Genomic DNA, 288,358 nt, shown 5'->3' with positions numbered 1-288,358 from the left:
AAGTCCAAAGTAGGGGTCGGACACCAAATCCCATCCTTAGAGAAAAGTAATTAAAAACGTTGCACTATGTGTGAATGAAAGCAGGGTAGCTGTGGTCTACTTGAGAAAAAACACAGTGTGTTCTACGTCTTAGTTATTTGTTTGTAAGTTTGTCCAAAAAATGAGTCAGACAGTCATTTCACTAAACTAACAGAAAAGTTAATAAAAAAAGTACTACAGGTATAGACAGACGTAAAGTACGAGTTGGTAGCCACAAGGTTTCATAGTTCGGTTAATGAGTTTGTCTATATGTATACATAAAGGCACAAGCCCTGTGTGTCTGTTGTACCGATGTACGTCATATATTCATCTATGTATATATAAAATAGACATCTAAATTATAAACGATTATTTGCCCAGAGGTTTCGTCGAGATGTTGATTTCAGTAACACGTAACAGTATTCATGGACGGGTTTGATTCCCGACGAAGGCATATAGAAATTTCAAAAAATAAAAAGGAAGTTTTATAATTAACAATTCCATTGGTGAGCAGAAATCAGTAAATTAGTCAATTCAAACTTAGTGAAATTAGGCACACAAAGGAAACAAAAGAATATAACATGGTGAGCCCATTTCAGCGACTGATTTAAAAAGCGTTGATTTTTTTTTTTAAAAGAATCCACGGCAAAGAAATAGGCTGACGTCAACAAAATGGTTTAATTGAGAAAAAAAACAGTGTGTTCTACGGCTTAGTTTATTATTTTTAAGAAGGTTCAAAGATTGAGTCGAAGACTTTACTTCACTACCTTACAGAAAAATGATTAAAAAATGTTCTACGGCAATACTTTTGTCCGCAATAGGGGGCAAAGGGAAGCTTGAAAAACCACAGAGTGTTCTTCGGTTTATTTTTTTTAAAAGTAGGTCCAAAGTTGGGGTCGGACACCGTACAATATTATCATACATTAAAGTGAATAAAATATTCTACGTCAATATCTTTATCAGCACTTGGTGGAAAGGGAAGCTGGACAGGTTATGTCTACTTGAGAAAAAACACAGGGTGTTCTTCGGCTTAGTTTATTTTTCTTAAAGTAGGTCCAAAGTTGGGATCGGACACCCAACCCCATCCTTACAGCAAAGTTAATAAAACTGTTCGACGTCAAATCGTTTGTTCACACTAAGCTGGGTAGCTGTGGTTTACTTGAGAGAAAAAATATAGTGCATTCTTCGGCTTAGTTTTTTATTAAGTAGGTCCAAAGTTGGGATCAGACACCCTACTAAACCCTTACAGAAAAGTAAATAGAAAATGTTGTATGGCAATATGTTTGTCCACATAAGTTACAAAGGGAAGCGAGGTAGTTTATGTCTACTGGAGAATTAATCCAGGGTGTTCTTCGGATAAGTTGTTTTTTTTTTCCTTTTTAAAGGTTAGTCCAAAGTTCGGGTCAGACACCCAACCCCACCGGTACAAAAAAAGTAATAAAAAAATTGTTCTACGGCAATCCTTTTGTCCGCATTAGGTGCAAAGGGAAGCTTGGTAGTTTATGTTTAAGAAAACACGCAGGGTGTTCTTCGGCTTATTTTTTTTTTTAAGTAGATATTAAGTTGGGGTCGGACACCAAACCCTACTCTTACAGAAAAGTTAATAAAGAATGTTCTGCATAATACATTTATTAGTACTTGGCGCAAAAACAAATTAGTAACTGTGGTCTACTTGAGAAAAAAACACAGTGTGTTCTACGGCTTCGGTTTTTATTATAAGTTACAAAGATTGAGTCATACAGTCTACTTCACTACCTCACAGAAATTTTTTTTTTAAATTAAAAAATTTCAACGGCAATATTTTTGTCTGAATTATGTCCAAAGGGAATCTGGGTAGCTGTGGTCTACTTGAGAAAAAAAGGGTGTTCTTCGGCTTAGTTTGTACGAAGTCCGAAGTTGGGTTCAGACACCATACCCCACTCCCTTTCAGAAAAATTAAAAATGTACGCCAAAACCTTTGCCAGTACTAGTTGCAAAGCGAAGCTGGGTAACTTATGTCTACTTGAGAAAAAGTCCAGGCTTAGGTTTTTTTTTTATTCTTTGGGTAGGTCAAAAGTTATGGTCGGACACCCTACCCTTCTACCTTATAGAAAAGTAAATAGAAATGTTCTACTGCAATACTGTTGTCCGCACTAGGGGAAAAGAGAAGCTTTTTTAAAAGTCCAAAGTTGGGGTCGGACACCCTACCAAACTCTCACAGAAAAGTAAATATAAAATGTTATACAGCAAAACTTTTGTCCGCAACGATGTAAAGGGGAGCTGGGTAACTGAGGTCAACTTGAGTTAAGATTCTTGGTGTTTTTCGTCTGATTTTTTTTAAGGAAGACACTCTACCCCACCCTTACAGAAAAGTTAATAGAAAAACATTATTCGGCAATACTTTTGTCTTCACTAGTGGTAAAGGGAAGCTGGGTAACTGATGTCTACTTGAGAAAACAAATCCAGGGTGTTTTTCGACTTACATTTTGATTAAGTAGTCCAAAGTTGGGATCGCACATCGTTCCCAACTCTTATAGAAAAAACAAAATAAAATAATCTTTGTCAATATTTTTGTCTGCATGAGACCCAAAGGGAAGCTGAGTAGATGAGATGTACTTGAGAAAAAATCTAGGCTGTTGTTCGGCTTAGTTAGGGTTGAACACCCTACCTCACCTTTACACAAAAGTTAATAAAATAATGTTCTTCGGCAATGTCTGCACTAGGTGCAAAGGGAAACAAGGTTACTGAGGTCTAAATGGAAAACATCCAGAGTGGTTTTCGGATTCTTTTTTTTAAGTAGGTCCAAAGTTGGTCGGACATCTTTTACAGAAAAATTAATAACAAAATGTTCTACGGCAACCATTTTGTCCGATTAAATGCAAAGAGAGGCTGAGTAGCTGCGGTCTACCTGAGAATAAAAATCCGGGGTGTTGTTCTGTGTTCTGTTTAAAGAAGATCCAAAGTTGGGGTTGGACACCCTTTCCAATTCTTACAGAAAAGTGTTAAACACAATGTTAAACTGCCATACTTGTCACAGCACAAGGTGCAAATTACAGAAAAGTTAATAAATAAATATTCTTCGGCAATGTTTTTGTCCGCAAGAGATGTAAAGAGAAGCTGGTTAACTGAGGTATACTTGAAAAAATGCAAGGGTGTTTAACGGTTTAGTTTTTTTTTTTTTTTTTTTTTTTTGTAAAGTAGGTCCAAAGTTGGGACAGGACATCGCTCCCAACTCTTACAGAAAAGTTACTAAAAATATTCTTTGGCAATTTTTTGTCCGTACTAGGTTGAAAATAAATTTAGGTAGCTAAAGTCTACTTGAATAAAATCAAGGGTGTTTTACGGCTTATTTTGTTTTTAAAGTAGGTCCAAAGTTGGGACCGGATATCGTTCCCACATGTTACAAAAAAATGTTCTACGGCAACTATTTTGTCTCACTAGGTGCAGAGAGAAGCTAGGTTGCTGAGGTCTGTCTGTGAAAAAGTTCAGGATGTTCTTCGGCTTAGTTTTTTTCCAAGTATGTCTAACGTAGGGGTCTGACACCCTCTCCAACCCTTACAGAAAAGTTAATAAACAAATGTTCTTCGGCAATGCATCTGTCTGCACGATGAGCAAAAGGGAAGCAGGGTAGCTGAGGTCTACCTGAGAAAACAAATCCAGGGTATTGTTCGATTTATTTTTTTATTATTAAACTAGATCCAGAGTTAGGGTCGAACAACCTACCCCATCTTACAGAAAAGTTAATAAAAAAAAGTTCTACGGCAAGACTGTTGTTCGTACTAGATGAAAAGGGAAGCTTAGTAGCTGATATCTACTTGACAAAAAATCCAGGGTTTTGTTCGGTTTGAAGTTTTTTTTTAAGTAGGTCCAAACCTTGTAAAAGTCGCCGAAAGTTTTTGTTCTTCTGTTTAAAGATTATTCCACAAGTTGAGAAATTCTCCTGAAATTAATAATAAAACATAGTAAATAATTGAATACTAAATAAATGAAGTACTAGGTAATCAATGTACAACAGAAGACCGTGTATATTTACGCCAAACAAATGACATTTTTAACAGAAAAAAATAAATTTAGCAAATTGCTCTTCACACTTTAAACATAAGGCAAAACTCTTTTGAAGTGACTTTTGAAAAATCATTTTCTTAATGATAATTGAAATTTGTTATCAATATGGAATTATTTTTTTTGATTTCACGAGGATATTAAAAAAAGATAAAATTTCAACAGTTTGAAAACATCAAATGATTTGCAGCTGCTTGTTTTAGATAAAATAATATAAGTTCATTTCAGAAGAAAAAATGGAATTGCTGACATTAAGTATTTTGTAATTTGACTTTAAATGTTGAAAAATGAAAAATGCATTTTTCATTTTGAATTAAAATTACTTCGCAATATAAAAATTTAAAAGGATGATCAAAACTGCATAATTTTGTTTTATTTTTAATGAGTAGATTTAGAATGAAATGAAATTTGTTTCAATATATGTGTTTTGAATATTCAAATTGTCGATAGTATTTTAAAACATATTGAAGAACTTGTTAATTATGTATACGTGCGCACTATGTGTGTATCACCTAATTTTGAACATGAGAAATATACTAAAAGGTACAATCATGACCAAAAGGATGTGAATTTTTATTAATAAGTTTACCCGCAGAACACACGACGGAATACCTACAAGTGTCTGGAACATTACAATTATCCTTAAATGTGTATGATAACATTAAAAATGGAAATGTGGAACGTGTAACAAAGGCAACAACCCGATCAAAGGGCAAAAAAGAGCTCAAGATCACCCATTGCTCTTCACCACAGCGGAAAATTTCAGCGACCGAAGGCGGGCTTCATGCAGCTGGCCCCTTAACATGTGTACGCATGCATTGAAAATAGAAGTTACACAAGTCCAATATTTAGAAAACAATTAATTCAATTGACAACACATAAACAAGACTAACAAAAGACGGAGGCTCCTGACTTGGACATACATATGTATTGTTAGACCATCTAACACCTCTAAACAATGTAGAATAAACATAGACACGAAATCACGCACAGTAAAACTCAGAGTCAGATATCTTATTGGCCCAAAACCACAATTAATGATCCCGCTTTTCGTTGTCTACGAATATAGTTCCCTTTAATAATAGTGTTTTTTGTCTTTATTTTTTTCTTTCCCTTCCTCAGATTTCTTAGTTTTTCTGGGGTGGAAATGATAGAAGAGAGCTTAAATAAAACGTTTGGATTTTTCTTTTTAGCTGATGTTTATATGGAAATGGTGATTAGGCCAGGTACAAAAAGGGTATAATTACACTTTTCGGAACATCTCTTGAATTGCCTAAGGGGTATGGATGTGTATTTACCAAATGTGTATGATGTATGCTTGATATTTTTGTTTTGACGTACTGTGCATTACACACACTTTGTCACTTGTTTCGACTTTTTAATGACTCTCCTTGCAATAGAAAAAAAAACATCATTTTATTTGTAATTGCTTTTGGATAAGACCGTTTTGCGTGCACACCTTTTTTATTTGTTTATTTGTTTAGCAATATTAAACCACATTTAATAGTGCCGTTATATTAGATAGAATGCATGTACAGTTGATAATCTTGATTTTGATCTTGATATATTGCTTTTTTCTAACAGTCCATCGAATTTACCTGTTTATAAAAGTCGCCAAACTTTTCCTTCTGATGTTGTGAGATTATTCCACAAGTTGGGAAATTCTCCTGAAATTAATAATAGAAAGAGTCAATAATTAAACATTTATGAAGTTAATAATTTATGTACAATAGAAAATAGTGACTATACCAAACGAATGAACACCAACTGTCATATTTCTGACTTGGTACAGGCATTTTCATTCTATAAAAAATGGTGGATTTAATTGGTTTTAAGGCTAGTTAAACCTCTCCCTGGTATGACTGTCGTATTAAAATCCATTATCTTGACAACGATTTGTGAACAAAACAAACAGACATAACAGGTAAAAATGTCGGAAATAGAGGCACAGCAGTCAACATTGTGTTATTATCTTAATTCCTATAAAACAAACAAAAATATTAACAAACATTAACCATGGCACAATAATACAATGATGGGATGTATAAGTATAAAGCCATGTCATATATAAGAAATAAACACAAAAAAGCATATAGACAAACAGACATATAGACAAAAAGTTATATAGACATATATGTGTTCGAATGCGTTTAAGACTAACTGTCTGATAAATTACCCTACCATTGGTTTTTTTTTTCATTCAAACAATCTTGTTATAACCGTGCTTATTTGTTTTTGTGCATACTTTTCCTCTAGTTTCAACTTTTTAAAGACTCTCCTTGCAAAAGAAAACGTCATTTTATTCACAATTGTTTATGGGAAAGACTGTTTTACGTGCCTTCTTGTGTTATAATGTTTTTAGCAATAGTAAACTACATTCAATAGTACCGTTATATTAGGTAGAATAAATGTACAGTTAATTATCTTGATATTGATGTATAGTTTTTTCTAACAGTCATTCGAATAAACCTGTTTGTAAAAGTCGCCAAAAGTTTTGACCCTGGTGTTGTTAGATCATTCCATAACTTTGCAAATGCTCATGAAATTAGAAATAGGAAATAGTCAATGATTGCATATTAATGAAGATAGTAATCAAAGTACAATAGAAAATAGTGACCATATCAATCCAATAAACATCAACTGTCATAATCATGACTTAGTACATGCATTTTCTTTTATAAAAACTGTTGGATTGAACCTGGTTTTAAAGCTAGTTAAACCTCTCACTTGTATGATTGTCGTATAAAAATCTTAAGAAAACAAACAGACATAATAAGTAAAAATGTCAAAAATAGAGGTACAGCAGTGGACATTGTGTTATTATGTTAATCTCTATAAAACAAACAATAAAAGTCGCCAAAAGTTTTGATTCTGATGTTGTAAGGGTATTTCATAAGTTTGGAAATTCTACTGAAATCAATAATAGAAAAACAAGGCAATAATTGAATATCAATGCAGATAGTAATCATTATACAATGGAAAACAGTGTACACTAACTTTGTTTAAGTGCATTTAAATTTTTTTACAAAAAAAATAATCAGTTACCTCGAATGCAGATATATACGTTCGCATGCGTTTACGACCAATTGTCTGAAATATGAAGTTTCCATTGTTATGTTTATTGAAAGCATCTTTTTTTTATAAAAGTGCTTATTTATTTTGGTGTATATCTTGTTACTAGTTTCGACTGTTTAAAAGCTCTCCTTGAAAAGGAAAAAAAAACATAACTTTAATTAGCACTTGCTTTTGGATAAGACTGTTTTACGAGCCTTATATTTTAGTTAATTTTTTCAGTAAAAGTAGACGACATTCAATCGTGTCGTTATGTTAGGAAAAATAAATCTACAATTGATTATCTTGATTTCGATGTTTTGCTTTTTTCTGACAGTCATTCGAATATACCTGTTTAAAAACTCGCCATAAGTTTTGCTTCTGATGTTGTGAGATTATTCCACAAGTTTGAAAATTTTCCTGAATTTAATAATAAAAAGAGTCAATATTGAATATTAATGAAGTAAGTTAGTAATGAACAATTGAAATATCAAATTTGTTTACAAAAATAGTCAGCAACCTCGAATGCAGATATATGTGTTCGAATGCGTTTACGACTTCTTGTCTGAAAAATCAAATAACAATTGTTATGTTCATTGCAATAATCTTTTTATAAAAGTGCTTATCTAGTGTTTGGAAAACCTTATTACTAGCTTCGACTTATCAAAAACTCTCCTTGCAAAAGAAAAACGTCATTTTATTAGCATTTGCTATAGGATAAGATTGTTTTACGTGCCTATTTTTTAAGTAATTTTTTTAAGCTAAAGTAAAGCACATTCTGTAGTGCCGTTATATTACGTAGAATATATGTACAGTTGATTCTTATTCATATTTCGCCTTTAGGTCTCAAGAAATGAATTAGCTTAACTTCTCTATGAGGCGTAATGTAATATCTATGTTTAAACAAACACCTCTGAGGAGCCAACAATTGGAATTAAATTTTTTTTTGAGAACCCGCTCTTTGAGTTTATAAGACTGTAATAAAATCATTGGTGAAGAAAAAATCATAGCGTGGTGCACTTCTTTTTCTGCTACAGCCCTTTGAAAATGCCCAATTGTGATGATTTTCCCATTTTTCATCGATTTTTACCTATTTTTTGGCTATAATCATGAAAAAAATCACAGTTCCACAATTAAACTTTTCTTCATACTTTCTACAAAGAGGAAGTGGACCAATCTGACTAAATTTTACTTAATAAACCTATAGGTAGGTGTACCATGGTCAATTTTACATTTTTGTTATTTTCTTAGTTTTATGAACAAAAGGCATAATATTTCAACTTTTTTGTTATAAATGATTGAAAAAAATACATATCTAAGAAATTTGAACAGACCAAAATGACATGAGATGAACATGATTCTTGTAAAATCATTGTTTGTATCCATCACCCATTTGTTCAAAATATTGGCCAAAAACATTTGTAAAAATACAGACTTGATTTGTCGTAAACTGGATTACTCAAAAACCATTCATTGTAAATATACAATTTTTTGACAGCGTTATGTTTAATTATAATCTTTTTAAAATTCATTGATATTTTACACTTGTATCACATGTTTTGGAAATTATTCAAGAACGAGATTTCAACGAGACTGAACGAGACTGAAGAGTCAGAAGAATACATCCTTAAACAAACAAACAAACCATAACCACCAGACCAGAGATCGCCGGTGACCTTGACCCTAGTATATACTCACTTGTTCTAAACAGTGAACACAACACTTTACTTAAATTCTTTTTAGTTATTTTATTGTGTATTTAAATTTAGAAAGTTTGAAAGTTACTTAAAATATAATTAAATGTCTCTTGTCTTTGATGCAAGTCAAGTGCTAATGTTAATAAGAAAAAAAAGATGTCTTGTCTACGATGTTTGACAAGTGTTGCTGGAAATGAATTAAACTTTTTTTGTCTACGATGTATGACAAGTTTATTCATTTAAGTTATTCCCTGTACTGGATGGCACATTTGCTACTATATTCTTTTACTCCTGTTTGTGGAACAGGTAGATATTTAAAAGTATTTTTTTTACCTAAATGTCGTGTGTACTCTTTACATTTATTCACATTATGTTTTTTTTACAATGGCTGAATTTGATTATGCTTTGCGAGATGTTGTCCTCATCCTCATCCTCATTGTCATTTTTATCCTCCTCCTCCTCCTCCTCCTCCTCATCATCATCATCATCATTATCATCATCATCATCATTCATCATCATCACCACCACCACCTTTGCTATGTATGAAGATGGGCATTTTCTTGGAAAGCCCTTGACGTCCCTGCGCAAACGCAAAACTGCAAAACTGAGAAGAAGTGTACTATTTATATCAACTTCTTATTAGTATCGCATTGATATTAGAATTAATGGTCGAATTAAGTGAGTTAAATCACTAACCGAATTTGAAAATATGCTAGACTTTTATTTACAAGTAATTTCAAACTGGGTAAAAACAGGAGAAAGTTTTACAAAATTCAAATATTAGAAAACAGATTATTTTTGGAACCCGATACGTTAAACATTGCAACAATAGTTTGTTCTTTCAAAACTGGGTAGCAAGTGAATTGATTTATATTAACGACTTACTTGATCGTGCGGGAAAGTGATCAGATGTTTTTGGTTTTTTTTTATTTTAGAAAAATTAAACAATAAGTCTAATTGGATTGTAAAGTTTACAATCGTAAAATCTTCCATCCCAACGGAATTGAAGGAAACTCTCTAAAGAGTAAAATCAGTATCAATAAGGACAATTTGATATGTGGAAATAAACAAATACAATCAAAATATATCTATAATAAAATGTTATATAATAGTCTAGTAGATCAAAAATATTCACAGGCAATTGGTATAAATATTTGGACAAGCAATTTATAGTTAGATAGCAAGCTAAATTTCATTCGTAAACGATTTTATATCTAAATCTTTAAGAGAGAATAAGATGAAAATGTTTAGATGGAAACTACTACATTATATTATTCCAACAAAGTAATTACTATTTAAATGGAAAATTTCTGATAAAAATGAATGTATTTTTTTTTGTTAAGCAGAAGAGGAAGATTACTTTTATTTCTTTATAACATGTTATTTTTTAAAAGACTTTAAGGATAAAGTACAAGATCTTGCACAAATAAATTTTTAAAATAAAATATCAGTTAAACATATAGTATTTGGATTCAACATATCAGATAAGGGTTTCTCATGGTTTTAACTATTTTGTGACAGTTTTAGATTTTTGCATTTTCAAATTATACTATGTTTCAGAGCAGAAATTGAAATATACAGATGTGTATGAATTGTTTATAAAGAAATTTAGAAGGGTTATGAATGAAAGCAAAATAATTTCTCGAAGTGTATATTTCACAAATTTGAAGAAATTGATTTAATAGAATAATTTGCATATAATGTAAAAGTTTATGTAATATTGTTGATTATATTGTGAGTATGTTCCTGGCTACTCAGAGTTTTTTTTTCCACAGGAATACTCCACTGGCGCTTGGACAGTTAAGTATAATTGTAACAAACTATCTTTAGAATAAGGAATGTATTTGTTGTGAAAAAAACATAATATTTATTACGACGAAACTGCTGAATACAAAGTAAAGGAGGTAGCTTAAATTTCGTTCAGTATTACAAAAACCTACATAATATTAATCATATTTGACAATATAACATTCAGATATTTGAAAGAAAACATAAATACAACTAAAGTAGAAAAATTCTATCTGTTGCCTAAAATGCATAACCTATCTGAAAATATACTAACAGAAATGGATAGAAATGAAACAGCTAGGCGAGAAAATTTAATTCCGAGCAGACCAATTGTATCCTTGTGTGAAACACCTCTACACAATATTGGACACTATATCGATTATTTTCCTGTTCCGTTTGTTAAACAAGAGGCTCTCAAGAGTCTAAATCGCTCATCTGTTATTGTTTTGCTGGAATCTTTCATCAATGATTATTTTTGTTTTTTAATGTATTCTAATATGTGGCTTAAAAATGCAATTCAAATGTGCATAGTATCAGTCATATTTTCTTCAAAAGCAAATAAATGCATTTTAGCCATAGTGTCTCTGTTTCTAGACTTACAACAAGTAAATACAATACAAAATTTATCCTAGATTAATTTGCGAAGATTTGTTTAAAAACATAGACAACATGTGTAAAATTGTCCTTAAGGTGGTACCCAACACCTTCACTAACATTAAGATGGCTCGTTTAACTTTCATAAAATTTAAACAAAGTATTTACTTTGGCCCTTTGACAAAAATATAAAAATTTCAAAAAATTTGAACCAACTAATTTATCAGAAAAAATACATAGCAGTTTGACAAACTCTAATTTTGGTCACTGAGAAGCTTAATATTCCCTTAACAACACAACGTAATTAAAACGTTTACCCGATTTTACAGAGTTGTCTCCCTGTAGTGTTAGGTACCACCTTAAAGAGCAAATACATCCATAACGGGTCAATTGAAAATTTTGGTAACATAAAACCTTGACCTTACTTTGTTGAAAATGTTTGCTGTTTACAATTTAACTTAATCTTCAGTAATATTCAAGATAATAACAAAAAACTGAACATTTTTCTTAAAAAACAATTAAGTAGCAACAACCCAACAATGAGTTCTACGGTGTATTTGAAAATTTCAGGGCTGATAAATTTAGACCTTTTAAACCAGTTTACCCTTTGTCAGATTTGCTCTGAATGCTTTAGTTTCTGAGATATAAGCCAAAAACTGGCGGCGACGGACGACGACGGAGGCCAAGTATTAGTCAAAGCTCACACGGTGACCTTCGGACCTCGCTGAACTTAAAATAATATTCATATATATAAAAGATAAGTCAAGTTTTATAAATTCGATTGAAAATATAAAACCCAAACGTGACTGTTACCTATAAGTAGCATTCAATGCCAATTATATGTACACTTGTTTTACATTTAATGACATACTGAAGCCACAAACGGGGAACTGACCAATATTGATCCAAGCAAGAATGAAATCAAAGTGCCACCAAAGGACAGTATACAACGCCTTTTAAGGCTTTTTTTAGAGAAAAAAATGAAAATGAATTTATTTTTAACAATTAACATTACCGTGAAACCTTGGGCGGACCTTACAATGTTTGTGTTTCTTCAAACATGTTACAACGCTTTCAACACAGAAACCCTATGATAATCACTTCCAGATTTAGGGATGACGGCTGGATTATATATAACGGGCCTATGGAGGAAATACACGAGCTAATAATAATAGATAATTCTCCGCTCACTGATCTACTGAATGACAAATGCGCGTTTCAACCCCAGGCGCTGCATGAAAACTGCAAAATCACAAACGGTGTTGTACACTTTCTATTAGTCTGCTCAAAATATGATGCGCTTCGAAAATAGATGTTTGACACGTTAAAAATAATGACATAATAGATCTCTCATTGAAACACATTCTATCCGGATACACACACACTTTTAGTCACATACGGGACACTAATATACTTATAAGAAAATAAGGAAGACTCTCCAATATTAGTTTCATTTAGTCTTAGTTTAGATATTATAAAATAAACAATAATGTATTTTGAACCAGTGTATATGAAGTAAATCTCAGATGGTCCCTCAAGTTAAACTATTTTATCAAGTTATACAATAAACAATTTTAAAGAAAAATACAAACTCACCCAAATCTGAAATCATTTCCTTTTTTAATACACATAGAATATTTATAAGCAAGTCAGAAGTGCAATGGTCACTTCATCTTTGTGTCAGTCCATTTAGCGAAATAAAATAGACCTTTTCTACCTGTGTCATACATCAGTAAATCAATCACCTTTCAAACACGAGTACTAATTGACTATGAAATGCACGCATTTAATTTTAACAAGTATCAACATTCAATTTGAACACTGTGATCTATTGAAGATTAGAACACTAGATAATTTAACAGTATATAATAAGGGTAAAATACAACAACACTTTAATATTCTCTACAATGGATAATTACTGTCATACTTTTTAGAAATTAAAAAATAAAAACAACACAACACAACACGCTTTGTTTGTATATGTAACAATAGAAACATTTGCTACAGCCATTTTTCATGAAATGTGCGACTAACATTTGTCTTGCTTATTTAACGTTATATGTTAAAAGCTAAAGGAAAAGTGAGAACAAAGAAAAATGCAATATATGTCTTTTCAGATCAATCCAAACTGACAATTATAGTCATATTATTAGAAAATAAGAAAAACCAACAAACACAATCAATACGCTCATATATTTTTTGGAAGTGCTAAATCCTGTATATGACAATAGAATGATAAAATCTTAATTTGTACTAGAGGATGTTAGTTACATAAACACACACAGATTTTTGAATATATAGTCAAATGCGTTTTGTTAGAAGATACTTTTTCACTTTTTTGGTCTTTTTGAAAATGTTGTTTGTGCTGTATTTAGACCCTTCATCAACGAAAATTGTTTGACATGCTTACATTGGTAGCATTTTTCAAACTAGCATATGTCTTGTTCTATGTTTCTAAATATACTTTGATAAGTATATCACAGACGACAAAAAAGGTGAACAACCAGATAAAATTTCTAAACAATTATATGATACCTATCAGTTAATAATTTACATTTCATTAGTAACTATCATTTGCTTTTTTTCATTTTCCTATTATATGTACCTCTTGTTATGTGTTTTTTCCTCCATAGATAAACACTCTATGGTAACAAAGTCAACCATGTTCGTCACATATTCATATAATTAATCGCCAACATGTAATACATAAAATAAATTAAGGACTAAACATATATATATACATAATATTTATGCTGTATGAATGTAAGATGCAATTACTACATAAGTAAGCCGCCAACCAAAAGCAATAACAACAACGTCACACATGTACAAATAAAATAATTGTTTCGTTCAATGTATGATTGGATGCAATAGTACAGAGTCACGTCAAATGAATAACAGACCTGACAATAAAAGTTATATTAAAAAAGACAAATGAAAGAACACTATAACACGTTATTATTTTAAAAATACTGCACTCCAATAAAAAATCAAAACGGCAGTCCTTCACCAAATGGTAAAATCAAAAAGTCATAATGCAAATTGTTGCAAACTGGTAACTAGTATATGATAAACAACAAAATAAGAAGATGTCAAAGAACCACCTTTACGTCGTGAAAAGGAAGCAAATGATACCCAAGGGACATTCAAACTCATAAGTCGAAAATAAACTGACAACGCCATGTAGATGTACTTGTTTAGTACGAAATTACATGAAGTGAGTACGATTTTGCTTTATTACAAGACTCTCGCTGTTTGACATATTCGACTTAAAATACAATATTTCAAATTACTATCTTCAATGTTGACGACAATATGGCTTAACTTTAATTGAAAATAAAAGACAGAAATTATATAGTTCAGGTTCAAATGAATAATAGTTCAAATAAGTCAAACAACTGTGTAAATGTCTCGAAAACAACCCTTTCACCCCATTGCAAGTGAAATGAAAACATTTGATCAAAATTGTTTGGAAAATTGATCGTCTTGGCGAGTCATGCTAGTCATGCTATAAGCTCACGAAGGCATGTGTCCATTTCGATTCATAAAAAGAGTGTAACGGAACGCAAATGTACTTTAGAAATGTCTTAAATTACTTGTTGCGGACATCTGTATGATTTATTGATAGTTGACTTTTCGACAGAATTCTATTATTATCGTAAACTATGAATTATCTTCAGGTGTGTAATAAAAAAATCTACAAATTAAAGATTTTCTTTATTAGAACGTCTATTTAGCCAAACAGAAGAAATGAAACAAACTTACCATAATTCGTTAACTACAAATTATCGTCAAAAGTGTAATGAAAGGTAATTTAAATTTCGCTACACAATAAAGATTTTCTTTACTTAAACGTTTAGTAAGCCAAACATAATGATTAAAGCAAAACTATCATTCACATTAGCTTTATAAATTTTATCACCGATCACAAACTGTCAAATTTATATAGATTAATCCCACTTCGAACATCTGTCTCTTTTTGTATAAAACCTTATATAAATGATGGTATAAAATTTCTAAACTTGTAATAACTAAGTCATGAATGGACATTGGTATAATGAAAATCAACATTGATATCAATAAAAGTGAGACGAAGTGTATCAGTTTAAATTCAATATTTAGGCTATACTAAAATATAGAAAATAAAAGAATGAAATGTATTTGGGTTGATAGTTAAAATAATGTTGACGTCTGTAATATCTGAAAACGAAATGTCTTTTGCATTAATCGAAGGTGGTCTAATATCTAGAACTGCTGTATTGATGGAATATATAAAATGATTTTAGTTATATTTGGTTAGAAAAGCTTGTGTTCATAAAAAACGTAAATTAAAGAACAATATAATGTATTTCTCTTTTCTATGATGCACTTAAACGATGTTTCGTTCGTTCAAATATCGAAACTATTTTACAGTTATGGCATACCGTAAAAGTGTCCAAAAATGAAAAATAGATCAGACAAACTGTTTTTTAATTTGAAGGTTTTATGATACGTGTATTAATGGCATGCGTCGGAAGCGCTTTTACGGACTTCTGAGTTGAAACCTTATTTTTCATTATAGCCTAAGGTGACCAGAACATCATACAACAAAATTACGCAAATTACATCATACTTTTGTATATTAAGGTGGTACCTAACACTAAAGGGAGATAACTCTGTAAAGTCAGCTAAACGTTTTAGTTACGTTGTGTTGTAAAAGGAATATTAAGCTTCTCAATGATCAAAATTTGTGTTTGTCAAACTGCTATATAACCAGTGTAATTTTTCTGACAAAACGGTTGGTTCAAAATTTTTGAATTTTTTATATTTTCGTTAAAGGGTCAAAGTAAATACTTTGACAAAATTTTATGAAAATTAAACGAGCCAAAATATTTTAGTGAAAGTGTTGGGTACCACATTAATGCAGAATAATACGAATAATATGGGTTGGATTGTCGATTTAAGAATTTGAATTGATGGTTTATTTATTTGACGTAGAAGAGATTAAATCTATAATTTAACATTAAGAATTACGGTAAGAATTTCAATTTTAAAGCAATCGATCATAGTTGTCAAAACACTTGAGTGATTTATTTATCATATGCATGTTCCATGTGTGTGAATGAATTGAACAATCTAATCTCTGGTATCTGGTCTCAACAAAACATAAGACTCAAGGTAATAATTGCATTAAAAAGGCATTAAAATATTAATAGATTTAAATATCTGTTTTAATTCTCATTTTAATGATGTCTCTCTTGAGAAAGATTGATTTCAATCAGAGAAATGTGTTCTCCTTGACAGTTGAGAAAAATTTCTTTTGTATTGAATTTTACAGATGTTAAAATTATACAATCATATGAAATTACAGACATCTACAAGGTTCATGCTTTCTTTGTGGCAACCATGAAAATTGATTGGCAAATTTACAAAATATATATATACTCATTACTGGCTGTATGCAAACGTATGTAAGAATTTACTAAGCAAAACAGAAGCTACTTTAAATCGTTAACTTAGTAAATAGCAAGGAACTGTCGTATATATACACTTAAAACAAAATACAATTATATTAATTATGATTAGGAAACACAACGGCCGATAATCTTCATTCAATTTCCGAGTTGCAAAATGGAATTAAAAAAAGATAAAAGTAAACCATCAACACTACAATCCCAGAAAGTACACAAATTAAATAATGCCACTGACGGGTCATAACAGTATGTATTAAGATATTTTAATAGTATTTATGTTCCAGACCATATGAGTATTTGTTTGGATCTATGCGTATTCTTTTTCAAAATGCGTATACGGTCAGACTGTACGCATAGGGTCTACCTAATTTTAAATGTAAATGAAATAAAACCTAATATTTTAACTGTTTAAAAAGGTCACGTAAATTTGATATGTTACGATTGTGTATCCAGCATGTCAGTAATACATGAGATTTAATTTTATCTTACCTCCTATACATTTCTAAGAATAGGATTGGTTAAGAGCAACCACGTGGAGACAGTGTATAATCCATATTATGTTAGTAGTGGAGTTGTGTCCCTTTATACAAACAACACGGCGGTGAGAAAAAAAAATCTTAAATCGATAATGAACGATTGGAACTAATCCCATACAACATATTAAAGCTAACAAGTTTTTATTGTTGGCTCTTGTTTTTAAATAGACCTATGGCAGTTGGTTCATAATACTAACAGTATTGAAGACTTGATCACTTTTATAGACCACAAGTCTTAATATCACATGTTAAGATAGTCGGGAAGATAAATTCGTCACATACTGTGCTAGTGAACTAATACGATATAAATGGAGTCAGTAAATTCCATATTCGGATTCGAGCTTCGCTTTCACCCGATGTGTAATATACCAATCCTTTAAATATATATATAATTGCCTAACAATGTAATGTTAACACACTATTTAGTATGTAAATATATGAATGTTTAAAATATTTACAAAATGATGAAAATAAACGCAATATTTCGCTAGACCAACTAGCTTTATCAAGCCAGCATCTATCCAGGTGAAATCGGATGTAGATGATAAGAAACTTTTGCAGCTGAATGTATGTGTTTCACTTAGCTGCCTTGAAAGTAAGAAAATTTTGCAGCTCAATGTCTATGAGCAATTGAATTTAGCTGCTTTGAAAATAAGAAAATTTTGCAGCTCAATGTATATATTGCACTTGGATTTAGCTACCTTGAAAATACATAATTGGTAGTTGAAGTTAGCAACGTCCATTGTCCAATATTACGGGATAAAAAGGACGATGCTTTGTATTAAATTATTCTGTATCTTTCCTGTATCTTTTTTTGTCTTTTTCGTAAAGACCATCAGGTTCTAAAGTGTGGAGTTGGTGGATCCAAAAGTTTTCTCTTCTCCTCGCCGTGGTGTCCTGCGGTGTTGACTTCTATAATTTGGAAAGTAACATTAGCAAAAGGATGTTTCGTTGAACTAAGATGTCTTGTGAGAGGACAGTTTTTGTTGGTTTTGTACGATGAACGATGGTTATTGAGCCGAATATTAAATTTGTCAATTGTTTCTCCCACATACTGAATGCCACAAGTGTCACATGTTAATATATAAATTGAGTTTTCCGTTTTACAGTTGGAATGAGAGTAGATGGTATAATTTTGTTTAGTAACGGAGCTGATGAAAGAACTGCTTGTATTGGCAGATTTACAACACAAACAATTTTTCGACCACATTGTTTGTAGCAACCGGCCGATGGATTAGGATTAGGCTGCTTTGCTAATACAGATGTCACTAATTTGTCACTGATGTTTTTAGGTCTTCTGAAGGCCATGACTGGTGGTGATGAGAAAACTTTTTTAGATTTAAATTTTTTTTCTATAATTTTCCAATGCTTCTGAACAATGGATGACACATTTTTAAAATCAGGATGGTAAGTGAGTACAAGGGGTGTTCTGTTAGCTGGTTTATTCTTATCTTTGTACTCAAGAAGTTCTTGGCGACTAGTTCTGTTTGCTCTTTCGAAAGCGCTATCAATGATTTTGTTATTGTATCCTCGAACAACTAGATGTTTACGAAGTTGTCCAAGTCTAGAATTTTTCGTATTTTCAGTAGAGCATATTCTCTTGATTCGCAATGCCTGGCTCAATGGGATACCACGAGAGCAGTGAAAAAAATATTTTTAATGTTGTACCGCAAAACTTGTGTCTGTACTAGGTGCAAAGGGAAGCTTAGTAGCTGATGTCTACTTGATAAAACATCAAGGGTATTTTTCGGCTTAGTTTTGTTTTTAAGTAGGTCCACAGTTGGGGTCGGACACCCAACCCAACCCTTACAGAAAAGTTAATAAAAAATGTTCTACGGCAATACTTTCGTCCGCATTAGGTGAAAAGGGAAGCTTAGTAGCTGATGTCTACTTGATAAAAAATCTAGGGTGTTGTTCGGCTTCATTTTTCTTACTAGGCCCAAAGTTGGGGTCGGACACCCTACCAAACCCTTACTGAAAAGTTTAATAAAGATGTTCTACGGCAAAACTTGTGTCTGCAATTGGTGCAAAGGGAAGCTAGGTAGCTGAGGCCTACTTGATAAAAATCCAGAGTGTTTTTCGGCTTAGTTTTGTTCTTAAGTAGGTCCACAGTTGGAGTCCGAAACCGAAAAGTTAATAAAAAATGTTCAATAATTTTTTCCGCACTAGGTGCCAAGGGAAGCTGGGTAGCTCATGTCTACTTGATAAAAAATCCAAGGTGTTTTTCGGCTTGGTTTTGTTTTTAAGTAGGTCCACAGTTGGGGTCGGACACCTTATCCCACCCTTACAGAAAAGTTAATAAAACATGTTCTACGGCAATACTTTTGTCCGCAATAGGTGCAAAGGGAAGCTTGGTAGCTGAGGTCTACTTGATAAAAAATCCAGGGTGTTTTTCGCCTTAATTTTGTTTTTTAACTAGGTCCAAAGTTTGGGTCGGACACCCTACCCAACCATTACTAAAAAGTTTATTAATAATGTTCTACGGCAAAAGTTTTGTCATCACTAGGTGCAAATGGAATCTGGGTAGCTGATGTCTACTTGATAAAAAATCGTGGGTGTTGTTCGGCTTAATTTTGTTTTTTAACTAGGTCCAAAGTAAGGATCGGACATCCTATCCCACCCTTACAGAAAACTTTAAAAAAATGTTCTTCGGCAATGCTTTTGTCCGCATTAGGTTCAAAGGGAAGCTGGGTTGCTAATGTCTACTTGATAAAAAATCCAGGGAGTTGTTTGGCTTTATTCTTTTTTTTTAACTAGGTCCAAATTTGGGGTCGGACACATTTTTACCACCCTTACAGAAAAGTCAATACAAAATGTTCTACGGCAATACATTTGTCCGCGCTAGTTGCAAAGGGTAGATGGGTAGCTTATGTCTACTTGAGAAAAAATCCAGGGTGTTTTTCGACTCAGTTTTTTTATAAAGTAGGTCCAAAGTTGGGGTCGGACATCCTACCCAACCCTTAGTGAACATTTAATAAAATTATTTCTACTGCAATACGGTTGTCCGCACTAGGTGCAAAGGGAAGCTGGGTAGCTGAGGTCTACTTCATAAAAAATCCAGGGTGTTTTTCGGCTTAGTTTTGCTTTTAAGTATGTCCACAGTTGGTGTCGGACACCTTATCCCACCCTTACAGAAAAGTTAATAAAAAATGTTCTACTGCAATACTTTTATCCGCACAAGGTGCAAAGGGAAGCTGAGGAGCTGATGTCTACTTGATAAAAAATCCAGGGTGTTGTTCGGCTTAATTTTGTTTTTTAACTAGGGCCAAAGTTTGGGTCGGACACCCTACCCAACCATTACTAAAAAGTTTATTGATAATGTTCTACGGCAAACCTTTTGTCCGCACTATGTGCAAAGGGAAGCTGGGTAGCTGATATCTACTTTATAAAAAATCCAGGGTGTTGTTCGGCTTAATTTTGTTTTTTAACTAGGGCCAAAGTTGGGGTCGGACACCCTTTTACCAACCTTACAGAAAAGTCGCCACAAAAATGTTTTACGGCAATACCTTTGTCCACACTAGTTGCAAAGGGAAGATGGGTAACTTATGTCTACTTGAGAAAAAATCCAGGGTGTTTTTCGACTCAGTTTTCTTATAAAGTAGGTCCAAAGTTGGGGTCGGACATCCTACCCCACCCTTAGTGAACAGTTAATAAAAATATTTCTACGGCAATACGGTTGTCCGCTCTAGGTCAAAAGGGAAGCTGAGGTCTACTTCATAAGATATCCAGGGTGTTGTTTGGCTTAGTTTTATTCAAAGTAGGTCCAAAGTTGGGGTCGGACACCCTACCCCACCCTTTCAGAAAAGTTAATGAAAAATGTTTTGCGGCTTAACTTGTGTCTGCACTAGGTGCAAAGGGAAGCTGGGTAGCTGAGGTCTATATCAGAAAAAAATCCAGTTACTTGGATTTCATTTGCACGTAGTGCGGATAAAAGGATTGCCGTAGAACATTTTGTTTTTAACTTTTCTGTAAGCATGGAAAGGGTGGAGTAGAAAGTCCGACCCAAATTTGGACCTTCTTAAAAAAAAAAACTAAGCTGATGAACACACTGGATTTTTTTCTGATATAGACCTCAGCTACCCAGCTTCCCTTTGCCTACTTGAGAAAAAATCCAGGGTGTTGCTCGGCTTCGTTTTTTTTTAAGTAGGTCCGAAGTTGGGATCAGACATCTTACCCTACTCTTACTGAAAACATAATAAAAAATGTTCTACGGCAAGACTTTTGTCCGCACTAGGTACAAAAGGAAGCTGGGTAGATGATGTCTACTTGATAAAAAATCCAGGGTGTTGTTCGGCTTTATTTTGTTTTTTAACTAGGTCCAAATTTAGGGTCGGACATCTTATTCAACCCTTACAGAAAAACTTTAAAAAAATGTTCTACGGCAATGCTTTTGTCCGCACTAGGTGCAAAGGGAAGCTGGGTTGCTGATGTCTACTTGATAACAGAATCCAGGGTGTTGTTCGGCTTTGCTGTTTTCAAGTAAGTCCAAAGTTGAGGTCGGACGCCCATTTACCAAACTTACAGACAAGTCAATACAAAAATTTGCTTTTGTCCGCACTATTTGCAAAGAGAAGATGGTAGCTGAGGTCTACTTGATAAAAAATCCAGGGTGTTGTTTGGCTTAGTTTTATTCAAAGTAGGTCCAAAGTAGGGGTCGGACAACCTACCCGAACCTTACAGAAAAGTTAAAAAAAAATGTTCTACGGCAATATTTTTGTCTGCACTAGGTGCAAAGGGAAGCTGGGTTGCTGAGATATACTTCAGACAAAATCCAGGGTGTTCTTTGTCTTAGTTTTTTTTTAAAGAGGTCCAAATTTTAAGTTTGGGTCGTACACCGTACCCCACCCTTTAAGAAAAGTTAATAAAAATATGTTGTACAGAAAAACTTTTGTCCGCACTAGGTGGAAATGGAGCTGGATAGCTGAGATCAACATGAGAACAAATCCAGGGTGTTGTTCGTCTTAGATTTATTTTTAAGAAGGTCCACAGTTGGGGTCGGACACCCTACCCCACCCTTACAGAAAAGTTAATAAAAAAAGTTCATCGGCATAAATTGTGTCTGGACTAGGTGCAAAGGGAAGCTGGGTAGCTGAGGACTACTTGAGAACAAATCCAGGGTGTTGTTCGGCTTAGTTTTGTTTTTAAGTAGGTCCACAGTTGAGGTCAGATACCCTACCCCACCCTTACAGAAAAGATAATAAAAAATGGTCAACAGCAATACTTTTGTCCGCATTAGATGCAAATGGGAAGCTTAGTAGCCATGGTAGCTGATGTCTACTTGATAAAAAATCCAGGGTGTTGTTCTGCTTAATTTTTTTTTTTACTAGATCCAAAGTTGGGGTCGGACACCCTACCCAACCCTACTAAAAAGTTGATCTATAATGTTGTACGGAAAAACTTGTGTCTGCACTAGGTGCAAACGGAAACTGGGTAGCTGAGGTCTCTTTGATAAAAAATTCCGGGTATTTTTCGGCTTAGTTTTTTAAGTAGGTCCAAAGTTGCGGTCGGACACACAACCCCAACCTTACAGAAAAGCTAATAAAACAAAATGTTCTACGTCGATACCTTTGTCTGCACTAGGTGCAAAGGGAAACTGGGTAGTTGATGTCTACATGAGAAAAAATCCAGGGTATTTTTCGGCTTAGTTTTTTATTTAAACTAGGTCCAATGTTGGGGTCGGACACCCTACCCCACCCTTTAAGAAAAATTACTAAAAATAGGTTGTACGGCAACACTTTTGTCCCTTCTAGGTGGAAATGCAACCTGCTAGCTGAGGTCAACATGAGAAAAAATCTAGGGTGTTGTTCGGCTTACTTTTTTTCTTTTAAAGTAGGTCCAAATTTAGGGTCGGACATCTTATTCAACCCTTACAGAAAAAATTTAAAAAAATGTTCTACGGCAATGCTTTTGTCCGCACTAGGTGCAAAGGGAAGCTGGGTTGCTGATGTCTACTTGATAACAAAATCCAGGGTGTTGTTCGGCTTTGCTGTTTTCAAGTAAGTCCAAAGTTGAGGTCGGACGCCCATTTACCAAACTTACAGAGAAGTCAATTCAAAATTTGCTTTTGTCCGCACTATTTGCAAAGAGAAGATGGTAGCTGAGGTATACTTGATAAAAAAATCCAGGGTGATGTCTGGCTTAGTTTTATTCAAAGTAGGTCCAAAGTAGGGGTCGGACAACCTACCCGAACCTTACAGAAAAGTAAAAAAAAAAAATGTTCTACGGCAATATTTTTGTCTGCACTAGGTGCAAAGGGAAGCTGGGTTGCTGAGATATACTTCAGACAAAATCCAGGGTGTTCTTTGTCTTAGTTTTTTTTTAAAGAGGTCCAAATTTTAAGTTTTGGTCGTACACCGTACCCCACCCTTTAAGAAAAGTTAATAAAAATATGTTGTACAGAAAAACTTTTGTCCGCACTAGGTGGAAATGGAGCTGGATAGCTGAGATCAACATGAGAAAAAATCCAGGGTGTTGTTCGTCTTAGATTTATTTTTAAGAAGGTCCACAGTTGGGGTCGGACACCCTACCCCACCCTTACAGAAAAGTTAATAAAAAAAGTTCATCGGCATAAATTGTGTCTGCACTAGGTGCAAAGGGAAGCTGGGTAGCTGACGACTACTTGAGAAAAAATCCAGGGTGTTGTTCGGCTTAGTTTTGTTTTTAAGTAGGTCCACAGTTGGGGTCAGATACCCTACCCCACCCTTACAGAAAAGATAATAAAAAATGGTCAACAGCAATACTTTTGTCCGCATTAGATGCAAAGGGAAGATTAGTAGCCATGGTAGCTGATGTCTACTTGATAAAAAATCCAGGGTGTTGTTCTGCTTAATTTTTTTTTTTACTAGATCCAAAGTTGGGGTCGGACACCCTACCCAACCCTACTAAAAAGTTGATCTATAATGTTGTAAGGAAAAACTCGTGTGTGCACTAGGTGCAAACGGAAACTGGGTATCTGAGGTCTCTTTGATAAAAAATCCCGGGTATTTTTCGGCTTAGTTTTTTAAGTAGGTCCAAAGTTGCGGTCGGACACACAACCCCAACCTTACAGAAAAGCTAATAAAACAAAATGTTCTACGTCGATACATTTGTCTGCACTAGGTGCAAAGGGAAACTGGGTAGTTGATGTCTACTTGATAAGAAATCCAGGGTGTTGTTCGGCTTTATTTTGTTTTTTAACTAGGTCCAAAGTTAGGGTCGGACATCTTATTCAACCCTTACAGAAAAACTTTCAAAAAATGTTCTACGGCAATGCTTTTGTCCGCACTAGGTGCAAAGGGAAGCTGGTAGCTGAGGTCTACTTGATAAAAAAATCCAGGGTGCTGTTTGGCTTAGTTTTATTCAAAGTAGGTCCAAAGTAGGGGTCGGACAACCTACCCGAACCTTACAGAAAAGTAATAAAAAAAAATGTTCTACGGCAATATTTTTGTCTGCACTAGGTGCAAAGGGAAGCTGGGTTGCTGAGATATACTTCAGACAAAATCCAGGGTGTTCTTTGTCTTAGTTTTTTTTTAAGTAGGTCCACAGTTGGGGTCAGATACCCTACCCCACCCTTACAGAAAAGATAATAAAAAATGGTCAACAGCAATACTTTTGTCCGCATTAGATGCAAAGGGAAGCTTAGTAGCTGATGTCTACTTGATAAAAAGATCCAGGGTGTTGTTCTGCTAAATTTTTTTTTTAACTAGATCCAAAGTTGGGGTCGGACACCCTACCCAACCCTACTAAAAAGTTGATATATAATGTTGTACGGAAAAACTTGTGTCTGCACTAGGTGCAAACGGAAGCTGGGTAGCTGAGGTCTCCTTGATAAAAAATCCCGGGTATTTTTCGGCTTAGTTTTTTAATCAGGTCCAAAGTTGCGGTCGGACACACAACCCCAACCTTACAGAAAAGCTAATAAAATAAAATGTTCTACGTCGATACATTTGTCTGTACTAGGTGCAAAGGGAAGCTGGGTAGCTGAGATTTACATGAAAAAAAATCCAGGGTATTTTTCGGCTTAGTTTTTTATTTAAACTAGGTCCAATGTTGGGGTCGGACACCCTACCCCACCCTTTAAGAAAAATTAATAAAAATAGGTTGTACGGCAAAACTTTTGTCCCCCCTAGGTGGAAATGCAACCTGCTAGCTGAGGTCAACATGAGAAAAAATCTAGGGTGTTGTTCGGCCTACTTTTTTTCTTTTAAAGTAGGTCCAAAGTTGGGGTCGGACACCCTACCCCGCCCTTACAGAAAAGTTAATAAAGATGTTATACCGCAATACTATTGTCCGCACTAGGTGCAAAGGGAAGCTGGGTAGCTGATGTCTACTTGATAAAAAATACATGGTGTTGTTCGACTTAGTTTTATTCAAAGTAGGTCCAAAGTTGTGGTCGGACACCCTACCCCACCCTTACAGAAAAGATAATTAAAAATGTTATACAGCAATACATTTGTCCGCATTAGATGCAAAGGTAAGATTATTAGCTGATGTCACCTTGAGAAAAAATCCAGGGTGTCGTTCGGCTTATCTTTTTTTTACTAGGTCCACAGTTTGGGGCGCACACCCTGCCCAACCCTTACTAAAAAGTTTATTAATAATGTTGTACGGAAAAAAAACTTGTGTCTGCTCTAGGTGCAAAGGAAAGCTGGGTAGCTGAGGTCAGCTTGATAAAAAATCCAGGGCGTTTTTCGGCTTAGTTTTGTTTTTTGTAGGTCCACAGTTGGGGTCTGACACCCCACCTCAACCTTACAAAAAAGTTAATAAAAAAATGTTCTACAGCAATACTTTTGTCCGCACTATGTTCAAAGGGAAGCTGAGTTGCTGATGTCTACTTGATCAAAAATCCAGGGTGTTGTTCTGCTTAATTTTTTTTTTTTAACTAGATCCAAAGTTGGGATCGGACACCTTACCCATCCCTTACTAAAAAGTTTATTAATAAAGTGTACGGAAAAACTTGTGTCTGCACTAGGTGCAAAGGGAAGTAGCTGAGGTCTACTTGATAAAAAAAGTAGGTCCACAGTTGCGGTCGGACACCCCACCCCAACCTTACAGAAAAGTTAATAACACAAAATGTTCTACGGCAATACATTTGTCTGCACTAGGTGCAAAAAGAAGCTGGGTATCTGAGGTCTACATGAGAAAAAAAACAGGGTGTTCTTCGGCTTAATATTTTTTTTTTGGGTCCAAAGTTGGAGTTGGACACCCTATCCCACCCTTTAAGAAAAGTAAATAAAAATGTGTTGTACGGCAAAACTTTGTCCGCACTAGGTGGAAATGCAGCTGGATAGCTGAGGTCAACATGAGAAAAAATATAGGGTGTTGTTCGGCTTAGTTTTTTTCTTTTAAAGTAGGTCCAAAATTGGGGTCGGACACCTTACCCCGCCCTTACAGAAAAGTTAATAAAAAATGTTATACGGCAATACTTTTGGTCTGCACTAGGTTAAAAAGGGAAGCTGGGTAGCTGAGGTCTACTTGAGAAAATATCCAGGGTGTTGTTCGGCTTATTTTTTTTTTTAAAATAGGTTTAAAGTTGGAGTCGGACACCTTACCCAACCCTTACAGAAAAGTTAATAAAAAAATGTTCTACAGCAATACTTTCGTCCGCACTAGGTGCAGAGGAAGGCTTGGTAGATGATGTCTACTTGATAAAAAATCCAGGGTGTTGTTCGGATTAGCTTTTTTTGATAAGTAGGTCCAAACTTGGGGTCGGACACCCTTTTACCACCCTTACAGAAAAGTTAATAAAAAATGTTCTACAACAATACTTTTGTCCGCACTAGGTGCAAAGGAAAAGATGGGTAGCTGAGGTCTACTTGAGAATAAATCCAGGGTGTTCTTCGGCTTTGTGTTTTTTTTAAAGTAGGTCCAAAGTTGGGGTCGGACATCCTACCCCACCCTTAGTGAACAGTTAATAACAAATGTTCTACGGCAATACTTTTGTCCGCACTAGGTGCAAAGAGAAGCTTGGTAGCTGAGGTCTACTTGATAAAAAAGTACATTGCGTTGTTCGGCTTAGTTTTCTTCAAAGTAGGTTCAAAGTTGGAGTCGGACACCTAATTCCACCCTTATAGAAAAATTAATAGAAAATGTTTTACAGCAATACTGTTGTCCGCACTAGGAAAAATGGAAGCTGGGTAGCTGAAGTCTACTTGAGAAAAAAACCATGGTGAATTTCAACTTACTTTTATTTCTAAGTAGGTCCACAGTTGGGGTCGGAAACCTGACCCCAACCATACAGAAAAGTTACTAAAAAATGTTCTACGGCAAAACTGTTGTCTGCACTAGGTGCAAAGGGAAGCTATGTAGATGAGGTCTAGTTGAGAATAAATCCATGGTGTTATTCGGTTTACATTTTTTTAGGTCAAAAGTTGGGGTCGGACACCCTACCCCACCGTTACAGAAAAGTTAATAAAAAATGTTTTACCGTAATGCTTTTGCCGTACTAGGAGCAAATGGAAGCTGGGTAGCTGAAGTCTACTTGAGAAAAAATCCAGGGTTTTGTTTGGCTTATTTTTTTTTTTAAAGTATATCCAAAGTTCAGGTCGGACACCCTACCCCATCTTTTCAGAAAAGATAATAAAAAAATGTTCTACGGCAATATTTTTGTCCGCACTGGGTGCAAATGGAGCTGGGTAGCTGAGGTCTTCATGAGCAAAAAATATAGGGTGTTGTTCGGCTTGGTGTTTTCTTTTAAAGTAGGTCAAAAGTTGGGTTCGGAAACCCTACCGCACACTAACCGAAAAGTTAATAAAAATGTTCTACAGCAATAATTTTTTCCGCACTAGGAGCAAATAAAAGCTGGGTAGCTGAGGTTTACTTAATCAAAAATTCAGGGTTTTCGTCGGCTTAGTTTTATTCAAAATAGGTTCAAAGTTTTCAGAAAAGATAATAAAAAAATGTTCTACGGCAATATTTTTGTCCGCACTGGGTTCAAACGGAGCTGGGTAGCTGAGGTCTTCATGAGCAAAAAATATAGGGTGTTGTTCGGCTTGGTGTTTTCTTTTAAAGTAGGTCAAAAGTTGGGTTCGGAAACCCTACCGCACACTTACCGAAATGTTAATAAAAAATGTTCTACGGAATACTTTTGTCCGCACTAGGTGCAAAGGGAAGCTGGGTAGCTGAGGTCTACTTGAGAAAAAATCCAGGGTGTTGTTCGGCTTATTTTTTTTTTTTTTTTAAAGTAGGTCTAAAGTTGGGGTCGGACACCTTACCCAACCCTTACAGAAAAGGTAATAAAAAAATGTTCTACAGCAATACTTTCGTCCGCACTAGTTTCAAAGGGAAGCTGGGTAGCTGATGTCTACTTGATAAAAAATCCAGGGTGTTGTTCGGATTAGTTTTTTTTTATAAGTAGGTCCAAAGTTGGGGTCGGACACCCCTTTACCACCCTTACAGAAAAGTTAATAAAAAATGTTCTAAGGCAATACTTTTGTCTGCATTAGTTGCAAAGGGAAGATGGGTAGCTTATGTCTACTTTAGAAAAAATCCAGGGTGTTCTTCGGCTTATTTTTTTTTTAAAGTAGGTCCAAAGTTGGGGTCGGACATCCTATCCCACCCTTAGTGAACAGTTAATGACAAGTGTTCTACGGCAATACTTTTGTCCGCACTAGGTGCAAAGGGAAGCTTGATAGCTGAGACTACTTGAGAAAAAATCCAGGATGTTGTTTAGCTTAGTTTTATTCAAAGTAGGTCCAATGTTGGTGTCGGAAACCCTATCCCACCCTTTCAGAAAAGTAAATAAAAAAATGTTCTACAGCAATACTTTTGTCCGTACTAGGTGCAAAGGGAAGCTTGATAGCTGAGGTCTACTTGAGAAAAATCCAGGGTCTTGTTCGGCTTAATTTTATTCAAAGTAGGTTCAAAGTTGGGGTCGGACACCCTTCTCCACCCTTACAGAAAAGTTAATAAAAAATGTTCAACGGCAATACTTTTGTCTGCACTAGGTGCAAAGGGAAGCCGGGTAACCTTTGTCTACTGGATACAAAATCCAGGTTTATTTTGGAACATCAGTGATAAAAGCTTTTTAAAAAAGGGAGAAATAACGTTCAATATAACACAGTTCATGTTTTAATCAAATGTAACCTTTGGCAAGCATTTGCAAGGACCGAACTGTTCTTCAAATTTCAAAACAAATAAATCAAGAATTTCTACAATTAACCATTTAAGAAATCATAATACAAATCAATAAACTTACTGCAAAGGTTTAAATCCAACATGCTAGGACTTCATTTAATAGATTTTGTTTTACTTCAATAACGACCAGTATTACCTGTGTAACATGATATATTTGAATGACATAATGACAGTATGAAGACACACACCCTTTGCACTTTTTAGTTTTGCACTGTATGACACGATGTCGTTGTCGAGAAAAGAAAACACTTTTCTACTTTGTCTTCCTGTTAATCAGCATTCAACATTAGTAACATTCAGTACTCAACGCATCACCCCGACAAAATAGTGAATCGATTGTTATATCGACATAAAAAACACTTGTAATTTTATTTTACAATATATTTCTAGGTGATGAAAAATTAATACAATAAATTAAATAGTGGTCGATATTTTCATTGATTAAACCACAGGAACAATTAATACTTTGTATCAAATTTGATTTGATAAAGTCAGAATGCAGAACGCTTCATCTGTTGTAAAAAACGCAAATGGTCTTCCTCGAAAAAAATCGAGATTTTTTTGTTTCTATAATATAGTTTATGCAACTTTCGTTTAAACAAAACAATTAAGCAATAGGTCTAACACTTCTGTCCAAAGGATTCCACAATGTAATGGATGATGAAAAAGACTGGAGTAGTTGATGAATGGTTTACGGGAATTGTGGTATTCTGATTGTTACTCAAATTATTATAATTAATATCTGATACAAAATTCGGAACCAAATAATCTGGAGCTTGGTTATTTAATCTTATAAAAAAGCTAGTGTTTTAACCTCTCATTTTCCGTTAATTTTTTTTCAAATTACGCCTCATTAAGGATACTGTTCCCACTATCGTTATTTGTTGATTCCGTAACTATTCGAGCATCCTCGATATGGTTACTCTCCAATCGATCAGAATTTACTTTCTCATTGTTATCCCTAACTTGTGATAAATACACCAGAATTGGACAAATACAAGTGATGTAATTATTCTCCAAATATTCCCTTCTTACAATGTCTAAGTGTAAATTTCCTTTTTTGTAAACTATTAAGCTACTTGGAAGTTTTTTTTTTCCTCAGTTATCATCATAATTACCCCATTCAAAATCATTACTAAATATGACAACGAGATACTTATGCGTATGAACTGTTTCTTATGTAACATCCTCAAAATAAAAAGAAAAATTACTTTGTATAGTATCTCATATTGAATATCATAACTATTTATAATTCTGTTATATTTGGATAAACTTTACCAGCCTTTTTTTTGACCACTTCCTTAAACAATAACAAAATATTAAATTTATTATGTACAGTAAGATCTATAGGCGTATTATCTGTAAAAAGCCTTTCGTCTCCAGAGTCACCATCAACTCATTGTCAAATCAAACCATAACATTAATATATTTTACACATCATAACGGCCCTAACACCGAATATATACTGAGGCACAAATGTGTTTAACTTTTGAAAAGCATAGTTGTTAATATATTAAAGCAAGCCTGTAGTGAGAGGGTAATGATTTGTCATCACTTTTGAAAAAGGGAATAACATATGCAAAGTTCTATTGATCGGGAAATAGTTATTTTATAGTAATATTTTATTTCTAACAACAAGTGACATTTTGTTGCTAACGATCTCTTCTCTCACACTCTCATTTGCATCTAGCGTGAACACAAACACATTTAAATCGTGGTCACCTGCAATAAGTAGTGAAAGAAAACAACATAGCGATCTTTAAATTTAGGTAAATCTTTGCTAGCATGATATAATTGAACACTTCTTTTAGGCACAATCAAAACTCCCTAGAGACGCCGAAAGGCACTTGTTATTGACTTGAAAAGCACGAACGTTTTATGGAAACATTTAATAGTATTACACTGTAAGTAAACATGACACACTAAATACATTGTTATGTACTTATCATTCCAGTCTACAGGAATAACTGAAAATCAAGGGAAATAACACACTTCATACGTATAAAATTTGATACATCATTACGTGTGCTTTACACCAATAATTTGACAGTTAATTATAAGCTGGTCATTAGAATATGCAAATAACAGACAAACATGTCTTAAGAAAATCATGAATAATTATATTTGTGTAAGCCACAAGGGAGAAGCATCTCTCTTTTTTGTGTTAAATTTTCAAAGATCTTTTTTCTCTCTCAATTATCATAATACTACTTATGCATTTAAATCAAATGATAACAAAACCTGAGTAATTTTTAACTTTTAATTCTGTTTCAGACATATCATTGCTATTTAAACTGAGACGGCAAATTTTGAGGGGTTTATAAAAAGTTCTGAATAACTGGTAAGCATTTTGTTTTATTAAGCAAACTCTATATTGTTTATTAGGGGTATTTATGCAAGTGAAATAACAGTCAAAATGTTGAAAATATGCTGATATAAAAACTGTTGCTATGGTCTTGATATTATATAAGAAATGCTTAGTTAATGATCTTTTCGGCTCGATATTTCGAGTTAAACCTTGAGGCAACTGTTTCTCCATGCAACACTGCCATCTGTTCTTAGCATTATTTTGATCGGTAGTTATTTAATGACATCGTATTACGTGTGATGTTACAATGTTTCCTTAAAATCCTCATGTGCATTTCTCACTGATAAGTGGTTTTCAATGACATACATTAATGTTATGTGAAAGGACAAGTTTGAAAATTTGCACTTCATTGCAATTTATTTATATGATAACAATGACATACACAGTAGTTTAGAGTGGTTTGACAGGGCCTGTGTTTGGTAGTTTGAGGTTATCATCAGATGTTTTGTCCATATTATGACTAGTGAAGGTATACTGAAAGACATTAATTATACGTACAGATTGTGTTCAGAATAGATAAGTTAAGCAATAAAAGGGGCATTGTCTTATAGTTCTGAAACAACTTTATTTTTTTCAGAAATGGACAAAAATACACAGATTCGTACACAGATTTGAGACGAAATTCGTCAAGATTTGGTTGTTGAAAATTGTAATACATTTCCAGAAGTGAAAATATATATTAAAATTGACGGGGTACAACAATCATTAACTAGAAACATTTTTTTTTTGTTATACACATTAAGGTTGTTTTGTTGCTCATGCTAAAGCCAATATAATTGATAGGGTCATAATAAAAAATTAACTGTTAACAAAACTATGAATTTCTGAAATACTTAGGTTTTACGACCTCAGGAATATATTACCTTAGCTGTATTTGGCAAAACGTTTAGGAATTCTTGGTCCTAAATGCTGTTCAACTTCGTACCTTATTTGGTCTTTCTATTTTTTTTTTATTCAAGCGTCACTGATCAGTCTCTTGTAGACGCGAAACGCGCGTCTGGCGCAAATACAAAATTTCAATCATGGTATCTATGATCATGATGATGAGTTTATTGGTGAGTATAAATTTTCAACTACTAAAACAGAAATTGGATGTATAAATATCATTAATTATCTAGTTTGAATAGCGGCAAAAACAATTATTTTTAATTTTTGTAAACGAATGACCTCACTTTTATAATTTATGTATATTGATATTACTTATATACAATATGTATCAATTTAAATAATACTACTTATATACAATATGTATGAATTTAAAATAATAATACCAATATAGACTATGAGTTGTATACCTAAAACGACAAAGTTATTTTTCATTTACCTGTAGATATTATGAAAAACATTTTTTTTTCAAAAGTGATTATTTTCGAAGGGTTATATATTTCGCGGTGGTGTTTTGCCATGGCTTTGTTTGGACTTTTTTGTTTACTTTTTGGCTTTGTATGTGTTTCCCTAATATTTTATTAACTGTGCATTTGCATTCAGGTATCGCAAATCAAATTTACTCGTTCATAATGTGTAAATTTACATTTTTTGATTGAGTTAAGCCTTCCAATTGATATTTTATCGTGTGGTTTTCTATGTTGTGATGTTATGCTATTGTTTCAGAAAAAGGGAGAAGGTTTGGTACCATTAAAACGTTTAATCCCGCTGCAAATGTTTGCACCTGTACTAAGTCAGGAATCTGATGTGCAGTAGTTGTCGTTTGTTTATGTAATTTATACGAGTTTCTCGTTTCTCGTTTTTTCATATAGATTAGACCGTTGGTTTTCCCGTTTGAATGGTTTTACACAAGTAATTGTGTGGCTCCTTTATAGCTTTTTGTTCGGTGTGAGCCAAGGCTCCGTGTTGAAGGCCGTACATTGACCTATTATAATGGTTTACTTTCATAAATTGTTATTTGGATGGAGAGTTGTCTCATTGGCACTCACACCACATCTTCCTATATCTATATATTGTGGCCAAATACTGCCAATTTGATGTTGGGTAGTAACAAGCATCGGGGAATATATCTTGTGTAAATATCCGTAGAAAATAAAAAAATAATCTTGACTATCTAAAAAAAAAACTATCATCAAATAACGAACGGTAAACCTGTTTTACCAAAATACAAATCTAGTTCTTGATAAAAAGTCAGAGAACCAGATAAAAACGAGATAAAACGAGTTGTAAAACAGCCAAAGTGAAATAAAATTTGATGGGTCCTTTGTTAGATAAGCAATATATTGCATGGACTTTTACATATTCAAATTAGGCCTTAAGTTGAAATGTGGAAGCGTCATGAGTATTTACTCTCTATTGATCGCACGGCCTTGAATACAAAATGAATTGCTAATTTCATTCTTAAAATGTCAGTGTTATATTAGATTTGTTATTCGCTGTTCAATGACCTTGCTCTGTTTACTTTTTCTCTAAAATTCTTCATTTAACAAAAAACGTCATACATATGTTTGCATAAAGTAAAGAAGCAAAAATACTGCACTCTAAGGAAAGTTCAAAACGAAAGTCTTTTACCAAATGGTAAAATCATAAGCTCAAATTCATCAAACGAATGAAAAACAACTGTCAAATTGTTGCAAACTGGTAACAAGTATATGACGAACAACTGAATACGAAGCCGTCAAAGAATTTCCCTTTTTACATAGGTATCACCTTTACATCGTATAAAAGAGGCAAACGATACCAAAGGGACATTCAAACTCATGAGTCGAAAATAAACTGACAACGCCATAGATTAAAACGAAAAAGACAAACAGACAAACAACTGTACGCAAATCACAACATAGAAAACTTCAGACCGAGCAACATGAATTCACGACATCCTTTCCTATTTGTTTTCCACGGGGGATTTCATATGGCAAATATATATTTCAGTATAGTTTAATTTTTCGAAGTTGATATAAATTTTCCTCCATTTAGTAATCCATAGATCGAAGAAGACGAAATAGTCAGTCCAAAAAATGTATAGATATTTAATATTAGTTCAATATATTATAAAAGTAATCCTGCTGGGGTTTAGTTTATGTTTACCTGTTTAGTACGACATTACATGAAGTGAGTTCGTTTTGGCTTTCATACGAATCTCTCGCTATTTGACATATTTGACTAACAATAACATATTTCAATTTCAAATTATTATCTTATGTTGACGAAAATGTGGCTAAACTTTATGTCGAAATAAAAGAAAGAAAATATATGCTATGCTCAAAAGAATGATAGTTCAAATAAGTCTAACAACTGTGTAATAGTCTCGAAAATAACCCTTTCACCCCGGTACAAGTGAGATGCAAACATTTAATTAAAGTTGTTTAGTAAATTTATCACCTTGGCGAATCAGGTTGTTAGATCATGAAGGCAGGTATCCATTTCGATTGATACAAAGGGTGTAAATGTACTGTAGAGATATCTCAAATTACAAGTTGCGGACATGTTATATGAGTTGTTAAATGCTAGTTCTTTTTTCGACAGGTTAATCTTATCATTATTCTTTAGAAGTGTAATAAAAAGTTATTTACGCTTCAAAATAAATAGTATCTTTATTAGTACGTCTATTAAGTCAAACAAAATGAATGAACACAATTATCATTCCTGTTAGCTTTATAAAATATATCAGCGTGCAAAAGATCACTAAATGTCAAATTTATACAGATGAATCCCACTTCCAAAATCAGTCTCTTTTTGTGTGAAAACCTTTATAAATTATGGTATTAATTTTACAAAGTTGTATAAATAACGAAATCTTAAATGGACATTGGTATCAAAACCAACATTGATATCAATAATAGGTGAGGCGATGTGGATCAGTTTAACATGTTTAAATTGTATATTTAGGCCAATCTGAAAAAAGAAAATAAAAGACAATGTATTTTGGGCTCATATGGCTGATATGTATAATAATGTTGGCAACTGTAATGTCTCCTAATGAAATGTATTTTGAATTATTCGAAGGTTTTCTATAATGTAGAATTGTTGTATTGGTAAGTCAATGGGATATATGTAGTGATTTTTGTGTATTTCTTGTTAGAAATAGCTCGTTTTCATTAACAACGTAAATCTAAAGACGAGTTAACGACTTTCTCTTTTATATGATACACTAAAACAAAGTTAATACCTATATAACCTACTTCAATTACGTTAACACGGTCAACATGGAAATTTCTAATGTCTACCCGAGTAAATGCGCGTTTACTCTGTGTCCGTTTAGTTAGTAGTAAACGGGCGTTTACTTCAGATTTCACAAGTTTATGTTTACGTGCACTTAAAAGTAAAGGGTCGTTAACTACAGATTTCACAAGTGTATGTATTCATGCACTTGAAAGTAAACGCGCGTTTACATGTTTACTTTTCGCGTTAACTGATTGTGTACATTAAGAAATAAACTTTGTGTTTATTTGTACATTTTATTTTATTAAAACGACTTTTATCTTAATATTATACGTATATGTGTTTCAAACCAGACACTTTTAATTCGAAATATAAACTTTTATTAATTACAAAAAATCAGTCCCAATAACTTGAATAACTTTACTGAATAGCAGATTTTCTATATTTTCTTTTTTTTGTACAAATATCGAGGCGGATAGACAGGTTATCCAACACATCGGAGAACTATTTTTATATGACGGGATATAAACAGCATGGTTTACGTTGCTTCGTTCACCATTTTTAGCAATCTCTTCCTAAATAAAACTCTATACATTCAATGCAAGGATTTTAATTGTAATTAACCTTGTTTGCCTTCGATTTAAATGATTTAAGATTTTGTTTTGAAAAATGTTCAAACAAAAATTGTACAGTGTGTGTATAGGGATATTATTAAGGTGTTGTATAAGTATGTACATGTGTACCATCTCGTCAATGTATACACACTTATCCAGAACGATAATAAATGATAACTGGGAGGTCCGAAAATATACTCGTTCTGAACATGAATGAAACATGTGCCCCTGGACCTGACACTACAAACAAAATCAGTCAACCGACATAATATATTTACAGTACACTAATCCAAAAAGAGAACTTCTCTTACTTTTCACTCGACTTTTCATAATAAAATACATGAATCAGTCATATCAGTGTTTGGTGATGCCATTAAAGAACTTTGTTTTAAACTGGTGGTGGGTACGACAGGCAGTGTTAATATCCTTTATACCAGTATCTTGAAAAATTGATTTATAGGCGTAATTATACTGGTTTGTGCATCGATTATATTCACTGTAATTTATTCCTGCACATGTAAACAGTTGCTGATAGTAAAAGTTGTTTATCCGTGCTATATTACAAAAGTAGTGGTACTCCAGATAGTAGAGGAAATAATAAAGAAGAAGAAGAATACAAACCATCCCAAAATACTGACTCAGTGACTGTTCATTATTTTGGATACAGAGAGGAAATGATGGCACTCTAAATTGCTGTGGACAGCATTTTGTAGTCATTGTGTTCAAATATTGCTGTCATCTTTATTATACAATCCGTCCTGACATAGGAATATTACTTATATTACTGATTTACGACGAAGCCATATATTTCGGGACTGTTTCTAGCCGACAATACGGTATGTTTTTTTTCACTTTTGAAGGCCGTACGGTTGCCTATAATTGCTTCAATTCACTTCATTTGAACGTTGGTGTAAAGTTGTCTCATTGGCAATCACACCATATCTCCGTATTTTATAAAGAGAAAATATTTGTTTTATGACCACACATGTCTGTTATCCAATATATAGGAGTACATCTGAGCCGCTGCTTTCAAGTCTTGTGTCAGAACAAACTTTTAGTTTAACCCCAGTGTAAAGTGCTGTCTGTTATGTTTGATGATCGCGTTAATTTGTAGCAGAACTGTGTTCTTACATTAGTATACATGTACAGTCTCTTATTAAAACCGTATAAATGCATAGTGATTTTATTGTTGTTACGATGACTGATATCGGAAGAATGCGTTTTATTATATAATCAAAAACTATATTTACCTGTATTATAGCATGTATGGGGCAAATGAAATGTTTTATTTTGGCGCAAACGAAATATAGTTTCTGTCGCAAATGAAATGCCAATTGGCGCAAAATCATAGGACCGCGTGATATACGTGTCACGACAGTCAAAAAGAAATAATAATAAGCAATTAACAATCTTCTTGTATTTTTTTTATTATACATTATCTGACAAATTTCTTTTATACTTCCAACTAATCTTTTGTTTTAACGATGACAAATTCTAATCTCCCGTTTTGGGTGTTCAATTCTTTTTTTGTCAGTTTGTTTTAAGCATTTAAGCAAGATATTAAAGATCCATATTTCTTTTATTTAGATAAAGCACATTTATATATGATATATATTATAGAATTCGTCTAAACAACAGCCCAACAATGTTAGATCTGTAAATTTGCGGAAGTCTTGCACTATGCCGGGGATTCAAACTCATGCTATTGAGATATCGTGGCACCAAATCGCCTTGCACTATGCGCGACGCGCTAGACCACTCAATCACCTAGGCTCTATAAAGTTTTCGGTGGCCGTGTGTTACCTTTCCTTGACAGTTTTTATCTAGCGTCGTAACACAGTACATGATGTATTAGGCATGAAGATAGAATTGTTACAGATCAGCTGAATTATCTTTTGTAAAGGATCCTACAAATTAATGTAAGATGCAGTCACAGAAATAATTATATTATAAGTGCGTCTGAACCAGTGACGACTCGACAACAATTTTGTTTTCCATCGGATCAACAGCAATGATGTTGATACAAGGCTGAAAATACATTATGTGTATTATATAATTCGTCTAAACAACAGCCCAACAATGTTAGGTCTGTAAATTTGCCGAATTATATATATAATGCATATTCCAAGTGTATAATACATAAAAACATGACAAACAATGTAAATACAGCATAAACCATTTAAAAGTCAATACAACCATCTGCATGCATAGATCTAAATACTTTATAGAGAAAATTTATTTTCGAAAAAAAAAACCATTGGCGACGCGTCTTCACAAAGTATGGACGATGTTGTTGTATGACCGTTACATCTTGATGATGAACGATTGAAGTAAATTCATCAAACACATTCAAAGCTAGCAAGTTGTTATTGTTTGCATTTGTGGTTGTATAGACCATTGGAAGTACGTTCTTATTACTAACGGTATTGAAAACTTGATCACTTTGATAGGCCACTTGTCTTAATATCACATGTTAAGATAGTCGGTAAGATCAATTCGTTACAGAGTGTGCTATTGACCTAATCTATTGGTTCAGTAAATTTCAAATAGGGATTCGAGCTTTACTGTCACCCAATATGCAATTTACTGAGCTTCGTTTTCACCCCATATGGAAATTACTGACTCCATATATATCGTATTAGGTCAATACCACACTATGTAACTAAATAATATCAGACAACGACCAGAGATGCTCTGTAAAATTGCATACGGAAGTTCGTGTTTCATTAATGGCAGTTCAGTTAACCTAAAAAATCGGAAGATATTGGTAAAGTATAAATTGCGGGAGGCATCATAATATACATGCTGTTTGATTTCCTGGTCCGAAATAAATATTAAAAGGAGTCCACAAGGAAAAACTTTAAATTCGAAAAAATATTCGCTATTTGGCAGATTTTAAAACCATATATTCAAAGTTATGATAACTAGTTTGTATGCATTATTTCTAGCATTTTAACTGTTGCTTACCTCATGCTTTCATTATTTGTTCAGGTTCAGAAAAAAACATTATCTACCGTTTTAATGGGTTATATGACACTGTTAATTATAAATGTTATAAGCAAACGAGGGCCAAGCTAACTATTGTCTGTAATGTGCAAAAGTGAACTTTCTTTTTAACAAATCAAATAATGAGATGTTATATATACGTGTATTTCAACACCATATAATTGCTAGACACATATTATTGGGTGGTATTGGATCACGGAAACGTCGTTACAATTTTGAAATTAAACTGAAGGTGATATGATTTGTTTGCATTGCATTATTTAAGATCTTGCATCAAAGTAAGCATGACTTAAACGAAAATTTAAATGAAACTCGAATATCATTTAGTTTTGTCATCCATCACTTAACTTGGATTTCAAACCAGTGTAAACATTTCAAATTGTTGACGTTATACGTTCCTATTTAAGTAATTCTAATGAACGATGGCTAGACTGCGGGTCCTTTCAACGTGACTGGAGAAGAAACTCTAGGTGTTCTTCGGCACAGTTTGTTTTTAACGTAGGTCCAAATTTAGGGTCAGACACCCAACCCCGCTACCTTACACAAAAATTAATAAAAAATAGTGTACGGCAATACTTCTGTCCGCACTAGGTGCAAAGAAAGGCCAGGTTGCTGTGGTTTACTTGAGAAAAAACACAGGGTGTTCTTCGGCTTAGTTTATTCTTTTTAAAAGAAAGTGCAAAGTTGGGGCCGGACACCCTACCCCACTACTTTACAGAAAACAAAATAATAAAAAATGTTCTATGTCAAATAATTGTCCACAATAGGCGCAAAGGGGAGCTGAGTAACTGTGGTCTACTTCAGAAAAGCACAGTGGGCTCTACGGCTTATTTTAATGTTATTTTAAGAAGTTTCAAAGATTGAGTCGGAAAGTCTTCTTACCTAACAATATACCATACAGAAAAGTTAATTAAAAAAAATATTCTACGGCAAATCTTGTGTCTGCATTAGGTACAAAGGGAAGCAGGGTAGCTGAGGTATACTGGAGAAGAAACCCAAAGTGTTCTTCCGCACAGTTGTTTTGTAACGTAGGTCCAAATTTAGAATCAGACACCCAACCTCATTACCTTACAGAAAAGTTAATAAAAAATTGTTGTACGGCAATTCTTTTGTCCGCACTAGGTGCAAAGGGAAGGTCGGGTAGCTGTGGTTTACTTTAAAAAAAACACAAGGTGTTCTTCGGCTAAGTTTATTTTTTTGAAAGAATGTGCAATGTTGGTGTCGGACACCCTGACCCATCACCTTACAGAAATATTAATAAAAAAAAAATAAACGTCAAATAATTTTCCGCAATAGGCACAAACGGAAGCTGTATAGCTGTGGTCTACTTGAGAAAACACACAGTGTGTTCTACGGCTTAGTTTATTGTTTTTTAAGTAGATTCAAAGATTGAGTCGGACAGTCTTATTACCTTGCAGTTTACCTTACAGAAAATAATAAAAAATATTCTACGGCAAAACTTGTGTCTGCACTAGATGCAAAGGGAAGCTGGGTAGCTGAGGTGTACTGGAGAAGAAACTCAAGGTGTTCTTCGGCACAGTTTGTTTTTAACGTAGGTCCAAATTTAGGGTCAGACACCTTACCCCGCTATCTTACGGAAAAGTTAATAAAAATTGTTGTACGGCAATACTTTTGTCCTCACTAGGTGCAAAGGAAGGTCGGGTAGCTGTGGTTTACTTGAGAAAAAACACAAGCTTAGTTTATTTTTTTGAATATTTTGAAGATTTTTAAATTTAGAAGGAAAAAACAAAGATCAACTCATTTTCAGTACGGTGGAAAAAAAACAGAAGAAAAAAAAAATAAAAAATAAAAAAAAACAGCAATCTCTTATCGACGAAAGAGGAATCAAATATGAAGGCAAAGCATAATTTCCACCGTGTGAAGACCGTACATAGTATTAACATTCAGGACTTGGTTCAGGCGCACAAAACATGCAACGGGGTTTTACTAATCTAATTAGATAAAACAAAACTCCCTTATGCATGGCCATAGAAGAAATTTAAAAAGAATCATTAGTACGAAAAAAAGTTTTTAAAACCGGGAAAGATTTGTCAAGGAAAAAAGGAACAGCGGAACTATTTCTGACCCGTTCACAACAAAATAAAATATAGCAATGACAGTGTAACATATAAACCCAACGATACTTGATCAACACGGACCCCATTAAACTCTGTTGCTTGGCAATTCCCGCTCCATACAAGAAACTCAACTTCATTTTCGAGAACAAGGGCATGGCTCTACGTTAAAAAAGACAACGTCTGTTGTTTTTTCGTAACACGGGCAATTATATAAGTCATTGGATTCCCAATCCCTCTTAGTACTATCCAAAAAGAATTTACAATGACAAAGCTCTATAGTACTAAATGTAGTATGTTGATAATAATATATATCAAACTTATTAAAATTATATTTGCAGATTTGATCATAATCTATGTCATTGTCACCCAAGCTAATCAAATCTGACCTGGGTATAGGCACTTCATGAAATTTGAAAGCATATACACCTCGCCGCTTGGAAAATAAATATATGCTTCACAGGCAGCTATGCCGTATGTATATGAGCATGTATGTACGTCATAAGTCATGAATTTTAACTCTTGGAAGGGAGTTAATTATTTTGCATCATCTAACTCCGGTAAATAGGATGCTAATGTTATATCCTCGAAGAGCTGAAGAGTGAAATTAGTACTAGGATATTCAACAAAATGTAAGACAAGAATTCGGTGTTTGCACGAAACCCAAGTACTAGTATTACTTTTTATGTCGTAATGTAAATACTACACATTAACACGATTGCTCTGTATATCAAACACATTAATGTTTTAATAATTGGTATATAAATGTGGCAGAAGACCTTTCAAACTATTTACTAGAAACTGGCCTGTAATAGGTTATTTGAAGTAATTTTTTTTTCAGGATTTAAATAAAAGCGCCTTTTTCAATAGAAAAGACAATATTTCAGCTTAACAAAAAATTAATAAAAAGTGCGATTTTATTTTTTTGCTAAAAAAAAAACTAAAAAAACTAAAGAATATTTTATTCACTTACGCTCAAACCATTAAATGCATACATGTATTAAGATAGTTTTGAATCACATAGTATCAACAGTTTTGCAAGAAACTGTGTTCAAACCATTTCTAAATGACAAATTTAAATTCGTGGATTTAACTGTATTCATTGTGTCAATGTCAAATTTATCTTCGTCAGAGGACGATCATGAATACTGATATCAATTTCAGTTGGCAAGTAACGTAAAACGATATTTAAATACCCGTAAGGGCTCGTTTGTTAATGTTATTCAAACTATGGTGTACTTTTGCACGGGATAATTAATTTTATAGTGGTATTATAAAGAAATTGTGTTATGAGTTCCGAATGTCAACCTTCTTTTTATTAACATTTATGGAGAACCACCTCAGACACTTACTGCAGAAACATCCTCGTCATACATTTTATTTTATAGAAATTTGTGAAGTCATTATGTACTAATATTATTGTCGCTCGTATTTTACAACATATCCTAAAAAGCAAGGGGAATTGTGTGGACACTTGATTGATTGTATTTGTGTTTCAATAATTGCTGCCATTTGTACTGTTCATTGCTTCATGAGTAACAATATAAATTGATTTAATGTATACCGCCATTTTAGTTTCACACTGAACACTACTCTTTGTCAGTTTTTGATGTTGCAGCCCAATAGTATTGTTCAACAAACCATTCTGAGATATGAAATTACTGGTTTGTGATTGTTTTTTATCAAAAGGAGGACTAGTTGGCACTGTTTGCTAATGCAGACAAATATGTGTAGTCATTGTGTACCAATGTCTCTGTTATTTCTATCACACAGCCCATTTTGAGTAATCATATTAATAGATTTACTGATCTTATCGCTGCTATAATATAACATATATGGTGTGTTTGAAGTTGTAGTCAAACATTTTTGTTTTACAAACAATCCTGAGATATAAAAACTGCTGGTTTTAGTGACGGCTAAGTAATTGGAACTAAAAGAGGAAATGCTGGCACTCTCAATTGAGGGGGAGACAATTTAGAAGTCACTCTGTATCATCATTGCTGTCATTTGTATTTTACAATTAATAATGGGTAACACATTAAAATACAGTAGTGGTACTTAGACCTTCTTAAAGTTATCTTTTTATTCGGTTAGGTTCAATCGGAATTTTCGAGGTCAAAGTTATCATCGTGCATGACTGATTGTAAATTTAATTATGTAGCTGTCCCTCCCAAAGTTAATTTAAATGCAGTAAGGCTAATGATGATTTCAAAATTAACTTGATGTTTTACTAGGACCGATATGATGGTAGGAACAGTCATAAAACGTGTTGCAATCAAAGTGACTGGTTATCAAGTTATCTTGCTGTACATGTCAGGTTTGTGACCATCAGTAACGATGTATTGCTCTCATGTTCATGTTTTATCTAACAAAACTTAACGTTCGAAATAAATTGAAATATAATTTTATGGTAAGAGCTTTTGAAATAAACACTTTGCTGTACATGCAACAAGAGAGTATATGTGTCTTTCCCTAAGGTATCTTAAAATACGTATATATGGTAGGTTAACCGGACCCTCTAGCTAGTGCATCTTGTTCCTTGTATGTAAATACTTTAAATACAAATAACAATTCTCGAAGATCTAACAATATGATAACGTGTAACTGAAAAGAGTATACATTACGATTTTCATTAAAAGACAGATGCATTTTCAATATTCGATCCTTGATCAATGTCCTTTTTTTATTGTCACCTTCCATTTTGATAGGGTGCATTGAATTCTAGCACCTTAACACTTGTGTAACAAAGCTAGAGGTACACACATAATTCAGCTTCAAAAACTGTATAGATGATTACTGTTAAGTCAATGTACATGAATCGTTTGAATGGTATGGTCGGAATATGATTTTTTTTTACTGGTACAGGAATTATTTTAAACAATTGCTATAAAAGCCATGTAAAGATATGACGTGTTATCTTTATAGATTATATATGAATTCATCCCTATATTTTGTTTTTCACTCTAAATGAAACATTATTTTTCTAAACAACTATCGTTATTTTTAATGCGAATAGTCAAACGTTAGTATAAATATACCACAAATAAAATGTACTTTAGGTTCAAGTGATTGAGAGTACAAATAATTTTGACAACAATGATTCAATCTCGAAAAGACCTTGGGTCCCCAACAACAAAAGTATAAATTGCTATTTGAATATCTGATAACTATTTGTGAATTCATTTTCGTCAAGATATGCAATCTTTATTTCCTAAACGGAAGGTTATGAATGATCATATGTTATAGTACTGGCAGTTTTTTTGTGCTAGATATCGTGCACGTATTCACCAAATATTATTTTCAAGATTGATAATATCCTTTCCTATAGAAATTTAAAATTATCGTTTGAAATACAATACAAAACCTTTATACATTGATTTGCAGATGTCTCAACATTTAAACAAAACTCGATATTAACAAACTAACATCACACGGATTATTTACCATATCGTTTTCTTTCTGTATTATAAATACTATCTTTAAATACGTCTTTTCAGGTTAAATTTTTTACGTTTTTTGTTATGATTGAGTTAAAAAAAACAATATTAAAATCTTCAAATGGAACAGCATTCATATGTTCTGTCAATAAACTCTTATTTTCAACAACAAAACATTAAAATATTTACACAGAAACCTATTCGACTCGGCACATGATGTCTCTTCTATCGTCATCAATATAACAAATAAAGACAAGCATTCAACCAAAATAAAATCACATTGTCTTTCGCTCAGTCAAAATATAGAGAATGGAAATGTTAGTGTATTTTGTATATCCTTGTGAAGAATTGCACTTGAGGTGTTCCCGCTACCGCGCTCCATGTACACGACGTTACCCTTGTTGTGACGTTAGCTATTCAGAGTTTCAATACAAGTATCATTGCAAGCAGACGTTCTTATTACTAAGCCTTAATTTGTGTCCGATACAAACACTCTACAATAATCCTATAATGATTCACATCCTCTCAATTTAATGTCAGGTAAATGTGATATATTGAAACAGATTCATCAACATGGACTGTCCCTATCATAAAAGTGCGTGAACATTGAAAAAGACAATACGTTTGTTTGAAACATTTTTATATATATTATATAGTACTGACGGGAGTGTTGAGTTACCAGTATATGAGAAAATAAGGTGTGCGATATTTCTTTTATTTGAAGTAGTAGCTCTTCTAAAAAAAAAGAAGCTGACTTTAATAATAATGTACTGTTTTATATATTTTGACCATCAATTAAATCCTATCAGCGACGACCAGTTCTTTCTTGTAGGATCAAATGTAACGGATTTACAAATACCGACTGTACTTTCGTGGAGATAAGTTTCGTTCTGGACAAGAATAATAGTAATACAACTACAAATGGAGTTAGTGTGTTACTAACCGGTTTGTAATATTTTATTTTATTAAATTATCCAATTTGCATGTATAATTGATATTCCAATGTGGTATTTTTACATAGGATTAAACGCCTTTATTAATAAATTTATTGGTGTATAAACTCGACCAATTCACTCACAAACAAATAAAAGTCCAAAGGACATGTATGATATGTTTGTGAGTGACTTGGTCCAGTTTATACACCAATAAATTCCTTTAAAAAGGCGTTTAATCCTTATAAATCTTTAAAATTGGAAAAAGGGATTATATTTGTCCACACTCGTTACCTCTATCACACGTTAATTCTATATATCTATCATTGAATAGACCTGGCGCATGGATATATTTGTTGGATTACCTAAAAATTGGTACGCAATGAAATTTGCTATCTGATCAAAAATAGACTGCAAAAACTCTTATTATCATTCAAACGAATGTTTTTGTGTTTATTATTCGATTAACCGATTAACGTGCAGTGAAAATAAATGTTGTTTACGTCGTTGTTATTATTGCCGCCATCTTGATTAAATTGGTTACGATAAGAAGTTCGGTCAACGTCGTCTATCGAAAAATAATCAACATTTTTTCTGGGGAGAATTGATGACTTATGTGGGGGAATGGAACCAATAAATTGATCGGATCCGATATGATCTTCCCAGTAACGGAGAACCTATAACTTTGAGGTAATTATTATTAGTGTCGGTGGTCTCATAAATAAATCAGAGTGAATTGCATGCACATTAATTAGCAGAGAAGAGACAATTATTAACTTGTGTATTATTCATTTACCTCAGTTATTCACGATTAATAAGCTTTATGATAATAATATCCCAAAACAGGTGTTCGTAGCCAGTGCTAATCTATGACTTTTAAATGTAACAATTCCGCTATAAGAGAGAGCATAATTATCTCCCTTGCGCTTATTTAATTTTGTTATAAGTTTAATATTGTTTAAGTAAATTAAAATTGTAATATATATCTTTATAGATTATCACTTTTTATAAATAGCCATAAATTATCTTGGAAAATTTCTGAGTAAATCTAAATATTTTTGAAGAAGTAAAAAAATATATGTAACCTTTGTACCGTAAATAATTAATTAATTTATTTATATGATCTTACTTTATAGAATAGATTTACCGACCGTGCAAGGGCTGTATAGCCAGTCAAGGTCGTTAAAAACTTCCATTTGTCGTAGAATAGATTGTCATCAGACCAGTAGCGAATGTAAGGCTCACACAATTGATACTTAGTTTTTGCTGATACTAGGTTTGGCTAGGTTACAGATCAAAGATGTAGAAAAGTTATTTCTATAATTTTAAAAGTCCTTAAGCCTCGGTCACACCTTAACGGATAGCTCGAATGGAACTTGTTTTCAATCTGTTCATGTCCGTTAGACGTGCGTCTAAATCCGTTGCGTGTCCGTTTAGCGTACGTTTTATCCGTCGACGTCCGTTCCATCCGGTGGAAAATTTTTAGCATGTTCAAAACTTTGAACGGACGTCCAACGGATGAAATGTCCTTTGAACATCCAGTAGGCGTCCGTTTTGTACGGTACTCGTCCGTTTCGTATCCGTTTTCACAAAAATTCAACAACTCATCGTCTTTAAGCCTCGGTCACACCTTAACGGATAGCTCGAACAGATGCCTAACGGATAACTTTTTTTCAATCCGTTCATGTCCGTTAGACGTCCGTTCTTATCCGTTAGACGTCCGTCCATATCCATTACATGTCCGTTAGGCGTACGTTTTATCCGTCGACGTCCGTTTTGTCCGGTTGAAAATTGTGAGCATGTTCAAAACTTTGAACGGACGTCCAATGGATGGAATGTCTGTTGAACGTCCGGTAGGCGTCCGTTTTGAACGATACTCGTCCGTTTCGTTTCCGTTTTGTATCCGTTACGTGTCCGTTGTACATCCGTTGAAAATCTGGCTGATCAATTCACCAACGGACTTCTAAAGAACGTCTAACGGATAAAACGGATGTTGAACGAATGTGAAACGGACTTCTAACGGACGTATAATGGATAAAAAGAATGATGAACGGATCTGAAACGGATAAATGCCAGTTGAACATTTCTCGTCAGAAATAACCATTTATATTTCTTATGGTTCATGAATTCATATTATTCATAATCGATCTTAGAGTAAGGGCATGTCTTCACAATCATGCAGCTCTTATTCAGGCCAGACACTGCCCTTTGGCAGAATAAACCAAAACCAGTTACACAGAAACATTTGTGAGAGCCGTGGTGTAGTGGTTAGTGGATCGGACTACTTACACAAATGTTCCTGGTTCGATTCCCGTCTGGAATGAAAATTTCAGGGACTGAATTTTCGGCACTCCCTTGACACCATTTGCGAGTAAGGTCTTGAGGAAACGATGATAGTGCGTTGGAAGGGGTCGATAAATGGCTGACCTGTGTTAACAGAGAGCCATATCTCTTGCACGTTAAAGACACCTTTATAGATTTCGAAAAAGAGCAGGCTAATGCCACTACAAGGCAGCACACGCACCCGCAAAGTGGAAAGGGATTAATATAAGTTGCAAATCTTGTTATCAAATCCATTGTAAATAAATATGTTTAAACTAAACAGAAACATTTTGAATATTTATGCGATTTACATATATTATTATTGTCGCCTTTAATTTTTCCGTATATCTTGTTCATCCGTTGTATCCGGTACGCATCCGTTAGGTGTCCGTTTTATGCGGTACTCGTACGTTGGATGTACGTTCGACATCCGTACTGTCCGGTACGTTTCCGTTTCTTGTACGTTACATATCCGTTGAATGTCAGTTATGCATTCGTTAAGCGTTCGTTTTATTTGGTCAGTACATCAACGGACTCCCAATGGATAACAATTTTGTCAACACACAACTTGTATTTGCATTCGTTAGTCGTCCGTTCGTCTTTTCCGGTAAGGTGTAACCGAGGCTTTAGAAAACGAAGCTGTGTGATTACTTAAAGCAGAGACGACATTATAACACAACTAGCTGATAAAGGTAACGCTACAGTCGTCATGGACAAATATGATTACATTCAAGAGGCAGAATATCCACTCTCTTATGAGAGATTTTAAAAGAAATTAAACTCTGACCCCAGCCCTCCATTCAACAAACAGATCACCACAAACCTGAAAATCATGTGTGAACATATTGATGAAGACACATTGAAATATTTTAAACCTCAAAAATCAAAGCCGTGGCGTTTCTATCTTCTAGCAAAATACACAAAGTCAATAGTCCAGGTAGACCAATTGTTACCGCAAATCACCACCATATAGAGACAATATTAGAACGTATTGACTTTTATCTGAGACCACATGTAGAGAATTTACCATCCTATATTCAAGATACAACACACTATCTTAAGAAAATGGAATATTTGAACACTCACATAACAGACACCGAACGGAAGCGTACCGGATAAAACGGATGAGGTAGCACTCTATAGTTAGATGTGCCGTTTCGCATTTTAGCCCGTGTGGATTTTTCAAATAGGATAGTTAGTGTAGAATAAAGTTCATTTTTTGATAGCTGAAGATTAAAATAGCCTTCATAGAGTTTTTTTAGAAACATCAAGAGTATGTAGTGTATGTAATATGGACTGTTTTCTGTATGACCGTCCGTATTTTCATATCCATACCAAATATTGGTCCGACAATTATTATGCTTTTTTCCAACTTTTTTTTGCAAGAACTTTGCGATTTAATTTTACGAAAAAAATGAAGCGAAAGACACCATTTTTCATTTGATCATTTGGTAAACTACAACAGTTACTGAAAAGGTATCACTCAAAGGCATTGAAATTCTTGTTTGAAACTACTTTTGGGGGAATATGTGACATGTTCCCCCTTTTTGCAATATTTTTAGGTGACTAAATGCAGATTGTTGCCATGAATAAAAAAAAAAATATATTTCACCATTTTAACTTTTAAAATCTATGGAATATACTGATTACATACTCTGTAAAGTCAGCTAAACGTTTTAATTACGTTATGTTGTAAAAGGAATATTAAGTTTCTCAATATTCAAAACTGATGTTTGTCAAATTGCTGTATAACCAGTGTAATTTTTCTGACAAAACGGTTGGTATATTTTTTTATAAGTCTCAAAGTAAATACTTTGACAAAATTTTATGAAAATTAAACGAGCCAAATTAATTTTAGTGAAAGTGTTGGGTACCACCTTAAGTTCAGTCTGGCTTTAATGATAGCTGCCTGACAATAAAGACGTGCTCTTATTCATGACATTCAAGAAATATGGCATACCAATGCTTGGCATTTTTAACGCGACATTTCAATTTGCATTTGTTCGTTTTACATTCGGTGCGTATCCGTTTTATCCGTTATCCTTCCGTTCATCTCCGTTTCACATCCGTTTTATCCGTAATTCTTTTGTCATACGTCCGGTAGAAGTCCGTTGGTGAATTGGTCTACCGGACCTCCAACGGATGTATAACGGACCAGTAACGGAAACGAAACAGACGAGTACCGTTAAAAACGGACGATTACTGAGGTTAAACAAACACTCCTGTTGGACGTCCGTTGAAAGTTTTGAACATGCTAAAATTATACAACGGACAGAACGGACAGATAAAACGGAAGCAAAACGGATATGGACGTACGTCTAACGGATATGGACGGGCTTCTAACGAACATGAACGGAATGATAAACTAGAGGCTCTAAAGAGCCTGTGTCGCTCACCTTGGTCTATGTGAATATTAAACAAAGGAAGCAGATGGGTACATGACAAAATTATTTGTACATCTTACTTTACTGAACACTCTTGCTGCTTACAATTATCTATATTTATAATGAACTTGACCCATTGTTTTAGTGGAAAATGTTAGTAAAAATTAACAAATGTTATGAAAATTGTTAAAAATTTACTATAAAGGACAATAACTCCTTAGGGGGTCAATTGACCATTTCGGGCAAATTGACTTATTTGTAAATCTTACTTTGCTGAACATTATTGCTGTTTACAGTTTATCTCTATCTATAATAATATTCAAGATAATAACCAAAAACAGCTTAATTTTCTTAAAATTACAAATTCAGGTGCAGCAACCCAACAACAGGTTGTCTGATTCATCTGAAAATTTCAGGGCAGATAGATCTTGACCTGATAAACAATTTTACCTAAATCAGATTTGCTCTTAATGTTTTGGTTTTTGAGTAATGAGCAAAAAACGGAATTTTACCCCTATGTTCTATTTTTAGCCATGTCGTCCATCTTGGTTGGATGGCCAGGTCACTGGACAATTGTTTCAAACAAGATACTCAAAATATGACTGTGGCCAAGTTTGGATTAATTTGGCCCAGTAGTTTCAGAAGAGAAGATTTTTGTAAAAGATTACTAAGATTTACGAAAAATGGTTAAAAATTGACTATAAAGGGCAATAACTCCTAAAGGGATCAACTGACCCTTTCGGTCATTTTAACTTATTTGTAAATCTTACTTTGCTGAACATTATTGCTGTTTACAGTTTATCTCTATCTATAATAATATTCAAGATAATAACCAAAAACAGCAGAATGTCCTTAAAATTACCAATTCAGGGGCAGCAACCCAACAACGGGTTGTCCGATTCATCTGAAAATTTTCAGGCAGATAGATTTTCACCTAATGAACAATTTTACCCCCATGTCAAATTTGCTCTAAATGCTTTGGTTTTTGAGTTATAAGCCAAAAACTGCATTTTACCCCTATGTTCTATTTTTAGCCATGGCAGCCATCTTGGTTGGTTGGACGGGTCGCCGGACACATTTTTTAAACTAAATACCCCAATGATGATTGTGGCTAAGTTTGGTTTAATTTGGCTCTGTAGTTTCAGAGGAGAAGATTTTTGTAAAAGTTAACGACGACGGACAACGGACGACGACAGACGACGGACGACGACGGACAACGGACGACGGACGCAAAGTGATGGGAACAGCTCACTTGACCCTGTGGGCCAGGTGAGCTAAAAAAAAAGGTTATCCGCTTGGTGTCCGTTCTTGCTATCCATTAAGGTATGACCAGAGCTGAAATTTACAGTGTGTGCGTGTCCGTACATATCCGTTAGACTCCGTTCCTTGTCCGGTGTACGAATCACTTGTCCTTTAACGCCAGGTGTAGAATTTTGTGCATGTTCAAAACTGTGAACGTTCGCTTAACAAATATATTGTCAATTGACTGTCTAGTAGATTTCTAGTTTGTATGGTACTCGTCCGTTCCTCCTCTGTTACATGTCCGTTGATATTAGTTGACTGAATTTACTGATGAGTACCGTTTGTAAAACAAATTAAAATCACAATAAAATATAAATATACCCGTATTTTAACTGTTCATGCATCTGATATTTACAACAGACGGACATACGTTTAAATATCATAATACGTCCATTTTTTACGGAATGTGTATACTTTAAAAATAATACATACAAGTCAAAATTCAAGATACGTGATGTGAAAAATGAAAGTTGCATTCGGATGTTTTACTGTATGCTAATCAACATGGAATAAATTCCCGGGCGTACCTCCAATACACACACATTATGATTAACTGCAGTATTAAAACGTAAAGTAGAACAAAATGGTTTGGTTTTTGTTATTTGGTTTTTTAGCGCGACTTTTAAGCACCTCATTTAGGCTATTTCGTGGCGGTCAGTTTTTCATCGGTGGAGGAAGCCGGAGTGTCTGAAGAAAATCACTGACCTGAGATAGGAAAACTCACAATCCTAGTCAATCAAGATTGAAGTCGAGTGCACCCACACGAGCGGGGTTCGAACTCACAACCTCAATGTTGACCTCAACCTCAAAGTAAACGCATAACAATACGCACATTTAAATTCAGTTCAAGAGAAGTCCGAGTCTGATGTCAGAAGATGTAACAAAAGAAAATAAACAAAATGACAATAATACGTAATTAACAACAGACTACTAGCAGTAAACTGACATGCCAGTTCCAGACCTCAATTAAACTGATTGAAAGATTATGTCTTTATCAGATGAATATCAGGCACAGTCCCTCCCAAAGGAGGTTTAGTATCATATTATCATAAAATATATGAAACGAACATAACCCTTGTCATGCCAACAACTGTTTTTTTTTAATATATGTGTTTAGTTCCGATGCAGAGACCTTATAAGTGAATCAATATTAAAGCCGAAATATGCAATCTTTAATGACCTGACAACAGTATCGTCACAATATCCCTTCTTAATAAGTCTGTTTAAGTTTTTTTTAGCTTTTGAGGTAAAAACTGACATGTTTGTGCTTTGTAAAGAATATTACCATAAAAGATTGAATGGGAAATACCTGAACGTATAAGATGTCTGCATGTTGAGTTATATTTACGAATTATTTCCTTATACCGATGATAAAATTAAGTAAATGTTTTGACTAGTTTGTGATACCGAAAACCCTAGTCTGGTGTAATATTTTTTCAGTAATACATAAATTTCTCTTGCTAATATATTATACGTTGTTACATACACGAGCGAATCGTACAAGTTGAGATATATAAACACCATAAGATGGTGAGAAGGGAACATCACCATCTAAAAATGGATAATTAACGATAGGAAATGAAAAATCATCTCTTTTATCATATTTTTTTGTAATTAGCTTCCCGTTAATGATATAGATATCAAGATCGAGGAAAGGGCAGTGGTCATTGTTAGAAGCTTTATTTAAAGTAAGTTCAACGGGATAAATTTCTTTAGTATGGGATTTTCTAATTTTTGAAGGCCGAACGGTGACATATATTTGTTAATTTCTATGTCGTTTGGTCTCTTGTGGAGAATTGTCTCATTGGCAATCATACCACATCTTAATTTGTAGATTAAAATGTGTTTTTTTTAAGGTGATATGTTAAAAATCAACATTGTATATTTCAGCCTCAGTTGGTTGCTCTGCAAAACAGATGGTTGCAATGAAGATTTTATGCAAATTTTCCTTCTCAATTGAAAAGGCTTATTTAGACATTTGTTCAGCAATACAAATTAAATCATATGAATACTTTTTTTGTAATATTAACCCCTATAAGACGACAATATTTGTAGTTTTTGTACAACATTGCTTCCGAAACCACACAATTTTGGATAGCTGCCACCAATATAAATACAAATGTCTACCTAATTTTCTTTTGTCTTTGAATTATATGATATTCTGTTATTTTTGTCAGTACCATATTGCATATTACATACATCTGGATTTGTTTACTATTTTGACCTAAAAGTTGCTTATTCTTGTGTAAAATTAATAAACTTGAACCGTTTGATTTTCCTGTTACCATCATAGCAACTATAAATAAACCTTTTATTACATTGTAGATACAATTGTTTTAGCTTATCCTTTTAAGAAGTAAAATCACAAAAATACTGAACTACGAGGAAAATTCAAAACGGAAAATCCCTTATCTAATGGCAAAATCAAAAGCTCAAACACATCATACGAATGGACAAGAACTGTCATATGCCTGACTTGGAACAGGCATTTTTTAAAGTAGAAAATGATGGATTGAACCTGGATTCATAGCTAGCTTCACTTGGATGACAGTCGAATCAAGTTCCATTATATTGACAACGATGCGTGAACAAAACAAACAGACAAAATAAGAAAAATGTCAATAATACGTCAGTCAACATCGTGCTATAATTCTCATTACTAAAAATAAACCTACAAACATGTAACAAAGAAGCACAAAATGGCATACAAACCAAGCATATTTGGTAACAATACAGACAAGAATATACAAATTTACGAAAGTACAATAACGCAATGGCGGGATGTAGAAGTACAGAGCCACGATATGTATGTAACAAAGAAACATATAAACAATTATATAGACAAAGCACATAGCAAAATTGAAACACGAGCAACAAACAAATTTTAGAAGTAACACCAAAAGGCAAATTAACAAAGCACAATTTGAAAAATGAAAATTAAGAATACGAGAATGCCATGAATGATAATGACAGAATGTACAACTATCTTTATTCCAATAAAAACAAACAAATACTAAACGAAAATGTGCATATTAAATGTATCAACCTAATTCATTGCTTTCTCTCTTTTAAGGGTTTGTTATGTTTTAAATCTACCTATAAACGATTGAAATGTTTTAAGTAATGGGATAGAATGATCAGATCATTATGGCTCTAACATTATATCGCGTGTAAACATCACTCAGGTAGAATTAAAGGGACGCACTGAAGGCCAATAGAAATACCCACTTCACGTCAATACAGATATCCCCGAAACGTCCATATTTGTTGTTCAGGAGAAAATTTAAAGCATCAAATCATATATCTTTCATATTTTCAGTAAGTGTACATGTGTCTTGCATACTTTCTTTTTGGTTACAGACAAGGGTATTTAACGAGTTACAGTTAATAATTTTGCAATGAGATTTTGTGAAGACCATTTTATCAAATATGAAAACTTTTTCTTGATAAGACAGTATGTTTATATGTTATGGATGACAATTTAAAAAAATATTACGGACCAATCTCTTGACAAAATTGCGAACTGGTATTCAGACAAAACTAATCAGTTTTGAAATCTGGCTGTTCAAGATTTGGGATCAATAGACTTATAATTTTCCGCTTTTTGAAGTATAGAGGAACATTGTTTTACTTACGGTTCTTTTATATATGTATGGACACGTGATTATTAATTGTAGTATCAAGTGAGTGGTCATTTTTCGCGGGTTAATTTCCCTATAAGACCATTCTCTCGCCAACTTCGAACTAGTCATGTTCAGAATTAATATTGGTTCATAATTGTTTGAATTTTTCTTATTTTGTACTATATATTGGTATTTTGTTTAGTAGTACACATTTTTTTGATATTTTGTTTATGTAAACATAAGCTTATTTTCAGTACTGTCCGATGTACACATCTCGAGACGATCTTCCGAGCATTAGGGTTTGGACACAGGTTTCCATATCGACAAAGGTAACTTGGTTGTTGGTTTTTCCTTGCCGGCGGGTTCGTATATGAATAAGTATTTTTTCAATTCGTACTGAAAGCTTGAACCTTGTTTTTATGTATATAGATATCATTTGTAGAAAATATTATGTGTATTAATGATAGATTATAATAACATCCGGTGTCCTTCGAGTCTAGTGGGCGATCGGCTATATTAGAATTGTGTTTGATATATTTGTTTGTCATATATTGGTATAGTGTGTACCAAAACTTACTTGAATAATAGAGCTATTTTATACATAAAATTAGTATTGTTAAAATTATTAACACTTGCGAACTCTATTCTTAAGCATAACGATTATATAACACCATCTTTGTATATTACCATCATATATTAGTACCATTGTGCATATCTTAAGGGTTATTTATGTTTTTCCTTATCTGCGAAGTATCGTCTATTCTAGGCGATTCGGTAAAAAAGTTTTTTAAGGCAGAGCTGTCTCATATTATCAAATAATGTCGATATAGCAAATGTTTTCTTTTCCGTATCATCGTAAATGAAAAGTAAAGACGTACAACTAAGCTTAAAACACGTGAATCGTCAAAACGGTTGTTACCCACTTCAAATCAACCATTTCTATTTTAGTTAGAGGAAAAAAATTATAAAGTTTGAGTTTGTCCTGAATATGAATACTTTATTGTCATAATCAAAATATTTTTTCAGGGCCATCGTTAAAAAGAAAACCTGGAGACGTAAACTTTGTATGTGCTTTGCAAAGTTATAGATAAATCCATTTGGTGACATGTGACGCCGTTTAACCACAACATGTCGTAAAATAAACAATCAGTACCTTTATTAATAATTCCTTTGAAGAACGAGTTCAAGGTGAATTCCAATTTTGGTCTGGTAAGGTGCAGTCGGAGAAACCCAATAAAAGTAAACAAGATGGAAAAAAAAAATATTTGTTATTTCTTTCGACAATAATGAATTGTAATCACCAGAATTTTTTTTCATAAAATGCGCAAGCGGAAACTCTTTATATATTCATTCCTTTTACCAATTCAGCCATATACATTTCCATTGATGCATTTTATCCAGTTATTGAAATCACATGCGAGCCTTCATTTGTATATTGCAGTTGTTATCCATTCGTTTTATGTGTTTGAGCTTTCGATTTTGATATTTGAAAAACAGCTACCATATATCAAAGAAATCCGGACAGGAACGTTAACACCTACCCGGGAATATCGTATGCAATAGACTATTTTCATACTACCGACTTTTGACTACAGTTTATTTTATTTTTCGACAAGTTACCTACGACATCCTGGTACTCGGTCAATTATGAGCAATGTAAAGAAGTGACATCAAACATTTAATTGGCACAATTCTAGGGGAAATTATACTGTTTCATATTTTCTTTACACGACAAACCCATCGGAAAAGAGTAAAATTTCCCCTCAAATTACACCGTTTAAAATTTTGATGTTACTTATTTACGTTGCTCTTAATTAGCCGAGTACTAATATGTCGTAGGCAACCTGTCGAAACATAATATAAACCGGAGTCAATAGTCGGTAATATGAAAATAGTCTATGGGATATGTATATAGCTAATATGCTGCGCTGCTAGAATTTTGGACTTTTGATTTTGCCTTTTGATTTTTGATTTTTCCTTTTTGAATTTTCCTCGGAGATTAGTAGTTTTGTGTTTGTACTTTATCTTTGTACGACATATCAATTACGAGATCTGTATTCATATTGTCAAACTGATAACGTTGATTTTAATAAGAAATCCAGTTGTTATTACATTTTTTGTTAACTAAATAGTGATTTAAGAAATAGGAGAAATAAAAGAAATCAGTTTTGGATATATATAATTGTGGTATATATTTTACAAAATAGGGATTTTTTTAAAAGAGATTAGGTGTGTTCAACCAAGTCTACCACATGAATCACTCTAGTATATAACATAACAGGGTAGAACACATTTCGGAACTGAATAATTTCGTACCTCTTCATTTCATACCCACTAGACCAAATACATCTACTAGTTCGTAACTTATTAGACAATTTCAGACAAAGTTGCGGACAAAATTGATGTCGGACACCCTGACCCATCACCTAACAGAAAAAATAATAAAACAAATATTGACGTCAAATAATTGTCCGCAATAGGCACAAAGGGATGCTGTGTAGCTGTGGTCTACTTCAGAAAAAACACAGTGTGTTTTACGGCTTAGTTTATTGTTTTTTATGTAGGTTCAAATATTTTGTCCGTCAGTCTTATTACCTTACAGTCTACCTTACACTTACAGAAAAGTTAATAAAAAATGTTCTACGGCAATACTTGTGTCTGCACTAGGTGCAAAGGGAAGCTGGGTAGCTGAGGTGTACTGGAGAAGAAACCCATGGTGTTCTTCCGCACAGTTTTTTTGGAACGTAGGTCCAAATTTAGGAACAGACACCCAACCCGCTACCTTACAGAAAAGTTAATAAAAAATATTGTACGGCAATACTTGTGTCCGCACTAGGTGCAAAATAAAGGAAGGTCGGGTAGCTGTGGTTTACTTGAGAAAAAACACAGGGTGTTCTTCGACTGAGTTTATTTTTTTGAAAGAAAGTGCAAAATTGATGTCGGACACCCTACCCCATCACCTAACAGAAAAATTAATAAAAAAAAATATTGACGTCAAATAATTGTCCGCAATAGGCACAAAGGGAAGCTGTGTAGCTGTGGTCTACTTCAGAAAAATAATACAGTGTGTTCTACGGCTTAGTTTATTGTTTTTTAAGTAGGTTCAAATATTTAGTCCGTCAGTCTTATTACCTTACAGTCTACCTTACACTTACAGAAAAGTTAATAAAAAATGTTCTACGGCAATACTTGTGTCTGCACTAGGTGCAAAGGGAAGCTGGGTAGCTGCGGTATACTGGAGAAGAAACCCAAGGTGTTCTTCCGCACAGTTTTTTTTGGAATGTAGGTCCAAATTTAGGAACAGACACCCAACCCGCTACCTTACAGAAAAGTTAATAAAAAATATTGTACGGCAATACTTGTGTCCGCACTAGATGCAAAGGAAGGTCGGGTAACTGTGGTTTACTTGAGAATAAACACAGGGTGTTCTTCGGCTTAGTTTTTTTTTTGAAAGAAAGTGCAAAATTGGTGTCGGACAACCTACCCCATCACCTGACAGAAAAATTAATTAAAAAAATATTGACGTCAAATAATTGTCCGCAATAGGCACAAAGGGAAGCTGTGTAGCTGTGGTCTACTTCAGAAAAATATACAGTGTGTTTTACGGCTTAGTTTATTGTTTTTTAAGTAGGTTCAAATATTTAGTCCGTCAGTCTTATTACCTTACAGTCTACCTTACACTTACAGAAAAGTTAATAAAAAATGTTCTACGGCAATACTTGTGTCTGCACTAGGTGCAAAGGGAAGCTGGGTAGCTGCGGTATACTTGAGAAGAAACCCAAGGTGTTCTTCCGCACAGTTTTTTTTTGGAACGTAGGTCCAAATTTAGGAACAGACACCCAACCCCGCTACCTTACAGAAAACTTAATAAAAAACATTGTACGGCAATACTTTTGTCCTCACTAGGTGCAAAGGAAGGTCGGGTAGCTGTGGTTTACTTGAGAAAAAACACAGGGTGTTCTTCGGCTGAGTTTATTTTTTTGAAAGAAAGTGCAAAATTGATGTCGAACACCCTACCCCATCACCTAACAGAAAAAATAATAAAAAAAATACTGACGTCAAATAATTGTCCGCAATAAGCACAAAGGGAAGCTGTGTAGCTGTGGTCTACTTCAGAAAAAACACAGTGTGTTTTACGGCTTAGTTTATTGTTTTTTATGTAGGTTCAAAGATTTAGTCCGTCAGTCTTATTACCTTACAGTCTACCTTACACTTACAGAAAAGTTAATAAAAAATGTTCTACGGCAATACTTGTGTCTGCACTAGGTGCAAAGGGAAGCTGGGTAGCTGAGATATACTGGAGAAAAAAAAACAAGGTGTTCTTCCGCACAGTTTTTTTTTGGAACGTAGGTCCAAATTTAGGAACAGACACCCAACCCCGCTACTTTACAGAAAAGTTAATAAAAAATATTGTTTGGCAATACTTTTGTCCGCACTAGGTGCAAAGAAAGGTCGGGTAACTGTGGTTTACTTGACAATACACACAGGGTGTTCTTCGGCTTAGTTTATTTTTTTGAAAGAAAGTGCAAAATTGGTGTCGGACACCCTACCCCATCACCTTACAGAAAAATTAATTAAAAAAATATTGACGTCAAATAATTGTCCGCAATAGGCACAAAGGGAAGCTGTGTAGCTGTGGTCTACTTCAGAAAAAAACACAGTGTGTTTTACGGCTTAGTTTATTGTTTTTTATGTAGGTTCAAAGATTGAGTCCGTCAGTCTTATTACCTTACAGTCTACCTTACACTTACAGAAAAGTTTATAAAAAATGTTCTACGGCAATACTTGTGTCTGCACTAGGTGCAAAGGGAAGCTGGGTAGCTGAGGTGTACTGGAGAAGAAACCAAAGGTGTTCTTCGGCACAGTTTTTTTTGGAACGTAGGTCCAAATTTAGGAACAGACACCCAACCCCGCTACCTTACAGAAAAGTTAATAAAAAATACTGTACGGCAATACTTTTGTCCGCACTAGGTGCAAAGGAAGGTCGGGTAGCTGCGGTTCACTTGAGAAAAAACACAGGATGTTCTTCGGCTTAGTTTATTTTTTTGAAAGAAATTGCAAAATTGATGTCGGACACCCTACCCTATCACCTAACAGAAAAATTAATAAAAAAAATATTGACGTCAAATAATTGTCCGCAATAGGCACAAAGGGAAGCTGTGTAGCTGTGATCTACTTCAGAAAAAATACAGTGTGTTTTACGGCTTAGTTTATTGTTTTCTTGTAGGTTCAAAGATTTAGTCCGTCAGTCTTATTACCTTACAGTATACCTTACACTTACAGAAAAGTTAATAACAAATGTTCTACGGCAATACTTGTGTCTGCACTAGGTGCAAAGGGAAGGTGAGTAGCTGAGGTGTACTGGAGAAGAAACCCAAGGTGTTCTTCAGCACATTTTTTTTGGAACGTACGTAGGTCCAAATTTAGGAACAGACACCAAACCCCGCTACCTTACAGAAAAGTTAATAAAAAATATTGTTTGGCAATACTTTTGTCCGCACTAGGTGCAAAGGAAGGTCGGGTAACTGTGGTTTACTTGAGAATAAACACAGGGTGTTCTTCGGCTTAGTTTATTTTTTTGAAAGAAAGTGCAAAATTGGTGTCGGACAGCCTACCCCATCACCTAACAGAAAAATTTTTAAAAAAAAATATTGACGTCAAATAATTGTCCGCAATAGGCACAAAGGGAAGCTGTGTAGCTGTGGTCTACTTCAGAAAAAACACAGTGTGTTTTACGGCTTAGTTTATTGTTTTTTATGTAGGTTCAAAGATTTAGTCCGTCAGTCTTATTACCTTACAGTCTACCTTACACTTACAGAAAAGTTAATAACAAATGTTCTACGGCAATACTTGTGTCTGCACTAGGTGCAAAGGGAAGCTGGGTAGCTGAGATATACTGGAGAAAAAAAAACAATGTGTTCTTCCGCACAGTTTTTTTGGAACGTAGGTCCAAATTTAGGAACAGACACCCAACCCCGCTACTTTACAGAAAAGTTAATAAAAAATATTGTTTGGCAATACTTTTGTCCGCACTAGGTGCAAATGAAGGTCGGGTAACTGTGGTTTACTTGACAATAAACACAGGGTGTTCTTCGGCTTAATTTATTTTTTTGAAAGAAAGTGCAAAATCGGTGTCGGCCACCCTACCCCATCACCTTACAGAAAAATTAATTAAAAAAATATTGACGTCAAATAATTGTCCGCAATAGGCACAAAGGGAAGCTGTGTAGCCGTGGTCTACTTCAGAAAAAAAACACAGTGTGTTTTACGGCTTAGTTTATTGTTTTGTATGTAGGTTCAAAGATTTAGTCCGTCAGTCTTATTTCCTTACAGTCTACCTTACACTTACATAAAAGTTAATAAAAAATGTTCTACGGCAATACTTGTGTCTGCACTAGGTGCAAAGTGAAGCTGGGTAGCTGAGGTATACTGGAGAAGAACCCCAAGGTGTTCTTCTGCACAGTTTTTTTGGAACGTAGGTCCAAATTTAGGAACATACACCCAACCCCGCTACCTTACAGAAAAGTTAATAAAAAATATTGTACGGCAATACTTTTGTCCGTACTAGGTGCAAAGGAAGGTCGGGTAGCTGTGGTTTACTTGAGAAAAATACAGTGTGTTTTACGGCTTAGTTTATTGTTTTTTATGTAGGTTCAAAGATTTAGTCCGTCAGTCTTATTACCTTACAGTCTACCTTACACTTACAGAAAAGTTAATAAAAAATGTTCTACGGCAATACTTGTGTCTGCACTAGGTGCAAAGGGAAGCAGGGTAGCTGAGGTGTACTGGAGAAGAAACCCAAATTGTTCTTCTTCACAGTTTTTTTGGAACGTAGGTCCAAATTTAGGAACAGACACCCAACCTCGCTACCTTACAAAAGAGTTAATAAAAATATTGTACGACAATACTTTTGTCCGCACTAGGTGCAAAGGAAGGTCGGGTAGCTGCGGTTTACTTGAGAAAAAACACAGGATGTTCTTCGGCTTAGTTTATTTTTTTGAAAGAAAGTGCAAAATTGATGTCGGACACCCTAAACCCATCACCTAACAGAAAAATTAATAAAAAAAATATTGACGTCAAATAATTATCCGCAATAGGCACAAAGGGAAGCTGTGTAGCTGTGGTCTACTTCAGAAAAAAACACAGTGTGTTTTACGGCTTAGTTTATTGTTTTTTATGTAGGTTCAAACATTTAGTCCGTCAGTCTTATTACCTTACAGTCTACCTTACACTTACAGAAAAGTTAATAAAAAATGTTCTACGGAAATACTTGTGTTACGCACTAGGTGCAAAGGGAAGCTGGGTAGCTGAGGTGTACTGGAGAAGAAACCCAAGGTGTTCTTCGAAACAGTTTTTTTTTTTTGGAAAGTAGGTCCAAATTTAGGAACAGACACCCAACTCCGCTACCTTATAGAAAAGTTAATCAAAAATGTTCTACGGCAATACTTGTGTCTGTACTAGGTGCAAAGGGAAGCTGGGTAGCTGAGATATACTGGAGAAAAAAACCAAGGTGTTCTTCCGCACATTTGTTTTGGAACGTAGGTCCAAATTTAGGAACATACACCCAACCCCGCTACCTTACAGAAAAGTTAATAAAAAATATTGTACGGCAATACTTTTGTCCGCACTAGGTGCAAAGGAAGGTCGGGTAGCTGTGGTTTACTTGAGAAAAATACAGTGTGTTCTACGGCTTAGTTTATTGTTTTTAAGTAGGTTCAAAGATTTAGTTCGTCAGTCTTATTACCTTACAGTCTACCTTAGACTTACAGAAAAGTTAATAAAAAATGTTCTACGGCAATACTTGTGTCTGCACTAGGTGCAAAGGGAAGCTGGGTAGCTGAGGTGTACTGGAGAAGAAACCCAAGGTGTTCTTCCGCACAGTTTTTTTGGAACGTAGGTCCAAATTTAGGAACAGACACCCAACCCCGCTACCGTACAGAAAAGTTAATAAAAAATATTGTACGGCAATACTTTTGTCCGCACTAAGTGCAAAGGAATGTCGGGTAGCTGTGGTTTACTTGAGAGAAAACACAGGGTGTTCTTCGGCTTAGTTTATTTTTTTGAAAGAAAGTGCAAAATTTATGTCGGACACCCTAACCCATCACCTAACAGAAAAATTAATAAAAAAAATATTGACGTCAAATAATTAACCGCAATAGGCACAAAGGGAAGCTGTGTAGCTGTGGTCTACTTCAGAAAAAACACAGTGTGTATTACGACTTAGTTTATTGTTTTTTTTATGTAGGTTCAAAGATTTAGTCCGTCAGTCTTATTACCTTACAGTCTACCTTACACTTACAGAAAAGTTAATAAAAAAATGTTCTACGGCAATACTTGTGTCTGCACTAAGTGTAAAGGGAAGCTGGTTAGATGAGGTGTACTGCAGAAGAAACCCAAGGTGTTCTTCGGCATAGTTTTTTTTTTTGGAACGTAGGTCCAAATTTAGGAACAAACACCCAACCCCGCTACCTTACAGAAAAGTTAATAAAAAATATTGTACGGCAATACTTTTGTCCGCACTAGGTGCAAAGGAAGGTCGGGTAACTGTGGTTTACTTGAGAAAAAACACAGGGTGTTCTTCAGCTTAGTTTATTTTTTTGAAAGAAAGTGCAAAATTGATGTCGGACACCCTACCCCATCACCTAACAGAAAAATTAATAAAAAAAATATTGACGTCAAACAATTGTCCGCAATAGGCACAAAGGGAAGCTGTGTAGCTGTGGTCTACTTCAGAAAAAAACACAGTGTGTTTTATGGCTTAGTTTATTGTTTGTTATGTAGGTTCAAAGATTTAGTCCGTCAGTCTTATTACCTTACAGTCTTCCTTACACTTACAGAAAAGGTTAATAAAAAATGTTCTACGGCAATACTTGTGTCTGCACTAGGTGCAAAGTGAAGCTGGGTAGCTGAGGTATACTGGAGAAGAAACCCAAGGTGTTTTTCTGCACAATTTTTTATTTAGGAACAGACACCCAACCCCGCTACCTTACAGAAAAGTTAATAAAAATATTGTACGGCAATACTTTTGTCCGCACTAGGTGCAAAGGAAGGTCGGGTAACTGTGGTTTACTTGAGAAAAAATACAGTGTGTTCTACGGCTTAGTTTATTGTTTTTTAAGTAGGTTCAAAGATTTAGTTCGTCAGTCTTATTACCTTACAGTCTACCTTACACTTACAGAAAAGTTATTAAAAAATGTTCTACGGCAATACTTGTGTCTGCACTAGGTGCAAAGGGAAGCTGGGTAGCTGAGGTGTACTGGAGAAGAAACCCAAGGTGTTCTTCCGCACAGTTTTTCTGGAACGTAGGTCCAAATTTAGGAACAGACACCCAACCCCGCTACCTTACAGAAAAGTTAATAAAAAATGTTGTACGGCAATACTTTTGTCCGCACTAGGTGCAAAGGAAGGTCGGGTAGCTGTGGTTTACTTGAGAGAAAACACAGGGTGTTCTTCGGCTTAGTTTATTTTTTTGAAAGAAAGTGCAAAATTGATGTTGGAGACCCTAACCCATAACATAACAGAAAAATTAATAAAAAAAATATTGACGTCAAATAATTAACCGCAATAGGCACAAAGGGAAGCTGTGTAGCTGTGGTCTACTTCAGAAAAAAACACAGTGTGTATTACGACTTAGTTTATTGTTTTTTTATGTAGGTTCAAAGATTTAGTCCGTCAGTCTTATTACCTTACAGTCTACCTTACACTTACAGAAAAGTTATTAAAAAATGTTCTACGGCAATACTTGTGTCTGCATTAGGTGCAAAGGGAAGCTGGGTAGCTGAGGTGTACTGGAGAAGAAACCCAAGGTGTTCTTCCGCACAGTTTTTTTGGAACGTAGGTCCAAATTTAGGAACAGACACCCAACCCCGCTACCTTACAGAAAAGTTAATAAAAAATATTGTACGGCAATACTTTTGTCCGCACTAGGTGCAAAGGAAGGTCGGGTAACTGTGGTTTACTTGAGAATAAACACAAGGTGTTCTTCGGCTTAGTTTATTTTTTTGAAAGAAAGTGCAAAATTGATGTCGGAGACCCTACCCCATCACCTAACAGAAAAATTAATAAAAAAAATATTGACGTCAAATAATTGTCCGCAATAGGCACAAAGGGAAGCTGTGTAGCTGTGGTCTACTTCAGAAAAAAACACAGTGTGTTTTACGGCTTAGTTTATTGTTTTTTATGTTGGTTCAAAGATTTAGTCCGTCAGTCTTATTACCTTACAGTCTACCTTACACTTACAGAAAAGTTAATAAAAAGTGTTCTACGTCACTACTTGTGTCTGCACTAGGTGCAAAGTGAAGATGGGTAGCTGCGGTTTACTGGAGAAGAAACCCAAGGTGTTCTTCCGCACAGTTTTTTTGGAACGTAGGTCCAAATTTAGGAACAGACACCCAATCCCGCTACCTTACAGAAAAGTTAATAACAAATATTGTACGGCAATACTATTGTTTGCACTAGGTGCAAAGGAAGGTCGGGTAGCTGCGGTTTACTTTAGAAAAAACACAGGGTGTTCTTCGACTTAGTTTATTTATTTGAAAGAAAGTGCAAAATTGCTGTCGGACACCCTACCCCATCACCTTACAGAAAAATTAATAAAAAAAACATTTTGACGTCAAATGATTGTCCGCAATAGGCACAAAGATAAGCTGTGTAGCTGTGGTCTACTTCAGAAAAAAATACAATGTGTTTTACGGCTTAGTTTATTGTTTTTTATGTAGGTTCAAAGATGTAGTCTGTCAGTCTTATTACCTTACAGTCTACCTTACACTTGAAGAAAAGTTAATAAAAAATGTTCTACGGCAATACTTGTGTCTGCACTAGGTGCAAAGGGAAGCTGGGTAGCTCAGGTGTACTGGAGAAGAAACCCAAGGTGTTCTTCGGCACAGTTTTTTTTGGAACGTAGGTCCAAATTTAGGAACAGACACCCAACCCCGCTACCTTACAGAAAAGTTAATAAAAAATATAGTACGGCAATACTTTTGTCCGCACTAGGTGCAATGGAAGGTCGGGTAACTGTGGTTTACTTTAGAATAAACACAGGGTGTTCTTCGGCTTAGTTTATTTTTTTGAAAGAAAGTGCAAAACTAATGTCGGACACCCTACCCCATCCCCTTACAGATAAAACAATTAAAAAAATATTGACGTCAAATAATTGTCCACAATAGGCACAAAGGGAAGCTGTGTAGCTGTGTTCTACTTCAGAAAAAAATACAGTGTGTTTTACGGCTTAGTTTATTGTTTTTTATAAAGGTTCAAAGATGTAGTCTGTCAGTCTTATTACCTAACAGTCTACCTTAGACTTACAGAAAAGTTAATAAAACATGTTCTACGGCAATACTTGTGTCTGCACTAGGTGCAAAGTGAAGCTGGGTAGCTGAGGTGTACTGGAGAAAAAACCCAAGGTGTTCTTCGGCACAGTTTTTTTTTGGAACGTAAGTCAAAATTTAGGAACAGACACCCAACCCCGCTACCTTACAGAAAAGTTAATAAAAAATATTGTACGGCAATAATTTTGTCCGCACTAGGTGCAAAAGAAGGTCGGGTAACTGTGGTTTACTTGAGAATAAACACAGGGTGTTCTTAGGCTTAGTTTATTTTTTTGAAAGAAAGTGCTAAATTGATGTCGGACACCCTGCCCCATCACCTAACAGAAAAATTATTTAAAAAAATATTGACGTCAAATAATTGTCCGCAATAGGCACAAAGGGAAGCTGTGTAGCTGTGGTCTACTTCAGAAAAAACACAGTGTGTTTTACGGCTTAGTTTATTGTTTTTTTTATGTAGGTTCAAAGATGTAGTCTGTCAGTCTTATTACCTTACACTTACAGAAAAGTTAATAAAAAATGTTCTACGGCAATACTTGTGTCTGCACTAGGTGCAAAGGGAAGCTGGGTAGCTGAGGTGTACTGGAGAAGAAACCCAAGGTGTTCTTCCGCACAGTTTTTTTGGAACGTAGGTCCAAATTTAGGAACAGACACCCAACCGCGCTACCTTACAGAAAAGTTAATAAAAAATATTGTACGACAATACTTTTGTCCGCACTAGGTGCAAAGGAAGGTCGGTTAACTGTGGTTTACTTGAGAATAAACACAGGGTGTTCTTCGGCTTAGTTTATTTTTTGTAAGAAAGAGCAAAATCGGTGTCGGACATCCTACCCCATCACCTTCCAGGAAAATTAATAAAAAAAATATTGACGTCAAATAATTGTCCGCAATAGGCACAAAGGGAAGCTGTATAGCTGTGGTCTACTTCAGAAAAAAACACAGTGTGTTTTACGGCTTAGTTTAATGTTTTTTTATGTAGGTTCAAAGATTTAGTGCGTCAGTCTTATTACATTACAGTCTACCTTACACTTGAAGAAAAGTTAATAACAAATGTTCTACGGCAATACTTGTGTCTGCACTAGGTGCAAAGGGAAGCTGGGTAGCTCAGGTGTACTGGAGAAGAAACCCAAGGTGTTCTTCGGCACAGTTTTTTTTGGAACGTAGGTCCAAATTTAGGAACAGACACCCAACCCCGCTACCTTACAGAAAAGTTAATAAAAAATATTGTACGACAATACTTTTGTCCGCACTAAGTGCAAAGGAAGGTCGGGTAACTGTGGTTTACTTGAGAATAAACACAGGGTGTTCTTCGGCTTAGTTTATTTTTTTGTAAGAAAGTGCAAAATTGGTGTCGGAAATCCTACCCCATCACCTAACATAAAAATTAATAAAAAAAATAATGACGTCAAATAATTGTCCGCAATAGGCACAAAGGGAAGCTGTGTAGCTGTGGTCTACTTCAGAAAAAATACAGTGTGTTCTACGGTTTAGTTTATTGTTTTTTAAGTAGGTTTAAAGATTTAGTCCGTCAGTCTTATTACCTTACAGTCTACCTTACACTTACAGAAAAGTTATTAAAAAATGTTCTACGGCAATACTTGTGTCTGCACTAGGTGCAAAAAGAAGCTCGGTAGCTGAGGTGTACTGGAGAAGAAACCTAAGGTGTTCTTCCGCACAGTTTTTTTGGAACGTAGGTCCAAATTTAGGAACAGACACCCAATCCCGCTACCTTACAGAAAAGTTAATAAAAAATATTGTACGGCAATACTATTGTTTGCACTATGTGCAAAGGAAGGTCGGGTAGCTGCGGTTTACTTTAGAAAAAACACAGGGTGTTCTTCGGCTTAGTTTTTTTTTTTGAAAGAAAGTGCAAAATTGATGTCGGACACCCTACCCCATCACCTTACAGGAAAATTAATAAAAAAACTATTGATGTCAAATAATTGTCCGCAATAGGCACAAATGGAAGCTGTGTAGCTGTGGTCTACTTCAGAAAAAAACACAGTGTGTTTTACGGCTTAGTTTATTGTTTTTTATGTAGGTTCAAAGATTTAGTCCGTCAGTCTTATTACCTTACAGTCTACCTTACACTTACAGAAAAGTTAATAAAAAATGTTCTACGGCAATACTTGTGTCTGCACTAGGTGCAAAGGGAAGCTGGGTAGATGCGGTATACTGGAGAAGAAACCCAAGGTGTTCTTCCGCACAGTTTTTTTGAAACGTAGGTCCAAATTTAGGAACAGACACCCAACCCCGCTACCTTACAGAAAAGTTAATACAAAACATTGTACGGCAATAATTTTGTCCGCACTAGGTGCAAAGGAAGGTCGGGTAGCTGTGGTTTACTTGAGAAAAAACACAAGGTGTTCTTCAGCTTAGTTTTTTTTTTGAAAAAAAGTGCAAAATTGATGTCGGACACCCTACCCCATCACCTAACAGAAAAATTAATAAAAAAAATATCGACGTCAAATAATTGTCCGCAATAGGCACAAAGGGAAGCTGTGTAGCTGTGGTCTACTTCAGAAAAAAACACAGTGTGTTATACGGCTTAGTTTATTGTTTTTTAAGTAGGTTCAAAAATTTAGTCCGTCAGTCTTATTACCTTACAGTCTACCTTACACTTACAGAAAAGTTAATAAAAAATGTTCTACGGCAATACTTGTGTCTGCAGTAGGTGCAAAGGGAAGCTGGGAGGCTGAGGTGTACTGGAGAAGAAACCCAAGGTGTTCTTCGGCACAGTTTTTTTTTTGAACGTAGGTCTAAATTTAGGAACAGACACCCAACCCTGCTACCTTACAGAAAAGTTAATAAAAAATATTGTACGGCAATACTTTTGTCCGCACTAAGTGCAAAGGAAGGTCGGGTAACTGTGGTTTACTTGAGAATAAACACAGGGTGTTCTTCGGCTTAGTTTATTTTTTTGTAAGAAAGTGCAAAATTGGTGTCGGAAATCCTACCCCATCACCTAACATAAAAATTAATAAAAAAAATAATGACGTCAAATAATTGTCCGCAATAGGCACAAAGGGAAGCTGTGTAGCTGTGGTCTACTTCAGAAAAAATACAGTGTGTTCTACGGTTTAGTTTATTGTTTTTTAAGTAGGTTTAAAGATTTAGTCCGTCAGTCTTATTACCTTACAGTCTACCTTACACTTACAGAAAAGTTATTAAAAAATGTTCTACGGCAATACTTGTGTCTGCACTAGGTGCAAAAAGAAGCTCGGTAGCTGAGGTGTACTGGAGAAGAAACCTAAGGTGTTCTTCCGCACAGTTTTTTTGGAACGTAGGTCCAAATTTAGGAACAGACACCCAATCCCGCTACCTTACAGAAAAGTTAATAAAAAATATTGTACGGCAATACTATTGTTTGCACTATGTGCAAAGGAAGGTCGGGTAGCTGCGGTTTACTTTAGAAAAAACACAGGGTGTTCTTCGGCTTAGTTTTTTTTTTTGAAAGAAAGTGCAAAATTGATGTCGGACACCCTACCCCATCACCTAACAGGAAAATTAATAAAAAAACTATTGACGTCAAATAATTGTCCGCAATAGGCACAAATGGAAGCTGTGTAGCTGTGGTCTACTTCAGAAAAAAACACAGTGTGTTTTACGGCTTAGTTTATTGTTTTTTATGTAGGTTCAAAGATTTAGTCCGTCAGTCTTATTACCTTACAGTCTACCTTACACTTACAGAAAAGTTAATAAAAAATGTTCTACGGCAATACTTGTGTCTGCACTAGGTGCAAAGGGAAGCTGGGTAGATGCGGTATACTGGAGAAGAAACCCAAGGTGTTCTTCCGCACAGTTTTTTTGAAACGTAGGTCCAAATTTAGGAACAGACACCCAACCCCGCTACCTTACAGAAAAGTTAATAAAAAACATTGTACGGCAATAATTTTGTCCGCACTAGGTGCAAAGGAAGGTCGGGTAGCTGTGGTTTACTTGAGAAAAAACACAAGGTGTTCTTCAGCTTAGTTTTTTTTTTTTAAAAAGTGCAAAATTGATGTCGGACACCCTACCCCATCACCTAACAGAAAAATTAATAAAAAAAATATTGACGTCAAATAATTGTCCGCAATAGGCACAAAGGGAAGCTGTGTAGCTGTGGTATACTTCAGAAAAAAACACAGTGTGTTGTACGGCTTAGTTTATTGTTTTTTAAGTAGGTTCAAAAATTTAGTCCGTCAGTCTTATTACCTTACAGTCTACCTTACACTTACAGAAAAGTTAATAAAAAATGTTCTACGGCAATACTTGTGTCTGCACTAGGTGCAAAGGGAAGCTGGGAGGCTGAGGTGTACTGGAGAAGAAACCCAAGGTGTTCTTCGGCACAGTTTTTTTTTTGAACGTAGGTCTAAATTTAGGAACAGACACCCAACCCTGCTACCTTACAGAAAAGTTAATAAAAAATATTGTACGGCAATACTTTTGTCCGCACTATGTGCAAAGGAAGGTCGGGTAACTGTGGTTTACTTGAGAATAAACACAGGGTGGTCTTCGGCTTAGTTTATTTTTTTGAAAGAAAGTGCAAAATTGATGTTGGACACCCTACCCCATCACCTAACAGAAAAAATTATTAAAAAAATATTGAGGTCAAATAATTGTCCGCAATAGGCACAAAGGGAAGCTGTGTAGCTCTGGTCTACTTCAGAAAAAAACACAGTGTGTTTTACGGCTTAGTTTATTGTTTTTTTATGTAGGTTCAAAAATTTAGTCCGTCAGTCTTATTACCTTACAGTCTACCTTACACTTACAGAAAAGTTAATAAAAAATGTTATACGGCAATACTTGTGTCTGCACTAGGTGCAAAGGGAAGCTGGGTAGCTGAGGTGTACTGGAGAAGAAACCCAAGGTGTTCTTCGGCACAGTTTTTTTTTGGAATGTAGGTCCAAATTTAGGAAAAGATACCCAACCCCGCTACTTTACAGAAAAGTTAATAAAAAATATTGTACGGCAATACTTTTGTCCGCACTAGGTGCAAAGGAAGGTCGGGTAGCTGTGGTTTACTTGAGAAAAAACACAGGGTGTTCTTCGGCTTAGTTTATTTTTTTGAAAGAAAGTGCAAAATTGATGTCGGACACCCTGACCCATCACCTAACAGAAAAAATAATAAAAAAAATATTGACGTCAAATAATTGTCCTCCATAGGCACAACGGGAAACTGTGTAGCTGTGGTCTACTTCAGAAAAAAACACATTGTGTTTTACGGCTTAGTTTATTGTTTTTTTATGTAGGTTCAAAGATTGAGTCCGTCAGTATTATTACCTTGCAGTCTACCTTACACTTACAGAAAAGTTAATAAAAAATGTTCTACGGCAAAATTTGTGTCTGCACTAGGTGCAAAGGTAAGCTGGGTAGCTGAGGTGTACTGTTGAAGAAACCCAAGGTGTTCTTCCGCACATTTGTTTTGGAACGCAGGTCCAAATTTAGGAACAGACACCCAACCCCGCTACCTTACAGAAAAATTAATAAAAAATATTGTTTGGCAATACTTTTGTCCGCACTAGGTGCAAAGGAAGGTCGGGTAACTATGGTTTACTTGAGAATAAACACAGGTTGTTTTTCGGCTTAGTTTATTTTTTTGAAAGAAAGTGCAAAATTGGTGTCGGACACCCTACCCCAACACCTTACAGAAAAATTAATTAAACAAATATTGACGTCAAATAATTGTCCGCAATAGGCACAACGGGAAGCTGTGTAGCTGTGGTCTGCTTCAGAAAAAAAATACAGTGTGTTCTACGGCTTAGTTTATTGTTTTTTAAGTAGGTTCAAAGATTTGGTCCGTCAGTCTTATTACCTTACAGTCTACCTTACACTTACAGAAAAGTTAATAAAAAATGTTCTACGGCAATAATTGTGTCTGCACTAGGTGCAAAGGGAAGCTGGGTAGCTGAGGTGTACTGGACAAGAAACCCATGGTGTTCTTCCGCACAGTTTTTTTGGAACGTAGGTCCAAATTTAGGAACAGACACCCAACCCGCTACCTTACAGAAAAGTTAATAAAAAATATTGTACGGCAATACTTTTGTCCGCACTAGGTGCAAAGGAAGGTCGGGTAGCTGTGGTTTACTTGAGAAAAAACACAGGGTGTTCTTCGGCTGAGTTTATTTTTTTGAAAGAAAGTGCAAAATTGATGTCGGACACCCTACCCCATCACCTAACAGAAAAATTAATAAAAAAAATATTGACGTCAAATAATTGTCCGCAATAGGCACAAAGGGAAGCTGTGTAGCTGTGGTCTACTTCAGAAAAACACAATGTGTTTTACGGCTTAGTTTATTGTTTTTTATTTAGGTTCAAAGATGTAGCCTGTCAGTCTTATTACCTTAAAGTCTACCTTACACTTACAGAAAAGTTAATAAAAAATGTTCTACGGCAATAATTGTGTCTGCACTGGGTGCAAAGGGAAGCTGGGTAGCTGAGGTGTACTGGAGAAGAAACCCAAGGTGTTCTTCGGCACAGTTTTTTTTTTTGGAACGTAGGTCCAAATTTAGGAACAGACACCCAACCCCGCTACCTTACAGAAAAGATAATAAAAAATATTGTACGGCAATACTTTTGTCCGCACTAGGTGCAAAGGAAGGTCGGGTAACTGTGGTTTACTTGAGAATAAACACAGGGTGTTCTTCGGCTTAGTTTATTTTTTTGAAAGAAAGTGCTAAATTGATGTCGGACACCCTACCCCATCACCTAACAGGACCAATAATAAAAAAAATATTGACGTCAAATAATTGTCCGCAATAGGCACAAAGGGAAGCTGTGTAGCTGTGGTCTACTTCAGAAAAAACACAGTGTGTTTTACGGCTTAGTTTATTGTTTTTTATGTAGGTTCAAAGATGTAGTCTGTCAGTCTTATTACCTTACAGTCTACCTTACACTTACAGAAAAGTTAATAAAAAATGTTCTACGGCAATAATTGTGTCTGCACTAGGTGCAAAGAGAAGCTGGGTAGCTGAGGTGTACTGGAGAAGAAACCCAAGGTGTTCTTCGGCACAGTTTTTTTTGGAATGTAGGTCCAAATTTAGGAACAGATACCCAACCCCGCTACTTTACAGAAAAGTTAATAAAAAATATTGTACGGCAATACTTTTGTCCGCACTAGGTGCAAAGGAAGGTCGGGTAGCTGTGGTTTACTTGAGAAAAAACACAGGGTGTTCTTCGGCTTAGTTTATTTTTTTTAAAGAAAGTGCAAAATTGATGTCGGACACCCTGACCCATCACCTAACAGAAAAAATAATAAAAAAAATATTGACGTCAAATAATTGTCCGCAATAGACACAACGGGAAACTGTGTAGCTGTGGTCTACTTCAGAAAAAAACACCATGTGTTTTACGGCTTAGTTTATTGTTTTTTTATGTAGGTTCAAAGATTGAGTCCGTCAGTCTTATTACCTTACAGTCTACCTTACACTTACAGAAAAGTTAATAAAAAATGTTCTACGGCAAAATTTGTGTCTGCACTAGGTGCAAAGGGAAGCTGGGTAGCTGAGGTGTACTGGTGAAGAAACCCAAGGTGTTCTTCCGCACATTTTTTTTTGGAACGCAGGTCCAAATTTAGGAACAGACACCCAACCCCGCTACCTTACAGAAAAATTAATAAGAAAATATTGTTTGGCAATACTTTTGTCCGCACTAGGTGCAAAGGAAGGTCGGGTAGCTATGGTTTACTTGAGAATAAACACAGGTTGTTTTTCGGCATAGTTTATTTTTTTGAAAGAAAGTGCAAAATTGGTGTCGGACACCCTACCCCAACACCTTACAGAAAAATTAATTAAACAAATATTGACGTCAAATAATTGTCCGCAATAGGCACAACGGTAAGCTGTGTAGCTGTGGTCTGCTTCAGAAAAAAAATACAGTGTGTTCTACGGCTTAGTTTATTGTTTTTTAAGTAGGTTCAAAGATTTAGTCCGTCAGTCTTATTACCTTACAGTCTACCTTACACTTACAGAAAAGTTAATAAAAAATGTTCTACGGCAATACTTGTGTCTGCACTAGGTGCAAAGGGAAGCTGGGTAGCTGAGGTGTACTGGACAAGAAACCCATGGTGTTCTTCCGCACAGTTTTTTTGGAACGTAGGTCCAAATTTAGGAACAGACACCCAACCCGCTACCTTACAGAAAAGTTAATAAAAAATATTGTACGGCAATACTTTTGTCCGCACTAGGTGCAAAGGAAGGTCGGGTAGCTGTGGTTCACTTGAGTAAAAACACAGGGTGTTATTCGGCTGAGTTTATTTTTTTGAAAGAAAGTGCAAAATTGATGTCGGACACCCTAGACCCATCACCTAACAGAAAAATTAATAAAAAAAAATATTGACGTCAAATAATTGTCCGCAATAGGCACAAAGGGAAGCTGTGTAGCTGTGGTCTACTTCAGAAAAAAAACCACAGTGTTTTACGGCTTAGTTTATTGTTTTTTATGTAGTTTCAAAGATTTAGTCTGTCAGTCTTATTACCTTACAGTCTACCTTACACTTACAGAAAAGTTAATAAAAAATGTTCTACGGCAATACTTGTGTCTACACTAGGTGCAAAGGGAAGCTGGGTAGCTGAGGTGTACTGGAGAAGAAACCCAAGGTGTTCTTCCACACAGTTGTTTTGGAACGTAGGTCCAAATTTAGGAACAGACACCCAACCCCGCTACCTTACAGAAAAGATAATAAAATATATTGTACGGCAATACTTTTGTCCGCACTAGGTGCAAAGGAAGGTCGGGTAACTGTGGTTTACTTGAGAATAAACACAGGGTGTTCTTCGGCTTAGTTTATTTTTTTGAAAGAAAGTGCTTAATTGATGTCGGACACCCTACCCCATCACCTAACAGAAAAATTAATTAAAAAAATATTGACGTCAAATAATTGTCCTCAATAGACACAAAGGGAAGCTGTGTAGCTGTGGTCTGCTTAGTTTATTGTTTTTTTATGTAGGTTCAAAAATTTAGTCCGTCAGTCTTATTACCTTACAGTCTACCTTACACTTACAGAAAAGTTAATAAAAAATATTCTACGGCAATACTTGTGTCTGCATTAGGTGCAAAGGGAAGCTGGGTAGCTGAGGTGTACTGGAGAAGAAACACAAGGTGTTCTTCGGCACAGTTTTTTTGTTTGGAACGTAGGTCCAAATTTAGGAACAGACACCCAACTCCGCTACCTTACAGAAAAGTTAATAAAAAATATTGTACGGCAATACTTTTGTCCGCACTAGGTGCAAAGGAAGGTCGGGTAACTGTGGTTTACTTGAGAATAAACACAGGGTGGTCTTCGGCTTAGTTTATTTTTTTTTGAAAGAAAGTGCTAAATTGATGTCGGACACCCTACCCCATCTTATTAAAAAAATATTGACGTCAAATAATTGTCCGCAATAGGCACAAAGGGAAGCTGTGTAGCTGTGGTCTACTTCAGAAAAAAACACAGTGTGTTTTACGGCTTAGTTTATTGTTTTTTATGTAGGTTCAAAAATTTAGTCCGTCAGTCTTATTACCTTACAGTCTACCTTACACTTACAGAAAAGTTAATAAAAAATGTTCTACGGCAATACTTGTGTCTGCACTAGGTGCAAAGGGAAGCTGGGTAGCTGCGGTATACTGGAGAAGAAACCCAAGGTGTTCTTCCGCACAGTTTTTTTCAAACGTAGGTCCAAATTTAGGAACAGACACCCAACCCCGCTACCTTACAGAAAAGTTAACAAAAAACATTGTACGGCAATATATTTGTCCGCACTAGGTGCAAAGGAAGGTCGGGTAGCTGTGGTTTACTTGAGAAAAAACACAAGGTGTTCTTCGGCTTAGTTTATTTTTTTGAAAGAAAGTGCTAAATTGATGTCGGACACCCTACCCCATCACCTAACAGAAAAATTAATAAAAAAAATATTGACGTCAAATAATTGTCCTCAATAGACACAAAGGGAAGCTGTGTAGCTGTGGTCTACTTCAGAAAAAAACACAGTGTGTTTTACGGCTTAGTTTATTGTTTTTTATGTAGGTTCAAAAATTTAGTCCGTCAGTCTTATTACCTTACAGTCTACCTTACACTTACAGAAAAGTTAATAAAAAATATTCTACGGCAATACTTGTGTCTGCATTAGGTGCAAAGGGAAGCTGGGTAGCTGAGGTGTACTGGAGAAGAAACACAAGGTGTTCTTCGGCACAGTTTTTTTGTTTGGAACGTAGGTCCAAATTTAGGAACAGACACCCAACCCCGCTACCTTACAGAAAAGTTAATAAAAAATATTGTACGTCAATACTTTTGTCCGCACTAGGTGCAAAGGAAGGTCGGGTAACTATGGTTTACTTGAGAATAAACACAGGGTGGTCTTCGGCTTAGTTTATTTTTTTTGAAAGAAAGTGCAAAATTGATGTCGGACACCCTACCCCATCTTATTAAAAAAATATTGACGTCAAATAATTGTCCGCAATAGGCACAAAGGGAAGCTGTGTAGCTGTGGTCTACTTCAGAAAAAAACACAGTGTGTTTTACGGCTTAGTTTATTGTTTTTTATGTAGGTTCAAAAATTTAGTCCGTCAGTCTTATTACCTTACAGTCTACCTTACACTTACAGAAAAGTTAATAAAAAATATTCTACGGCATTACTTGTGTCTGCATTAGGTGCAAAGGAGAGCTGGGTAGCTGAGGTGTACTGGAGAAGAAACACAAGGTGTTCTTCCACACAGTTTTTTTGGAACGTAGGTCCAAATTTAGGAACAGACACCCAACCCCGCTACCTTACAGAAAAGATAATAAAATATATTGTACGGCAATACTTTTGTCCGCACTAGGTGCAAAGGAAGGTCGGGTAACTGTGGTTTACTTGAGAATAAACACAGGGTGTTCTTCGGCTTAGTTTATTTTTTTGAAAGAAAGTGCTTAATTGATGTCGGACACCCTACCCCATCACCTAACAGAAAAATTAATTAAAAAAATATTGACGTCAAATAATTGTCCTCAATAGACACAAAGGGAAGCTGTGTAGCTGTGGTCTGCTTAGTTTATTGTTTTTTATGTAGGTTCAAAAATTGAGTCCGTCAGTCTTATTACCTTAAAGTCTACCTTACACTTACAGAAAAGTTAATAAAAAATATTCTACGGCATTACTTGTGTCTGCATTAGGTGCAAAGGAGAGCTGGGTAGCTGAGGTGTACTGGAGAAGAAACACAAGGTGTTCTTCGGCACAGTTTTTTTGTTTGGAATGTAGGTCCAAATTTAGGAACAGACACCCAACCCCGCTACCTTACAGAAAAGTTAATAAAAAATATTGTACGGCAATACTTTTGTCCGCACTAGGTGCAAAGGAAGGTCGGGTAACTATGGTTTACTTGAGAAAAAACACAAGGTGTTCTTCGGCTTAGTTTATTTTTTTGAAAGAAAGTGCTAAATTGATGTCGGACACCCTACCCCATCACCAAACAGAAAAATTAATTAAAAAAATATTGACGTCAAATAATTGTCCTCAATAGACACAAAGGGAAGCTGTGTAGCTGTGGTCTACTCTAGAAAAAAACACAGTGTGTTTTACGGCTTAGTTTATTGTTTTTTATGTAGGTTCAAAAATTTAGTCCGTCAGTCTTATTACCTTACAGTCTACCTTACACTTACAGAAAAGTTAATAAAAAATATTCTACGGCAATACTTGTGTCTGCATTAGGTGCAAAGGGAAGCTGGGTAGCTGAGGTGTACTGGAGAAGAAACACAAGGTGTTCTTCGGCACAGTTTTTTTTTTTTGGAACGTAGGTCCAAATTTAGGAACAGACACCCAACCCCGCTACCTTACAGAAAAGTTAATAAAAAATATTGTACGGCAATACTTTTGTCCGCACTAGGTGCAAAGGAAGGTCGGGTAACTGTGGTTTACTTGAGAATAAACACAGGGTGGTCTTCGGCTTAGTTTATTTTTTTTGAAAGAAAGTGCAAAATTGATGTCGGACACCCTACCCCATCTTATTAAAAAAATATTGACGTCAAATAATTGTCCGCAATAGGCACAAAGGGAAGCTGTGTAGCTGTGGTCTACTTCAGAAAAAAACACAGTGTGTTTTACGGCTTAGTTTATTGTTTTTTATGTAGGTTCAAAAATTTAGTCCGTCAGTCTTATTACCTTATAGTCTACCTTACACTTACAGAAAAGTTAATAAAAATGTTCTACGGCAATACTTGTGTCTGCACTAGGTGCAAAGGGAAGCTGGGTAGCTGCGGTATACTGGAGAAGAAACCCAAGGTGTTCTTCCGCACAGTTTTTTTCAAACGTAGGTCCAAATTTAGGAACAGACACCCAACCCCGCTACCTTACAGAAAAGTTAACAAAAAACATTGTACGGCAATATATTTGTCCGCACTAGGTGCAAAAGAAGGTCGGGTAGCTGTGGTTTACTTGAGAAAAAACACAAGGTGTTCTACGGCATTACTTGTGTCTGCATTAGGTGCAAAGGAGAGCTGGGTAGCTGAGGTGTACTGGAGAAGAAACACAAGGTGTTCTTCGGCACAGTTTTTTTGTTTGGAACGTAGGTCCAAATTTAGGAACAGACACCCAACCCCGCTACCTTACAGAAAAGTTAATAAAAAATATTGTACGTCAATACTTTTGTCCGCACTAGGTGCAAAGGAAGGTCGGGTAACTATGGTTTACTTGAGAATAAACACAGGGTGGTCTTCGGCTTAGTTTATTTTTTTTGAAAGAAAGTGCAAAATTGATGTCGGACACCCTACCCCATCTTATTAAAAAAATATTGACGTCAAATAATTGTCCGCAATAGGCACAAAGGGAAGCTGTGTAGCTGTGGTCTACTTCAGAAAAAAACACAGTGTGTTTTACGGCTTAGTTTATTGTTTTTTATGTAGGTTCAAAAATTTAGTCCGTCAGTCTTATTACCTTACAGTCTACCTTACACTTACAGAAAAGTTAATAAAAATGTTCTACGGCAATACTTGTGTCTGCACTAGGTGCAAAGGGAAGCTGGGTAGCTGCGGTATACTGGAGAAGAAACCCAAGGTGTTCTTCCGCACAGTTTTTTTCAAACGTAGGTCCAAATTTAGGAACAGACACCCTACCCCGCTACCTTACAGAAAAGTTAACAAAAAACATTGTACGGCAATATATTTGTCCGCACTAGGTGCAAAGGAAGGTCGGGTAGCTGTGGTTTACTTGAGAAAAAACACAAGGTGTTCTTCGGCTTAGTTTATTTTTTTGAAAGAAAGTGCTAAATTGATGTCGGACACCCTACCCCATCACCTAACAGAAAAATTAATTAAAAAAATATTGACGTCAAATAATTGTCCTCAATAGACACAAAGGGAAGCTGTGTAGCTGTGGTCTACTTCAGAAAAAAACACAGTGTGTTTTACGGCTTAGTTTATTGATTTTTATGTAGGTTCAAAAATTTAGTCCGTCAGTCTTATTACCTTACAGTCTACCTTACACTTACAGAATAGTTAATAAAAAATATTCTACGGCAATTCTTGTGTCCGCACTAGGTGCAAATGATGGTCGGGTAACTGTGGTTTACTTGAGAATAAACACAGGGTGGTCTTCGGCTTAGTTTATTATTTTTGAAAGAAAGTGCAAAATTGATGTCGGACACCCTACCCCATCTTATTAAAAAAATATTGACGTCAAATAATTGTCCGCAATAGGCACAAAGGGAAGCTGTGTAGCTGTGGTCTACTTCAGAAAAAAACACAGTGTGTTTTACGGCTTAGTTTATTGTTTTTTATGTAGGTTCAAAAATTTAGTCCGTCAGTCTTATTACCTTACAGTCTACCTTACACTTACAGAAAAGTTAATAAAAAATGTTCTACGGCAATACTTGTGTCTGCACTAGGTGCAAAGGGAAGCTGGGTAGCTGCGGTATACTGGAGAAGAATCCCAAGGTGTTCTTCCGCACACTTTTTTTCAAACGTAGGTCCAAATTTAGGAACAGACACCCAACCCCGCTACCTTACAGAAAAGTTAATAAAAAACATTGTACGGCAATAATTTTGTCCGCACTAGGTGCAAAGGAAGGTCGGGTAGCTGTGGTTTACTTGAGAAAAAACACAAGGTGTTCTTCGGCTTAGTTTATTTTTTTGAAAGAAAGTGCAAAATTGATGTCGGACACCCTACCCCATCACCTAACAGAAAAATTAATAAAAAAAATATTGACGTCAAATAATTGTCCGCAATAGACACAAAGGGAAGCTGTGTAGCTGTGGTCTACTTCAGAAAAAAACACAGTGTGTTTTACGGCTTAGTTTATTGTTTTTTATGTAGGTTCAAAGATTTAGTCCGTCAGTCTTATTACCTTACAGTCTACCTTACACTTACAGAAAAGTTAATAAAAAATATTCTACGGCAATACTTGTGTCTGCATTAGGTGCAAAGGGAAGCTGGGTAGCTGCGGTGTACTGGAGAAGGTAGCTGCGGTGTACTGGAGAAGAAACACAAGGTGTTCTTCGGCACAGTTTTTTTGTTTGGAACGTAGGTCCAAATTTAGGAACAGACACCCAACCCCGCTACCTTACAGAAAAGTTAATAAAAAATATTGTACGGCAATACTTTTGTCCGCACTAGGTGCAAAGGAAGGTATGGTAACTGTGGTTTACTTGAGAATAAACACAGGATGTTCTTCGGCTTAGTTTTTTTTTTTGAAAGAAAGTGCAAAATTGATGTCGGACACCCTACCCCATCACCTAACAGAAAAATTAATAAAAAAAATATTGACGTCAAATATTTAACCGCAATAGGCACAAAGGCAAGCTGTGGTCTAATTCAGAAAAAACACAGTTTGTTTTACGGCTTAGTTTATTGTTTTTTTTATGTAGGTTCAAAGATTTAGTCCGTCAGTCTTATTACCTTACAGTCTACCTTACACTTACAGAAAAGTTAATAAAAAATGTTCTACGGCAATCCTTTTGTCCGCACTTGGTGCAAAGGAAGGTCGGGTAACTGTGGTTTACTTGAGAATAAACACAGGGTGTTCTTCGGCTTAGTTTATTTTTTTGAAAGAAAGTGCAAAATTGATGTCGGACACCCTACCCCATCACCTAACAGAAAAATTAATAAAAAAAATATTGACGTCAAATAATTGTCCGCAATAGGCACAAAGGGAAGCTGTGTAGTTGTGGTCTAATTCAGAAAAAAACACAGTGTGTTTTACGGCTTAGTTTATTGTTTTTTTATGTAGGTTCAAAGATTTAGTCCGTCAGTCTTATTACCTTACAGTCTACCTTACACTTACAGAAAAGTTAATAAAAAAATGTTCTACGGCAATACTTGTGTTTGCACTAGGTGCAAAGGGAAGCTGGGTAGCTGAGGTGTACTGGAGAAGAAACCCAAGGTGTTCTTCGGCACAGTTTCTTTTGGAACGTAGGTCCAAATTTAGGAACAGACACCCAACCCCGCTACCTTACAGAAAAGTTAATAAAAAATATTGTTTGGCAATACTTTTGTCCACACTAGGTGCAAAGGAAGGTCAGGTAACTGTGGTTAACTTGAGAATAAACACAGGGTGTTCTTCGGCTTAGTTTATTTTTTTGAAAGAAAGTGCAAAATTGGTGTCGGACACCCCACCCCATCACCTTACAGAAAAATTAATTAAAAAAATATTGACGTCAAATAATTGTCCGCAATAGGCACAAAGGGAAGCTGTGTAGCTGTGGTCTACTTCAGAAAAAAAAACACAGTGTGTTTTACGGCTTAATAAAAAAATTTCTACGGCAATACTTGTGTCTGCACTAGGTGCAAAGGGAATCTGGGTAGCTGAGATATACTGGAGAAAAAAACCAAGGTGTTCTTCCGCACAGTTTTTTTGGAACGTAGGTCCAAATTTAGGAACAGACACCCAACCCCGCTACCTTACAGAAAAGTTAATAAAAAATATTGTACGGCAATACTTTTGTCCGCACTAGGTGCAAAGGAAGGTATGGTAACTGTGGTTTACTTGAGAATAAACACAGGATGTTCTTCGGCTTAGTTTTTTTTTTTGAAAGAAAGTGCAAAATTGATGTCGGACACCCTGCCCCATCACCTAACAGAAAAATTAATAAAAAAAATATTGACGTCAAATATTTAACCGCAATAGGCAAAAAGGCAAGCTGTGGTCTAATTCAGAAAAAACACAGTTTGTTTTACGGCTTAGTTTATTGTTTTTTTATGTAGGTTCAAAGATTTAGTCCGTCAGTCTTATTACCTTACAGTCTACCTTACACTTACAGAAAAGTTAATAAAAAATGTTCTACGGCAATCCTTTTGTCCGCACTTGGTGCAAAGGAAGGTCGGGTAACTGTGGTTTACTTGAGAATAAACACAGGGTGTTCTTCGGCTTAGTTTATTTTTTTGAAAGAAAGTGCAAAATTGATGTCGGACACCCTACCCCATCACCTAACAGAAAAATTAATAAAAAAAATATTGACGTCAAATAATTGTCCGCAATAGGCACAAAGGGAAGCTGTGTAGCTGTGGTCTAATTCAGAAAAAAACACAGTGTGTTTTACGGCTTAGTTTATTGTTTTTTTATGTAGGTTCAAAGATTTAGTCCGTCAGTCTTATTACCTTACAGTCTACCTTACACTTACAGAAAAGTTAATAAAAAAATGTTCTACGGCAATACTTGTGTTTGCACTAGGTGCAAAGGGAAGCTGGGTAGCTGAGGTGTACTGGAGAAGAAACCCAAGGTGTTCTTCGGCACAGTTTCTTTTGGAACGTAGGTCCAAATTTAGGAACAGACACCCAACCCCGCTACCTTACAGAAAAGTTAATAAAAAATATTGTTTGGCAATACTTTTGTCCACACTAGGTGCAAAGGAAGGTCAGGTAACTGTGGTTAACTTGAGAATAAACACAGGGTGTTCTTCGACTTAGTTTATTTTTTTGAAAGAAAGTGCAAAATTGGTGTCGGACACCCCACCCCATCACCTTACAGAAAAATTAATTAAAAAAATATTGACGTCAAATAATTGTCCGCAATAGGCACAAAGGGAAGCTGTGTAGCTGTGGTCTACTTCAGAAAAAAAACACAGTGTGTTTTACGGCTTAATAAAAAAATTTCTACGGCAATACTTGTGTCTGCACTAGGTGCAAAGGGAATCTGGGTAGCTGAGATATACTGGAGAAAAAAACCAAGGTGTTCTTCCGCACAGTTTTTTTGGAACGTAGGTCCAAATTTAGGAACAGACACCCAACCCCGCTACCTTACAGAAAAATTAATAAAAAATATTGTTTGGCAATACTTTTGTCCGCACTAGGTGCAAAGGAAGGTCGGGTAACTGTGGTTTACTTGAGAATAAACACAGGGTGTTCTTCAGCTTAGTTTATTTTTTTGAAAGAAAGTGCAAAATTGGTGTCGGACACCCTGACCTATCACCTTACAGAAAAAATAATAAAACAAATATTGACGTCAAATAATTGTCCGCAATAGGCACAAAGGGAAGCTGTGTAGCTGTGGTCTACTTCAGAAAAAAACACAGTGTGTTTTACGGCTTAATTTATTGTTTTTTATGTAGGTTCAAATATTGAGTCCGTCAGTCTTATTACCTTACAGTCTACCTTACACTTACAGAAAAGTCAATAAAAAACCTTCTACGGCAAAACTTGTGTCTGCACTAGGTGCAAAGAGAAGCTGGGTAGCTGAGGTGTACTGGAGAAGAAACCCAAGGTGTTCTTCCGCACATTTCTTTTGGAACGTAGGTCCAAATTTAGGAACAGACACCCAACCCCGCTACCTTACAGAAAAAATAATAAAAAATATTGTTTGGCAATACTTTTGTCCGCAATAGGTGCAAAGGAAGGTCGGGTAACTGTGGTTTACTTGAGAATACATACAGGGTGTTCTTAGGCTTAGTTTATTTTTCTGAAAGAAAGTGCAAAATTTGTGTCGGACACCCTACCCCATCACCTTACAGAAAAATTAATTAAACAAATATTGACGTCAAATAATTGTCCGCAATAAGCACAAAGGGAAGCTGTGTAGCTGTGGTCTACTTCAGCAAAAACACAGTATGTCTTACGGCTTAGTTTATTGTTTTTTATGTAGGTTCAAAGATTTAGTCCGTCAGTCTTATTACCTTACAGTCTACCTTACACTTACAGAAAAGTTAATAAAAAATGTTCTACGGCAATAATTGTGTCTGCACTATGTGCAAAGGGAAGCTGGGTAGCTGAGGTGTACTGGAGAAGAAACCCAAGGTGTTCTTCCGCACAGGTTTTTTTGGAACTTAGGTCCAAATTTAGGAACAGACACCCAACCCGCTACCTTACAGAAAAGATAATAAAAAATATTGTACGGCAATACTTTTGTCCGGACTAGGTGCAAAGGAAGGTCGGGTAGCTGTGGTTTCCTTGAGAAAAAAACACAGGGTGTTCTTCGGCTGAGTTTATTTTTTTGAAAGAAAGTGCAAAATTGATATCGGACACCCTACCCCATCACCTAACAGAAAAATTAATAAAACAAATATTGACGTCAAATAATTGTCCGCAATAGGCACAAAGGGAAGCTGTGTAGCTGTGGTCTACTTCAAAAAAACACAGTGCTTATGGACGACATGTTTGCTGTTAACAGTGTATCTTTATTTATAATAATATTCAGGATGAAAATTGAAAACTGCAACATTTCCTTTAAACCATCAATTCATGAGCAAAAAAGCCACCTTCGCGATGTGGCTTGTTATTTCAGAGCAGGTAGACCTTGACCTAATGAATACTTTATTTTCTTGTTTGATTTGCTCTAAATGATTTAGTTTTTGTGATTTAAGTATACACCTGTATTCTACTATATGTTCTATTTTAGCCATGGCGGCCATGTTTTCAGAGAAAATAGAAAATAAAACAAACGCTTTATCTTAGATAACCTAAGAACCATTCAGCTTCAACTTGGTTTAGATTGGTTAAGCAGTTTTAGAGCAGACGATTTTTTGAATGAGAAAAACCTGATAAACAAAATGTTTATAACTGTCATTAATTCCTTAAGGATGTTCGCTTATCATGGATGTTCGCTTGTCGTGTTTTGGAATTTTTGTCAGATTTTCGCAATCCTCTGCTTTTATCCATTTGAATGCCTTATCAAATTTTGCCCATTGAACCCCATTTTTTTTTGGCATGTATAACTATAAGCCATTTGTTAAAGTCTTATAAAATCTTATTTATTTTTTAATACTTTTTCAGAACTTTAACATGTCACTGATATCCTGAATGGTCAGTTGACAATATTAGTCCTTAGACCCGATCATTTACAGATCTTACTTTGCTTAACATTTTTACTGTTTATAGGTTATCTTTATTAATAATAATATTTAAGATATAAAACAAAAGCTTCTGAGATTTCACAATTGTGGGGCAGCAACCCAACCATGGATTGTTATATTCATCTGAACATATCAGGGCTGATAGAACATGACATGATGAACATGTATACTACATGTCAGATTTTTTTTTAACTGCTTTAGTTTTTAAGATAAAGGCCAACAGTTGCATTTTACCCCTATGTTCTATTTTTAGCTTGATACCCATGTTGTTTTTACGAAATACAAAATAAAACACAAATTGCATTTTAAATAACATAAGGATCATTCAGCAAAGGTTTAGTTGGAATATGTTGAGTAGATGTTTGAAATAGTTTACACCGGACGGACGGCAAAAGCTCATATTTCATTTTAAAAAGTGAGCTTATAAGAAAACATGAACTGACTGGTGTCTTTTTTGAATTAATACAACAAAACAATATTGTTAACGATAATTTCCTGTCGTAATTGAATGGCCCTTTTCTATGAAAGTGATCTGACCAACAGTTTTATAATAAGAAAAAAATCATGGGATAACAGATCTATAGACATTTAAATTAAAAAGAAATACATGTAAGCAACCCTTTCAACTTTATAATAAAAACATTCATTTGTTATTATCCCTCCGTGCGGCTAGCTTAGTAAATTTCTCTGAAACCTTGTGTTTGATATTTTTTTTCGGTTAGTGTTGAAAAAGACATAGCATAATATTCATGATGCGTTTCTAAGCATTAACTGATTAAATCATTTCAGTTATTATTTAAGTAGTTTCAATAAACAATAGACATTAACGATGTATTTGATTCAATTTCATTACATCTGACAAACATTATACCTGATTGTCCCGGATTATATACCACGTCTGCAACTGCGAGCTAAAACAAAATGGTGAATAAATAGTTATAATTATAGCTAGCACAATATTGATCATTGATATGATTTTTAACAAAACAAACTTAATATATTCCACATTTTCCACAATTTCGTTAGTATCGGTTTTTGTCAGGGTCTCACTGTGAAATAGTGGTTAGATATTTAGTCAATTGTAATTGATTTGTAAGCGTTATTGCATTTGTCTTAATATTTTTTCCATAAAATGCATGATATTTACAACACTTTTTCTCTTCAAATACAATACAAAACCGTGATAAATAGGCGGATAGAGGAACAGACATAAAAAAGACGAAAACATGGAAATAAAGACTAATTGATTGAATGCTGTGTCAATATGACTTTGCCAATATGTTTGCCAAATATTGGGAGTACTTAAACCTATGCAAAGCAAGTAAAGACTACCAACGAGGTAAAGAAATATTTCCTATGACTTGTTATTTATTTATTTACAATGTGGAGAAAATGTTGAATGTGTTCACAAGTTAATCTCGTTAAATATACGAATGAATATATATATTTGAGAATAAAGTTGGAAAATCGTATAAAAAAATAGTTGCAAAGTAAGCTAAAATATACTACAATCAAGAATTAGAAAACAAATACGCTAAATTAGTTAAACAAATATCCTCAAAGATGCCAGGCATATAGTGTGTACGCCAGACTCGCTAAATCTGCCATACTGAAGTACTTTTGACATCTTAAATCAAGTTGCTTTTTTACAAAAATAATAGCAATACGTGAACCTCAAATCGCTGACTGGTCAACAAAAGATTGCTACTGAATTTTTGTTTCCATTTGAATTGAGTGATTGGCGGAGAAAATGATGAAGTTAAACCACCTGGCTGTATTAAAATTTGTAATAATGTAAACATTCTTGCACAAGTCAGTTGAGAGTAATGGTGGATAGTTGTGAAAAGAAAAAAGTGTATATGTACAGCTACTATTTGAATATACATTTTCAAGATCGACTATTTCATTAGTCTCTTGGGATTAAACATACATTTTTTGCATACACCTATTGCAAATCCTAGTTTTTACAAATCAATAAAAATATAAATTTCGGGCATTCAGTTTGTTTTATAATCTAGATGCATATATTTTATACATCATATCTTTATATTGAGTGTCCTTCATAATACCACTCGATATATATTCTATAGATACATTTTCCATGTGAAGTGAAACCCTGTGGCATACAATGTTTAAGATTTTTTCGTATATATTTCTCAAGAGTAACACACTATGTTCATTTGGACCTCTTATATAGAGACTTACTTTGTTCACATAAAATATCTCGAATTTTAAGGATTTCCTGAATTTCTTAAATAAATCCAAATATTCTACAGGGAAACTTTGTTTTGAAGAATATCTTGTTTTCAGAAGTTTTATGAATACATACACATACTATCGAAAGAATCTATTTAAATAAGCCATGTAGATATGAAAAACATCAAAATTATTGCGCACCCAAATGAACCTTTCCATAGATTCACCTGATAGTTACCTGTCCATTTAAACTGTTGGCAGTTCTATTGTCCCATCTATCAAATACAACAGGTATTTTTCTCTGTATAGTTTATTCACTCAGACCTTTAAATTTCTACTAACTGAAATCTATCACTCATTGATTAATCTACCAGAGTAAAAAGTTTACCTGCTAAACTGATAGAAATTACTTGTTTCACATAAAAAAAAATGCCTGTGATTTCATGTTTATTAAACATTTATTATATTTTTTCAATCTGTTCAAAATAGATAACAAGTTTGTTTTGAAAAAAAAAGTATTGTCCGTATGAAAATTTGCATCTTTTAGTTTTATGTTTAGTTATAGAATACTTTTAAGAAGGCCTTCATATATAAAAATCGCCATTTCATTGCATTGTTGTTTTTTTTTATCAATGTTTTTTTGGAAATAGGAATAATGTTGATTTTTTTCAGAAATCAACTTTTATTAAATGTTTGAATCAGTGTTTACATTCAACAGTTTGAAAATATACTACATTCAAACTCATATACAGTTTTAATACTTATAGTCAACATGTGATTTCTACCAGTTTAGCAGATAAACTTTTTACTCTGGTAGATTAATCAATGAGTGATAGATTTCAGTTAGAAGAAATTTAAAGGTCTGAGTGAATAAACTATACAGAGAACAATACCTGTTGTATTTGTTAGATGGGACAATAGTTTAAATGGACAGGTAACTATCAGGTGAATCTATGGAAAGGTTCAATAGGGTGCGCAATAATATATTGTACGCCAGCCGCGAGTCAAGTCTACAAAGAATCATCAGTGACGCTCCAATGCAAATAGTTTAAAAAAAAAGGCAAATGCAGTACGAATTTAAGTTACCTTTTCATTAGATAGAAAAGAAAGCGAAAAATCACATTCGTGGGTGAAACTAATACTTAAGCCTGAAAATAGTATTTTAGCGCAAAAATGGTAAAAAGAAAGCATGTGCACTTATATGAATTTACGTCATTAAATATACTATAATGGTTTACTTTTTAAATTGTTATAACAATCAAAAATCACGGTGAATACGAATGATATGAGGGAAAATTAGGCACAATTTAACGTTAGCCGTCATATACTTTTTGAGAGCTTATGTAACATCATGTTCATTTCTAACCTCACATATGCGACAACTGTAAATATAATGAACCTGTTTATTTACTTAACTTCAATTTTAATGAAGTTTTTACGACTTAAAGATGTCGAACGGCACTAACATCTTTCTAAAAGTCTTATACAAATTATGTGAGAGAAATGAGAAATGTTAATCTTCGCAGACCCGAAATCTAGGAAATGTCTTTTTAACATTTGTAAATAGTTCACTTATTTTAGTATGGATAAAAAACTATCATATCTTTCTACCAAAAATATATCCTTTAAGCTATACATTGTTGAAAATTCAGCATTCAGTATTAGATATATTAAATCAATAAAGTCCATTGTTCAAGGATCAAAACCAGCTAACAATATTATATTAGATAAATAAATATTTATCTTTTATTGCTTTAGAAAACAAAAATGAATAAAAGATGTGTTTATTTAATAAAAAGGCTAAGTATGCTAAACAAAGCCTTTACTTCGTAAGTTCATTGTGAGTATCAATTGATTATTAAATACTGTACATATACTTTTTCAGTGGTGAACCTATTTTCACGAATTTCGCGGTAGGTATATTTTCGCGAAAATACATACACGCGAATACAAATGCAGCTTAGATAAATGTAAATAATCTTCTCGTAAATTTACAACGTTTACCTAGTTTTCCTTAACATGACCTCATTTGAACTGTGAAACTGTTAAAACAACACCAGTGACCCATACAAAAAATCCATAAAGGACAAAAGGTAACAAACAATAACCAAATGAAATTGGGAATTGAAATGAGGAATGTGTCAAAGAGACAACAACCCGACCGTAGAAAAAAAATACAGCAGAAGGTCACCAACAGGTCTTTAATGTAGCGAGAAATTCCCGCACCCGGAGGCGTCCTTTCCAATAAAAGAAAGAAAAAAAAAAGAATTGAAATTGTATAATAAACATACATTCCTGCTTGTGAACTGTTTTTCCGAAAAAAAACTTGAATATGATATCAATAAAGACAAATATCAAGTATTTAAAGATGGACATTTTATTTATCAAATGAATCTCAGATTCTTTTTAAAGATTATTGCTATGAATAGAATAATTGGCATTACGATAGTAATTAATATTGTTATGATATATGTTGTAAAACATTAATTGCTTTTTTTGTGAGGTGCAAATACTTAAAATTCCCTTTTGAATTGGAATTACGCAGTATTCTTTTCATTCACGACTTTTAAAATTTAGATATTTAGCTAAATTTGGGTACGCATTCCTGCTTATTGGTGCTCAAACGTTACAAACAATTTTCATAAACGTAAAGACTGATCAAACATGTGGAACGTAATGCACGTATTCAATTACAATGTTGATTATTATTCTATAATTATTAGGAATAAATTATCTTTCTGCCCTCCGACCACCTTTGCATCATACAACATACAAAACCAAAGAAAGCGTGCGACTACAAAATCATTTCTATATTTTAAAAATCGAATTTTTATCACAATTTAATGTATAAAATCAAAAATCAGTTCGTATCAATATATTGAATAGTTTTAAAGGTCGCACACTGTACATTCACACCATTTCCGATCGCACATCACACTGTTACAGTATTCCCCTTTACAATATACACCATGGTACAATACACCTTCGACAATTAATAATTATGTTAGTTTAATATCGGTATTTATGAGCTTTTCAAGAATATATATCCAAAATTTTAAGGAGATCAATATAAAGAAATATTACACAGTGATCACTAAATTTGTTAAAGTTCATAAAGTCTTTGTTTACAAAAATAATCAGTCAGCTCAAATGTAGGCATCTGTGTTCGAAGGCGTGTACGAGTAATTGTCTGAAATACGACGATACAAATGTTATGTTTATTATAGATATCTTTTGATAAAAATGTTTATTTGTGTTTTATTGCACAATTGTCACTTGCTTTTTTCTTTTTTAAAACTCTCCAAACAATAGAAAAACGTCATTTTATTCGTAATTTCTTATAAATAATACTGTTTTAGTTGGCTACTTTTTTTAGGTTAATATGTTTATAAAAATTAAACCATATAACACATTGCCGTCATATAAGATAACATAAATGTACAGTTAAATATCTAGATTTTGATGTAATGCTGTTTTTCTAACAGTCAGTCGAATATTCATGTCTGAAAAAGCGTCAAATTTTTTGCATCTTATCTTTTGAGAGTATTCTTCAATTTTTCAAATTCTTGTAAAAATAAATAATTACAAATCGTAAATAATTGTTTATTGATGAAGAAGGTTATTAATGTACAATAAAAAGCAGTGTATACTAAATTTGTTTGAGATCAATCATATGTTTACAAAAAAAATCAATATCCATGAATGCAGATACATGTGTTCGAATGCGTTTACGACTAATTGTCTAAAATATTACGTTATCAAGTGTATGTTCATTAAAAGCATCTATTGATAGCAGTGCTTAATTATTTTTGGCATAATTTCTCACCAAACAGTACGAGTAATTGTCTGAAATACGACGTTACCAATGTTATGTTTATTATAAACATCTTTTTATAGAAATGCTTATTTGTGTTTTATTGCACAATAGTCTTTAGATTTTTCTTTTTAAAACTCTCCAAACAATCGAAAAACGTCATTTTATTTGTTATTTCTTATAAATAATACTATTTTACCTGACTACTTTTAAAGATTTATGTATTCATCAAAATTAAACCATATAACAGTGTGACATTATATAAGATAACATAAATGTACAGTTAAATATCTTGATCTATATGTAATACTGCTTATCTAACAGTCATTTGAATGTTACCGTCCGAAAAAGTCGCCGACATTTTTGTGTTTTATCTTGTGAGAGTATTTCGCAAGTTTTGAAATTATAGTGACAGTAATGGTTACAAATCGTCAGAAATTGTATATTAATGAAGTTATTTATCACTGTACAATATAATTTCGTGTATGCTAAATTTGTGTACGTTCAAATAATCTAATTTTAGATGTAACGCGTCTTCTGATTGGCTGACGTTATTTTGTTATGATCCCATAGACATAATTTAGTCATGTGTCCGTAACGTCTTCAACGTTTTTTCATGTGTTTCTAAGGTTTAAAATGGAATTTTGAATGAAATTATAAAAAATGACTGTAATATTTTTTCTGTCTATTCGAAATAACATAAAAATGTGGAACACACTGTTAAATAACCCGCTACGCGCGTTATTCATTATACACCAATTTTTTTTTATGTTATTTCTTCATAGAGAGAAAAAATTATTCCTTAAATATATTTTTTCCAAAATAATCAATATCCACGAATGCAAATACATGTATTCGAATACGTTTACGACTAATTGCCTAAAATATTACGTTACCAACTGTATGTATTTAAAGCATCTATTGATAGCAGTGCCTATCTATTTTTTGGCATAATTTGTCACCAGCTTTGATTAGTTAAAAACTTTCCATGCAATTGAAAAACGACATTTTATTTGCAATTAATTATTTTTAGGAAATATTATTTACAAAACTAAACTACATACAAGTGCGCCGTTATCAAAGGAAGAATAATTGTCCAGTTAAGTGTTTTATCGTGGTGTTTTGCATGTTTAATAACAGTTATTTGAATATACCTGTTTACAAAAGTTCATCCAAAAGATATGCTTCTGATTTGAAGAAGCTATTCTACACAATCGGATAATCTCCTGAAAATATAAATACAAAATAGTCATTACTTGAATATTTATGCAGTAACTAATAATTGTACAAATTAAACAGTGTACATAGCAAAAATTAAGTTCATTTTTTTACGAAAATAATGAGTTACCCTGGGTGCAGATGTATATGTTCAAATGTTTTCACGACTGATTGTCTGAATTGTTAATTTACCCTTGTTATTTGTTTTGAACGCATCTTCTTATATAAAAGAGCTTATTTGTGTTAGATTGCACACTATGTCACTAGCTTTGTCTTTTAAAAAACTTGTCTATAACTAGAAAACGCCATTTTATTTGCAATTTATTATAAATAAGACTGTCTTACGTAGCTACTTCTTGAGGTCAAAATGTCTATAAAATAAACCACATAACAAGGTGCCGTGATATAAAAAAACATTAATGTACAGTTTAATATCTTAATCTTCATGTTTTGCTTTTTTATAGCAGTTAGCAGAATACTCCTGTCTAAAAAAAAGTCGCCAACATGTTTGCTGTAAATGTAATGAAATTTTTTGACAAATTTGTAAAAGTTGATAAAGTCTTTTTTTTACAAAAAATAATCAGTAAGCTCAAATGTAGATATATGAGTTCGAATGCGTGTTTGACTTAATGTCTGAAATATTATGTTACCAATGTAATGTTCATTTAAAGCATCTTTTATAAACGTGCTTATTTGTGTATTTTTGCACACTATGTTACTAGCTTTGTCTTTTTTTTAAACTCTCCTAAAGTCCTTTTTTTTGCAATTTCCTCTTAAATAATACTGTCCTACGTGGCTTTTTGTCGTGGTCAATATGTTTATAAAATTAAACCACATAACACTCTGCCGTTAAATAAGTTAACAAAACTGTACAGTAAAATATCTTGATCTTATTTTTTTGTTTTTTCAGAATTTTATATTTTATCAAAATACCTAAGCCCCCATTGTATATATAATTAACTGATAGTTGTCATCAAATAGGGTAAAAGTTAATCCTTAATATCGACTGTAGTGTTATAACCTAACTGGGACTCCGTTAATAGTACAACATCATAATTTCTTATTTATTGAAGAAAAAAGTGGATCTGTTATTTTATCATATTACTTTGAAATAAACTCACCTATGTTCTAGACACAAAATTTCATGTTGTGGAAAAAACACTTTCTCTTTTGACCGATCAGAATGGTTATTTCAGTAAATCTTTTAAAAATCATTCTGACCACCTAATTTGTTAGTTGTACAATAATCCAATATCATGATTGATAGGGTATTAGGCCTGATTATCCACAATGTCACTAATATATCACTATTCAACATGCCTCAGACACTTTATTTCACAAAGTCACCAATGGATTTCTATGCAATATGCATCATGAAATATCACACAAAATGTATAAACACGTTAACACATATATACAACATGTATTAACAATATCCACCAATTTATAATATCACCTTGAGATGTTCAATTATCCACAATTACACAATGACACAATGATGCGTGTACAATGCTTCCATGCACAATGAATTTATATGAACACAGCTAAACGCACACACTATCCCTTCGTTTGATATGTTTGAGCTATTGATTTTGCCACTGTATTAGGATTAACGTCAAAAGAGTAGGTTTCAGCTTCCCAATAGTGACGCATTGGGAAGCTGAAATCATCACTTCGTAATTTTAACGGACGCCATCACGAGTATGTTTACCGTCATGAAATATTTGTTATATTAATGATATCGGATATGTTCCTAACATGTATGTCGTAACTACAATCCCGTTCTCTTTTCGAGAATGTGACCTTTCGAATTAGAGTTTTGATGTAATGTCTGTTTGTTAAGTTGTTGTTGTCCATTCGTTTGATGTGGGGTTTTTTTGTCATTTAATTAGGGACTTTCCGTTTTGAATTTTCCTCGGAGCTCAGTAGTTTTGTGATTTTACTTTACACTGTTTATCACTTTGAATCTGAACCAAATGAATATATTCCAAACTGGTAAAATTAAACACAGTTGACTTTCACTTATACACTTCCACAATATAACGACTTGCAACACCAGCAAGTATACATCGTGTATTCTGACTAATACACATCGATGAAGTATTCATATTTCCCAATAGTACAACTTGCAACACCAGGAAGTATACACCTTGTTATATCACTAATATACTGCCGCAATAGCAAAACTTGCAATGGCAGCAAGTACTGCTTGATTTATTTTACTTGACTGGGCAGAGTTTAATCGGTTTGTTCATAATAGACTAGTTCATCTATATAAAGGTATTTTATACACTCATCAGTGAACTGTCCACATCATACACTCATTTTGTTTGTAAATTCGTTTGGTGACATGATAGGTGATTAGAAATCAATAATAATTGAAGTGGCAATCCTCTTTATCACACACATCTTCAAATAGACTGTCCTGTGTTAATCAAAACGTAAGCTCCACCCATTCAGGTGAATTAACATTTGTGACAAACACCTTGTATTCTCACTAATACAACAACGTAATATATAAGTTTCACTTTGTATCAATTACTTTTGATTAAGTTTGTAATTTGTTTTTTCTTCACAAAAATAATCAGTAAGCTCAAATGCAGATATATGTGTGTGAATGCGTTTACGACTGTTTATCTGAAATATTACATCACAAATGTAATGTTTATCAAAAGCAACTTTTTAAAGATAATCTTATTTGTGTTTTATTGCACATTTGTCATAAATGTACAGTTAAATATCGTGATCTTCATGTTTTGCTATTTTTCTTACAGTCATTCCAATATACCTGTCTAAAAAGTCGCCGAAATGTTGGCTATTAATGCTGTGAGATTATTTATTGTCATTTCTTATATATAATACACGTTTTGAAATTCTGGTGACATGAAAAGAAACAAATAGTAATTTTTTGTATATTAATGAAATATTAAACAGTGATCACTTAATTTGATTAAGTTCGTAATTTGTTTTTCTTCACAAAAATAATCAGTAAGCTCAAATGCAGATATTGTGCGGAATATGTTTATGACTGTTTATCTGAAATATTACATCACAACTGTAATGTTTATCAAAAGCATCTTTTTATAGATATTCTTATTTGTGTTTTATTGCACATCTGTCATTAGTTTTGTCTTTTCAAAACCCTCCTAACAGTAGAAAATGTCATTTTTCGCAATTTTTTATAAATAAGACTGTCTTACGTGGCTACTTTTTTTGGTCAATATGTTTCCCAAAATTTAACAACATTATACTCTGCCGTTATATAAGGTAACATAAACATGATAAATGTACAGTGAAATACCTTGATCTTGGTGTTAAGCTTTCTTTCTTACAGTCATTCGACTATCCCTGTCTGGAAAAGTTGCCGCAACGTTTGCGTCATTTCTAATGAGAGTATTCCTTAAGCATTAAAATTCTTGTAAAATTAATTATTACAAATCGTCAACAATTGTATATTAATGAAGCAAGTTATCAAAATACAATAGAAACCCGTATATACTAAATTTGTTTCAGATCAATAATTGTTTTACAAAAATAATCAATATCCACGAATGCAGATACATGAGTTCGAATGCGTTAACGACTTATTGTCTGAAATTGTACGTTACCAATTGTATGTTCATTTAAAGAATCTATTGATAGCAGTGTCTATCTATTTGTTTGACATAATTTGTCACCAGCTTTGATGTGTTGAAAACTTCCCATGCAATTAAAAAACGTCATATTGTTTGCAATTACTTATAAAATAATTGTCACCAAAGTCAGAGGGTTACCGCTATAAAATCAGGTTTAATTCACCATTTTCTACATTTGAAAATGCCTGTACCAAGTCAGGAATATGTGTTCTTGTCTATGCGTTTTGTTATTAGGTTTTGCCATGTGATTATGGACTTTCCAAATTGATTTTCCTCTAAGTTCAGTATTTTTTTTATTTTACTTTTTACGTTTAGAAAATATTATTCACAAACCTAAACTACATACAAGATCGCCGTTATAATAGGAAGACTAAATGTGCAGTTGGTTGTCTTGATCGCGGTGTTTTGCATGTTTACTAAAAGTTATTTGAATGTCTGTTTACAAAAATTTGTCCAAGATGTATGGTTCTGATTTTAAGAAACTATTCCAAGAAATCAAAAAGTATCCTAAAAATAGAAATACAAAATTGTTAATACTTGTATATTTTTGTAGTAATTTATAATTGTACAAAAGAAACAGTGAACACTAAAACAATGAAGTTCATTTTTTTTTTGGGGAGGGGAATAATCAGTTACCTTGGTTGCAGAATAAAGACAACAGTAGTATACTGCTGTTCAAAACTCATAAATCCATGGACAAAAAACAAAATTGGGGTAACAAACTTAAACCGAGGGAAACGCATTAAATATAAGAGGAGAACAACGACACAACACCGAAACGAACCACACACAGAAACGTACCAAGCAACACACAAAACACCACGAGAATAACAAATATAACATCAAAACCAAATACTGTGAATATATTTTTTTTCGTGGGTATCAATTTTCGTGGATAGCTGAAAACTTGCATTTTCATGAATATTTGATTTCGTGGTTTTGCCAATCTCTGTATATAAAGCTATTATATTATATATTATTCGTTGAACATTTGAATTCGTGGTTCACCTCTACCCACGAAACCCCCGAAAATTGGTATCCAACGAATAATAATGAATCCACAGTACATGAATTTGGGATAGACAAGTACTGTGCCACGTCTTATCTCAATATCTCAAAAGTAAGAGAAAACACAAACGACTCAACGTTAAAATGCAACACACACAGAAACGAACAATATTATAACAATGGCCATCTTCCTGACTTGGTACAGGACACTTTTAAAGGGGAATAAAAGTGGTGGGTTGAACCTGGTTTTATGGCATGCCATACCTCGCACTTTAATGGCAAAGTTAAATATAACATTGAAATGACAACATAATCAGTCAGGGGCGTAACTTAAACAAGTTAATAAAAAATAATTACTTATGTAAGTATTTTTTTTATTTTAAAAATAAAAGAAATACTTAATAGAGTTATTTTTATTTTCAATAGAAACATAGACTAAATGTAGTTTTCATGATTTTAAACAACATTTTATATCATAAAATAAAGAATTTATCAGATTTGAGAGGAGTATAGGGATAAAGGGTTACTTTGAAAATAATGACAAAAATATTACTTCAATAAGTTATTTTAAACATTTTTGAAAAAAACAACAATTACACTTATCTAAGGCACATATGTAATTGATTTAGGTTACAAATTATAAATAACTTCAGTTCTTTATTAATTCACAATTATCTATCTATTTATATCAGTCTACCTTCAAGATTTTAGAGGAAAATGACAATTTAATAGTCCCAAGAGACCAATCTTTGACCCAGAAGCGTCGGTATGAAAGATTAGTGCGTCGGAAAGTTCAATAGTGTTTCTGAAGAATTAGTTTTTATATATCAAGGGAAAAATAACCAGATAACTGTGAACATTATTTAAAGCTAGTAAAATCTGTATTCTTGGACACCTATAAAAATAATATTCAGAAACATAACTTATATAAGTTATATTTAAATTAGCCTTGTTTTCAACATTACGTGTATAGGTAATTTTAATTGTTACTTGTTTAAGTAATGCCCCTGACTGGTAATATTACAGGACTACAATACAAATAAAAAGGAGAACATATTAGACAAAGAAAAGCATGATTAATAGATAACAAAAAGCATCAGATTAAAATTAGATAAGATATATGTGTTCGAATGTTTTTACGACTTTTTGCCTGAACTCTTAAATTACTAATGTTATTCCTATTAAAAGCATTTTTTTATATAACAGTTCATATTTGTGGTTCATTGCACACTATGTCACTAGATTAGTCTTTTAAAAAAACTCTTCTTACAATAGCAAACCGTGATTCTGTTTTCAATATATTATAAATAATTCTGTCTTACGTAGCTACGTCTTCATGGTCTTAGGGTCAAACTGTTTATCAAAATTAAACCACATGACACTGTGCCGATATATATAAAATAACATAAAGTACAGTTAGATATCTTGATTTTCATGTTTTGCTTTTTTCTAACAGTCAGTCGAGTTTTCTAGCCCCAGACCATCTCAGAAGTGTTTGCTGTTTATGTTGTTTGATTATTTCACAAGTTACGAAATTGTAGTTAAATTAAGTTCATAAAGGTTTTTTTTGTACAAAAATAATCAGATGCAGATATATGCTATTGAATGCGTTTACGACTTTTTGTCTGTAAAATAACGTTTCCAAAACAATGTTCATTGAACGCAACTTTTCATAAGAGTGCCTATTTGTGTTTTATTGCACATTTGTCATAAGCTTTGTCTTTTTAAAAACTCTCCTTACAATAGAAAACGACATTTTATTCGTAAATTCTAATAAATACAACTGTCTTACGTGGCTCCTTTTCTTAGTTAATTTGTGTATCAAAATTAAACAACAATACACTGGGCCATTATACATGATAACATAAATGTACAGTTATAAATATATTATCTTCATGTGTTTTTTTTTCTAACAGTCATTCCAATATACCTGTCTAAAAAGTCGCCGAAATGTTGGCTGTGAATGCTGTGAGATTATTTATTGTCATTTCTAATATATAATACACGTTTTGTTATTCTGGTGACATAAAAAGTAACAAATAGTCAATTGCTGTATATTAATGAAATATTCAACAGTTATCACTAAATTTGATTAAGTTCGTAATTTTTTTTTCTCCCAAAAATAATTAATTTAATTTAAACATATTTATTTATAGTGGATTGGGAAACAAGTTTTGCAACTTATATTAATCCCTTTCCACTTTGCGGGTGCGAGTGCTGCCTTGTAGCGGCATTAGCCTACTCTTTTTCGAAATCTACAAGGGTGTCTTTAACGTGCAAGAGATGTGGCTCTCTCTTAACACGGGCCAGCCATTTATCGTCCCCGTCCGACGGACTATCATCGTTTCCTCAAGACCATACTTGCGAATGGTGTCAAGGGAGAGCCGAAAATTGGGTTCCTGAAATTTTCATCCCAAACGGGAATCGAACCAGGTACCTTTGTGTTAGTAGTCCGATGCACTAACCACTACACCACGGCTCTCAAAAATAATTAGTAAGCTCAAATGCAGATATATGTGTTCGAATACGTTTACGAATGTTTTTCTTAAATATTGCATCACCAATGTAATAATCAAAAACCACTTTTTAAAGGTATGCTTATTTGTGTTTTATTGGACATTTGTTATTAGTTTTGTCTTTTCAAAGTTCTCATTTTATTCGAAATTTTTGATAAATAAGACTGTCTTACGTGTCTACTTTTTTTGGTCAATATGTTTTTCAAAATTAAACCATATTATACTCTTTAGTTATATATGAGAACATACATGTACAGTTAAATATCTTGATCTTGATGTTAGGCTTTTTTCTAACAGTCTGCCGACTGTTCCTGCCTGACAAAGTCGCCGATATTTATTCGTCTTATCTTGTGAGAGCGAAACTTGACACTAAACCCACCTATGTTCCAGAAACAAAATGTTATGTTGTGGAAAAACACATTCTCTTTTTATTGGTCATAATGGCTCTTTCAGTAAATCTTTTAAAGTTTCTTCTAACTACTTAATTTGTTTGTTGTACAATAATCCATTATCATGATTGATAGGGTATTAGGCCGGAATATTCACAATGTCACCAATATATCACTATTCAACATGACACAGACACTTTATTACACACTGTCACCAATGGATTGCTATGCAATACGCCCTATTAAATATCCCACAAAATGTATGAACACGTTAGCACATGTATACAACATATATTAACATTATCCACCAATTTATAATATCACCTTGAGATGTTCAATTATCTACAATAACACAATGACACAATGATTCATGTACAATGCTCAAATGCATTTATATGAACACATCTAAACGCACATGTTGATGTTGCAACTGTATTGGGATTGATATATAGAAATTGACTACGAGGGTCGGTTGGAAACAAAATCTTACGACACAGGAGGTGGTTTCAACTTCCCAATAGTGAAGCATTGGGAAGCTGAAATCATCACTCCGTTATGTTAACGGAAGCCATCATGAGTTGGTTGACTGTGATGAAATATTTGTTATTTTAATGATATCCGATATGTTCCTTACATGTATGTCGTAACATCAATCCCGTTCTCTTTTCAGGAATGTGACCTTTCGAATTAGAGTTTTTACCTATATGTCTGTTGGTTAAGTTCACACATCATTATCAATATCATTAAATTTTCATACAATTTGGGGGTTTATCGCTTTAAAGACAGGTTCAATCCACCATTTTCCTACATTTGTAAATGCCTATACCAAGACAGCAATATGATAGTTGTTGTCCATTCGTTAGATGTGTTTTAATTTTTGATTTTGTCATTTGATTGACTTTCCGTTTTGAATTTTCCTCGGAGTGCAGTAGTTTTGTGATTTTACTTAATTGATTATCACCTTGAATCCGAAAGAAATTAACATATTTCATACTGGTAAAATTAAACACAGCTCACTTTTACTTATACACTTCCACAATATAACGACTTGCAACACCAGTTCATCTATATATAAGTGTTTTTGGATAAACTCATCAATGAACTGTCCACATCATACACTTATTTTTTTTTTGGTAAATTCGTTTGGTGACACTATAGGTGATTAGCAATCAATAATATTTGTAACAGCAATCAATCTTATCACAAACATCTTCATAAAGACTGTCCTTATGCAAATATATTCGTAAGCTCTACCCAATCAGTTGAATTCACATTGGTAATAAGTAAAATCACAAAAATACTCAACTTAGGGGAATATCCATCCAAAGTTTATTATCACATGGCAAAATCAAATAACAAAACGCATAAAAAACAAATGGACAAGAACTGTCATATTCCTGACTTGTAACAGGCATTTTAAAATGTAGAAAATGGTGGATTAAACCTGGTTCCCTAGCGCTAACCCTCTCACTTTAATGACAGTGTCATCAAATGCTGTTATATTTACATTTATGCGTGAAATAAACAGATACTATAAATAAAATAGTCAAAATATGGGTACATCAGTCATCATCGTATAACATTTTTTAAAAAGAACAATTTAACAGAACACAAAAACATCTACTATCTACGAACACATTCATTGATTTGAGTGTCTGACGTCAGAAAGTTGTTAACGTCACAAAAAATTTTCGTTCAATGTGCATACAAACAATTTTAAAATTTACATAGGCAATGTTATCATACAGGGTTAACAAATCAAAAGTGCGTAAGAATAGATTTCAGAAATAGATCGAGATTGAAACTAATATAATGTTATAAATAGAAATTATAAGAATCCACAAATAGTTAATTCCGCTACGCGATTGAATGATTTTGACGTTTGTGGCATGGTTCAACGTATATTGTAATTCATAATAGAAATATATCATAATCACATATAATAGAACAATATCATACTGACGGGATCTTTTATATGTACAGAGTGAACAAACGGAATGAAAAAATATCGCATATACAAAACAAACCACCAAACAATGAAAGCCAATACAAACACTTTGACAAGAGGTATAAGTACCGTGCCACGTCAAACGGATATCACATAAAACCATTCAACAGTGAAACTAATATTAATAATAGAACAAAGACAAATGAAAGAACTATAAAACACGTTGTTAAGATGAACACCTTGTATTCTCACTAAGACCATAACTTAATATATACATTGATTCACTGATAGGGTCTTTGCATCGGAACTAAACACATTTATTTCTAAAAAAAAACAGTTGTTGGCATGACACGGGTTATGTTCTTCTCATATATTTTATGATAGTATGATACTAAACCCCTAACGGGAGGGATTGTACCTGATATTCATATGATGAAGACATAATCTTTCAATCAGTTTAATTGAGGTCTGGAGCTGGCATGTCAGTTAACTGCTAGTAGTCTGTTGTTATTTATGTATTATTGTCATTTTATTTAGTTTCTTTTGTTACATCTTTTGACATCAGACTCGGACTTCTCTTGAACTGAATTTTAATGTGCGTATTGTTATTACTTTTACTTTTCTACATTGGCTAGAGGTATAGGGGGAGGGTTGAGATCTCATAAACATGTTTAACCCCGCCGCAATTTTGCGCCTGTCCCAAGTCAGGAGCCTCTGGCCTTTGTTAGTCTTGTATGATTTTTAAATTTTAGTTTCTTGTGTATAATTCGGAGTTTAGTATGACGTCCATTATCACTGTACTATTATGCATATTTTAGGGGCCAGCTGAAGGACTCCTACGAGTGCGGGAAATTCTCGCTACATTGAAGACCCATTGGTTGCCTTCGGCTGTTGTTTGCTCTTTGGTCAGGTGGTTGTCGCTTTGACATATTCACCATTTCCTTTCTCAATTTTATGTAAGTTTCACTTTGTATCACAATCACTTTTGCAATATTTACATATAAATCCACACACTATAAACATCATTTCGAATCACTCTATTTACCAGTTGGAAAACAATTCCTGATGTTATCACTTCAACGGTCCTAAGCTGGTTTGTATAAAACCATCTGGAGCAGTCTATTATACTTAAAGGGATGAAAATCACAACTATATATTAATTTTAGACACTACAATTAATTAACAGTCTAAAATGGCCTATATTCGTACTCGACTGTACTGATTTTTACTCGACTAGCCTGACTTGGTCTAAATTTCACTTAAGAATACTCGACCACAGTCTTAACCGTACTCGACTATGCTGATTTGTACTTAACCCTTATCTTTGACATTGAAAATATTGTGAAGTATTACTCAACCAGCCTGAACTGTACTCACCTATCTCAACCATACTCTACCAAGGGTCTGATCAACACTCTACCTGTCTGAACCATACTTGACCAAAAACAAATTCCTTTTTTTATTTTAATTGTTAAACTAACTTTTTTTACTGACGTGACAACCGCCCCAATAAAATAAAGATATAATATAAAATCAGATTTGTACATCCTTACATGATTTTCAAATTTTTCAAATAGAGAAGGTTAAATCAGATTATCGTATAAAATCATGTCATTTTACTAATTTTAAAATTTGAGAGTTTAGAAAAATAAAATATTATCTTTTACCTAAAATTACACTTATACAACCTTATTGAGGTGCTTCTTATTTGGCATGAATGTTTTTTATCTTAATTTCCAAAAATATATTATAAAAACTACATACTAGGTTTCATAGTTCCATACTATAGTAAAATAACTATCTTTTTAATGAGACACATGACGCAACAGCCAAGAAAATCACTTGAAATGTTCAACCTTATATTAGAAATATCCTTAATTATAATTCGAGATATTTTATATGTGATACGACATGTATAAATCGAATTGAAAAAAAGAATGAAAAGTTAAGATACATTAATAAATTTGTTCTTCTGATTAATGTATCAGTTAATACCTCCATCTTGGCGCAACTCATTAAACAGATTACATCTGGTCAGAGAGTATTAAATTATTATCGAATAGGCCATTTCAGACTTTTACTGGTTTTTAGTGAGACGTGTTTTAAGTGACATATGGTGCTCGGACTATGAAGAAACTTTTAGAAACCTAATTAAAATGAAAAGACAACTGGTATTTTACATAAAAAATAACTATGACCGATTTCTGTTACAATATGTTTATATAAACAAATCCCTATTTTAAATGCCTACACGAATTTGTGAATGATTTTAATAATGAGTAAAGGATATCCCTGCTTCTACATAGTTCGGCATTCCATGACGTCACTAGGTCGTATATATTGACAATTTTTCGATATACTGATTTTTCCGGATTTTAAAAGAAACTTAAGTAGAGTGCAGGAGAGCTCAAGCTACGATAATTTCACAAGAAACAGAAGAGAAATGTATAAACAAAAGTGCACGAAATCAAAATGTTCATCTTTTTATATACTCATCTATTCAGTATGAAATTTTAAGGTGTTTTCTCCATTTATAAAGATAAAAAGATAGACCACTTTCGAGTTCCTCCGTCACCGGAAGAAAAAAAATCGTCAATAATATGCCTGCATGACGTCATTTACCAGAGAGAGAGGCTCGCCTGTATCACTGCACTATTCACGTTCAAAAGTCTTAGTAATAGTTATTGTGTAGGAATAAGCAGCAAACAAAATCGTGCACTATAGCATCATAGATTTCCAACCACTCGCTAAACGTGGGAACGGAAGTGACACAAGTGATATTCTCTAAAACCAAAGTATTTGACGGAAATGCATCGAACTCGAAAGTTGTCTTTTGAAGTGAGAGGCTTGGAAATCTGGCCAACTGTATATAAGGAATTGACGCCTTGAAACCGTCGTATCCCAAAAAAGAACTATATGATTAAAAGTCACTTTTAAGTTTAAACATTTCTTTCATTCCCGGGTGTCAAATGTGAAACTTGATCTGTTCACATTCTAGGGCAACTGAGATCACCCACAGTTTTTGTATGGCGCTTGGAGTTGCTCGAGCTTTGGTTTATATATGTTGTGTTTTGCGTACTATTGATTGTCTGATAACTGTTTGTCTTTTTGTCTTTTTTTTTCTTTTTAGTAAAAACGTTGGCAGTTTATTTTCTACTCGTTAGTTTAAATGTCCCTTTGATATCTTTCGCCTATCTTTTTATTTCTCCAACTATAGCAAAACAACATACTAACTTAGTGACACTATTTGCAATTGTGAAATTATGAAATTTAATTTACGGCAACTTGAGAATGATTTGATTTTGAGAGATCACTTAAAACAAGCGCAAGACATTTAAAGCAGTATGACAAATTGATATTAACAACCCTTCACCAAGACCAAGATGGTAAAGGCACTGTGCAATTCGTATATACGTTGTATTCTACAAATAATACCAACCAATGTACCTCAGTATAGTAATCGAGTTAGATTGGTTTGTATAGTAAGTGATTTTGTCAATTTTTACATTAAAAGAAAGATTATTCTGTTTTCTATTTTAGTTTTTTCTCGTATTCAAGAACATAGCCCATCATGAAACAATCATTATTTAATAAAAGAAGACCCGTTTCTTATCGACAAGGTTTACTTTTTCTTATTAGAATTACAAAAAAAATTTGTCCATTATTTTTCTTTAATATTCCGTTGCACTCTGATTAAAAGTACCAATGTGCTAAATTATTTAGAAATTGGAATATATATTATTCAGTATCGTACTAGTCCTGAATACCAAACAGCGTATTTGAGTATTGTTTCAAGTGAGAAAGGCTATGTATAGTGAGCGATTTTGTCAATTTTTATTTAAGAATAAAGTACATTTAAGTTTCTATTTCAATGCCCTGTGTTCTTCATCGGGTTGCCCATATATCATTTTCCCATAACGTAACTTTACGTCATTTTCATTATACAAAACAAAAAGATACAACGAAAATTACCATAGCAGGACACCGTAGAAAGATACACTAGGTGACAAATCTTATTTCACGGCAAGTAAAAAAGAAGCAAATAAAAAAGTATGGAAAAAATGTCCTTTAACACATTTTATTATGTTATTACGTCACAGCTTATCTATAGATTTAAAGTCAATGTCCAGACTATACTGAATCGCATGAATGACATACGCATGAGATGACCTTAACAAATTTATCAAGAATACAGTCTCATCGTGTCACGGTATTGCTAATTTTTTTTTTTATGGGGGGAACGTTAGTTTTCAGCTAATATGTTCATTCCCGGCACATTCTGTATGTACATACCTATGCAGTTCAAAAGCCTGTAATTCAGTAGTTATCGTTTGTGATGGTTACCTATTTGTTTTGCGTTCCTTTTTTGCACATAAATCAATCCGTTAAATTTCACGTTTGGATTGTTTAACATTTATCATTTTGAGGTCTTTTATAGCTGACTATGCAATATAGGCTTTGTTCATTTTTTAATCGGTACGGTGATTCATAGTTGCAATTTAATGCCTGTGTCAGTTGGTCTCTTGTGTAAGGTTGTCTAATTTGCAATAATACCAAAATCTTCTTGTTTTATATTTATGCTTTAAAATTTTTGATTTCAAATGTATTCCTCTGTTTTTCTTCCATGTAAACACGAGTTATTCATTATAAAACATCCCTTTGTAGATAGAAAGAAAAGATGTTAACTCTTTTTGTTTCCATTTTCCGTTTCCGTGCCGTTTTCCGTTTCGTTTACTGTCTCCACCGTTTGGTAACATCTCATACAAAAATTGGTACACACTAAATAAAAAACGAATAAACCAAGAAAACTCGTTTCATCTAAATTGAATTATTTCCCCATAGACTGAGAAAATATATTACAGTTTTTCCATATATATCAAAATTTCAAACACATCAATGATAATAAAATAAACCATAAAGGACCCCATCAGGTATTTAAACAGAATGTAAAATGAAAAGCTTTTGGATTCAAATGAGAATATTTCTAACTTACGGAGTCTTTATTTCGATCAGATTGTATGACCCCTTTCAATCTCAAAGACAGGTTTATTTGAGAAAAACGGAAGGATTAACAGTTCATCATTCTTTATTTTTAATATTCTGCGTTTGCTATTAACACACTGCAATCAATGATAAGTTGCCAATTCACTGATTTCATGACATGTATTTAAAGATAAAAAAACACGATGACATCTTTCTTATAGATTGCTTTTTAAAACGCGTCTTTTTCAACTGATTTTTATAGTTCGTTCTTATGTTGTACTGTTATACCACTGTCCCACGTTAGGGGAGGGATTGGATCCCGCTAACATGTTTAACCCCGTCACATTATTTATGTATGTGCCTGTCCAAAGTCAGAAGCCTGCAATTCAGTGGTTGTCGTTTGTTGATGTGTTACATATTTGTTTTTCGTTCATTTTTTAAACCAATAATAAAGGCCGTTAGTTTTCTAGTTTGAATTGATTTACATTGTCATATCGGGGCCTATTATAGCTGACTATACGGTAAGGCTTTGCTCATTGTCGAATGCCGTTCGGTGACTTATAGTTGTTAATGTCTGTGTCATTTTGGTTTCTTGTTTCTCATTGACAATCATACCACGTCTTTTTTTTTGTATGAAATAGTATGAAACCATACCTGGTAGTTTTATTCAGGTCATGAAACATTAAACTTTTATATTCTATAATGTTCAGTTGCAATTAATGGCACTATGTAACGTCTTTAAAAGCTTTAATTATACATTTTTTTTTTAATAACTTTAAAGATTTTCTGGCGGTGGCGCTTTTTCTGCGCAAGTGACCTAAAAGCGACGTCGGCGTTTTAAAGTGTCTTCCACAACCACACATGACACCTTCCACAGGAAAATTATCGGGTAACCACTTTGAGAACGTAACTGTATTTGTTGAAGCAAACATTCCCTTTTTCCTAGTCCTTTTCTTTTTTTTCATAAAAGTATCCTTTAGTATGTTAATAGCCTTCTTCCATACTGCAATTGAAGTTTTTTGTTCATAGATAGATCAATGGTGTGAACTGTTGTTTTTTTTTAATTTTGGTTATATTGTGCTATTTCTTATTATAAAAAAAATATCTTATTCTCAGGTCTTGTTCACCATAAGTATAATATGTGAGTCCATTGATAAATTGAATACTCTTTATTTCTACATAGCAAAGCACCATCGTCGACGAACCTAACCATGGTATCAACAGTCGTTATTGATTTTTCCTACTCTATGGAGGAGATTAACATGTATGTCATAATATGGCAAATCTATCCAATTTTGCATTTTTAATGTTTGTTGAAAGGAAGCATATGATGGTACGTTAAGGGTGGACATGCAATGTTTGTGTTTATTTCACGAACGCTAAATGAACACATGTGATCGTTTAAACGATTATTGTTATTTCATAGCATTGTTTTTTTGTAGCTTACTCCTGCTCTGTGACTATCGTAGAATAACAGACCCACTTCGTTTCTTAAACCCAGGTTGTAAAAAAAATAATCTGATTTTTTCAAAACACTCACCAGCCGTAAATATAATAAAGCACGTAATTTTCTATATCAAAATGAAAAGACCTTAACATAAATTACGTACTACTCTCGATATTTGCACATTTATTTGAAGATTTAGACCAATTGATATCTACTTTTTTTCAAAATCAAAGATGGAGTAGGACACCCTATCTACTATACGAGAATATGACTACTGATAAACCAAGTGAAAAATCATTTCAGCTATAAAAAGATATCAGAGAACAAACTTGCATTGGATAGACATATTTGTGATATTGATAAGTAAAATGTCCCGTATTTAAGTACACTTGTTTTTTTTATAATCATTTGTCATCAGGTAGTAATTTTTTTGTTTATCTATTCAACCTAGGAATCAAACACACATGAAGGCTACAAGAGGGAGATTTATATGAAACAACGAGTAGATCGACAAGTTCTACTAACTTGATAAGGGGGAAGAAAATAGAGTAGGCTAGTGAGATGTTGTACTGTAAATATAGAGCTACGCTAAAATTGTTGTTATACTAATAATTTATTAAAGGGAATATCCGCCATAATTATACAATTCTTAATTTGTGAAATGCAATTTCTCAAATCGAAAAATGTAATTTCTTAATTTGTAACATGTATTCTTTCCATCTGTTACATCTTTTTCTACATTTCTTGATGTGTTAAATGTAAATTCTTAAAGTGTTAACACAATTTTTTAATTTGTTTACGTATTTTATTCATTCGTAATATGAATTTCTAAATTTATTAAATTTTTTATGAGGAAGATTTCATATCTTTAATTAGTACATATAATAATTTGTTTTTTTTTTAACACTTGAGTATAAATGTATTGCTCTAAAGCTGTTAAGGGATGGATCATTTGCTATTCGGAGGGGAGAGAAGGGACAAGAGGACTTGTTTCTGAGCTCTTATTTATTTTTGTAAGAGGACAGATTATTCATTTTCTGCATTATTGAAGCAAGATTTTTTATTTTCATTAAAGCAAGGGACTGGTTATTCATTTTCACAACTATATTTATGATATTCAAAAAAATACAAATTTTCAAATAAAACATGTATAGTCAAGTCAATATGATTTTTTTTAATCAGAATTAGTCATCATTCTCTGCAGAAATGAATCATTTATATTCCCAACTGCATATACATGTATTGCATACAAAAATAGTATTAAAGTTTGGTTGTAATTAGCCTCTTTTGAAAGTAATGGCAAACATATTTCGCCGAGAGGAGCGAGGAAAAAAATTGAAGGGTTTTGGAGCCACTGATGGCCCAAAAGCTATAAAACAAATGATGCAAAATCATGTTTTCTGTGCGTTCCAAAGACCCTTTCATAATCTGAAAATGCAAATTTTGTTTTAATAATTATTTGACAATATTTTGTTCTCTAAGCAAAATGTATAAATTCAGTGTAAAACTTAAAGTTTCTAGGGACAACATCAAAAGACCAATGTGCATGATAAAGCAAAACAGGAAGGTCTGTTGCTGCTGTTGTTGTTTTTAACTCATGACCAAGTTCCTAACAAAATTACTAGATTACAAAAGGAATACAAAACTAACAGAATACAGAGGGGAAATCCATGAACAAAAGACAAATAAATAAGAAAAATTGATCCCGAAAAAAAATAGGGATTTGCCTCAATGTAGTTACGGCCCTGTTAAAATAACAGTGAGGTAAGGTTTCCTGAGACAATATACCTCAAGTTAAATGAAACCAATTTCTAGATATCTTCATTTGTGAAATGTAGTAACTTTGTTTGAGTCACGGGTGAGATCGCGTCTGTATAATTGTTACCGCTGTCAGGCAATGAGAAGTTCTGTTTCTTAATAAGGTACAAATCAACATGTTACAAATCAAGAAGTTTGACAAGACTAGAAGTTTTACAAGTCTAGAATGAAAAAGTTTAACAATAATCAACCTGAGGACGCTGTGGAGTCATGTCAACTCGTACCTTCACAAACTGGTACCCAATAGTTACACATGCGTATTTCTACCAACTCGCACACAATATTTTTTGATTTGTATCCATTAGTTTGTTAAATTCTTTTCTTGAATATAAAAATACACATAACTTTAAGTGCAACTGCATTTATTGGTAATCTGCTGCAATTGGTTTTCAAATAAGAATCGTCTAAAGTTTACAAGTTCAAGTGTCTTAAACAATCAGCTCTATATACCGGACACTGTATAAGACGAATCTAGAGTAAACAGAACGTACTAGCTCGTCGTCAACACATTTTGACACGACCCTAAAAGGTACATGCTTCACCAACTTAATTCTTGAAGATAGCAGGTGGTGCAAATGTACTGTCTAAACAAAAATCGACCAGTAATAGAACGGTAAATAACAAATAAAAATTGAATATTGATAGATTTGGCTTAATTTCTTATATAATTGTGGGCTGACAAAAAAAATGCTGTCTCCGGTTTTTATTGACATGTTTTTTGGACATCATATATAAATATTTGATGAAACAGTGTTAACTAACATATATATTTTAAACCTACTGGACGATTGTATTTATTTTAATATATTTAATTCTTTTTTTTGACTTTATCGCTTCATAAATTTATGGGTTGTCAATTTCCCTATCGAAGATCTATGGTTTTCTCCTGCCACTCCGTCTTCCTCCACTAAAAAAACTACCCGACACGAAATAGCCAAACAGCGGCGCTTAGAAGTGGCATTAAAACACTAACAACCAATCAATCGATGTTAACGATACAAAAGGCTTTTATACAAAAACTAAATAGAAAAATCGCCGTGAACACGTGTTTAACACAAAGATCAGTGGAAAAAGATTCATAGGATGTTTTCTCTTATCTTTTTGAAGTACAAGCATTAAACATACATGTAGTCCAAACGTTTTAAACAGTTATTTATATATTATAACAAATACGAGCCATGGTTTAAATTTTGAAAAAAAATATATATATATTTTGCCCTGTTTTTCACCCAATCTTAGTTTTTAGAAAGTCAATTAGGAAAACTCAATGGAATGTGGTGTTCAAAGTGCAGTACTGATTCTAGAATCTGGATTTTCATACACTCGTCTATATTTATTTTTTCTTATAACAACCCGATTCTCATCTATTTTCGTATGTTCGTGCCTTGTGTCCACTAATTAGGTGTCCCAGGAACCTCCCACTCCTTCCGCCAAATTGACTCATGATCACTAATTAGAATATAAGTTTTAATCAGAAATATCTCAGTAAATCATTCGCCTATAGAAGAAAGTGATTATACGAAATTGTTTGACCGATAATTTGTTTTGTATACATGTCCCCTAATTATAAACCAGTACAATGGGTAACTTTCTATAATTCTAATTTCAAAATCAATTGCATCAGATTACAAATCGATGCAGTTGCATTTGATTGGTTTTTGTTTTATATTATAGAAAAGAATATAACAACTTTTAAATCAATGGATATAAACTGTAATAAATTGGATGCGAGTTGGTAGAAATAAGAGTTGTTAAATATTGAGCACGAGTTTGCGAAGGTACGAGTTGACATGGCTCCACAGCGACCTCGTGTGTAATATTGTGAAACTATTTCATTCTAGTCTTGTAAACTCCTAGACTAGTCACACTTCTTAATTTGTAACATGTTGCTTTGGAACTTGTATTTTTTTTTCTTTAAAAACGGAACTTCTCTAGGCTGGCAGCGGTAACAATTATACAGAGGCGATCTCATCAAACGTGACTCATACAAAGTTCACAAATTAAAAAGTTTAAAAATTCATGTAACGAATGACGAAAATACCTGAACAAATTAAATTGTGTTTACACATTAAGAATTTACATTTCGCAAATTAAGAAATGTAGAAATTCATGTAATGGATTGAAAAAATACATGTTACAAATTAAGAAATGACATTTTACAAATTAACCTTCCATAATAATTGTTCCCATCTTATCTAATTCATTTGTATTCTTGATCAATCAATATTGAGTATAGGCACACAGTGTAATACTTATAGATAAATGATCAGTTAAGTTTTCAAGCGTTAACATGGTTAACTGGTCAATTCAGTTATTATTTTAGTATTTTCAATAAAAAAAATTAGACATACGGTGTTTATGTTTCAATATCATTTAACTTCTAAAACAATACCTGGTTGTCCTGGACTGTATACCTCATCCGCTACTGCGAGCTAAAAAAAAGAACGATGAACCGAACTTATTTTCTATCAGGAAACTGCAAACACCCAATAATGTTTGTTTGAAGTGCATTAAAAAAAATAACAAACACAGATAAAAAAAAAAACAGATTTAAAGACTATCTATTTGAGTGAACTTGGTCACCAGAAATTGATTCCGAATACGGTACATAAAATTGTAAATAGTCGTTCAGAACCGATCACAATGACTTTTTCGTAGTTTGGATAGCTATTTGTACTTATTACAAGCTCATATTGGTCATCTGTTTTAAACAAAAAAGCTAGATTTACCCCAATTTTTTCCTTATTACAAAATATATTTCAATATCTGTCAATGTGGAAATGTTGCTATTTATTAGGTCAATTGTGATTAATATTAAATACATGCATTTATTTCGATTTTTTAAAATACGTAGTTTCAAATTAAAAACAAAACAGATCAAGCGACATATAGAATAACTAGAGGCTCTAAAGAGCCTGTGTCGCTCACCTTGGTCTATGTGAATATTAAACAAAGGACGCAGATGGATTCATCACAAAATTGTGTTTTGATGATGGTGAAGTATTTGTACATCTTACTTTACTGAACATTCTAGCTGCTTACAATTATCTCTATCTATAATGAACTTGGCCTAGTAGTTTCTGTGGAAAATTGTTAAAAATTGACTGCAAAGGAAAATTACTCCTCAGGGGGTCAATTGACCATTTCATTCACGTTGACCTGTTTGTAAATCTTACTTTGCTAAACATAATTGCTGTTTACAGTTTATTATAATATTCAAAATAATATAATAATAATATTCTGATTAATCTGAAAATATCAGGGCAGATAGTTCTTGACCTTTTTGTAATTTATATTTCTTTTCATTGGGGAGAATTGCAAATTTTTTTATATTATTCATTCAGTTTTGGGTTTTTTTGATTTGATATAAAGAAAAACACTCAATTATGCATACTTCACTTAAAAATCAACCATCTTACATCGAAAAAGATAACTTTTCTGCAAAAAAGGGTCCATAATCTGTTTTGCCTAGCTCCGCTCAGCAACTTCTGCATGCACCTCATCATAAGTCATCAGGGGTCTGTTGTTCAACTTGTGATTAAACTAATCATATGATTAATTCTAATCAGTCGTTAAAAGTTAATCGGATGATTAGTAAATGCAATGATTAAATTTCGTTGTTCAACTTATTTTAATCATTGTATTTACTAATCATGCGATTAATTTTTAATCATATGATTAAGTTTGGGTAGTTAGCAAGTGTTTCCCACAATGCATTGTAAATCAGGGCCTCTTTAACTTCCCTGTTTGCATTAAATCATAACATTCTTCTTTTAAACAGTTTTTGGGTACCAATAATTATTGAATCTCTTATAACATGTTCATATTTTTTATGGAATCATATTCGTATTTTAGTTTTGTTTCCAGTTTATAATGAAATGTTCTTAAATGAAACAATAGTTTCAGTGAAAAGTCAAGTAATGCCCTGAGAATCTTCAGCATTGCCAATTTGTTTGGTCCCTGTTTACCATGAAATGGTGATGGGTACATTTTGTAATAATCAAAATTTGCATTTCACTTGAAATATATTTATCATGCAACATTTGGTTGTTCTGTAAACTCAGAAAGATCCAGAAATAATGTCAGTGATCTGAATTGTCTTCGGTCCTCATCCGGTTCAATGGCCGTGATTTTCATAATTTTACCCCCGTTTTCCACATATCCAGATCATATTAATTTCTTTAAAAATCCTGTCAGTTATGTTGTTGATTTAGTACAACCTTCTTCATATGCTAAATGACGAAATAACACCCCCATTGACGGGTTGATGAAGAGTGCTTTCTTTCACGTCCGCATTTCATCAAGTATGGCAAGCCAAGTTAACATGTGTAAGCTTTCTCAAAACTTACCCTGGCTATCTTGCAAGTTTACAGTGGTTAATCTGCGGATGTGGTAATCGGCTAGAATCAGCGTGCTTTGGCTTCTGCTTCTAGGTTTTCGACTGCCGGCAGATCCGAAACGAGGCTCTCTCGTCTTCCGGATCTGCCTCCAATGTGGAGCACCACCAATGACCCTGAGGTACTACACTCCCCCCAACTTTGTACAAAAGGAGTAACCCCCGGGTAAAAACAAAAGATCATGCTAGGGAAATCAGTAGGGAATATACCAAAAACAGGATCAGAAACACAGTAAACCCGCCCCCACCCATGCCCTATGGAGACTGAACTACAGTTGGTCACCCCCCCCCATTCCCCTCACCCTCGGGATCCCCATGACACACACCCCAGGATTACGCATATATACATCCTCCCCTTTTGGCCAACGAGCCCTCAAATTCATTACTAAGAGCCAACTGGCTATAACTATGGTTAATTTAGGAGCCAACGGGCTGTAAATTCATTTACTGGAAGCCAACTGGCTATAACTAATTTATCTAACAATTGTAACTGGCCAACGGGCCTTTCTGTTGCTATTTACATGTTGGGAGTTGCCCACCTACGGGTTAACTCCGTACAGACGGCTACCATTGAGGTGGGCCACCCGTACAATTTCCCTCGGTGATTCTGCCCTCACTGTCCCCACCACCTTTGCCACCTCATAAAGGTAATGAGGGTGGCCATGCCGTGCATTTAGTGGGGGGAAGTAAGGGGCATCACTCTCCAAGAGAATCCTGTATGGGGGCACCGACCTCAAGGCCTCCTTCTGCTCAGAGTTAAAGGACCTGACACCCATACCAAACCCAAAATAAGCGTTGCGGTATGAGTCTTGCCACTCCCGCACCTGAGCAATCCCCCCCTGGAAACAGTGGAGATGAATTAACTGCAGCGGATTAACTACCACACTCTTCAGAACCTCTAAGACCTCGCGATGGGCTCGGGCGTGAACCCTATCCAGTCTGCCACCCCGAATGTGCAAGACCACAGGTTGGTCAAAGCGGCAGGACTGGAGTGCCCATCGCAAGGTCGATATCTGCCGGGCGTGTAGTTTCTCCTCCACAGTGTAATCCACTCCCACCTCTCCAAGGGCGGACACACTTGGGTGCGACACCAGTTGGTGGAACCGGTGCTGAACGGCGTCCTCAAACTGTCCAGCACTCTTTGGGTGGATTCCCACTGCTCCAACCCACCCTGGCTCCAGCCTCAAAGGCACACTGGGCCAAGTCTTCGGGTCGCAGAAAACTGCAACCCCTCCAGCCAGCTTGACTGGATCCACAGGGACAGGGTCCAACCGCACCCTTAGGAAATCACCCAGAGATGTCCGAGGAGGCAGCCCCATCTTGGTCAGGGACCTATCCAGATGCATATGGCTGTCAAATGCCTCCGGAAGATCCCTGCACAATTGAGACTCCACTCCCCTACTCCCTGAGGGATTCCCCGGGTACTTTGATCCCTGTGCCCCCACAGATGAGGATGAGCCTCTTGACCCTAGACATGGAAGTGACCTGCTGGGACCAGGACGTGGAAGAGACATGAGGGAGGGTACAGGCCGGGTGGGGAGGGACATGAGGGAGGGAATGGACCTGGGAGAGGGCCCCGTGGAACTGAACGCCCCAACCTGCCCCATGGGCCTGGGAGTCCCCTGTGTGCAAACCGGAGCCCCCAGCCTGCTAAAAACTCCTGCCTTGGCTGGTGGACTCCCCTGCTCACTAGAGGAGCTCGCCTGGGACGGCTCACTGGAGCTTAGGTTAACCTTCCCCAGAAAGGCCTGACGCTGATGTTCCTGTAGTAAAGCCATCAACTCCACCTGCGCCCTCCAATGCATAAGGACTGCAGGTGAGTTTATTGGCGACAGTGTAAAGGTTCGCGGAACCTCCCACCGCGCCAATTGGCACACTGCTGCCATGGCTCCCCACTCAGCGGTCAAGTCCTCTGGAGTCAGCCCCACAGTCTCCAGTTGGCTTATCACCCAATGGATGGGGTCCCCAACAGCATCCCCCCCCAGGGCCCTGAAGAGTGTGCTCAGCGATGTGAGACGCACCCGGGCTAACCCTGGTTCGGAGACTACCAGGTCACGGAACACCTCGGCCACGTGCTCCGCGAGAATGTGCCCTTCCAGGCCTGGTCCCCGGGTTTCACAGCCAGAAACTGGACAAGACAGTCCAGTACCAACTGCTTCACCCTGAACTCCATAGTGAGGTGTTGCCACCTCACCGGAAGCTGGGGAGCCAGACTGGCCCCGACACAACTCCTGACCCTGAGCCACCCCCTGAGGTGAGGTTGTCAGGAGAGGTGAGGTTGCTGCCGTGGCCTTCTTCTTGGCAGCTCTGCTCTTCTTGTTGCTCCTCGACTTCCTCTTCTTCTTGGTCTTCTTTACCTCCCCCTTCCCCTCAACCCCTTCAGACCCCCCTTCGGACCCCCCACATACCTCTAAGGCAGCCCCTGGGCTCCCCTGGACCTCAGGGTCCAGCTGCCTCAGCTCCTCCTCCGACACACACACTACCAGTTCCTCCGTCACCTCTGTGACGGAGGCCTGCTCTGGAGAAGGTGGCTGGCTTCCATCCCCTGTTTTGTCAATACTGTTTGTGTTGTTATTCATCTGAAATAGATTTACCTTAGAGTGCAGGGAGATCCTGGACACGTGCACCTCTGTGGAGACCGAACATCCAGGACACTGATAGGCGTCCATTCTGTCCGCCTCCTCAGGAGTGATGTCCACGCATCGTCCATGGAACCATTCCCTGCACTCGTCACATCTAATCATGAGACCCCCATCATCTGGTCCCCGGCATGAGCAATAAATGTTTTTTCCCCTTTTTCCCTTGGGTTCCAACTCCTCTATTTCCTTCAAATTTCTACTTAAAACTTGGGCTTGTAGTTTTGTACACCAATTTGGGACCTCCCTATCTTTACACAACTTAATCTGGTCATGATGGGCCACCACCATTGCTGTTTTCATTTTGACCCTGTAAAGATATGGAGTGAGACTTTCCACCACCACCCCAGGGCCCTTCCAAGATGGTGTCAGTTTCCGACATTTTCCCTTGATGGTGGCCGTGTCCAATTGGTACACTAGATCCCCCACCTTAAACCTTTTGACTACCACCTTGAGATCGTAATCCCTTTTGAGGCGTTCTTGTGCCGTTTTTAGATTGGCCCTGGCCAGCTCGTGTGCCCCTTGGATGGCCTCCTCTAAGTCTGAAACATATTTTTCTCTATCCTGAATTTCCTCCCCCTGTGGCCCCCTGAACATCAACTCAGCAGGTTGATTGACTTCTCTGCCCAACATGAGATGATTAGGAGTAAACCCGGTGCTTCTACTGACTGAAGCACGGAACGCACCAGCTAATTGCGGAAGGAATAGATCCCAGGACTTTTGATTTTTTCCCACAAAGCACCGCACTGAAGCCATCAGCGTTCGATTGCAACGCTCTACTTGACCATTGGAGGAGGGGCGGTATGGGGTGGTTCTACTTTTGTGTATTTGAAGCAGGTCACACATGGCTTTAAACAGATGGGATTCAAAGTTCCTCCCCTGATCAGTGAATACCTGAAAGGGGCTCCCGAAACGGGAGAAGAACTCATTCACTGCTGTACGGGCTGTTAGTTCTGCGCCCTGGGCGGGGAGAGGGACACATTCCACCCATTTGGTAAACTGATCGATCATCATGAGGATATGTTCATTTCCTCGTTCTGTTTTTGGGAGGGGCCCCACAAAATCTAGATGTACCCTTTCCATTGGTGCCCCGGCATGATGTTTCACCATAGGGTGACGGTTTGGGCGAGTAGGCTTTTTGTTTTGGCTACACAAAGCACAACTTGCTACATACTGTTCAATCTCTTTCTTCATCCCTCTCCAATAATACCTTGGCTTGATCCTTTGGCAGGTTCGGTCCCCCCCCCCTTGGTGGCCCGCTGCAGGAATATCGTGACACAACTCCATGAGTTCCTTCCTTGATACTTGGGGAATGACCACCCTATCTGCCTCTCCTTTCACCCCCTTCCTGTACAATACACCATCCCCACTAAGGACAAATAATTCCCGATTTAACCAGTAGTACTTGGGGGCGGGACCGCTGAGGAAGATTTCCTCCTCAGAGGGTTCCCCTTTTGTTTTCCTCCATTGAACCACCCATTTTAAGTCTGGGTCCTTACTTTGGTTTTCTTTTAACTCTTCCTGACTGTAGCCCAAGTTAACCCCTAGGTCCCCTCCTACTTCCTGCACCCAGATGTCACCTTCCCCCTCTGACCATATGGCTAATTCGTCCCCCCTCTTTGACACAGACACCCGGGATATTTGCACCACTGGTTCTCGTGCGTCTTTGGGTTGTGTACTACCATAGGGTCTCTTTGCCAAGCGTATGGTGTCATCAACATTTTCTGTGAACAGTCCCCAATTTTGTTGAGCTCGGGCACAGTAGGTACATCCCCCACAGGGCAAATTTGCTAGAACCCTGTCTACTTGAAACTCGGGACACGGTCCATATTGAGGCAATCGAGACAAAGCGTCTGCATTAGGATGTTTAGCCCCTGGCCGGTGTTTGATTTCCATATCAAACTGACTGATTTCTTCCAGCCACCGGGCTAATTGTCCCTGGGGTTCCTTGAAATTCGTTAACCAAGTGAGGGTACTATGATCTGTTCGAACCGTAAACCTCCGCCCAAGCAAGTAATGTCTGAATAGCCTGGTGAACCTGACAATGGCTAACAGCTCCTTTCGGGTAGTACAATATTTCTGCTGTTCTGGGGTAAGGGTAAAGCTAGCATAGGATGTGGCCCGTTCCTGTCCCCCCTGGACCTGCAATAATTCTGCCCCAATAGCCTTGTCGGAAGCATCCGTGTCTAAGATAAAGGGATCAGTGGCATTGGGTAATGACAGAACAGGGGCTGACACCATGGCCTCCCTGAGTCTATCGAAAGACTGTTGTTGCTCGTTTCCCCAGAAATAGGGGCGTTTTCCGGTTAAGGCTTGAAGGGGTAAGGCTATATTAGTATAGTCTTTTATAAAGGCCCTGTGATAGTTTGCAAATCCCAAAAACCGTTCTACTTCCTTTGAGTTCCGGGGTTTTGGCCAGTTTTTTACTTCTTTTACATATCCCGGCCCAATTTCCATCCCTTCGGGACCTACCACCCTCCCTAAAAATTCTACCTTTTTCCTAAATAAATCACACTTCCTGGGTTTTAGTTTGAGCCCGTACGTCCTAAACCTTTCAAATACCACCCTCAGGTTTGCCAAGTGGTCCCCAAAATCCCTTCCCAAGACTAATATGTCATCCAAAAAAGCCAACACTACCCGCCATGTTAACCCCCGGAGTACAAGGCTTATGACCCGGGCGTATGTGGCTGGGGCATTGCATAGCCCGAAAGCCATGCGTGCAAACTCAAACAGCCCATATTTGGTGATAAAAGCCGTTTTTGGCCGGTCCTCCTCTTTTATTTTGACTTGCCAATACGCCGAATTGGCATCCAACTTGGAGTACCACACATTTCCTGCTAGGGTGTCTAGGCACTCTTCTACTAAGGGGAGTGCAAAGATTTGGCGGGAACAGGCCCCATTGACCCTCCTATAGTCCACGCACAACCTAACGCTACCATCCCTTTTCCGTATGAGGACTGGGGCAGAAGCCCACTCCGATACGGATGGCTGAATTACCCCAGATTGTAACATTTTTTCCAAATGAGCCTCCTCTTCTTGGGCAAAACCTAAGGGGGTGCGCCGCATTCGCTGTTTAATGGGGGGGGGGTGATTCCCGGTGTCAATGCCATGTTCCAAGGCCGAGAAATGGCCCAGGTCTAAGTCACTGCTGGCAAAGACATCCTGAAATTCCTGTAACAGGGAACACAAGGTCTCCTCCTCCCCCTTAGACAAATCCTCACAGGACCTAGTGAACATCTCTTGTAAGTGTTGGGGCAACAATTTTTCCTTAACATCTCCAGCAACCCCCATCTTGCACACTTTAGGGCCCGGGGGTTCCCCCATGTCGACTTCCTGAGCTTGGGCTAGTATCTCCCCTTTTGAGATCACCAGGGGACTATCGGTGAGGTTTATCAGACACAACACCGGATCTTGACCTACATCATGTAAGGTTCTGGGTATGAGCAAACAGCCCTCAGCCTTTGCCTCAATGATGTATTCTCGACCCATGGGTTTGGCCAACACTCCCATGACTCTTTGAACTGAATTGGCTGGGACTGTGTGATTCTTTCCCGCCCGTACCTCAGTTGTTTGGGGCAATGAACTGGCCTGACCCCATGACATTTGGATGACCTCCCCGTGAATGGACAATTGATTCCTATGCAAGTCAAGCGATATGCCCTGCTTCCTTAAGAAGTCTATTCCCAAAAGCATCTGATCTCCAATTGGTGCTACATATATATCCCATGTGAATTCTTGGTTCCCCAACTTAATATAAAAAGGCCCAGCAACAAACCCATTCATTTGTAGGCCCTTTCCTGTAGTGTTCATCACCACTTCCTTAAGAATAGGAGGTGGCTCCTTTAAACTTTTGTACGTTTCCTCGGATATTAGGGTAACCTGAGCTGCTGTGTCTACAACAGCGGCGACCCTGTGACCCTGGACTACCACAGGCACCCGATACATAGTACCCCCCGTTAACTGACTTATGGTTATCATTTCTTTTTCCCCCTCTGTCACCAAGTCCCCCTCCCCATCACTGTTTGAGCTATCACACAGTGTTTGTTCCCCTTCCTCCCCCGACTCTTCGTCTTGTGACCCCGATTCAGACATGTCCGGGACTATGAGATTGATGGGTTCCCTCTTAGGCCCCTCTATTAGTTTTGCTGTTTGAGCTATGTCTTTCTCCTTGGTGGACGTGGGGTCTGGTGGGACAGGAGGTAGTGATTTAATGACCCCTAGTTCCTCGGGATGGGACGGTTCCTCTAGGCATTCCTGCACAAGTGGGGAGATTATTTCCTCCGGTATCATTTCTATTTGACTGATAGTACCCTCCTTAGTTAAGTAAGGTGGGTTATGGCTTATCACGAGGTCCTTTATACTCCGTGGTTTAGGGGCCAGACTCAGACCTCTTGAGTCGATCCGTTGGAGTTTAACGGACCCTTGTTGTCCTGGAAGGTTACCTTTTTTCCCCCAGGTCGAGGAGAATTAGACCTTTGAAACTTTGGGCATTCCCTTTTAAAATGGCCTGCCTCCCCGCAATGGAAACAACCACCGGCACGAGGAGAGGGGCTTCTGGATGGGGGCCTAGCATTATTGCGGACAGCAAAAGATAGCTTCTGTATTTCAGACATGATATTGCCCAGAGTCCCACTTACCTCCCCCTTGAAGGCATGAATTGGTCCTTCAAATCCTGGACATCTTTAGGAGAATGTTCTTTGGGGATAATTTTGGAAGGAGCATTATTGGAGACTGGTCCTGATGTGGAACAGACAGTATAGTGATCCCCACCCCTGCCTCTGATCTCGGGAGTTACACTTTTTACTTCTTTTCGGGCACTACGGCCATATATGGCTTGGTGGTTATGTTGGTGCCAACGAATTTTATCCACTGCCTCCTCAATACTCTTTGGTTTGGCATTGGAGGCCAACATTCCCCCCTCCTTATCTGAGGCCCCCTGACACAATCTCATGATGGCTTGCTGGTACATGTGATCTTCAGGAAGGTGACGGAAGGCTTTTGTGGCGAGTGATTGGACCCTGTCGGCCCAGTCTTCTAAGGTTTCATCCCCACCCTGCCTGGCAATGTTAAATTGGACTTGGGCTGTTTCTGGCAACTCATTGAACCCAAATCGTTTGGCCAACTTACTCACCAAGTCTTCATAAGACAAGTCATGCCTTCTTTCCACGAGCAAGGCATAAAACTCACTGGGTTTCCCATCAAGGGACCAGCACAATTGATCCTTGCACTCCCCTGAAGACCACCCACTAACCTGGCATAATCGGGAAAATTTGGCATAGAAAGCCTGCCAATTAGTTTTCCCATCATACTTTAAGCTCTTTTGTAGTATGGGAGGTCTAACCCCCATAGACCCCCTCTGTCTTTGGTTATCTTACCCTCCCATGTTCCCCTGGTGGTCATATGCATCCCGACGAGAGCTTCTCTGGTCCCCATATCCCCGTCTGGGTTCCCCTGACCCTGTGGGGTACCCCATGCTACTGGCGTGCCTTGATGCCGGAGCCTCGCTCTCCGGCTGGGCATCTCTGAGCCTTGGACCCTCATTATCAATATACTGGTTTTGAAAACCCCCTCTTCCCCTTCCTGTATCTCCGGCATTGTTATATCTAGACCGAGGTGTTTCCCCTTCATACTTGTAATCTCTTGGACCCCCATAAGCACCCATGTGCCTGTCCCATCGGTCCTGGTGGGTCCCCATGTCTTCCCTGAAACCCCGGTTAAGTTCCCCACCATCTTGGAAATTGATGTGTTGGGATGGGGATGTGGACACGGACTCCCTGGCTCTGGGTGTTTCTACTGATTGACTGGAATACTCCGTTTGCCCCCTACCCCTGGCCTGTATGAGGCTATCAATCCTTTGCACCTTCTCCTGATGCCCTATCTCCTCTTTGCAAAATTTATTAGACCCCCTGTTGGGTGGCAGGGAGGTACTAAAATCCATAGATTCTAGAGCTGCCTCAGTTATTCTCATATAAGGAACCTCCCGTAGGTCCTCCAACTCCAGAATTCCTTTATCCTCCCTCAATTCCCAAATTTTTGCGGCAACTTTAGCCCCTACCCCTGGAATTGATAACAATTCCTCAAAAGTGGCAGAGTTTATGTGGACTCTAGCCATGGTTACACTTGAATGGGAACACAATAAATAAACAATAAACAATTTAGGTTTAGTTTAGGGATTTGGCAGGGGTATCCACTGGAAAGGGGTATTTATAATATTTGACTGTTTTGTATGGTTTTAATATAACAACTTTTTGTAACTGGGGATCAAGCTTATAAGTTGACCCCAGAGGAGTGTATATACAATGGCAGGTGTATGTGCAATGTGTTTTTGTTGCTTTAATTTGACACTTACAATTTCTTCTTTCTGTTTACAACCGGAAGATTTGCAAATTATGGTTGCAAATGGAAGTTGAGCTGCGTAGGTCAATTGAGTGCAATACGCGGCGGAACTGGATTGGGGTTTACAAAATTCCCTACAAGGGTTTTGCAGAACGAGTAAGGGGTTCACACTTGTTCCTACAAGGGCTCCGCAAACGGCCAAGTATGAAAAAATCCCTCAAAAATAACAAACGGTGACTGAAACTTAGCCACACAAGGTTCCCTTCCCGGTGCTTTAACTTTTCCCTCCCGATAAAACTAACCTAGCAAAGCTATGGTTAGCGAAAACTGAAAATAGGTGACCTGTCAGGGATCCCTAAAAACAAAATGGAGGTGCTGTTTTGGCCCCTTGAAATTTGCAATTTCGATGTAGAATTCAACTCCCCGAGTGAATTTGTTCGAAAACGAATGCTCGCAGCGCCAATGTAAGCTTTCTCAAAACTTACCCTGGCTATCTTGCAAGTTTACAGTGGTTAATCTGCGGATGTGGTTATCGGCTAGAATCAGCGTGCTTTGGCTTCTGCTTCTAGGTTTTCGACTGCCGGCAGATCCGAAACGAGACTCTCTCGTCTTCCGGATCTGCCTCCAATGTGGAGCACCACCAATGACCCTGAGGTACTACACATGTAAGATACTTTTTACGGATGGTGTAGATCGCACTTTATTTAACAGAACTGAGATCGATTGTAATTCCTACGGCACAAGGAGTTACAGAGGGAAAATTATAAAATATGCAATTGTGTAAGTGTAATGGCATAATGCACAGTCCGTCAAACTTTTTCGTGACATTATTTGACAATACGCTGTCACAAAAAAATCCCGATAGAAATAATAATAAAGATCAATGAAAGCAATCCGACAGAAGGATATATTTTGGGTATATCCGATAATCATGTGGGATAGGGTGCATACTAGTAAATATAAAGACAAGAAGATATACATATATGTAGTATGAATGTCAGCGAGACAACTCCCTTTCGGAGACAAAATGGTGCAGAAGTTAACGAATTATAGGTCACCGTACGTCATCCAACAACGAGAAAAACTCATAACGTTGAATAAGCTATAAATTTTAAAGGCCTAGATATGACAAATCGCGGTAAAACAATTACAGGCACATGCAAATAGCCGATTGTATACAAGTAGCAGATGCTTATTTGGTCCCTTTTGTGTGGTCTCTTTTACAATTGGATGATATTGTACAACTAACCAACAAAGATGGCTGCCTACTATAAATAAAATAACTATGGATTATGTTTATGTTTCTTTTTTTTTGGCAAAAATTACTGTGACAGCTTCTTGTTTGAAATACATTCTTTTAATTGATGTTTGATACATGTATGCATGAAGTGTTTGCAAGTAGACGTTCAGTTAATTCTTATCTACCCTAAAATAACAATATATTCGTTAAAACCTGTCAGAAGTTATAAACACCTCTCCAATATATTTATTAAACGCGTTTCAGCAGAAAAATACGCAAATAATTAATATCAAACACATGAGATCACACAATAATATTTCATAGTTTGCTTGTCTTAGACTGATCATCAAGTTGATAAAATTGAGAATGGAAATGGGGAATATGTCAAAGAATCATCAACCGGACCAAAGAACATAAAACAGCCGAAGGCCACCAACACCGTTTCTTCAACGCAGCGAGAAAATCCAGCACCCAGAGGCGGGGTTCAGCTGACCCCTAAATAAAATTGTGTACTAGTCCAGTGAAAATGGACGTCACACTTAACTCCAAAACATATTATAAATGATCTAAAGATTAATCTAGACAAAGTGTTGCTCCCCCCCCCCCACACACACACTCCATTCTGAGGTAACTGTATTATAACAAAGTAAATATGAGACTTTATTTGAGATATTGTTGTGCCCCCGCAGATGTACATTTAATTCTAAATCAAAACACCTTAAAAATTGTATAAGAAAAAACATAAATCGTAATTTCCTGTCGATATGCACGTCTACATAGTATGTCCTTATAAATTAAAAGGTTTAATGAAATTCTGTTGTTGGTGACAAACTGTTGCAGTAGTACATTGAGGCAAATAAGTTCAAAGGGGCGTAACTCCTAGAAAATAACCTGAATCATAGTTTCACATCTATGCATAGTATGTTCTTATTGTCTACTATTCCACATGCACATCTTCAGTATATTTGTTTAAATAGTCATAAAACTGAAGACTTCCTATCATTCAAACTGTGGGAGGAGTTATCCATCCGGAAATGATATGCATTTTTTATTTAAGCATATACTCCAATAATGACAAGTTCAACTATCTCCCAAAAGAGCAAATATTAATAAAAATCAAAGCCCTGACCACATGCACACCTAGGATATATGTACAAATAGACAGTTAAGTTAAAACTTCCTAGATTTCAAACTGTATGAGGAGTTATGTGGAATAAGTATATACCATAATGGGGACGGAAAGACGGACGGATGGAAAAATTAACGGACAGGGGAGCCCCAACCCCATATAAAACATTCAATATTAACAAAGGCCAGAGGCTCCTGACTTGAGACAGGCGCATAAATGCGTGGGTTAAATAAGTTTTGAGAAATCTCAACCCTCCACCTTTACCTCTAACCAATGTAGAATAAAGAACAACATAAATTACGCATAGTAAAACTCAGCTAACAGAAGTCTTAGTCCGAAGTCAGATAAGGTAACAAAAAAAACTAAACAAAATGACTGTCACAATGATATGCCAGGGGCACCCTCTCCGTGTTCAAAATATACATGAAGTATAAGTCACTGTACCTTGTCTGCCCTAGGAATTTTAACCACGAGTTTTTTTATCCGCTACATGTCAAGAAATCTTTGCTCAAATAGCCGATGAACCCCTATTGCACCCATTAGAAGATAAACATTTGATTCCATTAAATGAAATTAATTTATGACCTAAATGTACGTGTCGCTAAGAACACGATCATAATATAACAAATGGTGAATATATAAAATTCTCCATGTAATTTTCTCTTTTGGATTTTTGCATGCCCTTTATTGTTAATATTGACGCAATTTATACTTTATCATGTCTTACTCGTACTATTAAACCGGAGAAGCATATACATGATATAGTTGAGTGTTAAATAAATCAAACATAATATTATGTTTTGTAATGATCCATTTGAATGACCAGCACTAGAAACTGAAATTCTCCTCTTTCCGAACGGGGGTGAGTTGCTTCTTTTGAAATATCTCTGACACTCGAAAAATCAAATGAGATACTCCAGATTCTTGATAAGGCAGCAACCATTTGATTTTCTAGGGAGGGCTATGGGTTTTTTTTGAAAAAAAAAGTTTGTTTTCCAGGTTTTGGTGAAAAAATAATTTGTTTTGGACCCTCAGCTGTCACTATATGTAATGCTAAAATTGAAAGAAAAAAAATGTTTTCGGTTTGTCGCTAAAAAAGTAGATTGTTCTTCGCCAAAAGCGAAAAAAAAAGTTTGCACAGAAAATCAAATGGTTGCTGCCTAACAGGTGCGTGCATGTTTATATTACACGTCAGTTGAGAAATATGAGACATATCATTGACTCATTCTTTTTTTTACTAAATCAATAACATAAAACACTTGCAGTAGAACATTTTCATAATAAATAATTGGAGTGGAGGTTCAGGAGGAGGTACCCCTTTTTATTTTACAATCACAGCCTTTGAAAGGAGACATATATAGTTGGAACAACCCTTTTAACTTAGGCACTATTGGACCCCTCCCCCATTTCCCCCAAATGGCTGGATCCGTCCATGATTTGGGTCCTCGTCAAACATAAGTTTTAATAATAAATTGGAAATAAATAATGTTTAAAAACTCTCGTGTAAAGATAAAACCCGTAAGGTCCGAGCTATCTGAAGGACGAATTGACCCGTTAGAATTTACCTGCGTAAACTGGTAGGTCAAGGGCGCTACCAGAGAATGTGCTATTATTTGAACTTTGAAAAATGGGGAAATTAGCAAAGACTTGCTTCCAAAATCACCTATGGCCTGTACATTAATGCTATGGTAACATTTATTATTTATAAAGCTATTTTGCGTAATACTTTATTGAATGATTCCGCACAATAATGTGGCCGTCGTTGCATATCAACACCGTCACTGAGCGGTAAAATACAAACGGAAATCTGCCGAAATGTGCAGTTTTATTCTGTTATCAAATGACCAATTAATGATTGCTTCCGATGCTTCGCCCCATCTTGTCACATCTCTTTCCAATTTATGTGTCAACTCAACTGCTAGCAAATTTATTGTGTTTCTTTCAACTATTAAAGCTCTTTCATTGCTGAAATCACTTTCCAGGAGCTTAATATATCTTAAACATCTCATATTTCGAGGATAAGCTTCTTTTTGCATTGGTACTGCAGCCATCTTGGATGCTTTAATCATATGATTAAAATTTGATACACCTCAAAGAGGTGGATTAAGTTTAACGACAGATTTAGCCTTTTTAACGCAGCGTTAAAATTAACGACAAGTTGAACAACACACTTATCATATGATTAAATTTAATCGAATGATTAACAAATTTTAACGACGCGTAAGCACTAACGACAAGTTGAACAACAGAACCCTGGTTTCAAAAGGGATACATTTAATATTGGCTAACGAAGGGCTGAATTATTAAACAAATGTAGCTTAAAATAATAGTTTTTTGCTATATCACAACACATAAGGCAGATACAACCACACACGCTTACTGAAGATCACACAGGTGATATCAGAACAGATGTAGAAGTTTTAGTTTGTGCCAGTTACATGACAATGTTGATTAGCGTATTTACAATTAATTGGGGTAATATATTTTGCCGATTTTTTCTAGCCCTCGAATCATTTGAATTGGATTTTATGTGAATCATTTTGAAATTGTGTGTATTTCTGAAATGGTAACAATTATGTACATTCTGTTACATATATGTGTTAATAATGCTACTAGATGGATTTCCAAAGTATTTTAAAACTCAAGAGGACTAAGGTTAGGGTAGTCCTTAAAAGCTCTAGTTCTTATTATATCTGCGGAAATCACGGCTTATTACTTTAAATTAAAAAAGATATCAAGGGGTAGTAGTTAAATTAGATAAACAAAATCAAAATTTGAATTTTCAAATTAGCTGATTTTAGGGATTTTATTTTTCAGTCATAGAAGAAAATTTCAAAAAAAGTTGCAATGAACCAAATAACATTTTTGTTAATTTACAAAAAAAAAAAGAGGACGTATATTGGTAAGGAATCTAATCATATATGTCGCAGGTTATAAATCGCAATGACGAAACTAAGTCTTGGGGAATGAATGTATATCAATCAAAGCTGTTCAAAAGACGATGATGAAGTCTGAAAGTTCAATGAAAATTATTTCAAAAATTTATAGATATAAATTGTTTGGAAGACTAAAACAATTGAAACTTCAAATTGTTTACCATCATATAAATCAATATGAAAAGATACAATTGAACCCTGAATTGGTGATAGCAGAGGGATACTAATTTTACAAATCAATGGACACTTAAGTCACTGGTGGTAAGCGGATGGTCGTAACTAAAAGTTACGACCATCCGGAGATGGGAGACAACTCTAGGGATAAGTTTTTCTTTTCCGAATTTCGTGCACTAAAAGGTTCATTTGAACCAAACCGCTTGTCTTGTACATACTATTCGGCAGTCCGGTGATATTAAAACCAAATTTGATGCATTAAAACATTCCAATTTTCGTAAAATAGTCATTCAAAAATTCAAGCATGATGGTCGTCACTAAAAAAACTAAAATATTGAGGATGGTCGTAACGTAAATTTGTGATGGTCGTAACTCTGTTTTGAATAAGACCGAATAAGGCAAATCAAGAGTTTTAAAAGTGTCTTTTATTATATGCATATTATATTCCATTCTCAATTTTATCAGTATTTTATATGATGTATTTCTGAAGATTTGTTTTCATTAAACATGTAAAATAAAGCAATTTCAATGCGTGTAACACCTTTTAATTCATTTTTTTTTAACGTTTTCAAATATTAGTTTTGGGGGAATTTTGATTTAAGTTCGATTTAAAATTCCAAAGTTTTCAAATGTCTTGAACCGAACCAGTCAAGAGTTCTAAATGTGTCTTTTGTTATATGAATATATCATATATCATAATATCATAAGTACGTCTGAGTCAGTGACAACCCTACAACAGATGTATCCATCGGATCGCCATCAATGATGGTGATTCATGGCTGTGTACATAATGTATATACAACTCGTCTAAACATCAACCCAACAATGTTAGATCTGTAAATTTGCTTTCGCAAATTTTTGGTTCTTCCCTCGCCGGGATTCGAACCCATGCTACTGTGATATCGTGACACCAAATCGCCTGCACTGCAGTACATCTTCATGCCTTATATATCATGTACTGTAGTACGCCGCTAGATTAAAACTGACGTGGAAAGGTAATACATGCCCACCGAAAGCTCTTTATTTTGAGAGCCCAAGTGGTCGTGTGGTCTAGCGGGATGGCTGCAGTGCAGGCGATTTGGTGTCACGATATCACAGTAGCATGGGTTCGAATCCCGGCGAGGGAAGAACCTAAAATTTGCGAAAGCAAATTAACAGATCTAACATTATTGGGTTGTTGTTTAGACGAGTCATATATCATATTATATACTGTAAACCAACTTATTTTCGCGAGCGATATATTTTCGCGACTTTCGCGAGTAGAAAAAAAACGCGAATATAAATCGTCGCGAATATGTAAACCTTGGATCTTTTCTTATTAAACTGTATCAAGTAAATCAGAAAATCGCGAAATTAAATAGCCGCGAAGTGGTCAAGAAAGGGTAAAACGCGAAATAAAGTATCCGCGAAAATAAGTTGGTTTACAGTATTTGTGAAGTTGTTTTCACCAAATAATAAAAACTAAATGGAGAGAGGGATACCTGTAAAGAAGAAAATTGGAACGAATCGAACCAATACAAAATGAAATGAACAGTCATATATTCTGAAAATATAATGTATAAAATTAACAGAGGCAAATAGTTGAATTAATGTAAGCGGTTAACAATGTAAATTTCTCAAAAGTGGAGAATTCATTTTAAAAAAAAGAAACACAGCTCTGGTTTTGATAATTCTTAGTTAGAAATAAAAAGCACGAAATGTATCAAATAATTGTTTTAATTACAAAATAAATTAGTTTAAGAAAAGGCATTTTTATCAAATTGGACATCACATGAAAGAACAGTATCCTGATTTCTTTCTCTGGAATTCGCATCGATTGAATACATAAACTTTTTGAGGGTGTAACTTCTAGTTGATTTTTTTTTAAATCTTCAATTTCAGAATGATACATTAAGTCAAAAGAGCATTAATAAGGAGTCAAAATAAGCTTAAAATATTGATAGGTTATGAAGGTCGTTATCGAGACTAGATCATACCCGCGAATTCGCAGGTCCGTACCTGAGTTATTTAGAACATACGCTTTATTTTTAGCCTGGATGCTTAGACGTCATATTGTTGTTTGGTGAAATCAAGCTGATAATCAGGTACACAGTAATGTACAATGACGAAGTCCATGAGTAGCTTGTAGCCATACATACAATGTAAACATATAACTTACACATGATTTTTAACCTGCATACCGGGATTTGTATGTAATAGTTGCCATTTAGTTTGACCTCAGTCCTTGTAAAACTATCCTGGCTACAAGCTTAAGCCTGGCTACAAACTAGTATTTTATTTTACTCTTAAATTCAGTGCATGTAGCAGTGTAAAATATATATCAACAATATTCCTATCCTGTAATCGATAAAAAACGACAACACGTAATGAAATCCTGGGTTGAGTTCAAAATCGTAGCCGCTACATTACCGCTATCAATATATATGTAACAACTAGTCAATAGCTACATGCTCAATCGTCAAAATCTACTTAGCACTACGTAGCAGCTAAGATATTGAACTCAATCCTGACTCAGAAGTGCATTTGTGGATTCTCTTTCCTCATGAACGACCAAAAGACGAATATTTGGAGGCCAATAGTTTTTAAGACCATAACAATTTAAAGTAAAGGAGTAAACAAAGATTCAATGACTCAAAGACATATTAGAACTGCAATAGATGGTTAAAAGATGATTGTTCAGAATTGTACGTTTAATAATTGCATCTGCCGACATGATTGCAGATAAAAAAAAAAAAAAGGTCGTAAATAAAAAAACACTAAAAACAAATATAAGGGAATACACGTGCTTTGATAATTTCATGCCTTAACGTACAGTAAAAAATATATTAATTCTCAACCCTAACATACGTTTTGGCTTATTGCGAGTTGATTAGTTTTCACTGTTGCTCCTAAATGATGAGCGTTTGTAATCCATCAGAAATGTGGCTGTTTAATAATTCGCTAGCTTAATTTCTGCATATCATTTCAAGAGTAACAAATAATATTGTTTGTAGCAAATCATATATTACATATGAGTCTATAACCTTTACAATTAAATACATTAATAAAAGTTTGTCTAAATACTCGAGTTACGGTCATCTTTCAAAGTTACGACCATCTTGTATCGGTTACGACCATCATCCAAAATACTATAGTTGAAGTTACGAACATCACAATGTAAAGTTACGACCATCATGCTTGAATTTTTGAATGACTATTTTACGAAAATTGGAATGTTTTAATGCATCAAATTTGGTTTTAATATCACCGGACTGCCGAATAGTATGTACAAGACAAGCGGTTTGGTTCAAATGAACCTTTTAGTGCACGAAAATCGGAAAAGAAAAACGTTTCCATAGAGTTGTCTCCCATCTCCGGATGGTCGTAACTTTTAGTTACGACCATCCGCTTACCACCAGACGTTTAGACGAGTCATATATCATATTATATACCGTAAACCAACTTATTTTCGCGAGCGATTTATTTTCGCGACTTTTGCGAGTAGAAAAAAAAATGCGAATATAAATCGTCGCGAATATGTAAACCTTGGATCTTTTCTTATTAAACTGTATCAAGTAAATCAGAAAATCGCGAAATTAAATAGCCGCGAAGTGGTCAAGAAAGGGTAAAACGCGAAATAAAGTATCCGCGAAAATAAGTTGGTTTACAGTATTTGTGAAGTTGTTTTCACCAAATAATAAAAACTAAATGGAGAGAGGGATACCTGTAAAGAAGAAAATTGGAACGAATCGAACCAATACAAAATGAAATGAACAGTCATATATTCTGAAAATATAATGTATAAAATTAACAAAGAGGCAAATAGTTGAATTAATGTAAGCGGTTAAATTCATTAACAATGTAAATTTCTCAAAAGTGGAGAATTCATTTTAAAAAAAGAAACACAGCTCTGGTTTTGATAAATCTTAGTTAGAAATAAAAAGCACGAAATGTATCAAATAATTGTTTAAATTACAAAATAAATGAGTTTAAGAAAAGGCATTTTTATCAAATTGGACAACACATGAAATAACAGTATCCTGAATTTTTTCTTTGGAATTCGCATCGATTGGATACATAAACTTTTTGAGGATGTAACTTCTATTTGATTTTTTTAAAAATCTTCAATTTCAGAATGATACATTAAGTCAAAAGAGCATTAATAAGGAGTCAAAATAAGCTTAAAATATTGATAGGTTATGAAGGTCGTTATCGAGACTAGATCATACCCGCGAATTCGCAGGTCCGTCCGTACCTGAGTTATTTAGAACATACGCTTTATTTTTAGCCTGGATGCTTAGACGTCATATTGTTGTTTGGTGAAATCAAGCTGATAATCAGGTACACAGTAATGTACAATGACGAAGTCCATGAGTAGCTTGTAGCCATACATACAATGTAAACATATAACTTACACATGATTTTTAACCTGCATACCGGGATTTGTATGTAATAGTTGCCATTTAGTTTGACCTCAGTCCTTGTAAAACTATCCTGGCTACAAGCTTAAGCCTGGCTACAAACTAGTATTTTATTTTACTCTTAAATTCAGTGCATGTAGCAGTGTGAAATATATATCAACAATATTCCTATCCTGTAATCGATAAAAAACGACAACACGTAATAAAATCCTGGGTTGAGTTCAAAATCGTAGCCGCTACATTACCGCTATCAATATATATGTAACAACTAGTCAATAGCTACATGCTTAATCGTCAAAATCTACTTAGCACTACGTAGCAGCTACGATATTGAATTCAATCCTGACTCAGAAGTGCATTTGTGGATTCTTTTTCCTCATGAACGACCAAAAGACGAATATTTGGAGGCCAATAGTTTTTAAGACCATAACAATTTAAAGTAAAGGAGTAAACAAAGATTCAATGACTCAAAGACATATAAGAACTGCAATAGATGGTTAAAAGATGATTGTTCAGAATTGTACGTTTAAAAATTTCATCTGCCGACATGATTGCAGATAAAAAAAAAGGTCGTAAATAAAAAAACACTAAAAACAAATATAAGGGAATACACGTGCTTTGATAATTTCATGCCTTAACGTACAGTAAAAAATATATTAATTCTCAACCCTAACATACGTTTTGGCTTATTGCGAGTTGATTAGTTTTCACTGTTGCTCCTAAATGATGAGCGTTTGTAATCCATCAGAAATGTGGCTGTTTAATAATTCGCTAGCTTAATTTCTGCATATCATTTCAAGAGTAACAAATAATATTGTTTGTAGCAAATCATATATTACATGAGTCTATAACCTTTACAATTAAATACATTAATAAAAGTTTGTCTAAATATCGAGTTACGGTCATCTTTCAAAGTTACGACCATCTTGTATCGGTTACGACCATCATCCAAAATACTATAGTTGAAGTTACGACCATCACAATGTAAAGTTACGACCATCATGCTTGAATTTTTGAATGACTATTTTACGAAAATTGGAATGTTTTAATGCATCAAATTTGGTTTTAATATCACCGGACTGCCGAATAGTATGTACAAGACAAGCGGTTTGGTTCAAATGAACCTTTTAGTGCACGAAAATCGGAAAAGAAAAACGTTTCCATAGAGTTGTCTCCCATCTCCGGATGATTGTAACTTTTAGTTACGACCATCCGCTTACCACCAGTGTTAAGTGTAAGTTACTAAGATAACAATCCTTTTAAAAGACAACTCAAAGATACTTTCAAATACACAACTGTTTATATTGAAAATGACCTTCCATGAAAATAAAGAACGGCCAAGTTCAATAACCGAACACTTCTGCGTGCTAGGGGAAAGATTTTAAAACAATGGGAGGACAAATACAAAGTTTTTAAAGCTATAGATCAGGTGTTTTATTCAATAAAAGTGAAATCCCAGGTAAACTCAACCCATAACACATACCTGATCATTCAATGTTATGCTGTGAATAAAATTAAAACTATTTGTTTCTCAAATAGTGTAAATAAAGCTAATAAATGTAGTGTCAATAGTAAAATTCAAAATCAGACAAGATCAGTATTATATTGAGTGAAAAATATTTAAATGATTGGGTGTTAAATAAGGCCTTTGAAAATAAGGCCTTTGAAAATAGTGGAATAGATTACTTTTGGAGTGTCAAAAATGGTTCGAGGTACTTGATAAATTGCATGCTAACAATTGGTGCTTTTGATTTTTTTTTGCAAAAAGATGTGTTATTTCTATGTGACGTCAACAGGCATGATCGCCTTTTTTCATGTCGTCACAGTGGGAATTTCAGAGGAAAGCAAGACAGTTCGACGTCATAATCGGATTTTAACGAATGAAGAACTGAGATCAAATACACGTTGATTATTTTTTTGTATACAATGGGTACAGAAAGGGATACATTGACGAAGAATTAGAGAAACAGTTTTGTTAGTACTAAGCGTCATAATGAGACCTCATTTTCAAGAATCATCATAGTACATATAAAGATATGTCTTGTCCACTAAACACCAACATTTGTTCAAGCAACAATTATAATTGCAAAGAATTTATTGTAAAAGCTCAAACGCTGAATGCAGACACTTCGTTTTTATACCAATTTTATAGTCACGAAAATAAATGACTAGTGAAAACAAGGAAAACAATACTTATTTATAAAAGTGATACAAATTATGGTGTTTCTTAATACTATTTTGTAATAAAGTACAGTAAAGAAATATTAGTAATAAGTGATATAAGTGGTACTTTACACTTGTAATAAAATCGAGAACGGAAAAGGGAAATGTATCAAACAGACAATAACCCGACCACAAAAAAGAGTGCAAATATACGTTAAAACTAACTCCAAAACATAAATAAACAAAAATCAAAAACATCCTACAAGACTGAAAACGTTAAGGGCCTCCGTACTTGAGACAGACACTCACAGACGGTGGGGACAAACATGTTTTGTAAGATCTCATCCCTCCTTTATACATGTAGCCAATGCAAAATAGGGAATGCATCAAAGAGACGATGACCCGATCACAAGACAGAGTGCAAATATACGTCACACTTAACTCCAAAACATAAATAAACTAAAATCAAAAACATCCTACAAGACTGAGAAAGGACAGGGGCTCCTCAATTGAGACAGACTCGCACATACGATGGGGACAAACATGTTCCGTAAGATCTCATCCCTCCCCCTTTACATCTAGCCATTGTAAAAAAAAACACACAACGCAAACCAAAACTTAATTCAGAAAGAGTCCAAATTCAATGTCAGAAATGTTACAAAATGATACATAAATCAACAAAGGACAGATAGCAGTCACTAAGATGCCTGATTCAGACCTCAATTAAACTAATTTGGAATTATGACTTCATCATATGATAATCAAGGTACCTCTCGTTATGGATTAGAGTATCATACCATCATAAATTGGATGATAAGAATTTAACTCGTTTCATTCCGACAACTGATTTTTTTCACATGCAAAGACCATATTAATGAATCAAAACCATCTCTCTAAGCAAGTATCTAAGCATGTATTTAACCATACTGGTTTAAAACGATCTGTATGAAATAATATATGTATGTTACTAAGTAGGGAACACAAATGTGGTACCTCATGCTCTGTATTTGCTCCTACTAATTCGTCTCCATCTTGAACATCATGTTGGCTTAGTATAGCCTTGTTCTTTCCATAATCTAGTATGTCTTCGTTTTTCCTATCTGAACCAACCCGTTGGATTTGCTTCCAAAAAAAAGGAAAACATATAGTAACAATTTTAAAACATACTCGAATAAATATCATGAATATCAATTTCAATTACAATTGGCTTAGTATAGATATAAGAAATCAAAATAAATATGTATTTTCGGTTGAACTAATTTATGATGAAGGCTATTGCCAGAGTTAACAGGATCGAGACCTTTGTTGGCAAAGGCAAGTGTAAGAAACGAGCTGTTCTCTCTCTTTCCTCCAATGCGAACTGATTTGAAATGTCTGTAACTAGCAATATCCAAAATGATAGCTGTAAAATTGTATTGGTTTGAATGAGGGTTTGTATCAGTGGTTTCAAAACAGAGTTTAATTATCTAAGGGGTAATAAATATAGCTTTATGCAAAAGTTATGAATGGTTTTTGTGTAAATGAAAAATTGAATGTGCCTATAAAAGAATTATCATGGAGTACAGTTGATAATGTTCATTACATTAGTCGAGCTATATAGGAAGAAATAAGATACTGTAACCATTATTTTTGTCAGTGCAATCATATGAAGTCGCAATTCCCAATTAACGATCCCAATGGTCTTCTTTTGCCTACGGAGAGGCATTGCAAGAAGGGGATTGTTAGTCCTAAGGTATATTTTCATATACTTCACGCCTGTACATTCTACAATCTTTGTTATATTTATATAGAAATAAAATTGAGGACAGTTGACATTCTGTTTCAGTTATACTCCTTCTGAATGAATAAGTACAAGACATAAGGAGATGAGGTGTGATAACAACGATATAACTTTCTACAGAAATTCAAATGAAGTGAATATAAGCAATTAGAGTACGTACTTCAACAGTTTACAAACAAATCCCACATATCAGCTGTAAAAGACTTTGACATGAAAAATATGATAAAACTGAATTCAGAAACCTCTTACGAATAACAAAACAACTCACAATTAACAGACAGACATAAACAAACGACAACCACTGAATTCCTTGCTGCTGTGTTGAGACTGGAGCATAGATAATGTGACAGGGTTTCACATGTTTCTGAATGCTGAATCATCTCCTTAACCTGGGGCAGTTAAGAACAAACTATGATCAATGAGGACAGCACATGCTACAAAATGTATATCTGAAACTGTAACATTTTCTCCAGACTTAACGTTCCGGAAAACAAATCAACTAAATAGCGGGGGCTGTTAAAATCAATATACCTTACTTTAAATACCTCCCTTATTAACTACAAATTTATGATCCTATTATTCTAGTTAGGTCATTAGAAAACTGAAATCAGGCAATCTACTTATTCACGGAGGGAACACACATATATAGATTGCCAGTCTAACATTTTTATAAGGATTATTACAGAACAATGGTTGACCTCCATCCATGTTTATTGATTATACATCTCCAATAAAAATCACAGACGTATTGAATAGTTGATGGACAACAACCATTCTTATGTGCGGCTCCGAACTATCTTTTTCCAATTCAAACATTGACCAAATACGAAGACTCATTAAACATGAAACATTAGACCTATTCAAAAGCACATCAATGTTTCATTTCTGAAAATCAAACTACCCTTCTTCTTCGGTTTTTTATCTATTTAATAAGTATAGTCTGTGGAATAAAAATTAACAAAAATACTTTTCATCTTTTGTGACATAATGGACATGATGAGATCTGCTGATTTTAATCACTGTACACTTTTGTGAGACATTTTTACCATTATTTCGCTTTAAAGTCAAAATATGTTTAAAGTGGTCTACTTTTCTACTTGTCATAAATTTAATGACACAAAATCCTACCTGTACAATTTCTTTTGTGTGTACTTGAGTCTTCTCATGAGGATATTCTTCCCTACAATGTTAAATGTTTTACTTTGAAAACACATGTGTGTAGCATACTAAATATTTCTCAAAAACGTTTAAACACACGTGAATAAATATATAATAAAATTTATAATTTAAATTGGGAATGTGTTAAAGATAAAACGACCCGGATTTAGGATGGGAAACAACCGATGACCACGAATGAGTCTTTGAATTTGATTTATACCCGCGAGCCCCCTTAATATTGTCAACGCGATGTATGTTAAACAAAACAGAGATCAACGGATACAATCAAACAATTGTGTTGTTAACATCCAAGTTATCAAAAGTAACGATACCCAAGTTGAAAATAATAAAAAAAAGAAGCCCCTGTTAAATATTTCAATACAAACACTTTTTTACAAAGCAAACGCATATGATTAAAAAGCTTGTGACCAAATTGGAAAGTAATAAAATACTGTGTTATTGCACATAGCGGTCATATTATTTTTGGGGGAAATGATGACTAAAGCCGGTACTTCATCTCGCAGCATTCGAATTTTTTTTATTAAAACGTTGGTTTGAAAAAATATTTCTCTGCTGATATAAGTTCGATATTGGTTCAGTGTATTTAATTTCATAATATATGGAAACTACATTACCATAAATCGTTTCTTTTGTTGACTCGTATGCATAAAAACACACAAACAACAAGATATAACATTAAAATAATCTCACAAGGTTAGTTGTACAGTTTGCATTTGAGTTGTAGTAAACTCTCCATTAATAAAAACACGAAATGGCACGCATGCGTGCATGTGGTGACTTCTAGTACATTTAATTTAATACCTTTTTTGTTGTTTTAATCACAACTACCTTTGGTTTCTACATCTAATAGAATTAAAAAGCTAAATCTTACAATGTATAACAGGATTTGGATACTCACAGGATTTGAGTATTTTTAGTTCATTTGCATTGCGACAAGTTCAATGGTATATTCATTACTTTGTTAACAAAAATGTGTTTTTAAGTAGTGCTTAAATAATCATCGGAGTGGCTATTTGTCCGGCCATTGCAATGCGCATGTCACAAATTCATCATATACTTGCGCGTATGACGTAATATTATCTGCAGCAGCAGCAGGGGTCAGCGTGAAACCCGATCACCGAAATGCTGGGATAATGACTGAACACGGCGGTATTAATGTCGGGGATACATTTTCCAGTTTTTCAGCTCTTAACACGCGAATTCGACAGTATGAAGTACAAAACAATATCGAATTCTATAAAAGGGATTCAAGAACAATTGAATCCGCAAGGAAAAGGAGAATTAAAAGGGAATTGAGCGAGGACCTCCAGTTTTATCAAATCCGATATAGCTGTATAAATGGCGGAAAAGAACACAACAGCAAAACTAATGGAGAAAGACCTAAACAAAGGTATGTTTATACAATTAAAAACATGAAAAAGTGACGATTCATTTTCAAACACCAATAATATTTTATTTCTGATAAGAAAAAAAGGGGGGGCACATCCACCTCCCTCAACGACCGACCTGAATCTTTAAAGCTGGTTTTACCTTTTACTAGTAGGTTGGCGATATTTTTATGTGCTGAAAATAAGTAAATTATCATTTGTTGTACATGTAATCTGGTGTTCCTTATAAAGGAAGCTGATACGGAGATTGTAAGGAATCATACATCATAAACACTGTTGGTCGGTTACTGTTCCTTTCAAACAAGTTCCCATGCAGGAACACAACATACTCATAACATTAAACTCGTAAGAGGATAACTATAATGTTGAAGATGAAAACTAAGACATCCGTCATCGTCTGTTCAATCATCGATATCGGCCGCCAGATGACTGCTGCATACAAACATAACACAGGCACTTGTTTTCCATATACTATTACTAGCCGAGGGTCTTGAAGGGATAGTCGATCTTGCCATGGATAGAAAACATGTGCCTCACTGCCTGTGATACATACCTATCAGTAAGTTACATACCAGTGTCAACTTTTTAAAATGTCCATGGCATGGGGTTTTTAGTTGCAAGATGGCTCTTGCAGTTATAAAAAAACCTTGAAGGGGGGCTTTAAATGCATTTTTATGTTGTTTTTTTATTTTTGCTTCTCCATACTATTTAAAAATATTTCATTATTTGTCTGTCGTAATATTTTGATGTCATAAAACAAAATATATGACGTCACAGTAGAAAAATGATTGTTGCATGACGTCAAAAGTGCAAGCGGCCAGGTAAGCCTGGATTAAACATACATGCCATAATGGGGATCTCATTGGGGGGTTCCGATCCCGGATCCCACTTACTGTTTTGTCAGATTCCCGTATCCCGCTTACTCTTTTGTCAGATTCCTGTATCCCGCTTACTGTTTTGTCAGATTCCCGTATCCTGCTTTCACTATATACGTAAGCAATTCTCATTTTTTTGTCATTTCCCGGGTCCCGCAAGACCTCATTTCCCGTTTTCACGACACAATAATTTGACTTTCACGTGTCACGCTTACAAAAAATCCGCAATCCCGGGTCATGCTTAGACCCCAATGAGACCCACCATAAGGAGTATAATATTTTATGTCCCAATTTTCTTTTGTTTCCCCTGTCGCTTCTATCTTTTTTCTGAATCTAAAACACTCACTCTCATCATGCTCATATGATGTAATATGAGAACGGCATTTAAGTGGAAACAAATTATTTCATTCAGCCACCTTCTGTTGCCCTTAATTTTGTGTGACTACATTGTTAGCTACGTACTAATACTAATAGAATCATGGCAAAATTATGTATTCATTTCTTTTACCAGCTCATTCAGGAAAGGTTGTCCAGCATATTTTTCAGTGGGTGTGTCAGAAGATGGAAAGTTTTTGGTTGTGAAAAGCATTGAAGACCATCATAATCATGTGATATCAAAGGTAACTAACGGTAGATATGATACATGTACATGTTGTTAAAAAAATGCTTGACCTTTTCAACTGACATACTGTGAAGATACTTTTATGTGTGGAGTACATTTTCGTGCATTATCAAAATTTCCTTATTTTTTTTTTTTTAAATGCATGGATATTACAGAGCATTTATGTTCTAATTGAAAATTTTACCTTTCTTAGGGAATATGAATTTGTGGTTGGAGTCAATCACAAATACCACAAAAAATATTATCCCATGAATACTACTTAAAAAAATTACTTTAACAGTACATGTACATTTGTACAAAATAAACCTAAAAAAGTTCATCATAATGTACAGCAGTAGTACTGGGACTCATTAGGATCTAAGCATGACTCGTGAGAGTAAAATTATTGTGCCATGAAAACAGGAAATGAAGTCTTAACGGAAATTATACAAAAATGAAAATTGCTTACTTCATATAGTGTGAGCTTAAGCCTGATACAGGAATCTGTCACGTTTCAAGATACTGACCCAGCTTAAATACAAAATTTGACAACATGTATTTATCAATTAATGTAGAAATCTTGATTTTTAGGGTTTGTTTGAAATGCTCCCTCGTGAGAGGAGACTACCAGAAGAGGAGCTAAAGGAAGCAGAAAAACTGGTTTCCTTACAGGTGAACAACAAGCTGATGAGGGATCACTTGCAGGATAAAACTGGAAAAAAAGTTATCCTGAAAGACATCAGCAACATAATTTCAAAAGTCAATGCCAGCAAGAAGTCAGATAACATTGAAAGTCTAGTCAGTAAATTAAAGAAGACAGGTAATTGAAAATTCTGAATATACAGACATTTATTGGGACATTGTTTCACTAACCCATTTTGTTTTATACTATTTATGGTATCATTTCTAGTTTGTATTTGAGAAAATAAAAAAAAAGAAACAGTAGAAAATAAAAGACAACTTGTCATTTAATTATATCTGCTAGGAAACCATAAATACACCTAATCGCTATTTATTCCATTCCGGATAAGTTCTAAAATTACACAACTTTTTCATCCAGTTGAAGCTATCTGGGACCCTGTTTAAACAATATGCATGATACTTTTTAATGAGACCTGTTTAAACTACCGTTAATACTTCAAACAAAATATTTTAACTTCGATTTCAATTTCCATAAAAATAGGTCATTCTATGTCAAAGTTTCTTGCATGTCTTAATGGTCATTTCTAAAGTTTTTCCTCCCTCAGCTCACTACTAATGACCTCTGTTTTCAGCGGCATTACCCAAATAGGAAGCTGTGTAAATGACTGTTTTCCCCAGATTGGACTAAATAACCATAAGGTGTATTATATTAATCATGTATCAGTATATTGCTTTTGATAATGATGGAGAATTGACCATTGCACCTCAGTTTATCTATTTTTTGTCTTTGCAGGATCTGTTGTTGAAGTTTTTCATGATTTCAATAACCAAGTACAAGGAGTTTCTACCAAGATGAGGAAATGCAAAAAATATTTTCGGCTTACTGTGATATTGTCTTTGTTGATGCCACATACAAACTTAATGACCTCAGGATGCCACTGTATGTCATTATGATAGAAGACAGCTTAGGACAGAGTGAAGTTGCAGCAATTTGCTTACTTAACTCTGAAGAAAAGCCAGTTCTACAGCACCTTATAAAATGCTTTCAAAAGCATAATCCAGACTCCTCGGGGATAAAAGTAATAATGGCAGATAAAGATATAGTAGAAAGAGATGTTTTTAAAGAAGAATTTCCAGATGCTTCTCTGCTCATTTGTAAATTCCATGTATTAAGAACATTTAACCGTGAAATAACCACAGAAAAAATGGGCATTTCATCTGCCCAACGGTATGTTGCTTTAGAACTAATCCAGAAACTAGTACACAGCAGTTCAGAAGAAGATTATAATGCTAACCTTAAACTCATTGAGACAACATGTCCCAGGCAGATATTTAACTATATTGATACTAACTGGCATAATATACGCAATGAATGGGTTTTAGGGCTGACTTATTTCGAAGGATCTCTTATGAACACTACTTACAACAGAATTGAATCGTTCAACCAAAAGTTAAAACAAGTTATTAAGCTGTATTCCGGCCTTGACTTATTTTTTGAAAACTTTATTTCATTGATAGGCACACTAAGAAATGAAAGAGACTATAAAGGTAGTGTAGAGATTCAAAAAGTACCTGTTCACATAAAGGCAATGAATACCACATCTGCAGAATATAAGTATTCACAGCTCTTGACAGGCTATGCTAGTTATTTCGTTATAGATGAGTTAAAGAAGGCTAGAAAAATGGAGACCATTTTTAAAACAACCAACAGTACTAGTCACTCTGATGATGATATGGAACTTAATACAAATTCATGTACATGTAATTTTAGAAAGTCGATGGGACTACCTTGCAAGCATATTTTTTTTGCAAGGTTGATAATAAGTATTGAGTTATATGACACTGAGTTATGTGTAAGCAGATGGACTCGTTCATATTACAGGGAAAATACAAGACTTTTCAGTACAATGGTTTCTTCAAGTAAAAATTTTGTAACAGTTCAAGCAATGTATCACAGGTTGTATATACAAGAAATACCACATTACATGTATTATCAGAGAATCAGAAATATAAGAAGGCATTCTTTGTTGCTCAGAACTTAGCAGCTGCTTGTTCTGCTGTTGGAATGAAAGAATTTGTGTCAAGAATAAAACTGTTGACGGAAATAGAAGAGCTGTGGAAAAACAATCACACAGTTGAAGTTGAAGAATCATGTACCGGTAAGTGAACTTTAAGTGTGACAATATAAAAATAAGGAGATGCATGAATCAATTTATGGATCCTTGGAGATGTGGTTTAATTGCCAATGAATCATTTATGATACAACTATCCACCAAAGTTCAAATGGAGTGGAAGAAAGATAGAAAGAAAGAAAGTAAGGATAGAAAAGTTCCAGTCGTATACATTTTAAAGGAAATAGTTTATAAGTATTTGCATTGAATTAATAACTAAGGATACCTTGGGATCTCCAGAACCCTGGGACTGTTGTAACCATTATATTTGGCTCTACTTCATCAAAATTGTAATTTATAACATTTTTTTATATTCCAGAATCATCAGCAAAAGCAGAGCCTGTGTTTGCTTTGGATATTGATAAGCAAGTACCAGTGTATATTGATGAAGTCCATGCAGTCTCAAATGGTAATTCTAACATGACGTCCTTTAAACGCTTTGAGTACACACCCGTGGTAAAATATGAATATATTTCATGGGCTGTTCCCATTGTACCCCCACGTCATATGTTTTTTAATGAATGAGCGACTCGACGTCATAGAACAATGACGTCAGAATATAAGCAATTTACGGGAAAATACACGCTTGTGAAACGGAAAATCATCACAACAAGGAAACGTTAACAAATGATGCTAAAATGAGTTATATTAGCCGTTTTTGTATACATATGAGACATATAAGTACAATAATAATTAGATTAATCTAAAATTATCTAAATATGTTATTATAAATAGTTTAAGCATCATCATTTATTCAGTTTGCTCCGTTATTTTACGTCAATTTAATAGTGCGTTAATATATAGGAACGGCAAATAATGCCATCACCTAGAGCGCTTCGATCCAAAATAATTGCCGTATTTGTCCTATTAGAATCGAAATAATTCATGGGGGCTTGAATATATCTAGATTTTACCACGTGTTGTCCCTTTATGCCGATATTTTACCCCTCGCTATCGCTCAGGGTAAAATATTTGTCATAAAGGGCCAACCCGTGGTAAAATCACGATATATTCAAGCCCCCATGAATTATTTCTTAATTAAATAATAGGGTTATTATGATAATAGCAGACAAATTAAGAAAACAAAAAAAATAGAAGCTGAAAGTTCACTTTTATACAATGAACAACCAGATATTTTAATAAACATTAGTGGCACAGCAACTGATCAACAAAACAAGTCGCATGAACATTTCTATAATATATTCTTCAATAAATATAGATCAATACAATACAGTAATTAATCTATAATACAAGGACTGTTTATAGGGTTGTAAAAGCCTTCACACATTTCAGTGCTTCATACAAAATAAATGTCAGTCAATGCTTTAACACACTAATGAATTTACAAATAAACATTCTTACTGAATAATATCTTAATCTCAACTTTTATTTATTTCCAGAGTCCACTGTAGAAGTAGATAACGGTTTTATTCTTGAAGGACAGACAATAGTTCCTGAAAATGCTAGTGTTCCATGTATTGACATTGTTCTTGAGGAACATACTACTTTTCCTGAAAATACTGGTGTTGAATTTATTGACAGTAAGAACTTTTCAGTTACAAGCACAAAAGTTTAAACATTTTTATATGAATTCAGCTCCACTGAATATTGGTATTTTATAGGTTAAATATAAGAAAAAGAAGATGTGGCATGATTGCAATGAGACAACATTTACAAGAGACCAAAGTTTGGTTTTGTGATAGTTTTTTACTTTCTCATAAAAGAGGGATGAAAAATACCAGAGGGACAGTCAAACTAAAAAAAAACTGACAATGTAATGGCTAAATATTAAAAAGGCAAACAGACAAACAATAGTACACATGACACAACATGGAAAACTAAAGAATAAGCAACACGAACCCCACCAAAAACTGGGGGTGATCTTACGATCTTAAGAATGATTATATTTATTATTCATAATTTAAAAGTATATTTGGTATTCAGTTTCAGTTCCTACAACCAGTCATAGAGCAAATAGTACAGCTAGTGTATATACTGATGATCTTAGTATAGCGGTTCAAGGTAAGGCTTAAAATTAAACATACTGGTACTTGTTGTCTCCATCTTGGCAGAAAAAAAATTATATAAGAGGGTGAAATATTTAATAATTTTATTTGTTTTACATATATACTATTTAATCTCAATTTTATCTATGAACTGTTCTGGACAATGCATGATGCTCTATCAAAAAAAAGGAATACTATTTTGTATTAAACATCTCTTTGGTTAAATACATGATTAAAGTAATTGAAATATTTTTCAGAATTTCTTCACACAATAGCTGACCAATCAGCTGCTCTTTGTGCTGAAAAGGGTACATGCAGAATTGATGGAGATGAAGTGAAGAATTGTTTGGATGAATTGCTACCATCAGCTGAAATATTATTAAATCTCAATAATCAGGCAGCAGCCAAACAATATTTCACAGAGGAGGGCTGGTTGACAGTAGAAAGTATATTAAGAATACTTGAAGGTATAAAACTACTATCACTTTTTGATATTTTATGCATGTTCTATTGTCGGTAATTTTGGTACATATTGTTATGTATACAAAAAAATCAGAAGTCATTTAAGAACTGTGAATGAACTTTTAGTATATCGATGATATTAAAAAAATAATTTGGTTATAATTGCAATGATCAAGATCTTTGATTGGAACTACCCATAAATAGTCATCAATTATACTTCATTTGTTCTAATGGCTTATATACTTGAACATTTCATACTTATTATTTGTAGATCAATATTTGAAGCAAATAAAAAGGAAAGAGTTTCCATCCAATGTTTCACAAAATAAAGGAAAAGGTATTTATAACATGTTGATATCTTATCAGTTCCAGAAGCAACAGTTAATAAGACCAAATTATGAATTCATGTGAAAGAAATTTCACCTTTGTAAAATAGTCGAACCATAAAGTGCAAAAGAATTTATCAAACAATAATAGACTGTCTGACTTAAAACTATTAAGAATAATGTAGTGATGGTCATTTAACATATTTTTCATTTAATGAAGTGTTCTAAATGCATAACTTTTTTTTATAAATATAGACAAATCTGTAGAACATAACTCCTGTAGATATTTTTGGCACTATTGCTTTCAAAAATCAAGGAATTCAATCAATTTATTCTATCAAATTTCTTAATATACTTCACTACCAAGAGTTATCCATCTTTAGTTCTATAGGTAATTGATTTTTGAGTATTTTATTTTTCATAGGCAAAAAAACTTCAAGAAAAAACTGTTCTCCAACCAAAGGTATAGAAAGTGAAGGAAATAAAAGGAAAAGGAAGAGGGACGTACCAGATCTTGAAAACAACATTTGTAATGATAAGGATGACACTATTACTTTCTTTCCTAATGTAATGGAAACCATGCAAAGCTTGAGAGGAGAAATTATTGATTTCATTAAAATGTATGACCCCAAAAAAGTTCTGCCTCGAGTAGGAAATCCTATAAATACGGTGTTCAAATACCATGATGGGACTAGAAGTTTGAGCGATGATCAAAGAGACAGTATTACACAGTATTTATGTACTTTTCAAGAAGTTCGATCATTGTCTCATATAGATAATGCCAGTCTCATCCACAGCCTCATTGAGTTTATTATCAAAAGAAAAACTGAAAATGATCTTCATCAGAACAGTATGTATAACATTCGAATAGAGCAGAACACAATTCTTAGATTAACGGAGTACTGTGGATTCATTTATTTTCGTGGGTATCAATTTTCGTGGAATGCTGAAAACTTGCATATTCGTGGATATTTGATTTTGTGGTTTTGTCAATGTCTGTATACAATGCCTATTGAAAATATTTTATTTGTTGAACATTTGAATTCGTGGTTCACCTTTTCCCATGAAACCCATGAAAAATTGGTATCCAATGAATATTAAATGAATCCACAGTATTATTTGAGCACTTTATCATGAATATATAACTCATTTTGTTCTGCTGGGGGGGGGGGGGGGCAGGCTAAAAAAAACATTTCTGAAAAAAGTTTACCTGATCCATTTTAAAGTTAAATGTTGTTCATCAATTTTATTCCATAACATGAAAACCATTCTTTCAGGTAAAAATTTTAATATGGTCAATGAAATGGAGATTATATTGATTTTTGTCTATTGTGCTGTTTATGACTTATGATCCTTGCATGCTCTTTACAATGACAATAAAAAATGTAAGTATTAACTGTTTGGGTTCATTTAAACAGACTACATTGACCTATAATGGTTTACTTTTATAAGTTGTTTTCTGGATGGAGAGTTGTCTCATTGGCACTCACCTCACTTCTTTCTATATCTATTCTGATCTCCCTTGACACCATTTTCGAGTATGGTCTTGAGGAAACAATGAAAGTCCGTAGGAAGGGGACGATAAATGGCTGATGCATGTTAAGAGAGCCATATCTCTTGCAGGTTAAAGACATCCTTATAGATTTCGAAAAAGTGCAGGCAAATGCCGCTACAACACATCCCTCGAACCCGCAAAGTGGAAAGGGATTCATATAAGTTGCAAAACTTGTTTCCCAATCCAATATAAACAAATATGTTTAAACTAAGTTTTTTATTTATGTACTCATATAGTTGGTTTCAAACATATTTTTTTAACTTTTAGATGAAGTCCTTAGTGATTTAAAGATGCCAACAAAACAAAAAAGAAAGGGGAGGCCAAAAGAAAGCCAACAGACTGTTATTGGTTTACCTAAAAAAAGAGGAAAGAACAAACTTATTCCTTTCTTTAAAAGAACAGTTGATGAAAAAGAAAGAGGTTTGTTTTCTTCGCCTATCAATACTAAATTATGTTAGAAATTTGCCAATTGTATTCAAATATCCATTTTTGTTAAATCAAGATACTTTGTTCATAAATAGTTAAAACAGACGTAAAAGTCAATGAGACAACTATCCATCAATAATTTAATTTTGGATGTAACATGTCTTCTGATTGGCTGACGTTATTTTGTTATCAGCCCATATACATAATTAAGTCATGTAACCTGAGGTCATCAACCTTTTTTATGGTTTTCTACAGTTTAAAAATTTAGAATTAGATTATAAGAAATGACTGTAATTAAATATTTTTTCTGTCTATTCCAGTAGCATAAAAAATGTGGTGCACACTGTTAATTAACCAACTACGTGCGTTATTCAGTGTGCACCAATTTGTTTTGTTATTTCTTCATAGACAGAAAATATATTACAGTCATTCCTTAATTGTTCAAACAAAGTGGATAAAAGCTTTTTGGTTTAGTGCTTTGATTTTCTTTGAAATGATATTACACTATTTCTTGAAATAGTTGTTGCAATGATTATTTACTCTCATTAAGCCTTATGTTGCCTTTTGAATATATATTGTGCATTATGTATAACTTACTTATTTTTTTTCGTCAGAAATACTTAGTTGGTTAGTTAGTGTAGATAGTGTAATGAAGGCATCAGGAGGGACATTACTGGATGAAGAAGATTTGGTTGGATTATCGGAGGACTCATTACCTTACCGATGTTTAGATGATTATGTTGATTTGACAATTGTTCAAAAAAAATTCACTTCATCTGCATGGTTGTTTATATTATCTATTGTAAAAGAAAAACAACAAAAGGGTGGATATATTCTTTGTACATACTGTAATGTTTTTATTACTACAGAAAATGATGATGCTGTTGAATGTGACTTTTGTTTGTTGTGGTGGCATATAAGTTGTATTAAATTAAAGTGCAAGCCAAAAGTTAAGCATTGGTATTGCAAATCATGCAGGTAAAACTGAACTTATGTGTTAATATGTATTTGTAGTTTTGTTTAGCATTTATTTGTTATTATGTATAGTGATCTCAAATGTTTTGCAATGAGATAAACTGGTATTTTTTTGGTAGTTCAGAAGGTAGAACACCTTGTATGTAGATACATTTATGATTTTGTTTGTTATATGTTTATTGACTGTGCCCTCATTTTCATGGTTCAGTGACTGGTTGAAAAAGATATAGTTTTTTATCATGTGAAATACTGGTTATGAGTAAAAGGATAAAAATATTTGGTGTATGGGATCCTTGTTAGGTCTACATGTCTTTTAAACAGGGTTCATCTGACCTTGACCCCATTTATGAACATGCTGTAAGCTATGTATCTGATATTTTAAAATTAGTGAAAAAAATATTTAATAAGAGTTGTGCCACTTGGAAATAATAATTTATTGAATATTGCATTGTAAGCTCTCACCAGTTTGCATTTTTCTCTGAATTATTATGAAATTAAAAGAGATTATTATGAAATAAAAGAGAATTATATTTTATTTAAATGAGATTAAATTCAGTGCTAATCAACGATTTATACATGAACTTCCATCACTTCAACAGATAAATTAGAGACAGTAGACATCAGAACAAAGTTCTTTTGTATTTATTTAAAGGGATCCAATATCAACTGATGTTACAGTGATAATTTAGTATTGTTTTAAATACAGATAGTTTGTAGTTTTATGAGATCTAATTTATTATAATGTACATGCATTCCTGTAATATGAAGTTCAATTTCATTCTTTGAAATTGTATAATAAATATATATGAAAAGATATTGTTTTAAAAGTCTTTTAATTTCATGATTCAAATGTGGTGACTGTCCATCTATACTTGTTTTAATTAATAATGTCCTTGTTTCAATAAGGGGAAATATAATTTATATTAATATTATTTCTTTTTTTGATTCTGGTTTGTATTCTTTTTCTTTCAAACAGTCTTGTCCAGGACAAAACCTTTTATTATCATTTGACCTAAATTTATAATATTTGGCATTAAGGTGTATGTCAACAGAACACAATATCTGGCACAACACCATGACTTCTGAACCCTGAACTATGACATTAAGGTCAAATAATTTATTTCTGGGACATTTTTGTGTCTAAAATATTGAAATGGCTGGAACATGGGAAGACTTTCTATCAAAGATGACAGTTGAATTGACCCTTGATATATAAACTCAAATAGTTGTTTTATATAGGTCAATCCCAAAATCATATTTATATATACAAGTCTCAATTGAAAACAACGTTCAAACCTTTGATTGTGTTGAAAAAGTAGCATTTTTTATGTGTACATGCAAAACAAATTCCTCGATAGAGGCGTTTAAATACAGCACAAACAATTTTTTCTACAAGACCTTCAAAGTGAAAAGTATTTTTTAAACAAAACTTATTTGACTTGGTTTGAATAGGACAAACACAGGATGTTTTTATACCCTACTGACTGCCATTGGTTGTTACCAAATAAACATATCACGGGATGTAATAAAATGGATGCTAATTGGTTTTTTTTTTATACCAAACAGAAAACAATTACTGCAAGACTTTTTCTATGAAACCATTGATGTTCATGGTTGATGGGTCATCCCCTTTATCATAGTGATAATTCTTAAAATAATTAAATCTCTATTTATTATTTAACATACATTTTCTACCTTAGGGTCATGGTTCAACTCTATCATTCATTGTCCTATATTTTGCCTGACGATCAGTTACTTGTGGTTAGCACCAAAAGATATAGAAATGAGGATAAATTACACACCTATTAACCAAATCAAGGATTTATATAGTGTCGCTACACAAATCTTGACCAAACATAATATACAAATTAAAAAAAAACAGCTGGTGGAACAATTTTAATGCAGCTAGTGATACAAATATTACCAGCACTATTCATCAGGCTAGCCTGACAAATATTCTAAGCAATATTATTGTGACTATAGCCCAACAAATAGCCCTAGCACTATTATTCTGGCTAACCGGAAAAATAGCCCCAGCACTATTCATCCGGCTAACCGGACAAATAGCCCCAGCACTATTCATCCGGCTAACCGGACAAATAGCCCCAGCACTATTCATCCGGCTAGCCGGACAAATAGCCTCAGTACTATTTGTCCGGTTAGCCGGACAAATAGCAACTGCCAATAATCATAAATGCTAATGTATGGTACGAGAGTACTAAGCCCCGATATACCCTATTGGTGGAGTAGCAAACATAACAACTATTAATGTATTCAGATATTTAAAACAATGTTATTTGTAGTTAATTTTTATGCATATGGCAAAATTTAGGGGACCTTGCTAATTTGCATACAGTCCATTTTGATTTATCATGACGATACCCATCACAAAAGGATTATACATGGCCCTTAAATAAAAGTTCCAATATACCAATTCCAATATCAAATCCACAATTTGTCCGCATATAGGTGAATATATTGTTAATGTTTTTAGGCTTCTGTTCGTGTTCAAATGAACATTGTATACTTTGAAATCATTTGGCATTTTTAGTTTGAAAATCGGAAGCGTAACCAGGTGTTTACCGTAATATAGATTTAATATAAAATGACGACAATCGTTAAAAAGCAAGATTCAAAATACAAATTAAGATTCAAGAAGATGTTGCTCATGATTTGTCCGCATGTAAGGAAACACCTACGCCTTGTAGGTCGAACTCTAAAGTTAAATAACTTTTTAACTTACCTGCTTTCTTAAAGCCTCAGTCACACCTAACCGAATAGCTCGAACGGACGACTAACGGATGAAAATAAATTTTGTTCGTTGAAAAAACTGTGAGTAACAAATGCATAACAGATATGCAACGGATATGAAACGTACAAGAAACGGAAACGTACCGCACAGAACGGATGTCGAGCGTACATGCAATGGACGAGTAACCCATAAAACGGACACCTAACGGAAGCGTACCAAATAAAACGGATGAACAAGATATACGGCAAAACGTCTAATTGCTTAAATATTCAAAAAGTTTCTGTGTAACTGGTTTTTGTTTGTTCTTCACAATGCCGCCAAAGGGCATTACCTGGCCTGAATAAGAGCTGCTTGATTGTGAAGACGTGCTCTTACTCTAAGATCGATTATGAATAATAAGAATTCATGAACCCTTAGAAATCTGACTTACCAAGAATTGGCATTTCTGACACGATATTTTCAATGAGCATTTATTTGTTTCAGATCCGTTCATCTTCCGTTTTATCTGTTATACGCCCGGTAGAAGTCCGTTTCACATTCATTCAACATCCGATTTATCCGTTAAACGTCTGGTGGAAGTCCATTAATGAATTTATGTGCCAGACCTCCAACGGATGTATGACGGAGACGTCCGTTTTGTACGTTACTCGTCCGTTTCGTTTCGTTTCCGTTTCGTATCCGTTACTTGTCCGTTTAAAACCCGTTAGAGGTCTGGTAGACAAATTCGCTAACGGACGTCCAACAGACGTTTAACGAATTAAAGGGATGTCGAACGAATGTGAAATGGACTTCTACCGGACGTATAACGGATAAAACGGATGATGAACGGATCTGAAACGGATAAATGACAATTGAAAATTTCGCGTCAGAAATAACAGTTATTGGTTGGTCAGATTTCTTGAGTGTCATTCATTCTTATTTTTTATAATCGATCTTAAAGTAAGTGCATGTTTTCACTTTCAATCAGCTCTTATTCAGGCCAGACACTACTATGTTGTGGCATTTTGAAGAACAAACCAAATCCAGTTACACAGAAACATTTGAATATTTATGCAATTTACATATGTAGTATTATTGTCGCCTTTATATTTTCTGTATATCTTGTCCATCCGTTTTATACGGTATGCTTCCGTTGGATGTACGTCCGACACCCGTTCTGTCCGGTACGTTTCTGTTTCTCGTACGTTGCTAATCATGTGTGTGCCCGTTATGCATTCGTTAGGCGTCCGTTTTATTCGGTCAGCACATCAACGAACTCCCAACGATTAACTTTTATTTTCATCCGTTAGGCGTCCGTTCGTGCTATCCGGTCAGCTGTGACCGAGGCATTATTCACCAGTTCGAATTATTCATTAAGGTGTGACTGAGACTTTAGTTTTCGGCCAAATGCTTTTAAAACATGATGATCTTAACCTTTCCAATCCGTAAAAGTCAAATTTTATGCATTTTCTCCTAGAATATAACCACATTTTTGTAACTATCCGCCTAAGGAAGTTTTGAAAGACACGTTAGTTTTAGATTCATGACTGAAAAGGACTGGATTTTCCACAAATGTGATATAATGTATGTTTTCAATCTTAAACTAAGGTAAGTAATTCATTCCAAAGAACCATAATCCCATGGTGCAAACCATATGAATGAAGTACCTTTGATCTTGCCATATGGAATACTCTCCATTGGTATTCAGTAGTAATTTAACACGATACTTGATTAAAAAATGATTAAAAAAAACCAAGAGTGCACACACTTAAATATCTTGCCTTCTTTACTAATCATTAATTTAGTATTATGTTGATAGTCTTAAATATAAAACTTTCTTACAGTTTTCACACAAAGTTAACATAAATCAAGAACACAAAACAGTGGCTAATGAACCATGAAAATGAGGTCAAGATCAGATGAGCTATGCCAGACAGACATGTACAGCTAACAATTCTTCCATACAACAAATAAAGTTGACCTATTGTTTATTAACATACTATATAGTAATAAATCATTTCTGTAGATCACCGAAAGGGGAAGTGGTCTAGAACACAGTATTATTTTATTTAGGGGGTTCACTATGCACGCAAATTTTTATTAGTCTTCACTTCAAGGTTAATCGAGCAGAGTTTATTAAATAAGGCTTTTTACAGGGTTTTTTTACTTTACTACGGGCTCATAAGGATCTTAAATCTGATTTTATTGCTGTGTCCATAATAGACACAGCAATATTATTCTATGTATTTAACCTGTATCGGTTTGGACAATTCCATGGACTATTCCATACACACACCATTATGCTTAAGGGGTTTTCATATGTCATATTAAGATGATATAGGCTATTTACCGTTCTTTGCCACAAAAAAAAATCTGGTGAAGTCACTTTTCTGAAAAACCAATACAATTATAGTTAACATATTTATATATTTAATCTAACTGTGTTCATTGACCCGAATGTTTTAATGACAACACACACCTAAAATTCGTTTTGGTCTATGCCATGACATTTGCGCGGGAAATATTCATCAGAGACTTAATTTTAATGGACGTTCATTTGGAAAACTTTACTATCTATTTTATAATCCTTGTACCTTTGATAACTATTTACACCACTGGGTCGATGCCACTGCTGGTGGACGTTTCGTCCCCGAGGGTATCACCAGCCCAGTAGTCAGCACTTCGGTGTTGACATGAATATCAATTATATGGTCATTTTTATAAATTTTCTATTTACAAAACTTTGAATTTTTCGAAAAACTAAGGATTTTCTTACGCCCAGGAGTAGATTACCTTAGCCGTATTTGGCACAACTTTTTGGAATTTTTTGGTCCTCAATGCTCTTCAATTTGTTTGGCTTTTTAACTGTTTTGATCTGAGCGTCACTGATGAGTCTTATGTAGACGAAACGCGCGTCTGGCGTATTAAATTATAATCCTGGTACCTTTGATGACTATTATGTGAACAATTGTCATATGTGTTTGTGTTTCGTACATTTAAAGGATCAACGTTATTTAAATTCCGTATATCTTCATTTGACATCAGGTTTGTACGCATTTAGTATCTTCCCTAGTTAATAATCTAAACTGAAGGCCGCGAAGGGACACATGTCATGATGATCACAAAACATTTCAACGAACAAAATAATAATGGCTTTACATATTGAACGGATACTCTTTTAAATGATTTTTCCCAGCAATGGGAGTATTTTTCCTGTGAAGTTCAAGGTTTCATCTTTCAGATTATGTAATAAAATTCAACTGTTTGCGATAAAAAAAAATATTCACTGTTTAGGGGTGTTGAAATTAGGTCTTACATAGTTGATGCGTATCCGATCCGTGATTTGTATATATTTCAATGGTGCTCTGGGTAAGGCCAAAAAAATATATGTTTGTTTACGGGTACCTGACCGATCCTATTTTGAGCACCCACCCTTAGCCATTTTATTGCCGTCGTAAGAAATAATCCAATCATTATAAATAGGGGAACTCTCGCCCCATGGACAACTCGGACCACAAAATTCAAAATCATGGCACAAAAAATAAAATGGACAAAATAATAAAAAGAAAATACCGACATTTTCAGAAACAGTTTATTTCCAATTTTTTAGGTTTTGAAAACTACCACTTTGAGCATCTGGTCCGCAATGACAAGCAAGGCTTGAATAATTGTATAGTTATTCATGCAGTGATTTATTTTTTTCCTTTTTGTCACTTATCACAGCTTCAGACTGAACCCGATATTAATAATTTACGACGAAAAATATCTGCTCCAAAAAATGTTTAACATTGCTTATTTTTTTTACAAAATTGCACAAATCCCCAATTTTCAGCCTCAATTTTCTCGAAAATAAGCACGGTGACCTATGTTTTATTTTGTGTTTTATTTTATAACTCGCCAAGGCCTACAACATATTACAAATTTATAAAAATGACATTTAATCGAGAAACTGTATCGGATGCCCTTAAACAGACATGTTAGTTTTCTCGTTTGAATTGTTTTACATTGTCTTATCAGGGCCTTTTTATAGCTGACTGCGGTATGGGCTTTGCATGCTTAGGGGGGGGGGGGGGTCAGGCCCCTACTTTTTGAGAAAAAAATTTGGTTGCTTATATAGGGAATCACTGAATCGTGACTGGAGCGAGCCCCCTCTTAGGTCAGTCAGTGGACCCCAACTTTAGAATATTTCTGGATATACAGTATCGAACAGAAGATAAAAAAAAAGGAACAATATGGTGAATTTTAGAGATTAATATTATTTCATGTACATGCATTTGAAATATTTAAGATATATTGTTTCGATTTCTTTTAGTTCTAGGTTCCACGGTGACTTAGCTATCATTTTCGAAAACTGTGATTTAAATGCTAGTCTATAAGAGGGATATTTCCTTTTCATTGGTTGTAGATATGGAATCTTATTTTACCATGAAGTCAGATTTGAAAATGACTTTGGGAATGAAGATATCGTAAAGACTGAATGTCTGTTTTAGTTATATATATGTACTTTATAATTTTAGTCTTGCATGTACATAATCATGTGTACATTTATCACTGATTCAGTGGCAATGGTAAATAGACACTGACAAGTCTTAGATAATATTTTATAGTTTTTAATGTTTTGTCCGTTGACTAAAATTAGTTGGAGGTTTGTGTGTTCTTTTTTTCCAACAGAGGTAAACTCAACACATATCAATATGTGCATGAAGCAAATTGATAGTTGCTAGATACGGAATGATTGTACCACAAGAAAGTTTTAACCTGTGTATATATACTTAAAATATAATAAAAAAATATCATGTCTTTTTCAGGACTTCTGAATCCAACCATGTAGTATGGAATGTTTTTGAGATGTGGTTTTGGTTGATGGATGTTAATGAAGTACCTGTAGTACAAAGTATATCACTGAATTTAGCTCTTTGTCTAAGTGTATTATTGAATACTTTGCTTTGAGCTCAGTTCATTGTTATGCAAATCATTCTTTGTGAAACAAAGATTTGACAGAAAACTCTCATGTACAAGGATTTGTCAAAGTAGTATCACCTCTATTTACAATGTAAATATTAGGGAGATAAAAGCATTCTATTTTGATTTGAACCAAACATATTATAAAAAAAGAACAAATTTACCCGAGAATGCTACTACCACTACTAGCAATATGATGCTAGGTTGTTTTAATACATCTGTACTAGCTGCCTACTGAAGACTCGGTTCTGAGTGTAAATGGTCCTTCAACTATGCGGGGGGAAATTATAAGGCATATCTAGGCTTATCAATTTCTAAAACAATATTTCATTATACATGTTTGAAATTTTTAAACAACCACAGAAATTTTTGCAGTTGAAATACATGTAGGTATCCTGTCGTCGTCTTTCCAAGACGGATGGTTTCCAGATAATAACTTCAGTGTAAGTAAAAAGGAAGCCTTAAAATTATAACATACTGTGGATTCATTTATTTTCGTGGGTACCAATTTTCGTGGATTAAAGAAAATTTGCATTTTCGTGGATATTTAATTTCGTGGTTTTGCCGAAGTCTGCATACAAGCATATAGAAAATTTGTTAATCGTTGAACATTTAATTTCGGGGTTAGACTCTACCCACGAAAGCCACGAAAATTGGTATCCAAAGAATAATAATGAATCCACAGTAATATTTATAATGATAAAAGGAAGCTTTGGATTGTTTTGGGGGGGGGGGTTATATATATAGTCCCTAAGGTTTAGGAATAAGGGTTCCAAAGGTGACCAAAGCAAACATTAATCTAGTGTCCGTACAAAAATTTGTGTATAAGTATTTCAATTGTTCTGAAATTGTACCATAATATTGAATACCATAAGTAGAAAGTTGAGGTCTATTTTGTGGGTTATGGGGCAAACAGTCTAGGAATTAAGGGCCAAAAACAAACATTGTTGTAGATTCCAGACAATACATTGGAGTTATTTCTTTGTCCAGAATGGTTGTTGAATTACCTAAAACCATTGCTTTATGAAATCTTCTTTAAAAATTAGAGTTTAGATTTCTCTGTCCAGAATAGTAGTTGAATCAACTTAAAATAATGCTATACATGTATATACAATATACAATGCAAAATTCACTTTACTACCAACTGATAAATTTAAGCAGTCTTTAATAGCCATTCAGTAATTACAAGCACTTTGATTATCATTCTAGGGTTATGCCCTTTCACAAATGGAAAAATTTCTCACGTTTGTCTCAACTAAATTTAGTGAAATGTGTATATAATGCTTATTACCTCTAAACTCAGTTTAAGTTCAATTTTTGGCAGCTTCACTTTATGTACCTTTTTAACGTTATATGCTAGCGGGGGCATCATCACCATGACTGTACATGACATTTATATTTTAATACTTTATGTTTCATTAAAATGAGTAGTTGAATAATTATTGTTGCAAACTCCATTAGAAATTTGATTTGAGATCATTTTTATACAACCACAAAAATTAAAAACTTTTTGGTTGTACATTAGTATCACGTTGGCGTCATCGTCTTCATCCAAAGACATTTGGTTTTCGCACTCTAAGTAAAAGTCAATAGAAATATATGAAATTAAGACACAAGGTTTTATGACCATGAAAGGAAGGCTGTGATTGATTTTGGGTATATTTTGGTCTCAACAGTTTAGGAATAAGGGCCCAAATTAGCATTGTTCTTGGTTTTTGCTCTATAACTCAAGTATTAGTATTTAAACCAGAAATCTATGATATTTGAACATAAGGTCTAAGGCCACACAAGGAGGGTTGGAATAGATTGTGGTAGTTTAATTCCCAACAGTGTAGGATTTAGGAACCAAAAACAGGTCCCAAATAAGCATTTTTCTTGGTTTTTTTAACAATACCTTTAGCATAAGTTAATAGAAATCTATAAGGGTTTATGACCACAAAAGGAAGGTTTGGATTATTTTTGGGAGTTTTGGTCCCAAGGGGCCAAAATTAAACTTTGTTTGCTTTCATAAAAAAAATGAATTATTGTCAGTGCTTCTTTGATATGCCAAATCTAACCGTGTTAAGATTCTTAATTTTTGGTCCTGTTTTTAAATTGATCTACATTAAGGTCCAAAGGGCCCAAAATTAAAATTAGCTTGATTTTAACAAAAATTGAATTTTTGGGGTTCTTTGATATGGTGAGTCTCAATATGTACCTAAATTTTTGATTATGGGCCCAGTTTTCAAGTTGGTCCCAATCGGGGTCAAAAATTATTATACTACAATGTAAGTATTGTGCAATAGCAAGAAATTTTCAATTGCACAGTATTCTGCAATAGCAAGAAATCTTTAATTGCACAGTATTGTTCAATAGCAAGAAATGTTCAATTGCACAGTATTGCACAATAACATGAAATCTCCAATTACACAGGATTGTGCAATAGCAAGAAATTTTTAAATGCACTGTATTGCACAGTATTGCACAATAACATGAAATCTCCAATTGCACAGGATTGTGCACTAGCAAGAAATTTTTAAATGCACTGTATTGCACAATGCAAGAAATATCTAATTGCACAATATTGCGCAATAGCCAGGAATATTCAATTGCACAGTATTGTCCCGTTTTCAAATTGGTCTATATTAAGATCCAAAGGGTCAAAAATTGAACTTTGTTTCATTTCAACAAAAATTGAATATATGGGGTTCTTCAATATGCCGAATCTATCCGTGTATTTAGATTTTTAATATTTGGGCCCGGTGATATCAAATTGGTCCACATGGAGGTCTAAAGGGTCTAACATTAAACATTTGATTTCATCAAAAATTGAATTCTTCGGGTTCTATGATATTCTGAATTTAACCATGTATTTAGATTTTGGATATTGGACCAAAATAAGTAAATGTCCAATTTAAAATTTTTAAGTTGAAGTTCTTTATAGACCACATTCAATCTGTGTCAGAAACCTATGTTGTGTCAACTATTTAACCACAATCCAAATTCAGAGCTGTATCCTGCTTGAATGTTGTGTCCATACTAGCCCCAACCGTTCAGGTTTCCACCTCTGCAGTCGTATAAAGCAGCACCCTACGGAGTATCTGTTCCATTCATTTGTTATTTCTTAATTTGTGTGAATTAACATTGTTACAGTAAATGTTAATTACTACACTTGCATACCACAACAAATACTGTATTGGTACATGTATCACTTATATTTGTATCCATATAACAAAACAAAAAATGAAAAGGAATAATTTTGCAATACCTTTTGAGTACTGAATAGCTTTTTAGGTATTTAGACATATTAAGACTTATAAAGTAGATGTTGATGATATCTGCTTGACATGCTTTAAATTCGATCAGATTACTTTTGTAGCAGTTATGAGTCTTTGAAGCATGCTCACAAAGGTTCTTTTGGTGAAATCATTTTTATATTGGTCAAAAGTTGTCTTTGCTTCGACCAGCTTTGGAGGAGATATACAGATTTGATATAAATCAGCACAGAGGTTTACTTCCTATCTTATTTAGCCCCAATAATCATGTCAGACATAAGCCATTCATTACTTAAAACCAATAAATGTTTTCTAATCTGAGGAAGAAATTCGACATTTTAACCAAAAAAAAATACTAATGATACTGACGATCCACCACAGAGTAATGTAAATAGAACCATACCAATAGTAAGCAAATACATATAAACAAGATGAGGTATGATTGCCAATTAGACAATTCTCCATAAGAGACCAAATCGACACAGAAATTAGCAATTGCTCTCCCAGCTACAAAATGTATCCAAAACCAAAGATGTAGAACATGTTCTATCATAATCATTTGGTAACTAATGTAATTACTGTCTCCACATGTCTGTATTGAACATAAAAAAAAATCAAATAAATAACACTCCTAATGCTCAGATCGGTTGTCACCGTGCAACACAGTTATTAACACCATATAGGAAAAACATAGAACTTTATTGTCATAAGACACTGTCAAACATCCAAACATACTATCCACACTCATCTGTGTCCACACTTGTAGTTTAAGAAAAAAAACAAACCAACACACAAAAACCTAACACTGATCATTGAACAGTGAAAATGAGGTCAAGGTCAAATAAAACCTACACAACTGACATATAGATCATCAAATATTTCCATACACCAAGTATAGTTGATCTACTGCATAAAATATCAGAGGGAAAAAAACTCAAAAAATTAACGTTGACCACTGAACCATGAAAATGAGGTCAATGTCAAATGACACCTGCTAGCTAAACATGTACACCTTATTGATCATTCCATACACCAAGTATAGTAGACCTGTTGGATACAGTATAAGAAAAACAGACCAAAACATAAAACGTAAGTATAACCAATGAAGCATGAAAGTAAGGTCAAGATCAGTTGACACTTCCCAGCTGGACATGTTCACCTTACAATTATTCCATATACCAAATATAGTAGACCTATTGCATACAATATTTGAAAAACAGATCAAAACACAAAAACTTAAGAGCCAGTCTGTGATAAAACCATGCAAAATGGTCCAAATCCAAAATATTCCAATCAGGCTGATATTTTATATTTTAGATACCTTATATGTAATAACTATTTGTGCCAAAAATTGAAAAAATATTCAGCCATTTTTTGTGTATGCCGAACATTCGAAAATTGTCCATTTCTGTACTGAAAAATAGCCATTTTAAGCCTATTTAAGGGTATTTTGACCTGATTTGTTTTTTTGTTTTACAGAAAAAAATTAGTTTAATGATAATATATATCTTAACAAACAACTTGAAATGAAAGGAAATTATGATAATTCAAAAAGTTGTGAGATTTCTCAATACCCCTACTGACAGGTTGAAATTGCATGGTTTTGAAAAAGTGCCGATTGAGCAAAATTTGTATATTTCTAAAGGCTTAAATCTTGTAAGATCATGTTTTATTTTCAATGAAATGTAATATTTCATGAAGCTTATATATTCATCTACAAAATGCTAGAAAATGGTGTTCGGCAAATGATACCTTATTACGATAAAATAACAATTAAAGATAGGCGTGATGGCCATTTTACCAATTTTTTTATTTTTTTATCTGTTTCAATAGAAACTTTTCAAAAGTATGTGATAGTCAAAATATAAGAAAAATAATGACTGAAGTAATGTTAACTGGTTATATTAATTGAATAAACCAAGTTCAACTAAGTTTAAATTAGAAAATATACTAAAGGAGTAAACTTGAGCAGACCACTTTTGATTTTTTGCCCCTAAACTGAGCATTTTTACAATATGTTTAAAATATTAACCTATTCCAACGAAAATAACTTTAGTAATTAAAAAATGGGCTGTTTAATTTACAATACTATGCACACTCATCAGGTAATATCACCATGAGTTCTTCACAAATTTAGCGTTTAATAATAATCTAGTTTTTAGACGCTTTTTGTCTAAATTGAGTTCAGTCTTAAATTTTTAAAACATGTTGTATTTGATAATGATTCATAAATGTGAAAGCCTTGTACATTTATGTAATCTATTTCCAGAACAGAGGAAGATTTAATAGTTTTGTGAATTTCATAGAATTGTGCCTCTTACCTAGAAAAGGGCTATATTTTCTATATTATAATACAGCTTTATGCCAAATATAAAGAGACTACTCCTAGCAGTTCCTGATAAAACTGCAACTGAAATTTTGTGACGCTGACATGAACCAGTGAGTTATCCCTATGTCAATTTTGGGAGAACAGTTTCCTCCTAGAACAGTTTCCTCCTAGAATGTAATCTCTAGCAATTTGAGGCTTGGGAATAAGACATGTTAAATAAAGTTGGCCTAATACTACCAGCTGAGACAAACACAAATATTTCAAATTGCAATAAAATGTATTTCATAACCACATGTTATAACCAGATACTCCACAGGGCGCAGCTTTTTACGACCGCAGAGATTAAACCCTGAACATTTAGGGCAAGTATGGACAGAACATTTAAGCTTGATATAGCTCTGAATTTGGATTGGGATTAAATAGTTGACACAAAACAATGATTGTGGTCTAAGAACTTAAAAACTTTAAAAAATATAATTTAATATTTACCTAATATGGTCCAATATCCAAAATATAAATGCATGGTTATATTCAGGATATCATAGAACCCCAATAATTCAATTTTTTGATGTCAGAAATCAAATAATTTTCAATTTTAGACCCTCAATTTGGACCAATTTGATAACAGGTTCCAAATATTAAAAAAACTAAATACATGGTTAGATTCAGCATATTGAAGAACCCCATATATTCAATTTTGTTGAAATTTTTGACCCCGATTTGGACCAACTTGAAAACTGGGCCCATAATAAGACATCTTAGTACATTTTTAGATTCAGCATATCAAAGAACCCCAAGAATTAATGTTTTGTTAAAATAAAACTAAGTTTAATTTTGGACCCTTTGGGCCTTGATGTAGACCAATTTGAAAACAGGACCAAAAATTAAGAATTTAAATTCACTGTTAGATTTGGCATACCAAAGAAACCCAATAATTCATTTTTTTTATGAAAGTAAACAGCTTAATTTTGGACCCTTTTTGGCCCCCAATTCCTAAACTGTTGGGAACAAAACTCCCAAAATCAATCCAACCTTTCTTTTATGGTCATAAACCTTGTATTTAAATTTCATAGATTTCTATTTACTTTTACTAAAGTTATAGTGCAAAAACCAAATGTCTAAGGATGACGACAACGATGACAACGACAACGTCAAACCGATATAGAACCATTTTTTTTCAATGTTTGCGGTTGTATAAAAACAAATATACACAGATAAATGGTTAAACTGTTGAGCAGACATACAATTACCCTACCACGTCAACTTGTATTTTTGTCCATCGGATGAGTTAAGCCATTTTCAACTGATTTTTATAGTTCGTTCTTATGATTTACTGTTATACAACTGTCTCTGGTTAGAGGGAGGGTTTGGATCCCGCTTACATGTTTAACCCCGCCATATTATTTATGTATGTGCCTGTCCCAAGTCAGGAGCCTGTAATTCAGTGGAAGTCGTTTGTTTATGTGTAACATATTTGTTTTTCGTTTCTTTTTTATATACTTAAGGCCGTTAGTTTTCTCATTTGAATTGTTTTACATTGTCTTATCGGGGACTTTTATAGCTGACTATGCGGTATGGGCTTTCCTCATTGTTGAAGGCCGTACAGTAACCTATAGTTGTTAATGTCTGTGTCATTTTGGTCTCTTAATTGTAGACAGTTGTCTCATTGGCAATCGAACCACATCATGTTTTTTATATTGTCATTTAAATGGTAAGATTTTACTGTTCATATACAAGTAATATTAGTGTGGTCTACCGTAAAGAAAAACGTGCAAAATGGTATAAATACAAGTTTTTAGTCATGAATGAACATGATGAAGGTATTAGCAAAAAAGAATAAAAGTATGATAGATCTAAAAAAAAAAGTTTCACATAATAAAGTCATCAATATCTATTTTAACTAAATATTAAACAATTTTTTCAGAGTTGAACATTTTTTGATAAAAACAAGCATTCTGCGAGTAATACGTGGCAATACATAGTCCCCAACCCGTTACAAATTCATTGCAATGGAACAAAAAATTGATCTATAATTTGTCATAACGTAAACTAACTAAAAATATCGAGACAAAATCTTCCAGCAAAACGTAAAAACTTGTTGAATTCTGACTATCTAAGTGAATTTCCTATGTCCAAAGACCAAAACTCTGCACACAAATATCAAACTGGAACAAAATTGAATCACTTAATACCAAAGAAAAGAAAAAACATTCAAAATGTCATTTTGTCTTTAAAGAAATGAGTTATTTCCGTTTGAACAGAAGTCTTCTGATGAATAAGTATTTCATCAAAAATCTAATTCTAGAGAAAGGGCTTCAACTGAACAAAGAGAAAAAATTAAAGCGTGAATAATGAATTTGACCGTGTAACTTGTCATGATAAATCAAATCAAAATCTACAAGCACAAAAAGTCTGATTTGCCGAACTGACAGATATACAGACTGACAGACACGAAGTGCAAACCTAAGTCCACTTAGACGTTAGCCGTTAGGGGACTAAAAATCAAAATCTCAAAGTATCAACAAACACGAAAGAGATGCTCTTTGGAGAGGGAACATTCAAGATAATTTTGGAAAAGCTTTCGATTTTTGAAGAAGTAGGGTTACCTCAAATGTCTTGTATCTTGATTTAATCTGAGATATAAATCAAAAACTTTTATATGGCACATTATATATGCAAACATAATTGTTTTTCGTAGATAAAAAAAAATGGCCACAATCTTTTTACATACGCTCTAATAGACACAACTTTCTAATCAAGACACTCAATGAGTGATTGGCCCTATAATTGGTTGCATTCCAATCAAAAGTTTCAAAGAGGAAGATTTTTTGAAGTAAAAGTATGTTCACAACTCTGTTTCATATAACAATCTTTTTAAAAGACTGTCTTCAATTGAAAGTATGTGAAACCCAGGTGCTCCGCAGGGCGCAGCTTTATACAACCGCAGTTGTTGGACTCTGAACAGTTGGGGCAAATTAAATATGGTCACAATGTTCAAGCTTGATGCTGTCTTAATTTGGATTGTGATTGAAAATAAATGTGGCCAAAGATCAACAAATCTATTGTATAAAACTGTACAATTGAAGATTTCTTCTTGAAAATTTAGAAAATTTGAAATTTGAAAAAAAAGAAGATACCATATCAGAGCAATTGAAATACTTATACACAAGTTATTATCCTTACACTATAAAATGCTTGTTGTGGGTCCCTTTTGGTCCCTTAATTCCTTAACGGTAGGGACCATCATCCCCAAAATCGTTCCAAAGCTTTCTTTTGTGATATTGAACTTTCTGAATAAAATCATAAAGATCTATACACTTAAACTAAAGTTATTGTCCGAAACATAAGTCTACTTTGATCAGTTTTAGTTAAAATGTTAAGGTCCAAAAACTATTACAATAGTGCATTTTATAGATATTTGGGGGCATTTTTTACTAACTTCCCGTTATTTGCCAGGCTAAAACTTTTTACTTGTCTTAGAACTGATATACACCTTTAAAAAAATCTTAAAAGTTTATAAATATGATCTTGAGAGAAAACACCTACTGAGTACATGTACTACATGCAAGTTATCTAATACATCTGTTGCACGAATCTCTCTGACAACCTGCCAAAAGGTAAAAAGTATGTCAAAATGCATTTTTTCTTTTTTTTTATAATGTTCTTTGCAAAATAAAACAAGATAACGCTATATTTAAGAGATATATCAATTATTCAGACCTTTAAAAAGTACCTAAATTTTGGTGATTTTTTGGCATTATTTTTTTATAATTCACAAATATGCAAATAAGGCTGTTAAATGGAAAATCGTGTGAATTAACCAAAAAAAATATTTTTATCTTAACTCCTAAATACCCAAAGATTTTGGAAATATATATAATGTTGCAGAGTTATTACTACCAATTTGGACGAAATTTGAGATTTTGCATGGTTTTATGGCAGACTGGCTCTTAACTATAATCTATGAACCATGAAAATGAGTTCAAGGTCAGATGACACCTGCCAGTTGGACACGTACACCTTACAATGCTTCCATACACCGAATATACTAGACCTATTGCTTAAAGTATATGAGATATGGACTTGACCACTAAAAATTAACCTTGTTTATTGATCCTTGAAATGAGGTCGAGGACAAGTCAAAACAGTCTGACAGACATGAGGACATTGCAAGGTATGCACATACCAAATATAGTTATACTTTGACTTATAATAAGAGAGAATTTTACATTTTTTTTAAGTTGTCACTAAACCATGACAATGAGGTCAAGGACATTGGACATGTGACTGAGGAAAACTTCGTAACATGAGGCATCCATATACAAAGTATGAACCATCCAGGTCTTCCACCTTCAAGCTTTTATGTTGTGAGCAACCATCGCCGCCGCCGGATCACTGTTCCCATGTCGAGCATTCTGCGACAAAAGTCGGGAAGAAAAACGGCATTACTATCCCGATGACAGGAAAAAACATAGAGGATGTTTTGAGCGGAATGCCCCGACTGTGTGCTATGTAGACGCCTAGCTATGTGAGCGACAGGCCTAGAAAGTTTGTGGTAAATACTGAAAACTGTGACCAAAAGGGGCTATTAAGTAGCTTTTCAATGTCTCCGCATCGGGTCAACAGAATTTTCGACTCATTGGGAAAATAATTGTTAACGTACCAACGTTTTTTTAGAAATGTTCTCATCGTGAATGGACCCGACTACTGTGTGGTTGGCAATCAAATTTAACCCGATGACCTTGGACGGTGGCCTGGTTTAGGGTTTAAGCCCTAATAAAGCGTCGGCGTCCGAGTCACATTGTTCAATTCCAAGTTTGCGTCCCGATTTCAAGGTCTTATATGGCCCAAATATGGTGTTGGCGTCTAGCGTTTGAGATTTAAGGGTCGAAGTGTCCGACAAACACTACTAACCTTGAAACTCTTACGTCGAAAATAAACTAAACAGGCCAAAGACAAAGACCAACATACAATTAATTATGATTTAAGCACAGCATGGAAAACTAACTAGAGGCTCTCAAGAGCCTGTATCGCTCACCTGATTCTACTTGGGTTTTTGAAATCATATAAAAAAATAAAAATTTGGCTAAAAGTGACAACACAACCTCATACGGAAAGGAACATGCATGCCATGTTTGGTTTCATTCCATTCAGTGGTTCTCTAAAAGAAGTCACTTGTATGCATTTTCCATGGAGTCCTATGTTAAACTAAGTCCCCCGCTGACGGCCATCTTGGATGATAGATGGGCTACAAAGTAACAAAACTTGGTCAGCACCTCATAAGGAACATTCATGCCATGTTTGGTTTCATTCCATTCAGTGGTGCTCGAAAAGAAGTCATTTGTATGCATTTCCCATAGGGTCCTATGTTAAACTAAGTCCCCCGATGGCGGCCATCTTGGATGATGGATTGGCTACAAAGTAACAACACTTGGTCAGCACCTCATAGAGAACATTCATGCCATGTTTGGTTTCATTCCATTCAGTGGTTCTCTAAAAGAAGTCATGTGTATGCATTTCCCATAGGGTCCTATGTTAAACTAAGTCCCCCGCTGGCGGCCATCTTGGATAATGGATCAGCTACAAAGTAACAACACTTGGTCGACACCTCATAAGGAATATTCATGTCATGTAAGGGTTCATTTCATTCAGTGGTTCTCTAAAAGAAGTCATTTGTATGCATTTCCTATAGAGTCCTATGTTAATCTAAGTCCCCCGCTGACGGCCATCTTGGATAATGGATCGGCTACAAAGTAACAACACTTAGTCAGCACCACATTAGGAACATTCATGCCATGTTTGATTTCATTACATTCAGTGGTTCTCTTAAAGAAGTCATTTGTATGCATTTCCCATAGGGTCCTATGTTGAACTAAGTTCCCCGCTGGCGGCCATCTTGGATGATGGATCGGCTACAAAGTAACAACACTTGGTCGGCACCTCATAAGGAACATTCATGCCATGTTTAGTTTTATTCCATTCGATGGTTCTCTAAAAGAAGTAATTTGTATGCATTTCCCATAGGGTCCAATGTTAAACTGAGTCCCCCGCTGGCGGCCATCTTGGATGATGGATCGGCTACAAAGTAACAACACTTGGTCAGCACCACATTAGGAACATTCATGCCATGTTTGATTTCATTCCATTCAGTGGTTCTCTAAAAGAAGTCATTTGTATGCATTTCACATAGGGTCATATGTTAAACTAAGTCCCCCCCCCGCTGGCGGCCATCTTGGATGATGGATCGGCTACAAAGTAACAACACTTGGTCAGCACCACATTAGGAACATTCATGCCATGTTTGATTTCATTCCATTCAGTGGTTCTCTTAAAGAAGTCATTTGTATGCATTTCCCATAGGGTCCTATGTTGAACTATGTTCCCCGCTGGCGGCCATCTTGGATGATGGATCGGCTACAAAGTAACAACACTTGGTCGGCACCTCATAAGGAACATTCATGCCATGTTAAGTTCTATTCCATTCGATGGTTCTCTAAAAGAAGTCATTTGTATGCATTTCCCATAGGGTCAAATGTTAAACTAAGTCCGCCGCTGACGGCCATCTTGGATGATGGATCGGCTACAAAGTAACAACACTTGGTCAGCACCACAATAGAAACATTCATGCCATGTTTGATTTCATTCCATTCAGTGGTTCTCTAAAAGAAGTCATGTGTATGCATTTCCCATAGGGTCCTATGTTAAACTAAGTCCCCCCGCTGGCGGCCATCTTGGATGATGGATCGGCTACAAAGTAACAACACTTGGTCAGCACCTCATAAAGAACATTCATGCCATGTTTGGTTTCATTCCATTCAGTGGTTCTCTAGAAGAAGTTCAAAATGTAGAAAGTTAACGACGACGACGACGGACGACGACGGACGACGACGGACGACGACGACGACGGACGACGACGGACGACGACGACGACGGACGACGACGACGACGACGGACGACGACGACGACGGACGACGACGACGACGGACGACGACGGACGGCGACGACGACGGACGGCGACGACGACGGACGACGACGGACGGCGACGACGACGGACGACGACGGACGGCGACGACGACGGACGACGACGGACGGCGACGACGACGGACGACGACGGACGGCGACGACGACGGACGACGACGGACGGCGACGACGACGGACGACGACGACGACGACGGACGACGACGACGACGGACGACGGATGACGGACGACGGACGCCAAGTGGTGAGAAAAGCTCACTTAGCCCTTCGGGCCAGGTGAGCTAAAAACTATGCAACATAGACCCTTACAAAACATTGGGTTGTTCAAAGGTGTTCTGGAAGTGTAAGCAGATTTTGTAATTTGTACCAGTGACACCATTCATTATAAATTAAAATGTTATATATACGTATCGAACTTGTATGTGTCCAAAGCATTCATAGTTTAAGGCAGAGATGACATTGTTTAATCAACTTTAATGTATTTCAATGGCTTAATTTACTACAAACCTTAGGTATTCTTGGCCTTCGTCTTCATCATTAGATTTAAAACTAGGTCGTTGAGTATAAACAATGTTATCTGAAGTAAGAAACGCCGACTTCATGTGCTGTAGATTTAAAAGTCGTTTGGAAGTAGATAAAGTATCTTCTAAATTATGAATGTTTCTTGTGAAACTGGCGTCATGTCTTCTAGTTTTTTCCCATTCTAGTCTGACAGGACATGACACATCACAATTTATTACATTGAAATATTGATCGTGTGAATTATTCATTTGATTGGTATTGACTCCTTTCAAATCCAATTCACTTGCATGATTTTCGTCGTCAGAAGAACACACATTTTGTGCTGAGATGTATTTCATGTAACTCGAATTGTTTTCAACGGGCTCTTCCACACTTTCAGAATCTGTACCCACCATGTCATTAGTTTTCTCAAAAAAATCGCCTTCTTCGCTTTTTGTTATACTGTTTTCTTCCTCGGAACTGTCTGTCAATTTGGAATCAGATTCTATTTCAGTTTCCAATTCTATTATTTTTTTTCTACAAATGTTTTCGTTATTTTCAACAAACTTGTTGATGAATAAATCTGAATGCTTATATCTCACATGATATTCTAGTTGACTACAATTTACAAATGTTAACATACACAAACGACAGAAAACTAGTGGTTGTTTTGGATGGATTTTTAATAGATGATCGCTTAATCTCAATTCGTTGTTAAAAGGGATAAGACAAAATGAACACCAATGTTTTCGTTCCATGATGAAATTCGAATCGTTGATATGCTTGTTTCTTACAATACCTGAAACAAACAGAAAATTATATTATTGTAACGTACTGTAATTTTTTATATAAGTTAAATTATAAAGGTCCTATAATACTCACTGGTAATTTTTATAATCTTTAAATATAAAAATAGTTGATAGTTAAAATTATAAGTAAAAAAAATAATTCCTGATTCTTCAACACTTTAAAATACTCATTGATAATACATAATTGATTTAGACTCACGTTGGTATACTGTTGTTCATTGTTAAAATACTAACCACACTCAATTTTACAAAATGATGAATGTCAGCTATGCTTAACATTATTTTTTTGTTTATTTAAGAGGAGACCAAAATGTATGATTTTTTTTCTCCCGAAAACAGGTAAATGAGTTTAATGATGATCAATATTCTTTCTCCATCAGAACAAACAAAACATAATCAGACAAATGTTCGAGCTCACAAGACATATTAATAGAATATAGTACACGTTTCTGAGAGCATTCGATTTGCGAGTATTTGGGGGTCATTTCTTATTACGCTTGTCCCGCATCCGTTGCCTACAATTGCAGATATTTCATAGTAAATAGTATTCTGTTAGAACGGAAATTTATTGAATAATTTAATGCAGTTCGTGAAAGTGCACCAATAATGTGTCAGCCATAAAAATGGGGATTGGGTTGGGATGTGTTTATTTGTGAACGATTGATTTAATATCCGTATGGTTAAAAAAACTTAAGTTGTTGAATATTTCATAGAGATGTATCGTAAATAATTGCAAAGTTATTCCGCCGGACTCCAATTTTTTTAGTACGTTTTGTGGCATTCAGCTCAATCCAAGCGTCCTACGTGTTTTTGTAGTACGTTGAAACTTATAAAGAAAGTACTATATTATTTTTTGCATTTCTATCTGTATATATTTAGAGCTAACGAGAATGTTTTTTATATCCAAACTCTTTTTGCAGTTCACTGTCAAACATTGTCTCAAAAGGAAAATGAATTAAGGCAAAAACTCTTCAAAAGAAAGAACCTATCACAGCCGGTATGATTTTTAAACAATCAAACATGTATCATGATAACACATTATGGACTTTCCAAATTGATTTTCCTCTGAGTTCAGTATTTTTGTGATTTTACTTTTTATATAACCTGTCCGACTATAGTTTACTTTGTATGTTATTATGGATTATGCTTTATGTTTTAGATACTCTCGCCTATAGGAATGAGTGATATCAGTTTTCACAAAACCCACTTTGAGTAATATATAGTATACAATATCTAGACCGATACTTACACACAATGCAGTATAGTTACATGTATGATAGCAAATACAGATGTGTCGTCTTGTCCTGTGTTTTTTTTAAATTAACATTATTGTTACTTGACAAGACTTAGGATTAAATTAACTGAATACGCTTTTGTTCTTTACAGTCAAAAAGAATGACTATGGGATTGAGTTGATCAAAAATACCTTTTTTATTTCGGCTAGAGAACATCTTCTATGATCTATAAACGCAATAGATTTATACTGATAGCAATTTTGTTTGCATAGTTTACGATTCTGGGGCGCTACTCATGCCGCAAATTACTTTCATACAGCCTTTTCAAAATTCATGTTCCTTGGCGATCCGAAAATGCTAGCGACGGATATGTGAACGACAGAATTGCGAAAAGACTTCCAGTTTCTTAACACCCTGCCATCTGAAATGTCTCGACTGAATTCTGCAAACCTACATTCCATCGAAATTACTTTTTTTGTCATTGAGCCTTGTTTAGAAAAGATGTGATTTATGTTCGGTGGAATCTGAGACAAAAACATCAATATAGTTCGTTACAAGGCATAACAAATACCGTTATGCGTAGTTATATGTGCACAGGTGAAATCAACCGTGACGCTAAGCTAATTTGATTGCTGCTTAGGTGTGGTTGACCTTTTTTTGTTTGTAAAACAATTTTGATTTAAATGACCTGTCTTTCACACGATTGTAACTATTTTAATTGAATTATGCAATTCAATAGATGCGCACCAACTATAAGTTTACCGCATGAATTTAACTTTCTTTTTCATTCCTATAGTTGTGTATTGTTTCTAATAGTTTAAAATTGTCTGTTGTAAAGTGAGCAGGCTGTTGATCCCGCTTCTAGTGAAGATAATGTGATCAGGACTATATTGTTGTGTGTCACACTTGCCTTTTCATGTTGCTGTTATGTTTAGATTGTATTCTTAAATAAATCAATGCTTCAAACCTACAAGCCATAGAATACTTGTGTTTTGTGGCATTGAGCCTTGAATATATTACCGGCATTTTCTTAATTTATGCAGTTTCTTAAATGACTGCAAGATTCAGTTATTATAAATAATTTACAAAATGCCTGAACATATTTTAAAGAATGCAATGTTAAAAAAAAAGTGAAAGCTTTGAACACCGGAGCGATTTTATTCTTAATCAAGAATTTCAAACTCGACAATTATTTACTATTTGTCAAAATGTTTTGATGGCAGTACTGTAACGCAGTAATTGACTTTTTAGCGAAATGCATTGGTTGGCATACAAGCTGGTTGTAGCACTTCGACCACGTTTGCAGAAACCTGGATTATCATACCTTTTGCTCTTTTATTACAGTTGCTGATAACACTTAACATTCGGCAACTTTGGGTTTCGCCAAAAAAAATATTTTACATGATTTCAAAACCACAGTAGATACAAATGATCGGCTCTCGAAAGATTCTAGTTCAAGATCTTAATTACATTCAACTAATGTGTCATTTATCCAGCGAAGATAATGATACTAACATATTTTGCATCACAAAAAAGACGGCATTTTATGGCGAAACACATGCTATAGAGCATATTTTGCTGGGATGTGGATGTATGAATTCTCAGTATGGCTGAATGGAAACATCCAATATATTGCCTCATGTAAAAAAGTGTAACACTTTCTGTACGTTAAGAGGTCTATCCCTGTTCAAAACACCCTTATTTCAATTGCTAGGGGCAGTTCGAATTTCTGTCCTTTATCCAGGTCAATCCACTACAGAAATAACGGTAAACCCTGGAATTGTCATTTAACCAAATTGTTCACGTCTTAGAAATGCAAAAAATACATTCTTAATGACATGTCCTCGACTGAAATCAAATAAACAGCAATCAGTAAATTTAAAAAAAACTTCATTTTAACTGCTTCACATGTTCAACTTTCCTGTTTGAAATCTCCAAAGTAGGCGGGGTCTGATCCCGGCAATAAAAAAAAATCTATTGCAACCATTTATAATATAGTTTCAGCACAAAAATGCCGTAATAGTGTTTTAATAATCAATCAACATCATAAAAAATACTATTTTTCTATCCACATGCATGAACGCAATTTGTATTCAACAATTTTATCAATAGACGCTGCTTACTGAATCCGCCTTTGATGAATATATAATGAGGTAATTACGGAGTTACCTACCCCTGACAAAAACTCTTCTAAATTGCCTAAACATCACTGCGCAACAATTTTCGAATTTTCGAATGGACTGAACTCCAGTGTGGACTTCCCTAGGTTATTACCTTTCATTTGAGCCATGCCCGGTGGCGAACTTTGCCGTACGGGGCTAGCGAGGATTGCCGAAAGAATGTAGGGTGTATACGTATTTTTTGTTCTCTTAATAGCAACTTTGAACGCCAACAACTTCCGAATAGGCCTTCCTCCCACAAAATCATTTCAGTGTGCCCTTGTCCAAGTTATTACCTTTCATTTGAGTCATGTCCGGTGGCGAACTTTGCTGTACGGTGCTAGTGAGGCTTATTGAAAGAGTATAGGGTGTATACATTTTTTTTTGTACTAGTATTAACTTTGAACGCCAACAATTCCCGAAGCAATTGAACAGTTCTGTACGGCAAATGTCTCCACAGAACATGGCACAATTGAAAGATAATAATTTGAAGCAAGGCGCACGGAAATATACATTTGGGGATTAGAACCTTCTGGGAATTGATATGGTTCAAATTTGCTGTTAAAATTTCTTACGTGTCTACCGTTCATTCTTACGGCAATCTTAAATAAAAGGTACGAAATCAGTGCAGGGACAAATGAATTCTTTTTCGGAGGTTACAACCTTAAAGTACTGTAAAAAGGAGACCCGACAGAAGAACTGCAAAAAGATGATGTTAACCTAAAATCCATCATGGAGCTTATCAAAACAGGTAAAAGACATTATCCGATCTTAATGAGAAAACAACTTAAATTATTGAACAAGAAGATGACATCGACGACGAAATTGAAGAAGTTGATAAATAAGAGTTACAGATACAGATTGGTATCACGAAATAAATAAGTCGGTCAAAAAAATCAATCCGCATTTTTAAAACACTCAAGCACCAGATTCCATATACACTTACCCCAGCGTACATAGGCATTCGAATCAGATAAATTTTAACTCAGAACAAACGAGCGTAAGGCAATCAAACATGTCCAATAATGACAACAAATTGCCGAAACTCGATCTACCCACTTTTGGCGGAAATCTACTATGATGACAATAACCTTTTGAGATACATTAGTATTCTGCGTTACTAGTACAAATTATAACCAAGCAATACAATTCTACATTACAGATTAGGCCAACAACACAAAATTGTATACACATACACGCAAAGCGTGCAAAATTTGCCTCCACCAACGCCCAGAATCAAAGGACTAAAATCGTTCAGTGACACGATAAAAAGTTATAAATTAATAGTTATCTTACACAAGGACGCGGTGTGTCAGTGTAAGATCATCCCGATGGCCGGAGTAAGAAATTTGCATACAAGAGGCCACCTATGTCAATCCTATTGAAACCGACATTATCTCAACCGCATCAAATACAAGATAAAGGTCAACATGGTTTAAAGATCGAAACGACAATAGTTCATTTCAGACTAAAAGGATGTGTTTGTTTTCCAAATCAATATAAAGTCAATAATATCAATTTCAAGGAAAAACTTTTAAAGTTTCGGTAATTATAAGGTTTCGGAATGTAAGTCACAATATAGTTGCCGATAAGTATAAGACACGTCAAAGCAACATTTGCTGTAATAATTTACAAAATAGAAATTCCAATTCGAATGAAGATAGTAAAAGTTGATAAAGTCTAATAGTCCGGCTGATAGGTGAAATAATTGTGTGTTTGATGATAAAAGCATCAAATTCGGCATGGTAGTGAGATGGGTATTCTAAACAATATTAGCTATCGACCGACCTTAAAATTTCAAAATGGCGGGTTTTTTTTCAAGATGGCCGCCATAGAATATTAAAATCACCAAATTTGACTCATCCTATGTTCTCATATGTTTCCTTTGATTGCAAAATAGTTTAAAAGTATGAAACATAAGATTTATTTTGTCATTTGAGGTACTGTAGTCTTGAAGCTGTTTATTTTTAGATAAAAACTAGTAGTGTTAGCATTGTGTCAAAAAGCATCTGTCCGCCATTTTGAAAATTTCCGCCATTTTGAATTTTTCAAAGTGAGTCCATAGCCTTAATTGACCACCATATACATATTTATCCTTGTGCAAAGTTTCATGCTTTTATCTCAAACCCACAATTCTTTCGAAAATATGCACGAATCAACTGGACTATAACAAACCTGCTAATGGGGTTTTTCTAAATACTACAGAAACAAACAGCATTGATTTTCATTCTACAGTAACAGCCCCTACCGACATTCTATCAAAATCTGCCGTAGCGCCCGAGTGAAACCATAACGAAAGTGCTTTGACTAACATTCTACTTGCATGAAGGCATACAAAACTCATTTATTTCACAAGAAGGGTTAGAATAACTCCACCTCATTCTAAATGGTCTAGTAAGTAATCCAATGTCTGCATTTGTCAGGAAAGTAAATTTGGAATGCAACCCCGAATAAAATGACAATATTGATTGAGACCGAAAGAAAAAAAGAATTCAAATGTAAGTAATAATTTTTCCAAAAAATTGCCTCACCAATAACTACAAATTTAAAAGTCTAAAAGTCTGAAAAGACCAATTGTTAAGAGATTCCATGCAAAGTCAGTCCGAAAGCCTTTACGTTTCAAATTCACAAGCAAGTTAACAAAACCGTGACTTAGTTAACACTTTTGGACTTTTCAAAGATAATTATTTAGATAAGAAACTCGTTGATTTAAAGTCCGATATTCCCTCAGAACAAGACAATTTCGTCTATTACCAGTGATTTGGTAAGTAAACTCAAAGAAAAAAGTAAACTCATCAGGATTGCTGATAACTCTACTGGGGAGGGTTACTGTTGAATAATACGATAGTAATGATATTTCTGACAATGATGAAGACGAGAAAAAGATTCTTCAGGCTGAGACTAGGACCCCTAAAACTATCAAGGAGAAAAAGATCCGCCCTCAGCCGTATATGTATATGGTGTCCAACTCCAGCAGTTGAACCTATCGCTACTGCCTCTGCTGCTCCTCCAGCTTACGATTTCAGTCGCTATCAACAGCCCTTTCATACCAATACCGCACGGCAAGAGCCGTACTCCATGGAAATATGCTACTACTGTAAACAGTATGGTCACTAGAGAATAAACTGTCCACTCAACTTCAATACAGCCACAGCTTCTGCATCCAGTTACCAGCCATCAAAATAGCAATGATCGCGACACAGTTACTGTCAATGCTAAGTACATCTATAGGTAACTATCTATAGATTTATGTTTTATTTTTATGTTCTAAGCTATGAAAGCAGTTATGACAAGCATGTCGAATTTATGTCACAAGTTTATTTTCTTTAAAAAAAAGTAGATTTTTCTGCAAGTCGGCATAACTTTACAGGCGTAAAAGGCAGGACTGCAAAGCATTACATGTGCTTGTGATGTAGCCTGTGGGGTTTATAATGTAGAATTAGTGAATAAGATTTTTCACAAAATGTGGAACGAATTTGAAAGATGTAAAAGTCTTACTTGGAGAAAGATAAAAACATTAAACAGGCATAATTGTCGTTTAGTACTTTAACTATGGGTAAAAGTTTTTAAATGGTTTACTGATAATAAAAACTGTGTACGTATAGTTCAAGCAAAATCTTTGTTTCATCTATATTTTATATTTGTAAAGAGCACAATATATTCATTGAATTACAACTGATTCCTCGCTGATGTAGTGAATTCAAAAACAGATTATATTAGCAAAACGAGTGATCATGAGGATTGGGAATTTTTTTAAAGAATTTTTTTAATTTTTTTAGGAAGTTATATGGACCTTTTTACTATTGTAAGGTTCGCTAGCTTGATGAATAAAGAGACAAAAAAGTTTATTTGTTTGTAAAAACATTTGTCAATTAGTGTCCTATTATACCTGACTATGCGGTATGAGCTTTGTTCATTGTGGAAGGCCGTATTGTGATTTGGTGTGACGGTACGGGTATATTGCTGAAAGCCTGTCTAATTGAAGTCAGTATCTTGATTCATAAAGATATCATATCAGTTGAACATTCTAGTCTAGTCACCAATTGTGAGATAGAATGGGTAAAAATACACATTAAAGGCAAAAAAAGAACTGTTTATTGGGTTATTCTATATGCCACACAGAAACATGAAATGCCTAGATGAACTAGAAAAATCTTTACAAATGATAGCAAATTCAAACACCAACATCATGCTAACTGGAGATTTTAACTGCCCTGACATTAACTGGGAATCAATGTCAGTACCAAATAACTCAAGTGATAGGAGATACAAACCAAACTCATGGAAATAACATCATCATTCCAACTCACTCAAATCCATGAACAACCAACAAGAGAAGACAACCTCCTTGACATAGTATTAACCACAAACCCATCACTTGTCAAAACATCCAAAAACACACCTGGTATATCAGACCACGAAATGATTCAGACTGTGACACCAAACCTTATTACCAACGTAGCAAACCCAGGAAGTGCTATATATACTCAAAGGCTAACTGGAACACTATTAAAGAGGAGACTTCAATAACATCAGCAAAACTCCGACCCATGCAGGACGTACAAGAAATGAGCGACACCTTTAAGAAAGAACTCTTTCAAAGTATGGACAAACACATCCCATCAAAAGAAATCCGCTCTAAGAACAAATTGCCCTGGATAAACCACAAAATTAGAAAACTCTTTAAAAAGAAACAGCGGCTATACCAACAAGCTAAGAAAACTAAAAAGTGGTATAACTATAGACAGTTCCAAAAAGAAGTAAAGCGGCAAGTCAGGAAAGCAGAATACACATACATCAATGATACTATTATCAAAGGCCTAGAAACAAACAATACAAAGCCATTCTGGAAGTATATCAAATCTAGGAAAACAGACAATATTGGTGTATCACCTTTAAAAGAAAGGGGAAATTAGTCAGCGACAGCAAAGGAAAGGCAGAAATTTTAATCAAACAATTTAGATCCGTATTCACAATTGACAAATCAACATCAATTCCAAAAACAACAAAATACATACTGGAAACAATACCCAATCTACTCAATACCACAAAAGAACTAGAAAAAACTATTCAAAGATGTAAACCCATCGAAAGCATATGGACCAGATGGTATACCAAACAAAATACTTAAATAATGTGCTACAGAAATAGCACCAGGACTTACTGCCATCTTCCAAACATCAATAGACACTGGAATACTACCCGAAGACTGGTTAAACGCAAACTTCTCGTGTGTATTCAAAAAAGGAGATAATCGCGCTGCAGAAAACTATAGACCAGTCTCATTAACATCGGTACCTTGCAAACTATTAGAACATATCATATGCAAGGACATCCTCAAACATCTTGAAAAGCACAGAGTCTTAACATCACTCAACTATGGATTCCGATCTGGCTACTCATGTGAAACACAACTATTAGTCACCTTACATGACTTCATGAAAGCATTTGACGCCGGACTACAAACTGATATCGCAATCTGGGACTTTTCAAAAGCCTTTGATACAGTACCACACAACAAATTATTATCAAAAATGGGAGAATACGGAATTCGAGGACAACTAAACAACTGGCTTAATATGTTTCTGACACAGAGAAAGTTGAAAGTAGTAGTAGAGGGAGAACAGTCGGAAGAAGTCAAAGTGGACTCAGGTGTTCCACAGGGAACAGTTCTAGGACCATTACTTTTCCTATGTAATATAAATGACCTCCCGGACACTGTCAAATCATCAGTACGGCTGTTCTCCGATTACTGTCTATTATACAGAACCATCAAAACAGAGAAAGATCACAAACTACTACAAGAAGACCTAGCTAGCCTAGAAGATTGGGCAAATAAATGGGGTATGCGATTTAACGCAAAGAAATGCTACATACTAAGCATAAAGAACAAAAGCCAAAGATTCTATACACTCAACGGCCACATACTCCAACAAGTTCAGAGCAACCCATACCTAGGAGTGCAGATATCAGAAGACCTGAAGTGGAGCACGCATATTACAAACGTTGCCAAAAAGGCTAACTCAACCCTAGGCTTCCTCAGAAGAAATTTACGATACTGCCCACAGGAATATAGAAAACTGCTTACAGTTCCTGAGTAAGATCTACAATGGAATATGCAGCAACAGTATGGGACCCCTACAATATTGCAGACTCAAACAAGCTAGAAAGAATACAAAGACAAGCAGCACGCTTTATAACAGGCGATTACAGAACTAGAGAAGATGGCTGCATAACAAACATTCTTACCAAATTAGAACTACAGGAACTACAATTGAGACGCACGAGCCAAAAGCTTATATTTATGTACAAGGTGGTTGAGGGGCTGGTACCTGCTATTGATCCAGACGACTTCCTCAAATCAGCAAGACCAAGACGAAACATCACAGCTAAAAAGTTTGACAACTTTCAAGCCACAACCATTGTTGAAAAACAAGTGAGGAACAATACCAGGTGTTTTGACATTCCTACTAGTAGAACACCGCAACATACAAATTCATTTTTTGCGTCCACAATAGTAAATTGGAACCATCTAGAAGACACTTTTGTTCGCGCAACTAGTGTAGAGAGCTTTAAATCTGCTCTCGCGAAACGTCAATAAATCGACGGCGCCTTCACTCCCGTTGTATAAAAGCCAGAATTGGTAGCTACGACGTACCCATACAGATATTTAAGAACAAGGGGTGTAAATTAGATCCAACAAATTATAGACAGATTATATTTGTTTCTTTATATGTACTTTTTGAACTTCTCTGTGTTTAAAAGAAAAAGCCTTTTTGCGATTTTGAAAAGACGTTTGATTTTGTACACAGTAATTCATTTTTTATATAAACTCCCTTTGAATAATATTAAAGGAAAGTTTCTTAGAGTTGTTAAAAATATGTATGATGATGTTAAATCACGTATTATAGTCCAAAATAATAATTTATCTGGCATATTTGCTAGTGAAATTGGTGTTAGACAAGGGGAAATCTTTCTTTTCTGTTATTCCTTCTATATTTGAACGATTTACACCAGTATTAAGAAAATGTTAATATACATGTAAGTGGTGTACAATCTGTAACATGTTTTATTGAAAATGAACTTAATATATACCTAAAATGTTTGTATTATTATATGCCGATGATACTATTTTACTTGGCGAATCAAGTTCAGATTTACAGATACTTTTCAATAATTTTTCACAGTATTGTAAATTAATTGGAAAATAAGAATCAAATTGAATGTTAGCAAAACCAAAGTGATGGTTTTTACAAGAGGAAGAATATCCAACAATTTGAAATTGTATATTGAAAATGAAGAAATAGAGATAGTTAGATATCATAAATACCTTGGTGTTATTTTCTTTAGAAATGCATCTTTTTTCGAAACTAGGAAATATGTATGATACCAAGTAACTAAAGCTATACATAGTGTTATCAAGGAGAGCAGATTGAATCACTTATCGATTGAATGCCAGATAGATATGTTTGATAAAGCTGTAGTACCCATTCTTCTTTGTAGGGCTGAAATTTGTGGATACGAAAATTTTGATTAAAGCGAGTGCATTTGAAATTCTGTAAGCACATTTTAAAACTTTTAAAAAACTCGACTCCAAATTTATGATTTATGAAGAACTTGGGAGCAGACTTTGGGTAATTGGAATTGTAATCGTTAATCAGCTGTAATTGATTAAAAATTTTCAAAAATCTGATTACATGTTATTTAGTTAATCAATTACTTTTCAAAATACCCTGTAATCCTGATTACTTTTTGCTTACATTCTGATTACAATGAAAAAATCTGAAACTGTGGCTATGGGCAATAAATGAACCGTTTGTTATTCTTATTTAATAATTATTTAACATGCTAAGATAGTTTGGTTTACTTCATTAAGCATGGTAATAAATTTGTATACTTCAGTAAAAAAAATAAACTGTTACAGTATCGAAAAGTACGGAAGCCCTGGAGTGCCATGCAAAAAAAAATTCAACTTGTGCGCACAAGTTACCAACTTGCGCGCACAAGTTACTATCTTGTGCGCACGAGTTGTGCAACTTGTGCGCACAAGTTGCACGTATTCTTATAGACATGCGCTGTTTTGCTAAAGAGACTACTTTATGGAACGCCGTAGCTGCCGAATCCAAACATATGTTTATATACATGAATGCACATACTTTTCAATGTCTGCACATGTTTTTTTCTATGTTTACACATACTTTGCATATATATGAACACAGTTTACTTTATATTCACTTACTTTTTATATAAATATGCACATACATTTCCTACATATGCACATCGTTTACCTTATATGCACATACTTTTCTATAGATGCACATATATGTGCATTTTTTATATGTCTATTTGCACATAGTTAACCTCATTTATATATAAAAAAGAAGATGTGGTATGATTGCCAAGAGATAACTATCCACAAAATAACAAAATGACACAAACATTAACAACTTTAGCTCTTATGCATATACTTTTTTTCTATATATGCACAGACTTATTCTACATATGAATGTACAAATGTAGTTCTGCATGTGAATACTTTTCTCAGTATATATGAACATAGTTTTTCAACGTGAGAATTATAATTCATATTAATCTTATCTGTTGCTTTTTTTCAAACTGAACTAAGCCCAAGGGTTCCAATATCATAAAAGGAATGTTTATTAAGAATTTCTTAATGATGTATGTTGTTCAATTAAGCAACTGTTGGAATCATTTGTATATGAATGCAATATAATTTTGGTATGTATGATGGTATGGCGCTGTTTTCTTCATCTATAGTCACTTGGTTTTTATGTCAAAACGTTGAAGGAGTCGATTTGTTTGTATTAAATTTTATTATATGGGTTATTACCACTAACGGGTCAAAAGGAGTAGGTCCGGTAAGCACTCATTTTGGCCTCAAATTTCAGTTTCATCTGACGAAAGGTTTTGACCACTTTTTAAACACTTAAGTGTCTATTTCACTTGATTCAATTAGTTTTTGTGAAAGATTTTAACTGATTTAGTCATTAAAAACGATCCGATTCAAAGTGGCCGCATCCGTGTTCATCCACAACCTTTATATATGTTATGTATTATCATAAAATACACCTAACATTTCAATATTAAGGATGAACACGAATGCGGCCACTTTCTTTTTACACGGAAACCGTCTAAAATTTATCTAAAATGATAGAATTTTAAAGATTTCAGTAATTTAGCATGACTAAATGGTGCTACAACCCGATATATGTGCATTGTATTGTCAAAAACAGCCCATATTAATGTAGCAGAAGGATTCAACTGTCCAATAAATAACTGAAAGTTTACATTTAAACAATTTTGTAAAATTGTTATATTTTGGGGCCAAAAAGGGGTCTTACCGGACCTACTCCTTTGAAAAATGCATTCTTATAAAACTTATTTTGAATTGCCATTTTCTTTACAAAGTTTAATGTGTTTTCAAAGTATTCAGTGTAGTCTAAGATCTCAAAATGTGACTTGTTTTCTATTATTATGGTGTTATAGAAAGGACCAAAGACGGGGGATTTGTTTTATGCCCTGCCGATAGGCGTATGGGGCATTATACATGTACCCTTGATCGTCCGTTTTACCGTCTGTCCTTCCATCTTTTCATTTTATTTTGCTGCACTCTAATTCATCTTTGCCTCTACTTAAGTTGATAAAGGTCATACACAAAGGTAAGAAACTATAAAACGCAAAAAGTCACCTGCTGTACTACAGTTCTGCTCCTTTATAACTAGGAAAATTTCATTTCTTTTTTTGTTTGTTTTTGCACTCTAACCTTAATCCCCAAATGCTGAAAATGTAGGCGCAAAACAAGAAATGCAGAGTACATCAGACAAAACATAATTAAGAACTGCAGCACGTCATATCATATTTGATATTCACACTTTTTTAAAGCTTTTCAATACGTATACATTTTATTTTTACGGCGTCGGCGTTGGCTTCGCAATGTATTAGTTTGTGATTAGGTCTAGTTTATGTTGAACCCCAAGTGGTGGTTTAATGATATGTTTTATGCAATTGTATAAGTATTGGAACATCTCATTTCCATAGATAATATTTGGTCCTGTCCCCTCAGTAATTGTCTATTAACTTTGAAAATTTATTGGCATTTGCAAGTCATATTTCTATGGAGGTTATAAAGCCCACCCCCTCTTCATGGTTTATTGACATTGAAAATTTTACATAGTTTACAAGTTTATGTTTGTTTAAAGGGAAAGACTTATTGTAAGTCCATGGTATTTTGTATGTAGTTGTATATTAGGATATCCCCCTTATGTCCAAAATACTGTAAAGTTTTAAGTGTTTTTTTTTATTTATTTATTTTGTCTTTCTTTCCTCTTTTTCATAACTCTGAACAAAAACTAGAACTGTGATTTTAATTTTAACTCAATGAATAACGATACGCGTACAAATAGATATAGGGAGATGTGGTGTGAGTGCCAATGAGACAACTCTCCATCCAAGTAAAACTATTTAAAAAGTAAACCATTATAGGTTAAAGTGCGGCCTTCAACACGGAGCCTTGGCTCACACCGAACACCAAGCTATAAAGGGCCCCAAAATTACTAGTGTAAAACCATTCAAACGGGAAAACCAACGGTCTAATCTATATAAACAAAACGAGAAACGAAAAACACGCATATATTACATAAACAAACGACAACTACTGTACATCAGATTCCTGACTTAGGACAGGTGCAAACATTTGCAGCGGGATAAAATGTTTTAATGGATCCAAACCTTTTCCCTTTTTTTTTCCTGAAACAATAGCATAACATCACAACATAGAAAAACACACGATAAAATATCAATTGGCAGACTTAACTCAATCAAAAAACGTATGATTACACAATGAACGAATAAATTTGATCTGCGATATCTGAATACAAATGCACAGTTAACTAAATATTAGAGACAAACATTCATGACCAACAATTTAAGCTAACAAACAAATTCAAACAAAGCCATGGCAGGACATAACTGAGAAAGCACATTAAGCAAACGACATTTATGGAAGTCTGTTTACAAATAGAACATTTTCCCCCAAATGGTCACGTGGTGTTACCTCATCAAATAATGTCATAACTGCATCAAAGAATGAATGGACCACATCCAAGACTGAAACAAACACATTATGTAGTGTAAAATCGTCAAATTTGAAACATCATTACATAATGCTTAAGCCATATAAAGAATTGGCAAATCATCATTACGAAATAACAAAACCACATCCATGTAATGAATAAAAAAACTACATTACGCTAAGTCACATACAAATCAAGTAATGTTAAAACAAGATTGCCTCATGATTTAACCATACTAAATAAGAGTGAACCCGCATCGATTAAATGACAAAATCATATTAAGTAATGACAAAGCTATATCAATTCAATACAAAACCATATTGTGTAATATCGAAATATCATTAAGTAATTACTATTCCGTATTGCGTTATATCTAAACATCATTATGCAATGTCAAAACCATATTATGTTAAGACAAAATATCATCAAGTAATGAAAAAACAACATAGTGTAAAAAAATAAATATCAATGTTCCACATAAGGCAGCTGTTGCGTTCCATAAGGAAACATTACATTCACACTGTGGTTTATTTTTTTTAAATGTTAAAAACTTTCTTAAACGATCCTCGATTTGTATAAAACTTAGACAAATTTAAAGCTTGTTTACGATCAAAAGCTAGTATTTAGAAGGAAATGTTGTTAAACTTTTGTACCTGTTGTTTCGATTCAAATTATAAATGGATTTAGTTTTTTTCAGTTCACATTACATACAGTCTGCAGTTAATGTTTTTAAAACATTTATTAGATTCATAAACTGTCATGGATGTTTATTAAACTTGGACAGAAGCATCCTCCAATCGAAAAATAGTATTGAGATGAATATTTTTTTTCCTCATTTTTATTGAGCCTACGATTAACAGCAAAAGAAGACGAGCCATTGAGTTCCGCGGAACCCTTACAATTTTGTTTGCCTATCACATTTTTTCACCAGTTGTCTGTTTTTTTACAGGTAACAGTTATATAAATCGGCTGTATCCTGCAATCAGATAGTAGTTGTATACAAATAACAGGTACAAACATATTTTTTGCTTTATTTGTACATACATTCTCCTGTAACCCGCTACCATTTTGGGCAATCGGTAATACGGATATTTCTTTTTAGGGGGCAGTTGATTTTGGGGTCTTCTTCGCGGTCCACGTTTCAATTATTGAAAAAATCAGAGACAATGATTTAGATTTAAACAACTAATGCTCAAATACCAGATGTAAATTGCAGGATAAAAACAATATAAAACAAATTATGTACATTGTCGGAAATATAAAAAGTATTTGTACTCGCTTCGAAACAGTAGACAATTGCGCAAGCCTTATTTTTCGTCTCGTTTCTAAAGCTCTTACAATTAAATTATATGTTTTCCAACAAATTACGTATACAATATAATTATATATAATCAACACATTATTCAACAGTTTTGATATGAATGTATATGTTTGTTCAACATGTCAACGAATATCGTTGTATAATGAGAAACATCTTACTTATTTTCCGAACGGAGGATCTTAGATTCAATGAAAATTATTGCGGGATACGGTATTAACGGTTAACTTCGAGGTGTTTAGTTATGAACGCGAATGGTTTGATAAATTTAGCTAAATACACAATTAAGCCAAAATGGTCATAAAAGGGATTTGCTGCACATTTGAGAAATCTTAATTCAAAAAACAATAAATTGCATACGAAAGTTTCCGTTAATTATAATTGCTATTTTTTTTAAATATTTTTATCATTTGTTTTGAAATTTTTAGATTTTTTTCCGAAAAGTATTCGAACTTGTATACTAGTCTCATAACTTAATTTATCAGCTGCTGTTAAAGCATGAAAAAACGTATTATCCTAAAAAGGCGTAATCCCTCTTAAACTGATGTAATCTGGTTCGCCTAGAAATCGACGTAACATATTCAAGCAAAATCATTTTTTTTAAAATCACCTATATAACGAAAAGAAAACTGGGACAGACTTTACGCGAAAGATAAGGCTTAAATTCTTCTGTCATTTTCCTGCTACTAATTTTAAATTAAGAAAGTTCACTCGTCATATTTTTGTTAGAATTTCGGAACCCTCTTATTCATCCGCTTAAGCATGATCATAAAAGCATTTGCCAGTTTTAAAAAAAAGTCTTTTACATGTACAATATGACATTGATACGTTTTAAGTTCTCAACATGAATTCAAATAAAGTAAGGACTATAAGGCATTTGTAAAAAATAAATAATTATGAAACCCTTGTTATGTTTTAATACTTTACATCTTTATGTTACAAATTTGAAAAATGAATAGAGAAATTGATCCCGCAAAAATATCATTAGATAAAGTCTTGAAAACAAACACACGGACCTATATTGATTTAACGCTCTTTTTGATTTCTCAGTCAATGACCAGTTGCGGAACCAGGACTTTTTTAAACGGCGGAGCTACATTTGTTGGTTCTATATGCATTTTAATTAAAATGTAGGAGGGGAACGAAGGACTTAATTTTGCCAAAGCTTCCTTGTACTTTTTAAAAAGTAAAATATAAGAGGTGGTGGTAAAATATCTGCGTTCTCTGTCAATATAATAACAATAATCTTATACATAATAAATACATTCGTAAGCAATACAACTTATAGAATATAAATATCAAAAATATTCAATTGCATCAGTGCAATATAATATTTTCATTTAAACAATTAGTCAAATATTATATAAGTATAAGTATACCTATACAACAGAAGGGCAGAGTATGAAAATATAACACAACGCATATTAAGCATTTTATAAAAGATTTTAAACTGATTTATAATCTGAACAGGTCCATATTTAACGTATTGACCTCGTCAAAAGTCTATAATTCAAAAATGTAATTCGTCGCCTTCCAAATCCGTATGTAATAAATGTGTATGCAAGATGTGGCGACCTATGAAATCACCCGGTTGATGGTGATGAAAGAGAACATAAATTTGTTTCCGTTCACATGCTCCGTAAAGAAATGCGGTTGCATTTTGTTTTTAACATGTAGCATTCTTTTTGCTCCGAATAACGGCGATGAGCTATTACTTTCTCAGTTAATATACACGACATCTTTAAAAAAATACTTGGCACATATACATTCTGATTGGTTGCTTCATGATGTTGCTGATATACAGCAACAGCTGTTGTCTTAAATGATTACAGACTCTTTTCTTCTAAGGATAGGACAACAAAAGCCGGAAAAATAACTATGTGTAATTCATTTCAGATCAAATGTTATTAATTCATGATCGTTTTATTATGTATTATATACATGTATTACACACTGAAGATGCATATTGAAATATCAATCATGAATACGTGTGTATATGCTGTGTTAACTTAACGATGATACCTAACACAACAGGGAGACAACTTTATAAAATCAGCTAAACGTTTTAATCACATTGTATTTTTAAGGAAATATTAAGATGATTCTCAATGATCAAAATTAAGTTTTTGGTAAACAGCTATGTATCCTAGAATTTTTTCTAAGAAAGTGATTAAAATGTACTAGTAGTTCTTTTGTTTTGAAATTTTTAGATTTTTTTCCAAAAAGTATTCGAACTTGTATAGTCTCATAACTTAATTTATATGTCATTAATTGTAATATACTATAATTGTTCTCTGCTATCCATTCATGTTTTATATTATGTAATATACGTTGTTAATTTGGCCATAGCCTGTCTATGCTTTGCAATACAGATTCATTCATTCATTCATTCATTCATTCATTAAAAGGGCCAACGTTAATATTTTGTCAAAATTTTAAGCAAATTAAACGAGTCAAAGTCAAGGTGTTGGGTACCACCTTAATCTGCAATATGCACGATTTCTTTTTTCCAAAAAATGTTCCGATACACTGTTTACAGAAAATACAGTATATGCATTTATAACTGTTGCCAATTTAGGCACACACACAGAGAGACACATCTCCAGAATTGTGTCTGTATATTTGTAAATGCTGTAAAAGCTCAAATTTGTAATTTTCTTAATTTTCAAAGTGTATATCACTGATGCGTTTTTATTTTAATCTGTGTCAAAAAAGCGTTAACTGGAACGTAATAGGTAAAATTGAGAATGGAAATAGGGAATGTGTCAAAGAGACAACAACCCGACCAAATAAAAAACAACAGCAGAAGGTCACCAACAGGTCTTCAATGTAGCGAGAAATTCCCGCACCCAGAGGCGTCCTTCAGCTGGCCCCTAAACAAATATATACTAGTTCAGTGATAATGAACGTCATACTAATTTCCAAATTTTACACAAGAAACTAAAATTAAAATAATACAAGACTAACAAAGGCCAGAGGCTCCTGACTTGGGACAGGCGCAAAAATGCGGCGGGGTTAAACATGTTTGTGAGATCTCAACCCTCCCCCTATACCTCTAACCAATGTAGAAAAGTAAACCCATAACAATACGCACATTTAAATTCAGTTCAAGAGAAGTCCGAGTCTGATGTCAGAAGATGTAACCAAAGAAAATAAACAAAATGACAATAATACATAAATAACAACAGACTACGAGCAGTTAACTGACATGCCAGCTCCAGACTTCAATTAAACTGACTGAAAGATTATGATTTCATCATATGAACATCAGGCACAATGTGTTTGCAAATAACGTAATAGCTGTGTGCAAACTCCGGACAGTGATCGTTTCCGTTCCGGGACTATTTTCCTTTACTCCATCAAATGCACATAACATAATAGGCGTTTGCAGATAATGTAAAAGGTATCTGCACTGCCACATAACGTAATAGGTGTTACATATGTATAACCACAACATAAAACGGTTAGATTTTAACATTATGAGGTATTCATAGAACAAAGATGTATCAAAACAAAACGTTTAGAATATTCAGCATTGCAATCACATTTGTGACAGGACGCAAGTATTACCAGACATATTTAAAGGAAGAATAGACACAACATACATTTGTGACAGGACGCAAGTATTACCAGACATATTTAAAGGAAGAATAGACACAACATACATTTGTGACAGGACGCAAGTATTACCAGACTTATTTAAAGGAAGAATAGACACAACATACAAAAAATATGAAAGAATGTAAAGGTGCATGGTTGATCATAAAGTGTTGAGGTATTCACAGCATATACAGGAGTTACAGCATAATGTAATGCCTATTGCATACAACAAAGTTTAGCAATGACATATCATACAATTGTTTGATCACACAATTAATTCGTTTGGCCTAACACAGAGATGCATTGCTCCTGCACTATAAAAAAGGAGAAATGACAGGACGTAAAAGCAAAGACACCATACATTACATATTTACATTATAAGACAGTTCCAGCGTTTCATATATATTGTCGGTCTCATTCAAAGTAACTCAAAACACTTAAACCCGATATTTGCCCTTAACATATTTGTCCAGCATGACCTCTTTCTCAGCTCAATATATAACACTGCTTGTTTGAATATTATATATCGCATAATTAGCGGATGACTTTTCACTGTATGTTAAACCATTGAATATCTTTCTACACCTGATTTGTCTCTCAGTTACTTTATTTTTTGGTCCAGATACATTGACGACTTAGTAGGGTTCACACAAGAGCATCCTAAATTTTGGAATTAAAATACTTCCGCGCCATCTTAACACGGACATAACAAACTAGTAACCAGTCAAGACACCTAGGAAACACAATGTTACAATAATGAATACAAGTCTCCACTTATTTCTAACTAAAATATAAAAGATTATACCCTCAAACCAGCTGGCAGTTTTTCACGTTTATTATCTTTATTTCATAAAATTACAACTGTCTTGTTTTGGGTCAGCATTGCTTGCCAAAACATTTTATGATTTTTATTTCTTATAATTACAACTGTCTTCTTTTGGGCCAGCATTGCCTGCCAAAACGTTTTATGATCTTTATTTCTTATAATTACATCTGTCTTGTTTTGGGCCAGAATTGCCTGCCAAAACATTTTATGATTTTTATTTCATATCATTGCAACTGTCTTGTTTTGGGTCAGCATTGCCTGCCAAAACGGTTTTTATCTTTATTTTACATAATTTCAATGTATCTTGTTTTGGGTCAGTATAGCCTGCTAAAACGTTTGTGATCTTTATTTCATACAATGTACATGTGGGTCTTTATTGCCGCCCTCTTCATGCTTTCTTTACACATTGTTCAAATGTCAATGTACTACTAGGCTCGGTTTAACTTCCTGTATGTATACATGAATAATTCGTAATTCATGTTTTGATTTTTAATGTTGCCGTGCTTATTCATACTAACTAGAACACACCCGACACCCGTGATATCGCGGGTCCGTGACTGAATTAAGGTATATAACTATGCGCAAGCCTTATTTTAGTATTAGTATTGTCATCTGATAAAGTCATGCCGATTATAAGATACACAGTTTTTCTCTGTTTCAAATCTTTCTGTTTGAACCCGTCGAACTGGAACTTATCAATTATTGGTAATATTAATTATTTGGGAAACAAAAGGTCCTGGAATGGAGTATTTTTTAATCAACAACATTGTCCTATATTAGTTATAAATAAAGATGAATTCTTTGATTCGCTCTTTTACGTCATGTATGCCCACTAACAAATTGAAAACTGTTCCTCATTTTTAGTCTTGTTATCTTAGAAAGTCTTACTGATTAAAATACTACAAAAGGTAGCTATTTGACAATTTAGTAGTGTAAACCCTGTGATTATGACCCGTGTATATAGCATATTAACCCTGAATACACCGTTTGGTGGTGCGCCTGTCAGATGCGGAACGTACAGATTAGGTAATAGGTAACAGGTGAATATACTATTGGTATCGGTATCGGACTCGACCCGGAACTTCTTAATTATTGGCAATATTAATTACGTGCAAAACAAAAGGGCCTGGAGTGGTGTAATTTTCAATCTACACCTTTGTACTATATTAGTGATATATAAAGTTGAATTCTTTGATTCGTCGTTTTACGTGATGACGGCTGAAAAATTAGACTTCGTAATTTTAGTATTATAGATTATTCAAGTTATATATATATAACGACTTAATGGTTTATTCCAATGTTGTCTAAATGCTATGGTCTTTAGAGATAAATCCATCACAAACCAAAGTTTTTATATTTAACTAAACTGGTTATTAACTAAATTGTTTTTTCTTTTCTTTTGGTTAAATGTTTAACGTATGTGTCAAAAGCTATAAATATTTACTCTGTTAAAACTTACATCTTTTAACTTTTATCGCAATTAAGGCACAAAAAGCTATATAAAACATCACTTAAAGCTGGAATATTATATTATTCATTTTACAACTTTATTTACTACTATACAATATAAACCTTTTAAATGTATTGCATTGGAATAACAGTTTGTTAAAAAAAAGTTCTGTCGCATGCCAGGAAGAAATGAATTTATTTTATGTTAGGTTGAAGTAAGTTTAGTGTTTTCCTCCTTTTTTATAGTGGTGTTATCGATATAAATTGTTACTATTAATATTGAATGGTGATGTTCACCAGTCACTAAATTTCTAAAAAGCTGTATATTAAAAATTGTGACTCAAACTTTTCTTTTTACCGTATCATGAGTTACGAAAATTATTTCTATGGTCTCATATCATTTCGGATCACAACAAAAATAACTGAGTGTTATAAAAGGTTTACAGTAAATACTTATTTACTAATTTCAATTAGAAAATGTTTACCCTATGGAATTCACCCCGACATATTATGTATGTATGTGCCTTTCCCAAGTTAGGAGCCTGTAGTTCAGTGGTTGTCGTTTGTTTATGTGTATCATTTAAGTTTTTTGTTCATTTATTTTTGGATTTATTTATTTTTTATGTAAATACGGCCGTTAGTTTTCTTGTTTGAATTGTTTCACATGGTCATTTTGGGGTCTTTAATAGCTGACTATGCAATATAGGCTTTGCTCATTGTTAAAGGCCGTACGATGACCTATAGTCGTTAATTTCCGTGTCATTTTGGTCTCTTGTGGTGAACTGTCTCATTGGCATCATACCACATCTTCTTTTTTATATTTATACAGTAGTTTTGGAATCCTTTGCTCATGATCCCTTACAGAAATAGTCAGATATAAAACTTCGTATTTAGGAAGGATCCAGGGCTTTGTAAAAATATACTTTAGTTTTGTTTGAATTTTTAAATTAAAAATATAGTTTCGGTTAATCAAAGTACTAATTGTCTGTACTAAAATATATAAAGGATTCTATATTTAAATGTCTGGATGTAAGAAGATGAATTCTGAATCATACTTACATTGTAAAATCAAGGAGTGTAAGAAAACAAATGATCCCTTTTCTTAAACAAAATTGATTTATAATTTGGCTTTTTTTGTTGCTGAAACACACATTGGATATAAGTACAATATTCATTCAATAGCTTCTAGTAATTGTTACATTGTATGTCGACCTAAATATATTACAAAAATAGATGTGTTGGTGGGTTAGCAGTCTTGGTTAAAGAATATCAAACCTTATGTAAAAAAAAATGTAATACACATATTCTGATATTATAATCCAATAGTGAAATGTCACTATAATAAGCGCAACAAGCAGAACTCAAAACTGAGAAAATTGAAGTTTAAAGAATATAAAAAATCAAAAGTTGTTATAGATTTTCCTCCATTTACTAATGAATAGCTCGAAGTACGCGATTTATTCATCATGAAATATGCATAGATGTACAGTTTATAGTTCAATATATTAGAATAATAATCATGTTTAATAAATGTTTACTTGGTTAGTACGAAATTACACGAAATGAGCACGTTTGTGCTTTAATACGAATCTCTCGCTATTGGATATATTTGGCTACAAATAAAATATGTTCATTTCAAATTACTATCTATGATGTTTGACAATAACCAATATGGCCAAACTTGAAGTGGAAATAAAAGAAGAAAAATATATGTTATATTCAAAGGAATGATAGTTCAGGTGAGTCTAACTACCGTGTAACTGTATCGAAAACAACCCTTTCAACCGAGTACAAGTAAGATGTAAACATTTAATTAAAGATATTTATCACCGTGGCGAATCAGGCTGCTAGATCATGAAGACAGGTATCCAATTCGATTAATAGAAAGAGTGTAACAAAGCGCATATGTACTGTTAATATCTTAAATTACAAGTTGCGGACACTTTATATAATTTGTTAAATGATAGTTCAAATTTGAACAGGATAATCCTATCATTATTCGTATTATCGTTACCTTTGAAATATCTTCAGAAGTTTAATAAATAGTCATGAACATCTCGCTACAAAATTAATGTTGTCTTTATCAGTACGTCTATTAAGCCAAACACAATGAATGAAGCACAAGGATCATTCCTGGGAGCTTGATACATTATAGCACCGTACAAATTAGCACGAACTACCAAATTTATACAGATTAATCTCACTTCCAAAATCATTCACTTTTTGTGTGAAACTTTTATGAGAATACATATAAGAGAGAAAGTGATAGTGTGCTTTTTATAAATTATGGTGCGAGTTATAAAAACTTGTAATGATAAGGTCTTAAATTGACATTGGTATCAAAATTAACATTGATATAAGTAATTTTGAGACGAGGCGGATCAGTTCAAATTGTATTTAAGCCATTCTAAAACAAAGAATAAAGGAAAAAGGAAAAAATGTATTTTAGATTCAAATGGAATAAAGTTGACAACATTGGTATCTCAAAAAATAAATTATTACGTATTCGACTATGTTCTAAAATATACTTCCAAATTTGTAGGTCTATATGACATGTGTTATTATGTTGGTGTATTCCTGGTTACCAAACGCTCGTGTTCAATACAAGTTGTAAATCATAGAACGTGTTAATTTTTTTTTAGTCCATATGAACTACCGTTGCGATATATTAAGGATTACTGAAGGGATCGTTAAAACACAATCAGTCAATCACTCAATCGGGAGAAGGACACAATCTGTAAAATAACAGTCAAGACGAATATTACGAAAACCGTAGACCTCAAAATCAAATGTTGCTAGAGGGATCATATGCATACAATTCATATTTCTCGACCGTTCTATTGAAGCAAAATTAGCACCCCCTGATTATTCAGTAAGGATACAAAGTCAACATAAACATAAATTTGATATTTCTGTTTCGATAATACGTAAACGTAGGTAAAAAAAAAACACTTTTAATTAGGTGTAATTTGTGTATCCTCGTGTTATGTTCTTTTTCTCAAGAATTGTCTATCAGATATTACAGATAAATAAGTCCGTTGTACGTTTTATTTTTTTCCCACAGTATGTTTACTGGTGTAGCTCGCCTTCAGGTAAATTAACTAAAAAATATTCAGTTAAAAGGATTCATATGGAGTTATGTATATAAACTGATCGTAGATACCAAGATTGAAATTTCGTATTTGCGCCAAACGCACGTTATGTCTACTAAAGACTCATCAGTCAAGCTCGAATAAAAAAAAAGTTAAAAAGGCCAAATAAGGTACGAAGTGGAAGAGCATTGAGGACTTAAAATTCCTAAAAGTTTTTTCAAATACAGCGTAAAGTAATATTTTCCGGACTTACAAAAAGCTTTTGTATTAAAAAAAAAATCGAAGTTTTGTTAACAGTACTATACTAGTCAACAAAAGAAACGATACACGACTTTGAAATAAAATTTATCAAAAAGTATTAAATATAAAACAAAATGCGATACACTTTTTTAAAAAGCTTTCATTTGCAATGTATGCACATGTGATAATAAAAATCAAAACTCGTCGGAAAGTATTTAAATTCCGTGTAAACGATCATAGGGTGCAAATTAGTTTCGCCGAAAGTTGAATAAAAAATTGACACATAATTTTCTAAGTACAAAATAAAATTTCAAATTTGTTTTAAAATATTCAATATGCTAATCAAGTAATGTTTATGTTGTAAATAATCGGTTGAAATATTTTTTTTCTTCAAATTTTTGAGGAAAAAAGTGTTTTTTGAAATCTCAAAAATTGCAAATTATTTTTTTTTTATTTTCGTCTCAAATCGATGCTTTATTAATGAAAACAACACACAGTAAATTTGAAACCTTTCGGGTTAGTTTTAAGATTGTTACCGCTTTTTGAATATCACTTTACACATGCTGTCTATGGTAAATCAGTTGATAATGTATACATTTTAACGATTTCTCTTGGGGCCGAACTTTGCTTAACAAATAAACGAAGAAACTGTATGATTTTTAAAAATAACTTGATGGCAAACACTGTCTTTACCTTTAAATGAGAGGTTGGCATCATTAGTTGGAACTTTTGTTTTTAAAATTGTCGTTTTATGTAAATTTTGTAAAAAAAACATAAAATCGCGAAAAATGTCACGAAAGCAAAAAAAAAAATTTTTTAAGCGGATTTATATTTTCATAATGATTAAGTATTACCACATTCAATATTAGTCCAATGAATGAAAAACTTTATCTTTAATTTGAAAAAAAGTCTTGTATCGTTTCTTTTGTTGACCAGTATATAAGGAAAATGAAGGATATATCGTGTATATTCAGAATTCAAATTATGGAGTAAATTGTTTGACATCCAATACCAAATAAAAATGTATTGTTTGTTTGTGTAAAAATCATAAAATATTCCTGTAAAAAAATTGTATAATATTAATCCTCATTTAACTTGAAAAATAATACTTTTTTTAATGCTGTCGATCTAATTTCTAGATTATTGTTTTAATATACTAGATGACCAATATCAAATTTAATTTTATGGTAAATAAAATTCTCTACATTTTCCGTATTGTTTAAAATATAGTTATTTGTATCAATAAGCATAAATTAGGCTTTCGTTTACTCGCGAGTTTTAATGGTTTTATAATCAATCGTGTAATACAACGCCATATATAATAACTTTAATTATTATAATTCACGTTAAAATGCCATATTTAGATTGGCTTATACGAGGGTGTTAATTTAATTTATCACATGGCTGACCGGGTGACATTTTTAGGCAGTTAAGCTGCCTTATGCGAGCACCCTCATTTAACTTGAAAAATAATACTTTTTTTAATGCTGTCGATCTAATTTCTAGATTATTGTTTTAATATACTAGATGACCAATATCAAATTTAATTTTATGGTAAATAAAATTCTCTACATTTTCCGTATTGTTTAAAATATAGTTATTTGTATCAATAAGCATAAATTAGGCTTTCGTTTACTCGCGAGTTTTAATGGTTTTATAATCAATCGTGTAATACAATCGTTTTAATGGTTTTATAATCAATCGTGTAATACAACGCCATATATAATAACTTTAATTATTATAATTCACGTTAAAATGCCATATTTAGATTGGCTTATACGAGGGTGTTAATTTAATTTATCACATGGCTGACCGGGTGACATTTTTAGGCAGTTAAGCTGCCTTATGCGAGCACCCTCATTTAACTTGAAAAATAATACTTTTTTTAATGCTGTCGATCTAATTTCTAGATTATTGTTTTAATATACTAGATGACCAATATCAAATTTAATTTTATGGTAAATAAAATTCTCTACATTTTCCGTATTGTTTAAAATATAGTTATTTGTATCAATAAGCATAAATTAGGCTTTCGTTTACTCGCGAGTTTTAATGGTTTTATAATCAATCGTGTAATACAACGCCATATATAATAACTTTAATTATTATAATTCACGTTAAAATGCCATATTTAGATTGGCTTATACGAGGGTGTTAATTTAATTTATCACATGGCTGACCGGGTGACATTTTTAGGCAGTTAAGCTGCCTTATGCGAGCACCCTAGATTTGTGTTCTACCCAATAAATGCTGAAATATGTGCCATTGTTATTATCTACCTGGATGTTATGTTATTTATAACTAATTGGACAGTTTTTTCATACTTTAAATTCTTGATTACAAAAAATATGATCAGAAAAACCTTAAATGATCGTCGATTTATCCAAAAGTTTTGAAGTTGCACATAGGAAGTAGGGCACATTAGGAATCTTTATGTAGTTTATTATCCCCTTAGATTTTGGCTAAGCTGTGAAAGAACAAATGTATGAAATGTTTAATCGCCGAAAATCTCTAAGGACAAGTAGTTTAGATTTCCCAAATGGCAAAAGTCGTAAGAATATTGTTTGTCGTCAATACGTAGTCAACTACGTCAGTAGTCTTAAAATAAGTTCCACTGTTCATGCTGTTGGCGGCAATTTTAAATTATAAGACGAATTTTTTGTATCTTTTCAATTTGGAGGCAGGGTTCAAATAAGCGGTTGTCCGAGGTCTGGGACCTTCCAATTTTGCAGTCGTACTTTCGATTTGGTTACTAGCTACGCTCGGCATGTCCGACTTGAGAGGAAATAAAATAAATAACTTTGCAAACCTTTTTACCAAAGTCTCCTAATAAACGATCTCAAAACTTGTTTTTAGCATTATTATTCATGACAGCGATGTTAATTTTGTTCAACCGCTAGCTTTATACAGAAAATCGCCGACAAATAATGTGTAAATTCGAGTCAAACCGTATCTGACAAAAACAACATTGAAAACAAAATGGCTGACATAAGAAGAAAATTACGTTATCGGATCCGATTCCGGAAGCAGATATGGGTAATTCCGGGTTTTGGCGATCCTTGAACCTTAAAAAAAATCAGACAGATGACAAAATACATCTTTGCATAATAACTAAATATAAACACTAGAATTGAAAACCAAAAGATATATGCAAAAGGATGAAAAAACAGAAAATATTTTGTACTTAAACTCAAAATTACTTTTTGACAAATTTTAATATCAAAATCCAATACAAAATGAGTCTTTGTGACAGATGGGAACAGTATATCTAACAATATATATGGTCCTGGTGACAGTATAAATTTTCTTTATCAGTAATAAATGTTGGTAAAGCAAGTTAGATGCTTTTAAAGTGTAAACATAGTACTGCAATTTCAATGGGTATTTTTTTCTCAATTTTGATGGGTCAGTTAAAATAGCTGGAAGTTTCTTATTTTACACATATAGTGCAACTAGATTATATGATACCTGAATGTAAGCAAATCATATGATATGTATGTGGAGTCCTATGGGCACTCAAACCCCTCCTGTTTGATAACTTTGAAACGGACGAGATCCCAACCTCTCAACCATATAAATTCATGTATGGGACTATATAACTAATCAAATGAAATATAGGTGAAGTCCCTAGGGTCACCCACCACCTCCTGCTTCAGAACTTGGAAACAGTCGAGATCCTCACCCCTCAACCATATTTACTCACGTATGGGACAATATAACCAATCAAATGAAATACAGGGGGAGTCCCTGGGGTCACCCCACCCCTCCTGTTTGGAAATTTTGAAACAGTTGAGATCCCCACCCCTAAACCATATATATTCATGTATGGGACAATATACAATTATTGACTTTTGATTATGTTGATACAATGATTTATCAACCCCAGAGATGTGATATTCACCAAGGCCAACGGCCGAGATGAATATCACATCTCTTGGGTTGATAAATCATTGTATCAGCTGATATCAAAAGTCAACAATTGCTTTATTATATGACTCTTTAGTTCTCAGTGTCATTTTAATATTTTTAGATTGTGAAATATATCCTTGGTTAGATGGTATTTTGCCTAGACTGTTTTTATTTTATGCTTGGATTAAATTTAAATGTCCTCACGCTAGAATCTGTTGATCGGCGAGTATTTTTAGAATCCTTTTCTATCAAAATCTTCTTAATTTCCTCATTATTTAACGATGAAAAGCGTTTTTCAGTAGCTACTTCTGCTGCTCCAGCCATACTTTGTTGCCGGAAACATGTAACTAGATCGAAACGATTTTATGTCGAGAGCGCTGATTGGTTGATATTTATTCGGTCGTTCAATTAAAAACCATTTTATTTATACATCCCTTAAATAGCTAACAAGAATTCCCCGTTTCTATATTTAGGTACACGGACGCTGTTCCAAATCGTATATTAACCTCTCGTGATTTTTGCCGCGGTGAATATAATGTTTTATCAAAAAGGATTTCCTATGCTTTTAGCCAATGAGAAAAGAGAAAATTTATAGTCATATACTAATATAATAAATCAAATGAAATATAGGGGTAGTCCCTGTGGGTCATCCCACCCCTCCTGTTTAAGAACTTGGAAACAGTCGAGATCCCCACCCCTAAACCATATATATTCATGTATGGGACAATATAACAAATCATACGAAATATATGTGGAGTACGTGGGGCCACTCTACCCCTTCCTGTTTGAGAATTTGAAAACGGTTGAGATCTCCACCCATAAACCATATATATTCATGTATTGGACAATATAACAAATCAAATGAATTATAGGGGGAGTCCCTAGGGTCACTGCACCCTCATGTTTGAGAACTTAGAAACAGTCGAGATCCACACCCCTTTACCATATATACTAATGGATGGGACTAAATAACAAATCAAATAAGATATAGGGGGAGTCCCTGCTGTTGTTTGAGAACTTGGAAACAGTCGACATCCCACCTTTAAATTAAACCATATATTTTCATGTATGGGACAAAAGAACTAGTTAAATGAAATACAGGAAGAGTCCTAAGGGTCACCCTACCCAATCCAGTTTGATAACTTGGAAACAGATGAGATCCCCACCCCTAAACCATATATATTCATTTATGGGACAATATAAAAAATCAAATGAAACATAGGGGTAGTCCCTAGGGTCACCCACACCCTCTTGTGTGTGTTTTGAATTTTGAGAACTTGTAAAAGATTGAGATACCAACTCCTAAATCATATTCATTCCTGTTTGTCATTTCAAAAAGATTGAATGACATACAAGGTCAATCTCATAGGCGTCACATATGCATATCACTTTGCTAGACCTAACACCTGTCATTTTATTCCAAACTTAGATATCATGGACTTGGGGTGAAGGTGGGAGTCATTTACATTAACTATGGACAGGTCAGTCAGACCTCACCGATATTCCCTGTAGTAGTAAACATTTGTCTGATTTGTGTCTCATAACTTTTGTACTCTAGAACACAAACTCAGTTTTCTTTCCAGGGAAGCAAATCCATTCATACTTTTACAAGCTCGTACTAAAGTCAACTTGAACTACTAACAGTCAACTAATACGAACAATTACGATCAACTAGAAGAACTGCAATCATTGTGAATTTGTACCACTGCTGACTCAAGACTGATGACCATGAAACAAAATATACTTGATATATACGTTGCTATTGAAAACCTTGATAAAATATGAATTAATTGCCTTAATGATTAATTCATTAAACGAACATAAATGTATAATTATATATGAATGTTTCATGTTTTTTTGTTTTTTTTAAATTGAAGCACCATTTCCACAGTTTTCATAATTATGTTTGCCTTGGTTTTTGGTTAACTGCCTACAGTGCTTACATCGCTTTGATTTGTAAATGACGCCCTCTCGTCCAGACCAATCAAAATCAATAATTAAAAGGAACTTGAATGAATTGAATTTATATCAAATTATTAAACACAATGCTTAGTTCTACGTTTTGGCTCAGATTTTATTACGTGACGGTCAAAATAAAAATTTAAAACATCTTTCTACACTTTTGTTGATTTTACTAATACATGTAACGCTGTTGTGTACATGACGTCATAGAAAATAAGTTTAAATAAATTAATAAAATGTTTGCACCTGTCCCAAGTCAGGAATCTGATGTACAGTAGTTGTCGTTTGTATATGTAATTTATACGTGTTTCTCGTTTCTCGTTTTTTATAAAGATTAGACAGTTTGTTTTCCCGTTTGAATGGTTTTACATTAGTAATTTTGGGGTCCTTTTTCGCTTGTTGTTCGGTGTGAGTCAGTGCTCCGTGTTGAAGGCCGTACATTGACCTATAATGGTTTACTTTAATATACTGTTATTTGAATGGAGAGTTGTCTCATTGGCACTCACACCACATCTTCCTATATCTATGAATCTGTGAAAGACAATAATGATAGGATATTCACTATGATAAATTAATAACACATAGCTGATAGGGTAATAGAGCAGATTAATACTTCTCGAAAAAGAATTGTCAACCTTTGCTTCGCAGCGGTTGACAGCGTTTTCTCAGGGTAACACTCTGCTCTATCACCCTCTCAGCTATAACAATATGTGCTATTTATATAATGATAAGAAAAACATTAAAATTGTAAGAACATGTTTTTTTATTGATAACCATTATATGCAGCACATTTATTACAGACACTTGCAGAAAAGACACTCTTTTTTTTGGAATATACAGATATGTTGCGATTTTACGTTATTTTCTTCTCGCATATGCATAAGACAGAGAACATTTAATATTTTTGAGGTTTTTTCTACAAAACCTTTTTCATACTACTGCAGTAGTGTTGACTGACTAATTTTATTGTATCAATATTTATCTATTATAATTTTATCTATTACCAAAGTTTATTAAAAATTAGTGTTTTTATTTAATGGAAGATTTTTCTTGATACTAAGTTTTGTTCCCTCCCAAGACATCAAAGTCCAAACCAACAACGATTTAAAACGTTTTCTAACATAAACAAGCAGTATGTCACTTTTCAATATATGTGCTAATGTAAGATAAATTTGTGCATTTGTTTTACTTTGAATGTATGTGTATATTCGCTTGTACTTTTGATATCATTCAGATGATATCTTCCAGGATATGAGTTATTCAAAAGAAACAAGACACATAGGTATGTACAACAAACCACTTTTTTTTGACACATTATAACTTCATCGATTCAGATATTGTTTTTGCTCAAATAATCACTTCCCTGGTTTTCCAAAAAAAATTATAATATTGCCAAGACACATCATCAAACTCCTAAGCTTATGTTTGAGAAGCGATTACAAGTGAAAACAATATGTATGATTATTGTCTTCCCAAATGAACGAACACGTATCAATCTTCCAGTAACACACATTTCGGGAAAATTTAATCTTGGTTCTATACGATTTATGGTTATTTTATATACTAGTAAAAATTACGCTATAGGTACGCTTCCGATCTGAAAAGAACAAAAGTTTTCAATGTTCATTTGTACACGAACCAACGCAAAAAGTATGTGCAATTCAACTATATGCAGACAAACTGTCCATACGACCTAAGAATTGGCATATTGGCATTTATATTCAAGGGGCATGTATAATATTATTGCAATGGCTTTCGTTATGATTAGGCAAACTGACCGCTATGCAAATAATGAAAGTACCCCATATTTTACCATATGTTAAGTCAAATTTGGAGTGGAAATTTTTTTTGTAAAAGTTATCTGACGACGAAAACGGACGACGACGAAAACGGACGACGACTGATGACGGACTCCAAGTAATGAGAAAAGCTTACTCGGTACTTAATCGGGGCAAATTATACTTAATAAATTAGCAAAGGTACCAGGATTATAATTTAAAAGACGTAATATTATTCATTATCAATCAAGATTTATTGAGATGCATGATGATAAACTAAAAATAACAATTCAACTTTGTCAAACTGTTGATCAAAGAAATTCTAGATTGTAAATAATCAAGTATTTTCTCAGATCTACACAACGTTTATACTGATTATAAAAAGACACTTACCTTAACACTAAAGTAAATATCCAGTATGACAACCCAGACCTCATTCGAAATTCAATCTTTTATTTTGACAAAGACCTGAGTTACCTGTGTCACAGATATAACTTTACTAATGCGTTTTCTTTCCGTCATTATATATTTCTTTCTTTTAATGTATCATTAGCCTTATTAGCGTTTACATCTTGAATTCACCATTTTTTACATGAAAAAACGCCTGTACTAAGTCATTTTAAAATGAGCTGCAAATGTCATACAAAATAACATAAAAAGGCAAGAATATTTGACGATTTTCACATTTTAAATATGCACTGATATGACAGTACACATAAGGAATCACTTAAGTGTGCAACAATCTGATTTGGGGATTCATATGTATTTAAACATAGTCAAGATAATTAAATGTTATGTCGTAAAAGCAACGGATAAAAACTACAACTGCTTTCAAAAATACGAAAGCCCATTTAGGACTTCCAAAAAACATCCCGAAATTACGAATTTAAATGGTTATCACGAATTTGATAATTCAACAGATTAAATTTGTGACAACAATTTATTGGAAATCAAATAAAAATCGTTAAAACGAATTGTATAGTTGGTTAAAAAGTCATATTCGTGATAACGAAATCAAATCGTTATCACGAATTTGATAATTCAATATAACAGATTAAATTTGTGACAACGATTTGGTGGGAATCAAATTAAAATCGTTATAACGGATTGTGTAGTTGGTTATAACGGATCATATTCGTGATAACGAATTTAAATCGTTATCACGAATTTGATAATTTAATATAACACATTGTATAGTTGGTTTAATTATAATTTGTTGATGCGTTGCGCATGGGAACAATTTATTCAGAGGCAACATAACTAGTTTTACCAGCATGGTTCATTGAAGTATAAACATAGGAATGAAAATCTAACAGACCAATCATATTCAAATATTTGCTAATATCTTAATTATATAAAAGATTTTTTATAATGAAGATAAAAGAAGTTCATGTAATTTAAAACATAATATAAAATATAAAGAGGATGAAAAAAATACGAGTGCACAAGAAGCTGAGGTTATTCTTGGAAAGAGGTATAATGAGAGAGAGAAAAATCATGTTTGAAGAGTATGTGCAATGAACCCGCCTGTGTATAAACATGGACGACATGGCGCAAAAAAAACACACAAGGTTATAATGCAAGTTTATGTTAGTTTACCTTGAAACCCCTTAAGATAAAGAATTGTTTAGAATCACAATATTTACGTACTGTCTTTTTATATCAAAATTGTAAAATGATTATTTGTAAGAATAATTTTCCTTTATTGACGTTTTTTTTTTCATTTTGTGTGACATTTGTATGTCTATTATTTTGCCAATTATTATAGATAGAGAGAATCTTCAGTCAATTAGTATAGCGAAACTGATCACTGAGATAGCAATGTTCTACCAATAATTCCATAAGATTGAACGCGACAATTGACCGTTTTTACCAATACGTTTGATGTTTTGCAATGTTGTTCGAAACATAATAGAAGTGCATATACATGTTTAACTCGAAAAACAAACAACATATACAAAGGAGAAGATCATAGAATATAATGTGCAAAAGAAAATAAGGTTATCAGGAAAGTGTAGTAAATAGAGAGAAAAAAGTTAGGGTATCTACTCTACAGAATGTATGCAATGAGCCCGCCTGCGAAACAACATGGCAAACATGCAAAACAATAACAAAAGGAGAAAAAGAGTCAATTGTCGCTTTCGATCATATGGAATTATTTGTAGATCTTTGCTTTCATAATTGATTGAAAAATTCTCCCTTTCTGTAATAATTTTCACAATAATAGCCAAAACAAAAAATGAAAAAAAAAAATCAAGAAAAGAAAATTACATTGTACACATTTGATGTAAATAGACGGTACGTAGATCTTCTGATGCTAATTATCAACTATGTGTATATTGCGGTTAGCAGAATAAAAAAAAAAGACTTGCGTTTTACCCCTGTGTGGAATGTAACAACGCCATGTCGGTCATGTTTTCATTGCACATATTCTTCACAGAACTTAATTACAGGATAGCCTTATCTTCTGTGCACTTCTGTTCTCTTTTCCCCTCTTTACATTTTATACTTTTGTTTTATAAATAACGTGTAAATGTACTCCTATTATTGTTAATACTTTAATAGCTATTAAGTATTATTAACATATCAGCAAATACTTGAATGTGATTGGTATTTTAGATTTTCGTTCCCAGGTTTTAGACTTCGATAAACCATTTTGGCTAAACTACTTTCGTACCTCTGTGTAAAATGTATACAGGGGCGAAACACAGTAATGATTTTCAATTTTCAACGCTATAAACAGACTTTCAATGAAAAGTAAGTGATTTAATTATATCGGCCAAGAAGTATGTTGATTAGACACATTTTTTATCCAAAGAGTTTTTGTGTGTAGTAAACTGGATCGCTGGCTGATGTACTTATGTATCTTTTTATGAGTTAGCCCAACCGTTTACAGGACAAAAACCTCTGAGTGTAGTCTTTTTTTGTTTATATTTGTACATTAAAAAGTCACTAAAATATTGTTTCACTGTATGTCCAATAATTTGTGGTCAAGCTAGATTCATCATGGCGAAAAGGTTCTAGCGAAGAAGATTTTAGTAAAATTAATGAGCAGCGACCGACGTAAAGTGAGGAGAAACACTCATAAACTAGTTATCCTGTGGCCCAAGTGACCTAAAAATCTGTGATAATTAATGTTTAATCCGAAATCACAAATTAAAATAAGACAATCATAACGAATTTATCAAAATTCTTAAAATTCGTTAACACGAGTTTAATCAATTGAAACCAATTATACAATTCGTTATAACTATTTTAATTCGTTATCACAAATTACAAAACAATTGTAATTAAGAATTGTATTTGTAATAGCGAAATACAAAATATGTAATAAAGATTTCAACCAGTTCGTTATCACAAATTAAGTCCGTTATAGCGAATTATACAATTTATGATAACGATTTGAAGTCGTGATTTCGAATTCAAATTATACATTTGGGAGGTCCTAAATAGGCTTCCGTACTCTATCACTTATAATTTTTAGTTTGTTTCACTTCACTAAAATAGCGAATCGTGGAAACTACAATCTATTCATTAGTAAATTGTCATATAAAATTTATGTTTTGTCATATAAAATTAATAAATAGTTATTTCAAATTATCATAATTTGGTTTTGTCCATATAAGAATTATTTAAGTAGGTTTCTCTATATGAATTAGATTTTAAAAATACAAATGCATATTCACCTGGAGAAAAGTGTTCTTCATCGTGCGAAACGTCACGCGCTTTTACATGTATCAATATGGTAAAATGTGCGATGTACAATTGGTTTAAATAAATATTTTTCATTAAATACATTGTTTTTTCTTTAGATATGGAATAAAACAATTACTGTCTTTTGTTTTAGTAAATATGTGGTTTAATTGACCTCAGTGAATATCAGGTTTTTTTTCAAACTTTACTAAAACCTCATCAAAAGACAGTAATCACTGAAAATGTATATCATGAAATTTATATTTTGTAAAATCAAATTTACATTTTGTAATATCAAATTTACATTTTGTTTTATCAAATATATTTTATTTTATATCAAATTTACATTTTGTTATATCAAATTTATAAATAGTTTTTTCTATTTCTTATAATTTGTTATATCAATTGATAATCTGTTATATCAAATTGATAATCTGTTATATCAAATTATTTATCTGTTATATCAAATTAAAAATCTGTTGTATGAAATCGGAATAAATTGAATAAGCATGGCCTTAAATGGCTTCGTAGAATCTTTAGCTATTTGATATATTTGACTAAATATCAAATATTTTAATTGAAATCTACAATGTTGACGTTAATATGGCTAAACTTGAAGTGGAAGAAAAAGAAAGAAAACATGTGTTATGTTTAAATAGTCTAACTATTGTGTGATTGTCTCAAAAACAACCATTTCATTCCGGCACAAGTAACAAATCAACATTTAATTAAAAAGTAATTTGGTAAATGAATCGTCTTAGCGCAACAGGCTGTTAGATCATGAAAGCAAGTATTTATGTCGATAGATAAAAAGAGTGTAACGGAGTACAAATGTACTGTAGAAATATCTTACATTACAAGTTGCGGACACTGTATATGATTTGTTAAATAATAATTCACCTTTGAACAGAAAAATCTTATCTTCATTCGTGTTATCGTACCTTTCAAAACGAAATATTTTTTTGAATCATTCGTGTGTTCCAATATATACTATTACTGTAGGTGTTAGTCAATGGGACACATGCCTTGGTGTTGGGTTATTACTGGTACAAAAATATCGTGTTCTATTTAAATCTTAACTTATAGAACGAGTTAATTTTTTGGTTTCCACTCTTAGCCAGTGTATAAATCATTCAAATTTCTAAACAATTGTTCTGCCAAACTTTGGTTGGCATTTTTGGCATCAGGTTTCCCCCAAGCATGAATACTGCAGCTACGATATAGGTAAGAGCTGCGAAGGAAGCGTTAAAATACAATCAATCAATCAATAAATAAATAATCGGGAATAGGATATAACCGTTGAAATAACAGTGCCGGTTTGGTTAAATTTGTTTCAATTATTTCAGGCGGAAACTTTTGTTAAAGATTACAAAAATTTACGATAAATGATTAAATTTGACTTTAAAGGGAAATAACTCCTTATGGGGTCAATTGACCATTTGGCCTCTGATATAGTAATTTTAAGGGCATTTTTCAGTGTCTGGTAATCATCTTGAATATTATTAAAGATAGTGATAAACTGTACACAGCAATAATGCTCAGCAAAGAAAGGTCTGCAAAAAGTCAACCTGACCAAAATGGTAAATTCACCCCTTTAGGTTAACACATCGTTGTAAATATAACGAAATTGGTGAGACTGTTGCAAAATAATGAAGTTTAGCGTCAAAAAACCAGGTTCAATCCACCATTTTCCAAATTTGTAAATACCTAAACCAAGTCATTAATTTGACAGTTGTTGTCCATTCGGTTGATGTGTTTTGTCATTTGATTTTGCCATGTGATTAGGAACTTTCCGATTGAATTTTCCTCGGATTTCAGTATTTTTGTAATTTTTTCCTTTATAGTAAATTTTTAATAATTTTTGGTAAGTTTTTGTAATCTTACAAAAATCTTTTCCCCTGAAACTACTAAGGTCACAATCATATTTAGGGTATCTAGTTTAAAAATTGTGTTCGATGAACCCACCTGCCAACCAACATGGCCGACATAGCTAAAAATAGAACATAGGGTGAAATGCAGTTTTTGGCTTATATACATACCTCTTAAACTAAAGCATTTAGAGTAAATTTGACAAGTTAAAAATATTCATTAGGTTAAGATATATTTGTTCTGAATTTTTCAGACCAATTAGACAAATTGTTGTGAGGTTGCTATACCTGAATTAGTGGTTTTAAGGAAATTTTGTTGTTTTTGGTTTTTATTTTGAATATTATTAAAGATGGTGATAATTTGTACACTACAATTAACATCAGCAAAGTAAGGTTTACGAATAAGTCAGCATGACCAAAATGGTAAATTGACCCCATAAGGAGTTATTGCCCTTTAAAGTCAAATTTAACCATTTTTCGTAAATTTTTGTAATATTTTACAAAAGTGTTCTCCTAAACTACTGAGACAATTTTACCAAACTTGGCCACAATTAAGCATTTAGGTATTTAGTTTTTTTTTAAATGTATCTGATGACCATGTCTGCCAACCAACATGGCCAACATGGCTAAAAATATAACATAGGAGGGAAATAAAGTTTTGACTTGTATCTCTGAAACTAAAGAAAAAGTATAACGATGGCATTATTTCATGCATCAATTGTAAATAAAAATATAATGTAAACAACACAGGCTCCTTGGAACATTTAGTTATATATATACGATTCCAGGCGACGTTGGCGACAAGCGTTGGCAATATCACTCGTTACTAGGGGTGTTGCTAAAAGGCTGAAAACGAAAGACGGAACGGAATACGGAATTGAAATAGAAAACGGGAATTGACAGAATTAACATCTCTTTTTAGTAATTTTATATACATAGTTATATTTTATTCGAAACACATCTTTACAAAAAAATAATTGTGGAGTACCTTTAAAATAAAATATGTTATAGCATAAAGTATTGAAATGATTGACAGGAGATGGTTATGTTTCTTAAATATTTCATAAGGTTATAGTGTACGTAGTTCTATTTACGTAAGCGATTGCAATGGTTTCAGTGGTTCATTTATTTTTATATTCTGTTCAAAACAATGAACGTATGTCGTAACGTCCATATTAACTATAGTGTGTTGACTTTCTTATTTTAAAAAAATGAGGCTATTGGATATACGTCAATACGGCAGTAACTCAACAACACAAAATAAATCTACATGCGACCTAAAAAGATGGACATTTGCGGTTGTGGGGTAATATATTTTTTGAGGAAATACTTCATTATTGTTTCTTTATTTGGTTTAAGGGGGTAGGCCTTGGTTATACCAAACATTTCCTCTCATTTAATTTTTCTAATATTAACATCATAGAAATGATAGGGGTCCATGCATCATCTGACAAAGTCTTGAGGAAATTCACCGTTTCATTTCATGTGTAGGGTTTATTGAATATGACCAGTTTTAGGGTACCTTAGAAAACGGTAAAAAAACTTTAGCAGGTAAAAATCATTGAGTGATTCTGTACATGTTGTTATTAGAAATATCCCCGACTTAAATTGCATAGAAGAAGCATGTCTTAAAATCTTCAAGTAAATCTGAAACATCATGGTAATACAAGTAGCCTGAATGTAAAAACAAACCCAGTTTTTAATAATTGATATGTCGAAAAGTCTAACCAGCTAAGATAACACATTTTTTGTCTCAATTTTAGCCAGAATAAATTTTGTCGTTTTATTCCTGCAAAAAAATGAATGAACATTTTTTGGTTATTAATCCTTAAAATCACACAACTATATCGATTTTTACCGTTTGAAATTTTCAAACTTTTCAACAAGTTGGCTAACAAGGAACACACAAAAATAGAAATTTTGGACAAAATTCATTTTTTCCCTTACAAAAAATCGTACAGACTGTTCTAGACTTTTTTAATGTGTAATATTCAAAGAAGTTCTGTCCCATTAATAATTGAAATAATTGTATAAGGAAAAACAGTAATCTTCAGTATGGGACGAGTATTCTTGAGATGAGTTGACATAATTCTTATCACAACTACTTATTGGTTTCTCTCCCCAGACAACAAAATGCCCCTGTCAGACGCTGTCAAAATTCACTATTTTGACAGTATGACTCTATCTAAGGTAGATAATCTATTAGCATATGCTTGTACTAGGATTGATGTTCAGATCAGGTTTTCTAGAATAATGCCTTTTGTATTGTTAACAAAACACACACAAAACAAACAGTAAGTACAAACTCTGTATCAACGATTTAGCACGATTAAAAACCATATTACTTCATTATTTTATTCATATGTTTAAATCGAATTTACCAATACTTCCAAAATTTTTTTCAATATGATGCCACAAGATACTAACATCAGTATAGTTGCTCCAGAAAACCTGAGAGTCAGTTCATTGGTTCTTTTTTAAGCATTTTATTAACGAAAAGTAATTTTCTTCCTTTTCATCCACATCATTTAAAAAAAATGTTCTTTAGGTTATTGTTTGGTGATGTCAAACATGTACATTTTCCTGTTTAAAAAACTTTGATTTTTTCGAAAAACTAAGGATTTTCTTATCCCAGGCATAGATTTCCTTAGCCGTATTTGGCCCAACTTTTGGTATTTGGGCCATCAATGCTCTTCAGTTTTGTGCTTGTTTGGCTTTATAAATATTTGGATTTGAGCGTTACTTATGAGTCTTATGTATACGAAACGCGCGTCTGGCGTACTAAATTATAATCCTGGTACTTTTGATAACTATTTACACCACTGGGTCGATGCCACTGCTGGTGGACGTTTCGTCCCCGAGGATATCACCAGCCCAGTAGTCAACATTTCGGTGTTGACATGAATATCAATAATGTGGTCATTTTTATAAATTTTCTGTTTACAAATCTTTGACTTTTTCGAAAAACTAAGGATTTCATTATTCCAGGCATAAATTACCTTAGCCGTATTTGGCCCAACTTTTTGAAATTTTGGATCATAAATGCTTTTCAACTTTGTACTTGTTTGGCCTGATAAATATTTTGATTTGAGCGTCACTGATCTGTCTTATGTAGACGAAACGTGCGTCTGGTGTACTAAATTATAATCCTGGTACCTTTGAAAACTATTTTCTGGATCTGTCTGCATCATTCTCACAGCGTAATGTAAACAACATAAATGCTTGATCACTGTTTAATTTACAGCTATGTCAAAACGCACTAATGACTTTCAGTACATGTGTGAGAGTTGTCTCCTATATACCAGGTCTACCCCCTTAAATTAGGATTATTTAGTGATGCGTTGAATATGTTGGCTTTTTTCTTTTATAATTAACAGAAAATGTACGAGCAACCAGATGGGACAGTAAAGTAGGAACAACAACCTATAAGGCAGCAACCATTTGATTTTCGGGAGGGTATGGATTTTTTTTGGGGAAAAAAATTTGCATCCAGTTTTTGGAGAGAAAAATCATTTGTTTTGACCTTGAGAAAAAATGTTTGTTTCACCCTCATCTGCCTGTAAACTATACAATAACATATTCCAAAAAAAATGGGCGGAAGAAAACATAATAATTAAAAAACAATTGTTAAGAGAAACAATTAGGGTATTTCCAATACTAAAAATAAATTTTGAAAGGAAAACATCACAATTTAGTTTAAAACGTCAGTTCCTATTGCTTTATGATGTATACGGACATCATTCGTAAATATACTAGCTTAACATGCAGAATACTTATACGTTGAGGTATTTCACATCCATTTTTTTATGGAAATATTCTTTATAAAGCACAAAAATGTCAGTATTCACCGCAGAAACTAACAAAACCTTTAAATAGACTTATTAAGAAGGGATATAGTTACGATACTGTTGTCAGGTCATTAAAGATTGCATATTTTGGCGTTAATATTGATTCACTTATAGGGTCTTTGCATCATAACTGAACACATTTATTCAAAAACAGTTGTTGGCATGACACGGGTTATGTTCTTCTCATATATGTTATGAACACGGTAGGTATAGTGTGCAGCTAGGATCGTAGTTTTTTCAGTGAATCTGTCCATTTTTGCGAGTGTAGATCGGGCTTTTTCGAGTAATAAACTATGCAATCAAATCAATTTACTGTTAATTCGCAATTAAAATAGTCTTTTATTATGACTACCCATCTTAATTTGAATACTAGACATGTTTTGAGTAACAAAGAAGCACAATTGCATTGTATTTGACAATTAAATTCAGTGTTTGTTATTGTCCGGGTTTTTTTTTCGAGAGGAACTGTGAAGCCGTCCGAGTTCTGAAAAAATGGTCTAGTTATTTTGACAAAATTTTAGATAAGAAACAAGGTAATTCTTGATTTTTAAAAATTACTTTTCTAGTTTATAATTTTAAATGATATTTTTATTCATTAAATTTTCATTTATAGACTAGAAACATTTTTAAAGTCAAGAATTCTTTTTTTCTTATAATATCCTATATTTTCAATAAATCACCAAAACCAATTACTACGTTGATCAAAATTTACACTTTTCGCTTAATTTCAATTTTCTGCTCATAAGAATATCTATCACAACTTTCCAGTATTAAATAGGAAAATATTGGATTCTTTATCCAAAGGACCTTCTAACATATATAGTGCAGGGGACTCATAATCTTATCAACATCATTATATGGTGTTTTTGTTGTCACAGATAATTGGTTTTTTTTTCGAGGTGAACCCCGCAGTTTTATACGAGACGTATTATGGTAAACCGTTGTCCGTCCGTTTGTACGTCGTCAGCATGTCGAATAATAACTAAAAAACGCAGCAACCAAATTACATGAAACTTCAGTGGATTGTGTGTATCTATTGAGTTATCCCCTCTTTTGAATTTTCAAAATTTCAGGTTTTAAGTATCCGAGCTGTGTGATTTTATTAAACAAACTTAAAGCTATAAATAACCCGAGTCGCCTACCTTGGTCTTTGTGCTGCAGTGCATATTAAACAAGAACTATCTTTAAAAAAGATATCCGACGTATTTAAATTTGAGTATATGTTTAAAACTATCATTTCGATAACCTTCAGTAGCACAATGACTTAATGATGCAGGACCTCTTTAATTAAATCTCCATCTGAATGTAACTACAAGAAATTCTTTACTAAGTCTGGTTATATTAAGGCAATAAATAAGAATATTGTGACGACACCTAAACATTTTATTTGTCAAAAAATCCAGTGCAAATAACAAGAAGAATTACCAACAAAAGAACGTTACAAATTGTTTTGTGAATATTCCGATTATATTTAAATAAGTGATTTACCATTAAACAAAACCCCGCGGAAATCTCACATGCGTAGGTGCTTTCTAAAAGTCATGTTCGTTTGTACAACAAAGTTTACATTAAAAATCATATAATTGTCCCGAATAAACAGCTGTCATGGATGCAAAGAGCTATTGGAGAAACAATTATTTTAAAAATATAAATCTTTGTAAGCTCTAGTTCTAATATTGACAGTTTTTCACTTGCTTTCCATCACGATATAATTAACGAGAAGTTTTTTTTCAAACACAACCAAACCACCCACCATGATAGCAATTTGTCCAATCACAGAAAGGATTTTCGAGCATGCGTATTTTGCTGCCATAGTTAAGCGTTCTTAAGTTCAAAGGGCACACGCCGAAACTATACAGACTACGTCGGAAAAAGGACAGACACTCTTCTACTCTTCGTTTCGTACCTTAAAAAGTACACAATTTGAACCCTTCTTATTTTTTAGAAAACGTACACACACTGACACATAACATTCTAAGCTATAGGAAATGTGTATACTCACTAGAAAAGGGGGAATTGATATATATGAGGCAATGGTATTTATTTAAAAAAAAACATCATAAAATATATCCTAAAGCTAGGACCATCTTAAGACACATATATAATTGTCTTAAAATTAGGACGATTCCTACGAAATTCGTTAGTTATGACATGTTTGATAAACCCACGTAGGACTAAGATACGAACTAAATTGATCTGAAGACATGGCATAGTCCTAAAAGAGGTTCAATCAATAGGCCCCAGAAGTTTTCAACGTAATATCTTCAAAGTTAGAACTAATAATGTATGTTGCATGTTCTACATTTAATGGCACATACACTATGATTTTCAGAATGAAGTTGATAATCAATCATAATTTATGGTTATTTTTTTTAATTCTGTTATAATTCTTTCATTTCATTTGTCTTGTTTTGATAAAAACAAATGTCTTCATTAGTATGTTTACTATGTGATAGTCAGTATACATTTTAGTGAAATAAGTAATTAGAGAAGTACGAAATATACTTTGATTTTTTTTTTTTTTTTTTTTAAAAACATAAAAGGGCTGAAAGTTAAGTCTTCGAATAAGTAAGTCAGTTTATTGTTTTGTCTCCGATCTCGAGAATATCATAAAATTTTGAATTTGGTGTTTATCAATGTTAAAATTTTGTTCTGCTCTAGATAATAACCATCAATTGTTCTGTTCATGTGCAACCTTAATTCATGTCGTAGGTGCTAGATTACTCATAATAAACGATGAATTACTTTGATCAATATGCAATATGCATGTAATTGAAGAATAACGTCTCAAATGTGTTCTGCAAATGTCAATTTCGACAGGTACTGTTTGAAGACGTGCCGAAATGAATAACGAGATATTTTATTCTAAAGAAAACGTTTGGTAACAATACAAGATTTATCGAATTACATATTTTTTACGTCCGGTGTTCATTTTGCGCTTTATCTTAGCATCTTTCCCACAGACGCATTTAAGCAGGATCAATAGAGGCCACAATTTTGTAATCTAGAACTGTATATTCATAGTGATGTAAACATGCCCTTCATTTATACACAACTATCTTTAATGGGTTTTGGATATATTTACTTAACAAATTAGATAACACTTATTACTTTTTTAGAATATCAAAAGTGCAAGTATTGCGAAATAGATGTGGGCATAAATATCTATTAGATTTACTATGTTAACTCATGAAGTGGTAATTGTATTTTATTTAATTCAAAATTATTTTCATTCTTACTAATTTGGTTAACAAAACGCTTATAAACTTACATATAAGGTTACCGACGGTACTACAAAATATATAGTTGTAAATTGTCGTTATTTCTTTGCCCTCCTTCGCGAAATTTATCAAAGTTCTGAACTACTATAAACATCGGATGACCGCAAATTCTTGTGGATGGTCCGACAGGCACTTGTCTCAGAAAAAAAATTACATCCGTATACCTGAAAGTGAGGTTAATATACCGATATATTTTTTCTGGGACAAGTTCGTGCGTGGATGATATATTGATGACAGGGAGTTCGTTCTAATCGTAATGACTTCATATTATATTGTAGTGATACAAATCAGTATGCTCTGGTTTATTGTTATATACTATATTAATACTAGTATTTGTATATAACAGTAAGATGTATACATAATTTTCACGCATTTGTATATCATTCTATTCTTCTATATTAATAATAGTGCAGTACACGCCTCTCTTCTGTAATATTTCGATTTTTTCTGAGGGAATGGATTTGAGAAGGCATTTAAATTTTCCCGCAAAAATGTTTAATCATTCATGTCAGTTGTCGTTCCTTGAGATTGAAAACGTTATTGGGGTATTCTTCCGCATGCGTGTGCAAAGATATTAATGATGTTTCCCTTATATTTATATACATATAACAAAACATTTTAATATTATTAATTTTTCTTTATTTGATGCGTATTCATTGGAGAAATGAATTTATAACAAGCGAAAAGGAATGTTAGTTTGCACTTGAAGATGTCTACGTATGCATCATGTTTTTAGATCGGTTTAAAAACCCAAAGTTAATGTTACGTTATGGAAATCTAGGCGATAGCAATACACTGGAATACCCTCGCAGTCATACGCTGTAAAAATGCTTTTATTCCAACATAATGGCTGTCGAGTATATCTGCTCCTGGAAATATTGTGCGTATTGACTGATGACAGTTATATTCAATGCTTACATACTTACCTTTGGTCAATTTTACTTTTTTATCTTTCGAAAATGGTAATAACAAGTACTGTACATAATGTTGTTACATATCAAAGAGTTTATAACAGCTGCAGTTATTCAATTCATCAATTGTCATAACTATAAAGCACATTTTTTATTCTTTTATTTGACTATATAAACATAAGTATAGACCACACAAATAAGAGCATCTCTGCAAATATTTTATATAAATATTTTTTTTTTATTCATTTTATGATGATAGAAATCTCAATTATGTAAAAAAAAAAAAAAAAAAAAAAAAGAATCCCTTTAAAAAATAAAACTCATTAAGTTTGAAATGTATCCATGTGTTTAAACGGATGTCCGAATATGAAAAGAAGTGTTCTTGAAGTAACAAACCTGACAATTAAACGTTTTGAAGTTTTCAACTCATATTTTCGTTTCGAGAGTTTCGTCGAATATAGCTTTTTATTTTTCACTTTTTACAGAGTGTATATGTTATACATTGTATTTCCTAGTTTGCAAATTAGAAATTTCAAAATATAACTATTATAGTATTTTGAAATTTCCAATTTGCAAAATAGGAAATATAACATATGTTGTTCCTTCAGGGAAAAAACAATCTACTAGAAGAATGGATTCGCGTTTGTATTTTTACATAAAATGCTTAAGTAACGAAATCAAATATCAATACTTATAAATGTATAATACCGTCATTCCACAAATCATTTTAAAATAGTCATACTTTTGATCTGAGTTAACTATTTGAAACATCAATCCAGTCAGCTAAGAGGTATTTTTGAAAAATTTATTCTGTTTTGTCTTTATGTTTGTGAATGTGTTGCTTTGTTTGAATGTAATATATTGTACCTTGTTTTGTGGAGAGGTCTTACATAGGCTATGCCTGTTGCCCAATCAAATTCAATTTATTTGAATAAAATATTGTTTAAACATTTCACAAGTGTTTGCTTCTTCATAAAACCTGTAACATTTACATAAAATAATGAATAATTAATGGAATGCGAATCCCGTATCGATAGAAAGCGTGAAATTGCAATCATTGAAAATAAATTCAGCGTGATTGAAATAACTGTTATTTTAGTGAAATGGCTACCTTATGTTTTCATAGGTTTTTACAAATATGAATCATGCCATGAAAACAAAGGAGGCAAATGCCTCATGATAGAATTTTCAACAAAAAAAAAGTTGAAACAGAATCTTGTCTTCAAATAAAATTGTTTTCACGGCGAGTGTCTTGCAAGAAGCAACTGCGTTCTCTTCACTCTCTGATGTCGCCCTGCATGTTTTTTCGTGATCCATGTTTCTAATTTACTTTTAGTTTTCAGTGTTGCTGGTCTATAATTATTTGTAGTTATGTGTCTTATCTGTACTCGGATTTGTCTTATTGTCATTTATTAACCTACGTTAAGAATATAGTCTTAAGTGTTGATTTTCTTTTTTTAATCTAGTAGTTTTGTTTTAAACTTGAGTTTTCTTATACCGAAGGACATTTATGTTTGTCTTATGGAAAACAAAACTGAATTAAATTGTAAGAATATTTGCATTTGGATCTACGATGACAGATGAATGGTTGTGTGGCCATGGTTTTGGCAATGTTGATACTTAAAAATTCCAAAGATCTTTTAGAGTACATTCAATCCAACTCTGTTTCATCTTGTAACAGTATTAAAAAAATTGACTGTTCTACTCTTTACACAAGTATTCCACATTCTAAACTAAAAGACAAATTGAAAGAGTTGGTATTGCTTTGTTTCATAAAAAAATGGCCAACGTAGATATCTCAGGGAGGAATAAATCCTTCTCTGTAAAGGATCACTCTGATTCAAAAAAAAAATTCTCTGAGATAGTTTCAAGATGCTAGATTTCTTGATTGGCAACATATGTGTTACGGTCGGAAGACGTGTTTTTCAACAGTCTGTCGGCATTCCAATGAGCACAAACTGTGCCTACTTGTTTCTTTATTATGATGAGGCTGACTTCATGCAGGAATTTCTTAGGAAGAAAGACAAAAAGTAAGCAGTATCCTTTAACTCGACTTTCTGCTATATAAATGATGTTCTTTTACTAAATAATTCAAAATTTGGTGACTATGTGGAACGCATCTATCCCATCGAACTAGATATAAAGGATACTACAGATACAGTTAAATCAGCCTCATATCTTGACTTATATCTAGAAATTGACAATGAAGGTCGGTTGAAAACAAAACTTTACGACAAAAGAGATGATTTCAGCTTTCCAATTGTGAACTTTCCGTTTCTAAGTAGCAACATTCCAGCAGCACCTGCATACGGGGTATATATCTCCCAATTGATACGATATTCACGTGCTTGCATTTCCTATCATGATTTTCTTGATAGATGGTTGCTGCTCACAAGGAAGCTATTAATCCAAGAGTTCCAAATGTTGAAGTTGAAATCATCCCTTTGAAAATTTTACGGACGCCATCACGAGTTGGTTGACCGTTATGGAATAACCGTTTCACAAATGATATCGGATATGTTCTATCCGTTGTAACAACAAAACCCTTTCATGAATGTGACCTACCGAATAAGACTATTTACCGGATTTCTTATCACATAAGCAACACGACGGATGCCATATGTGAAGCAGGATTTGCTTACCCTTCCGGAGCACCTGAGATCACCCCTAGTTTTTGGTGGGGTTCGTGTTGTTTATTCTTAAGTTTTCTATGTTGTGTCATGTGTACTTTTGTTTGTCTGTCTGTGTTGTTTTTTTTAAATTTTTAGCCATGCCATTGTCAGTTTATTTAAGATTAATGAGTTTGACTGTCCCATTGGTATCTTTAGTCCCTCTTTTGAATGTCAACCGATGTCCAGACATTGTGCTAGAAAATGTTTTAAGTAGATACGATGCTACTGGGCACAGACAAATTGGTCGTTTCTTAATGGAGTATGGAATATAAAAATATTTAAGAGTACAAAACTAGCTCACTTTTATTATAGATAAAACTAGATAGCTGACATGGGTTATATTAAAGTGAGACCACCAATATCTCGGTATCAAATCATTTGGGGAAAAAAACAATATATTGCCATATGACAACTTACATTGAATGGTTAAACTTTGTGTTCAGACCCTTTAAATAGGAATATGGAGTTATTTCCCCGAATGCATTTGATTTAAGGGATATGCATTTCTATCTTGTAAACCATTAGTGATAGAGACCTAAGATCTTTTGATTTGAGGTCCCTGGTCCAAAAAAATTAAAAATAGGTCGAGGTCAAAGGTCAAGGTCATATTCTAATTATTGAAAACCGTATAAGATATTGACAAATCATTTTTTCTAAATTGTTAGTTGCGACATGTCGTAACACGTAAATTTTAATTAGTTTAAACATATTTATTTATAGTGGATTAGGAAACAAGTTTTGCAACTTATATTAATCCCTTTCCACTTTGCGTGTGCGAGTGCTGCCTTGTAGCGGCATTAGCCTACTCTTTTTCGAAATCTACAAGGGTGTCTTTAACGTGCAAGAGATATGGCTCTCTCTTTACACGGGCCAGCCATTTATCGTCCCCTTCCGACGGACTATCATCGTAAATTTTAATTGCAAGGGTACGTTCAACGTAAAAGGGAGTTTTCTCCCCTCTTGTATTTAAAAATACGCGTATGGTGATATAACTGATTAACCAAATATAATTAAGACCTATGGTCTTTTGATTTGAGGTCCTTGGTTTATGACCTTGAAATTGATCTCAAGGTCATAGCTTAATTTGACGTTCTGGATTTTGACCTTTGCTTTTACCTCACATGTATGCATGATAAAACCATGAGACTTTTGGCAAAAGGTATCAAACCATTGAACCTTGAAAAAAATAACCGGAAGTGACTTTGTGTAAACCGGAAGTAGCTTTATAAATATTTAAGTATATAGAACCAGATGTTTTGGGAATCAGTGTCAAGTAAATATTCAAATATTATCGGAAGTAACATTTTTTCAAACCGGAAGAAACAAATTATCTCCCTTATTTAAAAAAAAAAGTATAGAAACCATATATTTTTGGAATCAGTGTACAATAAGCTATCATTTAACGATTGAAACGACATTTATTACTTAATTTTACAACTTTCATATTGAAACACATTGTTTTTGATGGAAAGACCTTTAATTGTTCTTTTACGTGTGAGTTACCCTTACACATCACCGAGTTTAGGCCAATGTGAACACGGCATAAGTAGTTTTAAATTTAGCACATACTTACAACTTTTCGTCCAATCAAATTGCTTGAATTTGTCTTCTAACTTTCATAGTACATACTTTTTCGTGTACTAAGTTACTACGCATGAATTATCACAAGAGTACGATTTCATTGTATTGTAATCAAAGTATTGAAATACAAATTGCTACTGGTTATTTTGAAAAAAATGTGTTCCAAATTAAACTAAATAGTTTGTAATTAGTTTTTAAAATTTTATTTTTGAACATCCCACTATTTAATCTTTGGATCAAAAAATGTTTTTGACAATTAAAAGTTTCTTTCAATTAGATAAAGAGTTCAGTAACAAATATACGTTGTAGTTCATTTTAACTTGATTAGAGTACAATGCCATCAAAAGTTGTAATCATTTATATGATCTTCCATGTAATTACTTTGTACACAAAAATAGAGTGAACCATGAAACCTTGTAAAGGGAAAAAGAAATCTGATATATTTCGTCTTAAATGGAATGATTATTTATTCCTATACACTAACCGACACGTATGTACTTATTGATTCCAACCATTATCTCTATTGTAAAAATGTGGTTTAAAATTATCATTTAAAGACACAGCTCACTTGGATTTTCCGTTTGACATGTCACAAGACCCCATTTGGCAAAGTCGGATGCAATATCAATTTTATAAATAAACTTATGTAACTTTATCGAATGCCTATAATATTTAGTCAAACATATAACCATTTTTAATTCTCCGATTTGTGTCAATTTCAGGTGGCAAGCTTTTGTTAATTCAGAAATGCCCTTACCTCCGTACCACAATGCCCTTATCTCCGTACCACAATTTTAAACTTAAAACTATCTCGAAAACGACAACATATGTCTCAAATTTGCTAAGTGTCAGTTGTTCTGCAAATTAAGTACAACACTGTCAAAAATTGGGACAATTTCGTAGCTACAAAGAATAATCAAATAATCAAATATAGGATACAATACCGAACTTGGTAAAAGGGAGTCGTAGAGACAGGGGACTACCCTCTCAACACTGGGCTACCTTTTTGTACCTTTGAAGGTCAAGTCTTAAAAATTAATATTTTTTCAGTTTTATGCAGGTTGTTATATGTTATAGGTTAAAAAAAGATTTAGAGGATTACAACACAATGTCATATAGCAGTAACTAGTACTAAGTATGAAACAGTTCAAATTATTATGGCATATTGTTATTCTAAACTATTTTCAAAAATTGATCGCCCTGGAGATAATAAACAAACATTTTAGTTTTAAGTATGTCGACAAAGGTTTTGATTTTGTAAATATTGCCGGTATATTTAACGGCCATCCTGTTAAAGAACAAATTCCTGGATATTTTGACAATACTGAGCTCCCTCTATTTTGTTATATTTACAAGAAATCTACCCGGAAAGGAGTAGGTTCAGTAAGACCCCTTTTTGGCCCCAAAATATAGCAGTTTTACAAAATTTTGATAATAAAAGCGTTATTGGAAAGTAGAATGAATGATTCTGCTACATAAATATGGGCAGTTTTTGACAATACAATGCACATATATCAGGTACTAGCACCATTAAGTCATGCTTAATTACTGAAATCTTCACAATTTTAGCATTTTAGTTAAATTTATGTCTAAAATGAAGGTGGCCGCATTCGTGTTCATTCATAATATTGAATTGTAAGTTGTATTTGATGATAATACATAATATATATAAAGGTTGAGGATGAACACGGATGCGGCCACTTTCATTTTTGACAAAAAACATCTGAAAAGTGACGATTTTTGGCAAATTTGATAGATTTTTCATATTTATGCTTAGATCGGAGTGTTTTTAATGACTTAATTAGTTAAAATCATTAACAAAAACAAATTGAATCAATTTAAACAGACACAAAGTCTTTAAAAAGTGTCTAAAATATTTCGTCAGATGAACATGAAAATTGAGGCCAAAATCAGCCCTTACCGGACCTACTCCTTTGTGTTTAATTATAACCAATAGACCACTTTCGAATTAATCCGTCACCGGCAAAAACTCGTCAATTATGCACGCCTTTATGACGTCATTTACCAGATAGAGGGGGTCGCCTGTATCCCTGCACTATTTACGTTCATAAAGCGTCTTAGTGATCGTCTTTGTGCAGGATAAACTAGAAATAATGGTTGCTCTGTAGGTACTTACTGACAATTCCCTAATGACAGCAGTGTTGATTGTCACTTTTGAGAATTCAATTTGCCGAATAATTCGTTCAATATAGAATTATAGTTTTCTAACCACTCGCTCAACATTGGAAGGGAAGTGACGACGCCCCTAAACGCACAAATGACGGTGATAAAGGCGCGTATAATTGACGAGTTTTTTCCGGTGACGGATGAACTCGAAAGTGGTCTATTGAGTAAAGATGTTAATTTCAGTGAAAATACACCTGCTTAGTTTAAACATATTTATTTATAGTGGATTGGGAAACAAGTTTTACAACTTATATTAATCCCTTTCCACTTTGCGGGTGCGAGTGCTGCCTTGTAGCGGCATTAGCCTACTCTTTTTCGAAATCTACAAGGGTGTCTTTAACGTGCAAGAGATATGGCTCTCTCTTAACACGGGTCAGCCATTTTTCGTCCCCGTCCGACGGACTATCATCGTTTCCTCAAGACCATACTTGCAAATGGTGTCGAGGGAGAGCCGAAAATTGAGTTTCTGAAATTTTCATCCCAAACGGGAATCGAACCAGGAACCTTTGTGTTAGTAGTCCGATGCACTAACCACTACACCTGCTAAATGTAATTGTAGTAATTCCAAATACATTTATGGACCCATTTCCAATGTTACAATGTATAACAGAAGATCTTAACATCGTTAAAGACCGAGAGTTAAAATCATTCCTCAGTAAAGGACCGAAATATCGTCCCCCGTCAATTATTAATTTGAATGAGTGTCGTAATATCATCCACGACTCACTCCGTACTTACTGTTTGAAATGGATAAAACGGGAAATAGCTGACAAAAATCTTTGGACATCTTTAATTCAGTAATGAACATAGTTGATATACGTATTCAACATTTTAAAAAACATGTTACTGTTAACAATAATCACAATAAACCTATTTCTCGTATCAAACATAAACTAAAAGAGCTAGCCAAGGAATTTGTTTTTCTCCCGGCGTATAAAGCTGCTTATAATATTAATATTGTTTGACGTAAATTTTACATTGAGGTTCTGAAAAAAGAAATTACCAATTCACCAACATTCCAACTAACTCCATTTTCAGAAAACGACATCTGTAACATACATAAATGTTTATAATTAGCTACCGTTTTACAATCAGAACCAAATACAATGAAAGTCCAAACTATGTATTCGCTTCCGAAGTAACACAAAACACCTTACAAATATAGATTTATTTTGTCTTCAAGCCATTGTTCCACTACTAAATTGTCTATTCTTCTTACTAGTACTCTTGGTACAATAAAAAAACTGATTATAAATTGTTCAAATAAGGCCTTCGATAATAGTGGAATTAATTACTTTTGGAGTGTCAAGAACTTATTAGAAGTACTTGATAAATTCCATGCTTATATTGGTGATTTTGAATCTGTTCAAAGTTTTGATTTTCCACCCTGTATACCAGATTGCCTTACATTCTCATTTAGAAAAAAAATCACACACCTTATTAAATGGGCATTTAAAATGTCAGAATGTGACGATATATGTTCAAACTCTTTTAGGTCAATTTTTAGTAGCAATAAACAAAAAAACTATGTCAATTGGACATGCTTTGATACTATAATTTTTACTAGATAACATTTTTGTTCGCTTTGGAGATTCCGTGTTTCGTCAGGTTATCGGAATTCCAATGGGAACTAACTGTGCACCACTTATTGCGGACTTGATTTTGTATTGCTATGAGTTACAATTTATGACAAAAATCAACAAAGACCCATCGGAACAACATATGATAAACAAATTTAATAATACTTTTAGATATTTGGATGATATTTTGGCTCTAAATAATGACGACTTCAGTATGTATACTACAAAAATTGATTCTGTTGAACTTACTTTAAAAAAAGCTTAATACTAAAATTTATGATTAAAGAGATGCTTTTTCATTTCCTATCCTTAATTATCCATTTTTAGATGGTGACGTTCCTTTGTCACCATCTTACGGTGTTTATTTATCTCAACTTGTACGATTCGCTCTCGTATGTAACAATGTTTTAGATTTTAACGAGAGAAACTTATGCATTGCTAAAAATTTTTTACACCAGGGTTTTCGATATCACAAACTAGCCAAAACACTTACTAAATTTTATCATCGGTATAAGAACATCATTTGTAAATATAGCTCAATATGCAGACTTCTAATACGTTCAGGTATTTCACATCCATTTTTTATGGAAATATTCTTTATAAAGCACACAAATGTCACTATTCACCTCAGAAACTAACAAAACCTTTAAATAGACTTATTAAGAAGGGCTATAGTTACGATATTGTTGTCAGGTCATTAAAGATTGCATATGTTGGCGTTAATATTGACTCACTGATAGGGTCTATGCGTCGGAGCTGAACACATTTATTCAAAAAACCAGTTGTTGGCATGACACGGGTTATGTTCTTCTCATTTATGTTATGATGGTATGATACTAAACCCCTAACGAGAAGGATAGTGCCTAGTATTCATATGATGAAATCATAATATTTCAATCATTTCAATTGAAGTCTGGAGCTGGCATGTCAGTTAATCATTATCAGTCTGTTGTTATTTATGTATTATTGTCATTTTGTTTATTTTCTTTGGTTACATCTTCTGACATCAGACTCGGACTTCTTTTGAGACATTTTACAAATAGTATTGCAGTGTTGTGAGAACATAGCACCTATGGACATCTCCAAGAAGAAGAGTGACCCACTGCGTATCTTGATACCTGGTGGAGCAGGAACAGGAAAGTCTCATTTAATTTCTTGCATTCCTCATGGCTTTACGCAAGCTACTAACTATTGGAGACAATCCTGATGATGTTCATGTGCTATTAACAGCCTCAACAGGTACAGCTAGTTGCTCACAACATTTCAGGAGTGACATTACATTCTGCCTTCTTGCTACCTTTAGGACAAACTAAATCATATATAAAATTATCAGATGACAAAAGAAATGCATTAAGGTTAAAAGCAAGCAAAATAAGACTTCTTATCATCGATGAGATATCCATGGTAGGATCAGAGCTGCTTCTACAAATACATTACAGACTTTGTGAAATAACTGGAATCAATTAACCATTTGCAGGTATTTCAGTTCTGGCCTTTGGAGATCTTTTTCAATTACCACCAGTTATGCAGTAGTTTGTATTGAAACTATATAAAGACCCATTAATTAAGTCGTATGTATGGTAATTTATGGGATGATTTCTCATTATATGAACTCACTGAGATTATGAGGCAAAAGAATGATTTCAAGTTTGCTGAATTGTTAAATAGAATCAGAAATGCTACTTTCACAAGTGAAGAGATAGAAGTATTGAAAGGAAGAGATACAACAATTCATCCATTAAAACATCCAATAGACTGTTTACATGTATATTCGACTATTGCAAAGGTGGACCAGCATAATACCAAAATGTTATCAACTTTAAAGGAACCCATGGAAATATAAAAAGCAATTGATAAAAAACCTCATGACTTAAAGAACATAAATCCAAAAAAATATCTTAGATTTACTGGTGGCTTGCCTGGTGAATTACAGTAGCAGTTGGAGCAAAAATCATGCTTACAAGAAATGTTGATGTATCAGATGGACTTGTAAATGGTACTCAAGGAACCATTAAAATGATTATAAAGCGTAGAAAAATAATTCACCAACAATTTCAAATGTAGTTGCTTTGTTGGTACAGTTTGATGATGCAAATACAGGATATAATGCAAGAAAACTATCTCGATTCCTCAGTTGAAAACAACAATTTAGTTCAGCCACACCTATTGAACGGAGCGAAATTTCATTTACATTATTATAAAAAAACAAAGGGCTAAAGATGTATCGTCTGCAATTCCCTATCAAATTAGCATGGGTCTGTACCATACATAAGGTGCAAGGGATAACTGTAAAAAAAATTGTTGTATCGTTTCAGAACACATTTTTTGATGGGCAAGCATATGTGGCGTTAAGTAGAGCAACAACATTAACTGGATTGTATCTAGAACATTTTAAGGAAAAAAAGATTAAAGCAAACAAATCTGTTCCCAAAGAAATAGAACGTCTTGGGAGAAAGTGTGTCACTGATCGAATTTTTTTTTATATAAAATCTCGCAAACGATTGTCGTCCAATTATAACACTCGTTACATTGTTCTTTGGTATATTTAGAATCCGAAATAAACCTAAATTATCTGGAAAATGAGACAATGGATTATCTGAAATTCAGATAATGGATTATCTGAAATTCAGATCATTAATTATCCCGAGATAAATTAGTATTATCTGAAAATTGTTCAGATAAACCTAGATTTTCTTACTATTTTGAAATAAACCGGAATTTTCTCCAGATATTGATTGTTTTTGTATTATCTGAGATAAAGTAGGATTTTTTAGGGGCATTAAGGCCTAGTTTTGGCCCAAAAAAAATTAATAACTAGTTCAAATTAGCACATATTGTTTAGCAATGCATAGGGTCAATAAATAGATATAAAAAAAATATCAAGATTTTTATCTGATGACGTCACAAAAACGATGAACAATACAGAATTTATGCAGTTTTCTATCCTTATTTCCCTTGTGGAAACATCCTGCGCAGCCGAGACACAACAAAATAATTTAACAGAAGCTTTATTATAACTATTGGCATAATCTCACCAAATATAAAGTTGTTTCCTGGGTGCGCACATACTTTTTCAATCTAAAATATACTTAAAATTGGAGGAAAAAAGAAGGAAAATTACGAAATTAACAAAAATGCAAATTAAGTCACGATTTGTTGCCATGGTAACTTGTTTGATGTCAAATTTGTTTTGTTTTTCTTAGTACCTTATACCTTAGTCAAGTTTTCAGTAATATAAGAGTATGTATGATAACTTTTAAATTTGCAGTAATTTTTGGGCCAATTAAGGGCCTTTTTGCCCCTACTCATTTGAATTAAGCTGGGATAATCTTAGTTTATCTGAGATAAACCTAGATTATCTCAGATAATATAAGATTCATTAATAAAAGTTGTTCATGCGTGCCATATATATTTGAAAGATTGTATTTCTCATCATTTAACATATAGTGCCCCATATTAATTATTTGACAGTAGTGCTTTATTTAATTCCTTATGGAATAGATTTATAGAATTGATTCATATATTATTAAAAGTGCGTTTTCAATTATAAAAAAAAGAATTTGTATTGGTGGATTTATCTTTTTATATAATGAAAATCATTCAGAAACTAATGAATTATAAAGACACTTTTATGACTGAATGACATTGTTTTGTAATTGTACATGTATGTTAAATGAATTGATTGAATTAAAAGTAAATTATTGAGAAAAAATGTTTGATTTATTTATTATTTTTCTATTTAAATGAAAATAGAATTACAAAAAGAAAATACTTAAATATATAGAAAACACTCACAAACCAAATAACTTAATTAAAACAGACTATACAATTTTATGCTCATTAAATCTTTTTATCTTTTTGTTTTCTTTACTAAAAGATAATTGTTTGAAGTGGGCAAACCAGGAGTAAATAATTATCTATAACATAAAAGAACTTTTTTCATTCTTAGTGTAAAATCATGTGTTAACATTTTGATTAGCGTGTGTCGGTTTAAACATTGAATCATCTTGTTAACTTTTAACCTTTAATCCCTAGGGGAAGCTCATAAATAATATTGATTACTTAAATGTTCAAACTAGGTGCAATCGTCTTAAAGATACTGTAGTATCAAGTTACACGAATCTGATATTTGACATAGTTTTTTCAAGGGATAATGTATTTTAATAGGACGATTTAATATCATTTTTAATGGATTGATGTGATGTCAATATCTGTTATCTGCTGCTAAATCTAATTAATTGAAAATGACGACGTTGTCAATAATGATATGATCTTTTAAATTGTATTTGGATGCGTAATGCTACGCTGATAGTTTATATGTTTTTAGCGCTAAGGACATGGACACGATGTTTTAAGACCAAAAGAACTTGGATATAAGAAAATATCAATGTGTAACTCAAAAATATGAATTGTGTATCAATAAATATGATAATATTGAATAAAAAGACTTTTTAACTAGCGCGTGTCACTCGGCACGTGACCCAAGGCTTATCTTAAATTCCCAAATAACATTTTCATATAATCTTATCCTATAAACAGTTGTCTTTTGATCGTAACTAATTGATTAAGTCATAATAAAGTTGCTGAGTAAACATAATGGTTTATATATACTACGCTAAAAAAGAAACGTTACATTGGTTTTTAATTTAAAAATATCACATATATTAATTTCAAATATTTTCATGATTAAAACTAGTAACATGAATGATTTATTTATCAAATTTACTCATTTATAAAAATATCGGAAGTGACTTGACGTCATTTTCTGAATTCAAACAAATAACCATTTTTATAAAAAAAATACCTGTATAGAGTTGGAATCGAGTTGTCCTTTTTGTTATTTATTGTGTCAAACACGATTGTTAACAAAAGGACGCATTAAAAAATGAAAAGTAACATGTAAAACAATGTCCCGTCTACACCAAAATGAGGGAGAAAGAGCTATTGGGATGTTTGCAGAATGAATGAATCAGGTGCAGGTTGCAAATCATTTAATGTCTCTAGAATTATTATTGCAAGGCTTAAGACTCGTCTTAGAGATACTGAGTTTTTTTGGAGGATAACCAAATGTGTGTGTTGTCTTGGCCAGAAATGTTTCCAGATTTATCACCAATTGAACATCTTTTGGACGAAATTGGACGACGTATCAGAAATAGTCAAAATCCACTGGAAACGCTCGCCCAGCGAATAGAACAACACCCCTCAAGACTTTATTCGACGTCTTATTGATTCCATGCGTCGGAGGTGTCAGGCGGTCATAAATGCAAAAGGTGGTTATACAAAGTATTGACAAGTTAACCTGAATTCTATACTCGTCCTGTAAAAATTGTCCGAAAATGTGCAATATTGTTTTCAATAAAGAAAACTTGATATTGTTCTCTTCAAAATCATGTTGGCTAACTATTCCATTTAATTTTTTGTTATTAAAAATTTAAATGATCTTATAAGCATGTAAAGTTTCTTGTTTGGCCTTGTAGGTCGTCCATGGTCAGAATACGGAGATGGGGTATAGTTGCTAGTTTTCCTAATACAATTATATCAGTTGATGAGAATAACTAATTTCAATAAAGAATACAGTATTTGCATATATTCCTTTGACAATATTGCGGTAACATTTTTATCTTTTCCATTTCATACGAATACGAATACTTTATTTCTCATAAAACTACAATTACATATAGAGAACATACATAAATATAACTACGTGTATAAGGCACAATTTTTACAAGCATGTGTGAACAATCAGTGGTGGTAAGCGGATGGTCGTAACTTAAAGTTACGACCATCTGAATATGGGAGACAACTCATGGGATAAGTTTTAATTTTTCGATTTTCGTGCAGTAAAAGGTTCATTTGAGTCAAACCGCTTGTCTCATTTACACTTATTGTGAGTACGTTGTTATTGAAACCAAATTTGACACATAAAATCATTCCAATTTTCGTAGATAAGTCATTCAAAAATTCGAGCATGATGGTCGTAACTTTAAATTTTGATGGTCGTTATAAAAAATATAGTATTTTTGATGATGGTCGTAACCGACACAAGATGGTCGTAACTTTGAAAGATGACCTTAACTTAAGTATTTTGACGAACTTTTTTCAAATTATTTTAAAAAGCACTGTTCACACTACCATGTTAATAAACTCGGTTGTTATATAAAGTTTACTAAAAACAATATTATTTAATTTCTTACTCTGATAATGGTATGCAAAAATTAAGTTAAAGAATTATCAAGCATACAATTTTTATATATATTCCGAACGACCATCATTTAGGGGTAAATAAAATTAACGGTACTAATTTTCTTGCACCAGATGCGCATTTCGCCAATACATGTCTCTTCAGTGATGCTCGTGGCCAAAATATTTGAAATCCAAAGCTAATATAAAAGATGAAGAGCTATAATCCAAAAGGTCCAAAAAGTATAGCCAAATCACAGTGACAACTAATCATCTCGCATTAAGCCAAATATCATGTTAGGGTTGAGTAGTAATATATTTTTACTGTACGCTAAGGCATCAAATTGATGAATACACGTGTATTCCCTCAAATTTGCATCATTTTTTGCTTTTAGATTTTTTTTAATTTAAGACTTTTTATTACATGCAATCATGTCGGCAGAATGAGATGAAATTATTGAACGTACATTTTTTAACAATCATTCTTAATTTTTAATCAGCTATTGCAGTTTTTATAAATCGTTGGCTTTCATATATTCGGCTTTTGATCGTGTATGATTAATGAAAATTCACAAATGCGCTTCAGAGTCCTTGTGTTTTTAAAGAGCTCTTTGTATTGTTATGAGGATCTTGCAGTATATCATTGATATTTGTTTTAAGGATTGTACGGAATAAAAACTTAATCCATGATGTCACAAATGAACATTGTGCTAACCTAGAAAGTATGAATGTTGTTGGTATATATAAGAGAATTGGTTTAAGTGTATACTCAATTACATGAAGGCTCTCTTTAAAACATGTATTCAGTGACAGAAACTCCTTGCGTAGCTTATGGAAATCTTTTAACGAGCGAAGGAAATAGATCCAGATGCACTAAAAGTTATGCCTAAATATTTACTTATCAATTCAATTATGTGTAAATACTTGATTATAATTTCTATAAGCAAGATTTGGACTCAGGACTCTACACTGAACAGTCCATCTGTAATAAAAGTATTAGTATTCCAGGCTTGGTTTATTCATCGCTAGTTCAAGAGTCTTAAGAGTTAGTTTTCCACCATAGTTTCAGTATTCAGAGTTCTCCGCACCTTGGTTTTAATGGGATAAACTGTTGAACACCAATCTTAACAATAAGTACTTAATACATCAAGTTTACTTTGAAGTCCTTTTGCCGAAGTTGAAAAAATGACAATATCATCAGCATATATAGTAAAGAATGGACTAGTCGTGAATTAACAACAGCTGGATCCGGGGAACTTTTTAAACAATCAGAAAGTTTATTTATGAAAATTTTGAAAAAAAATGGACTTAAATTGTCTCCCTGTTTTACTCCAACTTTAGTTCTAAAGAAATCTTTTATCCTATTCTTTAACTATATCCACTAGCTTAAATTTTATCCCTGGGTGAATGACAGCATCTAAGATTCAAAAGCCTTTTGGAAATAAACAAAGCAGGCAAACACTTTACCTTCGTTTGTATTACAATACAATAGTTTTTAGAAGGAACATGTGGTCAGATGGTTATGTTGTTTTTTTGGCTATGTGGTGCTGAACACTAATATACGGTACTGAACCAGTCCATGTTTTATATGTGCCTAATCATGTATCTGTGACGTAGTACACAGAACACACGATTCCTGACTCTTCACCTTACCACATGTATTGACATATTGATTATTTTCATTATTACTGCATTTTAGGTATTATTGTTGTATATCACCTGAATAAACCCTGGTGAGTTTCACATATATTGTTTTATATTATTAATTATATGCTTGGATCACAACATTGGCGTCGTTTGACAGCTCGAATCTGTTGATTTTGAAACTACCGCTCTGCACGGTACGTTTCACACCATTTGATTTCAATTACTGCAAATTATATAGCCTCCGCTATATTTCAAATTAATACCTCCATCAATTTGGGAAAGTTTTAGTACCTTTTTAGGCAATACTACACATTATATTCACTGTTAAAATTTAATGCTTGGCTAGTTTCTCGTTTTAGTGAGTCGCCATTTTGAATAGCCATTAGCTGTATCTTGTCCAAGTTGAGCAGGACGGAAGTTGGATTTCTGCACATGCTCTGACAAAACTACAGTACAGGCATCGTGGTTTACTACAAACACCGTTCGTGCACAACTACAGTACAGGAAACGTGATTGATGACAAACTTCCTTTCGTGCACAACTACAGTACAGGTATCGTGGTTAATAACAAACACCGTTTCGTGTACAAATACAGTACAGGCATCGTGAGAGATGATAAGCACCATTTCGTGCTCAAATAAAGTACAGACATAGACCATACAATTTAACCAAATTTTTAAAATATCAAAACTAATTACACTATGGATGCCACCTTGGATCAACTTCAATCACTTGAGGGTGTAGACAATGAAATTGCCATATAGATACTTGAGGTTAGAGATGCCTCACATTTTATAGACTTTAATGCAGTGTACGGCATTACTGGTGTGCAAAAATCAACTTTAAATAAATGTTTCATTGAACCTGGCATGTTATTCTTGTATCATAAACTGCACAATGACATAGCAGAAAATAGGCAGGAGCTCTCTTATGTCACATCAGGACTCCATGAGGTAGACAAGAAAGCTTCCCAAATTAACAACATGACGGAGAAGTTTGATAATTTATGTGCTCGCATGACTAAAATGGAGCAAACTAAATTAATGGGGTCAACCATTCAATATAAAAACCCTCTGCCACTATTGCAGGACGATCATCATGAACAGGTTGAACAATCAGGGAAGAAATTTGGTGGTCTTGGCGCGACAATTGATACTTTGATAGCCAAGAAAAAACAGCAGGCTGTGGAAAAATTTGGAACTAAACCCAAAACATTTAGTACCCCAGCTAGTTCAGCAACATATCCAGACTTTTCCAAGGTGTCACCAATTAGTAAATCAACTGGACTTTCTAGTTTATGTGAGTCATTAACTACAAACACAATTCTACAGGACGATATGTATGCATCTGCAGCGTCCACTCTGAAAGTAAGTACTGCAACCGAAGAGGCTTACAAAAAACACTGAAATCCATGTTGAACAGGGGCCCTCGCCTCCCCCTTTTGTTACTTCTAACATGGTGCCCGTTCAGTCCACTTTGGAAGTGAAGTCTGAACCAAGCTTCATTCAGCATGGACAATTGGACAATCAGTCTAAAGATGGACAGGAGCCTTTGGTCTCTACTTCGAATAATACAACTCATGAAGTACATAACAATGTATCGCAGGGTTACACTGGACAGGGGACTTTGGCCCCATCGTCATTTTATAACCCAATCATAGTTCAAGGTTCCGCAATACCTTTCAAGCCACCATGTTGGTCTTACAGTGTTCCACCACCGGGAGTACAACAAAATAATGGATCGGCTGTACCGTCTACTGCAGTTTTCCATCCAGGATCAAATAAAGACACTTCAAACATTCCTTCAACACCAGTACATCGGAATACTCCAGTAGTTATGCCTTCTCATGTACAGTCTGTGAACACTTCTGATCAGACCAAAACTGAAGCTACAAACGAAAAGCACAGAGGCAGGGGCAGTAAGCGCTGCCAGAGGGAGTCCTCTTCATCAAGTGATGAATCAATAGACAGGGAATCATCCCGTTGGAAGGAGTCCCATACTAGAGAGCGAAGCAAGAGTCCGCAACTGCCGAAGATGCCAGTCTTTACTGGTTTTGGTAATCTATCTTGGGAAGCTTTTGTGTATCAGTTTGAAAGAACTGCAAATCGCCGTTACTGGGATGACGCAAAGAAAACGGTTTCTTGATTGTTTGTCTGAAGTTGCACTAGAATATGCAAGACGATCGCATATATCAAGTTATGACGATTTGCGGAAATATATGAAAAGGCGATTTAGTAAGAAGGAGGACGCCTCTGCAGCAAGAAGACAGCTACAATACATTAGACAGTTGGACGGAGAGACCGTAGAAGAATACGCAGAGTTAATTTCTTGACAATGGATGGGTATTACCAAAGTAACAATGACATAATAGATCAAATAGGTACTGAGGCGTTCCTCCGTGGATGTCAGGAGAAGGAGGCAGCACGGATAGTTATAGAGAAAAATCCAAGGACTATAAATGAAGCTTTGAAATGGATTAAGTCTTCATTAGCTAACCAGAAAGCCATTTATGGAGCTAGGAAATCTTACTCAGGTCGACCTCAGTCATATTCTCAACGGCAAGTAAAATTTTCTGATATTACTGATTCTGATCATTCCCCACAAAGGCCCACGGCCTTAAAACATGGTCAGGTGATCGAAAAGGTAGATAACTCATTACAGACTTATGTTAAAGACTAAGTGTCTCTAGTTGGCAAATTATTAAAAGATGGAAGAAGTAATCAATCATCATCTCCCGAGAGGCACCGATAATATTACAACTCGCCCTCCAGGCGCCCTCAAAGCAATTATGCCCGATCACCAAACCCACCTAGGTCACAATCTAAGTTCCGAAGTCCTCAGAGTACGCGCTCCCTATCACCATATAGAGGTCCAAGGTCAAGTAAAGAACAAGACAACATGATAGATATGACCGATACCATCATACTTGGACTAGATTTCCTGAATGCATGCAGCGCTGTAGTGGACTTGGTGCACATGTCTGTTGTTTTAAATGGAGAATCCATACTTGCACAACTAGGCGGTGGGAACATTCAGTCTTTATCAGAAGTACTATTGACCCGATCTGTTAAAAACCCTCCAAATTCAAGTATGCTCATAACAGTGGAAGTTAAATCGCCACCTGATGACAACTTGTCCACCAAGGATACCTATAGCATAAAGTAAGTGCATCTTCCACCAGGGAACTTCTTTGATCAGGAAGATAACCCGTTACCCGACCATCTGCAGAATTTATACGATCGTTCAATCACAAATTTGAAAGATGATCAGATACCTACATTACGGTCATTGTTGATTGAATTTGAAGACGTTTTTTCAAAACACGATTTAGATCTTTGGTGTTAAACTGCGGTCAAACATAAAATTGACACAAAAGATTCACCGCCAGTAAAACATAGAATGCGGCGAACACCACTGGGATTCCAGAATGTGGAACAGGAATATCTGACTAAGTTGTTGGCTGCAGGTGTAATACAGTCCTCTACATCGGAATGGTCTTCGGCACCTGTACTTATAAGAAAACGGGACGGATCTGTTAAATGATGTGTCGATTATAGAGCCTTGAATGATAGGACCGTGAAAGATGTTTTCCATTTCCCATCATTGAAGATTGTTTGGATTCTTTTGCACGCTGGACCTTGCCAGCGGATATTATCAAATAGAACTAGAGGAGTCAGACCAGAAGAAAACCGCATTTATAACACGGTATGGATTATTCGAACATACACGAATGGGAATGGGACTTTGTAACGTCCCTGCTACCTTCTAACGAACGATGCAGTTAGTACTTCGGGGACTTACCTGGAATCAAGTTTTAGTTTATCTGGATGATGAAGTGATATTAGGCAAGAATTTCGACCATTGTATTTAGAGTCTTAGAGAAGCACTCTTACGGTTCCGGAAATATTCCCTGAAGTTGAAACCTATGAAATGGCAGCTTTTCAGGGAGGAAGTGGAGTTTTTAGGCAAGTTTGTCAGTGCAGAAGGAATAAAAATAGCTCCAACAAAATCTGAAGCGGTACAAAATTGGCCAGTGCCCACAACCAAAAATTAATTAATGTCCTTTCTTGGATTTGTGAATTATCATAGAGACCATGTTCTCGATTTTGCAGGTGTTACTGCATGTCTTTACGAGCTAGCACACCAGAAAGATCAGCCAGTATGGGAAGATTGTCATGAGCATGCATTCTTGAACATAAAGGAATTATTGACATTACCACCTTGTTAAGCTTACCCGAATACACAAGATTTATTTATCCTGGACACTGATGCGTCAGACATTGCTATTGGTGCCGTACTTTCTCAGCTACAAGATGGTCAGGAAAAGGTCATTTGCTATGCAAGTCATGTTCTGATGAAACTACAGAGAAAGTATTGCACAACCCGTAAAGAACTTTTAGCAGTGGTTAAAATTTGCCGACACTTTAGGCATTATTTGCTTGGACGACGTTTTGTATTAAGGACAGACCATGATGAGGTTCAAACACATCGAAGGACAACTGGCAATGTGGTTAGAGGAGCTTGCCTAATTCGACATGGAGATTGTACATCGGCCCGTGAAGAAACATCTTAATGCTGTTGGCCTAAGTAGAATACCTCAATGTCTTGAAGATTGCGACTGCTATAACGCAGGTGCTAAACTTGCCATGTAAAAGTTGCCAGTATTGTCAAAGGGCTCATACTCAGTGGAGTCGGTTTCTGAATGATGTTGATGATGTCATACCATTGCTAAGAAACAAGTTAGTCCACTTGAAGTCAAGATAGTAAATGTAGAAGAAAATCCTAATAACCAGTCCGTCACCTCATCAATTCAGGGGCTCATAGCCTCATCTTTTAATTCAGCGGAAATCATGATATGACTCAACCTAATACTGAGGAAGATAAAATCCACATTATCTGGATGCAGAAGTATAGTCCACAACAACTGAGACAGTTGCAGTTACAGGATTCAGACCTTTTCCCCCTAATAGAGTGGATAGAAAGTCAGTACTAGCCTAGTGATGCTGAGCTGAGATTACATAGCCCAGCTACCCGAGCTTTAAGGTTACTCGGTTCCTGCTTAGAAGTAATTTGGAGTATACTGTTTTAAATGTAAAATCATTTTACAAAATTGTGATTCTACACGTTCAAGTATATCTATATTTTCAAAACCTCATATTTCCGATCCATATATCAATATTGGTAAAACCATTTTGTCAAATATATCAGGTTGACATTTTATTGACAAATTGTTTTGTCTACCTTTATTTTTAAACACTATACCTAGCTTTTGTGGTTTGTTCTTGTATTTTTTATTTGATAAAAAGGATCCACTTCTAGAAAATAAAATACCTAAATATTTGTATTCTTTTACAATTTCTATGTCGTTACAATTAACTGTGAACTTGAGATTTGCTGGCATTCTGCCACTCGAAAAGATCAAAACTTTAGTTTTATTTGTATTTATTTTCATTTTCAATTCTTTACAATATTCGTAAAATGTATTTAACATGTATTGTAGATCAGTGCTAGTTTCTGCTAATAAAACAGTATCATCTGCATATAAAAGTAAAAATAATTTCAAAAATACTGTCAGCTCTTTTCGATTTCTTGTGATATAGATTTTAAGCTTGTTGTGTTTTTCTTTTCAAAAAAAAGTTTGAAGATCATTTAAAAATATAGAAACCAAAGCAGGTGAAAGGTTTTCCCCTTGCCACACCCCGATATCACAGGCGAAGAAATCAGAATTTTTTATCCTGATGTATAATACGCGATTTGGCATAATCATACATACTCTGAATAACATTAAAAAATAATTTCCAATTGACTTTATTCTGCAATAATTGAACAGATGTAAATTTCGCTGTACAGTGTCAAACGCTAATTCAAAGTCGATAAAAGCACAATTTAACTTTTTTCTTTCCCAATTTTAATAATTCAAATAAAATATGTATAGTAATAATATGTTCAGTCGTAGAATAATTCCTTCTGAAACCTGCTTGGTTTTCATTTAGTATACATAATTCATCAAGATAATTACATAACTTTCTGAACTAATACATTTACAGCCTTGAATATAAAGGTACTCATAACCTATTTCATTTGAGTAAAATACATTGCAGGTTTTTTCGTCTGGCCGATTCAATTGACAAACGATGACAGACACAACTGAATTTACATAAAAAAATACATAAGATATGAGGGTAGTAAAAACAAAAATCGCTCAAGACAAAACTCTATTTTAAATATTTTGGTAAACATGTTTATGTTTTATCTTAAGAAAGAATTATCCATATAAACATAAAAAATGTTTTAATCTTTTTTATGAGTTTTTCAGTTAAACTGGCATTAAGGGCCTTGTCAGCTTTTGTCATCACTTGGCGTCTCCTCTGAAACGTCTGGACCAAATACCTGCAAAATTAACTGAATGCTCCGTATCATGCTTATGATAACTTGTTTGTAAATTGTATCCGAAGTTTTGATCAATCAACAAACAATCAACAAACATAGGGGTTACAATTTATATGCAGATTTGGCTTCTAATTCCCAAACCTGTTATTAAGAGCACATCCGACTAGGATAACAAGGTTCAATAGGTCAATTTCCATCAGTCCTGAAATTTACAGACAAACCGAACAAGTTCTTGAAGGGATGCTGCCACTTAATTTGTAATTCTAAGGCGATTTTTCAGGTTTTGGGTTATAATCGTGAATACTATTGAAGATAAAGATAAACTATAAACAGTAAAAATGTTCACTAATATAAAGGTAACAGTAGTATATCCTATTTAAAGTCATATATCAATTTAGAGAAAACGTATCCAGGTTACAAACACAAACTGATGGAAACACATCAAATATAGAAAAAAAAGGAGGAAAACAACGAAACAACAGAAATAATAAAGTGCAACAAAAAACCAAACGACAAAACAGCACACACAGAAACGAACTATATGATAACAATTTCCACTTTCCTGACTTGGTACAGGATATTTTTAGAAAGAAATGGTTGGTTGAACCTTGTTGTGTGGCTAGCCGTACCTCCTGCGTTTAAGGCAATGTTAAATATAAGACTTAAATGACAACATTCCATGACAGGACTTCATTACAAACAAATGGAAAATCATTCAGGATAGAGAAATACACAAATTAACAATACAATAGAACAGTATGACATACTAATAGTTATTAAAGTTACCAAGCTTATAATTTAATACACCAGACCCGTGTTTCGTCTACATAAGAATCACCAGTGCGCTTATGTCAAAATAGTAAAGAAAGCCCATCAAAGATGAAGAGCATTAATGACTCAATGTAACACAAGAAGTCAATTATTTTTGCTAACCTTTAAAAATATTCTCATCTGAAACAACTTGGCCTAGTACTTCTAAACTTTGCCTGAATGTTCCTTGTGGTAACTGATTTATAAATTGTATCCGAAGTAATGGTCATTTAAAAACATGACAATTATGGCTAAATAGTTATCAAAGGTACAAGGATTATAATTTAGTACGCCGGACGTGCGTTTCGTCTACATGAGACTCATCCGTGACGCTCATATCAAAATATTTATAAGTTCTTCTCATATATTTTACGATAGTATGATACTAAACCCCTAACAAGAGGGATTGTGTCTGACATTCATATCATGAATACATAATCTTTCAATCAGTTTAATTGAGGTCTGTAGCTGGCATGTCAGTTAACTGCTAGTAGTCTATTGTTATATATGTATTATTGTCATTCTATTTATTTTATTTTGTTACATCTTCTGACATCTGACTCTGACTTCTCTTGAACTGAATTTTAATGTGAGTATTGTTATGCGTTTACTTTTCTACATTGTCTAAATGTATAGGAGGAGGGGTGCAATCTCATAAACATGTTTAACCCCGTCGCAATTTCGCGCCTGTCCCAAGAAAGAAGGCTCTGGCCTTTGTAAGTCTTGTATGAGTTTTAATTTTAGTTTCTTGTGTATTATTCGGAGTATTTTATAACGTCCATTATCACTGTACTAGTATACATATTTTTTAAGGGGGCCAGCTGAAGACCTCCTTCGGGTGCGGGAGTTTCTCGCTACATTGAAGACCCATTCATGCCATTGGTGGCCTTCGGCTGTTGTTTGCTCTATGGTCGGGTTGTTGTCGCTTTGACACATAACCCATTTCCTTTCTCAATTTTATAAAGCCAAACTAGTACAAAGTTGACGAGCTTTGAGGATCCAAAATTCAAAAAAGTTATGTCAAATACGGTTAAGGTAATCTATGCCTGGAATAAAAATATTCTTAGTTTTTCGAATAATTCAAAGTTTTGTAAACAGGAAATTTATAAAACTGACCACATTATTGATATTCATGTAAACACCGTAGTGTTGAATACTGGGCTGGTGATACCCTCGGGGATGACACGTCCAACAGCAGTAGCATCGACACAGTGGTGTAAATAATTTATATGCCATGAAAGTTTCAGACCAATAGGATCACCTATTGCAGGTTCATGTTCAAATTAATTTATTTTTATGAAATGTTACCGTTATGTGACCGAAATTGTCAATTGAACCATAAAGAAATAATTGTCCTTCAAAGATAATTGTATACAATTTGTTCATCATTGTTGCTAACATTTACAGTAACAAGGCTAGTAGTGAGATTTGTCAAGGTTATTGTAAATTGGGTGTAAATTATTCTCTATGACACTACTGGGTTTATTTCTTCTAGACGTTGACTAAAAATTCGAGAATAAATTGAGCCGAGATAAAATACAAAACAAGCAAACATTAAATAACAAAAATGACCTGTATAAGGTCCTGGTTAAAATGCACATTATAATTTATTTAAACATTTAATTACTTTGATAGTTATTATGCGTTGTTGCAAATTGATGGTTAACTTTACTCTTAATATTTCACCTTTGATAGGTTTAAGGCAGAAACAATCCTTCTCTCGGTTTATTAGAAGGAAATATTTAAAATCGTCATTGACGCGCATTTCAAGTTTTGAAACATATAACCTGAAGTTTGATAATTTGTCGCTACAATAAAGGAACATTATAACGGAGGAATATAATAATGGAAAACTTTTCAAAACACTTTAAAATAAGCCAGATACAACACATTCGTGTTTTAATATTTCGAGAATCTTACTGGTTCACACTGTATTGGAAATCATACTGTGACTTACATGTATGGATATTCGTTTTTCATGTTACATGCGCATGACTCACTGCTCTCTTCGTGCCAGTTCTTAATTCTTAATTTATTACATCTTTATCAATATTTAACTCTCTCATTTGATCAAATGATGTGTTTGTATTATATAAGAACAGCCACGTAATTTATAATGGGAAGAGGTTGAAATTTTAATCATTTTAACTGTTTGAACTAAAATATATTATCATACAAGTGAAAATTATTCTGAATAAATTTCTAACCTTAAATCCCTAGGGGATGATAACACATAATTTTTACTATTAAAATTTACAAACTAGGTGCAAGCCTCTTAAAATACTTAAGTAAGATATCAAATTACATGCAACTGATATCTAACAAAATTAAATGTCTTTTTAATAGGACGATTTAATATCACTTTTTTTTGTAATGTAATGTAATGTGATGTGGATATCGGTAATCTGCTGCTGCCTCTAATTAATCATAAATGGCATTGTCAATAAGGATTTTGGACTTTTAAATTATCTTTGGCTATGTAATCCTACGCCATTTTTTTTAAATTGAACTAAGGACATAAAAACAAGGTTTAAAGACTATAATAATACGTTATAATCATACATTTTTGATTAATCTAAGTCTGCCAATTGATATTTTATCGTGTGTTTTTCTATGTTGTGATGTTATGCTATTGTTTCAGAAAAAGGGAGAAGGTTTGGATCCATTACAACGTTTAATCCCGCTGCAAATGTTTGCACCTGTCCTAAGTCAGGAATCTGATGTACAGTAGTTGTCGTTTGTTTATGTAATATATACGTGTTTCTCGTTTCTCGTTTTGTTTATATAGATTAGACCGTTGGTTTTCCCGTTTGAATGGTTTTACACTAGTAATTTTGGGGCCCTTTATAGCTTGTTGTTCGGTATGAGCCAAGGCTCCGTGTTGAAGGCCGTACTTTAACCTATAATGGTTTACTTTTTAAATTGTTATTTGCATGGAGAGTTGTCTCATTGGCACTCACACCACATCTTCCTATATCTATAAAAAGGACATGAATAGAAGAAAATATGAGTATGTAACTCTAAATATTAAGTTTTGTGTCATAGATTTTATACTTTTTAATTAAATGAATTTCTAATCATCATGTTCAATCAACCTTATCCAATAAACAATTGTCTCTTGGTCGTTACTAATTGATTAGTTAATGAAAGTTGCTGAACAAACGTAAGGATTTAGCGTGGTACATTTCAACTTGATGAAAGAACAATTAAAAATTAAACTTAGTGTTTTACGGTGCCTTTTTTTTATTTTGTATTAAGGGAAATCGTTATATTAACACCCTTTTTTTATTTAAAGAATCCAATTTTGACTGTATTGATGAAATATACATGTTAAGCCTGAAAATGCAAAAAATATAAGATAATGAGAGCCCAAGTCATTCTCTAAACCGTGAATCTTTACATCTGTCTCAGGCATAAGCTTTACATATTCAAACCATAAACCTTATTAACATATATTGTTGTGGCCTACAACGAAAGTTACAATACCCAGAAGTCGAAAAGGAGTAGGTCTGGTTAGGGCCGAATTTGTCCTCTAATTTCAAGTTCATCATACGAAAGATTTTAGACACTTTTTAAACACTTGAGTGTCTATTTCAATTGATTCGACTAGTTTTTGTGAAAGATTTTAATTGATTTAGCAATTATAAACGCTCCGATTCAAGCTAAGATGTGAAAACTCTATCAAATATTCCGAAAAACATCATTTTTCAGATGTTTTTTTGTCAAAAATGAAAGTGACCGCATCCGTGTTTATCCTCAACCTTTATATACAATGTATCATCATAAAATACAACTTACATTTCAATATTATGAATGAACACGAATGTGGCGACTTCCATTTGAGACGGAAACCGTCTAAAATTTAACTAAAATGCTAAGGTTTTGAAGATTTCAGTAATTTAGCATGACTTAATGATACTAGAACCCGATATATACGCATTGTATTGTCAAAACAGCCTATATTTATGAAGCTGAAGCATTCTACTTTTCAATAAAAAGCTTAAAGATTAAAGTTTCACAATTTTGTAAAACTGCTTTAATTTGGGGCCAAAAAGCGGTCTTACTGAACCTACTCCTTTACTACAAAAACATGATATTTTATGTTTTCTTGGGTCCAAAACAATATGGATGAAATTTGTATACCGGGATATAAAATAAAAGCCAAAAACAGACAAAAGATATCTAGTGTTAAATCCGGTGGTATTGTACTGGGGTATAGGGAAAATATTTCGAATTATTTAATTGCGACAAGTAGTAAAGTTGCTCTATGGTGAAAGATTTCAACACTATTCAAAGACGGGGACGTTATCCTCGGTGTTGTGTACATACCACCAATTTGAAAATACACTGCTTATTCATCACCTGATGCTTTCTGTGAAATTGAAAGCGAGTACCTAAAACTCTCATCCAAATATGAAAATATATTTATGGTCGAGGGTTTTAACGTCCGCACGGACAGTGAGAAATATTATATTTGTATTGACGAAAATGATAAGAATAATGAGTTACGGACGTTTGTAACTGTAACGAGAGGGTGTCGGTGACGAGACCCCACGGGACGTGTATTGGCCAGTACTTCGTCCCTATTAGACCATCGATACCTGATATCAGATCATGGCTAAACATCAGACAATCAATCAAATTAAGTATATTTTATTCAAAAATGTACAATATATACATGTATTAAACAAAGTCGGACAAACAGCAGTCAGAACACTCTCTTATTGAAGTTAAAAACTACAGAATTTAATGTAAAATAAAATTCAAAATCCAGAGATAGTCTAAATTTAAGTAAATTTGCTTCGCGTTGTGGTTTTATAGAAGTAAAACTTGCACAAAAAATTGTCAAACTGCACCTGAAGTGGTGGCTAACTCTGTCTCAATTAGGATGATACATCCCGGAGAGTATTTGGAGGACTGTGCTAGGCCGACTTTTCTGAATATAAATTAAATCCCCAATATAGTAATAAACAGGCTAAATTTAACAAAGAAGGTTCTGAAGAAAAGTTGAATAAATGAAAACATTATAAAATCGTTAATACTAAAACAGTAAAATAAACAGTACTTAGTTAACAACATTTTTTTCAAATTGGATAATTTTCGTAGAGTTAAATATTTCGCAGTGGTGTCTTGCCCTGGCTTTGTTTGGACTTGTTTGTTTGCTTTTTGGCCTTGAATGTTTATTCCTAATATTTTATTAACTGTGCATTTAAATTCAGATATCGCAGATAAAATTTATTTTGTTCATAGTGTACTAATTTACGTTTTTAGATGGAGTTAAGGCTGCCAATTGATATTTTATTTTATGTTTTTCTTTGTTGTGATGTTATGCTATTGTTTTAGAAAAAGGCAGAAGATTTGGTACCATTAAAACGTGAAATCCCGCTGCAAATGTTTGCACCTGTCCTAAGTCAGGAATCTAATGTACAGTAGTTGTCGTTTGTTTATGTAATTTATACGTGTTTCTCGTTTCTCGTTTTTTTTTATATATTATATATATTAGACCGTTGGTTTTCCCGTTTGAATGGTTTTACACTAGTAATATTGGTGCCCTTTATAGCTTGTTGTTCGGTGTGAGCCAAGGCTCCGTGTTGAAGGCCGTACATTGACCTTTAATGGTTTACTTTTTTACATTGTTATTTAGATGGAGAGTTGTCTCATTGACACTCACACCACATCTTCCTATATCTAAGTACTTAGTACATAGTTCTTAATGTGTCTAAATCAAAGTTAATTTAAAATAAACATTTAAATACTAAATAATTAATGTGTCCAAATTACAGAGAATTAACCTAGACACATCTATTACAGTAACCTTAAACATTTTAATATACGCATGGATCGTAATAGCATGGACAAAGGGAAAAACCGTTACGTTAATCAATTAGAATATTTTCACGCGGTTCGAAGTAAAGCGGTAAAATATTGTATACGGTGCATTCAGAGAGGTCGATTCAGATTCGGAGAACAATAGGAAGCGACGTCTGTGCGAGTGAATGAACCAAGAAGAATTTTGACTAGAGAAAGATTGAATATTTTACCTATTATATGTGTTATATTGAACTTCTTATGTGTTAAAACAGGATTTCAATAACTATTTAAGTCCATCGGAAAACACTGTCCTGCAAAACTGTAAAATTTTACACCAAATCTCTATTTCCCTTGAAAATTTGGTACCGATTTTTGAAAAAATGGCGGCATAGTAGCCATTTTGAGTAATGTGATCAGCATATTCACATAGTAAAACAAAGCGAAATCTTCGGTGCATCCTGCCTATCTCCTCTATATATCAAAGATGCATCCATGTATATGTTAGCGGCAATAAGTGTAATTAGCCATTAAGCTTAAATCCTAGGAAATAGGCTAACGCCTAGGCAGTAAGTATAATGGCTAAATGATGTTAGGCATTAGTCTTAAATCCTATGATTTAAGCTTAAATCCTGAAAAATGTGTGCAGGCATTAAGCTTAATGCCTAAAATATAAATGCGAGTAAATAAAAGACATTTATTCATTTAAATGAACAAACAAATATTTGTTCCATCATAGCATTATGAAATCTGGGGCTTGTTTATCAAAACTGTCCTAAGATCGGTTCTATAATATACTCTTAGAATAGAAGTTATAATAAAGGTACAAAAAATTCAAGAGCGACTGACGACATGTCTCAGCATGCACAACGAAGCTACATGTATCTTAGAATTATCTTAGATAGAATGTCATAACCACTGTTATAAGTATTGGCGTAAAAGAAAAATACCAAATGAAAAAATTGAAATATTGTATCAACTTTAACTAATAACTTTAATTTAAAAAAACCGATTAATTATCAGAAAATAATTATTATTTAGCTTTTAACTAAAGTTTATAGATATTTTTGATATAATAATTGTCCATTAAAACTCTTTGAAACAAAACATAAGTAAACAAAAATTTTAACTACGTTATATAATTTATTAGAATTGAACAAATTAATTGTAAATAGATAAAGTTAAATATATATTTGAGGGAGCTGAATTCGTAGTGTCACGGTTTCATACATGTACTTAAAAGTTAAAAGTCAAATCTCGTGCATCTTTCATACAAATTATGAGTACTTCAACAATTTTATTTTATTACTGCAAATAACATACGTGTTAATATGAGCAGGAGAAAAGATTCGAATTTTACTGATGCAGGGCCCAGTTGCATCCTAATTATAAAAAATAATATGTGGTATGATTGCCATGAGACAACTCTCCACCAGAGACCGGAAATAAAATCACTAATAAAATATGTTATTTGAATTGAAAGGCATCAAATAATAAATTTAAAAATATGAAAACTTCATAAAATGTGTGTTTAAAAAAATTGTGGGACTGTTAACAAAGCAATTTATTTATCCAATACAAAAAATTGAAATGATGTGAGCAAAATATTTTATCTTAATTTTGTCTAATTTTGACCAGCTGAAATCAACTCGACTTAATTTTCAAATAGATATTTTAATTATATTTTAGAATCTCCCCCTTTTTGAATTAAATACAATAACTTTTTAAATCTTAAAAAAAGTTTTTAATATTTTGTTATACCACAAAAACATGAAAAAAGTATGAGTTAATTCTGTTTTAACCATTTTAATTGCTTAAATTACCAATCTTATTAAAATAAGTTCTCATCACTTGCTAATCGATTTTTTCTATGTCGCTCACATGGCAACATATAAAAATGGAGGAGCAAGTAATGACAACTTTATTTAATACGATTGTTAAATTACTAAACTTAATCTTACAAAACATGCTAAATTTGAAGATCTGTCAAATGGATTTATATTTACACATGTAATATTAGAATTATTATTAGGAAACAACTTTATATCAAGAATAAATCACCTAATATGCATAAATTCCAGAGTTCACTTATTGCCTAAAATTATGTTCGGCAATAGGATGAATAATCATCATCAGATTTCAGGAAATAAGCTTAATGCCTGAAAATTTCAGGCAATAACTTAATGCCTAGGCGTTAGCTTATTGCCTAGGATTTAAGCTTAATGCCTAATTTCACTTATTGCCGCTAACATATATAAATAACAATTTTAACAATTTCAAAAATTTCGTGTTAAAAAGACTGGCATAATACCCGTAAACTCCTGGCTACAAAAAACTCCATGCTTCATGTCGGTAAAAATCTTAGTCAAATTTCTCGGAAAACCTAGAATACAGCAAGTCAGCTTAAGGACTGATACCCCTACAGTTCTTACTGATAATAAGGGAAATTTGCTCAAAAGAAAAGCAGAACATAGATCCGAAAGGGATATCATCTGGTGGGCAAAGAGCTCTGACAAAATTAATTATTGTTTTGACTGGCTAGGTGCACGAAATAAAAAAACTTCTGGTTATACGTACGGCTAAGAAATTTATTTTGGTTACAAATCCACAGGGCGATGAAACAATAGACTACGTCTTGTCATACTACAGGAAAATTATAAAATTAAAGAAAATTCACCTTAATAGCCGAATAACATTTCTGGAAATACCGCTTTATGCTATCTATGAGTACAATAAACAACAACATCACACTGATTTAGACCAGTTTGCTGAACAGGGTACTTAACTATCCAGACATGTTTAAAAATTAAACCAGGAAAAAAAAGGAGATAAAAAGAGCTGCCATGTCATAGCACCATCATTTACTTCATACATCATCTGCAAAACAACTGTAAAAAAGGGGGTCACAGAAAAGCTAAAAATATGAAAAAGCATAACTTTCAACTACTAGTAGATGGGATTTATCCTACCAATCGTTTAGCTAAAACATGGGTGAGGAGAATAGCCGAAAAATACAAGGAAGATTATGGGACAAAATCATAGGCTCATATATATATAAAAAGTAAGTGCATATAAGTTTGCATTATACAACTTATATACATATACTTATTGAGGAAAAATCTTTAATTTGTCCACATTTAGAAGAAGTTTACTTATTTTTAATTGCTTGCTTCCAGGAAGCAATTCGCCGACATATTTTCCGTATGCATAGTGACCTGAGTGTAACCCTCCTCGTAAAAATCCGGTGATCGCAATACGCATGAATCTGTCATTAAAATAAACAATTGTCTGATTGTACATGTAAGACACGTGCTCAATACCCATGCTTTTTGTTATTTGTTTACTTTAAGGTGACAATCGGTAAACTTCGGCTTCAATACACGGCTTTTAATGAGCAGCCATATTTGTTAAATCATAACAGACAGAGAGAAAAAAAAATTGACGATTCTACGATATATTTGCGTAAAAAATGATAAAATCGTGCACACAGGACTAAGTTTATGAATATAAACATGCATTGGTTCAAGAATTAGATCAACATTATTTTTCACCACTCACTGGTTTTATATGACTTTAACTATTGCTAATAAATTTTACATTCATCATTTACATCATTGTGTTGTACATAGACATCATCATATGTTTTAGATTCAAAAAGCGGCTGGAACTTTTTTTATTGAAATCCTAGTAAAATGCTTGATTTTGCCTAACTGTTAGTATTATTTCAAAAGTAGTACAAGTAAAGCACAAACCATGGCGACAGGTGGCGTAAGACCACCAAAATCATTACGAAGAAGCCAGCGATATAGTACCAACCTATTGCGTCAAAGCCTATCGCCTCAAAAGATCTATGCTATTTAGGTGATGGGAGAAATTTGATTTGTTTACTTCCAGTGATGGTTATTTTCTTGTATGCAATGAAATGTTATGCGAAATTTGTTCTATAGCGCTGGACAGGATAAAACTTTACTCATGTCAAGTATTTCTTTATTTGAAACAGAGATAACTTCTGCACATTTTTTTTTGAAAAGTGCAAATTTAACAAAGACTAAGGCCATGTTCGCATTGACCTAAACTCGGTGTTGTGTTAGTGTAACTCACACGTAAACAGAACACATGTACGTTCCCATTGATAAAACTCAAAGTTTACATGTAGTTTAAATCATGTTTTGTCAGTCTATGTAGGCCTTGTGTAGGTTTAGTGTACACAAAACTAAGCATTTAGAACTTTAATTTCACCAAGAATATATCAGGAAGTTGAGTTTTATTTTTTTGAAATCGAGTTAAAAACAACTGTTTGGATACGGGAAATTGACACAAGTATGTTTTATGCTTACATCAGTGAATTATTTGGTGACAGGGTATGTATTTCTGAACTAGTTTAGAACATATATGTTTCTGTCTAGAACAAGGTATACATTGTCTAAGCGTGTTTAGAAAAGGGTATACATGTTCTGAATGTGTCTAGAACAGGGTATGTTTTCAATGTGATCTGATTAGAATAGGGTATGATTTGGCAAGTGCTGTTCAAACAGTTATACCTGCAAGGAAAGTCAGTAACCTCAATACCACCACCACCATCACCACACATCCCACCCCAACACCATACTCTGGAAAAATATCAAAAGTCTGCGATAATGACCTAGAACCCGTTTTCAGTACAGTTATAAATAAAGATCGTTACATATTTTTTGGTTTCTTCTTTTCAAATATCAAAAAAGATAGTGTACTTCTGTGTGAAGATAATCTTTTAAGTCTGACATCTATATAAACTTTCATTGCTTAGATAAAAATCCGTACTAAAAATCTAATTATTTAACTCGGCAATTGAAGTCGATCTCATGAATTGCTGGACGGTGATAATCAGAAGCACTTGATTAAATTATACAGTATATGAAAGGCTCATAGATTCCCCCAAAACATTATTTCCGGGTGACCGACTGGACGTTTACTAAATAAATGTAGCACGCAGAACAACATACTTTAAAATGATAAGTAGTAGATATAGAACAAAGGTTACAAAAGAATGGGCTGGTAATTACCGTTACCGTCTAGTTTTATCAACAAGTAGTCACGTCAAGGTCCTAGGTGATAGAGTGCAGAAAATACCTGTAGACCAGCCCTTTTCTTTTGTATCTCTGACTTTGTATTTGACTTTTACGACTTTTTTAATGACAAAGTAGTACATATTGCATTTTAAAAAGAGGATTGTATATCAATAAAAAGCAAAGAAAATAAGACACACACAAATCTTTCATACAGGTTAATGTACAACTTTGTTTGGTCAATTATTATATAGTACCAACCTAATGCGTCAAAGCCTATCGCCTCAAAAGATCCATGCTAGTTAGGTAATGGGAGAAATTTGATTTGTTTACTTCCAGTGATAGTTATTTTCTTGTATGCAATGAAATGTTATGCGAAATTCTTTCTATAGCGCTGGACAGGATAAAACTTTACTCATGTCAAGTATTTCTTTATTTGAAACAAAGATAACTTCTGCACCTTTTTTTGAAAAGTGCAAATTTAACAAAGACTTTGGCCATGTTCGCATTGACCTTAACCAGGTGTTGTGTTAGTGTAACTACATGTAACACGTAAACTAAACACATGCACGTTCCCATTGATAAAACTCAAAGTTAACATGTGGCATTTAGAACTATTATTTCACCAAGTATATTTCAGGAAGGAACGATTATTAAATAAAATTGATATTTATTACATTGCTTCTTTTTAAAAGTGCAAAATTATTAAAGACTAAAAGGGGGAAATCAATAGTGGTATTAGACCTTAAGTCTTCTGTATAACTTTAGTAATTCTACATTTTATTGTTATATTAACAAAGTATATGTCTTGTCCATGAATTTGTTATTCCTGCCAAAATGTTACAAAACAAAGGAAAGTGCATAATATATAAATCTTATGCTAGAGTGACCCTGGCTAAGATCAACCCTGGTAGAACAAAGGATTTCAAGAATCAACGCTTATTCATTGTATCAATTATACTTAAGCATTGTGCAATCAGTTTTTTCAACTGATGTTTTTTATATATAATTTTGCCCCCAAGTACTTGCTTTATCCTGCAATTAGCCAACTAATCTACAAATAACAGGTATACAAATAAATGTTTGCTCTATGTGTACTTTTACAAATATAATCTCCTGTTACCCTACTTCCATGTTGAGCAAGCGGATCATATAAATATTTCTCATGATTCCTGACTACTTCCTTTTGGCTCTTCGCGGTCTGCGTTTCAACTATGTCGATTTATTTGTTAAATTAGAGACAATGATTTAGATTTTAATAATTCAATTTCCAGTGGTTGGGAGTAATTTCAAGATAAACAAAATATATGTAGATGTCGGAAGATATACAAAAAAAGATGTACTCGCTACGACACATGAGAATAGCTCTACAGAGCCTCGGTTTTCGTCCTGTTTCTAAAGCTCATACAAATAAATTGTATATTTTCCGATAAAATACATATTGTTTATTTACGATTATCGATTTATTAACCATACCTGTCTTATTTTTTTATGTATGTTTTCACAACTTTTTTTTTCGAACAGTCTAAGAAAAATCATAGCATGATATGAACCCTGCCTTTCTATTTCAATATTTCAAAGGAAGTCATAGTCTGAAGAGAACTACTGTCTGAATAAAAATTTCATGTTCAACTTTATAGTTTAATTTCGAGACACCCACTGCGTGTTCTTTTTAGAAGTACTTGTAACGTTTAAATAATAATGCTATATATATAATCACAAACTCAAAACGGCAACACCATAGAATATAATCAGGAATCCATTGGTTTATAACATTGGACAAAATACAGCTTTTAGTACGTTCATAATTGTGCAATCTTTAAAAAAAACTTACAGTTCGCTTGTTTTACTCCATCACTTTCCATCCCCAGCTGTAAAATCCAACCGTCGGCATTGTTGTTTTCTGTTTAATATTCAGTGTAATGAAGCACTTGAGTATCGTAAAGATTTCAGTGTCAAAAAGTTTAGTTATCATACGCACTATAATTATCAAAAGTCTGCGACAAAGATCTAGAACTCGTTTTCAAATACAGTTATAAATAAAGATCGTTATATATTTTAAGGTGTCTTCTTTTTAAATATCACAGAGGATAGCGTACGACTTTGTGAAGCCAACCTTTTAAGTCTGTCATTTATATGAACTTTAATTGCTTAGGTAAAATTTGTACTAATAATCTAATTATTTTACTCGGCAATACAAGTCGATCCCATGAATTGCTGGACGGTTATTATCAGAAGCACTTGATTTTAAAAAAGTATACAGTAAATGACAGTCAGGATCATAGATTCACCCAAAACATTATTTACGGGTGACCAGCTGTACATTTACTAATGTAGGACGCAGAACAATAAACCTTTGAAATTATAAGTATTAAAACATAACAAAAGAATGGGCTGGTGAAGTTTTATCAACGATCACGTCAAGGTCTTAGTCAATAGTCAGATTGCAGAAAGTACTATACCAGTCCGTTTCTTTAGTAACTGTTGTAACTTTTGTTTTGTATTTGACCTTTACGACGTTTTAATCGCAAAGTAGTAAATCTTGTATGTTTACACGAGGATTACTGATGAATAAAAGAAAATTAGACACATTAAAATCTTCCATACCGGTTAATGTACAACTTTATTTGTAGAATTATTCATCGATAAGATTTATTTTATTAAAGTGTCACCATCAATTACAGTACCTATATATATATATATACATAAAATCATAAGAACCTAACAATTAAGTAAAAGGATGCCAGCCGATAACGACTTATGAGACACTATAGATGTAGGGAGATGTGATATGAGTGCCTATGAGATAACTATCCATCTAAGACTCCATCCAAGTCACAATTAATAAAAGTAAACCGTTATAGGTCATAAATTACTTAGGGAGTTTGCCTAAGCACTAGTTTTTCACCGGTCTTTTACTTGTGTCCAAGGAAAAGTTTTGCTGCTTTTTTGTGGTTACAGTTATACTCCTCTGTTCCAAGAAACAAAACAAAACTTTGATTTTCTGTGGTTTTGTTTTCTTCTTGTAGCTGTGCTTCTTTGACAACTTTTCTTGATGGAAAATGTTTTTTTTTTCTATTTAATTTATCTGATTTAAGAATTAGGCTGTTATAGAGTCGAGTTTTCACTTGTAAACACATGCGCTCATGTTAGAAGATGTTATAATTTTATTTTTTTTAAATATATAAGCTTTCATAAAACCACAATAATGTCATAAATATATATTACACATATAACACATTAAAATACATAAAGTACATAAATCTCATTACTGCATACAGTCTGTACAATGTCAAAGTGTCTATTTCATACGAAATGCTCTCAATCGACGCGTTTCTTGTTAAAGTGGAAGGAATAAGAAGATTAAAAGACTGCCATTAACTTCCAAATCTTCAAATTGTATAACGAAACTTTTGATATACAAACAAAGGCAATTTCTAGCGAGTTTTGTGACTTGCGACTATAAATCTATATGTGGTTGTGTAATAATAGATGTTTTAATAAAATTAACGGTACCAATTTTCATGCTCCAGATGCGCATTTCGACAAAACATGTCTCTTCAGTGATGCTCGTGGCCAAAATATACGAAATCCAAAGCTTATATAAAAGATGAAGCTATAATCCAAAAGGTCCAAAAAGTATAGCCAAATCCGTGAAAGGAATACTTAGCCTGCATGTCTCTGTCTGTTTACCATACATTGTGTTCTTCAATGCCAAGATGTAACCTCATCATCGTCATAGAGCATCTGCTTAAACAAATGTTAGGAGCTGCCCCAAGTTTGAAAATAAGCTTTGTATTTGTAAATAAACTCATCGTAGATACCTGAACTAAATTGTGTGTATACGCCAGACGCACGTTTCGTCTACAAAAGACTCATCAGTGACGCTCGAATCCACATAACACACACCTATTATTACTTACAGATCAGATGATGATCAGCATTAAAACCAGTGTGTCATTTGTTTTTATATAATATGGAAATACATGCATAAAGTGCATAGAAAATCAACCTAACGATGTTAGAGTAGATTTGATTCTTAACTTCCTCCCCGGCGCCGGGGCTGGAACCTGTACTTTTTTCTTCTTTTTTTCTGACTTCTACGACAACACCGCCTAGCATTGCGCAGAGACCTTATCCCCTCCTCTAACTCTAGCTTATAAAAAATAAGCTTTCTTTTCGGGAGGTGATACCTTCTTGTAGGAATTAAACAAGGATCTCTGATACAATACATGAAGTATTGAAGTATTTATTTTTAGTGTACAGAAATGATCATCTACTCCTCTCTTTAGTATAATTGCAGGATGCTAATCTATTTTTAGAAGCATACAATCACTGTAAATAAATATATGTATATGTCTGTCTGTGTGTAGTGACAACTGCAAATTATACCTTGTCCATCGATTTTTTTACAATTAAGAACAGGCCTTAGAATATGTATAAAGTGCATAGAAAATCAACCTAACGATGTTAGAGTAGATTTGATTCATAACTTCCTCCCCGGCGCCGGGGCTCGAACCTGTACTTTTTTTCTAACTTCTACGACAACACCGCCTATATATATAGCATTGCACAGATACCTTACCCCCTCCTTTAACTCTAAATACATGTATATATATTTATATATATATAGTTATATTTATAAGTACGTCTGAGTCAGTGACAACTCTACAACAGATTTATCCATCGGATCGACATCAATGATAGTGATACATGGCTGTGTACATTATGTATATACAACTCGTCTAAACATCAACCCAACAATGTTAGATCTGTAAATTTGCTTTCGCAAATTTTTTTTGTTCTTCCCTCGCTGGGATTCGAACCCATGCTACTGTGATATCGTGACACCAAATCGCCTGCACTGCAGCCGTCCCGCTAGACTACACGACCACCTGGGCTCTACATAATAAAGCTTATTTCCTCGTTAGTTTTAGTAGCGGCGTACTACAGTACATAATATATAAGGCATGGAGATGTTATTGTTACAGATTAGCTAAACTATCTATAGCAAAGGATCCATTGTTGGGTTGATGTTTAGACGAGTTGTATTTATACAATATATATAAAACGTCTGAATAGTAGTCAACGATATTCCCCACGAGGGCGCTGGATCGTTACGAGTAACGATACATGTACACAATAAATAAATTATATAAACGCCTAAAAAAGTGTACACAACAACTCCAAATACAAAATAAGGTAACTATAAATGTAATTATTTATAAATATTTCGGATAACAGATATCCTTCGTCAGTCAAATTCTGATGTTAAATGAATCATCTTTAAGTCTTCTTAGATTAAACTTTTACTAAATCTTAAAATTTATACAATAAAAAAGTCAAACCGAACATTAGTGAAGACGCTTGCACCATTCTAAAAAATTGTTAAACATGACATAGGTTATGTGGCTTATTACAACAGAGAGTTCACATATATGCTTTAAATACAAATAATAATGTGCGATTTGAACTAGCACAATTCTAAAACTTTATCGGGAACGACAATTATGATGGTATAACATGTATAAGCATGATAACGTCTGTAAAATTACCAAAAAGACAGCAGTGAACGATCTAAATATTTGAAATTGAGAGTAAAGTAGCTTAAACAGAGTCTGAATATTTAAACATCTCGAACAAACGGCCGTTAAAATGTAATAATAATTTTTGACTAAGTATAACTAGTAGAACGGGGCTAGGTCTTATACATCCCTCAAGAAATTAAGCAATTTAAATTAGTGTCTTTAACAAATGTATTTAATAAATGAAAAAGGTTAAAAAAAAAAGAAACAGAGACTGTAATAATAAGTAATATAACCTGAATGTGAAGCACTACACGGAGTCGAACTACATCTTTTCATTTATCCCATTTGGTGCCAAAGTTGTTAATTTTCTTATCCAAAATCTTTCCTGAGCGAGTCTATCCTCCTTAGACCAAGCAGAGTTGTGGTCAATGATTTTAATGATCAGTCGATTGCATTTACACTGTAAGAGATACACAACATTTGAAGTCTTGCAATTAACATTGCAAAATATTGTGTATTCTGTGCCAGTGGAGTGACTGTTAAAAGTCTGGGTATCCAGTATTTGTTTGCAAGTCAGACATCGTTTGTTTCCGCAACCCTTGCAAGATCCCATAGATGAAGAGCCTGCTTGAGAGGATAAATCAGCTCTCACCAGCAAGTCTTTAAGGCTTTTGGGCCTACGGAAAGCCAGTACAGGTGGCTCGGGAAAGATCTTGGATAGTTTAGAATGTTTTTCGATCTAATTTTCGCGGATTAGGCGAGATAAGTTGTCAAATTTTGGATGGTAAGTCAACACAAAAGGCACCCTCTTGTTGACCTTTTTGTCTTTATATTGTAAAAGCTCATCCCGGCTGATGTTGTTAGCACGAGTAAAACCTTTATCAATGTGTTTTCTTTTGTAGCCCCGATGTTTAAGGTGACCGCGAAGTTCTTGTAGACGTTTTTTGCAATATCGTTGGTGGAGTAAATCCTTTTTATTCGAATGGCCTGGCTGTAGGGAATGCTCTTGGTGCAGTGTCTGGGATGACAACTCAAAGGCGATAGGTATTGATGTTTGTCTGTGGGCTTGCAATACAGATCTGTTAATATGTTTCCATCCCTCAATTGCGTTGTAGTGTCAAGAAATGTGATTTTTGAGTCAGAGATTTCATATGTGAATTTTATTGAGGGATGGGCATTGTTGGCATGATGAATGAACATATTTAATTCTTGTTCAGTATTGTACCACTTCGTGTCAATATCGTCGATACATCGGAACCAAGAGAGGGGTTGATGAAGAGATGAATTGAGAATTCTTTGTTCTTATTTCCCCATAAAAACATTGGCATAAGACGGGGCCATCTTTGTTCCCATTGCTGTTCCATTAACTTGGAGGAAGTGTTCGCCATTAAATACGAAGTTATTGCATTTCAATACCAAAGTTAGAAGCTGGATAGGACATTCAGTTGGTGGATGTAAGGTGTTACGAGAGTTCCAGACTTCCCTACAGGCTTCAATACCATCGTCATGGGGGATGTTATAGAGGGAGATAACATTAAGCGAAACAAGGATCGTGGAAGGTGGGAGAGGGTTCAGAGATTCCATTTTCTTAAGATAGTGTGTTGTGTCTTGTATATAGGATGGTAAATTTTCTACATGTGGTCTCAGATGAAAGTCAATAAATTCTGATATTTTCTCTGTAGGGTAGTCATTGGCGAATATTGTATGCAACTCGTTTAAACATTAACCCAACAATGTTAGATCTGTAAATTTACCTGCACTGTAACCGGCTCGCTAGACCACGCGACCACCTGGGCTTCATAAAATTTGAAGCTTTTGGTGGCCTGAAGATGTTATTTTTTACGGATCAGCTAAATTATCTATAGTAAAGGATCCTACAAATTAATGTAAGATACAGACACAGAAATAATTATATTGTTAACCAGTGACAACTCTATAACCAGGAAGATTTGGACTATTTGCGATTACAAATAAATTAAGATCAGACATTATATTTTAAGTGCTAAAGTGACAATTTGTTAATCCGTCTTATCTAACCTTTTATATTTCTTTGTGTTTAATTAATTCTATTGTTAAATATGTGTTTGTCGTGATGGAAATCACTCTGACCATGACGAGTTAATCCGTTGGACACTAATCCTTTGCTATAGAAACTGTTTTCTATATATGCTTTTGTATGTTATTTTGTAATGAGTTCAGGTCTTAGGTCTGGTACTGTCCGGACTTTGCTAATAAAGTATAAAGTATTGGTATTCCGTCTTTGAATCACTATAACACGGAAAACGCCCGGTTATATATTGGTAGAGGACCCGGGCAGTACCTCAACCAATATATAACCGGGCGTTTTCCGTGTTTTAGTGATTCAAAGACGGAATACCAATACTTTAAACTTTATTAGCAAGGTCCGGACAGTACCAGACCTAAGACCTAAACTCACTACAAAATAACATACAAAATCATATATAGAAAACAGTTTCTATAGCAAAGGATTAGTGTCCAACGGATTAACTTGTCATGGTCAGAGTGATTTCCATCACGACAAACATATATTTAACAATAGAATTAATTAGACACAAAGAAATGTAAAAGGTTTGATAAACGGATTAATATATTGTCACTATAGCACTTAAAATATATTGTCTGATCTTAATTTATTTGTAATCGCAAATAGTCCAAATCTTCCTGGTTATATTCACCCTATCACCCAGAATGCAATGCAGCAACCGAACGACAAAATCGTACATTAGCAACATCCCTGCGAATGTATTGTCATGACAACCAGTCGACTTGGCCCGACTATTTACAGGGCGTCATGATGTCTTTCAGAAACACAATACAAACCGAGTCCACACAATATAGTCCATATTATTTGGTCTTTTGAAGAGAGCCTTGAAATCCTATAGATATTGCACTGATTCCAGAATCTACAAAAGGTCTGAGCAAAGATGCAGAGTCAGCATTTAAATTGATCGTTGATAATCTCACCCATGCCAGAAAAATAGCCAAGACAAATATTGAAGCTGCACAACAGAAGTATAAAACGCAACACGACAAAAATGTAGAGGAACCGAGTTTTTATATACTAGACAAAGTATGGCTTTACTGTACCCGGACTCCAGTTGGGTTGTCGCCCAAACTCCAACGAAAATGGACTGGACCATATTATATTGCGGAACACATAGGCGAATATACTTACCGTTTGCGGAAAGCTTCTGACGATAAAATATTGAAGGCTCCAGTGCACGCAAATCGATTGAAGAAGTTTCTCGACCCCAAGAATCGCCCCAAGAACCAACCCAATGAAGTTAATGACGATCACGACCTAAACCCAGAGGAACTCATGGACATGCCTGAAATCCTTGACAGAGTCAATGACACAATAATCAACCATACACAAAATCAAGTAGGGAAAAATAATCAAAATGATCCAACACAATTACACAAAGATACGCAACCGTCACAAAATCCAAACCCTCAACAAGACATATATGATGTTGAAAGAATACTTAAGTTTAGAAAACGAGGCAACATTAAGCAGTACCTTATTAAATGGCGAGGTTATAGTAGTTCACAAAATACATGGGAACCATCCCATAATATACACGATCAATTAATTCAACACTTTCATGCTCAGAGTCAAGGTAAAAATAAGCGAAAACGACATGGATAACTTTAATACTAAACTAGGCGAAGTTTTTTGTCAATACATGGTTTTAATCAAGTCTAGATAATCAACTAAATGAGAAAAGTCTTTTCTTTTGTTTGTCATTTTCACATTTGAAATCTATTTTATTAAGAAAACTTCATTTTCTAAGATGAATATTCATTCTTTTTCTGAGATATTTGTCACTGGCAAAAAGAAAATCACCAATAATTCGAGCTAAAGTCTGTGTATCCTTGTTGTATCCTAGAACCTAGTGTATTACACAAGTAAAGGTTGTAACTTTGAACAAAGATCACTGACTATAGTATACCAAATAACCACAATTATTGTTTAGTTGTCGTTATTATTTTGTATCATTTCACGTACCATGCTATAGGTAGTTGAATTTACACGAATGAGCTTCCGTATGAATACATAGATTATCAGTGGTATAACAAAATCATTTTAGAATACAATTTTGGTCAGAAACAGGAGTGCAAGATGGAATCGTCACCTATCTTGTGTTCTTGTTTCCATGGGTGTACAGGAGTGACGACCTGTATACTACATGTCAGAAAAATACTTTGTTATGTTTGATCAAAACCTGCTTACAAGGTAGATATATCCACTGATAATCTGTTAATCTGTTCAAATTCTTGATAGTGTTTTCGAAAATCTTCAAGACAGTCTAGTGTAGTATGTTAGAATCCTAAACGGGCCAATGATTATTATTGTCCCCTTTTTTTCTGCAATTCATTGAATACTCAGATATTTAGTCCTACTTTTATGATTATGATGAAAGCACCCCTTCGTTGTTTTATATATCTATACATATGATTAAGTCATGTTTATCCGAAATGTGAAGTACAGAATATTATAGTATATTTATGTCAGTAGGTCCTCTTCTCAGAGTATAGTATACTTATGTCAGTAGTGCACCTCCTCAGAGTACAGTATATTCATGTCAGTAGTCCCCCTCCTCAGAGTACAGTATACTTATGTCAGTAGTCCCCCTCCTCAGAGTTAGTATACTTATGTCAGTAGTCCCCCTCATCAGAGCGTTAGTATATTTATGTCAGTAGATCTCCATCCCAGAATATTAGTATATTCATGTCAGTAGTCCCAATCCTCAGAATAAGTATATTCATGTCAGTAGTCCCTCTCCTCAGAGTATTTAAGTATTTTTATGTCATCCCTCCTCATACCCCCCTTTGTATATTAATGAAAAGGTCCAATATATGTGCATTTTCTATGTTCGTGATGTTTTCAGTATGTACACACTTTCAGCAACCAAAAAGAGGAATTACCCATAGACGTAATACCCAACGACGAATTACCCATAGACGAATTACCCATAGATGAATTACCCATAGACGAAATACCCATAGACGTAATACCCAACGACGAATTACCCATAGACGTAATACCCAACGACGAATTACCCATAGACGAATTACCCATAGACGGATTAACTTGTCATGGTCAGAGTGATTTCCATCACGACAAACATATATTTAACAATAGAATTAATTAGACACAAAGAAATGTAAAAGGTTTGATAAACGGATTAATATATTGTCACTATAGCACTTAAAATATATTGTCTGATCTTAATTTATTTGTAATCGCAAATAGTCCAAATCTTCCTGGTTATATTCATTAATTATAACCCCGTGAACTTGCGGCATGAGTCCATGAAGTTTGGCACGGGTTACATTAAAGTCTTTAGGTCTATAATCGACACTATGGCTGCTTTAAACGCAAGACCGTATAAAAATATATACAAATTTATTCACACAAGTTTACAGTTCGAAAGTTAGGGGAAGACTGCCCAAGCAACATTTTACAAAACATAAATTAAGTCAAAGATAAGGGTATTAAAACATTATAAAAGGTTCTCATAAAATATAAATATAATTGTCCAATGTTATGTAATGATAATAGGATTATTGTCCTCCGGCTGAATAGCGATAATTGCTTTTGTAGTTCAAGTGCTAGATACATGTATTATCTCGCACTTTTGACATCCATCGGATTAAGTTGTAAAATAGTAAATCTATAATCTCTTTGGATACTTGAAATAAGAAACATTATATTTAAGAATAAAACAAGAAATATTCTGCTAAAACTAAAATGAGAAATATTCAATTTAAAACTAAAACGAGAGTTCATAGAAATATTCAATCTTAAACGAGAGTTCATATAAATATTCAATCTAAAACGAGAGTTCATCTAAAGCACTTTTCGAATTATTGTAAAAGTTCCTGAAGTCACTTTTCTTCCGGTTATATTCTCCACTACTTCCCCGAAGTGCTCGTCCCGAGCACAATTTGCTATATTTCGTATTTGGGTTGGTAATTTTATGTCATCTATGGGTGATTCGTCTTTGGGTAAATCAGTCGTCTTTGGGTAAATCATCTTTTGGTAATTCGTCTTTGGGTAATTCGTCTATGGGTAATTCATCTATGGGTAATTCGTCTATGGGTAATTCGTCGTTGGGTATTACGTCTATGGGTAATTCGTCTATGGGTAATTCATCTATGGGTAATTCGTCTATGGGTAGTTCGTCGTTGGGTATTACGTCTATGGGTAATTCCTCTTTTTGGTTGCTGAAAGTGTGTACATACTGAAAACATCACGAACATAGAAAATGCACATATATTGGACCTTTTCATTAATATACAAAGGGGGGTATGAGGAGGGATGACATAAAAATACTTAAATACTCTGAGGAGAGGGACTACTGACATGAATATACTTATTCTGAGGATTGGGACTACTGACATGAATATACTAATATTCTGGGATGGAGATCTACTGACATAAATATACTAACGCTCTATGAGGGGGACTACTGACATAAGTATACTAACTCTGAGGAGGGGGACTACTGACATAAGTATACTGTACTCTGAGGAGGGGGACTACTGACATGAATATACTGTACTCTGAGGAGGGGCACTACTGACATAAGTATACTATACTCTGAGGAGAGGACCTACTGACATAAATATACTATAATATTCTGTACTTCACATTTCGGATAAACATGACTTAATCATATGTATAGATATATAAAACAACGAAGGGGTGCTTTCATCATAATCATAAAAGTAGGACTAAATATCTGAGTATTCAATGAATTGCAGAAAAAAAGGGGACAATAATGATCATTGGCCCGTTTAGGATTCTAACATACTACACTAGACTGTCTTGAAGATTTTCGAAAACACTATCAAGAATTTGAACAGATTAACAGATTATCAGTGGATATATCTACCTTGTAAGCAGGTTTTGATCAAACATAACAAAGTATTTTTCTGACATGTAGTATACAGGTCGTCACTCCTGTACACCCATGGAAACAAGAACACAAGATAGGTGACGATTCCATCTTGCACTCCTGTTTCTGACCAAAATTGTATTCTAAAATGATTTTGTTATACCACTGATAATCTATGTATTCATACGGAAGCTCATTCGTGTAAATTCAACTACCTATAGCATGGTACGTGAAATGATACAAAATAATAACGACAACTAAACAATAATTGTGGTTATTTGGTATACTATAGTCAGTGATCTTTGTTCAAAGTTACAACCTTTACTTGTGTAATACACTAGGTTCTAGGATACAACAAGGATACACAGACTTAAGCTCGAATTATTGGTGATTTTCTTTTTGCCAGTGACAAATATCTCAGAAAAAGAATGAATATTCATCTTAGAAAATGAAGTTTTCTTAATAAAATAGATTTCAAATGTGAAAATGACAAACAAAAGAAAAGACTTTTCTCATTTAGTTGATTATCTAGACTTGATTAAAACCATGTATTGACAAAAAAACTTCGCCTAGTTTAGTATTAAAGTTATCCATGTCGTTTTCGCTTATTTTTACCTTGACTCTGAGCATGAAAGTGTTGAATTAATTGATCGTGTATATTATGGGATGGTTCCCATGTATTTTGTGAACTACTATAACCTCGCCATTTAATAAGGTACTGCTTAATGTTGCCTCGTTTTCTAAACTTAAGTATTCTTTCAACATCATATATGTCTTGTTGAGGGTTTGGATTTTGTGACGGTTGCGTATCTTTGTGTAATTGTGTTGGATCATTTTGATTATTTTTCCCTACTTGATTTTGTGTATGGTTGATTATTGTGTCATTGACTCTGTCAAGGATTTCAGGCATGTCCATGAGTTCCTCTGGGTTTAGGTCGTGATCGTCATTAACTTCATTGGGTTGGTTCTTGGGGCGATTCTTAGGGTCGAGAAACTTCTTCAATCGATTTGCGTGCACTGGAGCCTTCAATATTTTATCGTCAGAAGCTTTCCGCAAACGGTAAGTATATTCGCCTATGTGTTCCGCAATATAATATGGTCCAGTCCATTTTCGTTGGAGTTTGGGCGACAACCCAACTGGAGTCCGGGTACAGTAAAGCCATACTTTGTCTAGTATATAAAAACTCGGTTCCTCTACATTTTTGTCGTGTTGCGTTTTATACTTCTGTTGTGCAGCTTCAATATTTGTCTTGGCTATTTTTCTGGCATGGGTGAGATTATCAACGATCAATTTAAATGCTGACTCTGCATCTTTGCTCAGACCTTTTGTAGATTCTGGAATCAGTGCAATATCTATAGGATTTCGAGGCTCTCTTCAAAAGACCAAATAATATGGACTATATTGTGTGGACTCGGTTTGTATTGTGTTTCTGAAAGACATCATGACGCCCTGTAAATAGTCGGGCCAAGTCGACTGGTTGTCATGACAATACATTCGCAGGGATGTTGCTAATGTACGATTTTGTCGTTCGGTTGCTGCATTGCATTCTGGGTGATAGGGTGAATATAACCAGGAAGATTTGGACTATTTGCGATTACAAATAAATTAAGATCAGACAATATATTTTAAGTGCTATAGTGACAATATATTAATCCGTTTATCAAACCTTTTACATTTCTTTGTGTCTAATTAATTCTATTGTTAAATATATGTTTGTCGTGATGGAAATCACTCTGACCATGACAAGTTAATCCGTTGGACACTAATCCTTTGCTATAGAAACTGTTTTCTATATATGATTTTGTATGTTATTTTGTAGTGAGTTTAGGTCTTAGGTCTGGTACTGTCCGGACCTTGCTAATAAAGTTTAAAGTATTGGTATTCCGTCTTTGAATCACTAAAACACGGAAAACGCCCGGTTATATATTGGTTGAGGTACTGCCCGGGTCCTCTACCAATATATAACCGGGCGTTTTCCGTGTTATAGTGATTCAAAGACGGAATACCAATACTTTATACTTTATAAGCAAGGTCCGGACAGTACCAGACTTAAGACCTGAACTCACTACAAAATAACATACAAAAGCATATATAGAAAACAGTTTCTATAGCAAAGGATTAGTGTCCAACGGATTAACTCGTCATGGTCAGAGTGATTTCCATCACGACAAACACATATTTAACAATAGAATTAATTAAACACAAAGAAATATAAAAGGTTAGATAAGACGGATTAACAAATTGTCACTTTAGCACTTAAAATATAATGTCTGATCTTAATTTATTTGTAATCGCAAATAGTCCAAATCTTCCTGGTTATAGAGTTGTCACTGGTTAACAATATAATTATTTCTGTGTCTGTATCTTACATTAATTTGTAGGATCCTTTACTATAGATAATTTAGCTGATCCGTAAAAAATAACATCTTCAGGCCACCAAAAGCTTCAAATTTTATGAAGCCCAGGTGGTCGCGTGGTCTAGCGACCCGGTTACAGTGCAGGCAAATTTACAGATCTAACATTGTTGGGTTAATGTTTAAACGAGTTGCATACAATATCCGCCAATGACTACCCTACAGAGAAAATATCAGAATTTATTGACTTTCATCTGAGACCACATGTAGAAAATTTACCATCCTATATACAAGACACAACACACTATCTTAAGAAAATGGAATATCTGAACCCTCTCCCACCTTCCACGATCCTTGTTTCGCTTAATGTTATCTCCCTCTATAACATCCCCCATGACGATGGTATTGAAGCCTGTAGGGAAGTCTGGAACTCTCGTAACACCTTACATCCACCAACTGAATGTCCTATCCAGCTTCTAACTTTGGTATTGAAATGCAATAACTTCGTATTTAATGGCGAACACTTCCTCCAAGTTAATGGAACAGCAATGGGAACAAAGATGGCCCCGTCTTATGCCAATGTTTTTATGGGGAAATAAGAACAAAGAATTCTCAATTCATCTCTTCATCAACCCCTCTCTTGGTTCCGATGTATCGACGATATTGACACGAAGTGGTACAATACTGAACAAGAATTAAATATGTTCATTCATCATGCCAACAATGCCCATCCCTCAATAAAATTCACATATGAAATCTCTGACTCAAAAATCACATTTCTTGACACTACAACGCAATTGAGGGATGGAAACATATTAACAGATCTGTATTGCAAGCCCACAGACAAACATCAATACCTATCGCCTTTGAGTTGTCATCCCAGACACTGCACCAAGAGCATTCCCTACAGCCAGGCCATTCGAATAAAAAGGATTTACTCCACCAACGATATTGCAAAAAACGTCTAAAAGAACTTCGTGGTCACCTTAAACATCGGGGCTACAAAAGAAAACACATTGATAAAGGTTTTACTCGTGCTAACAACATCAGCCGGGATGAGCTTTTACAATATAAAGACAAAAAGGTCAACAAGAGGGTGCCTTTTGTGTTGACTTACCATCCAAAATTTGACAACTTATCTCGCCTAATCCGCGAAAATTAGATCGAAAAACATTCTAAACTATCCAAGATCTTTCCCGAGCCACCTGTACTGGCTTTCCTTAGGCCCAAAAGCCTTAAAGACTTGCTGGTGAGAGCTGATTTATCCTCTCAAGCAGGCTCTTCATCTATGGGATCTTGCAAGGGTTGCGGAAACAAACGATGTCTGACTTGCAAACAAATACTGGATACCCAGACTTTTAACAGTCACTCCACTGGCACAGAATACACAATATTTTGCAATGTTAATTGCAAGACTTCAAATGTTGTGTATCTCTTACAGTGTAAATGCAATCGACTGATCATTAAAATCATTGACCACAACTCTGCTTGGTCTAAGGAGGATAGACTCGCTCAGGAAAGATTTTGGATAAGAAAATTAACAACTTTGGCACCAAATGGGATAAATGAAAAGATGTAGTTCGACTCCGTGTAGTGCTTCACATTCAGGTTATATTACTTATTATTACAGTCTCTGTTTCTTTTTTTTAACCTTTTTCATTTATTAAATACATTTGTTAAAGACACTAATTTAAATTGCTTAATTTCTTGAGGGATGTATAAGACCTAGCCCCGTTCTACTAGTTATACTTAGTCAAAAATTATTATTACATTTTAACGGCCGTTTGTTCGAGATGTTTAAATATTCAGACTCTGTTTAAGCTACTTTACTCTCAATTTCAAATATTTAGATCGTTCACTGCTGTCTTTTTGGTAATTTTACAGACGTTATCATGCTTATACATGTTATACCATCATAATTGTCGTTCCCGATAAAGTTTTAGAATTGTGCTAGTTCAAATCGCACATTATTATTTGTATTTAAAGCATATATGTGAACTCTCTGTTGTAATTTTTCTAATGAAGCACATATATAGAACACACACACACAAATTGGTAAGGATAAATAGAATGATATCTATTTAATTTATATACCTTACATTTGAGGGAATTATTTTCTTCTTTTCTTTCAAAAATACTCAATGCAAGACTGCTGATATATACAGCAACGGATCATTTGTTTTCGGAGAAACACAATACATTTAAATTTATCAATAAAAAGAAAGCATTTAATGTTGAATGGTCTGAATTCAAATAGTCATGCAGAGAGTTTTATATTTATAAAAAAAAATCAAACTTCAAAAAGGGGATTTTCATAGCATTGTGTTGCTTTTTAAAAGAAATAAAAACTAAAGATATATAAGTATGAAATTTTACCTGAAGCAGAAGAAAAACAATTTATCCATCACAAACTATGTCAGTGCTATTTCATTTCATCCATTGAAATGAGCATTACCTATAGATGCTTTATATTTAGTTCATTGTAAAAAGTGAACTCTTATTAAGATTTGAATATTACAATGGGAAAGGCTAATTTTGTAAGGTCACTCGAAAGTGTGAATATGTTCTAAATTGGTCAGACAATACTTGGTCATGTTTTATGAATATTTAAGCCCTCGGCTTCGCCTTGGGCGTAAATCTTCATAAAACATGACCAAGTATTGTCTGACATTGAACGTTTTCACCTACCATCGATGTTATGCAGCTAACGCTCACTGTTACAAGTGCAGACATCATGGACATTTTGCCCGTATGTGTAGTTTTCACGTGAAGTCATGTGAAAACCCAAAACCGAGAAAGAAGTCGAAATCAAAAATTCACAGAGACAGTGACCGTATGAGAACGTTTATCGAAAGGAAGCAAATGTCTCAATTTCCGTTTCAAGGACTTGAGGATAAGGAAATCTCTTCATTTACGTGCACCATACAGGACGAATCCGCGAAACATCACATCAAGAAGTTACAAGTTTCTCTCAGTAACTCATTGAAAGAAATAGCTGTACTAAAAGGTAAAAATTCGAAATTGGATACCGTAAGAAAAGAAAATGTTATTGTAAAGAACAGTTTGGACAATTTAAATTCAGAACGTTTACACCATGACCAGATAATTCAGAAGATCGAACGTGAGTTAGCCGAACATACAAGCAGAACTGTAAATTTTGAAAAAGAAATAGTGCGGTTGAAAGAGGAAAACCTAAGTTTAACCAACACTAGATATAGATTAACTATGGATTTGAAAAGTAAAGAGATGCAAGACTGTCATTTAATAAAAAAAAACTTCAGGACGAAATTCAAAAACTTAAAATACAAAAAAATGACGATCTACGTGAATATCAAGAGTTGCTGTCTGAACTTTCAATCGCCGAGTCTCAACTTGAAAACTGGCGTGCAAATTATCCCAACAACTCGCAACACCTACGACGAGGAGGTTACCCACGAAGATAACCGAGGTTAATGGTCTCAATTCGGCAAACTCGGAGACCGAGTTTAGGTGGAGTAGTGGCGAATATAACCAGGAAGATTTGGACTATTTGCGATTACAAATAAATTAAGATCAGACATTATATTTTAAGTGCTAAAATGACAATTTGTTAATCCGTCTATCTAACCTTTTATATTTCTTTGTGTTTAATTAATTCTATTGTTAAATATATGTTTGTCGTGATGGAAATCACTCTGACCATGACAAGTTAATCCGTTGGACACTAATCCTTTGCTATAGAAACTGTTTTCTATATATGCTTTTGTATGTTATTTTGTAGTGAGTTTAGGTCTTAGGTCTGGTACTGTCCGGACCTTGCTAATAAAGTTTAAAGTATTGGTATTCCGTCTTTGAATCACTATAACACGGAAAACGCCCGGTTATATTTATCCAGCGAATCATCGGATCACAATCTAACATTATTGTTGGGTTGACGTTTAGACGAGTTGTATATACAGAATGCACACAGCCATCATGTATCACCATCACTGCAGGATTTTAAAGTTGTTGAATATTCATAAACTATCTTGGATTTTTATTTAATTTGGACAAAAGATAGAATCAAGAGGAATATCTTTATTTACGTTGTCTCATTTTTGTTTTAGTCTACGATTAACACCAAAGTAAGCGAGACACCGGGTTCAGCTTACGAACTGTTTAATATCTTTTTGGTATGTGTACTGGATTGAGTAACAGTGTATCCGATTAACTGATTCATATGAATATTGTATCTTTGAGAATTCATACATTTGTAGTGCATTTCTGAGCATTTACTTATTAAAGTGGTGTATAATAAAACTCGCCAGATTGATGTGCACATTATTCTTCTCAGAATTATCACAGACTTTTTATCTAGGGGTTGGGTTTTAATGGTTAGCGTTCAGCTAAAAGAATTCGCGTCCACTTTAATGAGTGTCCAGGGTTTGGGTCAAAATAAGTCGTTGGCGTCCCGATGTAAGAGTCACAAGGTCCAACTCCCAGTTCGCTTCCCGATTTCAAGGTCTTGTATGGCGATTGCGTCCAGGCCCAAATATGCTGTCGGTGTCCGAGGTTTAAGGCTCGCAGTGTTCGCTCTATATTACTAGAACGACTCGAGAGGTGTCACGATTATTGCTGATGGAAGAACATAAAATTGCATTTAAAGACTTTGAAATTTGAACTGAATGACGGGCATACGATACTGTTAAACAATATTCAACTGCCCAATGGGTGGATTTTGGTTTTATTATCCGACTATCCAAGAGGATGTCGCAGACTTTATTCTACCTATTGTTTCAGGTTGGGTTGACTTGATGACGATGCCCTAAAGTTCACCTTGGTATTTGGTAGGTGACTGTAGTTATAATGTAGGGGTTAGAATTGTGGGTCTATATACTAAAGCTATTAAGTTCGTATCCCAACATAATCACTGAATTTTGTCTACAAAAATTTTGATGGTAAGTTTTCCATACAACTAAAGTAATTCTAAGTTTTATTGTTATATCAATAAAGTATCTGTCTTGTCTTTATTTGTCTTGTCTATGAATTTGTCATTCCTGCAAAAATGTAACAGAACAATGGAAAGCGTGCATAATAAAGAAATCTAATACTAGAGTTATATGGTATGGGTTATCTAGCTCAGATCACCCCTGGTAGAACATAGGAACTGGGATGTAATTTTCAAGAATCAACACTTATTCATTGTATCAATTATACTTAATCATTGTGCAATCTGGTTTTTATCAACTGATGGTTTTTTTTTATACATACATGTAGATATTTGCACTAGTGTGAATTTAGCCGTCGATATCAGCCGGCCGGTGTTGTTAGAACTGACTATGAACGATCATTATGATTAAATAGCGTTCCTATTTATATTTGATATTGCTTCAAACAGGCATGTCAAAGGGTGTCTTCTTCGAGGTCCGCGTTTACTTAATCAACTTTTGGTCTTCTTCAAGGTCTGCGTCTTAAAACAACATTGTAAATGTAAATAAAAACAATGTAAATGCTTCCATAGATATAAAACAAAGTTATGGTCTTTTGACATTCTGTGATAAGAGAAATAATGTAAACAGAAGCAATAACAAGTTTAAAAAATATAGTTTAATGTAAAAATTTAGCGGGACATTACAACAGACAAATAAAGTAAAGAGCAGTGCTTTTGTGATTATCGAATCAATGTAAACTACAATAAATTAAAAAAAATGATTAAATATAGAAATTAAGGAATTAGATTTAGTCGTTGTCTACAAATATAGTCCAATCATGAAACTAAAAGATACAACACATACGATAGTATTTTCTATTTAAACAGATAAAAATAAATAGAAACATAGTTAATTGAAGAAATAAAAACAACAGAAAAATAAAAACAATCAATTACTATTTCAATGACATATAATTCTTCAAAATTACGGAGACCAATCAGAGTTATTATTCTCAACATTAACAGTTCATCAGTTCACATTATTGCCTTTAAAATGGCTCATAGCACTTATGCCCTAGACCCGTACGAGTTTGTCAGTAGAGGGTTAAAAGGGGATATTATATCCCGGTATACAACGAATTCGAACTGAACTATTGCCGGCTGGCCAAACTAAGAGATTCTCCACATCAACCATTTTACCAGAGGTAGAGGTTGGTATTGCCTCTAAAATGGCCCACAGAACTTATGCCCTAGACCCGTACGAGTTTGTCAGGAAAGGATAAGGGGGTACCCTGCTCTATCACAAATTCGAAAATTAACTATTGCCGGCTGGCCAAACTAAGAGATTCTCCACATCGACCATTATACCAGAGGTAGAGGTTGGTATTACCTCTAAAATGGCTCATAGCACTTATGCCCTAGACCCGTACGTGTTAGTCAGGAAAGGATAAGGAGGTTACCCTGGTATATCACAAATTCGAAAATGAACTATTGCCGGCTGGCCAAACGAAAAGATTCTCCACGTGGGCAATGATGCCAAAGAAAGAGGTACTTATTGCCTTTAAAATGGCCCAAAGCACTTATACCCTAGACCCGTACGAGTTTGTCAGTAGAGGGTTAAAAGGGGGGATATGGTATCTCGATATACAACGAATTCGAACTGAACTATTGCCGGCTGGCCAAACTAAGAGATTCTCCACATCGACCATTATACCAGAGGTAGAGGTTGGCATTGCCTCTAAAATGGCCCATAGCACTTATGCCCTAGACCCGTACGAGTTAGTCAGGAAAGGATAAGAGGGGGGATACCCTGGTGAATTACAAATTCGAAAATGAACTATTGCCGTCTGGCCTAACGAAGAGATTCTCCACGTGGCAATGATACCAGAAGAAGAGGTACTTGTTGCTTTTAAAATGGCCCATAGCACTCATACCCTAGACTCGTACGAGTTTGTCAGTAGAGGGTTACAAGGGGGGATATGGTATCCTGGTATACAACTAATTCGAACTGAACTATTGCCGGGTGGCCAAACTAAGAAGTTCTCTATTATACCAGAGGTAGAGGTTGGTATTGCCTAAAAAATGGCCCATAACACTTATGCCCTAGACCCGTACGAGTTAATCAGGAAAGGTTTAAGGGGGGGGGGTACCCTAGTATATCACAAATTCGAAAATGAAACTCGTATAAGCGTTTTTATATTCCGTCAATTAACTCTGTTTGGTTTTTTTCTGATCTTTTTAAATGGATGATACTATCGTATGTATTGTATATTTTAGTTTTAGGATTGGACTATACATTTATATTTGTAGACAACGAACAGAATATGGAATGCCCATATTACAATTAGTTCCCTTTAATTCCTCTATATTTAATCTTTTTTTTTTAATTATTATAGTTTACATTGATATAATAATAACAAAATATGAATGAATAGTTATTGTTTTGTTTTGTGTGTACTGAGGCAATTGAACTTTTCATTTACTTTCATCTTAAATGACGCGGACCTTGCAGAAGACACCTATTGGCTTAATATTTCTTAATTACTTTATATTGCTATAAATAGCATAACCATGTTGGATATTGACAGCAAAATGCTATTTTATTGTCACAATCTAATAACTTCCCAAAACATTTCATCGAACGCGGTTTTCATCTCATGAATATTATTGACGGCTAGCTTCATGAATATTAACGCCGGCTAGATCCACACTAGTCATATTTGCCCTCATGTATTGGAACAACAAAATAATCTAACATTTTAGTTGTTGGCTGACCTAATTACTTGTTTTATCCTACAATTAACCACCTAATGTACACATAACAGGTATACAAATACCAGTTTATTACTGTTTGCTCTATTTGTACTTGTATATTAATGTTCTTAGTATATTTTCTTATTGTCCAATCAAAAGTGTACCAGAATAGGTCATACAATCTATTCTTCATGCCGCTAACCAATTATACATTTTTTAAAACACTTTAAATTATTTTGCCAAAAAAATAAGCAGCAATTGATCTTTAACAACCAACAAAAATCGATTGGAAAAAATAGCAGTTTTGTAAAAATGATGAACTTTTTTTCTGCGATTTTGAATTTTATGCATTTTTAATGCATATTTTGTTTTTTTATGTATATTATTTTTCAACTTCTCTGTAACCTTTGTACTTGCATGGTTTTATGAGAATAAGCTATCTATCTACAATCAACTTTTGAGGCACGTGTCGAGAAAACATTAGATAACTTTCTAATTAAAAAAAGATATAATTTAAAATTATGAAATTTTACAAAGTCTATTTCTATATGCCATATCCTTTGTGACTGTTGTATCTTCCATCAGGTCCTTAGTGCACATTTTTGTTCTTAGTGCACCAAAGAGGTCCTTTGCGGTATTTCTACGGACCCCATATATTTGAAGCTGTTCAAAATTCTGTACATTATAGGTACGTGTATCAGATCGGACAATAATTGTCATATACATGTATATAAAAAGAATTACTGTATAAGTTATCTAGTATGAAATATGTCCACTGGACCGATCGTGCAAGTGCTATATATATTATATAGCCAGTCAAGGTCGTTAAAAATTTCCATTTATTGTTGTCCACTGAAAATAAGCTCTTAAAAACACGAATCCCCGATACTCAATTCCACCTTTATTTTATCATATCTTTTTTGTGAATTTTTTTGTGTGGTTGAACATGAAATTGCCTCCGATGCTACAAAGAAAATTTGTTTAATGTCATCTGTTGCAATATATGCTAAGTATTACACGTGGACAGGATGTTCCCCAGAAAATAAGTTATGTTCTACCTCGCTTTGCTCGTCCGAACATAAATTATTTCTTATGCTATATAAAGAAACAACAAAGACTAATATCACAGTGTAGATACTATTCTGTACGCTATCCGGAAGTCGCGATTTTCGAAGCGAGAACTTTTTGGATCACAGTTAAATTTGTTGAATATACTATATTAAACGGTAAGATGTTCATCTGAACATTGCTTAATGATTAATTCAGCTGACATCGATATTCACAAATGGTTTATAATTAAATTTAGCACATTCATTATACGTATCTGTGCCTGAATCAAGAGATTTTAAAGTGCATCACTAAGGAAAATCAGTCGGTGAACCTAAAAACAATCTTTTTGCACCCTTACTGTACAAATTAACGTACAAACCAGACTTAACTAACTAAATAAAAGTATATTTTAAGTGGTGGTAAAAGTTTAAGCCATATCGTTGAAGCCAGAAATATGAAAATTACACTTGTTTGAATTTCTCACTGTACGATCAGTCTCGCTTGTATATTTTGAAACTGTATGATCAGTCTTTATTTCACTGTACTCTAGTGGTGATTTCAAAGTCATTTACGATACATTAGGAGATGGCATTTTTCTAAATAACACGAATATATTTTAATAAATTCACATCCTGAAAACTTATCAAACATGTTTTAGCTTGATATAGGGTGTACTCGACTTACTACATTAAGTATAAGGATGTTTGAATGTTGCTGCAATAAAAGGAAGGTTTGTTTGTTTATATAAATTTCAGAAATGTCCTCCGTTATACTTAAAATTGTACAATTTAATTGTTATATAAAAATGCATGTATTTATAAGCATTCGAGGCCGTACTGTAGCCTATAATTGATCACAGTCCCCTCACTTCGTTTTGGATGTATGATCTGTCTCTTTCAAACTCAATTGTATGTACCACTTTGTAAAGCGGTGGTTTATAGTGATAATGAAGTCCGTCTTTCCGTTCGTCAGTTGGACCGTACAACATGTTTCGCCGGTTTTGTAAGCGCATCTCCTCATAAACCACTTAATATACATTGGGGTTTCCAGGCATTTTTAAATGGAGAGGGGGGTCCAATCCAGGAGAAAAGAGGATTCCAAATAAATTTTCCCATACAATTGCATTGAAAGTTACAAAAAGTTTCAAACCGCCGGATCCTAAATTTCTTGAATCCGTCACTGGTATAACTATTAATTATTTTTTCTCGGATTCCGTATCATAAATGATAATATAAAAAAGAAGATGCGGTATGATTGCCAATGAGACAACCGTCCACAAGAGACCAAAATGACACATACATTAACAAATATAGGTCACCGTACGGCCTTCAACAATGAGCAAAGCCAATACCACAAAGTCAAAAGGCCCCGAAATGACAATGTTAAACAATTCAAACGAGAAAATTAACAGTCTTATTTATATATAAAAAAGGAATGTATGTCGAATTTTATTAAAAATCTTTATATAAGATACGGACTTGAACATTGCATTATATGTGGGCAACCATCAGGTATTTCCAACCGTGACCTCCAACACCAATTGTTAAACTTTCTAAAATTGCTCCATTTTTAATCAATTAATGTATTATGGACCTTCTATTTCGAATTTTTGGTAAAAATACTTTTGGATTTTTCTATATCTAAAATACGGACTTTGTCATAACCTTATATTGGGCGTACCTATTTTATATCCACAAGTTCCTTCAGACAGTTTTCAGATTCCTTATCATTTAATTCAATTGTGCACCTCTTATTTTGATTTTTCGAAAATTCAGCAGTTTTCTATTTCCATGATAAGTACTTTTCCACTACCTTATTGGGTGGTACCCATTTACTATACGCAACTTTCAAAAACTTACCATATATTAATAAAACTTCCTCATATTCGTTATTGTATGATGCCCCCTGTGCACCTATAATTTAGTTTTTTTTGTGGTTATTTTTTTCCAAAACATGGACTATAGAAGTGGCGGTGTATAATTTCGTTAATTCTTTCCTGAATACCTAAAGTTTTTAAACAAAGCTATAGTTGTTAATGTTTCATGGCCAACTATTTTCCTCAGTAGAGGAAAGTACGAGTTATCTCGCATTATTTTAAGTATTTGTCATGTAGATAGTACACTTCGCACTTGGATTGTGTGATACAAGTATGTATAAAGATGCCCCGCTGCGGCGTGCGATAAATTTCTCTGTGGGAATATCTCTATCAATATCTATGTCAGCATGTGTCCAGCTATACTTGATAATAATTTTAACAACCATTTTAAACATAAAGTGGTTTATATATTCGTCAATTGATTTTTTTCAATGAACACAGAGTTGAAATATTTTTTTTGTTCAAAATACTTTATAAATACTAATAAAATATCATTGATCTTAAAACGTAAACGTGTATAAGTCAGAACCTGATGTTCAGTAGTTGTCGTTTGTTGATGTGGTTCATATGTGTTTCTCATTTTTTTTATAGACCGTTGCATGGTTTTCCCGTATGAATGATTTTAAAACAATAGTCATATTTGGTGCTCTTAATAACTTGCTGTTCGTTGTTAGCCAAAGCTCCGTGTTGAAGACCATTCTATGACCTATAATCGTTTTTCGTTTACAAATTGTGAATTTGATGGAGGGTTGTCTCATTGGTACTCATATCACAGCTCTTATATCTACTGATATACACAATTAAAGGAAATATCGAGGGTGAAAGCTTGAGTCGGAAACCTCACCTAAACCTGAAAAAACACCCCAAAAACACAATACAATTATACTATGAATTGATTTTAATTTTCAAATCATATACCATTCAGGTACAAAAATAAATATTACATAATGTATACACCACAATTTGTAATAAAACATATACAATTCATTTTTATACTACATGCGGATAGAAAGCACACTAGAAAGTAAGCAAATAAAAATTAAGGCATCACAATTAGACGGATTTCGTTAACAAACAATGGGTAAGGACCCACAATAAACAGAATCAAAATTCAAGATCCCATCAAGGAAGTGAAAAAAAACTGTCTCTAAAAATTTTGAACCCGTAATCACCCCTCCTCAAAACAATCAAATACTTGTTCATTTAAGGGTTACCACTTAGTGACATATATACATTAAGACCATCAGCATCGGAATCTAGAAAATCATTATACAGTGACTTGGTGCTTCTTTTGACTACCGACTGTGAATCGGCTCCTGACACGAGGAAGCAGAAAGTAGCAACGAAGAAACCGTCTATCTCATACTCTTTAATAGGGCTAACATTTTATCCCTGTTTCTCAACCTGGTTTTCGATCCTAATTTTTTTTTAGCTCTTCTCTTATCTCGTCTAGAGACAGATTGTCTACGTCAGATACTGATACGGTATTAGATTCCTCATATTTGTTTATCACAATTGCCATTTCTTCTACTATTTTTTTCTTTTTGGCGGATCTCTGCTGAAAAATTTCGTCTTTCCAATATGTATCTGATGTTTTTTTGTAATCTCTTTTCTCGCGTTCGCAATTTTCTGATGTCAAATGTTCTATGCGTTTGCGAACTTGAAGGGCGTCGAGGGTTGCATCCCATTTGTTCGTCTTGGAGTGATGGATCTTTTTAATATCATCGTTGATTTTTTCAACACCTTGACCGCTGAATTTCACCAGTCTTCCGTATTTCTGTGTAAGGAATGGGACATGGTATACAAGACAATGCATATAAGGGGTAACGCTGTCGAAACCCCTCCTGTCATTTTGGTCTTTTTGTGGGTAGTTGTCTCATTGGCAATCATACCACATCTTCTTTTTTTATATTTTCTCTATCTATTTTTTGTCATTTTAAAAGAGACAAGCTTGATGTATGTTATCACCAGTTGGTCAACGGCAGACGGTGTAAATAGTCCTTCAAAATGTGATAGTTAAACAGATAACTGCAACGACACACTAATTCAAAGTCCACAGGGGAATCATGTATTGCTTTTTAGGCATTTAATTTTAAATAAGACTGACGGATCAAAAATATAATTATTTTGCCGTCTACAAACAGTATATTTGTATTGTCTGATGAAAGAAATTACACGTTATAGTTCCATGGACACAATCATAATATCACATAGACACGTATACACCTTCAAATTGTCGTTGTTTTTTTCTTCAAAATCACGACTGGTCATACAGACAAAAAATTTGAAATCGCTTCTAGAATACAGTCAGTTTTAGGCTGATCGTACAGTAATTTATTTTGGGATCCTCAAGGAAAGCATATTTTTTTATTTGAAATACAAACATTCTACTTAATTACGGTAAGAATACTGAAACAGTATATATTCAACTGTAAACTGATGCAAATAAATTTGCAATAAAAGATTATTTGCTTTGTACTACGAGAGCAAAATTGTCGATCGATTTCACCTTATTCTATGAAGTTGGTGTGATACACACGTATATTTTATATTCTACTGCATGTTTTTTGTTACAGTTACCAGAGACATATATGTCTCTGCAGTTACTCATATTTATGATGCTATACTTACATTAAAGATGTGCAAAGCACTTTATAGATACAGGAGTAAACAAATGATGAGAAAAAGCACCAAAACAAAACCGTTCTGTTAGCCAGTTTGAAATCCTCGCTTCGAAAATCGCGACTTCCGGATAGCGAACGTGGGATAGCGTACAGAATAGTGTCTACACTGTGAATATTGCAGGAGATACACACCAAACAGTTTTAATATAACATTTCAAAATACATGTATGCCGTGCAATTGAATATTAAAGTCCATACATCATGCGTCATTGTGACTATTCATCTCAACTGTTCTACTAATATCTACAAAAAGAAAATACAAAGAATTAGGATTTATACAAAGCAAAATATTTCAATCTTAATGTAATGAAGTTGTCGAACAAGTTTGGTGTGTGAATTCGCGATGAAATGAAAAAGGGCGCGTAAAACAGTATATACATGTATATAAAGTCCGAAAACCGAATTACTCAGTATTGCGCAACAGAAATAGAAAGAAATCTCAAAATGAAAAGAAATATAATTATACACACCCCGATATAACGCCGAGGGTACACGCTACTGTCATATGGAAAATTACTGGGTTAATCAGCCATGCAACTAATTACGCTACTGACCAGATTCAATATTTTATTAGAGTCTCACCACTTGCAATACATATAATACAATCATCATAATATATACATTGAATAAAACAGTAATTTTATAAATTAAAATACAAGTGCCATTCTATAAAGAATTATGAGAGACTATAGAAATCAATATAAATTATTAACTATATATTTATCATGTCTATAAAACATTTTCATTATGTAAAACTATGAAACAACATTTATCATGTCTATAAAATATTTCAGGTCTGTAAAAACATAGTTATCAATTAAGCATATAACTATTTCTTCTACTTAAAATATTAAAGCAGGTCTTGGCAACCATATCAAAACAATCAGAACTTTTAAAAAGGTATATAAACTTCTCATCATTAGATAAAATATTAAAATCCCCATTACTTCTTTTAACTTCATAAAATAAACTTTCTCGTAAATCTGCATATAAAGGACAATCTAAAATAACATGTTTCTCATCTTCAACTTTATCATTGCACACAAAGCAAACTCTTTCATTTACAGTTTTGTTTTCATAACGACCTGTTTCTATTCGCAAGGGGGCAACGCCACACCTAAATTTAGCAAATGCACTTCTATATCGTATTGAAATGTTTTCCTTCAAATACATCTCTGTTCCAAAAATATCTTTAAACAATTTATAAGTACGTAATTTTTTTCCAGCATTTTGAGACAATATTCTAATATGCCAATTTATCTTATAGTTTTCAAATAAAAAATATTCTAACTGTGTAATAACATTTTTATGTAACACATTATCCAAACTAGTGTATAAATCTACATTATATTCTCTAAATTTGGACATAATTCTATAACACCAATTTTTCTTTTTATCAATGGCATTTCTAACTGACCATTGAAATACTTTATAATTCACCCTATCTGTTGACATAACATTACATCTAGCCCAATGTCTAAAACCACAACTCCACTGCTTCACACATGGAGGTTTCCAACCCATGTCCCCATTAATGGCATCACTAGGTGTATATTTACCAAGACCCATAAAAAACCGGATAGCTCTGTGCTGAACAGCATTTATACAAGAAAAATCTCTGGTGCCCCAAATGGCTGCACCATAACTTATGACCGACCAGACTAAGCTATCAAAAAGTTTTGTATATGTATTAAAGTGGAAACCTCCATGTGCTTTACTCTTTACAATCAGTAAACTTAATGCTCTCCCTGCTGATCTGGCTACAGATTTTGCCATTTCATCATAATCAAGAAATTCAGTCAACTATAGACCAAGATATTGATATTTTGATACAATACACAATTGTTTTTCACCAAGTAAAAATATTACATTTGTTGGTTGTACAGAGGGATTTCTAAAATGCACAATCTTCGTTTTTTCAAAGTTAACATTCAATAACTTATCTTTACACCATGTATTAAGAATATCTAGCATTAGTTGTACATCATCTTCATTTTCAGCAATTAATACAATATCATCTGCATATAAAAGAATACCTATTTTTTCACCATCGATATCAATACCGATGTCTAGACCTTTTATATCTGTGACTAAACTATTTATAAAAATATTAAATAATATAGGTGATAAAACGCACCCTTGTTTTAAGCCTGAGTTAACACCGAACCACTCAGTTAAATTTCCATTCAATTTAATTGCACATTCAACCTGAGAATAAATCGATTTAATAGTATTCAAAAATTTTGAAATGATACCAATATCATTTAAATCTTTAAACAATAAACTTCTGTTAACTGTATCATGTCACTTCAATTTTAAAAGTTTATCGTTAGATATCAAAATGATAAATTGATTTTAATTAAAAATTTAAGAACTAAAGGTCATTATAATGAAGTGAAATAATTCAACCAAATCGTATAAAGATTATATACATTTTTTTTTATCTATGCCGGCTGAGACTACTATAACCTGGGAACAGTATATCTAACGGGAAATGAATCTCGTACGCATTTCAGTATAAAGTTATTTCACTCCCGTACGTCACGAGACTTCGCGAGATTAATGGAGACTGGAAGCGTCGGACTGAAAGCTATCGTGACTGCTAATGAATCATCCACATAATTCCACACGTTCAACAACTTTAATGAGTTGGTAAGTTTAAGCATAAAGAAGACATATTTTTTCACATGAAGTAACTAATATGAGAGTGATTTATTCTATGTAAAGTGTTTTATTACGTTGGTCAAATTCACGATCATTGAAAAATGCTACTGGTGCCATTTTTTTTGTATTATCCGATTGCATTGCCCAACGTTTTGTGGTGAAAAAAATGCGATCATGACAAATTTGAAGCGACAGTTTACAAGTTTAGTACACTAGCTTCACGTTTCATGTAGTTTGGATGCTATTTTATTGGTATTGATAAAGAAATCAGTCATCATTCGCGGTCTCATTCCGAAATGCCATTGGCGCCATTTTTATTATCCCCCCTCTTGCATTGTCCAACGTATTGTGATTAAATGAATGCAAGTATTACAAAAAAAATGTGGCAGATTACAAGTTTGATACACTGGCATCCCGTGTAACTTAGTTTTAATGACATTTTATTGATATTAAAAGAAATATCGAGTCATCAATTTTGCCATTTTTGGTCCTTCTCTGGCCAGTCTGTGTACCCAGGAACATATATATAATTATATTATACTATTCCAAGGTGTACCTTATTTAATCTCCATCACAATAAAACTCCTTTTTAAGCTTATAAACACTAAAATAAATATAAAATTTGACATGCAGATGTGATTTTGATGTTGTCAAAGTACATAAATGTCCCCCCCCCCCCCCACACACACACACACAAACACACAGAAAAATGTCATTATTTTACAACAATAACACTTTTTTTTTATTTATAATATATAAGTATTGCAACCTTTATTTGTCCCATTCTTTTCAAAGTTTTAGATCATAAATGCATCATTTCTTCACAACATTTAGAGGTGGCTTATGAGGGTGTACGAAGTGAATGTAGGACAGGAAGTCACAATTATTTTTTTCTGATTATTTTCTTTGAATAAAAGACGCTTATTTATACAAAAAATATTTTTGTATTATACCTGAACTATTGTAAATATAAACAAACTTTGTAAACAAAATTTATCAAAAAAAATTAAAGATGATCAAATTATTGTTAAAAAAACAAAATGTCAAAGTGGCTTGGCACCTAAATGGCTTCATGGTGTCAAGAAATATTATTTTTGCATGATTAATATTAAATAAATCTTCATTTTTCAAGTATAATGACACATTTCTTAAACTTTAATATGAATATATGTATATGTGTTCAAAAGTAAATACATAATCATGATAATAGTTAAGGTTTAGTTTGAATTTTTGAAGCTTTGCAGCAGGGGTATAATTTGTGCCCTATGGACACATTCCCAATTTATATTTTATCAATTTAGTAAAATTATAATTTTTATTGCAGATACGTATACAGTTCATACAGATACAATTTTTGGGCCATCACTGAATTGACAGTACAAAATGTATTATGTGATATAAGTAGTGTTCAGACACCAGCTTTCCTTATTGAGCAAGATGAGACATATAAAAATATCGAACATTATATTATCTACCAATGGGATCCTTTCTCTATTAAAGAGAGCATATCAATATATAAGTTTGTTTGTTATTTATTTCATTATTAATAAAAAGTCTAATTGGTATCCTCACAAATAGAAAACGTTAATCAATCATTGCAAGAATTATAGCAGTTAAATTATTGATTGCCAGTGAGACAACTATCCACAAATGACCAAAATGACACAGACATTAACAACTATAGGTCACCATACGGCCTTCAACAATGAGCAAAGCCCATACCGCATAGTCAGCTATAAAAGGCCCTGATAAGACAATGTAAAACAATTCAAAAGAGAAAACTAACGGCCTTATTTATGTAAAAAATATCATTGAAAAACAAATATGTTATTCAGAAACAAACGAAAACCACTGAACCCAGTCTCTTGACTTGGGACAGGCACATACATACAGAATGTGGCGGGTTAAACATGTGAAAATACTTGTTATAGTTATTCAATCTAACTAGGATACAATTGATATGAAGACTTAAAATATATATACCAAAAACTGGTCATGATTGAGGTTTAAGGTTTTCCATACTAAAATATGCACTGACAAAAAAAAACATTCTTAAGCATTCGCATTGCAAATGTTAATCTGTCTTTCAAGCACGACAAAATCTACACCTTTTTCGGAAAATTTATGTATATATTTAGGAACTAGAAAAAGTGCGAAAAGCTTGCACAATCTTATCAAAAAATGAAAGTAAGCTCATGTGCAATCATTCCACATCTGGTATCATTATGTTTTTAAAGCACTGCAATATATATATATATATATTAATATGTCTTCTTTTCTAAAAAGGCTTTTGAGAAAAGAAGACATATTAATATAGGTGTGAATAGAAGAAAATTCCTTTTATTCTTGTAATGCCAATCTTAATATATATGTTCCTGCTATAACACAGAGATTGGTCACTCTCAATTTCCCTATAAAACCGTACACACTCAAAAAAGCTAGCTACGTTATTTTACGGAAGCCGATAAGGGCCATTCAAAAAAAATATTTTATGTCGTAATTACGACATAGCAAGTCGTTATTTCGACATAACATGTCGTTATTACGACATCGCTATGTCGTAATTTCGACATAACATGTCGTTATTACAACATCGCTATGTCGTAATTTCGACATAACATGTCGTTATAACGACATCGCTATGTCGTTATTTCGACATATCATGTCGTAATAACGACATCACTATGTCGTTATAACGACATCGCTATGTCGTAATAACGACATCGCTATATATAAAAAAATATGTATTATGATTGCCAAGTGATATTAACACCTATACGTCATCATGATGCCCCCAATAATTAGAAAAGCCCCCGCATAGTCAGCTATAAAAGAGGGAGGAAATATACCAGAGGGAGAGTCCCCGAAATGCTGTGTTGCAAACAGTGTTATTATTCAATTATTAGCTCCCTTGGTAAAACTCCAAATTTCATATTTAATGCATTTTATTGTTAAAAAAATTACATGAAGCTTAATAAGTATATATTTGTTAATTGCATAGCTTTTGCAATTTGAATTCATTGGTTAAAGATATTTATTTATATTGAAAAGTTTAATATTTGCATCGTCGCAAAATCTTTGGATACCTTCTTTGAATACCTTCAGTGAGAAACTTATATATTTTATTAAATACAAATCATTAAATTATCGTTGTGTCTAATAGTTGTATAGTCAGATTGGGATAATAAAGATGAAAAAATATAGATAGATTGGGTAAACAATACTATATGAATATGCGAGCCTAACTTGCCAGCGAAGCATCCCATATCCCTTAAAAAAAGCGCATACTACATGGCTTCTTGTAATAAGGTAGAATTAAAGTATCAATTGCTCTAATGCTACTTTCAAACGTTGGGCACGATATTCCTATAACACGTTACGCTTAAAATGCGACGTCGAAGAGGGTCTTTAACTTCGATCAATTTTTGCAAGTTTTTTTTCGGTTTTTTATATTGTTGGTTGATTTTGGTTCTGTTCGTTTTGTGATGTCATTTTATCAAAAAATTACATCGAGTTGTGGAAATCGATATAATAATGTTTACCTTTTAAGTTATTTCAACTTAAAATGCAGTACTGTCGCAAGTAATGTAGGAAGAAAAGATGGGACGGAAGTACATGTATAATACGGTTTTCATATTTTTTTTTATCATATAGGATGTTTAACATTCAAGTTGCATATCATCTGTCATTGTAAAATTTCTATATCTTAATTCATCCCAAATACAAATATATCTGACACTCTGCAAGTAAATCGAACATTTTTACCCTTGGTTAAATTTGAATAGAATTGTATTTTTCCTGACACATAAGTTGTCGAAATACACCCCTTCAATTACTTGAACCTTGGCTTGAGAAATATTTCCCAAGTCATCTTCAGATATATACATTTTAAAATATAGTAATCTACTCCTGGGTCGTCCGCGAAAACGGCAAATAAAAATATAATCCCTTTTTTTTTTAATTCGATAAAACGGTTTTCGTTGCTGTTTGGGATTCGTCTTTCAATTACCTCCATTTCATGCACAAGTTTATATTGACGAAAAGTTCCGGCTTCGCTAGTACAGGAATTACTTTCATCACGAAATAGCAGGACAAATCGCGAAAGTGTTTTGATATTGGTGATTGCACCTAACTGAAGTGACGACTTTAAATGATCTATTTCGGAGTACTTCCGTAACATAAATTTCAATTTATTTTATAAAATGGGATTTTCCCCCCATTTCCAAATTCTTTTAAATAAATCTTTAAAAGCAATTACAATTAATAAAAATTGCAAAATTTAACCTGTGTCGAACCTATTTCCCCGGGCATAGTCTTTAACAACATGCACTATTTTTTTTCGGCAGCAATCATTAACATCTTTCTCAAAATTTCATAACACGATTTGTTTTAATTACATGTATCATAAACATTTAATTGAAACTTTAGCACATTTCACGTCGGAAATTAGCGTCTTTAGGATTTTAGACGTTTTCAGACATATTGAAAAATTGGCTACCGTTTTGTAATGTATGGAAGCATTTTATTCCTTTAAGACCCAAATATGTTGTTAATAAGGAAAGAATTTTGGCATTTTTTACTCTTCGTATATCTAGCTTTAGTTTTGATCAATTATAAAAAAACCGCCTTAACTGCTTTGAAAAATGAAATATCAACTTGGACAAAATGGCTACCGTTTGAAAAACGACTGTGTAGAGAAGATTTTTATTGAATCAGCAATATTTGAACTCACATGAGGCAAATATTTGTACTTTTGTTAGATATTATTATTGTGTTACTATTTTTATTCATTTTCTACTATAATATGCAGTCGAGTCAAATGAAATTTGGTAAAATAACAGCTTTAACGCCACAAAGAACCGACACATGTCGTTGTTCCTGTCAAGAATCAAGAAGATCAGAGAATAAGAAATAGGATCACTATACATAAGAGTTAAAACAGTTTTTCATAAATGTAACGTTGGATGGGGACATCCGTTTTTTCACACAGCTTTCTTTTTTTAATCCTCAAATATACTAGATATTACTTAGGAGGTGATCAAGAGCTGTAAAAACATAATTTAAAACATATATTGCATTTGTTTTAATATTGGTTCGTGTTTTCTAACATTTTTATTTTGTTTTGCGGATGAAATTTCGAAGATTCTGT

The 288,358-nt window shown here is 33.9% G+C and overlaps 3 protein-coding genes and 1 long non-coding RNA gene across 7 annotated transcripts; 2 read left to right on the top strand and 2 right to left on the bottom strand.

Moving 5' to 3' along the window:
* Positions 1-92,949: 92,949 nt before the first annotated feature.
* LOC143070638 (uncharacterized) lies at positions 92,950-96,923 on the bottom strand. The gene is made up of 3 exons (XR_012976616.1): positions 96,520-96,923; positions 94,340-95,855; positions 92,950-93,226 (listed from the first exon to the last, which is right to left on the bottom strand). It is a non-coding gene; the product is annotated as an uncharacterized LOC143070638 (long non-coding RNA).
* Positions 96,924-97,013: 90 nt separating this feature from the next.
* Positions 97,014-254,619, bottom strand: LOC143070619 (uncharacterized). 3 transcript variants are annotated; one of them, XR_012976605.1, is made up of 6 exons: positions 254,319-254,617; positions 171,520-172,312; positions 139,281-139,332; positions 137,366-137,494; positions 113,355-113,394; positions 108,428-108,700 (listed from the first exon to the last, which is right to left on the bottom strand). XR_012976605.1 is itself a non-coding variant. In XM_076244851.1 (5 exons), the coding sequence occupies exons 1-5, from the start codon at positions 254,347-254,349 to the stop codon at positions 97,349-97,351; spliced, it is 1,017 nt and encodes a 338-aa protein (XP_076100966.1). In that variant the 5' UTR covers positions 254,350-254,619; the 3' UTR covers positions 97,014-97,348. The 3 variants fall into 3 exon arrangements, 1 of the variants encoding a protein (XP_076100966.1); XR_012976607.1 differs by lacking the exon at positions 254,319-254,617 and adding an exon at positions 205,377-205,487; XM_076244851.1 differs by lacking the exons at positions 108,428-108,700; positions 113,355-113,394 and adding an exon at positions 97,014-97,360 and having other exon boundaries at positions 254,319-254,619.
* LOC143070591 (uncharacterized) lies at positions 140,369-151,441 on the top strand. 2 transcript variants are annotated; one of them, XR_012976593.1, is made up of 5 exons: positions 140,369-140,721; positions 142,106-142,214; positions 142,787-143,015; positions 143,631-144,065; positions 150,398-151,441. XR_012976593.1 is itself a non-coding variant. In XM_076244834.1 (4 exons), exons 1-4 carry the CDS (start codon positions 140,465-140,467, stop codon positions 143,789-143,791), a joined length of 756 nt encoding a protein of 251 aa, XP_076100949.1. In that variant the 5' UTR covers positions 140,369-140,464; the 3' UTR covers positions 143,792-144,734. The 2 variants fall into 2 exon arrangements, 1 of the variants encoding a protein (XP_076100949.1); XM_076244834.1 differs by lacking the exon at positions 150,398-151,441 and having other exon boundaries at positions 143,631-144,734.
* LOC143058461 (uncharacterized) lies at positions 145,677-149,083 on the top strand. The gene is made up of 7 exons (XM_076231980.1): positions 145,677-145,689; positions 146,409-146,549; positions 146,953-147,030; positions 147,272-147,481; positions 147,748-147,813; positions 148,227-148,800; positions 149,080-149,083. Exons 1-7 carry the CDS (start codon positions 145,677-145,679, stop codon positions 149,081-149,083), a joined length of 1,086 nt encoding a protein of 361 aa, XP_076088095.1.
* Positions 254,620-288,358: the final 33,739 nt, after the last annotated feature.

This window comes from Mytilus galloprovincialis, chromosome 1, assembly GCF_965363235.1.
Source record: "Mytilus galloprovincialis chromosome 1, xbMytGall1.hap1.1, whole genome shotgun sequence".
NCBI lineage: Eukaryota > Metazoa > Mollusca > Bivalvia > Mytilida > Mytilidae > Mytilus > Mytilus galloprovincialis.
The sequence above is the reverse complement of the archived record's forward strand: the minus strand, read 5'-3'. Positions and strand labels throughout refer to the sequence as shown.

Bases quoted from the DNA above. Each gene is read 5' to 3' on its own strand.
- LOC143070591 (XM_076244834.1), top strand. From the start codon at position 140,465: ATGACTGAACACGGCGGTATTAATGTCGGGGATACATTTTCCAGTTTT. The intron at 142,215-142,786 runs GTAACTAACGGT...CTTGATTTTTAG, and splicing joins ATAATCATGTGATATCAAAG to GGTTTGTTTGAAATGCTCCC. The intron at 143,016-143,630 runs GTAATTGAAAAT...TTGTCTTTGCAG, and splicing joins CAGTAAATTAAAGAAGACAG to GATCTGTTGTTGAAGTTTTT.
- LOC143058461 (XM_076231980.1), top strand. The intron at 147,482-147,747 runs GTATAAAACTAC...TATTATTTGTAG, and splicing joins TATATTAAGAATACTTGAAG to ATCAATATTTGAAGCAAATA. The intron at 147,814-148,226 runs GTATTTATAACA...TATTTTTCATAG, and splicing joins TTCACAAAATAAAGGAAAAG to GCAAAAAAACTTCAAGAAAA.
- LOC143070619 (XM_076244851.1), bottom strand. From the start codon at position 254,349: ATGGAAAGTGATGGAGTAAAACAAGCGAACT. The intron at 172,313-254,318 runs GTAAGTTTTTTT...TGTTTGTTTCAG, and splicing joins TGGAGTAAAACAAGCGAACT to GTATTGTAAGAAACAAGCAT. The intron at 139,333-171,519 runs GTTTGTAGTAAA...TTAACATTGTAG, and splicing joins GAAGGCCAAGAATACCTAAG to GGAAGAATATCCTCATGAGA.